General features: G+C 42.3%; 1 protein-coding gene, 1 long non-coding RNA gene and 7 pseudogenes across 8 annotated transcripts, besides 13 other annotated features; 5 read left to right on the top strand and 4 right to left on the bottom strand.

Moving 5' to 3' along the window:
- The first annotated feature begins 11794 nt into the window (after positions 1-11794).
- ZNF847P (zinc finger protein 847, pseudogene) lies at positions 11795-12470 on the top strand (annotated as a pseudogene). The gene is made up of 2 exons (NR_036753.1): positions 11795-11917; positions 12336-12470. The product of NR_036753.1 is annotated as a zinc finger protein 847, pseudogene (transcript).
- Positions 16828-17042: a silencer, noted in NCBI's record as "fragment chr1:227880161-227880375 (GRCh37/hg19 assembly coordinates)". NCBI's record gives its function as "represses an EF-1alpha promoter that drives an FKBP-Casp9 reporter gene in an ReSE screen in K562 erythroleukemia cells {active_cell/tissue: K562}" and the evidence as "EXISTENCE:reporter gene assay evidence [ECO:0000049][PMID:32094911]".
- ZNF678 (zinc finger protein 678) lies at positions 29833-145946 on the bottom strand. 5 transcript variants are annotated; one of them, NR_102302.2, is made up of 6 exons: positions 145778-145946; positions 126896-126988; positions 62832-62958; positions 58426-58546; positions 55026-55166; positions 29833-32323 (listed from the first exon to the last, which is right to left on the bottom strand). NR_102302.2 is itself a non-coding variant. In NM_001367910.1 (5 exons), exons 4-5 carry the CDS (start codon positions 58508-58510, stop codon positions 53674-53676), a joined length of 1578 nt encoding a protein of 525 aa, NP_001354839.1. In that variant the 5' UTR covers positions 58511-58546; positions 62832-62958; positions 126896-126988; positions 145778-145946; the 3' UTR covers positions 47041-53673. The 5 variants fall into 5 exon arrangements, 4 of the variants coding, with proteins under 4 accessions (NP_001354839.1, NP_848644.2, NP_001354838.1 ...); NM_001367910.1 differs by lacking the exon at positions 29833-32323 and having other exon boundaries at positions 47041-55166; NM_178549.4 differs by lacking the exons at positions 29833-32323; positions 58426-58546 and having other exon boundaries at positions 47041-55166.
- Positions 49772-50335, bottom strand: VN1R15P (vomeronasal 1 receptor 15 pseudogene; annotated as a pseudogene).
- Positions 54248-54448: a silencer, noted in NCBI's record as "peak746 fragment used in MPRA reporter construct". NCBI's record gives its function as "represses an SCP1 promoter by STARR-seq MPRAs in K562 erythroleukemia cells {active_cell/tissue: K562}" and the evidence as "EXISTENCE:reporter gene assay evidence [ECO:0000049][PMID:32103011]".
- Positions 54948-55148: a silencer, noted in NCBI's record as "peak745 fragment used in MPRA reporter construct". NCBI's record gives its function as "represses an SCP1 promoter by STARR-seq MPRAs in K562 erythroleukemia cells {active_cell/tissue: K562}" and the evidence as "EXISTENCE:reporter gene assay evidence [ECO:0000049][PMID:32103011]".
- Positions 110369-111072, top strand: FAM133FP (family with sequence similarity 133 member F, pseudogene; annotated as a pseudogene).
- Positions 112208-112408: a silencer, noted in NCBI's record as "peak744 fragment used in MPRA reporter construct". NCBI's record gives its function as "represses an SCP1 promoter by STARR-seq MPRAs in K562 erythroleukemia cells {active_cell/tissue: K562}" and the evidence as "EXISTENCE:reporter gene assay evidence [ECO:0000049][PMID:32103011]".
- Positions 129544-129792: a silencer, noted in NCBI's record as "fragment chr1:227767411-227767659 (GRCh37/hg19 assembly coordinates)". NCBI's record gives its function as "represses an EF-1alpha promoter that drives an FKBP-Casp9 reporter gene in an ReSE screen in HepG2 liver carcinoma cells {active_cell/tissue: HepG2}" and the evidence as "EXISTENCE:reporter gene assay evidence [ECO:0000049][PMID:32094911]".
- MRPL57P2 (mitochondrial ribosomal protein L57 pseudogene 2) lies at positions 137055-137262 on the top strand (annotated as a pseudogene).
- Positions 145711-145990: an enhancer, noted in NCBI's record as "active region_2679". NCBI's record gives its function as "activates an Ori minimal core promoter by ATAC-STARR-seq in GM12878 lymphoblastoid cells {active_cell/tissue: GM12878}" and the evidence as "EXISTENCE:reporter gene assay evidence [ECO:0000049][PMID:35858748]".
- RNA5SP77 (RNA, 5S ribosomal pseudogene 77) lies at positions 148202-148321 on the bottom strand (annotated as a pseudogene).
- Positions 150246-150305: an enhancer, noted in NCBI's record as "active region_2678". NCBI's record gives its function as "activates an Ori minimal core promoter by ATAC-STARR-seq in GM12878 lymphoblastoid cells {active_cell/tissue: GM12878}" and the evidence as "EXISTENCE:reporter gene assay evidence [ECO:0000049][PMID:35858748]".
- Positions 150336-150645: an enhancer, noted in NCBI's record as "active region_2677". NCBI's record gives its function as "activates an Ori minimal core promoter by ATAC-STARR-seq in GM12878 lymphoblastoid cells {active_cell/tissue: GM12878}" and the evidence as "EXISTENCE:reporter gene assay evidence [ECO:0000049][PMID:35858748]".
- Positions 161605-162105: an enhancer, noted in NCBI's record as "H3K4me1 hESC enhancer chr1:227735098-227735598 (GRCh37/hg19 assembly coordinates)". NCBI's record gives its function as "activates a minimal SCP1, AML or CMV promoter by ChIP-STARR-seq in naive H9 embryonic stem cells {active_cell/tissue: H9 hESC(naive)}" and the evidence as "EXISTENCE:reporter gene assay evidence [ECO:0000049][PMID:30033119]".
- Positions 166642-167241: a silencer, noted in NCBI's record as "silent region_1897". NCBI's record gives its function as "represses an Ori minimal core promoter by ATAC-STARR-seq in GM12878 lymphoblastoid cells {active_cell/tissue: GM12878}" and the evidence as "EXISTENCE:reporter gene assay evidence [ECO:0000049][PMID:35858748]".
- Positions 176420-177619: an enhancer, noted in NCBI's record as "MED14-independent group 3 enhancer chr1:227719584-227720783 (GRCh37/hg19 assembly coordinates)". NCBI's record gives its function as "activates an origin of replication core promoter dependent on BRD2, BRD4, P300/CBP and CDK7 cofactors, and independent of MED14, by STARR-seq in HCT116 cells {active_cell/tissue: HCT116}" and the evidence as "EXISTENCE:reporter gene assay evidence [ECO:0000049][PMID:35650434]".
- Positions 188446-201216, top strand: LOC105373122 (uncharacterized). Of its 2 annotated transcripts, XR_001738507.1 has the most exons (8): positions 188446-189104; positions 189629-189742; positions 198534-198705; positions 198883-199098; positions 199303-199413; positions 199518-199625; positions 199728-199891; positions 199983-201216. It is a non-coding gene; the product is annotated as an uncharacterized LOC105373122 (long non-coding RNA). The 2 variants fall into 2 exon arrangements; XR_949232.2 differs by having other exon boundaries at positions 188446-189742.
- On the bottom strand, positions 201033-203375 carry TUBB8P9 (tubulin beta 8 class VIII pseudogene 9; annotated as a pseudogene).
- On the top strand, positions 214676-216651 carry TUBB8P10 (tubulin beta 8 class VIII pseudogene 10; annotated as a pseudogene).
- Positions 215041-215727: an enhancer, noted in NCBI's record as "H3K27ac-H3K4me1 hESC enhancer chr1:227681476-227682162 (GRCh37/hg19 assembly coordinates)". NCBI's record gives its function as "activates a minimal SCP1, AML or CMV promoter by ChIP-STARR-seq in primed H9 embryonic stem cells {active_cell/tissue: H9 hESC(primed)}" and the evidence as "EXISTENCE:reporter gene assay evidence [ECO:0000049][PMID:30033119]".
- Positions 234797-235296: an enhancer, noted in NCBI's record as "H3K4me1 hESC enhancer chr1:227661907-227662406 (GRCh37/hg19 assembly coordinates)". NCBI's record gives its function as "activates a minimal SCP1, AML or CMV promoter by ChIP-STARR-seq in naive H9 embryonic stem cells {active_cell/tissue: H9 hESC(naive)}" and the evidence as "EXISTENCE:reporter gene assay evidence [ECO:0000049][PMID:30033119]".

The following is a 258946-nucleotide window of genomic DNA, read 5'->3' as shown; positions in this document are numbered from 1 at the left end:
TTAATTTTCCACATAAGTGTTCTTCTGGCTTATCAATATCTAAGAATGTGTTATTTTCATAGGATGATATTAAAGTACTTCACTGACTTAGGGAAAATTGGCATCTTTGTGATGTAGACTCTTCCTGTTCATAAACATAATATATCTTTTTATTTGCTTAATTATCTTTCGTATCCCTCACTTTTCCCCCTGCCACCATATAGCTCTATACTAATTTTGTTAAATGTACTGCTAGGTGTGTTGTCCTGTGGTTGTAATAGGAATGTTATTACATGTATGAAGACACTTGTAGTCTGTTTATACATTGAGCTTTCTTTCTTTCTTTCTATTTTATTGAGATGAAATTTCACTCTTGTTGCCAGACTGGAGTGCAATGGCGTGATCTCGGCTCACCGCAACCTCCACCTCCTAGGTTCAAGCAATTCTCCTGCCTCAGCCTCCCAAGTAGCTGGGATTACAGGCATGTGCCACCATGCGCGGTTAATTTTTGTTTAGTAGAGATGGGGATTTTCCATGTTGGTCAGGCTGGTCTCAAACTCCTGACCTCAGGTGATCCGCCTGCCTCGGCCTCCCAAAGTGCTGGGATTACAGGTGTGAGCCACCGTGCCCAGCATATTGAGCTTTCTTATTTGGAATAGTTTTAAGAAGATCCTCGTGGGTTTTCTAGGTTTAAATTACATGCAAATCATAGTCTTTCTCATTTTTGTTTCTCTTCATTTGAATTGAACAGTACCTCTTGTACAGTGGTAAATATTTGTAGAGATGGGGCATATGTATCTTCCAGTATTTCCTCATTAACTACGAAGCTGCTCTTTGGGCCAAGATATGTTGATTTTAACACGTTGAAGAATGTCATGTGTCCTTTTTTATTGACTTTTTATTACAAATGGGATGATATATTTAAATATATCTTCTCGATGTCTGTGTGATCACAGGACTTTTTTCATAAACCTGTGAATATTATGAAATATATTTATAGATTTTATTTCTTCTCAGTTGTCATGGTCTATTTCTCTTCCTCCATTGGTAAATATCAGTGTTTCCTCAGATTCTGTACTTGCTCCTTTTGTCCTTCCAATCTCTTAGGTTCTCTTTGAGCTATTTTATTCAAGCTGCTGGCTTCAGCTACCACTGAAATTCTGTTTGCTTTTCAAATCTTTACCTTGAGCTTAGATCTCTCTCCTGAGCTCTAGATTGTGAATCATTTCCAGATGAACATCCCCACATATCTGACTGCAGAAATTTCAGATTGTGTATCCAAGATCATTTTTTGCTTTTCCTTATCATATTCTTTGTTCTTTTCTCAATTTCAGTTTACAACATCAGTATCTACCTAGCTGGTGATGAGACAGCATGGAATTGAACTCCACTTTTCACCCTCAGCACAACAAATTAGGTCAGAATTCTATTCTGCTTTTGCTTTCGTTTTCTTTTTTTCAAGATTAGTTTCCTATTCTGTACTTTTATTGGCCTGTATCCTGATATAGATGGTCATGTCTCACCCTGGTTTCTTCCCCTCTGACTCTCCCTTTAGTCCTTGCCCTGTCTCCTGGCAAGGAATGACTGTGGAAATGCAAATCTGAGCAAGCACCTTACCACATTTTATTTTCCTTTATTACTTGTATCCTGTGTTTTAGGAAGTGGGTGATTACTTTTATGTGAACATTTAGCAGTTTTTTTTAATGTAGTAGGGAAACATAAGGATGCCTGTGAACATACTTTCTAAGTAATTTTTTAAAATCAGTGAGCACATGAAGTTTCTTTTGTTGGAATTAGGTCAAGTATTGAAATGCAGAATCACTTGATAATCATGCCTTGCATATCTTCGTCTCTTGTCACAGCTGGGAAACACTCACTCAAGCATGGTACTCTTTGTAGTTCCATTTATACTTATGACTTTTTTCTTTCTTTCTTTTTTTCTTTTTGAGACGGAGTCTCACTGTGTCACCCAGGCTGGAGTGCAGTGGTGCAATCTCGGCTCACTGCAAGCTCTGCCTCCCAGGTTTACGCCATTCTCCTGCCTCAGCCTCCCAAGTAGCTGGGACCACAGGGGCCCGCCACCACGCCCAGCTATTTTTTTTATATTTTTAGTAGAGACGGGGTTTCACCGTTTTAGCCAGGATGGTCTTGATCTCCTGACCTCGTGATCTCCCACCTTAGCCTCCCAAAGTGCTGGGATTACAGGTGTGAGCCACTGCACACAGCCGGAGGACCAGAATTTTTATCTTGACTTTATCCCTAGCAGCAGGGACAATTCCAGATCTGTAAGGGAAAGTGTTTAGTAGAACTTTTCATAATTAGTAAATTAGTAGCAGGATGCTTCTACTGTTATTTTTCTTTTTCCCATCATAGAGTAAAAAGCAAGCTATATCTCACGTAAGACACATGCACACACACGAGTGAACAACACCAAGACTTTGTGTTCTCATGATGCAGCGGTGATGTGAGGATAAATGTGCCTTGTATTCTTAAAATAATCTAGAGGAAAGAAAGTGTTATCAAGAAAATTATGAGAGAACATATGTTCACTGGAGATACTGGTCTTGCTGACTCTAGGGTGGCAGAGACAGAAGAAAATCTGCATGTACATGGACCCATGTGGTTCAAATCCATGTTGTTCAAGAGTCAGCTGTAATTAAATGATTACACTTGAGGATATTTCTACCATGATTTTTCTTTCTCACACCATATAGACTACAAAGCAAACTCCATCTTATATGACATGTATATAAGACACACAGAGAAGAGTGGTCTCCATGATTCTTGTTCTTGTGACCCAGGGCTGGTGACCTGAGGAGAAATATGCCATTACAGGAGTTGGTGTCCTTTGAGGATGTGGCTGTGGGCTTCACCTGGGAAGAGTGGCAGGACTTGGATGATGCTCAAAGGACTCTGTACAGGGACATGATGCTGGAGACCTACAGCAGCTTGGTGTCCTTGGGTGAGTGAATATCACAATAACTCCCAGGAGCAAGTGCTTTCTTCTCTGCTAGTAAGTATATGGACACGTATACAGTTTAATGTTATTTAATATTCCAGATCATGAGTAACGTGTCAGCCCCCTCTAATGAAAGGTTCAAACTGGCCCTTTCACTGCACAGCTCCTGAATCCAAGCTGTTGTCATTCTTCAAAGGACCTGATTTTGCAGTTCCCAGGTTCACACCATTCTCCTGCCTCAACCTCCCGAGTAGCTGGGACTACAGGTGCCTGCCACCATGCCCGGCTAATTTTTTGTATTTTTAGTAGAGATGAGGTTTCACTGTGTCAGCCAGGATGGTCTCGATCTCCTGACCTCATGATCTGCCCGCCTCAGCCTCCCAAAGTGCTGGGATTACAGGTGTGAGCCACTGCGCCTGGCCTAGTCTCACATTTTTTATTAACAGGGTACCACATTACCAAACCTGAGGTGATCTTCAACCTGGAGCAAGGAGAACCTTGGATGGTAGAGGACACCAGAGCCTCCCAGGTTAGTGATTACATATAGTGCAGGGAGATGGAGAAGAGGAAAACCCAGCAGATGTTGACTTTTTAAAGGTTTTTTTTTTTTTTTTTTTTTTAAGACAGGGCCTTGCTCTGTCACCCAGGCTGGAGCGCAGTGACATGATCTCGGCTCACTGCAACCCCCACCTCCTGGACTCAAGCGATTCTCCTGCCTCAGCCTCCTGAGTAGCTGGGATTACAGACACCTGCCACCATGCCTGGCTAATTTTTTTTTTCTTTTTTGGAGAATTTTTTTTTTAATACTTTAAGTTCTGGGATTCCATGGGCAGAACGTGCAGGTTTGTTACATAGGTATACATGTGCCATGGTGGTTTGCTGCACTCATCAACCCATCATCTACATTAGGTATTTCTCCTAAGGCTATCCCTCCCCTTGCCCCCGACCCCGCGACAGGCCCTGGTGTGTGATGTTCCCCTCCCTGTGCCCATATGTTCTCATTGTTCAACTCCCACTTATGAGTGAGAACATGCAGTGTTTGCTTTTCTGTTTCTGTGTTAGTGTGCTGAGAATGATGGTTTCCAGCTTCATCCATGTCCCTACAAAGGACATGAACTCATTTTTATGGCTGCATATTATTCCATGGTGTATATGTGCCACATTTTCTTTATCCAGTCTAACATTAATGGGCATTTGGGTTGGTTCCAAGTCTTTGCTATTGTGAATAGTGCCACAATAAACATACATGTGCATGTGTCTTTATAGTAGAATGCTTTATAATCCTTTGGGTATATACCCAGTAATGGGATTGCTGAGTCAAATGGTATTTCTAGTTCTAGATCCTTGAGGAATCACCACATGGCCTTCTACAATGGTTGAAGTAATTTATACTCTCACCAACAGTGTAAAAGAGTTTCTATTTCTCCACATCCTCTCCAGCATCTGTTGTTTCCTGACTTTTTAATGATCACCATTCTAACTGGCGTGAGATGGTATCTCATTGTGGTTTTGATTTGCATTTCTCTAACGACCAATGATGATGATCTTTTTTTCATATGTTTGTTGGCCACACAAATATCTTCTTTTGAAAAGTGTCTGTTCATATCCTTTACCCACATTTTGATGGGGTTTTTTGTTTTTTTCCTTGTAAATTTCTTTTAAGTTCTTGTAAATTTGTTTTAAGTTCTGGATATTAGCCCTTTGTCAGATGGATAGATTGGAAAAATTTTCTCCCATTCTGTAGGTTGCCTGTTCACTCTGATAATAGTTTCTTTTGCTGTGCAGAAGCTCTTTAGTTTAATTAGATCCCATTTGTCAATTTGGGCTTTGTTGCCATTGTTTTTGGTGTTTTAGTCATGAAGTCTTCGCTCATGCCTATGTCCTGAATGGTATTCCCTAGCTTTTCTTCTAGGGATTTTACGGTTTTAGGTCTTACATTTAAATCTTTTATCCATCTTGAGTTAATTTTGGTATAAGGTTTAAGGGTCCAGTTTCAGTTTTATGCATATGGCTAGCCAGTTTTCCCAACACCATTTATTAAATAGGGAATCCTTTCCTCATTGCTTGTTTTTGTCAGGTTTGTGAAAGATCAGATTGTTGTAGATGTGTGGTGTTATTTCTGAGGACTGTGTTCTGTTCCATTGGTCTATATATCTGTTTTGGTACCAGTACCATACTGTTTTGGTTACTGTAGCCTTGTGGTATAGTTTGAAGTCAGGTCGTGTGATGCCTCCGGGTTTGTTCTTTTTGCTTAGGACCTTTGTCTTGGCTATATGGGCTCTTTCTTGGTTTCATATGAAATTTAAAGTAGTTTTTTCTAATTCTGTGAAGAAAGTCAATGATAGCTTAATGGGGATAACACTGAATTTATAAATTACTTTGGGCACTATGGCTATTTTCACAATATTGATTCTTCCTATCCATGAGCATGGAATGTTTTTCCATTTGTTTGTGTCCTCTCTTATTTCCTTGAGCAGTAGTTTGTAGTTCTCCTTGAAGAGGCCCTTCATATCCCTTGTAAGTTGTATTCCTAGGTATTTTATTCTTTTTGTAGCAATCGTGAATGGGAGTTTGCTCTTGATTTGACTGTCTGTTTTTGGTGTATAGGAATGCTTGTGATTTTTGCACATTGATTTTGTATCCTGAGACTTTGCCGAAGTTGCTTAAGGAGTTTCTGGGCTTAAGGAGTTTTTGTGCTGAGATGATGGGGTTTTCTAAATATACAGTCATGTCATCTGCAAACAGAGATAATTTGACTTCCTCTCTTCCTATTTGAATATGCTTTATTTCTTTCTCTTGCCTGATTGCCCTGGGCAGAACTTCCAATACTATGTTGAATAGGAGTGGTGAGAGAGGCCATCTTTGTCTTGTGCCGATTTTCAAAGGGAATGCTTCCAGCTTTTAGCCATTCAGTATGATATTGGCTGTGGGTTTGTCATAAATAGCTCTTATTATTTTGAGATGTGTTTCATCAATACCTAGTTTACTGAGTGTTTTTAGCACGAAGGAGTGTTGAATTTTATCAAAGGCTTTTTCTGCATCTATTGAGATAGTCATGTGGTTTTTGTTGTTGGTTCTGTTTATGTGATGGGTTACATTTATTGATTTGCATGTGTTGAACCAGCCTTGCATCCCATGGATGAATCTGACTTGATCATGGTGGATAAGCTTTTTGATTTGGTTTGCCAGTATTTTATTGAGGATATTCATGCTGATGTTCATCAGGGATATTGGCCTGAAATTTTCTTTTTTGTTGTTGTGTCTCTGCCAGGTTTTGGTATCAGGATGATGCTGGCCTCATAAAATGAGTTAGGGAGGAGTCCCTCTTTTTCTATTGTTTGAAATAGTTTCAGAAGTAATGGTACCAGCTCCATTTGGTAGAATTCAGTTGTGAATCCATCTGGTCCTGGGCTTTTTTTGGTTGGTAGGCTATAAATTACTGCCTCAATTTCAGAACTTATTATTGGTCTATTCAGGGATTCAACTTCTTCCTGGTTTAGTCTTGGAAGAGTGTATGTGTCCAGGAATTTATCATTTCTTCTAGATTTTCTAGTTTATTTGCATGGAGGTGTTTATAGTATTCTTTGATGGTGGTTTGTATTTCTGTGGGATCAGTGGTGATCTTGTCTTTATCATTTTTTATTGTGTCTATTTAATTCTTCTCTCTTTTCTTCTTTATTAGTCTGGCTAGCAGTCTATTTTGTTAATCTTTTCAAAACCTAGCTCTTGGATTCATTGATTTTTTTTTAAGGTATTTTTTTGTGTCTCTATCTCCTTCAGTTCTGCTCTGATCTTAGTGATTTCTTGTCTTCTGCTAGCTTTTGAATTTGTCTGCCCTTGCTTCTCTTGTTCTTTTAATTGCAATGTTAGGGTTTCAATTTGGATCTTTCCTGCTTTCTCCTGTGGGCATTTAGTGGTATAAATTTCCCTCTAAACACTGCATTAGCTGTGTCCCAGAGATTCTGGTACATTGTGTCTTTGTTCTCATTGGTTTCTAATAACTTATTAATTTCTGCCTTAATTTCATTATTTACCCAGTAGTCATTCAGGAGCAGATTGTTCAGTTTCCATGTAGTTGTGCAGTTTTGAGTGAGTTTCTTAATCCTGAGTTCTAATTTGATTGCACTGTGGTCTGAGAAGACTGTTTGTTATGATTTCCATTATTTTGCATTTGCTGAGGAGTGTTTTACTTATGTGGTTGATTTTAGAATAAGTGCTGTGTGGTGCTGAGAAGAATGTATATTCTGTTGATTTGGGGTGAAGAGTTATGTAGATGTCTATTAGGTTCTTTTGGTCCAGAGCAGAGTTCAAGTCCTGAATATCCTTGTTAATTTTCTGTCTCATTGATCTAATATTGACAGTGGGGTGTTAAAGTCTCCCACTATTATTGTGTGGGAGTCTAAGTCTCTTTGTAGGTCTCTAAGAACTTGCTTTATGAATCTGGGTGCTCCTGTATTGGGTGCATATATATTTAGGATAGTTAGCTCTTCTTGTTGCATTGATCCCTTTACCATTATGTAATTCCCTTCTTTGTCTTTTTTTATTTTTGTTGGTTTAAAGTCTGTTTTATCAGAGACTAGTATTGTAACCCCTGCTTTTTTTGCTTTTCATTTGCTTGGTAAATCTTCCTTCATTCTTTTATTTTGAGCCTATGAGTGCCTTTGCACATGAGATGGGTCTACAGAATACAGCACACCAGTGGGTCTTGACTCTTTATCCAATTTGCCAGTCTGTGCCTTTTAATTGGTGCATTTAGCCCATTTACATTTAAGGTTAACATTGTTATGTGTGAATTTGATCCTAAATTCACTAGTCATTATGATGCTAGCTGGTTATTTTACCCATTAGTTGATGCAGTTTTTTCATAGTGTCGATGGTCTTTACATTTTGGTTTGTTTTGCAGTGGCTGGTACCAGTTTTTCCTTTTTATATTTAATGCTTCCTTCAGGAGTTCTTGTAAGGCAGGCCCAGTGGTGACAGAATCCCTTAGCATTTGCTTGTCTGTAAAGGCTTTTATTTCTCCTTCACTTGTGAAGCTTAGTTTGGCTGGATATGAAATTCTGGGTTGAAAATTCTTTTCTTTAAGAATGTTGAGTATTGGCTCCCACTATCTTCTGGCTTGTAGGCTTTCTGCAGAGACATCCACTGTTAGTGTGATGGGCTTCCCTTTGTGAATAACCTGACCTTTGTCTCTGCCTGCCCTTAACATTTTTTCCTTCATTTCAACCTTAGTGAATCTGATGATTATGTGTCTAGGGGTTTTCTTCTCAAGGATTATCTTTCTGGTGTTCTCTGTTATTTCCTGAATTTGAATGTTGGCCTGTCTTTGTTTGTTGGGGAAGTTCTCCTGGATAATATTCTGAAGTGTGTTTTCCAACTTGGTTTCATTCTCCGCATCACTTTCAGGTACGCCAGTCAAACATACGTTTGGCCATTTCACTTAGTCCCATATTTCTTAGAGGTTTTATTCATTCCTTTTCCTTCTTTTTTCTCTAATCTTGTCTTCACGCTTTATTTTATTAAGTTGATCCACAATCTCTGATATTCTTTCTTCTGCTTCATTGATTTGGCTATTGATACTTGTGTATGCTTCACAAAGTTCTCGTGCTGTGTTCTTCAGCTCCACCAGGTCATTTATGTTCTTCTCTAAACTGGTTATTCTAGTTAGCAATTCCTCTAATCTTTTATCAAGGTTCTTAGCTTCCTTGCATTGGGTTAGAACATGCTCCTTTAGCTCAGAGGAGTTTGTTATTACCCACCTTCAGAAGCCTACTTCTGTCTATTCATCAAACTCATTCTCCATCCAGTTTTGTTCCCTTGCTGGTGAGGAGTTGTGATGCTTTGGATGAGAAGAGCCATTCTGGTTTTTGGAATTTTCAGCGCTGGTTTTTCCTCATCTTCATGGATTTATTTACCTTTGGTCTTTGCTGTTGGTGACCTTCAGGTGGAGTTTTTGTGTGTTTGTTCTTTTTGTTCATGTTGATACTATTGCTTTCTGTTTGTTAGTTTTCCTTCTAAAAGTCAGGTCCCTTTGCTGTAGGTCTGCTGGAGTTTGCTGGGGGTCCACTCCAGACCCTTTTTGCCTGTGTATCACCAGCGGAAGCTGCACAACAGCAAAGATTGCTGCTTGCTCCTTCCTCTGGAAGCTTCATCCCAGAGAGGCACCTGCCAGATGCCAGCTGGAACTCTCCTGTATGAGGTGTCTGTCAACCCCTGCTGGGAGGTGTCTCCCCATCAGGAGGCACAGGGGTCAGGGACCCACTTGAGGAGGCAGGCTGTCCCTTAGCAGAGCTCAAGCACTGTGCTGGGAGATCTGCTGGTCTCTTCAGAGCTAGCAGGCAGGAACGTTTAAGTCTGCTGATGTTGTGCCACAGCCGCCCCTTCCCCCAGGTGCTCTGTCCCAGAGATGTGGGAGTTTTATCTAGAAACCCCTCACTGGGGCTGCTGCCTTTCTTTCAGAGATGTCCTGCCCAGAGAGGAGGAATCTAGAGAGGCAGTCTGGCTACAGCAGCTCTGTGGTGCTGCGGTGGGCTCCGCCCAGTTTGAACTTCCTGGAGGCTTTGTTTACACTGTTAGGGGACGACCACTACTCAAGCCTCAGTAATGGCGGACACCCCTCCCCACATCAAGCTCAAGTGTCCCAGGTCTATTTCAGACTGCTGTGCTGGACAGCACAGCAGTCTGGTGTTTTTGAAGTGCTTTCATGAAGAGATAAAAAAATGTTAACTTTGAACTTCAGTTTCAAATGGAAATCTGAGTCCTTTGACATAAAACCCTGAGTACACTTCACTTTGGTATAGCTTATATTTGAGAAGCTGTTTTCCAAATTTAACATATAATGTGTAGGTAGATATATAATTTTAGAGAGTGGACATCACTATTGGAGATACAAATTTGAGTCTCAGGAGGTGAAAGTTGGTATTTAAAGCCACACTTATGAATGAGGTCACCTAGGGAATTGATAAGAATCTGAGAAGTCCAGCAGTTAGAATTGTGTATACAGCATCAGAAATCATGAAAGTGAGGAGGACCCAGTATAGGGGTATGCAAAGGGGGTGGTCCTGAAGTTGGGAGGAGAACAAGGGATTTCTGGGTATCACATTTTACCTGCTTAGTTGAGAGGCAAATAACCCTCTCCTGCTCCTACAAGTAGCCGATCTAGGAAAACCTTCTCATCTTTAAAGCAGAAGAATGAGAAAAATACCAGCATGAGAGGTCCAGTGTTATAAGAAGAAAATAGGTAAAATGAATAGGTAATGCAAATGGCAGGTCAAGAGCACTTAGTTGAAAAATACAAGACACTAAGTGAATTTTTTACTAAATATTTCTACATGAATTTAAAAGGCCAGGATCAGTGGCTCATGACTGTAGTCCCAGTACTTTGGGGGATGGAGTCAGAAATATCATTAGAGGCCAGGGGTTTGAGATCAGCCTAGTAAGATAGCAAGACCCCATCTCTACAAAAAAATCCAACACCAAAAACCAAGTGTCGTGGTGTACGCCTGTAGGCCCATCTACTTGGGAGGCTAAGGTGTGAGGATTGCTTGAGCCCAGGAGATTGAGGTTGTAGTGAACTATGATCTCACCACTGCACTCCAGTCTGAGCAACACAGCAAGACTCTGTCTGTTTCTCTCTTTTTTAAAAAAAAAAAAAGCAAGAAAAACAATTTAGCATTAGATAATCTATTAGTGTAATTAACTCAATAGAAAAAGAATCCACATACTTATAAAAAGAGTACCCATTGATTTTTATGAAATCTTATGGCACTAGGATAGAAAGTTATTTACCTTAGCTGGGTGCGGTGGCTCATGCCTGTAATCCCAGCACTTTGGGAGGCCGAGGCAGGCGGATCACAAGGTCAAGAGATTGACACCATCCTGGCCAACATGGTGAAACCCCGTCTCTATTAAAAATATAAAAATTAGATGGGCATGGTAGTGGGTGTCTGTAGTCCCAGCTACTTGGGAGGCTGAGGCAGGAGAATCACTTGAACCCAGGAGGCAGAGGTTGTAGTGAGCCGAGATCACACCATTGCACTCCAGTCTGGGCAACAGAGCGAGATGCCATCTCAAAAAAAAAAAAAAAAAAAGGAAGAAAGAAAGTTATTTACCTTTACATGAGCATCTCATAGGAAATACTTATGTGTGGTTCATACATATGATTTTTTTTCTTACTTCAGCTGTCCAGATAGTTGATGACATAATTGAGAGGAGCCAAGAAAGTCACAGTAGACATTTGTGGCAAGTTGTAATTACCAAAAGTAAACCATCAATTGAGAAGGGAGTGGAATCAGGAAAAACATGTAGTTTGACTTCAAACCATGTACCAGAACTGATTAGAAATAATGGAAACTATTCAGGAAAGAGATCTGAGGAGTTTAATGTATTTCAGAACATACTTCTTTCTGGTGATCCTGATGAGATGGAAGCTTGAGTGAGATCTGATGCTTATGATTTAAATGGAACATTTCTTAGAGGTCATGAGCATCTTAGGATCACAAGATTCAAATTGGACTACAGTGTTTTGAATATAGTGGACGGAGGAATGCCTTCAACGTGGAGGCTATATTAACACATAAGAGTGCTTCTATGGGAAAGACCTCTTGTAAATCTAATAAATGTGGGAAAGCCTGTAATGAGTCAGCTACTATTGCTCAAGAGCTAACTCAGGTAGGGAGGAAAACTTTTGAACGTCATGTATGTGGGAAAATATTCAGTAAGAAGCATAAAGTCACTGAACATAAGAAAATACACTCAGGAAAGAAACCTTATAAATATAGTGAATATGAGAAAGCCTTCATTAGCCAATCATGTGTTACAAAACATCAGAGAACACATACAGAAGAGAAACCCTATCCATGTGCCATATGTGAGAAATCCTTCTGTCAGAAATCAAATCTAAGCGTTTATCAGAGAATCCACACAGAGGGAAAATCCTATTTTGCTAAAAACATTTTGGCAGCAGTCAGCACTCAGGGTGCATCAGAGAACTCACACAGGGGAAAAACCCTATGAATGTAATGGATGTGGGTTGACCTTCTACCATAAGTCAACCCTCACTATCCATCAAAGAACTCACACAGGTAAGAAGCCATTTGAATGTAAATAATGTAGGAAAACATTCTGCCGGAAGTCAGCCCTCCCAGTATGTCAAAGAACTCACACAGGTGAACAACCGTATGAATGTAAAGAATGTAGGAAAACTTTCTATGAGAAGGCAAATCTCAATGTACATCAAAGAACTCACATAGGGGAAAAAACCCTATGAACATAATGAATGTGGAAAAAAGTTTCATCACAAGTCATACCTCAGGGTGCATCAGGGTTTTCATATAGGCAAGAAACCCTATGAATGTAACGAATGTGGGAAAACCTATGAGAAAGGAATCCTCACTAGCCATCAGAGAAATCACACGGGGGAAAAACCCTATGAATGTAATCAATGTGGAAAACCCTTTGGCTGGAAGTCAAGCCTTAGGTCGCATCAGAGTATTCACAGAGGGCAGAAAACCTATGGATGTAATGTATGTAGTAAAAGCTTCCACCAGAAGTCAGACCTCACTAAACATGAAAGAATTCACACTGGGGAAAATCCCTATGAATGTAATGAGTGTGGAAAATCCTTTGGCTGGAAGTCAAGGCTCAGCCAACATCAGAGATCTCACATAGGGTAGTAAAACCTATGAAAGTAATGAATGTAGGAAAATATTTTGCCTAAGGTCAGTCATCACTGGACACAGAGAACTCACATAGAGAAAACCCTGTGTAATAAATGTGGAAAAAACCTTTTGCTTGAAGTCACAGCTTAGCAGACAGTAGAGAAGTCACAGAGGAAAGACATCAGATATTATTCTTCAAAAAGCATTCCCTTTTATCTAGGACACAGACTTTGTCTACATTTCTGGGCATTCCAGTGTTGTGGTTGGGACCATGTAAAACAGAGTTGTATAGGATAATGTGGATAGAAGTGATGAACATTATTTACAGGCTTCACAACAATAGTCTTGATGGTCCTTCCTGATTTATTATGCCTTGTAGGACTGAAGTTCAGCTGACCTCCAGAGTGACCGGGGAGCCATTAGTTTGGACCTGGTCACTGATTTAAGAAAGGAGGAATTAAATAGTGTAGAGATCTTTCCACCTCCACTCCCAAGAAATTCCCCTTTGTGCTTTAAATACCTGATCTCTCAAGCCATTGTATGTGTGATTTGTTTGCTTTACACTACAGCCCACTCTAATAATTTAGGAACTTTCTGAGAGAAGTTACTGTCTTCTGGCAAAGCAGCCATTGTAGCACCGATGGAGTCACCCTTTCCTCAGCCCTGGCCCAGGTCTATGGTTTGCACCTGCTAATCAGGCCCCATCTTGTCTGAGATCCAGCTGTGCTTCTACTCCCACCAAGTGGTGGCACACCTGTTCCAATATCCAGGCTCCCCTGAATCCCCAGTGGCTCCTCTTTCACCTATGCATAGCGACCTTCAGGGACACAGAATCCAACTCTACACCTGCAGAGAAGCAGTGGGAGAGGACAGATTTCTGGACTTCCAAAGGAAAGATGGTGGGATTTGAACTGAACCAGAGAGTCTGTCTTGCTCCCTGTAGATCAGGACCTGATGGATCAAGACTGCTCTTTGTCCATATGACAGTGCTGTGGAATTTTGTTTATTTATTAAATCCTGGATTGATAACCCGTGATATTATGGCAAGAATTAGGAGATTTGAATGTAGACCAAGTGGTTGATATTAATATTAATAATTAGCTTTAATATATTAAAGGTATTATGGTTATAGACCAGATGTCTGTTTACAACAGGTGCACCCTAATGCATGAAGAATTGTCTGTATTTTTGTAAGTTTATTGAAGCAGAAATTAATGTGTTAACCGTCTTTGAATCCATTAAAAAGATTTTGTTCTTACCCAGTAAACTAATTTGGGTGTCTTCAATGGATTATCTTAGCTGGAAAAACTGCTCTAGTGTATATCATGGGGCAAAATAGCAGAGGCAAAGGCAGAGTCATGGAGGTAAATCTACCCCATAATTCTTCAGCCAGTTCATACTCCATGTATCTGATAAATTTTTATCCATACTTTGAAATTCCATTGGTCCCATTTCACCCAAGCTTTACTTAGTTCTTTTATGAGACAGACTTGAACTTTGCTTTTCCTTCCCTGCTTTAGACAAGAAGTTCCACACGGGTTTCTCATAGTTTCCACTACCACTTTTCCTGTTCAAAGGGAAATGCTGGCTAGGTGTGGTGACTTACTCCTGTAATTTCAGCACTTTGGGAGGCTGAGTTGGGAGGATCCCTTGAGGTTGGGAGTTTGAGACCAACCTAACAACATAGTGACTCTGTCTTTACAAAACAAACAAACAAACAATTAGGCATGGTGGTGCCTGCCTGTAGTCCTAGCTACTCTGGAGGCTGAGGTGGGAGAATCACTTGAGCCCAGGAATTGGAGACTGCAGTGAGCTATGATCACACCAGTGTACTCTAGCCTGGGCAACAGAGTGAGAACCTATCTAAAAAAAAAAAATGAAAAAGAAAAAGAAAAGAAAAAAGAAAGAGGGATAGGGAGGGAGGGAAGGAACTAAAGGACAGAAGGAGGGAAGGAAGGAAGGAAGGAAAGGAAGGAAGGAAAAATGCTGAGGTGGAGTCATCCAGGTTTATGTGATCTTGACTTTGGTGCAGTAATAGGTTGAGGCTGAGAGGCTTTGTATTTTGCCCTCTTTGATAAGGATTGCTAAAATCTGTCTTGATGGGTCTCAGTGTTCTTTCTATAAAAAGGGAGAGTTTAATACACATTTCCAAGTGTTAAGTCCACCTCGAATATAAACGCAAAAAGTGCAATTACTTTTCTCCCCCTAAGAAAGTAAAGTGGTCAGAGCCAAGAGGAGGAGGCTCAGAGATGAGTCTTAGGTGTTTACAACACTAGCCTTGAATTGTAATGTTCAGTGTTCCAGTTTTCACTGCTTTTGTTAAAATTATTTTTGTTTGGCTTTTGATACTATTGCAACTAAAATTGTTTCTTTTATGTATTGTTCATTTTTTATGTCAAGAAATACAATTAATTTTGTATACTGATCTTGTATCCTGTTACCATACTGAACTTTTTTATTCTAAGGTTGTGAATTCCTTATGATTTTCTAAATACAAGATCAGGTCAAGTGCAAATAAAAATAAGTGTACGTAATACTGGCCAGGCGCAGTGGCTCACACCTGTAATCCCAGCACTTTAGGAGGCCGAGGCAGGTGGATCACTTGAGGCCAGATGTTCAAGACCAGCCTGGCCAACTTTGTCTCTACTAAAAATACAAAAATTAGCTGCGCATGGTGGCGTGCACCTGTACTCCCAGCTACTCAGAGGCTGAGGCACAAGAATCGCTTGAACCCAGGAGATGTAGGTTGCAGTGAGCCGAGATCATGCCATTGCACTCCAGCCTGGGTGACAGAGTAAGACTCTGTCTCAAAAAACAAAACAAAACAAAACAAACAAACAAACAAAAAAGTATAATAATCCTTTTCAAAATAGATGCATTTCAATTTTGCTTGTTGCCAAATTGTCCTGACTAGCACCTCAATTTTGTACAATGATAAGTAGATGTGACAGTGGATATATTGTTTTTTTATCTTAGGAAATACTTACACAGGCTTTCACCATTAAGAATGATGTTAGCTGTGGGTTTTTCATGTATTCTTTACCAATTTGACTGTATCCTTTTCTATACTTAGCTGAAAGTTTTTATTGTCAAAGAATGTTGAATATTTTCAAACCACAGCTGTGATCCCCAGCTAGCGATCAGGCCCCTGCAAGTCAGAAAGGGAAGGACGGGACGCCAAGCTTGCAACCCCACCACAATCACATAGCACAAGAGATTATAGAAACACCAGTTAGTAAGAGGTGTATTTCACTCAGTAGAAGACAGAAACTACAAAGAAATCAGCCAGTCCTCAAAACTAAGATCAAGAGTGATCACAGGATTTCTGAGTGACTTTCTCAGCCAGGAGACTGCCCCTGTTAAAGATTCAGTGGTAGGAGGGAGCAATTAGGAAGTAACAGGTACTGACAATCTACTGGAGCCCCAGGGAGCTGTTCCAAGAGGATAAAAAGGCTGAGCACCTGTCAGCCACCACCCAGCACCAGCCGCAGCTGCAGCAGAGGTGGGTGAGGAACCCTCACATGCCATCCCTCCCCAGGAATGTGCCCCAAAGAGGTCTCTTCCTCCTGCTCCACATTCTGTGTGTCTGCACACCCACTGATGCTTCTCCATTTCTTCCCACTCTTCATTTTCCCATCCCACCCTTCTACCTCATCCCTTCCTACACAGACTGAAGCAGGAACTAGAAAAGTGTAGGTCAAGACCTGCCCAAGTCCAGAGCATGCAAGAGGTAAGGATGGCCCAGAAGGAGTGAGCAGAGAACCGAGCTCCTGAAGGGGACTGGAGGCAAGAGGGCAAGGAGGTTCCTCAGAGAATGGGCTGCATGGAGGGATGGTTCTATAGAGACGCAGCCAAGAAAAAGGTGTTGAGGCAGGGAGCTGATGGGGCAGAAGGGTATGGTGAGGGTAGGGAAATATGTGGCGACCCTCAACCCTGATGCTGATCTAATGAAAGTCAGTCCCCAGCCCCTAAGAATTTCTGAGGAGAAACCTAGTGTTGCCCATTGAGCAGGGCCTGATTCCCTCCTAAGCTGAGAAGACACATCATGCCTTGCCCTTTGGGAAAAAAGGCAGTATTTTGCCACAACCTACCTCATCTGAGCCTGTTTGTGGTGGAGTAGGTGTTAAGCACAGGTCCTATATGCAGGCCTCTGAACAGAATGAAATGGGCTGACTGCCTCTTGTCCTGGACAAAGTTATCACTGCAAGTGCTCAATAAATGCTTACCTACACCCCAGGTCTCTACACTACTCATTTCTAGGACCTAACAGGCTGTTCTGGGCCCCCAAGCATAGGGATGCAGTCCTGAGACCCTCTAACAATGGGCCCAGGATGTTTGGAGCAGTGATGACTCCTTCCATTCCTGCACAGACTCCCAGTATTATTACTTTTTAAAATAAAATCAGGGAGCTGGGATTCAAAGCCAATAAGTTCCATGCTGTGGTCCCTTCTGGTTCACTGAGAAACTGTAATTTGAGACTGCATGTAGTGTGTGTTCTCATGGACACACATTAGGTAACAGACACTTGTCAAACCTAATATGTGAGAAATCCTCAGTGTGCAGGGAGTCATTCAACTAGCTTAGTCATTCAACTAACTTAAAATTGTGTACATTTGAGGCATATTATAAATCCATGGAAATGCGTTGACATAATTAAGGTCATGATGTGCTCCAAATTCTGTGTTTATGCATCTTGATACATTAAATTAACACCAAAGAGGTGTCTTCCCTTGATAGGCTTCCACAGTAGGTAGGCTGGTTACACCATGGAATTGGAGACAAGAGTCCCTGGAGATAACCGTTTCCACAGAAAAGTAAGAATGTGGCAAGGATGGAAACTTCTTCAGTCACTCTGGGATATTAGGCAACAAACCTAAAACTTAACCTTTCAGCTTTCTAACTATGATGTGGCGTTAATCATTTCTGTGTTATAAATGAACTGGCAATAAGCTACAAAAATATATCAAGTGGAAATTAGAAAATATATAAATATAAAGGCTACTAAGATATATTTAAAAAGTGCATTTCAGCTAACCCATGATTAGAAGTAATTTATAGCCTTGGTTTATTCATTATGATACAAGAAAAACAATAAATGATTAGTTCAATTGATGAATAAGATGCCTTCATAAAAATTCAACCAACTACTCATAATTGTAGGAACTCATGAAAACTAGAAATAGAAGATAGCTTCCTTCATACATATAGATGAAATGTTTAAAGCATTTTTGGCTGGGAACAATTCAAGTATGCCTAGCATATTCAGATATAACAGACCATCATACTTTAAGTTTTAGACTGTGAAATAGATAAAGGTATAAAATTTATGATTATGCAGTTAATATAATCTACAGATAATTTGCAGAATGGCTAAATGAGAATAAAAGCTTACTAAATGTAGGTCAATATTTTAAAAATCAACTTTATGTCTTGATATCAGGGCAGAGAACCCAAAATAAATACATTGAGGAATCTACAGTATATTGAAAGAAGAATACAATATAGCCATGACATTAAAGATAGGCACCTGGTGAGGATAAACATCTCAGTCAAAGCCTGCCTTACAGTGAAGGGTCACAAGAGGTTGGGCATGGGCTCTAGTTTTTCTTTCTTCAGGGTTGTGCTGGCATGCACTTCCTCTCTTAGATCTGGAACTATCAGTGTGTGCACAGAACACCTCAGATCCAATCCTGTAGTGTAGACCTAGCACTGAGATGAATAAATAGACCTGTGGAGTTAAGGAGACAACACTTATTTAAAAGACCCTTGTCTTTTAGATGCTTATAAGTGACAGAAATTGCATTTATTATTGCTCTTGTTGCCTGTGCTTTTGAGGTCATATTCAGAAAATTATTGCCCTGGCCATTGTGTTGGAGCTTTCTCTGCCCACCCCCCCCTTTTTTTTTTTTTGCTTAGTCATTTTATAGTTTCATGTCTTACTTTTAAGTTTTTAATCCATTTTGAGTTGATTTTTTTTTAAAAAAATATTTCTTGAAACAAGTTCTGGCTTTGTCACCCAGAATGGAGTGCAGTGGCACAATCTGGGCTTACTGCAACTTCTGCCTCCTGGGTTCAAGAGATTCTCTCACCTCAGCCTCCCAAGTAGCTGGGACTATAGGCGGACACCACCATGCCCAGCCAGAGTTGATTCTTGTGTAAGCATTGATATAAGGATAGAATTTCTTCTGCATGTGAATAGCCAGTTTTTGTAACTTGGTTTATTGAAGAAACCGCCCCCACCTCCAACCTTATTTTGTGTTCTTTGTAACCTTGTTAAAAAATCAGTTGGTTCCAGACACGTGGATTTCTTTCTCTCTCTCTTTTTTTTTTTTTTTGAAACAGGATCTCACTCTGTCACCCAGAGTGTCACACCATGCTGGAGTGCAGTGGCATGATCTTGGGTCACTGCAACCTCTGCATCCTGGGCTCAAATGATCCTCTTTCCTCAGCCTCCAAAGTAGCTGGGCCTACAGGCATTTACCAACATGCCTGGCTAATTTTTGTATTTTTTTTTTGTAGAGACAGGATTTCTCCATGTTGCCCAAGCTGGACTCCACCTGCCTTGGCCTTTCAAAGTTCTGGGATTATAGGCATGAGCTTTCATGCCTGGCCTATGTGGATTTATTTCTATGTAATCTTTTTATTGTGTTGGACATTGTGTTTGTTTTTATACCAGTACCATACCATTTTGATCACGATAGCTTTTTAATATATTTTGAAACATGTAGGATGATGCCTCCAGCTTTGTTCTTTTTGCTCAATGTTGCTTTGGTTATTTTTTATTTATTTTGGTTTTATGCAAATTTTAGGACTTTGTTTCTATTTTTTCTACTTTTTCTATTTCTATAAGGAGTAGCATTGGAATTTTCATTGGAATTGCATAAAATCTATATATTGTTGTGCATAGTATGGATATTTTAACAATGCTAATTCTTGCAACCCATGAACATGGGATGTCATTCCATTATTTGTGTCACCTTTAATTTTTTAAATCTATGTTGTATAGAGTTCAACAAGGACATTGTTCATTTTCTTAAATTTTCACGTGAGTGTTTTTTAATGCTGTTGTAAATGGAGTTGTTTTCTTAATTTCTTTTTTATGTAGCTTGTTAATGTATAGACATAAGTTCTGTATTTTGATTTTATATCATTCATTTTTACTGAATTTGTTTTGTCTTTTAACACTTGTACAAGAGGAATAATTGTGATACTCACTGCTATGAAAACACTAATATTGTGTAATGGTAGAATTTTAATTTTGACCATTTACTTCCTTTTCCAGTGAGTTATATACTTTCATATATTTTCATGTTACTAATTATTGTCCTCTTTCTTCAGCTTGAAGAATCCCTTCAGCATTTTTTGCCAGGCAGGTCCAGTGGCAATACACTTCCCCACCTTTTATTTTGCTGAGAAAGTTTCTCTCCCCTTCATTTTTGAAAGACAAGATTGCTGAAAATATTATTCTTGGTTGGTTTTTTTTTTTTATATCATCCCACTCCCTCTGATCTTCAAGATTTTTGCTGAAAAATATGCTGTAGCCTTCTAGGGGTTCACTTATAAACAACAAGCCACCTTCTCAATGCTTTCAAATTTTCACTTTGTCTTCACTTTTAACAATCTGACTATGATATGTCTTGGTTGGGTTGGTCTCTGTGGATTCATCTTATTTGATGCCCTTCAGGCTCCCTGGATGTGGATTTCTATTTACTTTCCCAAGGTTAAGAAATTTTCTGCCATTATTTCTCTGAATATCTTTACTATCTTTTTCTCTCTCTTCTATCATATGAATAATGTATAAGTTTTTCAACTTGATAGCATGCCATGAGTCCCTTAACCTACCTTTACTCTTTCATTTTAAAAAGTGTTTGCTCCTCAGATTGCATGATTTCCAGTGACCAGCCTTTGAGTTACTCATCCTGTCTTTGAATTAGTCTGCTGTAAAACATGTCTATTAAATTTTTCAATTTAGTGACAGTATTCTTCAGCTCTATAATTTCTCTTTGTACTATTTTTATACTTTCTATCTTTTTTTGTGTGAAATTCTCAGTTTCTTCTTGCATTGCTCTCCTGATCTTGTTGAACATCTTTGAGACCATTGTTTTAATTCCGTATTGTGTAAATTACATAGTTTCCTTTCACTAGGGTTGGTTATAGGACATTTTTGTCTTGTTCCTTTTTTGGAACATATTTTCTTGTTCCTTTATTTTCTTTGACTCTCTGTGTTGGTTTCTGCACATTATATAAGGAAACTGCTCCACCCTCTCTTGTCACACTGACATGACAGAAAAATTTCAGCAGTTTATGTGGCCAGAGATTCTAAGGTATCTTTCATATTTGTGCTTGTCTCTATGTTTGTTGGCTGCCAGGAGAATAAGATGTATCACATTCTATCATTACCCCCAAGACAGTAATGTTTCTACAATTTATGCAGCTAAATTCACATGACACCTTGTGATCCTGGGGAGAGAGTTGTAGAAAATGAGCCTGTTGTGTGGCCACCTCTGCTTTCTTTTGCACAGGGAAACTCAAGAATGCAAAGCCAATTCACTGCCAATGATAGGTGATTAAGGCTACAGTCTCTTAGGGGAGCCAAAGAAGTTGTAGCACTTGGTGTGTGGAAAAACTACAGAAAGAATAAGTAGTAGAACTTTATTTATCACTGTGGTGAGCTATGAGGGAAGGCTCAGAAAGATTTCAGTGTCTGCTCAGGCTGCTAGAAGTCTACTCTTTGCCCCTTTGACCCTGTGATGCAAATTAGTTAGAAGCCAGGCCATCAGGTAGCCACTGGAAGAGTTTGTTGTTAATCCCTTCCCAGGAGAAATGGAGCTGTGCCTGTTAGCCCCTTCTCTGCACTACTTATGAGGGTTGTAGCCCTTGGAAGTGCTTGCATACCAATTTGATTCCACTCCTTTTGTGATCTAGTAAGACTCACACTTGCCCTGTCTCCTGCACTTTCAGAGTTTGGAGGTTTAGCATATAGTTCCTGAAATGGAAAATGTAAATATTGAAGCACATGTAAAATACCATCCAGGAGGAACTGGGAGATCTGAAGTTATTAGTGAGGTGAGCTGGGGAGCAGGGCTCAAGAAGTGGTAAGCTCCTACTCAGGCTGCCAGAGGTTACTATTTGTTGGCCCCATTGTCTTCCTAATGCAGAATAGGTAGAAGCTCATTTGTCAGCATCAGCAAGCTTGAACATCCCTTCTAGGGAGAAACTGATGCCTTTGAGTTTTAAGCCCTTCATTGCCCATATCTTGGGAGATAAAGCCTTTCAAGCACTTGTGTGATCATAGAAAACTGCCATTTTGTTCTGTTTTCTATATAGACTCATGGATCTTAGTCTCTTATACTCCCAGAGCTAGATAAATTAAGAGCTGAACCACGGGGAACTTTACAGGTTGGCTCCCATATATATGGTCCATACCCTACATTTCTCAGTGTGTTGAAAGAGTGTTGGGGGTTCCTTTCCAATTGTATGTTGTAGTGCCTAGGGCAGGCACTACAGTGCCCAATTGTGTTTTGGTATTTTCTACTCATGTATGGTTTTTTTTTCCAGATTTCCACTGCTTAGGAGTCTTAACTTATTTATGACTTTCTCCCAGAGGGAATTGAGCCTGAATAGATGTGTATTCATTGTATTCGTGGGCAGAAGGAGAGTTGGGAGCTTTGTCTTTGGCCACGTGGCTGTTGCCTCCTTTTAACATTAACCTTTGAATTGGGTTAACACATTTGCATTTAGTGTTATTTATGATGTGCTTGGATATATATCTGTCTCTTTATTGCTCTTAAAAGCCACTTGCAACATACAAATTATTTTTACATTTATTTGGATCCATCTGTGGATTTTGTGCATATTCTGGTTCTTGATCTTTGTCAATTATTACAATATTAGAGTTTCATAATATACATTAGTGCCAGGTAATGATAGTTATTCCTGTTGCTTTTATAATTCACAAATGTCTTGGCTGATTTTATATGTATATTTAACCTTTCAGATGCATTATAGTATTTTTTGTTTTGATCTCTTCTTCCAAAAACAAAGCATATTGACCTTTTGATGTCATAGCAATGTATTTATAGATTAATTTTGGGGAAAATGATTATCTTTGAAATGGTGAGTTTTGTTTACCTACACTCATAATGTCTTTTATGTCCCTCTGTTAATTTTTATCTTCTCATTCTATGTATTTCTTTTGAAAACATGCACATATGAAATACCACCTGCAGATTACCTCCAGGGGCAACTGGAGATTCTTAATCTCACATCTGTAGGCAGTCAAAAGTTGAAATCGTGAATCTTATACTTCTATCCAGTCCACAGGTGAAATTGTAGCAGGACGAGCCACAGACAAAACTCCTCACACACCGAGTTAAAGAAGGAAGGGGTTGGCCGGGTGCAGTGGCTCACACCTATAATCCCAGCACTTTGGGAGGCTGCGGCGGGTGCATCACGAAGTCAGGAGATTGAGACCATCCTGGCTAATATGGTGAAACCCCATCTTCACTAAAAATACAAAAAAAAAAAAAAATTAGCTGGGCATGGTGGCAGGCGCCTGTAGTCCCAGCTACTCAGGAGGCTGAGGCAGGAGAATGGCATGAACCTGGGAGGCGGAGCTTGCAGTGAACCGAGATCGTGCCACTGCACTCCAGCCTGGGCGAGAGTGAGACTCTGGCTCAAAAAAAAAAAAAAAAAAAAAAAAAGAAGGAAGGGGTTTATTCGGCTGGGACCATCAGCAAGACTCCTGTCTCAAGAGCCATGCTCCCTGAGTGAGCAATTCCTGTCCCTTTTAAGGGCTCATGACTCTAAGGGGGTCTGCGTGAGAGGTTCATGATTGATTGAGCAAGCAGCGGGTATGTGACTGGGGGCTTCATGCACCGGCAATCAGAACGAAACAGGACAGGGATTTTTACAATGTTTTTCTGTACAATGTCTGGAATCTATAGATAACATAACCAGTTAGGTCAGGGGTCAATCTTTAACTACCAGGCCCAGGGCGTGGTGCCGGGCTGTCTGCCTGTGGATTTCATTTCTGCCTTTCAGTTTTTACTTCTTCTTTCTTTGAAGGCAGAAATTCGGCATAAGACAATATGAGGGGTGGTCTTCTCCCTCATTCCCCCCACTTTGAGACTCTCACTCATTTTATTAGTGGGAGTTCTCACTTTTATCTTTACCATCTATGTCTTCCTGCATGACAGATCGATAGTGATTTATTGTAATACACTTGTGCTGAAGGATTCTGGTGAACTAGAGTAGCGATGAAACCTTTTACCATTTGAATGAGTGCAGGTAGTAAATAAGGGATCAGTAAGCAGGTTTCTATTACTACTATAATTTTTATTATAAGAGTTTTAAATCCTCCTAGCACTGGGAACCATTTTTAAACATGGCCTCAGGGTCAAATCTGTGCCACACTTGTACAGGCACATGTGCCAATTTCATCATATCTTTAACTATATCTTCGACTACTTGCCCCGATCATCTATGTGCAGGCAGCAATTGGTATGGTTAAATTTTTTACAGACTTCTCTCTCAGCTGCTAGTAAGTAGTCAAGAGTCAACCTATTTTGATAGATAGCATTTCTCATCTGAGTTTCTTGCCAGGCCAGAATAGTCAAGGCTCTGTTGGTCTTACTAGTGATGATTTCTAAGACAGCTTGTAACCGTATGATTCAGTTGAGCATGTAAATGGGAGTCCAGTATCCCCACGAGCCCTCTTGTGCCTAAGTAGCAGGCCTATAATATTGTATGATTCTCTCAGGGGGCCATTTATTATCTTTTTTATTTTTTTCATAGCTATGCTTCTCTTTTTGCAGGAAGCATAGACAGGGAAGCCCAGGAGTTCGCCTGTCTTTATGGGCAGTAGGAAGAAAGATGGTTTAATAATGCCAATAACACAACTACCTGCCTACTGGTCGGGTAATTTGGTGTAAGGTCTATGCCTACATATCCAGTATAATCCAGTGGGGGCTGTCCAGTCCCAGTGGGACTCCAGGTGGGTCTACACAGTTTGCAACTTTGGGAATCTAGTAAATGGATTTTTTTCCAGTATGGTTTGAACTCCACTAGGTCGCTGTTTTTGTAGTACTATTATATAGTTTTGGCCTAAGGCAGCTAAGTCTTCCTACAGGAAGGGTGAAGTCCTTCCCCACTCTTGCTATACAGTATTGTCTAATGATTGAGGCTTTTACGACCTAGAAGTTATCAGGGTGATTTTTTTTTGAGCTGGGAATTCATCAGGAACTGGGTCTGTAGGTACTAATCCTCTGGCTTCCTATGGCCACTGATCTCCTATTACAGTTCCTCCACATACATAACATGAAGTGACATTGAGAGACTGCGCTATATGCTTTGCTAATTGCAAAAACAAATTTCCTGTTTTTCCTGGAATTTCTGGTACTGGCACACTCTTAAAAACTGTGGTCATGGGAGGCTCAGATGGGTCATAACACACATCAGGTTGGTCATTTCCTGGGCTAAATACCTTGTGTAGAATAACATTATATAAACAAGTTGTTTTTTTTTTTTTGAGTTCCAGTACACTTATAATAACCCTAAAATAACAGGACCATAGCGACCTTTTGTCCTACCTCAGTGACTTGATGTATACACTGGGAACAGCCCTCAGTCTGAGGAAGGTCAGTTGAAGTCTTTACTGTGCAAGTCCAAATTTTAAGGAAAATGAGTCCCGTGATGAGTTTCCTCATGCTTCAGCCGTGCGTGGACCAGTCAGCTTTTGGGTGTGACTGGAGCAGGGCTTGTCATCTTCTTCAGAGTCACTTTGCAGGGGTTGGCGAAGCTGCTCCCATCCACGTACAGCTCCCAGTCTACTGATGTTTAAGGATGGTCTCAGAGGTTGGGCTCACTAGAATAAACTGAGTCCATTACCTCTATACAGTTATGTTCAACTGGGCTCTCTGATACCGGGAGCAAGGTGGCAGGGTTTAGGGTGTTGTAAACTTCAATGGTTACGCAGGGATTTTCACAGAGCAAACTTTGGTATCTAGTTAGTCTAGTATTCATTAGCTAATGATGTCATTTGGTATTTATTAAAGTCACCACAACATGGGGGGATTTTGTGTTTAGGTTTTGCCTAAGAGTTAGTTTATCTGCTTCTTGTGCTAACAGGGCCATTGCTGCCAGGGCCCTTAGACATGGGGGCCAGACTTTGGAAACCCCATCTAGTTGTTTTGAGAGATAGGCCACTGGCCTTGGCCAGGGCTATACGGTCTGGGTTAAAATTCCAACTGCCATATTTTCTCTTTCTACACATAGAGTGTAAAGGGTTTTGTTAGGTCAGGTAGCCCCAGGGCTGGGGCCGACATGAGTTTTTCTTTTAACTCATGAAACGCTTGTTGCTGTGGGTTGTAATAGATGTAGTTTATCTAATCTAATTTTTATTAACTGTCACCCACTAAAATATTGACCTAAATCCTGTAGCTATTTGATTTCAAGCTTTAAATTGATCTGGCTTTCTTTGTGGGGCTCCAATTGCATCCAAATAGATGTGAGAGTTGAAAGACGCATAAGGGGCTTCTCTCGCTTTACGATGTCTTATTTCTTCTCCCTCTGGTTGAGGAAATGCCAGGGTGAAAGGGATAGCCAAATGGACTAAAGCACAAGTGCCACTCTAGTTATTTGGCAGAGTGCCCAGTAAAGGTCCACCACAATACCACCACACATCCACTCGGGGATGAACAAGGGCAGACTGATTGATAAGCTCTTGAACATTCTTAAGCTCATCGCATTCCTTCAGGTCTCCAAGGAATGCTAAGTTTTCTCCTTGTTGTAAGAGACACAAAGTGAACTTAGTGTTGGGAGATGGAAGCTGGTTGGCCCTCGGGGGGCTGACCTGCAGGGTGCTGGACTTCAGGATATAGCAGAGAGAGCTTGGCATGACTTTACTCCAGGCTGTAGAATCCTGGAAAAGAGCTACCATGCAGCCTACGCCTGGTCGACTGGAGGACCACCTTAGTGGAAGGGGGACAATCTGGGCCTCTGGCCTGCCATGTGCACAAGCGTAACAATTGCTTTTGTTTAATGTGCAGATGGAATATTTGATCCATTTTAACCAGGCATTTGCATCTTGGTATCCTGTCTTAATTGCTAAAGTTTGTTTTAAGTCTTTAACTTCTATGATCCTCTAGTAAAATGAATGTATGGTTTTAGGAAATTACAAAAACCAGTTGGGGCAGTCCATCCTTGCTCTTTAGTCGTCCACAGAATGTTGGACCAACTATGGCATGAAAGCTCTACATCGGGGGCAAGACTCCTGGTTGGCACTGGGGTCTTTATCGAAATCTCCCCAGATTAAATGGTCCTAGTTTACTAATGCCCAGTCTGAGGAGGGTCAGGAGGGACAGAAGTACTTTTCTGAAGTAGAAAGCTGTCTTTGACTTGCAAGTCTCCACAGGGTATAACAAGGCAAGCATTAAATGCAATAGTTTGAGGCAAAATTGACTTGGTTATGTTAATAACTAGAGGGTCAGCAATAGAATGAGGAAAGAAGAAAGACTAATAGAATAGATGAAAAGAGTTACATTTTTCTTAGCTTTAGTTTGGTAGGGTTTTCCCCTGGGACTATGGCCCACGACTCTGGAGGGGATGGCGCTTTCTTGACTCGGTTGTGATGAGTCCATCCTGTTTTCACTGTATGAACAGCAGTCTCAGAGGTTAGCAGCACAAAGTAGGGTCCTTCCTAGGCTGGCTTGAGTTTTCTTTCTTTTCACCTTTTGATAAGAATGTGATTTTCAGGCTGGTGCTGGTTTACCGGAAATTCTAGGGGTGATACATGTGCTAAAAGACTTTTAGTTTTTGAGGGAAAGGAAAGTGGAAGATAAACCAGGTATATAATTTTAAAGAAATTGACCTTTTGTTTTAAATGTGGGGACCTTGGCAGTGGAATCTATAGTCCTTAGTGCCTTTTTACTGAGAAATTTCCTTCAGCACCTATTTTTATTAGTTTTTAAATCAAAGAAAGCCAAATACCATTTTACATCTAACAATGCTCTTTGTATGATTTTTATACCAGATAAGCTAAATTTTACCTTTATATTAGTGTGTTATTAATGTTAAACCTAATTTTAAGAAAACATTGTAGAGATATTTATCTAATTTTTAATGTTTGACCATAAGGTAAGATTTTATAGACTCTTTTTAACTTTTATAATTTTTGCTAAACAGCAGGTTGGTGTTTTAAGAAAAACCTGCTATGCTTTTATTTTAATGTCCAGTTTACAGAAAATCTGGATGATACCTCTTTAATTTTAGCCAATGTTTACACACAGAATTTTCTTTTCAATTAACATTTTAAAACTTGATTAAACCTTTAAAACAAAGTATACATATTTTTAACCTTTTAATGTAGGTAAAAATTTATATTCTTATGCCCTTATAATTCTTTTGCCAAAGGTATATTTTACTTTCTTAATACACCTTGCACATAAAGTGTTTTTGTTGCTGCTGTTGTTTTTTTAGTTTTACATTCAGGAGGCCTAGTTACTTTTAAATTATACAACATTTCTTGCATTAATTCTTTTTTTATAACGTTTTTTTCTTTCACGACTTTCTCAGACAATTCTTCGACATGCCTCAACTTTCTGACTTATTACAAATATTTCTTTCTTTAAAGAACCAGTTAATTTATTTCAGGACAAGAATTTACCATATAATACTCTTTTTACATAAATTTCTCCCTCCCCCTTTTTTTTTTTTTTTTTTTTTTTTTAGGATATTTCTGAACTGGTGAGGCATGCTCACAATGAGGTTTCCTCTAAAAGTTTTTTTTTTTTTTTTACTCTTTTTTGTTAGCAAAGTAGTTGCCGCTACAGATTGAATGGATTTGGGCCATCTGTGGGTTACTGGGTTAAGGATTTTTGATAGGAAGGCCTCAGTGCTTTCAGGATATGCCCTTGTTTACACTGACAACAAAGTGGTATTGGAGTGTTATAGGGTTACAGAGAATACCTTCAATTATCAATTACAGGTTTTAAATTTACCTTGGCTTTTAAAGGAATAGGGTACACTGTTCTTTTCTTAACTACTTGTATATCTCTCTCTTTTTTTTTCTCTTTGTCTCTCTTTGACTTTCCTTTTGCCCGTCTCTTCCTCTCTCTCTCTGTCTTTCTGTTTCTTTTTTTTTCTCTCTCTCTCCTCGACTCCCTCTTTGTCTGTCTCTTCCTCTCTGACTCTTCCTCTCTCTCTTTGCCTCTTTTCCTCTCTGTCTCTTTCCTTTCTCTCTCTCTGCTGGTCTTTCCTAGCCTCTGCCAGCTGCTTATGCTGCTGTTCTCTCAACCACTGTGTGTTCGGGGTGGGGGGTCTAAAACCAGCTGTAACCAAGTGTCTATGTACAGGAACTGGTCTGGGTGCCCTGCCTTACAGGTTACCTTGTGCCATACCTTTGAAACAAGGGACCTGTCCAGGCTCCCTTTTGAAGGCCAACCCACCTCTAATGCTGGCCAGTCTATCTTACACAAAGTTTTAAGTTTTCCTGGTGTCATAGTACTCCACAGTTTCCCTTAAATCCTTTTTTGAAATTTTTCAACATAGTTCCTAGTAGGGTGGGCTTATTTGTGCCTGACTCATGCTTCTTCGAGACAAAACACCACGCTCACATCACACACACACCACAAAACAAAGAACAGGTAAAAAGGGCACACGGTTCCCAAGACCAGTCCTGTCAAGCAATTCAAACCAAGTCAAAACAAAAACCAAAACCAAAGTGCTGATAAAGACATGCCGTGGGTGATCAGGCCACGCTTCCACTCAAATGGAGTGGGCAACTTCCCAAGACCAGTCCTATCAAGAAATTCAAACCAAGTCAAAACCAAAACCAAAATGAAACCAAAGTGCCGATAAAGGCACACTGTGGGTGATGAGGCCACACTTCCACTAAAACAGAGTAGGTGAGTTCCAAAGACTAGTTTTACCAAGTTTCAGATGTCCGGACTCCAAGTACCAGTTCCTTCCTGGTGTTCAGCCACTGCGTTGATCCCCCACGGGTGCCTGCCACACAATGCTCTTGTGAGGCGTCCCACTGGGGCAAATGCCTACCCGGGAGCGCTCTCAGGATCTGCATTTCTTGGGCTGGTTGAAGTCCCCCGCAGGGATGTTCCACAAGGCAGGCTTAAGCCACTTAAGAAGCTGCCTTGACCATCTGACATCACCTCATTTGCCAGTCAGGGAACCAAGAAATATAGCAGGATGAGCCGCAGACAAAACTCCTCAGACACCGAGTTAAAGAAGGAAGGGGTTTATTTGGCTGGGAGCATCGGCAAGTCTCCTGTCTCAAGAGCTGAGCTCCCTGAGTGAGCAATTCCTGTCCCTTTTAAGGGCTCACAACTCTAAGGGGGTCTGCATGAGGGGGTCATGATCAATTGAGCAAGCAGGGGGTACGTGAGTGGGGGCTGCATGCACTGGTAATCAGAATGAAACAGAACAGGACAGGGATTTTTACAATGCTTTTCCATACAATGTCTGGAATCTATAGATAACATAACCAGTTAGGCCAGGGTCGATCTTTTAACTACCAGGCCCAGGGCACAGCGCTGGGCTGTCTGCCTGTGGATTTCATTTCTGCCTTTTAGTTTTTACTTCTTCTTTCTTTGGGGGCAGAAATTGGGCATAAGACAATATGAGGGGTGGTCTCTTCCCTTAAAATGGTGACATATAACTTTGCCCTTTTCTATTTTTTCTATTTACTATTAACTCTTTTTTTTTCTATTAACTCTTTTCTATTTACTTCCTTTGGTCTCATTTTCATTTAAGCCTTTTTGGTCCTTGAATTGTTCTAGAAGTCATTTACTTTTTTTTTCCATAGGAGAGTGAGTTTAATTCAGTTTCTAATAGTAGTAGGTTATCTTGCTGGTAAGTTATGGGCATTTGTTTATTAACAGCTGTTTTAATTAATCTTTGTGCTAGTCCCCTCACACAAGGGGTAATACAACATCCCACTGCTGTTAAGACTCCTGCCACAATTATGAGAGATGTAAGGATTAAAGCTACCATGCCTTTCCATTTTTTCCATTTTCCATTTTCACATTCTTATTAATAGTTGACCATCAGAAGAGTCCTAAAACCCAGCAGCTATTTGGTTTTAGGCCTAAATTCATTAGGCACACCTCTAGGGACTCCAATTGAGTTAACATATGTATTGGGATTAAAAGAATTTGTCAAATCTCTCTGGTGTCAGTGGCCATGTGTATTTTTGGGTATCTTATGGAATGCCAGGGTGAAGGGAATGGCCAATTGGACTAAAGCACAAGTCCTAGTCCCATTGGATGGTAACAGGTTACAGAGGTTCCATTTCCCACAATACCACCAGACATCAGCCCGGGGTGTATGGAGAGCTGAGTAATTGCCATTGCTTGACTCACCAGTGATGTTTAGGATGTAGGCAGAAGTTGAGAGTTCTCCCACAGGATTATTGAACTCTTCCTCCTGCCTAGAGAGGCAAGAGAAGTGGTTCATATTCCCTATAGAGAACAAGGATATTGCTCTGGGATCTGAGCTCTGGAATGTGGGAAAGAGCGATCACAGACTCTTACAAGTCTTACTTCCGCATGCATCCTTGTCCTGGTATAGAACCAACATACAGTGTAGTCCCTTAGGAGGGGTATTCCATCCTAGGGGAAATGGAACCACCTGTGCCCAAGGTCATCCCACAGCAGTTACTCTTGTTGAGGGCTTGTACCAAAAATTTGACCAATTCGACCCAGGCGTTTATATCCCCATACCCTGTCTCAATTTCTAAGGTTTGCCTTAGATCCTTTACCATATTTTTCCCTTTTAGGGTCATTATTTGGTGGACTAAAGTGTTTATTAGGGTCTGGGGTTGTAGTCCCAGGCAAATGGGAGGTTGAGTTCTTGATTAGTTTGAGAACAAATCACCCTAGGGGGTCTTTCCCTGTGATTTCTGCCCCTAATGCATATATCCCAGATTCTACTTTTGGTTCTTGGTCTACAATGGCTGGATTGTCAATGGTGATGAGTATAGAATTGCATTTTAAATTCTGGCAGTTATTTGGCAGGGAGCCCTTGGACAGATGTAGTTTATTCTTTAAGGGTCTCCAGCTCAGAGTTACCTATTCTATGTTTACTGTTCAACCCTGAAATTGGGTAGTCCACCATACATTATCCCAGCTGGGGCAGGGTGATGCCCTACTGTAAACTGTATTTGGTTCAGGGAAAAGATATTTATCTGCCTGTGAGAACTGTCTCTGATTTTCTAAATTCCCACAAGTTAAAACCTGGCAGGTATCAAATCTTATATTCTGAGGTGCCATCGTCTTGGTCACATTAATTGCCAACCTGATTGGGTAGGGAAGAGTCCCCTGCCAGTTTCCATTTTGACCTTCTGCTCTTTGTATAGTAGCCCATCCCAGCCATATTAACTTCCAGAAATGGGGCCAGCCCATGTTTTCCTTTTAGATTTTTCCAAGAGTTAACTTTAAGGGTTCCTCAGGTGACCCATGCACTTTCCACTGGTCTTTTTCCTTGCCTTCTGGGGTCCCTTTTACCAGTCCCTTGACTTGAGTGTAGTGAGTCCACCTTTGTTCAGCTGTTTGCACATCCAGCCATCTTAGTGGTCAGGAGCACTTGATAGGGAGCTTCCCAACTTGGGTGGAGCTTGTCTTCTTTCCAAGTTTTAATCAGCACCAAGTCACCAGGCTGGAAGTGGTGAACCATGAACTCAAGAGGCAGAGTTTGAGTCAGTAGTCCTTTTAACCTAAGAGATGACAGGGTGGAGGATATGGCCAGTAAATAATTACTTAAGAATTGATTCTAGTTCAACCATTGTGGAAGTCAGTGTGGCGATTCCTCAGGGATCTAGAACTAGAAATACCATTTGACCCAGCCATCCCATTACTGGGTATATACCCAAAGGATTATAAAACATGCTGCTATAAAGACACATGCACAAGTATATTTATTGCGGCACTATTCACAATAGCAAAGACTTGGAACCAACCCAAATGTCCAACAATGATAGACTGGATTAAGAAAATGTGGCACATATACACCATGGAATACTATGCAACCATAAAAAATGATGAGTTCATGTCCTTTGTAGGGACATGGATGAAGCTGGAAACCATCATTCTCAGCAAACTATCGCAAGGACAGAAAACCAAACACCGCATGTTCTCTCTTATAGGTGGGAATTGAACAATGAGAACACATGGACACAGGAAGGGGAACATCACACACCGGGGCCTGTTGTGGGGAGGGGGAGGGGGGAGGGATAGCATTAGGAGATATACCTAATGTTAAATGACGAGTTACTGGGTGCAGCACACCAACATGGCACATGTATACATATGCAACAAACCTGCACGTTGTGCACATGTACCCCAAAACTTAAAGTATAATAATAATAAAATTAAAAAAATTATAGTAAGAAATAAAAAAAAATGTTTTGGGGATTTACATAGTTTACTTTATCTGAGAAATCACTGTCTTAAGGTTTTTGGAAGTCTAGTTCTGCTATTGTGGTTTCTCCTGTTTCCCATTCATGGCTCTTGTTTCCCTGTATGTTTCTGGGATTTGAAATCATGAGCTTACATTTGGTAGTCTTACACTGTTAAAATCTTGTAACTCCTAGTTTAAGGGTGAGTCCCTCCTGACAGCATTTGTGTTTGCTTCTTCGAGGTACTCTGGGATGCTATCAATCAAAGGCTTGTTTTAGATTGGTTTGTTGCCTTAGTATTTTCTGGATAGGCAGGTGATTTAAGTCTAAACTTCAAACTTGAGGGAAGAATTGTGGTTATCAACTCTTAAGGGGAATGCTTTTCCTAGCCAGCAATTACTCCAAAATTGTTAAATGTCCCAAGCACCAACTTTTGTCAAAGATAGATTATTTCCAGTCTCCAATTTCATTTTGAACCTAATCTTTTTAGGATCTCAGCATTATAGTGGGATGGGATTTTATCTTGACCTAAAACCTGAATGCACAGCTTATCTCTCCTTTTCCCTGTTACCATTAAATACCGTCTTGAGATTATCAGTACTGGCAAACACCTTGCAGATGTTGCATTCTTAACATGAGTTTACCACTTTGGCTTTCAGCTGCATTTTTGTTTTTTGAATCCTGAGAGTTACAATTACTTTTTTACAAGTTTAGATGATTGTTGTTCACTTCATTTTATCCAGCATAATAGGTGTTTTTTATGGGGCCTTTCCCCACCCCCCCAGGATATGGAGTGTGTACCATGTTGCCAGAAATGAAAGTAACTATATGTATAATTTTAAAGATGTAAAAAAAAAAATGTATTTTAAGTGAATGTTCACAGTCATCAGGAAAAATTTCCTGAATTTTCTTTGCAGTTCAACAAAACATGATGTACTTTTCCCTCTAGTTTGAATAAACACAATCTATTTTCACATATTGCAAAGAATTTAGAAATAGTTCATTTTGGGCAACATATAAATATATATAATTAATCAAATAATAAAGTTCAAATAATTAGCCCTTTAGATTTTTATCTTAGTCATCTTGGGCTGCCACAAAAGACCATAACTTGGTGGCTTAAACAATAGAAATTAACTTTCCCACAGTTCTGAAGTCTAGAAGTCCAAAATCAAGGTGCTAGCATAGTTTATTTCTGGGCTGTCTTCTGGATTGCAGATGGCCACCTTCTCACTGTGTTCTCACAGGATGGGCAGGAGTGGAGGGGAGTGAGAAAGTTCTCTGGTGCATCTTCTTATAAGGGCACTAATTCCATCATGTTGGCCCTACCCTCAAACCTCATCTAAACCTTATTATCTCCCAAAGGCCCGATATCCAAATATTGTTACACTTCAGGTTACGGCTTCAATATGTAAATTTTAGGGAAATACAATTCAGACCATAGCAATGTTCAAATGAATGTCATAAGTTCAACATATACTTCTTATTAAATAAGACTAGAAAAATACTTTCTTAATACAATGTATTTATCTCAAAACAAATGTCAACATCATGTTTAATACCAAAACAATAAAAGAATTTCAATTGTAGATAGAAATAGAAAAATAGGCTGCGTGCAGTGGCTCACGCCTATAATCCCAGCACTTTGGGAGGCTGGGGTGGGTGGATCACCTGAGGGACCAGCCTGGCCAACATGGTGAAACCCCGTCTCTACTAAAAATAGAAAAATTAGCTGGGCGTGATGGCAGGCGCCTGTAATCCTAGCTACTCGGAAGGCTGAGGCAGGAGAATCGCTTGAACCCGGGAGGCAGAGTTTGCAGTGAGCCAAGATCATGCCATTGCACTCCAGGCTGGGCAACAAGAGTTAAACTCTGCCTCAAAAAAAAAAAGAAAAAAAAAAAAAGAAAAATTATATTTAATATCACTATGATTTTTTTTCCAAATAAACTTAAATAATTTACATAAAGAAAATGCTCATCTTTTAAGTTCACAGTTTCATGAGGTGTGACAAATATATATACCTGTTTCAATCTTTTGTCCTATACTATTTGCTTTCCAGCTTCCAACATTTTTTATCTTGTCTATCCTTCTTATACTTGATTCCTATCCTTGTGGATTTATGCACTTCTAAAATTATCATTTACTCTGAGTTTACTGGGGACAAAGAGAAGATGAAAGCAGATGTGTTTGCTCAATCCACCATCTTTACTTGAAAGTTTGCTGGGAAAGATTTCTAAAAGGATCTAACTCTACTTACGTATCAATTACCATTTGGAACAAAATAAACTAACCTATAATCTAAAGGCTTAAACCACCACCATTTATTTAGGTCATGATTCTGTAGGTCATTGCCTTCTCTTCCCTGAAACTTCCTCTTGCTCCTATAGTAGAATCTGTCAGTGGTTGGTCCTGTCTTAGGTTGTTCTCTGCCAAACCCTTGCCTGACACTGGCAGCCACCTCGGTGGTGTGCCTCTCATTTCTTAAGTTCTGGTCTTAAAAATAAATTGTAGAGAGAAAGCTTTTCTTTTTTTCTCATATACTTCATAATAATATATTTGTATGTGTTTTAAAAATGTAAGTTTAATTAAAACATATGAATAAAAGCCTTTATAATAAATCCCAGCAACTCCAAGCAATTTCTGATCTAAATATGTACAATTACCTTTTCCATTTCAAATTTTTGAAAAACTGGAATATTTGAGGAGCTCATAGTTGCCAAGAGTGTTAATATTTTCCAAATAGGCAGTATATCTGAGAAATGTGAAAGGCAGCCCTGTCCTAAAGCTTCATTGGATAAGGCAAATCTTCAGTTTCCACAGCTGCTGGCTTCAGCCTACCCAGAGGAATAGTTTTAGAGAGACATTAATCTCTGAGAAATCCACAGTAATTCATAGAATGCTTGCACAGTGATTCAAGCAGCATGTGTAAAATTTATTTAGTGTTTGGCCGGGAAAAGTTTTAATTATGTGAAGTCTTCAGAATGAGAAGAAGGTGACTAAAGATGTTTGACTAAATCAGTCATGGAGGACCTGGATTCTCCCAGACCTCCCTCCAATTTTGTTTTATTTCTGCAAACCTCAAACCATAAATGCAAAGGAAGCTCTCATGGAATTAGATGATGGCACTGTTAGAACCAAGATGCAACTAGCAGAAACGTCATCTAAGACAGGAGATATGAACAGCAGCAGTCTTGAGCCCTCCAGTGTAGCAAAAAGGTCAGGTGTCCAGTGGTGGGTTATCTACAACCAGGGTAGGCTCAGAGGTGAAAAATTATGGGATTGTTGAAAACCCAAGAGGCAGGATGCAAGATGCTTCCATCAAAAACCCCAAGTAAGTGCAAGGTGGAGTGTGACCACCTGCTGGTCAGCTCACTTTCTGAGTTCCTGGCATAGTGTGGTGTTGAACCTGAGGTAGCACTTGGAAGTGGAGAGAGGGCCAGGGTCCATTTATGAGGATGATACAGGCATGGGGACTGGGCCTTGCAGGAAGAAGAGTTGAGCCAACCCTACTGGGCTTAAAAATGGTCAATAATCAGAAACCACAAGGTGTCACCTAGGCTGATGGAACAGTTAGAAAACCACAGTTATCTTTAAGGATGAGTTTTCATCCTCTAGGTTTTGTCCATAGATATTAGGACCCCAGCACAAGACTTTGGGCAGGGGTTTTTGTCCCAGGTGACTGTGTCAGAGCCTCAGAAAGGGGACAATAATTTTCGGAGACAATCAAAAGCTAGTCCTGTGAGGTAGAGCACAGAAGCCAGAGTGAGCCTGCAAGGTTCTCATAATCATCCCTAGACCGACCGACCCACAGCATGAAGGTCAGGGGGAGCTGCTGAAGTATTTACTCCCTCAAGTCACACAAGCCTGGGCACCAAAGTAGGCTTTTCCTAGCTGAGAGGAGTAGGGAAGGGAACCAGACCGACCTGACCCTGGAGTTCAAAACACTAAGGTTGAGATGATGATGTGAGTAGGAGTCTCCACCTGAGTTTCCCAGAGATCGCATCAGCTCCAACATGCCCTAAATTTATTCCCTCTGCCCCTCTGTTTTCTTTTCTCTATACTGTTTATAGTACCCTGAGCCTCCCAATCACTCAGGCTCAAACCTGAAGCTTATTATGGGCCCTTCGTCTTCCCTGCCCTGAAAATTCTACCTCATATCCTTTCTAACTCTCCATACCCACTGTCACTCCCCTAACTCAGAAATTTCTCCCTTTTCTTCCCCCTACTGTTCCCTAATCTCATATGGTGGTGGCAGGCTGAATATTCAGGAACAGGGTTCTAATAATGTCATTGCTCTGTTCTAAAATCATAGAAGTATTTACATCACCTGGAATAAAATTCAAATTAAGCCTGTACATCAAAGCCCTTCCTGAGTTTTTTTCAATCTACCTTTCCAATGTCAGGCAAACAAAACCACTCTCTTCTCTGTACACTTTTTACTCCATTCTACCTTTGCATTTTGCTCTGCATGGAATGCATTTCTCTGCATCACTGCATTTCTGAATCTTACCCATCCTTCAAGATCAGCTCCTGCGTGAATGTTCTCTGATTTTCCTCTGCAAGCACCTCTTTTGGACTCCTGGAACCACATGTCCTATTTTTTTACATTTTAAAAAAAGGATATGCTTTTTAATATTTTTTCATTAAGTGATAAGCTCCTTGGAAATAAGGGCCTTACATCAAATTCACCTTTATGGAGGCATAGGGAGAGCCAAGAACATTGAATTTGGCCAGTTTGTAAGAAATGTAAAGAAGTTTGGTGGAATAACTTTGAAAAGGTAGATTGGAGTCATATTGTGACTCCAGAGTCATAGCTAAAGGTGGTTGGGAATAATCAGCAGAAGTATAACAATAGATGTGGTAACCCTGAGAAAGAATATCAAATATGAAAGGAAAAGATCTATGGCTGGAAGTTCAGGGAACATCACCCTGCAAGTGTTGGATGGAGAATGAAGAATCCCTTATGGAGACTGGCAAACAATGATTGTGTAGGATAAAAGACAGTCACAATATTCATACTACACTGGGCATGAAAAAAAATTCAGCCCTATTGGTCCGTCACACCAATATGTGCATGGATAAGTCTGACGAAAATGTGTGTTTTTTTTTCTCTAGAATTGCAAATAGGGCAGAATTGCAAATATGGCGGGACATCCTGACAGACTTATAAACCCTTAATTCAGAACATTAGAAAAATTGATTCTAGCATGGGCAACATGGCAAGGTCCTGTCTCTACAATTTTTTTTTTTTTAATTTGTAGAGCATGGTGGCATGTGCCTGCAGTATCAGCTAGTTGGGAGCCTAAGGCAAGAGGATTGCTTAAGCCCAGGAGTTTGAGGCTCCAGTGAACTATGATGGCACCACCGCACTCCAGTCTGAGCAACAGAGTGAGATCCTGTCTTAAGAAAAAAAAAAAAAAAAAGGTGATCCACTCATTGCCATAATTTTCCTAACAAATGGAGCCTCCCAAGCCCAGTAAACCTGAGACATCTACAAATATGAAAATGCTGGACATAAAAAAAAAAAAAATAAAAGGCCTCACATGAAGGAACACACAAATGGGAATGAGAAGGATTCCTGGTGGTCTGATTTTGTGTTGGCCTCCCAGTCCCAAAAGTTATTTTAAAGTTGAACATAATTATTAAAACCAGAGTATAAGCATAGAGACTCTGAGGCAGTAAACAGGGGTTGAATGGGGGCTTAAAAATCCTGACTACAGGGAACCTGAAAGACTAGGGCAGCCCTTCACAGAGCTGGATAGAAAAGTTCTAGGTGAGGGGTGTGCAATCCTTACTGGATAGGAACTGTGTAGAATCTTGGGACAGTGAGCAGCTTCCACTTGAGACCTTTCTGATCATTCCTGACCAGGGGAAGCTACTGCCACAGACATGCAGGACCTGCTCTGTGTCAGCTAAATTTAATTCTGGGCAGACAAAAGCTGAGCTCCTGGGAGGCAAAAAGCCCTCAGCCAGGCAGACATTTACCTGATCAAAGCAGGGAGGCCCTCTGAAGCCCACCCTGGTAAAGGTCCTACCTGAGACCATAATAATCTTACACTTTACTCCAATACAATGGAGGCCAAACTACTCGTTTAAATGGTTCTACAAATGTTTGGTTCAAATTACACTTTATTCTTTATTCAGATTTATTAAGGTATAATTGACAAATTACAATTATATATACTTGTGGTGTACAATGTGATTTTTAAAATTTCAGCTTTTATTAAATCGGGGGATACATGTGTAGGACTGTTACATGGGTATTTTGGGTATAGTAAGCATGGCACCCACAGGTAGTCTTTCAACACATGCCCGTCTCTCTTCCTACTCTCCTAGGAATCCACAGTGCCTATTTGTTTATCTTCCACTTCTAAGTGAGAACACGTGGTATTTGGTTTTCTGTTCCAGAGTTAATCTGCTTTAGATTATGGCTTCCAGCTTCATCTATGTTGCTGCTGAGAACATGATTTTATTTTTTTATAGCTTCATATTATTCCATGGTGTAAATGTACGTTTTCTTAATACAATCCAGCATTGTCGGGCACCTAGATTGATTCCACTTCTCTGCTACTGTGAGTACTGCAGTGATGAGTATATGAGTGCATGTGTCTTATTGGTATAATAATTTATTTTCATTTTGGGATATACCCAGTTATGGAATTGCTGGGTCAAATGGTAACTCTGTTTTAAGTTCTTTGAGAAATCTCCAAACTGCTTTCCACAGTGGCTGAACTAATTTACATTCTCACCAACGGGGTATGGGTTTTTTTTATCTGCAGCCTTGATAGCATGTGTTGTATTTTTGATAATAGCTATTCTGACCGGTGGGAGATGGTATTTTTTTTTTTTTTGAGACGGTCTCGCTCTGTCTCCCAGGCTGGCGCGCAGTGGCACGATTTCAGCTCACTACAAGCTCCGCCTCCCGGGTTCCCGCCATTCTCCTGCCTCAGCCTCCTGAGTAGCTGGGACTACAGGCGCACGCCACCGCACCTGGCTAATTTTTTTTTAGATATATATATATTTTTAGTAGAGACGGGGTTTCACCGTGTTAGCCAGGATGGTCTTGATCTCCTGACCTCGTGATCCACCCGCCTCGGCCTCCCAAAGTGCTGGGATTACAGGCGTGGGGAGATGGTATTTCATTGTGGTTTTAATTTGCATTTCTCTGGTGATTTGTGATGAGTATTTTTTGATATGTTCATTGGCCACTTGTATGTCTTACTTTGAAAAGTGTCTGTTCATGTCTTTTGCTCACTTTTGTATGGCACTATTCATTCTCTACTTGTTGACTTAAGTTTCTTACAGATTCAGGGTATTAGACCTTTGTTGGATGCAGTTTGTGAATATTTTTTTCCCATTGTGTAGGTTGTTTGTTTACTCTGTTAGTGGTTTTTTTTTTTTCCACTTTGCAGAAAATCTTTAGTTTAATTAGGTCCCATTTGTTAACTTGTGGTTTTGTTGCAATTGCTTTTGGGGGCTTGGTCTTAAATTCCTTGCCAAAGTCGATGTTGAGGAGGGTAAATTCTAGGTTTGCTTTCAGGATTTTTATATTTTGCAATCTTACATTTAAATCTTTAATCCACATAATAGAACAGAATAGGAAACTTGGAAATAAGGCCATACACCTACAACCATCTGATCTTTAAGAAGGCTGACAAAAACAAGCAATGAAGAAACGACTTCCTATTCAATAAATGGTGTTGGCATAACTGGCTGGCAATATGCAGAAGAATACAAATAGATCCTTACCTTTCATCATATAAAAAATTTAACTCAAAGTAGATTAAAAATTCAAATTATATTTTAAACATATTTTTAAAACTGTGAACACAGTCAAGTGTGTGATGCCAAATGTGAACACTTGTAGACCCCAGTGGCTTACGTAAGCCACAGGTTCATATACTCATGCCCAACTCAGAATAAAGGTTCTCCTGCCAAAACCATGAATGTATTTGAACACAAGAGACCAGCCATGAATCAGAAAACATCTGAAGACACTCTATCCAGCTTGGCATTTTATGTTTACAATGATGGACCATATATGTGTGTGGACTGTTATAAATTTTACTGAGAATCTGCTTGCTAGCCAGAATTATGGATTTTTTTAGCTCCAATACCAAAGCAGATCAAAAGACATTTTAATAAATGTAATATCTGCAGAACCTTTATGAGCCTGATACTAGTTTTAATTCAACTTGGCTGAATTATGTTTAATTATAGAAATTAAATCGCTAATTATAGAACTGGTATCAACAGGCTAAACTATTATGAAACCTATGGATATATTCACAATTTAGTCTAGTAGGTATATTATTGTCCCAAAACTTCAGGGATATGACTTCTTCCTGGGGGATACAAAACACTTTTACTCAAATATCTACATTGTTAGAGCTACTGTTTGGTGTTCTGAATCTCCTGAGGTTTCCATTTCAAGAGCTGCAACAGAAACTTTAAAAAATAAATTGGGAGTTTCTTCTGATACTGTGACTTCTGTTCCATAAAATATCTAAATGTTCCATAAATCTGTATTTTCAATAAACTCAGGGCAGTGGGATAAAGAAAAATACACCCATTTGAATCTGAATACCTTAGCTTTTCTCAATAAATTAGATATCCTTTTTTCTTCCCTATAATTTCATGGTTAATGTGTTCATATGTTTCATCACATTATTGAAGACATAAAATTCTCTGATCCATTAGGAGCCTGATAAATAAGTTCGGGGTATATTTATTTCCCAAAATAATTGACAGTAAACTTCTCTGACTACATTAAATACAATTAACTTATATTTTCTGCTGCAAGTTATTAAAGTATCCCTTAAACAAGAACTGATAAGTCATCGTTCTAAGAAATATTTGATCTTGCTTACTTTCTTTATCTAATTATGTGAGAAAACAGCTATCAACATTCCCAGGAGAAAATTCCTGGAGAGGAGATTAATAGAAGCTGGGGTCACCAATCTCCTCGTCTTCTCAGCAAAATTGTAGATGCCAGTTCTACTTTTAATTGTAGTGGCTCATCTGTAGCCTGTGAACCAAGTTTTTCCAAGGTATTTATATATCAGCAGGGGGAAAGAGCAAGGCCCAGTAGCTATTATCTCAGAATCAAATAACACATCGACTGAGATATAGAGTAGACCTTTTTTATCTTTTTCTGTTCTCAGTGGGGTGTGGTGTCTCATGTCTGAAATCCTAGCAGTTTGAGAGGCCAAGGCGGGCGGATCGCTTGAGGTCAGGAAATTGAGACCAGCCTGGGCAACATGGCAAAACCCTGTCTCTACAAAAAATTAGCTGGGTGTGCTGGCGTGCACCTGTAGTCCCAGCTACTTGGGGGGCTGAGGAAGGAGGATCGCTTGACCCCAGGAGGTCGAGGCTGCAGTGAGCCAAAATCACTCCACTGCACCCCAGCCTGAGTGATGAAATGAGTTTCTGTTTAAAAAAAAAAAGAGGAGAGGCCGGGTGCGGTAGCTCACGCCTGTAATCCCAGCACTTTGGGAGGCCGAGGTGGGTGAATCATCTGAGGTCTGGAGTTCAAGACCAGCTGACCAATATGGTGAAACCCCATCTCTACTAAAAATACAAAAAATTAGCCGGCTGTGGTGGCGCATGCCCGTAATCCCAGCTACTTGGGATGCTGAGGGAGGAGATTTGCTTGAACCCGGGAGGCGGAGGTTGGAGTGAGCCAAGATCCTGCCATTGCACTCCAGCCTGGGCAAAAACAGCAAAACTCTACCTCAAAAAAAAAAAAAAAAAAAAGCAAGAAAGAAAAGAAAAGAAAAAGGAGAGAGCGTGGACCCTTTACAGTGAGCAAGGGATGCTTTTCAACCCCACAGTTCATGAGCAGGATATCCCCTGTCGAACTGCAGCAAGGCCTACTCAAGGAGAAGCTGCAAGGGCACATATCTGTCACTGAGCATAAGAAACTTAGAAAAATACTTCCCCTAAGCCACAAGTCAAGGCTACCCTGTGTAATTTATGGCCTGTTTGATTCCAGTTACCTCAGTTAAGCTTGTTAAAAAACAGTTTAGTTCCCAGAGGACTCATTAGTGAACGCTGACTATAGAAGTTTCACAACTTAAAAAATGACTCATATGAATATGTAAATAGTATCCAGACACAATAGATTAATGCAGCTCAAAAGCCAGGATGGGGCCTTTAGTAAAATTCCATTAGATAATACTGTCAGTGATTTGAAGGTAGACTTTTTACCTGTTTGGGCTCCCTTTTTTGTTTACCCTCTTTAGCTTAATAATCAGTCTAGCACAATTATGCCAAGATGAGTATACATTAATGAGGCAAATCCTCCAATATTCCTGTGTTCTCTCTTGCCAAAGAGAAGCATTTACCATTTCAGAAGTATCAGACTAAATAATGCAATATACGTCAGATAACTTCTGATCTTTTGATTTAAGATGGCTGACAGGTCATCTGTGGCAACCTTTCTTTACCACAAATTCTTAGAAAGAATAACTCACTCTGAAAATTAAGATGTATCCTCACTAAACTAGAAGTCAGGAAAAATCATTAAAACATGAAATGTAGATAGGATTGGATTGAAGAAGAAAACCACAGCCAAACGGCATACAGGATAGGGTAGCTACAAAAGGTGAGGCAAACCTGACCAGGCACACCCTCCCAGGAGAGAGCAGTTGCCTAGAGGATAACGGGACCCTGGATTAAATAATAATCACAAGATTATTGACTAGAAAAAGATAATCCACAAAATAGAAAAATTGGCAAAAGATATGTTGTAGTTCACAAAAAATATTAATAGCTTTACATACACAAAATATGCTCAGGCTTAGTCATGACATAATTGTCTAATTCATATTTTGACATCTTAAAGCTGAGGAAATGGAAAGCAATTATATTCTAAGGCTGAAGCCCTCATAATTGGATTTACTGGCTTTATGAAATAGTTCTTAAAAAGCTCTCTCTTTGCCAGGTAAGTGTACAACCTTAAGCCTCCGGCCTACAACCTGAGAGCCCTTGCCAAAGCCCAATTATGCCAGACGCTGATCTCCAGCCTGAGGTGAAATATAAGTGATATCCCATTGTCTTTGTTGAATTCTGTTGGTCAAAAGTGAGTCATTAGCCCCACAGTGCTCTGAGTTTTTGTGGATGCTGCACACCACCTGATATGCAGCACAAGCGTCTGATTTTACATATAATGGAAAGTCACTGGAATGTGTAATTAGCTGGAAGATGGCAATATTTGGATTTTAACCTCTAATTCAGAATGAAAAATGAGGCCCAGAGAAGTGACTTTCCAAAACCACACTGCTGGGCCCAGGCCTGTTTGAGCTGTAGTCCACGCTACCTCCCACCCCTTCTTGTAATTCTTTCATCTCTAAATTTGTGCTTTATCTTCATGTGACACTATGCCATGAGTTTTGTCTCATTTGTACCCGAAGAATTTTCTAGGAAGATGCTGGTATAATCCCCATTGGGTAGGTTAGGAGGCTGGGTAGGCACCAAAATACACAATGACTTCTAGGGTCACAGAACTGGTTAGAAAAAAGTAGTTCTGATCCAGCTGTGTCACCACAAACCTGGGGCCCTGACTGCGTCCAGTCTCCGTAGGGGACTGAGAGAGGCTGTGCTTGCATAACTGTGTATAGGCAAGGAGCTGACATGGTGGGGAGCGTGAGAAATCAGTAGCCCACCAGGGCCTTTGGGTAGGTCATATGGAAGGAAGGGGTCCTGGGGATAGAACCCTGAAGTGACCTTACTTTCTCGGTGACAGACCCCAAGATAATTTAGAACCCTGGTAACCAGGCACCTACATTCTAGAGACAGCCCCAGTAGTCAACTTACTCAGTAGGAAATGCTCAAGAGAGCAAGATGTTCTTTTGCTATATCCTGACTTTTCCAAGGCTCTTGATTTAGTAAGGCCTGACGTGAGAATGCTTTCCAACAATGCAGGCATTGGCTCAACTCTCACCACTGATGCCTCTGGCCATTTGGCAGGGGGCATGCAAAGTTAACACAGGGCATCTCAGGAGAGGCCCATGCAGGTAAGGCCTCATCTGTGATCCTATTAAATAAGGCTCACATGTCTTTCTGACACCGTGTGTTGGGGAAAGCAAGTGCTGAGGAGGCTATTTCTGGACACAAGCAGATTATCAAGTGTCGGAAGCCTTAGTGAGATGGTCAGGTTCATACCACAGGGCATGACAGGACAGGGAGGTGAGTGTTGAAAAACAATTTTGTCTTCTTGGATGTGAACCCCAAGACTTCAAACCGTGATCTGGTTTCCTCCCTGGCTGAAGGTCTATGGGAATTCTCTTTTATGCCTGATATAGGGATAATTATTTTTTTTAAATAGGGTCTCACTTTTGTCTCACAGGCTGAAGTGCAGTGGTGTAATCATGGCTCAATGAAGCCTCAACCTTTGGAGAACTTTTAATGGAAGTGTCCCCGTGATGACAACCAGGCAACCACTGATGCCTCTTGGCCTAGCTGCAAGGCACTCTCTTTGCAGAGCTCCATGCAGGAGATCAATAAAAAGCTGTTTGATGGGTCCAACTACTCCATCTCTTTGGATGAAGGGCAGGTATACCATGCCACCGAGCATATCTAGCACTGGGCTTGGGTGGGAGTGGGCACAGAGAGGTCTTTGCAGACAGGGATCAGAGGAGACAAAAGTGGGCCGAGGACAAAGACCTGAATATGTAGACACCCTGGGATCTGTCCTAGGGCTTTTCCACTAGGGTAACTCACCATTCTTTCCCAAAGGAGTCTGGCTTTCATGAGTCCTAAATGGCAAATGGTTAGGCGCAAATCCCTGTTCACATACTTATAGAAATATCAGAGAAGACATTTTTCTGTTGCTTTTACTTCACACTAGGCCCTGAGTATCTTTGCATGTTGCTGTTTTTATTAAATAACTGCACCCAGGTATCTCTTATAGCAGACAGCTCCTTCTCCATACCTTACACACGAGTATTTTTATGAGGGAAGTGTTTACAAAAGGGGAGCCGGGGGTTAACCCAAAAAGGTTAAGGTATCCTACGCATTTCTCTGCAATGTGTCATCTTAGAGAACTCATGCCTATAGTCCCATCAGGGCAGGAGCTCTGACCTTACATGTCTTGATATCACGTCTTTATGTTATTTCATAATCAAAGCTGTTTCCCACAGTGGTTCAGCCTTTCAATGCTGGTGGAAACTGGCATGAAGACATTTTATTTCCACTTCAGTCGTGCTGCAGGAAACATATTGTATGTGTCTTAACAAACTATAACAGTTTGCTACGCTGTCATAATACAGCATCACAAACTCAAGGCTTTAATAACAGATATTTTTTCTCACAATTTTGGAGGCTAGGAACCTGACATCAAGCTATGGCTGGGGTGTTTTTTCTGAGGCCATTTTCCTTGACTAGTAGATTGCTGTCTTCCATTGCTGTGTTCACAGGATCTTCTGTTTCTGTATCTTTACCATCACTTCTTATAAAGACCCCAGTCATATTGGATTAGGGCTCACTCCAATAAACTCACTTAACCTTAATTACCTCTATAAAAATCATATGTCCAAATATATTCCCATTCTGAGGCACTGACTATTAAAACATGGGAACACATACATTTTTGGGAGAAAATGCAATTCAGCCCATAATATATAGTAATCACCTGCAGAAAGGGGTAACTTGGTGAAAGAATATGCATGGGTAAAACTTTAATAGGTATAGCCAGATTACTTTCCAAAAGGGCTGTGGCAAGTATAGTGTCCCCAGCAGTCTCTCAATATCGCTGGTTCCCTACATCCAGCCTCCCTTGAATGTTAAGACTTAATTTTTTGCCAATCTGGTGTCTGTGTGACAAAGAAACTCATGTAATTCCTTGCATTTCCAGTTGTTTAACAGATAAGTTTGAGTCACCTTTCAGTCATTTAATACTTATTTGGGGTTTCTCTTCCCTGCGTCATCTGCTCACATCCTTGGCCCTGCAGTTTCCCAGCATTTGTCTTTGCCAGGTGAGAAACTGCTGTAGCTGTTTCTTAAGACTCCCCTTAATGTTAAAGAAAACAAGTATGTGCGTTAGGTCAAAAGGTTTATTGTAAATCATCTTGCTCTGTGTATTCTTTCCAAACAGAAAAAAATAAAACTTCTCCAAGGCTCTTTTCTTCCACATGACAGCAAACAGAACTTCAGGTAGCTTACAGGAAAATTCATACCACTCTCACTCTGCACGTTCTCAATTCTGAACCACATGCTTTAAGGAGACATTGGATGTGCAAAAGCCTGTGTTTTCTCATCTCTACAATGAGGATGTTTTTCAGGATTCACAGTAATCTCTTAACACAGGCTATTAATACAGATGTGTGCTGTTGCTCCACAGCTGACAAATACCATAGAAACGCTTGAAAGTATTAATGTTTGAATCAATCCCCAACCTCCACATCCAATTTTACTTCGGAAGCCTAGAACCTTCTCCTTAAATACTCATGTCCTCCACATGCACTGATGTATTGGAATTTCCTGGTCTGAATTTCAATCCCCAAAGCACCTGAGGCTCATGCTGCTGTTACTGACTGTAGTTCCCTCCTTGTCCCCCGAGTAGTATAAAAATGAGTCTAAGCTGAATCTAGAGTAAATCTGCATGATGTGGACCACCAGGCTAGGGAGAAGGGAGATCCTGGTGGGTTCCTGACTTCAGCTTTGCAGGCTGGGACCATCTTTTCCTTCACCATTTTCCTAGGCTCCTAACCAGGACTTCACCACAGCACCATAGTTTCTGGAGTAGCTGTTCAGAAGCTCAATGTTTGTCCCTTCCAAGACACACTGATGACTGCCACCTATTGGCTGTGACTTGGAGATGTCCCCAATGTTCCTGCAGCTCTCTGAGCTGAACTTTTCTTCTCTCAAAATGGGTGAAAAGAAGATAAACCTCATAGGGTTCTTGTAGGGACTAATGTTTTGAGACATGGAAAGCAGGTCAACCATGCCTGGCTCCATAAAAAGGCTTCTGGGCATGCTGTGGCTGTTCATATTTATTATTTTTTTCTGAATTTTACTGAAACTCTCTGTAACATGCCCCAATGACTCATGTCCCTTATTGTTGGGAAAAGCATATCAAAAACAAGTCCATTTTTGCATTTGTAAATGCGGCTTGACATTTCTTTTGCCTGGTCTTTGTTCTTGACATAGACAAAACAGGGGTCCCCTGCTGGTAAACAACAACAACAACAACAACAAAAACAAAACAAAACAAAACAACAAAAAAAAACAAAGGTCCCACGTTCAACAAAATATCTGAGAAGGTTCTGGTTGAGATTTATTTAGTCAACACACACACATTAAGCATTTAATCTGAATAGTCACATTTCCAGACACTTGGCATTATTCAACGAACAAAGCAGTTGAAAGTTTCTGGGCCTCAATTTCATTTGGGGAGTCAGAAACTCACAGTAGACATTATAAGCAGTAGACATTATATGTCACGAGAATGTAACATATGATGCCTTTGTGTCCTCCTCTAGGTACAGATGCATCCTCCTAGATTCTGAGAAAGATGAAGGATCTCAGAACCAATTATAACTTTTAAGTGAATGCAGAAAAAGAATTTTAGAAAATTCAACATTACTTTATGACAAAATCTCAAAACAAATTACATATAGAACATACATACCTCAAGCCAATAAAGGCCATATATGACAAATGGACATCTGACATCATGCTAAACCTTCAAAAGTTGTAAGCCTTTTTTCTAAGAGTTATAGTAAGGCAAATATATCTAACTTCATCACTCTTATTTAACATGCTACTGAATTTCCAGGCCAGAGAAATTAGAAAACAAAACCAAAGACAACCAAATTGGAAAGAAAGAAAATAATTGTCCCTGTTTGCAGATATCATAGTCTTATAAATAGAAAACTTTAAAAATACTTAGAATAAATTCACTAAAGTTGCAGGATACAAAATCAAGATATAAGGGTCAGTAGCATTTCTATACACTAACAACAAACTATCTGAAAAAGAAATAAAGAAAACAATTGACACCTGCAATAGTTACAGAAAGTTTACTTCCAAATAAAATTATTCAAAAATGTTAAAGATCTCTACATTAAAAGCTAAAGAAAACTGAGGTATAAAATTAAACATAAATAAATGAAAAGTTATCCCTTATTCATAAATTGGCCAAATTAATATTGCTAAAAAGTCTATGTTACACAAAATGATGTATATATTTAACATAATGTCTATCAAAATATCAATAAAATTTTTCACAAAAAAAACACAAAAATTCATATAGTACAGTAAAAGACTCTGAAGGTTGGAAGCACTGCACTACTTGACAGTCAAATATACTGCAAAGCTACAGTAACTGAAACAGTCCAATACTGGCATTAAAAACAGATAAATAGACCAATGGAGCAGAACACAGAAAGATGAATACCTCATGGTCTCACTCACGTGGAATCTAAACAAGTTGATCTCATAAAAGTAGAGACTAGAAAGAAGGTTAAGAGATGCTGAAGTTTTAGGAGAAGGGGGCTTAGAGAATTATCTGTTAAATGATAAACAATGCCTGTTAGCTAGGAGGAATTAGTTCAAGAGACCTATTGTAGTGCAGAGTGAATACAGTTATTGAGAATATATTGTTTTTTTTTTTTTAAGTGCCAAGACCATGTTGACCTTTCTCACAATAAAAATAACTATTGAGGTAAAGCATTTTTAATTGGCTAGAATTAAGCATTTCAAACATCATGTGTTACAAGATATATATATATGTAGATATAAAATTTTGTCAATTTAAAAATAATTTTTAAACACATCATGGAGCGATAGCAATGCTCCAAATACTGAGTCTGCATCTTTTTCATAAACTTAGCTGAACTATATAGAAAATACAGTTTTTATGATTTTTAAAAATGTCTACTTATCAGCCATAAGCATAGAAACTCTGATATTTACCAGCATGTTCTAGAACCAGCACAGAACATGGGAGTCACCAAAGGACTCTATGGCTTTCACTTTAAGTTTGGGACACCTGGAGTTTCTGGTGCTGATGCTGATCATATGGACGACATTAAAGAAGCAGGTGGTGCTAACAGTCCCATCTCTGGCCATGGTGTGAACACAGAAATCAGGTTTGCATCCAAAATCACCAAGGAAATATTTCAATCCAAAAGCTCTCTAGATCTCTGAGTTTTTTAATACAGAAAATGACTAAGGAATTGGCTTGTTATGTGATTATTTATATAAACTCTGCAATGTAAGCTGCATCCATTTAAATAAAACATATTGTGATATGAGTAAGAAACTTCCCAAGATTCCAGTATCAATGGGGAAGAAAAGATTATTCCAAAATTTAAATCCACAGAAGCATTTAGAAATTTAAATTAAATTTGAAAAATTAAATATAAATGTAAACATAAATGTAAATGTTTATTATTGTCTAATATATTACATAAACACTAAAAACTAAAAGATTCTACATGTACACATAAATTGTGCTATATGTAATTTATAAAAAACTAAATTTAAACTTTTTTGCTTGCCATTAAGTGTCCTTAAGATTTCTAAGATATATTTTTGCTTAAGGGGTTTCCAAATTCTGATGTTTCTTTATATAGTGATTATGATATATAGCCTACCATTATTAATGCTTTACCTATTCTAACTGATTTCATGTTTACTATATTTTGTGGTAGAATCTAATAACATTTCTTTCATACAAACATTACTAACTCAGTAATTTAATCCTATAAACTGTGTAGAGTACATCCCAATTATGCCAATTAAATGATTCAAATGGTGCATTTCTAACTTAAAAATGTCCTCAAACTCTCCAGTTAAATCCAATTTTTCACTATATTAAAAATTTCAAATTCCTTATCACAACCTACAAAATACTGTATGAAATTACATGGGCTGCAGAGAACAGTGAGAAATCTGTAGCCATAATAAGCAAAGAAGGGAAAGGGCTATGATTGACGCATAGTTGGGGGTGAAAATAAAATAACAGTGAAGTACCAGAGATAACTATGAAATAAACACAATTCCTCTTAATTTCAGAGGCAGTTGTACAGCCTGGGTATACATGTGTTTTCTTTACATGCAGAGTTAATGCCATCTCTTTATGCTGAATATTTCTAATCTCTTACTTGTAGCCAAAAAGTGACTTAAACAAGAATATTTACTGCTAATTATAGAGCATCTATTATACCCCCAGGAAACCTAGCACTTTCCTGTGTTTGTTCACCTCATTTATATGTCAAAACAACTTTGTGAATTATGAAGCCTTCCCAGTGTACATCTAAACAAAATGGCTCAATAAAGTGAAAAAAATTCAATTATGTAAAATATTAAAATGGAAACAAAAACCAAGTAAAAATTGGCCAAAATAGGGTTCTCCAATTGAAATACAAAAATAAAATATACTAATTAAATAAAATGTAGTAACACACATATTGTAGAATTACATCTTAAAATTATCTTGTGAACATCAATACATTTTATGAAAGTTATTCTTAGAATTTCTCAGGAATATAGAGAAAATTTCATGAACTTTGGAATGAGAAAACTATACATTAGGTTTAGTATGATCAACAGACAAGAAAAAAACAGGATTTGCATGAGAAGATTCTGAGCCAGCAGCCATAAGATTTTACAGAAGTAAATTCAATACAAAGCAGAGAATAAATATTTACTTTCAGAATCTTTGAGATTCCTAGTTTGCTAGTAAATTACCAATACTTTTTAAATTATATTTTGTTCCAATATTTTTGTTTTCTTCTCAAAAAAGTACACACCTACACTCAAACACAATTACATGCTCTGTAATTCTCTTAAAGCTAACACTTATGTTTAGAGTGACAGACTTATAAAATTAACTCCATGTTAATCAAAACTAAATGTATGTATGTGTTTTTACAGGCCAGAGGGGTCACAGGCTCAAAGAAAAACGTAGTATGACATTTTGTAAATAGTCATTCGTGATTCAAAATACATGGCCTTTCATTATACTCCTTTATAGTGGGCAATTATAATGGTTATACTGAAGATTATATAAGAGTATCATTGTCCAGTATTTACAAAAGAAAAAAATAAAAATATAACCTATGGGATGTTAGTCCATTTTGTGCTGCTAGAAGGGAATACTTAACACTGGCAAATTAATACAGAAAAGAGGTTTATTAGCCTCAGTTCTGTTGGCTATACAAGCATGACATCAACATCTGCTTAACTTCTGATGAGGCCTCAGGAAGCTTTTATGCATAATAAAAGGCAAAGGGGTATCATGGCAAAAGACAAAGCAAGAGGAATATCAGTTTTTTGTTTGTTTGTTTTTGTTTTTAACAACCAGCTTTCACATGAACTAACAGAGAACACACTAACTGCAGTGGTAAGAACACCAATCCATTCATGAGTAATCTACACCCATGACCTAAACACCTTCCACTAGACCCCGCCTCCAACATGGGGGAACACATTTCAACATGAGGTAAGGCACAAAAAAACCAAAGCATATCACATAAAAAAAACCTCCCCAAGTTGTTTGAAATTAAAAGCCACTGGGAAAAGAGATTACTAGAGGTGTCCTTTCACTGTTACCCAGTAGTGTATTGTTACTATCTGTTACCTACAACTTTGGGTAAGGTGGTATAGGTTAATTATTGTGGCAAGATATACTTCATTCAATGCAAAATATTCTTAACACATTAAAAATAATTTTGTTTTATGAAAAGAAATTGCATTCTAAAAATAACATTTCAAAAGCTACTGTATTATCTTAATGTGCAACTCATAAAACAATTTACTACTGAAATTCAAAATGTTTCCCTATTACTATAATGCAAAATACTTCTCTGAATACCTAATGTGTTACTTAAAACACTGTTATACATCAACAAAAAGCATTTCTACTTAGATTTTCCTTATAAATGTTACATTTCGGTGCCCTTAATCATTCATGAAAAAGCATATAAATGATGGTCATCTAATATAGAAGAACTTCTCATAGCTCTTATGCAGCAACAACTGACCACATACTTTAACATAAACAATAAATATAATAAAAATCAAGTTATTTGAGATATGAATTATATCAATATTAAAATATATAATCAAAAATATAAAAACTTTTAATGCAAAAAAGTATAACATGAATGTAACTGTGCTTCAAAAAGACATCATCTCTTGATTCATTTAAATTTACATACAACTAAATTATCTATTTTAACTTTGAATTATTCTCGACAATCAACACTGCTTTAAAGTAACATCTGAAACTGTTAGTGCCTTAGTACTTTCTACAGTAAATTATGTAATGTTTTATTTAGACTTAATTTTGGACATTTGTTTGTATTCACTGTATCTGTAAAATATATTCTACTATACTATAAACTCTGGTGTTTTCTAAGGCATATATCTTGAAAAAATGTTTTTCCACATTTGTAGGAGGTTTTTTGCCCCCGTAAAATCCTCTAAAGTTGAATAAAGTCTGAATAATTGTTTAAGGGTTTTTCCTCTAGTACAGATTCTGTTTACAGGAAGATCTTTGAAATAAAGATATTGTAATCTTTTATATTTATAAATTTCATTCAGTATAGTGTTGTGCACTCTGAAGCTTACATTTTGTGAAACATCCTTAAACAGTCATTATGCTCATACCACTTTTATTCAGTATGAAATTAGTGAAGCCATGTATAATGAAGCAGTTTTTAAAGACTGCCACATTTTTTACATTTGTCAGGTTCCTCTCCAGTATAAATTCTCTTATACTTACTATGGATTGAGGATTGGTAAAAACCTTTTCCACATTCTTTACATTTGTAGCGTTTCTCTCCAGTATGAATTCTTTTATGACGAGTAAGGCTTGAGAACTGGTTAAAGGCTTTGCCACATTCTTCACATTTGTAGGGTTTCTCTTCAGTATGAATTCTCTTATGCTTACTAAGGATTGAGGATTGGTAAAAAGCTTTGCCACATTCTTTACATTTGTAGGGTTTCTCTCCAGTATGAATTCTCTTATGGCTAGTTAGGTGAGAGCACTGTTTAAAAACTTTCCCACATTCTTCACATTTGTAGGGTTTCACTCCAGTATGAATTCTCCTATGTTGAGTAAGGCTTGAGAACTTGTTAAACGCTTTGCCACATTCTTTGCATTTGTAGGGTTTCTCTCCAGTATGAATTCTTTTATGCTGAGTGAGGTTTGAGAATTGAGTAAAGGTTCTGCCACATTCTTCACATTTGTAGGGTTTCTCTCCAGTATGAATTCTCTTATGGCTACTTAGGTGTGAACACCGATTAAAAGTTTTGCCACATTCTTCACATTGGTAGGGTTTTTCTCCAGTATGAATTCTTTTATGACGAGTAAGGCTTGCAAACTGTGTAAAGGCTTTGCCACATTCTTCACATTTGTAGGGTTTCTCTCCAGTATGAATTCTCCTATGTCTAGTTAGGTGTGAGCACTCATTAAAAACGTTGCCACATTCTTCACACTTGTAAGGTTTCTCTCCAGTATGAATTCTCTTATGTTGAGTAAGGTTTGAGAACTTGTTAAAGGCTTTGCAACATTCTTTGCATTTGTAGGGTTTCTCTCCAGTATGAATTCTCTTATGTTGTGTAAGGTTTGAGAACTGGGTAAAGGCTTTGCCACATTCTTCACATGGGTATGGTTTCTCTCCACTATGAATTTTCTTATGGCTAGTTAGTTGTGACCACCAATTAAAAACTTTGTCACATTCATCACATTTGTAGGGTTTCTCTCCAGTATGAATTTTCTTATGGTTAGTTAGTTGTGACCACCAATTAAAAACTTTGCCACATTCGTCACATTTGTAGGGTTTCTCTCCAGTATGAATTCTTTTATGTTTTGTTAGGTTTGAACATCGATTGAAAACTTTGCCACATTCTTCACATTTGTATGGCTTCTCTCCAGTATGAATTCTCTTATGTTCAGTAAGGATTGACCTCCAGCTAAAATTTCTGCCACATTCAATACATTGAAAGATTTTGCTTTTAGTTGATGAACATTGAGTAAGTCTATTGCAATATTCTTTCTGCCCCTTACCTTCATTCACAGTTCTCCAGTCTTTCACTAAGTGCAAATTGTCAAGGCCCCAGCTTCTATGTCTTGTCAGTGTCACTTTTTGGCATAAATCTTTCATATCCTGCTCTGGCAAAAGGTCTTGAATGGAATAAGATAAAATAGCTGAAAGAAATAAAAATAAAAAGTTATTCTTCTTACTAATCTCCAGTAAATATACTTTACAAATCTAATAAATATAATTATATCAGAGACATTAACAAGATGGCATAATAAAATATCACATGCCATGATTCCTTTTTGAACATATAAACTTAACAAAAATATACTGACCAAAATGCCTTTTTGAAAATAAAATCTAGTTAAGAGTTTGCAACACCCTAGGTGAGCACAATTGCAAAATCCATGTAGAATAGAAAGTAAAGTTTGTTACATTTATACATACAGCCTTTCTTCCACCCCAATACAGCATGGTGCCTTTAAGAGTAAACTTCAAACTCCTGGCTTCTCCCTCAAAGCAAAGAACAAAAAAACAAAAACAAAAAAACAATACATTGCACATGTGCCCATACTTCTGGCTTTTAGGGGCTTTCCAAAGACTGGTTTCTGTTTCCCATAACAAAGACTGCTGAAAGAAATGGTGGTATGCTCTGAATGACAGCTTTGGTCTGCTAAGAAAAAGGTAAATAATTGCTACTGCAGCAGAGAGATCACAGTGCCACAGACAGACATCAGGTGTAGCACATGATTACAGGTTTTTACAAAGAAACATGAACAAATCTCTTTAGCTGAACAGTAAACACACAATTCCAGAGAAGACAGATCATAAGAAGAGGTTTGAGAGGCTATAAGAATCTCCAGCCTGGCAAATAGCTATTAGCCTCCTCCAGGACAAAGCCACTTATAAAGACTGTGACAGGTGGCATTTTATTAATGCCCAAATATGAACCAAAGATTACAACATATGCAAAGTTATCAGGGTAACATGGTCCAATCAAGGAAACAAAATAAATAAAAAATTAATTCTAAGAAAATAAATATGTATAAATTATCTAAAAAATTCAAATGACTCATCTGAATGATGCTCAATAAGTGAAATGGGAATGAAGACAACTAAATAAAATCAGGAAATGTGAGTATCAACAAAATAATAAAATATATAACAAGAAACAAAGTGTGGGACTGAAGAATACAAGAAAATAACAGAAATGTTTATACATAAGATGTAAAAAAAAATCAAGAATAAACACAAAAAGAACCATAACAAGACACATTATAAGCAAGATTTTGAAATCACAGAGAGGAATAAGATGTTGAAAGCAGCAACAGAAAAGGGATGTGTCATTTATAAGCATTCTCCTATGGGATTACCTGTGAATTTATCAACAGAAACCTTGCAGGGCAAAATGGAGTTGAGTGATATAATCAGGGTATTGAAAGAAAAAACAAAAACTTTAAAGCAAGAATACTATTAACAGTAAAACTGTCCTTCACAATTAAGAGAAGATGAAGATTTTCCAAGATAACCAAATGCAGAAAAACTACATCACCAGTACAACTGTCCTACAGAAAATGTAAAATGGACTCCAGCCCATTGAAAATAAAATGTGTCATTAAACAAAAAATTATATACAAATACATAACTGTCTGGGAAAGATGTACACATATACAAAAATAAAATTCTGTAGTTTTAGAATGATGGTGCTGAAAACACTTTTACTTATGCTCTACAATTTGAAATATGCATAAGAACAACAATAAACATCTGTTGATGTCTCTATAATATGAAATATATAATTAGTGACATCAATAATATGAAGTTTAGGGTAAAAATAATGAAAAAAATTTCTGTATGCAACTGAAGTTAAGCTATTACCAGTTTATTATATGTTGTAACTTTGGGGGTTTTAGTGATTCTCATGGTAACCACAAAGAAAATACCTACAGAGTACACATAAACACACACAGAAGAAGAGAGTAGAAGCAATGGCTACAAGAATCCAATAAAACAATAAATGACAATAGTAAGTAATTATGTTTTAGACAGCTATTCAAATATTCATCAACAAAACATCCCAATCAAAAGACTGAATAAAGAGATTTGGAAAAAATTTTAAAAACCACAAACTATGTCTTGTCTCCAAGACACTAACTTTAGACGACTGGCATAATAGACAAAGCGGCAGGAAGAAAGAAGATTCCATGCAAATAGTAACCAAATGATAGTTGGAAAGGTAACAATTATACTGGGAAAAGTACATTATATGTCAACAACTGTTATATTTCACAAAGTATACTTTAAGCCAAAATTGTCACAAGAGAAAATATGAGCATCAAGTAATAATAAAAGTGTTCATTTATTGGGAACATATATAATTTATAAGCACTCATGAATACATATAAGATTTACTAAGAACATACCTTCCCCACTAGGTTTCCCAAATATATATGTTTATTAAAAAATTCCACACAAATTTGAAATGCAAAGAGAAAACTAAATGGAAAGTGAAACCATATAGGAAGAGTAAAATCAGCAAGTTGTTGGAACAGGAGGTCCTCTTCTTGTATATCTCCCAAAGCAACAAAAATTTATCAGTCATCTATGGACATAAGTGCCTTTGTGACAGAGCCGGGCACCATACCTCATATTTGTAATTCCAGCTATTTGAGAGGGTGAGGCAGAAGGATTACTTCAGGCCAGGTGTTTGAGACCAGCCTGGGTAACATAGCAAGACCCTGTCACACAAAAAGTACATTTATGATTGCTTTGTGATTCAGGCAGGGGGTTGTAATACCCTGCTAAAAGCACAAGACCAAGGAAAGCCTTTTTCAGAAAGCAAGTCTTCCTTCAGGTGGCAAACTTGAGGACGCTGGTCTTGGCTACAGACGAGGAAATGGCCCATTTAACATGATTCCACTTAGAATTCTGAAGTAACACTGTAACTGTCATTAACTCCTCCCAGCCATAGTCAAGAAGAGGTCCTACCCAGTCAGAGAGCTGGGGTCAGATGCTCATTCACGGCCATAGATGCAGAACTGCAGACCTTGACATTTACTGTGGTCTCTGAAGCAGGTGAATAACTCAGTTCTAGACCTTTAAGCTACATTCTGTGGACAGTCTTGCCAACCTAGAGACCTGTGACTTGGTAAAAACCTCACAAGTACTGGGTGAGAGCCACACACATACAAACACTTGGTATTAGGCCAAGTGTCTGCCCTATAGATCAAAGTGCTGAAGGCAACTCAGTTGGCCAAGGAATAAGACAGAATTCACAAGCACACAAGCCCCTGGTAATAAGCCCACCAAAGACAGACCCCATTGTGGACCCTGCCAACAACCTTAGGACTCAGGTATATCCCCTCTCTACTATGAACCCAGAAAAGATCTCATCAGCCTGGAGACCCAATAGGATAAAATCTTTACCTGTATAAACCAGTTTATAAAAACTGGTAGAGGTGTTTGCTCCTTCAAATGCACAGACACCAATGCAAAGTGATATTGTGCCCATTATCAATGCTTCTATTTTAACATAGTCCTGGAAGTCCTAGACAGAACAATTAGGCAAGAAAATTTTTTAAAAGCCATAAAAATTGAAAAGAAAGAAGTAAAAATACTGCTGTTTGTTGATGACATTATCTTATATGTAGAAAGCCATAACAAATAAATCAAAAATCTCAGTAAATTGGCAGAATATAAAAGGTTATACAAATATCAGTTTTGTTCTAATACACTAACTACAAACCACTTAATAAAAAAAACTCATTTACGGTAACATCTAAATAAATTTCATAGCAAAAACTTAAACAAGTGAAAAATCTTTACATTGGGAAATAAAATATTGATAAAAGAAACAAGAGAAAACAAATAAATGTAAAGATACCCAATGTTTATGAATTAGAAGACTAATTATTGTAAAGTGTCATATTATCCAAAGCAATCAATAGATTCAATAAACTTCCTATCAAAATTCCAATGGCCATTTTTAAAATAATGGAATAAAATTTTAAAATTTATATAGCATTACAAGACATTGAATAGTTGAGAAATAAGAACAAAGCTGGGGGCATCACACTTTCTGATTTAAAGCTCTATTTGAAAACTATGGTAATAAGAGTAGGATGGAACAAAATAGATACAAAAAAAGGGAACAAAATAGAGAGCTCAGAAATAAACCCATGCATATAAGTTCAATGAATCTTTAACAAGGGCGTCAAGAATACACAATGCACAAAAGATAGTTGCTTCAGTAATTGATGCTGGGCAAAAAGAATATCTACATGCAAGTGAAATTAGACAATTTTTTCTTACATGACATCAAGAAATTAACTCAAAATAAAGACTTAAATGTCAGGCAGAAATCCTTAAAAATCTTAGAAGAAAATATATTTTAAAAACTACTTGATATGGTTGTGGTAATGATTTTTTGAATATGACATCAAAAGTACAGGCAACAAAAGCAAATATTAACAAGTTGGACTGCATGAAACTAAAAAGCATCTGCACAGCAAGAAAAACAATAAAATAAGAAAACCTGAAGGATGGGAGAAAATATTTGCAATCCATATATCAAATAAAAGGTAGATATCAACAATATATGAGGAACTCAGAAATCAAAAGGAACACAATAATAATGATAATAATAATAAAATTGAAAAACAGGCAAAAGACCCAATAGATATTTTTCCAATGAAGACATACAAATGCCAACAGATATATCAGAGGGCTGACTATCACCAATCATCAGGCAATCACAAATCAAAACCATGATGAAATATCACTTCACACTTAAGATGACTAATACATATACATTAAAAAGTGAGGTAACAGTTTGACAATAATGTGAAGAAACCGGCTAAGCGCAGTGGCTCATGTCTATAATCCCAGCACTTTGGGAGGCTGAGGTGGGCAGATCACCTGAGGTCAGGAGTTTGAGACCAGCCTGGCCAACATGGTGAAACCTCGTCTCTTCTAAAAATACAAAATTAGCTGAGTGTGGTGGTGCATGCCTGTAATCTTGGCTACCTGGGAGGCTGAGGCAGGAGAATTGCTTGAACCTGGGAGGTGGAGGTCATAGTGAGCTGAGATCATGCTATTGCACTCCAGCTTGGGCAACAAGAGCAAAACTCCATCTCAAACACAACACAGCACACAATGTGAAGAAACAGAAATCCTGTACTGTATACTTTAAAAGTTGTAAATTGGTGAAGTCGTTATAAAAATTAGTATGAAGGCTCTTAGAAAAAGATACAAGTATCATAAAATTCAGCAATCCCAGTTCTGTGTATATAACCAAAGGAAATGAAATCAGTATCTCAAAGAAATAGCTGCATCCTCATATTTATTACAGTATCATTCACAATTGCCAAGATATGACAATAACCTAAATGTTTTTAGACAGTAAATGGATAAATATGGTTTACATACACAATAAAATATTATTCGGTCATAAAAATAATGTAATTCTGCTATTTAAACAACATGGATGGACTGGAAAGACATTATGCTAAGTAAAATAAACCAGACACCAAAAGGCAGATACTGTATGATCTCACTTATACAAAGAATCCAAAATGGTGAAACTCACAGAAGCAGAGAGTACAGAGGGAGTTGGCAGGACCTAGAAGTTAATAAATTGGGAAGGTGTTTTTCAGTTTTTTTGTTTTTTTTTGGGATGGAGTCTCGCTCTGTCACCCAGGATGGAGTGCAATGGCAGGATCTGGAGTGCAGTGGCTGCTTGCTGCAGCCTCCACTTCCCAGATTCAAGCAAATTCTCCCGCCTCTGCTTCCTGAGTAGCTGGGATTACAGGCACCTGCCACCATGCCCAGCTAATTTTTGTTTTTTTTAGTACAGATGGGGTTTCATTATGTTGGCCAGGCTGGTATCGAACTCCTAACCACAAGTGATCTGCGCACCTTGGCCTCCCAAAGTGCTGGAATTGCTGTTTGGTTTTAAGATGAATAAATTTAAAAGATCGAATGTGTAATTTTATGAATACAGTTAATAATAATGTCTTGTATGCTTAAAATTTGCTAAGGCAGTAGACATTAGGAATTCTCACTCCAAATCAATTTGAGTGTGTTAATTATAGTACAATGTGTACACATCAAATTTTTATGTTGGACATACATAATTTTTATTTGTAAAAGAGTTGTTACACACACAAATAAATATATATGCATGCATGCGTATGTGTGTATGCCCCAGTAAGCTTTATAGTAAATAAAAACAAATTTAAAATACAGTTATTTAAAAATAAGGTAAAAGGTGGGAGTTTAATATACGCTCAGCAATCTTCCAAGCTCCCTAATAAAATAGTATTTTTTTTAAATGTAGGGAGTAGATATATTAAATTATATTACTGTTGATATTGTAACAATGTGGGCATAGAGTTTAAATTACCAATCTCAGTTTTTACTTAGAAAATAAAATTTTGAAGTAAAATAAGTTTAGATTTTCTTATATTTAGTGTTCTGATAAAATCACTGAGTATGAGCTTCTGTAAAATCACATTTGAAACCTCCATAGGATAGAAAATCATAAAGCTGAAAATACAACATGTTTGTGGTGTTCCTGGGATTTCTGAACCAAATGCCAATATACCACTACTCTTGCAAATTTCAGACAAGATGCAAAAAGAGAATTAAATTGTGTAAAATAGAGTTCCTCAAAAATATGTAGATATTCCTATGTTCCACAAAGCAATGGAAAAGCAGTCAGATTATATAGTGCCTTATAAACCATGAAGAGGACTTTGCCTCAAAGGAAAATCACTTCATGGGTAGTGGAATCCTTAGAGAACTTAAGAGCATGGGGCAGAAGATGCTCCTGTGAGGGGAAGACAAACAAAACCAGGCTTTTCTGAAGCAGAGCTGCCCAAACCACATTTTCATTTCTGGCTTTCTCCTTGACATTTGGGCCTCTAACCTGTGTCATCTGCTTTATTTACTCCTACCTGCCTTGAAATTTGGCTACTATCACCTGTCTCTTTAAACTTCCAGGCTGTTTTCTTTGCTCTGGAAAGGTGATCAGGTCTGGATTAGACACAGCAAGACCTGTTTCATTAGAAAAAATAACATGACTCTTGCTGGCATGCTCCAGTTACCAACCTGGTATGGTGCTCAGTAGGAAAAAAAATTTTTAGAAGGTTCTAGAAAATTAATCCAAAAATACTATTTTCTGACATTAACTATACAATATTTAGAAAGGATTTTAAATGTATAGGTTCTTTTTGTTTGTTTGTTGAGACGGAGTTTTGCTTTTGTTGCCCAAGCTGGAGTGCAATGGCATGATCTCAGCTCACTGCAACCTCTGCCTCTCAGGTTCAAGTGATTCTCCTGCCTCAGCCTCCCAAGTAGCTGGGATTACAGGCACATGCCACCACGCCCATCTAATTTTTTTTTGTATTTTTAGTAGAAATGGGGTTTCACCATGTTAGCCAGGCTGGTCTCGAACTCCTGACTTCAGGTGATCTGCCCACCTCGGCCTCCCAAAAACATATAGGTTCTCAGCTCCACTACCCAATACTACTGAATCAAAACTTGGTACTGTAATTAGATTTTGAGGTGTGGGCAACAATATCTTATGCCACTAAAGTTCTGGAATTACCAGTCATCTAGAGTGAAGAATTTAGACCACCTTAAAATTTATGTCAAGATGAAACATTTTGAAGATTTTATTTTCTACACCAACAAATTCCCAAGTTTTCCTTAGAAGCAGAGATCAAAAACTCATTCATGCAAATGACAAACTCTCAGGTAACATTTCAGGAGTGAAAAATATGGAATCCGTAGTATGAAATACATAAATTGTGTATTGAAGTTATCCTCACCCAGGGAGACCAGGTTTCTGTAGTTCTCGAACATCACATCCCTATACAAATTTCGCTGGGCAGGGTCCAGGCATGCCCACTCCTCTGGAGAGAATTCTATGACCACATCACTGAATGCCAGTAGTCCCTGGGGGGGGGAAAAATACACACGTATTTACAAAATGTGCCATGGGCAGAGTTCTTAATTTGACTCCAACTGAAGAGAGTAAAGTGAACTTGTTCTGGCAGAAACTGTCCAGTAAGACATTGTTTAAAACACAAAGATTCTCGAATGCATTCTGTAACTCTAAGGAAAGAGGATGGCATAAGATTTACAAAACCAGTGTAGATGCTATATTTTTATAAGTGTTGTAGTATAAAACTAAGGGCGCCAATACATGCATTACATATTGGACAGCTATATTTACATTACACAGGATAAGCTGGATAAATTTCTCAGATGGAAAAATCATCTGAAGTGCCTCTCAGATTTTAACGCATACAACAAGAAATTGGAAATCTGTTTAAAATGTAGATTTTGATTCAGAAGGTCTGGGCTGAAACCTGACTTTTTGAATTTTGAACAAGTTCACCTGTGATGCCAATGCTTCTGAACCAAGAAGAATATTCTGCCAAACATTAAGTGGCAGGGCTTTTATCTCAGTTCATTTGACCATTAAACAAGAGCCTTCATTTTCCAAAGCAAAATATAGGCCAAATAATTTAAGAAGGAGAACTTCCAAATTAAATGTGATGGTTTATGCCCATCAGTTATTAAATCTCCCCAATGTACTTAATAATACAGAGAAAACTAATTTGCTTTATAGTGCAGAAATCTGTCAGAGAGCACCTTAACCTAGTGAATAAAATTAACATCAACTGTAACAGAAAAAAACTGGTATCACGTGTAAAAATGCACAGGAGGAGGTTACAACATCATTGCTATGATAGCATAGGTCAAGAAGGCAAAATCTGAATCTAATCATAAAGAAACATCAGTTTCATGCGAAGCTCCATCAACTTTCCTTTAACTAATCCAAGGACCCAAATCCATCTCCAATGGGAATCTTGGGCATCCACACCTGCCTATGTTCAACAGATACAAAAGAAACATTCATTTTGCAGGTCAAAATTTATAGTAAAGATTGCTTATGGCACTTAAAAAGCCTGAATGGATATAAAACATTGATATATAGGAAAGAAATATTTTTCAGAGCCCCCTGACTATCATAAGAAGAAAAATTTTAAAAGTACTTGAAATAAATTTATTAGGCAGAAACATTACAAATATATAAATAAAAGTCTGCAAGTTTTAAACACATGACATTTCTGGAGAAACAGCTGACCCAGCCCTTGACCTAGTACTCATTTACCCGAGAACCAGCCATTTCTTCCTCTTTTTCTGATTTCTGTTCAGATGAGATTATCTGGACAAATCACACATCTTGAGAATATGCCTTTAGAGATGTCAGCACAACTCCTTCACCTGCTATGACCATACACACAGGCAGAAGGACCTTGAAATGCAGAAAAAGCTACTCTCCTGTTTCTTCATCATACAGGACAGGAACAATGAGCTCCTACGTAAAGGTCAGAATGTGAGTTTTCATTTTCCTGCTATCAAGTGCCCTTCTCTGCCATGGAAGCCAGCAATTTTGGCTACGACAATAAAAATACTGGCTGCACTGACTTGACCACACCAAACCAAAAGAGAGCAGGCCCTGTGACCTTCCTCTGGAACAAAGGCTGAACTCAACTCTCACAAATGTATCTAAGGGCCCTCATGCTTGACCCTGACCTTACCTTAGGATCACATGGGGTACTAAACTAAAACAACACCGATGTTCTTACCCAGACCAACAGACAGAACCTGTGGGGAGGGTAGAAGTGGGAGTATTTCTTTAAACTGGCCATGTGATCCTAATTGGAAGCTTGGGCTGAGAGCCACTTAGCTAAGCATTGCTTCTGGAACTTCAATGTGCATATATCATTTGCTATTCTGAGCCCCAATTTAAGTAATGTGATTCTGTAGGTTTGGAAGAGGTCTATTAACTGGCTTCTGTAAGAAGTCCCTGTTCGTGTTAATGTTGATCCTCCTAGGCCCATCATGAGTAGCACTTAGCTAGAAAAAAACAGGCACAACAAACAGAGTCCCTTTACACAATACTCTTAGCCCAATACAAATATTTATGATCCAAAGTGAAGACCACCAATCACAATTCTGAAACATGGCATTGTCTGCTAGCCCTTTAAAGTTTAAAGAGGACCACAATGTCTGGGCAAATCTCCATTTGGGAAACAACTTGTGCACAAACATTAATGCCATGTTTATGGAGCATGTACTATGTGCTCGGAAGTACACTACAAAGCATTACACAGGGAACCTCACATTATGTGAGTTAATCTTCATAAAACCCCGAGAGGTAGGTGCGAAGTGTCTCATAATTGCCAGGATGTAAATACAGGGCATATCCTTTCTATTTCTTTTTCCATTTCTCTATCACTGATTTTAAAAATAAAATGTATAGGCCAGGCGTGGTGGCTCACGCCTGTAATCCCAGTACTTTGGGAGGCTGAGGCGGGCGGATCACCTAAGGTCCAGAGTTCGAGACCAACTTGGCCAACATGGCGAAACCCCGCCTCTACTAAAAATACAAAAAATTAGCTGGGCGTCATGGTGGCAGCCTATAATCCCAGCCACTCGGGAGGCTGACGCAGGAGAATCACTTGAACCCGGAGGGCGGGGATTGCAGTGAGCCGAGATCATGCCACTGCACTCCAGCCTGGGTGACAGAGCGAGACTCCATCTCAAAAAAAAAAAAAAAAAAGAAAAGAAAAGAAAAGAAAATATATAAAATAAAAGCTAAATATAGATGGAAGAGACACAGAAATAAGTGTGGCATATAGGTCAGAGGAACTTTTTATTGTTATATATTTATATTTACTGTTTTATAACTTGGAGAGCAACTACTGAATCTGAGGAAATAGAGAACAGGTTACTGAGCAAAATGTTTTTAGAAACACAGATTTTAATTAAAAAATAAAAATTAAGGCACCAAAATATAGTCTTCGGCTCCCATTTATCTGTTTGGATTTGGGAAAATTGTGGGTACCAGCTTTGGGGAGGCAGCAAGAGCAGCTACTCAAACCTCTGATCTCCCCTAATCAGTTGCGTGAGGGGAAATGCCAGGGTGGAAACATATTTAGACAAGGTTTCGAAGAGGGTGAATCTGGGCAGGGCTGGGACCTTGGGCTTCACATCTTTATACCACTGGCTTATTTTCAGTTACGTCTTTCCTAAGGCTGCCCATGAGAAACCTGACTTTCACAGTTTGTGTGATTTCAATTAAGACAATTCTCTATTCTGTAACCTAATAATAAATATAATATAAACCTTTAGAATTTTCTGGCACTAATATATTAGAAGCTAAATATTTTATTCCTAAGAAGGTAAAAGCATTTACTGCCACCACCATTGCTGTACTACTACCACTACTACTAACTCCTCCTCCTCCTCCTCCTCCTACTACTAATAATTCTGTTCAGGAATGGCCATTCAGGTAGTGACATCAGAACTCACAATAACATTAGGGAAGTAAGAAGCTCAAATGAAGCCCAAGTTCCCTGTGCACCTCTCTCTCTACTTTTTAAAAAAACAGGCCACATACTTCCAAATTCAAGCATTTATCTACATTTTCTAGACTGAAAGTTCCCGGATGATGGAGCCATGACAGCTCCATTTGCTTTTCTAATAGCCACATCAAATGGAGGCAATTGGTCTATATATTAGTTTGCATCTCCAGATCTCCTCTTGGTTCTTCATCCAAGTACCAGGAAACTGAAGAAACTCCCATCTAGGTACCAACCAAGAAGATTCATTCTGTGAGGGGAGAAACAAACCCCAGATGCCTTATTTCTCTTCCACTGAGATGAAAGCAGAATACAACCCCATCAACAGTCTTCACAGGACATCCCTAAATGTCTCACAGAATCTCGGATGCTGATGAGAGGGGTTCCAGTAAGCCTAGGCTGATATCCCCATGATGAATCAGGCAGGACCAATTCAAGGTATTCCTATGAGGCCAGGAAAGTAAATTAAACTGCCCTTGTAAAGCAGCTGACCCTGGATCCATGTGGGATACTACCTGTCCCTGATCAGCTAACTCTTGGGTAAGAGGAAAGACAAAACTATCCTACTCTAGTAAGAGTTCACATGTGAGGTGTAGTTGTGGTCATGACTCTGGGCATTTTTGTGGTGCTGACCTCTCATTGCTAAGGTACTTGTTTACACTTAAAGATTCTTCCAGGTCCTGCTGAAGGTAGGCTTTACTCTCCAAAAGAAACTCTGAGACAGGGTGCTCTACCTTTTGCTATTCGCACAACTGCAGCAGGTCACTGGACAAAATCTACAAAACATGGAGAAACCCACTCCAAAAGAGGGACTTTACAAAGTCTATGTTGATGTCTCACACGGTAGATGTCTCCCCTGAGTTTTCTATCCATCCTCAGTTCAAAGTCTAGCCCTTTATTTTGAATCTTAGGCAAATGCCAGCCCCTCTGTATGGACTGTAGGCAGAGTCAACCTGGTTTACTATTTCGTGGAGCTACAGAATGGGGAGAAAATCTGGAGGAGAGATAGCCCTCATGAAGCCTTCTCTAACAGATGCTGAAGAACCCCAGGACCTAGATTCAAAAGTTTAAGCTGCAGATTTAGGTCTTTGAGGGGCAGGAATGTGACAGGTGCCCTCTGCAGATTCCAACAGGAGAAGGAATGAAAGTTGAGAGTCTTAACGCCTACTCAATACACAGATGTGAGCCCAGTTGTTTCTGGGTCCCACTATCTCTGACTCAGTTTTGGGTCTGAAGATGCCGGGGCATTAAAAGAAAGAGCTGGAAGGTCTGTTTGCTGTTTTGTGAAGTTTTTTTTTTTTTGTAGAAATATGGTCTAATTCCTCTCAAAGAACTGTAGATTCCAAATAGAGAGACCTTTCTATCTAAAAATTGTGCAATATTTTGCTGTACAATTGTGAGATGTGACTGGACGCCCCAAAAAAGAAAGGCCCCTTTACAGTGAAACCTTGTGGGTAACATATGTTTATATCATGTTTGGTAATTCTGGACAGTGTTTAAAAAGCAACTAAAAACAAAATTATTTTCAACTCCAGAAAAACTCTCCACAATGGTAGAACAGAGAGAAAACTGTTGCTTTTTTTTATAAAATTGAACCACAATGTGACATATATCACGTCATCTGCTAAGAGACTGCAAAAACAAAAATAAAAGTAATGAAAAGTAATGAAAAAAGTAGAAGACAGAATCTTTTTAAAAAATATATTGTTCAGGCTGACCCCATTTTAGGCCTCAGCCCACCTGCATCCAGGCGCTCATTAAAACAGCATGTTGCTCCACACTGCCTTGTGTGTTGGCACTCTCTTGGGGTTTGAACCAATACAAGAACCTTACATCTGGTGCTGAGACCCAGGAGGGGCTCAGATCTGCACCTGTGGACCTACCCCTCCACTCCGGAGAGCAGGCCATAGCAGCCAGACAAAGGAAACTCCTCAGCCTCCAGTCGCCTCTCTCTGCATGCACATCGGTCACTGATCTCGCCTACTGGTAAGTTTCCCGGGAGCCTGGTTAGCAGGGGAAAATCCACACGGCCTCTCTTGATTTCTCCGGTCTGAAAATCCAACGTTGGTCCAAGAAGGCTCTGGCGTGTGCCAGGTACTCAATGATCATCTGGTCTTAGGAGGACGCCTCCAAGCCATTTGATTCCGTTTGGGGAGGAAAAAGGCAGCAGTGATGATCGCTCCTTTTATCATCTCCCTCCAGCCATCCAGGATGGTCTCCTTTTCCCTGTTCTCCCAAGCCTACCCTCCGTTATGGGAAACTCCCGGTCCTCCATTCCAAAAAACAGCCCTCTAGGCTGCCCCATAAAAAACCTGCAAACCTTAGGCCTCAGGCAAGATATCCACCCTAAACACCTTGTCTTTTTTTGCGATACAGCCTGGCCGCAGTACGAATTAGATAACGGGTCCAAATGGCCCACAAATAGAACATTCGACTTTACAATTTTAACTGACATAAGCAATTATTGTCGACAACTGGAAAAATGAGGAGAAATTCCTTATGTCTGGGCCTTTTTGCACTCAGATTACACCCCGACCTCTGCAATTTTTGCTCACCTGTTCAAATCCTTCTCCTCCATTCCCTTCTCCTCCATTCTCGCTGCCCTGATCACCTTTCTCCTCCCAACCCTACCTCTTTTTCCTCATTAGATCCAGCAGACTGCTGCCCACCCCTCCCAGTCCCTACCTCTTCCTCTCAACCATCTTCTTTAACCCCCCAAGCCTCCTTGTTGTCTTCTCAGCCATCTTCCCAGCTGCCATCTTCCCAGTCAACTGTATCCACTTCTTTTCCTACACCATCCTCTCCTCAGGACAACTCTAGCATTGCCTGTACTCATTCTCCTTCCTCACCACCCTCTCCTGAAGCCTGTAAACTCATCCCACCACCTTATGCCCCGATCTATCCTCCACTGCCTATTAACTCAATCCCCTTTCCCCCTTCACATCCTCAGCAGGAACCACTTCCAGGTTCTTCCTTCTCTCCTGCCCATACTCGCTCAGGCACCATCTTTGGCCCATGCCCCACCCTTATTTCAGCACCTGTGCTAGAGTGCCCCCTTCAGGAAGTAGCAGGAACCAAAGATATTGTTAGAGTTCATGTTCCCTTCTCCCTCACTGATCTCTCTCAAATTAACAAAAGACTCAGTTCATTTCCAGAAGACCCTGCCTCTTATATTAGGGAGTTTCAGGACCTTACCCAGTCTTACGAAGTAACCTGGCATGACCTCTATGTTATCCTCTCTTCCAGCCTCACCCCAGAAGACCGGGACTGTATCTGCACCCTAGCTCAGGCACATGCTGATACAATTCATCACCAAGCTCCTGCCCAGCCTACTGGTGCAGAGGCAGTCCCCAACCAGGACCCCCACTGGGATTATCAAGACGGGGCCTCTGGACACCGCTTTTGAGACCACATGATTGTGTGTCTCCTTGCAGCACTCAAAAAGAGTGCCCATTTTTAGAAATCACCCAAGGTCCTGAGGAAAACCCAACCCTTTTTCTCCCTCATTTAACTGAAGCCATGAGAAAATATACCAACCTAGACCCAATCAGGCCAGAAGGAACCACTATTTTAAACCTTCGGTTCATCTCCCAATCCAACCCTGATATTTGGTGCAAGCTTCAGAAGCTTGATGACGGCCCTCAAACCCCACGGTGAGACTTTCTTAATTTACCCTTCAAAGTCTTTAACAATCGTGATGGGGAAAGTAAAAGGCAAAAACAGGCAGAGTTTCAAATGCTTGCCTCTGCCATCAGGGGCCCCCTGCTGGCCCACTGGGTGGCAGCTCCACACAGAAGCCTCCTAGCAATCCACCTCCACCTGGCTGGCACCTGTTTCAAGTGCGGCAATGAAGGCCAATGGCCCAGACAATGCCCAAACCCAGGTAAGCCCACCAGGCTGTGCCCCTCTGCAGAGGACCCCACTGGAAGTTGGACTATGAGCGGCCCCAGCAAGGACCGCCCCCAGCAAGGACCGCCCCCATCCCTTCCCGAGCAGGCCAAAACCTCATACTTGGATCTCATTGGCCTTGCCACTGAAGACTGACGGTGCCCTGGAAAGGACACCCTGGCAACTACCATCGCTTCATCCGAGCCAAGTGGTAACCCTGATGGTGGCAAGTAGGCCAGTATGTTTTTTTAAATTAATACCAGGCAAGCTACTCTGCTTTACCTAATTTTTCAGGACCCACCCAGTCCTCCCAAGTCTCTGTTGTGGGAATTGATGGACAACTCTCCAAACCCCAAGCCCCTGCTCCACTCTTCTGCTCCCTACACGTAACCTTTTCCTTCACTCACTCTTTCTTAGTTCTGCCCTCATGCCCAACTCTGCTCCTAAGCAGAGACATCCTTTCAAAACTCCACATTACTCCCTACTTCCACATTTCCCATAGTACCCAAGACATCCACCTAGACCCCTGTGGTACTTCTAACTTTCTTCTACTCCTCCAACCTCCCACCTTAAAACATGCAACTTTTCCTTATCCCCCATCTGTAGTCAACCCCGCTGTTTAGGCGCAAAACACCACACCACCGTCTGCATTACCCTTAAAGAGCCCACCCAGTTTCTATCACAGAAGCAGTATCCCATCCCCCAAGCAGCTCTTGTAGGCCTAAAGCCTATCGTTTCTCACCTCCTTGCTAGTCACCTACTCTGCCCAACAAAATCCCCTTTTAACACACCAGTTCTATCTGTTAAAAAGCCAGGAACTTATCGCTTAGTTCAGGACCTCAGGCTCATTAACCAAGCTGTCTAGTAGTTCCTGACCCATATACTTCACTTTCCGCAATTCCCTCCAATACCACCCATTTTTCTATTCTAAACATAAAAGATGCTTTTTTTCACAATTCCTTTACACTCTAATTCCCCAAACCTCTTTGCCTTTACTTGGGAAAACCCCGACACCCACCTTTCACGTCAGCTCACCTGGTGTGTACTACCACCTCAATGTTTCAGAGACAGCCCCCACCTTTTTGGACAGGCCCTTGCTCACGACCTCTCTACCTTATCCCTAAAACCGTCCACTCTCCTTCAATATGTTAACAATCTGCTCCTGTGTAGCCCCTCCCAAAGAGACTTCGACACCCATACTATCTCTTTTAAACTTCTTGACAGAACAGGGGTATTGGGTCTCCCCTAAGAAAGCAAAAATATGCACCCCCTCAGTCACCTATCTAGGCCTAGCTCTTAGCCCGTGAACCCGAGGGCTCACAACTGACCGCACATCCCTCCTCCAGTCTCTCCTGCCTCCGCAAACCAAGCAAGAAATTTTCTCTTTTCTAGAACTAGTGGGATATTTTAGGCTCTGGGTTCTCTCCTTCGCTTTACTTGCCAAACCGTTATACGAAGCTGCTAAAGGCCCTCTCCATGAGCCCTTAAAACCTGCACAGCCTATTACCCGACCTTTCCATCTACTCCAAAAGGCTCTCATTTCAGGCCCCCGTCCTCACTCTCCCAGACCTCACCAAACCTTTCTCCAACTATACCGATGAACAGCATGGAGTTGCATTAGGTGTTCTAACCTAGTCTAAGGGACTCACCCTCCAGGTTGTTGCCTACCTCTCTAAACAGCTTGAAGCCACAGTTCTCAGATGGCCTGCCTGCCTCTGAGCATTGGCAGCAGCTGCTGTCCTCACCCTTGAAAGCCTAAAACTATCTCTCCATGCCAACCTAACAGTTTATTCAACCCATAAGATCAAAGACATGCTAGCTCACCGCAATGTACTAAGTCTCATCTCTGCCTCACGGCTCCTCCAACTGTATTCTCTATTCATAGAAACCCCCCAAAGCACTGTGCTAACCAGCTCCCGTCTAAACACAGCCATGCTCTTACCTGAAGCTACAACTGCCCAAGACCCTATACACTTCTGTGTGAACACTGTTCAAACCTTACTTATACCTCTTCCAAACCTAAGACCAACCCCTTCCAGATGCCTCCTCTACTTGGTTTGTAAATGGCAGCTCCTTCCTACATCAAGGATACTGGAATGCTGGCTATGCTATAGTGTCACCTACAAACACACACTATTAAAGCCAATCCACTACTTCTAGGCACCACCTCTCAAAAAGCTGAACTCATCGCCCTCACTTGAGCTCTGACTCTAGCAGCCAGAAAACAGATCAACATATATTCAAATTCTCGTTATGCGTTCCACATAGTGCATTCACACTCATCCGTCTGGAAAGAATGGGGTTTATCTGCCAATTTGACCCTCACCAAAAGCTACAACCAAAATGGACAGGCCCCTACACTGTGATACTCAGCAGGCCAACTGCAGTGAGAGTCCAAGGACTCCCCCACTGGGTCTACTGCACCAGGGTCAAGCTCACCCCCAAGGCTACTCCTTCCTCCAAAACATTAACAGTGGGCAGCACCCTCGGAGTCCCTGTATATAATAACCTAAACAAAGAAAAAAACTATCCTTAAAGGTAGGAGGAAGCCAAAAGATGGCAAAGGGACAAATAGCCTCCACAACGGATCATCCAATATTATGGTCCTGCCACTTGGGCTGAGGATGATTCATGGGGTTATTGCACTTCTATATATATGCTAAATAGAATAACTAGACTACAGGCTGTTCTAGAGATAATCACTAACCAAACTGCCTCAGCCCTGGAAATGCTCGGCGCAACAAAACCAAATGCGTGTAGCAATTTATCAAAACAGGCTAGCACTAAACTACTTATTAGAAGAAGAGGGTGGAGTCTGTGGTAAGTTTAATATCTCTAAACTGCTGTCTTAACATAGATGATAACAGAAAAACGGTTCTAGAAATCGCTTCAAACATCAGAAAAGTAGCCCATGTACCAGCCCAAACCTGGAAGGGATGGGACCGAACAAACCTTCTAGGAGGGTGGTTGTCTAATTTAGGAGGATTTAAAACACTGGTAGGGGCAGTAATCTTCATCATCGGGCCCCTCCTGTTTCTCCGGTGTGTTATCCCACTGATAATAAAAGCCATTAAAACTCTTGTTAAAACTACAGTTAACCGCCAGACAATCCAGACGATGCTCCTGCTACAACGACACGATGGATACCATCCCGTCTCTTAAGAATACCCCCAAAATTCAGTTTTTCTTTGCCCAAGATGCCCACGCCACCCCATGTCACGCCTGAAGTAGTTATTGAGAAAGTCATCTGTTTTCCCTTTTCTATAACCAAATAGACAGGAATGTAAGATTCTTTCCCTGGGCCTGAAAGCTTAAGGAGATGAATAACTCCTCCCTTCTCAGGCCCAGTCCCACGGTGCAAGGCTACCTGCACCAGCAGCATGTGCCGGCAAGATAGCAGAAGCAGCAAGAGAGCCTGCCAGAAGACACGTACCCCTGAAGATTGAGAAAGAGGCCATCCGGGTACAACAATGTAGCAGTTACATCAGACTAGGACACTTCCAGCTTGCAGGAGACCATAAAACCTTTGCCCCGTCCTCACTTGGTGCTGACGCCATTTTAGGCCTCAGCCTGCCGGCACTCAGGTGCTCATTAAAACAGCATGTTGCTACACACACACACACACACACACACACACACACACACACACACACACACAAATGTTCACCCTAAATTCACCTGGTAACTGGGGAGGTCATCTGTGTTTTGGCTATAGTCAACAAAAAACTGAACTGCCTATATTCAAAAGAAATACAAATTTTCTATTTCTTCATGACATAAGATAGTTTTGGAACTTGGAGCCAGGTCCTGCTGAAGGTAGGCTCTTCTCTCCAAAAGAAATTCTGGAATAGGATGCTCTACCTTTTGCTATTGGTATATCAAAACAATGATTTCCAGGTTTAAAATAAAGGTACACCTGAGTCAAATGAAATGACAAAAGACATATTTAGCTTTTTAAAAGATGTGCATACATTTCAAAGAAAATACATATAAAAGTTTTCTAAATTAAGTGGTTTATAAAAAGGGAGAAAAGCATAATCTCTTCACTTACGTATTCAACTTGGAGAATTAAGATTTTTTTTTTTTTTGATTACCAGGCAGAGACTCTTGTTCTCTTCCCTCACTTTCTCCAAAACAAACAGAGTCTCTGCCTCTGGGCTGAGCTGCCTGGAGCTGGAGGAAGGGTGACACAAGCACCCCTGTGGCCAAAATGACTAGAATTGCAGTGGATCAGACATGAAGCCAGCAAAGCACTGAGTCTTACCCAAAGTCTGCCGGAACCACTCCCTGGCTACTACCACCTATGTTTTCTCAAAGCCCTGGGGTTCTAAAATTAGCAGGTACCATAGCCAGCCAGGCCTGTGTTCTTCCCTTCAGGGCAGTAAGTTCTCCTAGGCCCCAGAGAGGTCCAGAGGTGCTGTTCACAAGCCAGGGACTACAGTCAAGTCCTTTAGAAATCTATCTGGCATTCTATTGTATTGTGGCTGAGGTGGTACTCAAACAAAAAATGCAGTCCTTCTCTCTCTCCTCATTTTGTTCCAAAGGCAGAAGAGCCTCACTCTGTGGCTACCACGATCACAGACCATGGAGAGTACTTCCATAATACCACCACTGTTCCCTTCAGACTCTTCAATCAGCTTGTGGTTAATGCTGCCCAAACTGGGACTCATTCTTCAGGGCAGTGTGTTTCCCTTTTCCCAAGGGAAGGTCCAGAAATGCCATAAAAGAATCAAGTCTGGTATCAGGGACCTCAAAAGCTCACTTGGTGCTATACCTCCCTGTGGCCAAGCTGGTGCCTCACATGCAAGACAAAACCCTCTTTACCTTTTCCTCTGCTTTTCTCAAGCAGAAGTATCACCCTGTAGCCACCACACCTGGGAATGTGCTGAGTCTCACCTGAAGCCAGCAAGTCTCAAAGTGTCACCTGAAGTCCTGAGTGTAGTAACTGGGAATCACTGCTAGTTATTCAGGACCCAAGGGCTCTTTAGTTAGCAGGTAAATTCTGCAAGGACTGGGTCTTTCCCTTCAAGGCAGTGGGTTTCCCTCTGGCCCAGCGGGTGTATAGAAATGTCATGACAGAGCTAGGGTTTGGAAAGGGAGCCTCCTGACTATGACCACTGCCCTATTCTGCTGTGGCTGAGCTGGTATACAAAAATGCAAGACACAGTCCTCCCCGCTCTTCCTTCTCCTCACCTCAAGTGGAAGGAAGGGGTCTCTTTTTGGAGACATGAGCTGTGAAGCCTGGGGTTAGGGGAGGGGTGATGTCAGCATTCCCTTAGCTGCCCTAGCTCATGTATCAGTGGGCCATGTGCCCCACTAGTCCACTGGCTCTGGGCCCAGTTCAGCACTATAACTCACCTAGGAGTTGCAGTCTTTGTGGCCTAGACTGTCTTTCAAATTTGTTTAGGGTTCCAGAGCACTTTAGCCCACAGCTGCAAGGCTTCTGGGAACTCAAGTTCTGACTAATGGGATCAGAAATTCCCTTCTGGCTAGGGCTTGTTTAAATGCTCACTCCCTGGGTGGGTGTCAGCTGAGTTTGGTTCAGTTTTGTTTTCTGCTGTAACAGGGCAGCACTGAGTTCAATGCCTCACAACTGCTGTACTCTTCCTCTCTGTGAGAAACAGGATTAGCTGGATTTCCTAGGCCGACTAACAATTCCTAAGCCTACCTGGAGAAGGTGACTGCACCCACCTTTAAACACGGGGCTTGTAACTCAGCTCACACCCGACCAATCAGGTAGTAAAGAGAGCTCACTAAAATACCAATTAGGCTAAAAGCTGGAGGTAAAGAAATAGTCAATCATCTGTTGCCTGAGAGCACAGGGAGAGGGACAATGATTGCGATATAAACCCAGGCATTTTGAGCCGGCAGTGGCAACCCACTTTGGGTCTTCTCCCGTTGTATGGGAGCTCTGTTTTCACTCTATTAAGTCTTGCAACTGCACACTCTTCTGGTCTGTTTGTTCCGACTTGAGCTGAGCTTTCACTTGCTGTCCACCATTGCTGATTGCCGCCATGCCAGGCCCACCAATGACTTCCACCCCTCCGGATCCGGCAGGGTGTCCACCACAATTCTGATCCAGTGAGGTGCCCATTGCCACTCCTGATTGGGCTAGAGTCTTGTCATTGTTCCTGCATGGCTAAGTGCCTGGGTTTGTCCTAATCAAGCTGAACACTAGTTTCTGGGTTCCACGGTTCTCTTCTGTGACCCATGGCTTCTAATAGAGCTATAACACTCACCACATAGCCCAAGGTTCCATTCCAAGGAATCCATGAGGCCAAGAACCCCAGGTCAGAGAACAAAAGGCTTGCTGCCATTTGGGAGCGGCCCGCCACCATCTTGGGAACTCTAAGAACAAAGACCCGCCGGTAATATTTGGTAGCCCATACAGGGATTCTCCAAAGCAGTGAGTAATATTGGACGATTTTCGCTTGCTATTCTGTCCTATCCTTCCTTAGAATCGGAGGAAAATACCAGGCACCTGTCAGCTGGTTAAAAACGATCAGCGTGGCTGCCAGACTCAAGACTCAGTGTTAGGCTTTCTGGGAAAAGGCTTTCTAACTCCCAACCCTTCTGGGTTGGGAGCGTTGATCTCCCTGGAACTAGCTTCCACTTTCACAATATTCCTGGGGGAAGCCGAGGGCCGACTAGAGGCAGAAAGCTGTTGTCCCGAACTCACAGCATTGGCCGGTCGAGATCATGGCAAAGCCAGAAGCCTCTACTCAACAGTCGCCCATGCATGTGCCCCTACCTCTCCTTTTGACCCATACCTCCTAGGTCCCAGCCACGACTTTCTTGAAAGCGTAGCCCCAAAATTCTCCTTACCTCTGAATCTACTTCCTCCGACCCCTGCCTCCTAGGTACTAATGCGTCAGACTTTCACTTCCTCTCCCAAGTATTAGAGCAATTTGTAACTTCAAAGGGATCTAAGGAAGCTCTACACTGCATCCTTAGGCACTAGGCTATGAACCCAGGGAGTCTTTCCCCTGGTGTCCCTCCCAATTTAGGTACACAGCTCTTGACATAGGCAGTTATGTGGGACCCATTCCCCACCACCCTTGCCAGGGCCCAAAGTTTGTAAATGGCTAGGAAGATTGCTCTCCCATTGTGTAAGGTGCTCTACTCCCCCAATTTCTACCCAGCTTACCCCTCTGCAATACAATCTCCAAGCCTTGGCTCCTTGGCCAGGGCCTTAGAACTGATGACCCAGTACTTTAACAACTGGAACTAGGTCTAAAGTGAGGTGCATACTCCTATAGTGGCAAATGGGGGCAATGAGCAAACGTCCTTCCACTGTGTTCCCAAAATCCATCTGCCAAGAGAGGAATTATCTCTCTCACAGCTTTGCCTAGTGATCCTACATAAGTCAATACCACTGGAAGGACAACATGGCGCCCAGAAGTTTAACAACTGGACTTTAGCACATAAAAACCAGCAAGCCCATCTTTTTCTCCTCATTCTCCTTCTCGCAGGAAAAAGGCACATAGGATAAGTAGGATCCATCTGTCATATTTCATACCCAAAAGGACTTAATCTGGGGCAACAAAAAGTTTAAGATCAATAATTAGGGCATATTCCTACAAAGGAAAAGAAGGACAAAGGCCCTAGTGGGCAAAAACTCTAGCTCAATCCTGACTCAAAAGGTTACCTACACCCTCTCTGAAACGAATTTGCATAGGAACTGTTGTTTATGGGAATGCACCTTGATGGGGCAATTGGGTTGTTATGAAATACTCAGGAACACAGCCCAACTCTAGAACTCATCCCTGAGTGCAAAGGCAATGTTGGGCACACTGGTAAAGGATCACTAGAATCCAGTAGCCCAGACCCCTTTCTTTGTGGTCAAGAAAGGTGGGAAAATGGGTGCAGGACTGTTATATTGGTGAGCATAACTAATCCGATAAGCAGAGGTCCATGGGTGGTTACGCACCCTGGAAATGAATAAGCATTAAGACCATAGAGGATGCTCTAGGACTAATGCTCATCGGAAAATGACTAGGGGTACTGGCATCCCTATGTCCTTTTTTCAGATGGGAAACGTTCCCTCCAAGGCAAAAACGCCCCTAAGATGTATTCTGGAGAATTGGGCCAATTTGACCCTCAGACGCTAAGAAAGAAACAACTTATATTCCTCTGCAGCACTGCCTGACCACAATATCCTCTTCAAGGGGAGAAACCTGGCCTCCTGAGGGAAGTATAAATTGTAACACCATCTTACAGCTAGACCTCTTTTGTAGAAGAGGGCAAATGGAGTGAAGTGCCATATGTTCAAACTTTCTTTTCATTAAGAGACAACTCACAATTATGTAAAAAGTGTAATTTATGCCCTACAGGAAGCTCTCAGAGTCTACCTCCTTACCTCAGCATTCCCCTGGCTCCTTCCCCAACTAATAAGGACCCCCCTTCAACCCAAATGGTCCAAAAGCAGATAGATAAAGGTGTAAACAATGAACCAAAGTGTGCCAGTATTCCCTGATTATGTCCCCTCCAAGCAGTGGGAGGAGGAGAATTTGGCCCAGTCAGAGTGCATGTACCTTTTTCCCTCTCAGACTTGAAGCAAATTAAAATAGACCCAGGTAAATTCTCAGATAACCCTGATGGCTATACTGATGTTTTACAAGGGTTAGGGCAATCCTTTGATCTGACATGGAGAGATATAATGTTATTGCTAGATCAGATGCTAACCCCAAATGAGAGAAGTGCTGCCATAACTGCAGCCCAAGAGTTTGGTGATCTCCGGTATCTCAGTCAGGTCAATGACAGGATGACAACAGAGGAAAGAGAACAATTCCCCCACAGGCCAGCAGGCAGTTTCCAGTGTAGACCCCCATTGGGATGCAGAATCAGAACATGGAGATTGGTGCTGCAGACATTTGCTAACTTGCAAGCTAGAAGGACTAAGGAAAACTAGGAAGAAGCCTAAGAATTATTCAATGATGTCCACTATAACACAGGGAAAGGAACAAAATCCTACTGCCTTTCTGGAGAGACTAAGGGAGGCATTGAGGAAGCATACCTCTCTGTCACCTGACTCTATTGAAGGCCAACTAATCTTAAAGGATAAGTTTATCACTCAGTCAGCTGCAGACATTAGAAAAAAACTTCAAAAGTTTGCCTTAGACCCGGAGCAAAACTTAGAAACCCTAGTGAACTTGGCAAACTCAGTTTTTTATAATAGAGATCAGGAGAAAAAAGGTGGAATGGGACGAATGGGATTAAAAAAAAAAAAGGCCATCACTTTAGTCATGGCCCTCAGGCAAGTGGACTTTGGTGGCTCTGGAAAAGGGAAAGGCTGGGCAAATTGAATGCCTAATAGGGCTTGCTTCCAGTGCGGTCTGCAAGGACATATTAAAAAGATTGTCCGAATAAAAATAAGCCACCCCCTTGTCCATGCCCCTTATGTCAAGGGAATCACTGGAAGGCCCACCGCACCCCAGGGTATGAAGGTCCTCTGAGTCAGAAGCCACTAACCAGATGATCCAGCAGCAGGAATGAGGGTTCCCGGGGCAAGCGCCGGCCCATGCCATCACCCTCACAGAGCCCCAGGTATGCTTAACCATTGAAGGCCTGGAGGTTAACTGTCTCCTGGACACTGGCACGGCCTTCTCAGTCTTACTCTCCTGTCCCAGACAACTGTCCTCCAGATCTGTCACTATCCAAGGGGTCCTAGGACATGCAGTCACTAGATACTTCTCCCAGTCACTAAGTTGTGACTGGGTAACTTTACTCTTTTCACATGCCTTTCTAATTATGCCTGAAAGGCCCACTCCTTTGTTAGGGAGAGACATTCTAGCAAAAGCAGGGGCCATTATACACCTGAACATAGGAGAAGGAACACCCATTTGTTGTCCCCTACTTGAGGAAGGAATTAATCCTGAAGTCTGGGCAACAGAAGGACAATATGGACGAGTAAAGAATGCCCATTCCCTTCAAGTTAAACTGAAGGATTCCACCTCCTTTCCCTACCAAAGGCAGTACCCCCTTAGACCCGAGGCACAAGAAGGACTCCAAAAGATTGTTAAGGACCTAAAAGCCCAAGGCCTAGTAAAACCATGCAATAGCCCCTGCAATACTCCAATGTACAGAAACCCAATGGACAGTGGAGGTTAGTGCAAGATCTCAGGATCATCAATGAGGCTGTTGTCCCTCTATACCCAGCTGCACCTAACCCTTACACTTTGCTTTTCCAAATACCAAAGGAAGCAGAGTGGTTTACAGTCCTGGACCTTAAGGTTGCCTTTTTCTGCATCCCTGTACATCCTGACTCTCAATTCTTGTTTGCCTTTGAAGATCCTTCAAACCCAATATCTCAACTCACCTGGACTGTTGGGATAGCCCCCATCTATTTGGCCAGGTATTAGCCCAAGACTTGAGCCAGTTCTCATACTTGGACACTCTTGTCCTTTGGTATGTGGATGATTTACTTTTAGCCACCTGTTCAGAAACCTTGTGCCATCAAGCCAACCAAGTGCTCTTAAACTTCCTCGCCACCTGTGGCTACAAGGTTTCCAAACCAGAGGCTCAGCTCTGCTTACAGCAGGTTAAATACTTAGGGCTAAAATTATCCAAAGGCACCAGGGCCCTCAGTGAGGAACGTATCCAGCCTATACTGGCTTATCCTCATCCCAAAACCCTGAAGCAATTAAGAGGGTTCCTTGGCATAAAAGGCTGCTGTTGAATATGGATTCCCAGGTACAATGAAATAGCCAGGCCATTATACACACTAATTACGGGAACTCAGAAAGCCAATACCCATTTAGTAGAATGGACACCTGAAGCAGAAGCGGCTTTCCAGGCCCTAAAGAAGGCCCTAATCCAAGCCCCAGTGTTAAGCTTGCCAATGGAGCAAGACTTTTCTTTATATGTCACAGAAAAAAAAACAGGAATAGCTCTAGAAGTCCTTACACAGGTCCGAGGGACCAGCTTACAACACATGGCATACCTGAGTAAGGAAACTGATGTAGTGGCAAAGGGTTGGACTCATTGTTTACAGGTAGTGGCAGCAGTAGCAGTCTTAGCATCTGAAGCAGTTAAAATGATACAGGGAAGAGATCTTACTGTGTGGACATCTCATGATGTGAACGGCATACTCACTGCTAAAGGAGACTGTGGCTGTCAGACAACCATTTGCTTAAATATCAGGCTCTATCACTTGAAGGGCCAGTGCTGCCACTGTGCACTTGTGCAACTCTTAACCCACCCACATTTCTTCCAGACAATGAAGAAAAGATAGAACATAACTGTCAACAAGTGATTGTTCAAACCTACACCGCTCGAGGGGACCTTCTAGAGGTTCCCTTGACGGATCCTGAGCTCAACTTGTATACTGATGGAAGTTCCTTTGTAGAAAAAGGACTTCGAAAGGCGGGGTATGCAGTGGCCAGTGATAATGGAATACTTGAAAGTAATCCCCTCACTCCAGAAACTAGCACTCAGCTGGCAGAATTAATAGCCCTCACTTGGGCACTAGAACACAGGAGAAGGAAAAGGAGTAAATATATATACAGACTCCAAGTATGCTTACCTAGTCCTCCATGCCCATGCAGCAATATAGAGAGAAAGGGAATTCCTAACTTCTGAGGGAACACCTATCAAACATCAGGAAGCCATTAGGAGATTATTACTGGCTGTACAGAAACCTAGAGGTGGCAGTCTTACATGGCCGAGATCATCAGAAAGGAAAAGAAAGGGAAATAGAAGGGAACTGCCAAGTGGATATTGAAGCCAAAAGAGCTGCAAGGCGGGACCCTCCATTAGAAATGCTTATAGAAGGACCCCTAGTACAGGGTAATCCCCTTCAGGAAACCAAGCCCCAATACTCAGCAGAAGAAATGGAATGGGGAACCTCATGAGGACATAGTTTCCTCCCCTCAGGATGGCTAGCCACCAAAGAAGGAAAAATACTTTTGCCTGCAGCTAACCAATGGAAATTACTTAAAACCCTTCACCAAACCTTTCGCTTAGGCATTGATAGCACCCATCAGATGGCCAAATCATTATTTACTAGACCACACCTTTTCAAAACTATCAAGCAGACAGTTAGGGCCTGTGAAGTGTGCCAAAGAAATAATCCCCTGCCTTATCGCCAAGCTCCTTCAGGAGAAAAAAGAACAGGCCATTACCCAGGAGAAGACTGGCAACTAGATTTTACCCACATGCCCAAATCTCAGGGATTTCAGTATCTACTAGTCTGGGTAGATACTTTCACTGGTTGGGCGGAGGCCTTCCCTTGTAGGACAGAACAGGCCCATGAGGTAATAAAGGCACTAATTCATGAAATAATTCCCAGATTTGGACTTCCCCAAGGCTTACAGAGTGATAACGGCCCCACTTTCAAGGCTACAGTAACCCAGGGAGTATCCCAGACATTAGACATACAATATCACTTACACTGAGCCCGGAGGCCACAATCCTCAGGAAAGTTGAGAAAATGAATGAAACGCTCAAATGACATCTAAAAAAGCTAACCTAAGAAACCCACCTCGCATGGTTTGCTCTGTTGCCTATAGCCTTAGTAAGAATCCGAAACTCTCCCCAAAAAGCGGGACTCAGCCCATACGAAATGCTGTATGGACGGCCCTTCCTAACCAATGACCTTGTGCTTGACCTAGAGATGGCCAACTTAGTTGCAGATATCCCTCCTTAGCCAAATATCAACAAGTTCTTAAAACATCACAGGGAACCTGTCCCTGAGAGGAGGGAAAGGAATTATTCCAACCTGGTGACATGGTATTAGTGAAGTCCCTTCCCTCCAACTCCCCATCCCTGGATACATCCTGGGAAGGACCCTACTCAGTCATTTTATCTATCCCAACCGCGGTTAAAATGGCTGGAGTAGAATCTTGGATACATCACATTCGAGTCAAACCCTAGATACTGCCAAAGGAACCAGAAAATCCAGGAGACAACACTAGTTATTCCTGTGAACTTCTAGAGGATCTGTGCCTGCTCTTTAAGCGACAACCGTGAGGAAAGTAACTACAATCGTAGATCGCCATGGCCCTCCCTTGTCATATTTTTCTCTTTACTGTTCTCTTACCCCCTTTCACTCTCACTGCACCTCCTCCATGCTGCTGTACTACCAGTAGCTCCATACTGCTGTACTACCAGCAGGAAGAGCTTCTAGGGAGAATGCAGCTTCCCAGAAATATTGATGCCCCATCGTATAGGAGTTTTTCTAAAGGAAACCCCACTTTCACCACCCACACCCATATGCCCCACAACTACTATAACTCTACCACTCTTTGCATGCATGCAAATACTCATTATTGGACAGGGAAAATAATCCTACTTGTCCTGGAGGGCTTGGAGCCACTGTCTATTGGACTTACTTCACCCATACCGGTATGTCTGATGGGGGTGGAGTTCAAGATCAGGCAAGAGAAAAACACGTAAAGGAAGCAATCTCCCAACTGACCAGGGTACAAAGCACCCCTAGCCCCTACAAAGGACTAGACCTCTCAAAACTACATGAAATCCTCCATACCTATACTCACCCGGTAAGCCTATTTAATACCACCCTCACTGGGCTCCATGAAGCCTTGGCCCGAAACCCTACTAACTGTTGGATGTACATCCCCCTGCACTTCAGGCCATACATTTCAATCCCTGTATCTTTAACCTCCTTGTTAAGTTTGTCTCTTCCAAAATCAAAGCTGTAAAACTACAAATAGTTCTTCAAATGGAGTCCCAGATGCAGTCCATGACTAAGATCTACCACGGACCCCTGGACCGGCCTGCTAGCCCATGCTCCAATGTTGATGACATTGAAGGAACCCCTCCTGAGGAAATCTCAACTGCACAACCCCTACCAGGCCCCAATTCAGCAGGAAGCAGTTAGAGCGATCGTCGGCCAACCTCCCCAACAGCACTTCGGTTTTCCTGTTGAGAGGGGGTACTGAGAGACAGGACTGGCTGGATTTCCTAGGCCGACGAAGAATTCCTAAGCCTAGCTAGGGAGGGTGACCGCACCCACCTTTAAACACGGGGCTTGTAACTCAGCTCACACCCAACCAATTAGGTAGTAAAGAGAGCTCACTAAAATATCAATTAGGCTAAAAGTGGGAGATAAAGAAATAGTCAATCATCTATTGCCTGAGAGCACAGGGGGAGGGACAATGATTGGGATATAAACCCAGGCATTCAAGCCAGCAGTGGCAACCCCCTTTGGGTCCCTTCCCACTGTATGGGAACCCTGTTTTCACTCTATTAAATTTTGCAACTGCACACTCTTCCGGTCCGCGTTTGTTGCGGCTCGAGCTGAGCTTTCACTTGCCGTCCACCACTGCTGATCGCTGCTGTGCCAGACCCACTGCTGACTTCCATCCCTCTGGATCTGGCAGGGTGTCTGCTGCACTTCTGATCCAGCGAGGTGCCCACTGCCGCTCCCAATCAGGCTAGAGGCTCACTATTGTTCCTGCGTGGGTAAGTGCCCGGGTTTGTCCTAACTGAACTGAACACTAGTCGCTGGGTTCCACAGTTCTCTTCTGTGACCCATGGCTTCTAATAGAGCTATAACACTCACTGCATGGCCCAAGGTTCCATTCCTTGGAATCCGTGAGGCCAACAACCCCAGGTCAGAGAACAAAAGGCTTGCTGCCATGTTGGGAGTGGTCCACCACCATCTCGGGAGCTCTAAGAACAAAGACCTGCCGGTAACATCTGCAGTGCACAAAAATGCTCTCTGCCATGCCTTCAGTGGGGATGAGGAAGGAGGTGGCAATGCTTGAATCAAGAATGGATTTCTCAGTATCTCTTTCAGCGATATGAAGTTAAAACCAGGTACTCTGAGTATGCACCTAATTTCTGGTTCTTATGAAGGTGCTTTTTTATGTAGATAGTTGTTAAATTGGGGTCTTTGTGGAGGGATCATCAGTGGAGATTTCTATTCAGCCATCATGCTCTGCCCCTCCAGCTGTATATGTATTTGTTATTGAAATGCAAATATACTTGAAGACATAAGATGTAAAATATTTCAATGTATTGAATTAAAGTAGTAAAAAGTGATTGTTGTCCATGACTGTAGAAAGAGCATTGTCCAAACAGATAAGTATTTTTATCTATACCTTTACCTAAATCTGTATCTGTATCTATACATGTGATCTCTCTGCCTATCATCTACCTACTACTTATAGTACATATAAAAAAAGATGTATTTCAAGTAAGTGGGAGTGTCTGATAATGGATACATTTAAAATGTTTAATAAAAGTTAGGAAACATAGAGTCCAGAAATGTGTCTATCCATTCAAAATATATAAAATGAGATTATTACCTCAAATCTTCCAGATGATTGGAGAGAATATGCAAAAGAATGCTGCAGTTAGTATTATTACCTGACAGTAAGACTATGTTCATTTCCACGGAGAATAAAAGCTCTTTATAAACTGGATAAAAAGTACAAAAAGTATGATTGAAAAAGGTTAATAAAGTAGATTACCTCAAAAATAAACATTTCTGTACTACAAAAGTTATGCAGCATATAGGAAAAGTAATTATCAACTAATAGTATTTAATTATTAACATTTTAAATAATTTTAGTATAAAATATTGAACATAACTCAAAAATGGTTTATGTATATGCAACAAAGTGAGAGAAAATTCAGGGCTTAATGTTGAGTGAAAGGAAGGATAAAAAAAATTTCAACGACCAGTGAAATGATACTGTCAATAGTTCACATGTATGGAACATTTTCACTATACCAGCCAGTGCTTTGAAGCTCTTTGGTAATTTTTACTTATTAAGTTCTTGCCAACAAACCTGTCAGGTAAGTTTAGTTATTCCCCATGTCACAGATGAGGTAACTGAAGGGAGAAAAAATCAGGGACTTGCCCAAGGTCACCTTAATAGTGAATGGCTGAGCTAAGGTTTGCTCTAACCTACTACTTTCTGCATTCCTTCCATAGACAGTGCTATTATTCACTGATTAAATAGTTACTTACTGAGCACCTGCCAAGGGCATCACTATGCTTGGTATTGGGAATATAGTGGTGAAGTACACAGAACCCATAGGAGCAAATATATAAAGAAGTAAACAATAAACACTAAGATTATTTCAGGAATTTTTAAGTGTCAGAACATGCTGCCACTATTATGAATGTGTGTGAAGGCTCAGGAGAGCTGTAGTACATAGAGGGGCTGGTTCTAATTGGAAGGAGGAAGGTGTAGTAAAGCTCCATAGATAGGGTGAACCATACCTGAGCCAAGCCTGGAGGTTCCCTCATTGCAAGAATGTGATTATATTAATAGTAAGAAGCATGTATTGATCTGTCCCGGTTTCCTGGAATGCAGCCCCTAAAACCCACAGGATGTCTGAAGTGACAAATGTCTTTTGTATGCTAAAGAGATGACTGATGGCTGGGGGCTCCTAGAGAATTCAGGATGGGGGCTGGTTGCCAGGGAAACCAGCAATGTGATTAGAGGGTTTCAGCCTTAACCCCCACCTCAATGGAGGCAGGAGGGGCTCTCTTGGCTTTTAAAATGTAAAAATAGTACATTATATGGCACAAATAAATAGTAAAAAAATAAAGGCATACAAATAAAACTCTTTCCCCACCCAAGTCTCACTACCATAAGTAATTATGACAAATATTTTTGTATGCCTCCTGTTGATGAAAGAAGCCAAACTCTATCAAACTCTATAAAATATTTGAAGTTTATTCTGAGCCAAACGCGAGTGATCATGGTTCAAGACACAGCCTCAAGTGGTTCTGAGAACATATGCCCAAGGTGGTTGGGATGCAGCTTGGTTTTATACATTTTAAAGAGAATGAATTCCAGGCATAAACATAAATCAATACATGTAAAGTATGCATTGGTTTGGCCTACAAAGGTGGAATATGTGGGTGCTGACAAATCATAGGTGGATGCAAAGACTTTGTATTGGCAATTGTTGGAAAGAATTTAGCTTTGCCTATAAAGTCAGAAGAAAGAAATGTGTGAATAAGACAAGGCAAGTTGTGGACACCAAAGTTCTTGTTATGTTGATGAAGTCTCTAAGTACCACGCTTCAGAGAGAATAGATGGTAAATGTTTCTTATGGGAACTTAAAAGATGTCAGACTTTCCAGAAAAGACCTAGTAAGGGACACAGATTCTCTACAGAATGCAAATTTCTTCCACAAGAGATGGTTTTGCAGGGCCATTTAAAAATATGTACAACAAAATATAGTTTGGGGTAAAATACTTTTATTTCCTTCAGGGCCTGCTGTCTGTCATGTGATGCTATACCAGAATTAGGTTAGAATTGGACGTGCTATTGCTACAGAGTCTGTTTTGTCAGTTTTATGATCTCTATTTTAATTAATGTTGATGGTGGTCAGTGGTACCTAAACTCCAAAGGGAGAAGCTATAATGAGGCATATCTAACTCTCTCCCTTCTTGTCATAGCCTAAATTAGTTTTTCAGGTTTCATTGGGATTCCCTTGGCCAAAAGTCCATTCATTCAGTTGGGGGGCTTAGAATTGCATTACTGGCTTATATTCCAAAATTGCTAAATGCCTTTGAATGCCTATCATTTTTTTAGTAAAAGGCACACTCACACTAATCTACAGTCTCTCTTTCTGAGGTTCTACACAACCTCATCATTCTCTGCAGCTGAAGACAAACCTAAAGATAAGTTTTCTGCTTAGAGCACAAATCAGATACTGAGATGTGCTTCCAGACACAGGTGGGCATCAAAAGAAAGCTGCCTGTGTATCTAAGGAGACATATATGAACTTCCTTGTAAGACGGGCCAGCTCCAAAAGAGCTACTCACTGCATGAGTCACTGCCCATGCTGAACCCTACTGTCATTTACCTCCTCCACTGAGCCTGGCAGCTCATGCTTGGGGTACTTATGCCTACATTGTTATAGGAAAGCTCCCTCACTAAGCCCCATACTGGGAATACATAGTTTATTAACAATGAGAAAAAATAGAAACTTTTTTTTAAGGCAGAATCTTGCTCTGTTGTCCAGGTTGGAGTGCAGTGGTGCGATCACAGCTGACTGCAACCTCGATCTCTCAGGCTCAAGCAATTCTCTAACCTCACTCTCCAGAATAGCTGGGACTACGGGCACATACCACTACATCTGGTTGACTTTTTCAATAGAGATGAGGTCTCAGTATGGTGCCCAGACTGGTCTCAAACTCCTGAGATTAAGCAATCCTTCTGCCTCAGCCTCCCAAATACTGGGATTCCAGGTGTGACCCATGGCACCTGGCAAGAAACTTTTTAATCTGAGTAATGTGATCTACCTCTAATGATCAGACCCAAAAGGACACAGGAAGAAGCAAACATGTCCCATTCCCTACACCTTGACTATTAAGCTAAGTAATTATTTCTTAAAGCTGCTTGCTATGTGCACTCTAGACTAACAGCACAAGTAGCTATAGATTAACCTAATAATGCCACACACTGTACGCTATTACTCATACCCTACAGCCCAACAATGTATAACCAATCATTAATAAATATTATTTTTGAAAACCAATGAGAATTTCCAACAAACTTTTTACCATCTCACTCTGTGTTGCCCCTTTTATCTTTAAAAACCTGCTTTTAACAAAGACCAAATGGAACTCATATTTACATTTACTTGGATCTGAGTCTTTCACACAGCAGTCTTCACTTGGCTCCAGTAAACTTTACAAGTATATTTTGTGCCTCAATTTCATTTGTTAAAATCAACAATAATATTGTCATAATAAAACAGACGTGAAACAACGCAAGTCCCTTAAGCAGTGAAAAGGGTGAGTACACTGGGTGACCCACAGCCTGAGAAAGAACGTGTGCAAAAGACGAAGGCAACACACACACACACAAACTTTTTCAGCACAATGTAAGTGGAATATTAATGGTAACGTTAACTTACTGAAAACTCAAAAAAGGAAAAATGGAGGGGAGGAAGGGGGGAAAAAGGAGCAACTTGGGTAACCAGCCTGTTTTATCTACAGTTTACTCCATACTTTGTATGTTAAATAGGATTTCAAGCTTGCAGTTTGCTCTCACTATGGAAATGTAGCCCAGGGTGGCTCACTCCTAGGTACTGAATGAGAGAAACATGAGAAGCTCAGGAATTTAATTCTGGGAGCTCCATACACTCTACTATTCCCTTTCACCATATGGAGATGCTCCTCCAGAGTCTCAACTCTCACAAGTGACCAATTACCTGGAGTAAGGTAAAGGTTCTGACCTGTGATTTATTTATTTTTTCTGAAAACACCTCGGGCATCAAATGTGTGGGGTTTGCTGAAAAAAATCAATTCTCCAACACCAACTGGTTGTCTAAGATTTTAGCTTATTTATGCGTAGTGTTCCATTATTGGAATGCTTAGCATGTGGGAGTTATTTATATCCAACTGCTCAAGGTCATCACCAAGGTCTGATTGCAAAAATTCAAAAAATTGCAACCTCAGGCACTTTGGGAGGCCAAGGCGGGCGGATCATGAGGTCAAGAGATCGAGACCATCCTGGCTAACACGGTGAAACCCCATCTCTACTAAAAATACAAAAAATTAGCCAGTCGTGGTGGGCGGCACCTGTAGTCACAGCTACTCAGGAGGCTGAGGCAGGAGAATGGCGTGAACCCAGGAGGCAGAGCTTGCAGTGAGCCGAGATCATGCCACTGCACTCCAGCCTGGGCAACAGAGCAAGACTCCGTCGAAAAACAAAAAAAAAATTGCAACCTCAGGCATAAAAGGGTTAACTATGACACAACCCAGAGTCAGCACAGACTCCATAAGTTCGAGGCTCCGTCCCACAACATTTCCCACAGTGCAGATGCCAGCTGCAAGACTCAGGGGCCCAACTATACTTTCGAGCAACTGCCTATAAATCAGGGGCTCCCATAACCTTCTCCACAAGCTTAAAATAATTGATACAACTACTCAAGCAATTCAACAGAAACATTTTACTGTTTATCAATTTATTAAAATGGGTACAACTTATAAACAGCCAAATGGAAGAGATGTGTAGGGCAAGAGAAAGTAGCAGGGGAAGATGGGTGATGATATGGTTTGGCTCTGTGTCCCCACCCAAATCTCACGTCAAGTTGTAATCCCCATGTGTCTAGGGAAGGGTCTGGTGGGGATAATTAAATCATGGGGATGGTTTCCCCCATGCTGTTCTTGTGATGGTGAGTGAGTTCTCATGAGATCTGATTGTTTTAAAGTGTTTGGCAGGTCCCCCCTCACTCTGTCTCCTGCCACCAGGTGAAGAAGGTCTTTGCTTCCCCTTTGCCCCTTGCCATGATTGTAAGTTTCCTGAGGCCCCCCCAGCCATGGGAAAGTCAGTCAATTAAACCTTTTCTTTATAAATTACCCAGTCTCAGGTATTTCTTTATAGCAGTGTGAGAACAAACTAATATAGGTGCCCAGGTAATCCTGGCAAATAGCTGCAATTAAATCTCCCATCCTTTGTGTTCATCAGGAGCAGCTTACTAAAACAAACAAAAAAACAAAAACAAAAACAACAAAAACAAAAAACCACCCTTTCCTTTGTAAGTTGGATGATACTTGATTTTTTTACCTAGCAAAAAGCCAGACACATACTCTCCATTTTTGCTTCTTAAGACAATTAGATGAAGCCTGGTCAAAGAATGACAGTGGCCTGCCTGGCTGTCCCCACAAGAGGAGACCACCATTAGAAATTCTGCTCTCAAGATCAGGCACAGAGGAGCCTCTCCATAGACCTGCAGCCTGGGAGAAAATAAGATGAAAGCTTGAGGTCTCAGAATTAAATGACAGACAAGCTTGATTCCCAACACTCATCCTGCCAACCGTGATCTGGGTGTGAACATGACAGACCCACCAAAGTTCCAACACCTAACAACCTATGCCAGTCTACAGAGGGCTCCTCTCATCTCCCAATTCCCCCACTACCCAAACACAATGGTGATGGGGAGTGAAGGATTGCCCAGATGGGACCACAGCTATGCACTGGACTGAGCGGCACCCAGAGTGAGAGCCTTTTGTGAAGATGCTGATGTTGGCTTCACCCTCAATTCCCCCAGCCCCATGCTTAAGCAGTTTGGCAAGAGGCACCCAAAGGTAACACAAGGCAACTCAGGGCAGGCGCCAGGTAGCTGGCTATCATCCTGTGGAATGGAGTTATATTAGGGGCGAAGTGTTGTTCTCTGCTGCTGACAGACTGGACACTCAGGGGTGGCTATAGTCAGGTTGGCCTTGGTGGGCGGACATTTATTCTGCTGTGTCCATGCATAACCTCCTTCCCAGAGACCATGGCCACTTTGTTCATGACTCCATTAGCTAAAGACAGGGGTGGCTGGAGAGAGACGCTGACCAGTATCCACAAAATGGGTCATCCTAGCCACGTGATTTAAACCGTCCCCTGCTGGGATCACACTTTGGTTCACACTGACATAGAAGATGGGTAGCTTCATTTTGGAGGATATTTTAAAGACATCTATTTATGTACCTTTTCTCCAGAATTCCCTTTCATCAATTTTTCAATCATGTTCCTTCCAAATCACTGACCATCCAGGCAAACCACATTGGTCATGGCCAATGAACTGATACGCCATAGTATGTATGGCCATTTCTACTTTGAAGCAAAGTGCATAATGAGGTAGGCGCACAACCCAAACTTCTGCCCACTGAGATTTCTTTTCACCACTGTCCAGGGATATCCCAGAAAGGGGTTGTAGTGCTGCAACTGCCCATTTTGGGGTGGTATAGGCATATTGTGCCGAACCATTTGTTAAACCAGGCCCTATCCCTCTCTTCCTCTGTCAACTGTTCATAAGGTACTCCCCATGACGGTATAGGTACTGCCTTGGAGAGAGACAGTGGTTTAGCAAGAGAAGAAACCATCTGTATTTGGGCCACTTCTTAACTTTGTTGTTTTTCAGCATCTGCTTGGACCTAATCACACACATGCTACTCTCATTTGATAATGGAGTGCTGCTATGCATGCCCAACTTAATGGCTTGATGGGTTAGACAACAACCAGGTCATCATGGTCAGGTCACATTGCATGATAACCTGGTGGCACATGGTCAAGCATTCATTTTCTACCAAGGCCTAATAGGCCAAGAACTTTCTATCAAAAGAAAAGTAGTGTTCTATGGATGATGGCAGGGCTAGCTTCACAATCCTAAAGGTTAGCATGTCATTCACTAATAGAAGCCTTGCAAAGGATCCAAAAGGCATCCTTATCTGCCATGACACCTCAAGCACCATGGGATCTGCTATCACATGGCCCAAGTGGCAGAGCACCTTGTACAGCAGCCTGGACCTGCTGCAGAGACTTCTCTTGCTCTGGACCCCACTGGGAACAGCTTTTCATGTCATTCAGCAAAACCACTTTATCTCTTCAAGCTGGCACCTATGGCCTCATGGGGGTACCCTATAATCAGCTCTCAGAGGAAGAGAAGGTTAGGGCCTAGCTTATAGATTTTTTCTGCATAATATGAATGCACCACCAAAAAATGGACAGCTGCAGCACTCCAACCCCTTTCTGAGACACCCCCGGACAGTGGTGAAGAGAAATGCAGTAACACACTCAAATGAGGAATATGCTGCCTCCCCCAAACACAAAAGGTATTGTGCCTCTTTCTGGTTTGTAGAAGGGGCCAAAGGCAAAAACACCTTTCACCTTAGAAAAATTTTTTCAACATGCTTCAGCCACTTAACTCCTACAAATTTCCCTGAGGTAGAAGGCCTCAAAAGTTCAGTCAGATTTATTTCCTACTCTCTGACACCCAAATGTCAGATTTGTTTCTGGGGAAAAATTCTGGCACAGAAAAAGAAGAATTACTGAGAAACAGCACTGGGACAGTATCAGGGAATGTCGGGAATGGGCCAGCACCTGCGGAGTCACCCTGAGCCTGAGGCCAGAGGCAAAATGTTCACCCTATATATATGCCTTTATTTCTATTTTAAGGTGTTATTTTTCTTACAGTGTATTGTGCTTGATGGTTTAGGACTGTCCTAGTTGACCAGATTCCCAAAGGGTCCTATCTCTCCTTTGGTGAAGGTAAAGGAATACAAGAAAGAGGTGGGTAAGAAAATAGGTAAACAGGTGTTCCTGAAACAGGACCACCACGGCCTCTTGGGGGAGGTCAGGTGAGAGGTGCCCAACCAGCCAGTGCAGGTGCCCTGATAAGTATGAGAGTATCCTCTAGAAGGGCACCTTGTGATGGTAAGACAGGAATTGGTGGCATCCTCAGAACAGTCTGGTGGGGACTGAACTGCATCATCAGCAGAGAGGGCATTATAGGTCCCGTGTTGCCTGAAAAATTAGGGGAGATCACAAGACCGAGGGTCAGCTGTCCAAGGGCAGACTTACCAATGGTGAGAAAAGAACAGTCAACAGATGGTAACCAGGGCTGGACTACCAAAAGTAAACTAGTAGCAGAATATCAGCAAAGGCATGACCAGCAAGTTGAAAGGCTGCCTGCCTGACATGTCACTGAAATGACCCTGTGATGGAAATTGTCAGTGACATCAATGCTGAGTAATCTGTGAATAAATCTAGAGAAGCTGCAATTTGAGGAGGGACATCAGGCCATCTGGGGAAACAAAAACCTGTAAGTACACTGGGTCTTGAAAAAACAATTGCATGGGGAAGTAAAATGAGTTAAATGGACTTGGTAGTAGGTTCGGAGTTGCTTGACTGTGAGCAATGGCAGGCTGGAGTGGGACAGGAGGACCAGGAGGACTCAGAACTAAGCAGTTAAGTCTAGAGGCACTGTGTGTGCTGGAGGTGATATCATAGGTACAAAAGCTTGATTTTGGAGGTGGCCCGATCAAGCCTGAGTTTTGGGTCTTGTCCATCCAAATGGCTGCCAAATACAACTGAGGTACCAAGTGTTTCCAAAAGGCGTAGGCTGTAGGAACAGTGAAGGAGGTGGCCTAAGAAACTGTTAAACTAAACATGACCTGAAACTACCTCTGCACTGAGCCTCTATGTGAGGAACTACATCCTGAGTATGTAAACCAACTGGAGGCCTAACTTAGGAGTATCTTTTTGTAACAAATAGCTAAGTTTCATCCAATAACAGTAGTTGAGATTCAGTAAATCACAGGCTGACAATCAGTCAGACCTTTTCTCACAAAAAATGGCAAATTCCAAGCTGTAACTAATAATTAAGATGTTTCTGTACTATAGTTCCGTTTCTGTTTTCTGTATAAATCCTCCTGCCCACACTGTGGAGCAGAGCTCTTGCCTCTTCTGGTGCTGAAGGCTGCGTAATGTGTAAATCAGTCTTTGTTCAATTAAACGCTGTTAACTTTTTCTAAGATTTTTCTTATTTAAAAAACTAGTGAAAAAACACAAGTAAAGGTTTTGCTGGGTAGCAATGTGGTCAGGGTTGGTGGGACAGTCTGTGTGGGCATTCTGGGTGCAGGACAGAGATGGTAACTGTGAGGGTATCTTTCAGCAGGTGGAATAACTGATACATGGTCTGGAAGGACATAAAGCAACCACCAGGGAAATAAGGCACACAGTCATGTGTATGAGGCAGCACCTTGCAGACTGGGAAGATCTGAGCTGGGGTCAAGGGCTAGAGGAGCGCTGAATAAGCGCTAGCCTTTATCTCTGTCATACAAAAAGAGGGGTCTGAACAAAAGCTAAGAAAAAAGGTGAGAAGGTATTTATGGAAGCCGATCTAGAAGGGAGGCTTTGCCATTTGTTGGAAGAAAGGTGATTTTTTTATAAATAGGGAAGAAGGTCTGTGACACAAGAACATCACCTGTGGTCAAGCAAGCAGTGATATTAGCTAATAGCCTTGTCACATGCAAGATGGCAGAGCCAGCAGGATAGGAGTCAAGTGGCAGCAAAGTCCGTTTTCATTTAATACGAGGAAAGACATGAGTGCCAGGGTAAAGGTGTCATAAGGTTTATGTTGCAGTAGGTATCCTGCTATTAATTGTCAGAATTCTGGCAATAAAGCAGTGGAAGCAACAAAGGGATAAAATCAAAATAAAAAGCAGCAGTCAAATCTAGAAGTAACTCTTATGGATAGCATAGTAAAAATCAATCAAGTGTGGGGCTGACAATAGGACTCTGAGTCAGCCCAGTCCAGAAGACCATAAGGAGTTTAGTCTGCAGGAGGTCTAACTGGGCCCAGCAGATGGCCTCTACATGAGGAACATGATGGTGCCATTCAAGAATTTCTAATAGAGACCATAAGTCTCAATCAGATCACAGCTCACTAGCTTTCTGATAGCAATAGCAGGAGCAAATGTCAAGGCACTCCTTCAAAGACTGGAGATGCTAATCATGTTGATATTTCAGCAGGATGAGCAGAGTCCTATTCTCAATAATCAATTGTTTTGGGTAGAATTGACTCCAGCAGTACTTGTTGGCACCAGAGAAACAGTTTTGGGCGTGGGGCTTGTGGCAGGCAAGGTACACAGTAAACACACAGGACACACAGTAGAGGACTCCAACAGGAAGGCTCCCAGTACAGAGTTTTGCAAGGGAGTCACCATGGGAGGGGTTTGCACAGGCTATCAAAGATGAGGCCCTGAATGAGAAGTGCTAACAGAAAGCAAAGGCAGAGGTTGCAATAACAAGGGTGGGGTATATCTGTTTGTGAGTTTGAAATCTTATTCAGCCAACATTAACTTATTGCTAGTCTTCAAGCTGCTGGCTCACTTTCAACCAGGGTTGATTCTGGAGTCATTTTTCAAAAGACCTAGTGAGGCAGCAATGTCGTAACTGCCACATCTCGAGGTGAAATCAAATGCACAGTGGCTGGTGGCACATCCACCCCTGTAACAGTAACTGGAAAAAGAGAAGTGCAGAGACCTTAATGAGACACCAATGCCCATGTGGTGTTGCCCAAAGTTGTGGGTAGCATCTCTGGGAGGATAAATAAGAGGAAAACGTAATCTGAGAATTGCTGTCCTGGGGCCAGGGCAATAGCTGCGGCAGTGTCAAAATCCTGTGGTCCCAAGTCAGGGTAGGCAGCTTGGCCTGAAGAATAATGCAGAAAAGTTGAAAGGTGGGTTGGCCACTGGGAATGGAGATGAGGAGTAGAGGTAGTGAGTAGCTGTAAATATGAGCTAGTACCAGAGGCAGATATTGGTGACAAGAAGGAGTCCAAAGGGAGGCTGTTTTTCAAAGTCTTCATCAGCCCATTCATACTTTCACTTAGCCCATCGCTGTCTGCTGGTATTAAAGGTGAAAGGCTCAGGTAATGCCATTCCCCAGTGCCCAATTTTGGGTGACCTTAGGTGAAAAATGGACACCCTGCTCAGACTGAGTAACATGGAGGTTCCCAAAAGGGGCCAGGACTGACACAGTCAGACACTGATGATGTTTTTGGGCTGCTAATCAACAACAAAGAACAGGAGGCAGTGCAGTGTAGGTTGTAGGTGTCACCCACAGTGGGGGCATATTTGGTGAGGCGTGCTCTTTGTTGGGGTGGGCAATAAAATGAACTTTCTGGTTGACATGTGGGTAATTATGTCACCAAAAGACAGTAAGAGACAAGAAGTCTTCTTACCAGAGCAGCCAGTTCTGGATGGCTTAAGCAACTGAGTTGAATAAAACAGAGAAGCCCCACAATAAAATCCAAGTTGATAAGATGTCTCAAAGTCAGGTGTGCCCAGGAGTAGAAAGCTATCCCAGGTACCAAAGTCTGGTCTATGAGAGTAAGGATGTAGGTAAGGTAATTTGCCTTGTCATATTGAGAGGCAGGATCTTACTGGTGTGAGTCTAGACACGGTGAATAAAAATAGACCATGTGGCACAGAAATCAGCACCGTTCCACCAAAGGGAGGCACCCCACAGTACCTGACCATGATTTTTCCAGTTTGTGACCACCACTGATTACCCATTAGTGATGGCCCCAGAATTGGTGAAGATGTGGGTTTCAGACTGGCCTTGCATGGCAGACTGCTCAACAGCCAGGAGGATGAAAAGATAACCAAGAGGAAGAGATAAGAAGGGCCCTCACTTTGAGAACCAACCTCATGACCTAGTGGAAATGGGCCATCAGTTCTGCATACTGAGTGGTCCTTTTTCTGCAGCTGGAAGGGTTTATCTGATGCCAGATGATAGATGTTGCCCATCCAGATGTGACTTGGGCACCTCTGCATGTCCATCACTAAAGTAGGTACACCCCTGCTGCAGCAGTGCAATAGCTTTCCAGCTGTTGGAAAGGACCCAGCTAGCTAAAGGCAAAATGGTCTCTGGTTGTCGATCATCTTCTGGCATGCTGGAGGGACAGAAACTGACAGTCTTGTGAAGTACAGAAACACCTGAAACTCCAGGCCTGTCTCAGTCCTGCAAGTATCCCTTCCATTTGACAAGAGATGCTTGGTAGCAGCACCTGGTTTGCTAGAATAGGGTTCTCAGATCCAAGGCACAGTGGAGATCTCTGTTTTCAGTAGATGAATTCAAATCCTGTCAGTGTCTTGGTCTCAGACAGAACTAGATAAACTGCAACCAACTGTGTCTTGAGAAGCATATATTAACCACAGGCATACACCAAAAGCCCACTGTGAGTCAAGATCCAGAGTGAGTAGTCTAAAGACTCCATGAGTCAAGCAGTATTATTATTGAAACCTATTACCTACCATTGCAAGTCCTTTCCCCATGGGACTAGTGGAAGAGCCTCCTGGACTAACCACTGGGCAGCTCTTATAGCTTCTTCTTGAGAAGAACACAGATGAAGGTGAATGTCTTGTGAGTGGCCTGATAAATGCATCTTAGAACGCATTAGAGGTGATCAATGTGTTATCTCAATAAGACACAAATGCCAACATGCTGGGCCTCTTTAGCCAAGAAAAGAACTCTGTGAGTGAGTGAGGGAGGCTGATTGTGAAGTCTGCCTGCCTTCCTTACTCTAAATATAGCCCCCAAAATTGATGGAGATGGCAGGTCCTTGAATCTTGTATAGATAGGGTGATGGCCCATCCCCATGGGTCAAGGGTTGGTTCTCAACGTAAGGGTCAATTTTACCTCTTCCTTTGGGTTATCACCCAGGACACCACCCACATAATGCCACAGGTGGAAGTCAGAGGGCAGCTAGGTCCTCTCTACACAGATCATGAGCCAGTGGAGGACTACCGAGGTAGCCCATTGGAAGCTTCATAAAAATGTATCTTTGGCCTTTAAAAGTAAAAGTGAACTGCACCTGAATTTCTCTACAAATTGAGACAAAACAAAACATGTCTGCCAGGTCAGTAACAGTAAACCAAGTTGCAGAGGAATTCTGAACTTCTTCCAAGATGGTGACAATGTCTGATGTAAGGAGATTTAAGTATAGCATTGATGAGGTTGTGGTAATCAGCAGTGAGCCTCCATTCCTTTCCCTGGCCTTGAAAAAGGGCCAGACTGGGAAGTTAAAAGGTTAAGAAAGTGGTTTCAGAAAACCCCCCTTCTATCATGTCATATGTAACAGGATGAATCCCTTCTATGCCCTACTTGAGTGGATATTATAGGGTGTTGATCACCTTAGGGGGGTTGGAAAGCTGTACCGGTTTCTTGTTGGATTGTACAGTCATCAGTACAAAAGACTTGGGCTTGGTCCAGGTGGGGATCCAAGGCACCAGAATGTCCAGGCCAATGACAGGAAATAGTCACTGAGAGGTGACTGGAAGTAACACCAGAGCTTGTGAAAAAATGATGGGTCCTCCCTTAATGATGACCCTGGCAGGTATTCTAAAGGCTTGTTCTCCTCCAAGTCCATTCATGGGCACAACAAGACTGGTGAACTACACTGGGTATGTGGAAATCAGAGTAACCTATGATCAGTGTGAAATTAGGCCATAAATGCCCATGGGTTTTAGGGCACACACTTCCGGATTTAAAACTACACTAACAAAGCTATAGTAATCAAAACAAGTAAGGTATTGAACTACTATATATGTAGGTTTTTGTTTATCTTGTTTTCTGGCTACCACGAAAGTATGTGGAAATATTATTCTCTGCTATTTATTAAATCCTTGTAACGTTATTGACTAACTTAGTGATGATAGGGGCTGGAAATATTCACCATGAGCTTAAACATATTTATTAGTAGTACGTCAGGTTTTCTATTTTTAGGGGACAGTCTCCATTTGAAAAAGTAGAATAAGAGCTCCCTAGGTCTTCTGTATAAACTCATACTTATTAGAACACTCTGTATGTTACTTTGTGTGAGATTTGTTTTCTAATGAGAGAAAAACTTTTTAAAAAGTGAAGGAGGGTCGAGCGCGGTGGCTCACACCTGTAATCTGAGCACTTTGGGAAGCGGAGGCGGGCAGATCACGAGGTCAGGAAATCGAGACCATCCTGGCTAACAAGGTGAAACCCTGTCTGTACTAAAAATACAAAAAATTAGCTGGGCGTGGTGGCACGCGCCTGTAGTCCCAGCTACTCAGGAGGCTGAGGCAGGAAAATCGCTTGAACCTGGGAGGCAGAGGTTGCAGTGAGCCGAGATCTTGCCACTGCACTCCAGCCTGGGTGACGGAGTGAGGCTCTGTCTCAAAGAGAAAAAAAAAAAAGTGAAGGAAATGGTGTTCCATTTTCAAAGATAATCCTGTTAGTATTTTTGCTGTTTAAAGGTTTCAAATATTGATGTTGGATTAAAATATATATTCACAAAAAGTTACAAGTAAATTTTAATGTAGTTATTGAATCGTCACAAATTTTATGGTAAAATCAGCATTCAATAAACCTATTGTTATGAAGTATCTACGTATTTTAAAACAGAGGGGAGCAACACACATTGGGGCCTATTGGAGGGTGGAGAATTGGAGGAGCGAGAGGATTTAAATAAATAACTAATAGGTACTAGCCATCTGTATTCATATTTCTATTTCATCGTTCCTCTGTAATGCATTTTGGCAGCTAAATCTTACAGTTCACTAATCCTCTCATTAACTTATTTTTATGTTTTGCCTGTGCATTGTATATTAACTTTATTATATTTTTCAAATGTTTATATTTGGTTTAGTTCTTTTCCAAATATGGCTTATAAAGTTTGTTTTTCCTTGATCTTTATGCATTAATGTTTTGACTGTGCATTGTATATTAACTTTATTTTATTTTTCAAATGTTTATATTTGGTTTAGTTCTTTTCCAAGTATGGCTTATAAAGTTTGTTGCTCCTTGATCTTTACATATCACTTCAATTTCCCATTTTTTCCTTTATATACATTTAAATATTTTAAAAATTTTAGTATTTGACGTTTTGGAAATATCTAGTTTTTCTGAACCTTTATTCTGGTGGTTGATTTCCTATGTGGCTTATAAATTCTAATTTGGAATACCTTAATTCTTGTCAAGAGTCCAGTTTTTACGTGTCTTTGTTTTATTCAAATTTACCTGAGGGCAAGTCTGAGGACTCATACAGGTTTGATGATCACAAGATCATCAACTGTCCTGAGGGCAGTAACTGCATCTCTGTTTGATTCCTTTTCTAGATCCTTCTCTAGATTTACTTTTCCTTCTTGAAGTTTCTGCATTTTTCCTTCAACTCTACCGGGCATTTTAAGTGCTCTTATAACATCCTGAGCATTTTCGGTTGTTGCCTTAGAAGAAACTTGCTGTTATATAGAATATTATTCCCAAAAAATACATAAGTAAAATATTTCAGATAGATATTTTGTGGCTGACAATAGAGCCTCATGAGAAATCTCAAGTTTCTTATTCAAGAATAGCTTCTGAACCCAACAGTGTACCATATATTAGTAATAATTTGTAGAATGTGATGATTTTTAATATGTAAATAATTTTATGTGTTTAAGAAATTTCTATACGTATCATTTGCCAAATAATTTTCAATATTCAAAAAATAATTTTATGTGTTGAATAAATTTGTAAAGACATCATTCTCTACTTTACTGAATATGACCCAAATGAGTATTTATTTACCTATTTTAAGATAGCTTTGTTGAATTAACTGGATTCCAATCACCATGCTTCCTTCTTAGTACTCACCTAATCCTTAAAAAAAAAATCAGTTGGAATTTTCTACTTAACCCAAATGCTATTTTAAGTAACCTCAAATTATATGTGTATGTGGCTAGATGGCTAGATAATACTTTTTGGTTACAATTTACAATTTTAACTGGTACATTTTATTGTTATTCACAGAAAATGCAACCTGTAGGAGTTCTGCTTTCATAATATTATTTATACTTTTGGAGCCTTAAACTTTAAAGTTTTAAAGATTTTTTTTTAAGTAATCAAAAATAATCTGTATACTCTGGTTACCACAATAATTGTTGTTCATGTGTCTATCTTTCTAACTAATCAATGTTTCTAATAAAGTTAGTTAACATTTGTTGTGTCAATTTTTCCTATATACTAAAACAAATTATTTTATAATAGTTTTAATGTCCCCTATGAAAACTATAACTGTGCCAATTTATTTTCTGAATGAACGTATGTGCTATATATAACTAAATATATATTTGAATATATAACTAAATAATATAGCATATATTATAAATTAATACATATACAATATATAATAAATGTATATTATAAAATAAATATATAAAATACATATTATAAAATATAAATATATTTAAATATATAACTATTTAAAATTATATATAGTTATTTTAAATAGCTATATATTTAAGACGTACATGTAAGTGGCTTGGAAATATACATACTCTGTGCTATGTAAGTGTTAACCACTGATTCGTCAAATGATCAACCACTGATATCATTCTTTACTTACAATGTTATTTTGTATTTTTCTCATTACAAGTTACATTTCCTGTGTTATCTAAATACTGACACCAAAGAGGACAGTAGGCTGCCAGCCATCATTTGATAAAACTTAAAGTCAAATGACATAATCTTCTAGTTTATTTTAGGTGCATTTTTGTCTTATGCAAAATGACATGTCTGAGTGGTAGGTATGAAGTTGTAGCCTTGTTTTATTTTCTACAAAGACCCTCAGAAAGAGGGTATTAACAGACAGCCTCAAAGCCTCATTTTTTCACATTATTTTAAAATATCAACTGCCATGAGAATCTAGAGACACAGAACATTAGAAACTATAGACAAACGTATATGAAGACAAAAATTATAAAAACAAATTCTAGACAAAACAGGATGTGTTAATAGACTTCTAATAAATAAAGAGATTAAATCAATTAAAAATCATCATGTATAGAGTATCTCAGATCTGGATGGCATCACTGATAATTCTGCCAAATTTTTTGGAGAATTAATATCAACCCTTCCCAAATACTTTCTGTGGGGAAAAGAAAGATCAGATTGTTACTGTGTCTATGTAGAAAAGGAAGACATAAGAAACTTCATTTTTATCTGTACAAAGAAAAATTGTTCTGCTTTGAGATGCTGTTAATCTGTAACTTTAGCCCCAACCCCGTGCTCACAGAAACATGTGCTGTACTGAATCAAGGTTTAAGGGATTTGGGGCTGTGCAGGGTGTGCCTTGTTAACAATATGTCTGCAGACAGTATGCTTGGTAAAAGTCATTGCCATTCTCCATTCTCTATTAACCAGGGACACGATGCACTGCAGAAAGCCGCAGGGACCTCTGCCCAAGAAAGGCTGGGTATTGTCCAAGGTTTCCCCGCCACTGAGACAGCCTGAGATATGGCCTCGTGGGAAGGGAAAGACCTTACTGTTCCCCAGCCCAACACCCGTAAAGGGTCTGTGCTGAGGAGGATTAGTAAAAGAGGAAGGCCTCTTTGCGGCTGAAATAAGAGGAAGGCCTCTGATTCCGGCATGTCCCTGGGAATGGAATGTCTCCGTGTAAAGCCGACCATTTGTTCTATTCTGAGATAGGAGAAAACCGCCCTGTGGCTGGAGGCAAGATATGCTAGTGGTGATACTGCTCTGTTACTCTTTGCTACACTGAGATGTTTGGGTAAAGAGAAACACAAATCTAGCCTATGTGTACATCCGGGCACAGTACGTTCCCTTGAACTTATTTATGATGCAGATTCCTTTACTCACATGTTTTCCTGCTGACCTTCTCCCCACCATCACCCTATTCACCCCGTTCTCCTGCCACACTCCCCTTGGAGAGATAGTGAAAATGGTAATCAATAAATACTGAGGGAACTCGGAGACCGGCACCGGTGCAGGTCCTTGCATGCTGAGTGTGCCAGTCCCCTGGGCCCCCTGTTCTTTCTCTATACTTTGTCTCTGTGTCTTATTTCTTTTCTCAGTCTCTTGTCCCACCGGTGAGATGAGAAATACCCACCGGTGTGGAGGGGCAGGCCCCCTTCACTTTCAATAAAAAGGAGATAATAAATAACATATAAAAAGAGTTATACACCTTGACCAAGTGGGATTGTTTCAAAAACATGTAGTTATAACATCTAGAGAACAATTAATTTATCCATTTATGCTTATACTTCCACAAGTTTCCCCAATTTGTGTGTGTGTGTTTTATAAGTACACTTAACATGGCTATATTTATTATTCTCATAGTGGTGAAGTGTCACAGGAATATATCCAGTCTCATGAAATTGAGTATATTGAGCTTGACATTTTTTGTTTATCAAATATTTTAATAAAGCTGTTAATAATATCCATAAAATGTATCATAATAAAATAAAGATCAAGATGTGATAACATCATTGACAGAAAAAAATTTTGGCTAAATGTACTTTATGATTGTAATCCTAAACAAACTAGGAATTGAGGAGAACTTCCACAACCTGTTAAAGGGCACCTATATAAAATGTACGGTAAATATTACTTAGTGAAAAAAATGTTTCCTCCATAACATTGGGAACAAGACAAATATTCACTTTTGCCACATCTATTAAATATTGTCCTGGAAAATTTTGCTTTAAAAGTCATATACGAAAAGATAAAGAAAGTGACTCTACATTGTCTGAGTAAAATTCTTTTAATTTCTGAGACATTATTTCATATATAAAAGAAATCCTGAGGAGCTGTCTAAAACCTCAAAGAAATAAGTTTAGCAATGTTGCAGACTATGAGGTGAAGATACAAATATTAACTGTATTTCTGTACACTAGCTATGAACTTTCTGAAAATACAACAAAGAAAACTATATCATTCAAAATAAAACCAAATAAAAACTCTAAAGAGAAAAACCTTTTAAAAAAGTGCTAACTGGGCCAGGCGCAGTGGCTCACGCCTGTAATCCCAGCACTTTGGGAGGCCGAGGCGGGCGGATCCCAAGGTCAGGAGCTCGAAACCATCCTGGCTAACATGGTGAAACCCGGTCTCTACTAAAAATACAAAAAATTAGTTGGGCGTGGTGGTGGGCCCCTGTAGTCCCAGCTAATTGGGAGGCTGAGCCAGGAGAATGGCATGAACCTGGGAGGCGGAGCTTGCAGTGAGCGGAGATTGCACCACTGCACTTCAGCCTGGGCGACAAAACGAAATTCCATCTAAAAAATAAAATAAAATAAAAGTGCTAACTGAAAAAGAAGGTAATAAAAAGATAAAAACACATTTTTTAAAAGGTAATTTTAATGAACATTTTGTCACTGTCAAAAATATATATAAATTGTAAGTAAGTATATAAAACTACACTTAACATTAGTCATTAGAAAAATGCTAATCAAAACTTCAGGGAGGCCGGGTGCAGTGATTCATGCGTGTAAGCCCAGCACTTTGAGAGGCAGAGGTGGGTGGATCACTTGAGCCCGGGAGTTTGAGATCAGCTGTGCAACATGGTGAAATCCCATCTCTACTAAAAAATACAAAAATTAGCCAAGCATGGTGGGTGGTACATCCTGTAGTCCCAGCTACTCAGGTGGCTGAGGCAGGAAGATCATTTGAGATTGGGAGGTGGAGGCAGCAGTGAGCCATAAGCATGCCATTGCACTCCAGCCTGGGTCCCCAAGTGAAGCCCTGTCTCAAAAAAATAACCCTCAGGGAGATATCCCTTCTTATGCAGTAGAATGATTTAACAACAAACAAAAGTAAGCATTGGCAGAGATGTAAACATAGAACCCTCACAAACTGCTGATAAAACTGTAAAACAGCACAGCCGCTTTACAAAACAATTTGGTAGTTTCTCGAAATGTTTAACATGGAATTACCATATTGGTGCATCAGCTCCACTCTCACTCATGTGCCCAAAAGAGATGAAAATGTTGGTTCACACAAAGACTCACTGGAACATTGTTTGTTATAACCAAATATGAAAAATGGAAATACTCAAATGTCAAAATGTCAACCAGTTAATATAAGGAAAAACAGTTAAGTACATTTTATATTGGAATCCTATTTGGCCATCAAAATGAATTAAATAATGCTACATGCTACAACAGATATGAACCTCAAACAAACTAATAGAAACCAGAAGCAAAAGACTGATAATGTATGGTTCCAATTATACAAGACATGTCCAGAAAGTGAATGTCTACAGATAGAATGGAGATTAATGGTTGTGTAACACTAAGATGAGAATGAGAAGTAGCCTCAAATTGCATTAAGTTTTGGGGGAGTTAATGGAATCAGGCTTCTAAGAGGCACTTGAAGTCCACTGAATACATCCTAGAAGCTCAAGGTTAGTGGCTGCCACTTACTGCTTTGTCAACAGACCTGGAGCACCCACAAGAGCTCAAGTGGACAAGGCACCAGTCCACATCTTCCCACAGCTGGCATGAAGCAGCAGAAGGGGGCTGGGTTGGGGTGCCAAGACCCTGGAGCCCATGAGCAATGGCGGGTGAGGAATCAGATGACTCCCTACATACTAGCAGGACTACAGCACCTGGAGTCGGGCCCAGTGGGTCACACTGGGGTGGCCAGATACACCTGAGGCTGCCAAGTACACTGTCCCAAGTCAGCAGTCCTCCTCTGTGCTGGTGGCAAATAGCATCTACATGCCAAGTTTGAAAGTGAACCCTCATTCTATGGTAGTAAAACAAGTAACACAGTGGCAGGGCATCTGAGTACCCCATACAAATAAAGGCGAACCACCTAGCACTTCCCCCAACCTGGCAACAGAAAGTAGCAAAATAGATTCATCCTTCCAGGGATTGTACCTGATTCCTCTGAAAACAATGCAACATTCCCCCCGCCCCATGCCCATCATGACGTGGGAGGAACAGATTTGGAGCTCTGGAGACAATTAGCTGCCTGTGGAGCTGCTCTTTCTCCTCACAAAGCCTGAGACTTCATTCACACGTGGAGATGCTGAGGCAGCCAGGCAGTACCTGCAAGAGGGAACCCGGCACAACCAGCAGCAGCCCATTCCAGGAAGATGCACATGCTTGTATGGGTCACAAGTTATGTTTTACTTTCCTCCCCTCCAGGAGATCTTGGTATGTTGCCCAGGCTGGGGCACAGTGGCTACTTACAGGTACAATCATCACACATTATAGCCTTGAACTCCTGAGCTCAAGCAATTCTCATACCTCAGCCTCTAAAGAAGCTGGAATTACAGGTACATGCAACTCTGCCTGGATCAAAAAGCATTCTTTAAAGTGTAACCAACAAGTACTATTCAGCCATATGCAAACTTCATTTAAGACCTTTTTAAGTTAACACCTGGTTTAAATGAAATATTCAAACTGATATTTTTGCACAGTCAGGAAAGTGCTAGGAGGAGGAAGGATGCTTAGAGCCCAATACCTAAAATAATTCTACCAATTCTAGCCTTTGTTATAAACAAACAGTAATTCTGGCTATATTCAGATACTATTTCTGCAGTGAAGCACTATTATTTCAACAATTTACACAAAACATAAATTTTCAAGTACTAAAAATAATTGCACTCTACGAATTACTGTTATCTTATGGTATATAGGATAGGGTGTGTGGTCCAAATAAGAGACTTGAAATCTCTGATGAAACACTACTGTCTGTCCAAAAAAAATTGTGAAATATTTTACTTATGTGTACAATGTGGATATTTGTGCTTCTGAAAAGTACTGTATATTACACAAATTTTTAATGCATACAACTAAAAATTCTCAAAAATTTTACTTGTCACAGTAAACATAAATTTTAACTGATAAGTAATTTGAAACTTTCAGAGAAAACAGCAGGATTTTTATTTTAATAATCTGGCAAATTATCAAATTCAGCAATTATTATCTCATTACTAATCTGTCTCTGCCAAACTGATAAGCAGAAAACTTTATATAAGTTTTTGTTTTGTTATTGAAAACCAGCAGAAGACAAAGATGCTCTCTAACCACTCCTATTCAACATAGTATTGGAAGTCCTGGCCAGAACATTAAGCAAGAGAAAGAAATAAAGGACATCCAAGTAAGAAGAGAGGAAGTCATGTTATCCCTGTTTGCAGATGATATGATTCTATATCTAGAAAACCCCATAGCCTTGACTCAGAAGCTCCTTAAGGTTATAAACAACTTCAGCAAAGTCTCAAAACACAAAATCAATGTACAAAAATTACTAGCATTTCTATACACCAAAAATTATAAAGCCAAGCCAGGCATGGTGGCTCACACCTGTAATCCCAGCACTTTGGGAGGCTGAGGCAGGCAGGTCACGAGGTCAGAAGTTCAAGACCAGCCTGACCAACATGGTGAAACCCCGTCTCTACTAAAAATACAAAAATTAGCCAGGCGTGTTGGCACATGCCTGTAATCCCAGCTACTCGGGAGGCTGAGGCAGGAGAATCGCTTGAACCTGGGAGGTGGAGGTTGCAATGAGCCAAGATTGCACCACTGCACTTCAGCCTGGCCAGCAGAGTGAGACTCCGTCTCAAAAAAAATAAAATAAAAATAAATAAATAAAATTATAAAGCCAACAGCCAAATCAGGAATGGAATCCCATTCACAATTGTCACAAGAAAAAGAAAAAAAAAAAGAAAAACCTAGAAATACAGCTAACCAAGAAGGTCAAAGAGCTCTACAATGAGAACTACAAACACTGCTCAAATAAAAATCAGAGATGACACAAACAAATTTTAAAAATTCCAAGGTCATGCATTTAAAAAAATCAGTATTATTAAAATGGTCATACTGCCCGAAGCAATTTACAGATTCAATGCTATTCCTAACAAACTAGCAATGACATTCTTCACAGAACTTTTTTTTAAAAAAGACTGAATAGCCATGAAAATCCAAAGCAAAAATAACAATGCTGGAAGTATCACACTACCTGACTTCAAACTATACTACAGGGCTACAGTAACCAAAGTGGCATGGTACTGATACAAAAACAGAAACATAGACACATGAAACAGCATAGAGAGCCCAGACACCCACAACCATCTGATCTTTGACAAAGCTTAAAAAAACATGCAATGAATAAAGAACTTCCAATTTAATAAATGATGCTGGGAGAACTGGCTAGCCATATGCAGAAGATTGAAACGGGACCCCTTCTTTAAACCATACACAAAACTCAAGATGAATCAAAGACTAAAATGTAAAATCCATAACTAAACCCTGGTATACAACCTAGTACCATCCTGGACATACAGACAGGCAAAGATTTCATGACGAAGATGCCAAAAGCAATTGCACTGAAAGGAAAAACTGGCAAATGGGGTCTAATTAAACTAAAGAGCTTCTGTACAGCAAAAGATACTACTGACAGAGTAAACAGACAACATACAGAATGGGAGAGAATTTCTGCAAACTATGTATCTGACAAACGTCTCATATTCAACATCTATATGGAACTTAAACAAATCTAAAAGAAAAAAACAACTCCATTAAAAAGTGGGCAAAGGACAAGAACACTTTTCAAAAAAAAGATATACATGCAGCCAACAATCATTTTTAAAAAGCTCAACATAACTGATTAGAGAAATGCAAATCAAAACCACAATGAGATATCATCTCACACCAGTTGGAATGGCTATTACTAAAAAGTCAGAAAATAACAAAACAAAACAAAACGCTTATACACTGTTGGTAGGACTGTAAATTTGTTCAAACATTGTGGAACACAGTGTGGTGATTTCACAAAGACTGAAAAAAAGAACTGCCATTTGACCCAGCAATCCCATTACTGGGTAAATACCCAAAGAAATATAAATCATTCTATCATAAAGACACATGCACACTTATGTTCACTGCAGCACTATTTACAATAGCAAAGACATAGAATCAACCTAAATGCCCATAAATGGTAGACTGGATAAAGAAAATTAGGTACCTATATGCCATGTAATACTATGCAGCCATTAAAAAAAAATGAGATCATGTCCTTCACAGAAGCATGGGTGGAGTGGGAGGCCATTATTATTAGCTACTAATGCAGGAACAGAAAACCAAATATTGCATTTCCCTAAGGGAGAACTAAATGAGAACACACGGACACATAGAAGGGAACAACAGACATGGGGTGCCTACTGGAGGGTAGACAGCAAAAGGATGGAGAGAATCAGAAAAATAACTAATGCGTACTAAGCTTAATACCTGGGTAATGAAATAATCTGTACAACCAACCAACCCCCATTACACGAGTTTACCTATATAACAAACCTGCACATGTACCCCGTGCTTGAAATAAAAAAATAAAGAAAAAATAATAAAGCTGAATTTATTTTTAAGAAGGTGTATACAATCACGCTGAATATTAAAGCAACATTCATGTACGGTGTTTATTAATTCTTCAAAGATTTGATAAACAACAGAAAGTTCTATTTTCAGATATTATATGGTAGCCGGGAAAAAAAAATTCTCTAATAGCAACTACTATGGCATAATAAAACTAAATGGTCTTCATAGTAATCTAAAATCTAATTAATACAAAATGTAAAATAATCTCATATTTTATGACATAATTTTAATCAGTCTTAAAATATTATAAATACACTAAAGTGCCTCCAAACTTAAAAAAAAGTATAACTCAGTCATTCTGAATTTAGATATCTGTTGCTTTCAAAGATAAAATTTCACCTAATTACATACAGTATTTAAAAGAAAATTATAGGGGAGGCGGCAGGAGGACCTGCAGTGGGCCTGCTTCGGCCTTCTCTCTGGCCTGGTTTCCCTCAGCGTGCGACTGTGCACTCAGCCCAGCACCATGGGGAAGTGGGACAACCGCGTGGTACTGCCAAAATTATGACATGATACCAACGGAATTAGAATGTGATCAATACTGTTAAAAACAAAAACAAAAACCTGAAACCAGTTAAATTTAACAAAGGTTATTTGAACAAGAAAATGATTCTAGAACTGGAGGAATATGTTCTACATCCTGGCCTATATAAACCCAATAGCAATGGCGAGATCAAGGGGTCCAATCCAGTCTTCAGGGCCAACAATACAGGATTATTTGAATCGACCAAGGCCTACCTGGGAAGAAGTAAAAGAGCAACTAGAAGAGGAGAAAAGAAAGGCTCCAAGGTTTTGGCTGAATTTGAAGAAAAAAATGAATGAGAACTGGAAGAAAGAACTAGAAAGAGACAGGGAGAAATTGTTAAGTGGAAGTGAGAGCTCATCAAAACAAAAAAAGAAAAGAATAAATTTGGTAGGTATTCATCTTCTTCTTCATTAAGCTCTAATTCTTCCAGCAGTTCTTCTGATTGTGAAAATGAGGATAAGAAACAAGGAAAACAGAGAAAGAAAAAGAACCGTTGACATAAATCTTCTGAAAGCTCCATGTCATAATCTGAATCAGACAGTAAGGATAGTTTAAAAAAGAAAAAGAAGTCAAAAGATGCAACGGAGAAAGAAAAGGACATTAAAGGGCTCAGCAAAAAGAGAACGATAAATTCTTAAGATAAACCTTTATCATCCAAGTCCTTGTCAGAATCACAGTTTACTGAGGAGGTACGAGCAAAAAAGAAGAAAAGCAGTGAAAAATGAGAAAAAGCAACAGAAAAAAAACAAAAAAAGAAAAAGAAGCATAAGAAACATAGTAAGAAGAAAAAGAAGGCTGCTAGTTCAAGTCCTGACTCACCATAACATTAAGAAAAATCAGGATTCCCTTATAAAGAAAGTGCAATGTCTGAGGAAATTTCAACTGTGAAAACTACAACATATTTACTAAAATCCACGAATTTTCTTGTGTTTAGAATTATTCCTGGACTATTCAGTAGCCACTCAGATGCCACTGTGTGAAAGGGCCACAAATGTTGCCTGCCGCTTGAACATCTGTTTTTTTCTCTTCCAGTGCTTGATAATTCTGGGAGATAATACTCTGCAGTCAGACTAGTGGTTATTTGGGAATAAAATTAATACTTTTAGCTAGAAGTGTCCTAGGATAAACCAACAGAAATTGAATCTGGATACATCTTTGAGATGTAGTCAGAAATGACCAGATGACTCTAGTTAAAATTTTTGGAGGAGGGATTACATTAATATTTCAAAACCCTTACTCTGTAGAGAAGCATATTTTAATTTTTTCCCCTCGTATACTTTTATTTACCTGGGGAAGGAGCTTTTAGGGTTGCGGAGCTGGTTTGCTATCTCTTTAGCTAGCAGAATAGTGTGCCTTTGATCCTCACACATCCTGTATTGTGGACATAGTAGCCACACTTCACTGAGAGGTCAGAGCTGGGTACCAGCAGTCTTGCCCTTTACTGAGCTTAGTGTCATCCTTTACTGAGCTTAGTGTCATCCTTTAATTTTCTTTTTTATTTTTATTAAGTAAAATAGCTATTTATTCAGCCTGTTGTCATGCCAATATGTTCTGTCATATGCTGCTTTGAGTGAACCAGAGAAACAGCCATTTGCAGCATGAGAAAGCCCCAAAAGCTCTGGGATTTACCTCCACTTCAATAATAATGAATATTTTTTAGCATTAGAATGTGCTATGTCATTTGAATTAATTTTGATTACACTTTGGCTTGGGAGAGGAATTATTTTAAATAGACACTGGTACTTTTTGAACTTGATAGCTGAAGATTCTAAAACGCATGTTTTATACTAAGTTTTATGTTGGGAATAGGACCCCCAAAATCTGGCCATAAACTGGCCCCAAAACTGGCCAAAAATAAACTCTCTGCAACACTGTGACACGTTCGTGATGGCTATGACGCCCACGCTGGAAGGTTGTGGGTTTACCGGAATGAGGGCAAGGAACACCTGGCCCACCCAGGGCAGAAAACCACTTAAACGCCTTCTTAAACCACAAACAATAGCACGAGCTATCTGTGCCTTAAGGACATGCTCCTGCTGCAGATAACTAGCCAAACCCATCCATTTTGGCCCACCCCTTTGTTTCCAATAAGGAATAATTTTAGTTAATCTATAATCTATAGAAACAAAGCTTATCACTGACACCAGTAATCAGAATGAGGCAGGATTTTCTCAATGAAGTGGTAGGAGAATTTTATTCTTTAATTTCAGTTATATCTTAATTATGTCTAAATACAGTAGATGTTTTCAGAAGGGTATTAATTTCAGGAATTCAAAGAAAAAACTAGATTTTAGAAAAAACTTTTATTATGTGCTGTTGAATTTGGACTTTGTGTTTGATATTCCTTATTTTATAATTTTCTTTTTTCATTTTTATTAAGTAAAATAGCTATTTATTCAGCCTGTTGTCATGCCAATATGTTCTGTGCATATACCACTATATTTAGCACATCCTTTGTAACAGGCAAAATTGTACATCAAGTTATATTTCATGTTACCTGATTGTATAAAAATGTAAAATGAAAATGAATTATTAATTTATTTTAACATTCCTAGTAAAGAATTCAGCAGAAATAAGACTGCACACCTACAGCTAAGGGAGGAGACCACCCCTCTTATTGTCTTATGCCCAATTTCTGCCTCCAAAGAAAGAAGAAGTAAAAACTAAAAGGCAGAAATGAAATCCACAGGCAGACAGCCCGGCACCAGGCTCTGGGTGTGGTAGTTAAAGATAGACACCTGACCCAACTGGTTATGTTATCTATAGATTCCAGACATTGTATGGAAGAGCATTGTAAAAATCCCTGTCCTGTTCTGTTTCGTTCTGATTACTGGTGAGCCCTTAAAAGGGACAGGAATTGCTCACTCAGGGAGCTCGGCTCTTCAGACAGGAGTCTTGCCAATGCTCCTGGTTGAATAAACCTCTTCCTTCTTTAACTCAGTGTCTGAGGAGTTTTGTCTTAGGTTCGTCCTGCTATATTTCTTGGTTCCCTGACTGGGAAGTGAGGTGATTGGCGGATGGTTGCGGCAGCTCCTTATGCAGCTTAAGCCTGCCCTGTGGAACATCCCTGCGGGGGACTCCAACCAGCCCAAGCAACGCAGATCCTGAGAGTGCTCCCGGGTAGGCATTTGCCCTGGTGGGATGCCTCACCAGAGCAGTGTGTGGCAGGCTCCCATGGAGGATCAATGCAGTGGCTAAACACCGGGAAGGAACTAGTACTTGGAGTCCGGACATCTGAAACTTGGTAAGACTAGTCTCGAGAACTTGCCCACTCCATTTGAGTGGAAGCATGGACTGATCACCCACAGCGTGCCTTTATCTGCACTTTGGTTTTGGTTTTGGTTTTGACTTGGTTTAAATTGCTTGACAGGACTGGTCTTGGGAACTTGCCTACTCCATTTGAGTGGAAGCGTGGCCTGATCACCCACGGTGTGCCTGTACCAGCACTCTGGTTTTTGTTTTTGACTTGACTTGGATTGTTTGATACTTTGGTTTTGGTTTTGACCTGGCTTGGATTTCTGGATACTCTGATTTTGGTTTTGATTTTGGTTTGGTGTAAACTGCAAAAGTGTGTGTGTGCCCTTTTTACCCGTTCTTTGTTTTGTGGTGTGCGTGTGGTTTGAGCATGGTGTTTTGTCTCGAAGAAGCATGGGTCAGGCACAAATAAGCCCACCCTACTAGGAACTATGTTAAAAAATTTCAAAAAAGGATTTAAAGGAGACTATGGAGTACTATGACACCAGGAAAATGTAAAACTTTGTGTAAAACAGACTGGCCAGCATTAGAGGTGGATTGGCCATCAGAAAGAAGCCTGGATAGGTCCCTTGTTTCAAAGGTATGGCACAAGGTAACCTGTAAAGCCAGGGCACCCAGACCAGTTCCCTTACACAGATGCTTGGTTACAGCTGGTTTTAGATCTCTCCACAGTGGTTGAGAGAACTGCAGCATAAGCCAGGCTGAGAGAGAGAGAGAGAGAGACAGAGAAGAGAGAGGAAGAGACAGAGGCAAAAGGAAAGTCAAAGAGAGAGAGACAAAGTCAAAGACAGAAAGAAAGAGAGAGAGATATATACAAGTAGCTAAGAAAAAAAAAAACAGCGTACCTTATTCCTTTAAAAGCAAAGGTAAATTTAAAACCTGTAATTGATAATTGAAGGTATTCTCCGTAACCCTATAACACTCCAATACCACTTTGTTGTCACTGTAAACAAGGGCGTATCCCGAAAGCACTGAGGCTTTCCTATCAAAAGTCCTTAACCCAGTAATCCACAGATGGCCCAAATGCATTCGATCTGTAGCAGCAACTGCTTTGCTAACAGAAAAACAGTAAAAAAAATAACTTTTAGAGGAAACCTCATTGTGAGCACACCTCACCAGTTCAGAAGTAACCTAAGGAAAAAAGGGGGGGGCGGAATTTATGTAAAAAGAGTATTATATGGTAAACTCTTGTCCTGAAATAAATTAACTAGCTGTTTAAAGAAACAAATATTTGTAATAAGTCAGAAAGTTGAGGCATGTCAAAGAATTGTCTGCAAAAGTCGTGAAAGAGGAAAATGTTATAGAAAAACACTTTATGTGCAAGATGTATAAGGAAAGTAAAATATACCTCTGGTAAAAGAATTATAAGGAGGCATAAGACTATAAATTTTTACCTACATCAAAAGGTTAAAAATATGTATACTTTGTTTTAAAGGTTTAATCAAGTTTTAAAATGTTAATTGGAAAGAAAATTCTGTGTGTAAACACTGGCTAAAGTTAAAGAGGTATCATCCAGTTTTTCTGTAAACTGGACATTAAAATAAAAGCACAGCAGGTTTTTCTTAAAGCACCAACCTGCTCTTTAACAAAAATTATGAAAGGTTAAAAAGAGTCCATAAAATCTTACCTTATGGTCAAACATTAACAATTGGATAAATACGTCTATCAGGTTTTATTAAAATTAGGTTTAACATTAATAACACACTAATACAAAGGTAAAATTTAGCTTATCTGGTATAAAAATCATACAAAAAGCATTGTTAAATGTAAAATGGTATCTGGCTTTCTTTGGTTTAAAAACTAATAAAAATAGGTGCTAAAGGAATTTTCTCAGTAAAAAGGCACTTAGGACTATGAAGTCCACTGCCAAGGTCCCCACATTTAAAACAAAAGGTCAATTTCTTTAAAATTATATACTTCATTTATCTTCCACTTTCCTTTCCCTCAAAAACTCAGTCTTTTAGCACATGTACCACCCCTAGAATTTCCGGCAAATCAGCACCAGTTTGAAGATCACGTTCTCATCAAAGGGTGGAAAGAAGAAAAACTTGAGCCAGCCTGGAAGTACCCTACCTTGTGCTGCTAACCACCAAGACTGCTGTTCGTACATCAAAAAAAAAAAAAAGGGGGGGGGGGGATGGACTCATAACACCAGAGTCAAGAAAGCACCACCCCATCCAGAGTTGTGGGCCATGGTCCCAGGGGAAAACCCTACCAAAGCTAAGAAAAATGTAACTCTTTTCATCTATTCTATTACTCTTTCTTCTTTCCTCATTCTATTGCTGACCATCTAGTTATTAACATAACCATGTTAATTTCACCTCAAACTATTGCATTTAATGCTTGCCTTGTTATACCCTGTGGAGACTTGCAAGTCAAAGACAGCTTTCTACTTCAGAAAAGTACTTCTGTCCCTCCTGACCCTCCTCAGACTGGGCATTAGTAAACTAGGACCATTAATCCAGGGAGATTTCGATAAAGACCCCAGTGCCAACCAGGAGTCTTGCCCCCCAATGTAGAGCTTTCATGCCATAGCTGGTCCAACATTCTGTGGACCACTAAAGGGCAAGGATGGACTGCCCCAACCGGTTTTTGTAATTTCCTAAAATCATACCTTCATTTTACTAGAGGGTCATCGAAGTTAAAGACTTAAAACAAACTTTAGCAATAAAGACAGGATACCAAGATGCAAATGCCTGGTTAAAATGGATCAAATAATCCATCTGCACATTAAACAAAGGCAATTGTTATACTTGTGCACATGGCAGGCCAGAGGCCCAAACTGTCCCCCTTCCACTAATGTGGTCCTCCAGTAGACCAGGCGTAGGCTGCATGGTAGCTCTTTTCCAGGATTCTACAGCCTGGAGTAGTAAGTCATGCCAAGCTCTCTCTGCCATATCCTGAAGTCCGGCACCCTGCGGGTCAGCCCCCAAGGGCCATCCAGCTTCCGTCTCCCAACACTAAGTTCACTTTGTGTCTCTCACGACAAGGAGAAAACTTACCATTCCTTGGAGACCTGAAGGGATGTGATGAGCTTAAGAATTTTCAAGAGCTTATGAATCAGTCAGCCCTTGTTCATCCCCGAGTGGATGTGTGGTGGTACTGTGGTGGACCTTTACTGGGCACTCTGCCGAATAACTGGAGTGGCACTTGTGCTTTAGTCCATTTGGCTATCCCTTTCACCCTGGCATTTCATCAACCAGAGGGAGAAGAAATAAGACATCGTAAAGCAAGAGAAGCCCCTTATAGGTCTTTCAACTCTCACATCTATTTAGATGCAACTGGAGCCCCGCAAGGAATACCAGATCAATTTAAAGCTTGAAATCAAATACCTACAGGATTTAAGTCAATATTTTAGTGGGTGACAGTTAATAAAAATGTAGATTAGATAAACTACATCTATTACAACCAACAGCAACAAGCTTTTCATGAGTTAAAGAAAAACTCATGTCGGCCCCAGCCCTGGGGCTTCCTGACCTGACAAATCCCTTTACACCCTATGTGTCAGAAAAAGAAAAATGGCAGTTGAAGTTTTAACCCAGACTGTAGGGCCCTGGCCAAGGCCAGTGGCCTATCTCTCAAAACAACTAGATGGGGTTTCCAAAGTCTGGCCCCCATGTCTAAGGGCCCTGGCAGCAATGGCCCTGTTAGCACAAGAAGCAGATAAGCTAACTCTTAGGCAAAACCTAAACCTAAAATCCCCCCATGCTGTGGTGACTTTAATAAATACCAAAGGACATCATTAGCTGACAAATGCTAGACTAACTAGATACCAAAGCTTGCTCTGTGAAAATCCCCGCATAACCACTGAAGTTTACAACACCCTAAACCCCGCCACCTTGCTCCCGGTATCAGAGAGCCCAGTTGAACATAACTATGTAGAGGTATTGGACTCAGTTTATTCTAGTGGGCCCAACCTCTGAGACCATCCTTAAACATCCAGTAGACTGGGAGCTGTACGTGGATGGGAGCAGCTTTGCAAACCCCTGCAAAGTGACTCTGAAGAAGACAAGCCCTCCTCCAGTCACACGCGGAAACTGACTGGTCCACGCACGGCTGAAGCATGAGGAAACTCATCGCGGGACTCATTTTCCTTAAAATTTGGACTTGTACAGTAAGGACTTCAACTGACCTTCCTCAGACTGAGGGCTGTTCGCAGTGTATACATCAAGTCACTGAGGTAGGAGAAAAGGTTGCTATGGTCCTATTATTTTATGGTTATTATAAGTGTACTGGAACTCTAAAAAGAACTTGTTTGTACAATGTTATTCTATACAAGGTATTTAGCCCAGGAAATGACCAACCTGATGTGTGTTATGACCCATCTGAGCCTCCCATGACCACAGTTTTTAAAATAAGATTAAGAACTGAAGACTGGTGGGGGCTCATAAATGATACGAGTAAAGTGTGAGCCAAAACAGAAAAAAAAGAGGTGCCCAAACAAGTCACCTTAAAATTTGATGCCTGTGCTGTCATTAATAAGTTAAAAATAGGATGTGGTTCTCTTAATTAGGAAAGAGGCTATATGGCAGAAAATAAGTACATTTATCATGAATTAGGACTGTGTGAAAATAAATGTAGATACTGGTCTTGTGTCATTTAGGCTACTTAAATTTAAAAAAATGAAAAAAATCCTGTCTACCTTCAGCAAGGGAAAAGTGGCCCTTCCTGTACCAGTGGTCAGTGTAACCCCTTAGAACTAGTAATAACCCTTAATCCTCGTTAGAAAAAAGGGGAACGTGTAACCCTAAAAATTGATAGAGCTGGACTGGATCTTCAAGTAAATATCGTGGTTTGAGAAAAAGTTTATAAACGCTCTCCTGAGCCAGTATTTCAAACCTTCTACAATAAACTAAATGTGCCAGTACCAAAAATTCCAAGAAAAACAAGAAATTTGTTTTTGCAATTAGCCGAGCATGTAGCGCAGTCTCTCAATGTCACTTCATGTTATGTATGTGGAGGAACTGTAATAGGAGATCAATGGCCATAGGAAGCCCGAGAATTAGTACCTACAGACCCAGTTCCTGAATGAATTCCCGGCCCAAAAGAATCACCCTGATCACTTCTAGGTCCTAAAAGCCTCAATGATTAGGCAATACTGTATAGCAAGAGTGGGGAAGGAGTTCACCCTTCCTGTAGGAAGACCACATGGTGGAGTTCAAACGACACAGAGTAAATTTCCAAAGCTGCAGACCATTTAGGCCTACCCAGAATTCCACTGGGACTGGACGGCCCCCACCGGGCTATAATGGATATGTGGACATAGAGCCTACACTAAGCTGCCTGATCAGTGGACAGGTAGTTGTGTTATTGGCACTATTAAACCATCTTTCTTCCTACTGCCCATAAAAACAGGCGAACTCCTGGGCTTCCCTGTCTATGCTTCCTGCGAAAAGAGAAGCATAGCCATAGATAATTAAAAAGATGATAAACGGCCTCCTGAAAAAATTATACAATACTATGGGCCTGCCGCTTGGGCACAAGACGGCTCGTGGGGATACCCAACCCCCATTAACATGCTCAACCAAATCATGTAGTTGCTGTCTTGGAGATTATCACTAATAAAACTGGTAAAACCTTGACTGTTCTGGCCCGGCAAGAAACTCAGATGAGAAATGTTATCTATCAAAATAAACTGACTCTCGACTACTTGCTAGCAGCTGAAAGAGAAGTCTGTAGAAAATTTAACCTTACCAACTGCTGCCTGCACATAGATGATCAGGGGCAAGTAGTCGAAGATACAGTTAAAGACATGATGAAACTGGCAAGTGCCTGTACAAGTGTGGCACGGATTTGACCCTGAGGCCATGTTTAAAAATGGTTCCCAGTGCTAGGAGGATTTAAAACTCTTATAATAAAAATTATAGTAGTAATAGGAACCTGCTTACTGATCCCTTATTTACTACCTGCACTCATTCAAATGGTAAAAGGTTTCATCGCTACTCTAGTTCACCAGAATGCTTCAGCAGAAGTGTATTACAATAAATCACTATCTGTCATGCAGGGAGACACAGATGGTAAAGATAAAAGTGAGAACTCCCACTAATAAAATGAGTGAGAGTCTCAAAGTGGGGGAATAAAGGAGGAGACTGCCCCTCATATTGTCTTATGCCCAATTTCTGCTTCCAAAGAAAGAAGAAGTAAAAACTAAAAGGCAGAAATGAAATCCACAGGCAGAAAGCCCGGCCCCGTGCTCTGGGCGTGATAGTTAAAGATCGACCCCTGACCTAACCTGTTATGTTATCTATAGATTCCAGACATTGTATGGAAGAGCATTGTAAAAATCCCTGTCCTGTTATGTTTCGTTCTGATTACTGGTGCATGCAGTCCCCAGTCATGCACCCCCTGCTTGCTCAATTGATCACAGCCCTCTCACGTGGACCCCCTTAGAGTTGTGAGCCCTTAAAAGGGACAGGAATTGCTCACTCGGGGAGCTTGGCTCTTGAGACAGGAGTCTTGCCAATGCTCCCAGCTGAATAAACCTCTTCCTTCTTTAACTCAGTGTCTGAGGAGTTTTGTCTGCAGCTCGTCCTGCTACACAGCCATTTGATCCTCGACAAACCTAACAAAATCAAGCAATTGGGAAAAGATTCCCTATTTAATAAATGGGGCTAAGATAACTGGCTAGCCATATGCAGAAAGTTGAAACTGGATCCCTTCCTTATACCATACACAAAAATTAACTCAAGATGGATTAAAGACTTTTACATTTGTAAAACCCAAAACTATAAAAACCCTAGAAGAAAATCTAGGTAGTACCATTCAGCACATAGGCACAGGCAAAGTTTTCATGATGAAAATGCCAAAAGCAATTGCAACAAAAGCAAAAATTGGCAAATGGGATCTAATTAAACTAAAGAGCTTCTGCACGGCAAAAGAAATGATCATCAGAGTGAACAGACAACCTACAGAATGGGAGAAAATTTTTGAAATCTATCCATCTGACAAAGGTCCAATATTCAGAGTCTACAAGGAATGTAAACAAATCTACAAGAAAAAAACAACCCTATTAAAAAGTGGGCAAAGGACATGAACAGACACTTCTCAAAAGAAGACATACATGCAGCCAATAAACATATGAAAAAAAAAAAAGCTTAACATCACTGATCATGAGAAAAATGCAAATGAAAACCACAGTGAGATACCATCTCATGCCAATCAAAATGGCTATTAAAAAGTCAAAAAACAGTCTGGGGGCAGTGGCTTACACCTGTAATCCCAGCACTTTGGGAGGCCGAGGCAGGTGGATCACTTGAGGCCAGGAGTTCAAGACCAGCCTGGCCAACAAGTGAAACCTTGCCTCTATTAAAAAATAGAAAAAAATAGCTGGGCATGGTGGTGCATGCCACCATGTAATCCCAGCTACTCAGGAGGTTGAGGCATGAAAATCACTTGAACACAGGAGGTGGAGGTTGCATTGAGTTGACATCATGCCATTATATTCCAGCCTGGTGACAGAGTGAGACTGTGTTTCCAAAAAAAAAAAGTAAAAAAAACAACAGATGCTGGTGAGGTTGTGGAGAAAAAGAAGCACTTTTACACTGTTGGTGGGAGTGTAATTAGTTCAACCATTGTGGAATACAGTGTGGCGATTCCTCAAAGACCCAGGGGCAGAAATACCACTTGACTCAACAATCCCATTACCAGATGTACACCCAAAAGAATATAAATCATTCTTTTATAAAGATACATGCACATGTATGTTCACTGTAGTACTATTTACAATAGCAAAGTCATAGAATCAACCTAAATGCCCATCAATGATAGACTGGATAAAGAAAATATAGTACATGCACACCATGGAATACTATGCAGCCATAAAAAGGAATGAGATCATGTCCTTTGCAGGGACACGGATGGAGTTGGAAACCATTATTCTCAGCAAACTAATGTAGAAACAGAAAACCAAACATTGCAGGTTCTCACTTATAAGTGGGAGCTAATTGATGAGAAAACATGAACATGTTGGGGGAACAACACACACTGGGCACCTGTTGGGGGGCTGGGGGGAGGGAAAACATCAGAAAGAATAGCTAATGGATGCTGGGCTTAATACCTAAGTGATGGGATGATCTGTGCAGTAAACCACTATGGCACACATCTATGCAACAAACCTACACATCCTGCACATGTACCCCTGAATTTTTTTTAAAGTCTTGAAAAAAAAAAAAAAAAAGGAAAGGGTGAATTTCAGGGTTTCCACAGTGGCTAAAATGTAGAGAGATGTTCCAGATAAGAAGGCATGGAGGAGAAGCTCCAAATTTTACCCATAACTTCCCCTAACATCTTTGGCTGCATCATGCACTTTGTAAATGCAGTGATGATACCCAAAATTTCAGGAGTCTGCAGCAGTTTAGAAGGTGTAAGAACTGACAGGCTACTGCTTAATGCAGGAAATACAAGATAAAATGGATTTAAATATCTCAAAATGTTCTTGACACACCAAAAGTTGAAACTTTTGGTTCTAGACAAGATAGGATAAGCAAACTCTATTCTATTCTCAAAAATTATAGCAATGGGCTTGTAAAAACTTATAAAGCATCAGTCTAAAGACTCTGAAAGTACAGAAAAGAAGGCAGACTAACTTGGAACAGCAGGAGTGGTTTAACGGCTACTGCCCTGGGTATGTCTTTTGTTTTGTTTTGTTTTGTTTTGTTTTGCCTCCTATATATCCTGGTTCAGTAGCAGAGAACACAGTAACCTGGAAAAGGCAACTGAAAAAGAATTAAAAAAAAAAAAAATCTAACATGCTCTCTCTAGCCAAAGAAGCATGGGATAAAGATGGCCTATGCAGAAAGTGATTACTTGACGACACTTTTTCATATTCTGGCAAACATCACACACAAGTAAGACATAACACTTCTCTTTCCACAGTGCTAGTGTTACAAAAACTAGGAGCAGAACTCTTTCATCCTCACCCTGCAATATTGAGGCCTAGCTTCTCCCAACCCAAATTGAATTGAATGCACTGTTAAAGCAAATACTGAACAGGGCTCTGTCTTCCATTCTCATCCTGCCATTTAGGTGCAGCCTATCACCCCACCCCCATGGGCTTTGCATTCAGGGAGACTGTAAGTGGAGCTCTCCCTTACATTCCTGCCCCACAGTAATTAGGGAATGCTTTGTTTCATCTACCTCCTGATCACCACCTTGATGAGGGAAAAATTGCCTATTAGGGTTAAGAATATGACCAAACACATGATGCCTGGCACTGGTAAAACTGACTTTAGCTTATTAACTACATATTCTCACATGCCAAGGAAGAAACACCTTGGACACCACACAGAATCACAGAGGGAGTGGTGCTTGCAAGCAGAGTTTAAATGTTGGTGATAATCAGAGATTTTGAAAGTTTTGTTTCTAAACTTCTGCCTTACCTTTTTCTTTTGTGCTTACTTTTTAGCAGACTCTTAGTTACTTATTTTTAAGTTTATCAATTCGTTTATCTGCTTGCTCAAGTGCTCCGTTAAAGCCCTCTAGTAAATTTTTTATTTCAGTTAGGATACTTTTGTTCTAGAATTTCTATTTGGTTGACTTTTTTAAAATCCCTATTTGTTTAGTGATATATTCTATTTGGTGGAACATTGTTTTACTCACTTGCTTTACTTTTTGTTCATTTTTCTTTAGGCTTTTAAAACATGCTTATGAAAGTTGATTTAAAGGCTTAGTTTAATAAATATTACGTCTGTGCTTCCTAAGACAGTTTCTGTTAATTCATTAGTATTTTCCTGTGAATAATATTTTGTTGTTCATTTGAATGACTAATTATTTTTTTATTTGCTTATTTATTTTATTTTTTGGAGATGGGGTCTTCCTATGTTGCCCAGTCTGCAGTACAGTGGTTATTCACAGACTCAATCATAGGGCACTGAAATGCCTAGGCTTAAACAATTCTTCCATCTCAGCCTCCTGAGTTATCTGGGACCTGTAGCGCAAATCATCTTGCCTGGCTCATCATTTTTTATTGCTGAAAAGTGGACATGTTGAATACCATACTGTAGTAAATCTGGAAATCAAATTCTCCTCCCTCCCTAGGCTTTGTGGCTGTTTGCTGTGAGTTGTGGTAACTTATTTAGTGATCATTTCTGTTTATTTTTAAAGCTCTATTCTTTGTCTTAAGTGGTCACTGAAACCTATGTTTCATTAGTTGTTGGCTCTAGATTTGAGAGAGGATTTTTTAAACGTCTAGAGAATACACATTTTTGTTTTTTTTTGGGGGGACTGAATCTCACTCTGTCACCAGGCTGGAGTGCAGTGGTGTGATCTCAGCTCACTGCAACCACCAACCACCTCCCAGGTTCAAGCGATTCTCTTGCCTCAGCCTCCTGAGTAGCTAGGACTAAAGGCATGTGCCACCACATCCAGCTAATTTTTGAATTTTTAGTAGAGACGGGGTTTCAACATGTTGGCCAGTATGGTCTCGATCTCTTGACCTCGTGATCTGCCCACCTCAGCTTCCCAAAGTGCTGGGATTACAGGTGTGTGCCACCGTGCCCGGCCAAGATCTTTAAGCATTTTGTTTTCTATTTCTAACATTTTCTGTTTAATGTATACTTTCTCAGTTTGCCTGATTTCTCCACAAAATTAATTTATATATTCACTTATTAGCCATTTAAGGTTCATAGATATGTATTACTTTAATTCGTTTCCTACTTAATTGGGACTAAATTTACCCAAAGATACCTGTGTTTTCAGCTATGCTACCTTTGGCACCTCCAATAGTTTTGCTCCACTGACCATGCATAATTCAGCTCAGATGTCCACGAGCCCATGTTTAACATAACAGATCTAGACAGAAAACGATTAACTGGCCATCTCCTTGTCATGGATGCAGGCTCTGTCTCCTTTTCTCATCTTCTACTACTCTACAGTCTTAAATCACATTTTCAAGTAAAACATAATAGAAAAAATTTGTCTCTTCTTTATCAAGCAAGTAATTCAAATTCTAGGTCCTAGTTTCAAGTCTCTCTCAGAGTGACTCCTGTTCTGTTATTGCTGTTGTCAGACTTCTGTACCTTACTCTAGGCCCATCTATAAACTTTCTTGTAAAATTCAGTTGTAGCAAATTACCTTGAAAAGTCAGTTTAGCAAGAACACTTCATCCTTAATATCTGATCAGCCTCAATGTTTCATAAGGTTTCTCACTGTCCGCCATCGCACAAGTCTGATCACCCTGGCTGTCCCCAGCAAGAATTGGTTTGGTCACTTTAACCAGAATACCCCTCATCCTTGTTTCCTCTTAGTAAGTTTTCACCCATCAACCCTTAGCCTGCTCCTTGCCTATAAGTTCTTACTTATCCATACTGTCTGTATTTAGAGTTGAGCACAATCTTTCTCCCCAACTACAAAATCTTACTGCAGTGGTGTCTATACCCATCTTATTATTCTGAATAAAGTGTTTCTCATTATGCTTTAACAAGTATCATGGAATATTTTTTAACATGTTTGACATGTAATTTGTAAATAGTGTTCCTCACACATGGACAGCCAAAAGTGATCAGCCTTAGCTGGAGATAGAGCAAGGTAAATACCTAGCTGTAGTTTTTTTCAGAATTCTCAGTTGTTAGCTCATCTCAATTAATAGTCATATTTGCTTATTTATGCATATTTTAAATATTAATGGTTTGAGAGGAGAGTGGATAAACGGTTCGTTTAAGGAAGTTCTTGTATCACCAAGGTAGTCATTAATTTTCCTATTTAAGCCTTGAACATTTTCATGCCTGAGAACAGGTACCTGGAAATCATGTATTCATTCAACAGTGAGCTGTTGACTGCTTTAGGCCTTGTGACAAATGAACAAATAATTCAATATAAAATATCCTGCCCCAATGACAGTATAAAGCTCTGCAACAAAATGTTAATTCAATTGGTGTGGACTTCCCCAACAATGTACATTTTAAAGGTCTTCAGAACTGGCTCTAGACTTGCCCCTAGAAGGTAACCTCCACAACCTTGGAAAATTCTACCTGATAAGAAAGATTGTCTTAGCTCACTTGAGGTCTTGGGCAGCAACAGATATATGATTCTAACCATATAAGTGGAAGTGAATCTCTTGTTTTTGGATGCATGGGTCTCTGGGCCATGCTGTATTAGTTTGATCTCTACAGTAGAAATGGTGATTGAGTAGCTAGAGCCAATCATGTGCCCAATGCATGCCTATGCAATTGAATCCCAACAAAATACTTTGGACACCAAGACTCTGGTTGGTTTCTCTACTTGGCAAAACTTTGCACATGTCACATTATGACTGGGAAAATTATGTACTGCTTGTGTGACTCCACTGTGACAGGACAACTGGAGGCATGCACTTGGTCTCCTTTGAAAGCTTTCCTACCTCCTATTTTTTTTTCCCTAAATATAATCTGTATCTTTTCTATTTAATAAATTGTAGCCATAAATGTAACAGTTTTTCTAAGTGTTTTTAGTTTTTCTAATGAGTCATCAATTCTGACAGTGGTCAAGGAACTCCTGACAAAGTTAAATCAAAAGTGGAATTGCCTGTAATCCCAGCTACTTGGGAGGCCAAGGTATGAGAATTGCTTGAACCTGGGAGGTGGACGTTGCAGGGAGCTGTGATTGTGCCACTGCACTCCAGCCTGGGCGACAAGGCAAGACTCTGTCTCAAAAAAAAAAAAAAAAAGAAAAAAGAAAAAAAAAGAAATTTTCTAAAATGGACTTATTGAATTGTTGCAAAGTTATCATTATAGAAAAGGAAGAATTAATAGTAGGGGTTCATAAATATAATATTTGTTGCCTGGATGTCTACTGAATCATACATGGAATAAGACATCAGGTATGCTGTGAACAGTTATTAGATGTAAAGGTTACCAATAGAACTTAGAAATAATAGACCCAACGGATCTATTATTTCTAAGGAGTCAGAGCAACGGATACATAATAAGTAAAATAAATAAAAACAAGTGTTTAAAAATCTTAACAGGGAGGCTATTATAGTGGCAGTTCCAGTGCTTTAGGTTTCTAAGTAAGAAAGCCAGAATGCAATATAAACAGAACAAACAAAACTAGGGACTTTACCTATCAGAAATTGCCAATTAACCTTCAACTAAAATATAATCCTTTTAAGAACTACTTTTACAAAATATATATGACCAACTTATTAATGACAAAGTTGACAGTGCAGTAAGTAAATAATGTCTTATACTGGCACTAGTGGTGCCAAGCCTATTAGACATTCACACACACACACAGAAAAGATCTTGATTCTTATCTCAGGCCACACACATAAATTGATTATAGATGACTGTAGCTCTGAATGCAAAAGTTAAAATTATAAAGCTCTTAGAAGAAAACATAAGAGTGACATATGTATTATAATTGGCAAAACTTTTAAAAATAGAAACCAGGACCAGGTGTGGTGTCTCATACCTGTAATCTAAGAACTTTGGGAGGATTAGGCAGAAGAATCACTTGAGGGAAGGAGTTCAAGACCAGCCTGGGCAACATAGTGAGAATGCGTCTCTACAAAAAAAAAAAAAAAAAAAAAATTAGCTGGGCAAGTGGCATGCCCCTGTGGTCCTAGCTACCTGGGAAGCTGAGATGGAAGGATTGAAGGATTGCTTAAGTCCAGAAGTTTGCGGCTACAGTCAGCTATGACAATGTCAATGCACTTCACCAAGGGTGACAGAGTAAAACCTATCTCATACACACATATATACATATATAATAACAAATTAATTAACAAAAATAACCAGAAAAAAAGAAAAATTGATGTGACTACATTCAATTTAAGAAATTATTATCAAAATTAAGAAAATAAAAAACTAGAGTGGAAGAAGATATTCGTGTGTGTGTGTGTGCGTGTGTATATATCTGACAATATACTTGTATCCAGAATGTATAGAGTATTTGCAAATTAATAAGAAAAAGGTAGACAATGCAATATAACAATGCAAAAGTCTTAAACTGATACTTAAGAAAAATTACCTTCAGATGGCCATTAAACATATAAAATGACATCAACTTTATTAGTTATCAAGGAAATGCAAATTATATCTCAATGCAGTTCAGTTACATAGCCACCAAAATAATTAACATGAAAAAAGAAAACATACGAAATGTTTGCCAAGGTGTACAACAAATGAAACTCTCATGCGCTGCTGGTGGAAATGTAAATTGTAAGGACCACATTAGAAAACCATTTGGCAGTATATACTAAAGCTGAACATACGCATAACCTATAATCTAGCACTTTTTCTAGGTCTCTAGCATACAGCAATGTGACTACCTTGGCAACAAAGACATGCACTAAAAAGTTCAAAGCAAGAGTATTCATAATAGTCCCAAACTAGACACAATCGAAATTTTATCAACAATACAAGTTGATTTTATACAATGGAATACAATACAGCAATAAGTATAGATAGATTAGATTATGGATGAAAAAGAAGCAATGCGCCACTAAGAATGTTGAGTGAACGAAGCCAATCATAAAGAGTACACATTTTATGACCATAAAGTTCATAAATAGACAAAACTACTTAATGGTTTTAGAAATCAGGGTAATGTTTGCACTTGGTGGATAGGCAGAAACTACAAGAGGGCATCTAGATTTCTAGTAATCCATGCTTCCTTTAATTTTTCCTTTCTTTCTTTTCCTCTCTTCCTTCCTTCCTTCTTTTCTTTCTTTATTCCTCTTTTTAATGCTCTCCTTCTTGAACTGAGGGCTAGTTACCTAGGTATGTTGCAGAATTTTCTAACATTTATCAAGCTATATACTTATAACTTATGTATATTTATATATGTATAATATACTTCAATATAATTTTAATGACAAGCCCTAATACTTTTCTTAGCAATTGACAGGATACAAATTATAAATAAATATAAGGATTTTATATTTCTAAGAAACCATACTACATTTTCTATTCTTTTTCCTCCTTTTCTTCATATTTATTAAACCTTTTTCATTTCAGCATTCATATTGAAGACTTTGAAAATTATCCAGTGAAAATTGTACATGACCTTTATATAGAAGTCCATACTCTAAATGTATCACTCTTGCAATATTAATTTATCAATTTTCTGTGGTAAAATTTTTTTTTTTTTTTGAGAGGGAGTTTCGTTCTTGAGGCTGGAGTGCAAAGGCGGGATCTCAGCTCACTGCAACCTCCGCTTCCCAAGTTCAAGCAATTCTCCTGCCTCAGCCTCCCAAGTAGCTGGGATTACAGACATGCACCACCACGCCTGGCTAATTCTGTATTTTTAGTAGAGACGGGTATTTTTAGTAGTTGGTCAGGCTGGTCTAGAACTCCCGACCTCAGATGATCCGCCTGCCTTGGCCTCCCAAAGTGCTGAGATTACAGGCATTAGCCACCGTGCCTGGCCTTTTGTGGTAATTTTTGGCCAAAATAGACTTAGAAGTTAGATAAATTATCATGTACTTTCATTCCTCATAAAAGAATGATGTTAATGTTCTTGACAGAAAGACTAGAGACTCAAGGAAGCCCTTAGTTTCATAAAGGCATCAAAAGTAATGAAAACAAAAATTCACTGTGTATCAGGACATTAACAGCTTTTCCAGAAATATGGATATAATTTCTGTCAAAAATATTTAGGTTTGAATAACTTCAATTTTATATCATTTGCTTTAGTATTAAAGGTGAAAGTATGACTAATGAAAGTCAATTTTGCTTTATTTTAAAAAGCAGCAGGGGAGGGCAAGATAGCCAACTAGATGCAGCCAGGTAGAACAGCTCTCACAGAGGGACTGAGATGACAGGTATGCTTTTAACAGATCTTCAGAGGAAAGGCGCTGAGAGTGGACAGAGGGAAGACACAGAAGCTGGTCTGAAGCAGCAGAAAGCTGGAAACAATGCATGGGGCTACTGTACACCGGGACTCATTTTTGGACCACAATAGCTCCAGGAGAACAAGTTGAACTGTCAAGAAGCAATCCACTCTCACAGGCCTCTGGAACCCCGAGCAGGAAGAGACCCCTCGACCACCAGAGACACTTGAGTTAGCAGGGAGAGCTGCTGTCCCTTAGAGCTGCAACCCCTACTTGGTAGAGATAGCAAGCCAGCTGATGCAGAGCCCAAAGGGTTTGATAAAGAAGCATCTGTAGTGAAGTGTGGACTTGGCCAACCATCCCCACAGGCTCAACTTGCTCCAGTAGGAGACTTTAGCAGCCCAGGGGAACTGTCAGATCTGATCTCCACAGGGCTGTCTTGCCTATCAGATGGCGCTGGTCTGACCTGAGCATCCCTTGGTCTGCTGGCCTGTCCTGGGGCCCCAGCCTGGCCATGTCTGCTTGCAGGGCAGTCTTGGGTGTCCTGGGGGCCCACACTGTAGCTTTTGCACTGATGCACTATGCCCGACTGGTGAAGACCTCCAGCGAGATGACCCCTATGACCATGCACAAGCCTGTCTGTTCCCTCCCCATACTGCAGCTTCCCCCAGGGCCATGGTAACTTCCCACATCACTTTGCTGGTGCATGTCTATATGGGCAGGTTTTACTTTAATTGTCCACCTGTGCTGGTGGACCCCCCCACCAACCACCATTGCAGATTCAGCCTTGGCAGGCACAGAGCCAGCAAGCCCTACCCACACTAGCACCCCACCCTTGCACTAACACTGCACAGAGAACAGTGGGTCTTCCCCTGAGCAACACTCCTGAGCAATCTGTGCTTGTAGGGCACAGATTAAGCACCCAGACCTGCACCACTAGCACCCTGGCCCTAAGCCAACACCACCTCCAGCACAATGGCACACACACTCTGCAACAGGGACTCCCACCACTCCTAACCCCAGCTGTATTGCCTTCACCATTCCAATGAACGCCTGTAGCATGGCAAGCACCCCAGCACCCACTAGCACTCTGCTGCAGCTGCTGCACCTCACCCCCCACCATATATACAGTGCAGTGGATTCCAAACCTCCAGGAGCCAGAAAACAAACAAGGTTCAATACAAGTCTCCCAGAGAGCACAAAGTCCAAGATTTGGGAACTGAGTGCTGGCCCCCTAAAATCTGCCAGAAACAAAACCAGTTGGCTGAATCCACATTTTACCACAATCAAATTCTCAAGGCAATCAAATACAATAAAAGAAGAAGAAGAAAGCGCATCCAAAGGCCAGCTACCTCAAAGATTGAAGGTAGATAAACTAACAAAGATGAGAAACAATCAGTGCAAGAACCCTGAATGCCCAAAAAGCTAGAGTGCTTTCTTTCCTCCAAACGGCTGTGTCACCTCTCCAAGAAGGGTTCTGAACCAAGCTGAGATCACTGAAATGACAGAAATAGGATTCAGAATATGGATAGAAATGAAGATCATCTGAGCTATGGGCATACATTGAAACCTAATGCAAGAAAGCTAAAAATCATGACAAAACAATGCAAGAGCTGTCAGACAAAATAGCCAGTATAGAAAAGAACATAACTGTGACAGAACTAAAAAACCCATTCCAAGAATTTTGTAATGCAATGACAAGTATTAATAGCAGAATACACCAAATGGAGAAAAGAATCTCAGTGCTTGAAGACTGACTTTCTAAAATAAGACAATCAGACAAGAATAGTGTAAAAAAAAGAGTTAAAAGGAACAAATAAAACATCCAAGATATATCATGTTATGTAAAGAGAATGAATCTAAGACTCACTGGTGTCCCTGAAGGAAATGGGGAGAATGAAAGCAAGTTGGAAAACGTATTTCAGGATGTCATCCACGAGAACTTTCCCAACATAGCTAGAGAGGCCAACATTCAAATTCAAAAAATGCAGAACGCACCAGTAAGACACATCAAAACAAGATCATCTTTAAGACATATAATCATCAGATTCTCTGAGGTTGAAATAAAAGGAAAAATGTTAAAGACAGCTGGAGAGAAAGGTCAGGTAACCTACAAAGGGAAGCCCATCAGACTAAAAGTGGACCTCTCAACGGAAACCTTAAAAGCCGGAAGAGACTGGGGACCAATATTCGACATTCTTAAGGAAAAGAAATTCCATCCCAGAATTTCATATTCGGCCAAATTAAGATTCATAAGCAAAAAAGAAATAAGATCCTTTTAAGACAAGCAAATGCTGAGGGAATTGATTACCACCAGATCTGCCTTACAAAAACTCCTGAAAAAAGCACTTAATATGGAGAGAAAAGACTGTTACCAGCCACTACAAAAACACACTGAAGTACACAGACCAGTGACACTATAAAGCAACCACATGAACAAGTCTGCAAAATAAACAGCTACCATCATGATGGCAGGATCAAAACCATACATTTTAATACTAACCTTAAATGGAAATGGACTAAATGCCCCAATAAAAAGACACAGAATGTCAAGATAGATAAAGAACCAAGACCCACTGGTATGCTGTCTTCAAGAGACCCATCTCACACACAATGATACATTTAGGCTAAAAATAAAGGGATGGAGGAAAATCTACCAAGCAAATAAAACACAGAAAAAAGCAAGGTTTGCAATCCTAGTTCCTGACAAAACAGATTTTAAACCAACAAAGATCAAAAAAGACAAAGAAGGGCATTACATAATAGTAAAAGATTCAATTCAATAAGAATATCTAACTATCCTAAATACACATGCACCCAGCACAGAAGCACACAGATTCATAAAGCAAGTTCTTAGAGACCTTCAAAGAAATTTAGACTCCCACACAGTAATAGTAGGGGGCTTTAATACCCCACTGACAGTATTAGATCATTGAGACAGAAAATAAACAAAGATATTCAGGACTTGAACTCAGCACTGGATCACATGGACCTGATAGATATCCACAGAACTGTACACCCAAAACCAACAAAATACATATTCTTCTCATAGCCACATGGCACATACTGTAAAATCAATCACATAATCAGAAGAAAGACATTCCTTAGGAAATGCAAAACAACTGAAATCATAACAATCTCTCAGACCACAACACAATCAAACTAAAAATCAAGACTAAGAAATTCACTCAAAACCATTCAAAACCATATAATTACATGGAAATTTAATAATCTGCTTCTGAATGACTTTTGGGCAAATAATAAAATTAAGGTGGAAGTCAGGAAGTTCTTTGAAACTAATGAGAATAAAGATACAACATACCAGAATCTCTAAGACACAGCTAAGGCAGTGCTAAGATGGAAAATTATAACACTAAATGCCAACATCAAAAAGTTAGAAAGATCTCAAATTAACAACCTAACATCACAACTAAAATGACTAGAGAACCAAGTACAAATCCCAAAGCTAGCAGAAGGCAAGACATAACCAAAATCAGAGCTGAACTGAAGAAATCTGAGACATGAAAAACAATTCAAAAGATCAGCAAATCCTGGAGGCATTTTCTTTTTAATTAATAAAATAGACCATGAGCTAGCCTAATAAAGTAAAAAAGAGAGAAGATTCAAATAAATATAATAGAAAACGACAAGGGGGATATTACCACTGATGCCACAGAAATACAACCAATCATTAGAAAATATTATGTATGCCTCTATGCACATAAACTAGAAAATCTAGAGGAAATGGATACATTCCTGGACACACACACCCTCCCCAGACTGAACTAGGAATAAATTCAAACCCTGAACAGACAAATAGTGAGCTCTGAAATTGAGTAATATCTTCCCAACCAAAAAGCAGCACAGGACAAGACAAATTAACAGCTGAATTCTACCAGATGTACAAAGAACAGCTGGTTCCATTCCTGCTGAAACTCTTCCAAAAGCTTGAGGAGAAGGGACTGCTCCCTAACACATTCTCTGAAGCCAGCATCATCCTGATACCAAAACCTGGCAGAGGCAGAACAAAAGAAGAAAACTTCAGGCTGATACTTTTGATGAACATCAATGCAAAAACCTCAGCCTCAACAAAATACTGGCAAACTGAATCCAGCAGCACATCAAAAAGCTTATCCACCATGATCAAGTAGGCTTTATCCCCGGGATGCAAGTTTAGTTCAACATATGGAAATCAACAAATGTGATCTATCACATAAACAGAACTATAGACAAAAATAACATGATTATCTCAATAGATGCAGAAAAGGCCTTCAATAAAATTCAACAATGCTTCATGATTAAAACTCTCAATAAACTAGATATTGAAGGAACATACCTCAAAATAATAAGAGCCATATACAAGAAACCCACAGCCAATATCATACTGAATGGGCAAAAGCTTGAAGCATTCCCCTTGAAAACTGGCACAAGACAAGGATGCCTTCTCTCACCACTCCTATTCAACATAGTAATGGAAGTCCTGGCCAGGGCAATCAGGCAAGAGAAAAAAATAATGGGCATGCAAATAGGAAGACAGGAAGTCAAACTATACCTGTTTGCAGATGACATGATCTTATACTTAACAAATCTCACGGTCTCGCCCCAAAATCTCCCTATGCTGACAAACAACTTCAGTAAAGTCTCAGGATACAAAATCAACGTGTGAATATAACTAACATTGCCATATACCAACAACAGCCAAGCCGAGAGCCAAATAAAGAACACAATCCCACTCACAACTGCCACAAAAAAGAGTAACATCCCTAGAAATACAGCTAACTAGGAAGGTGAAAGATCTCTACAAGGAGAACTATAAAATGCTGCTCAAAAAATTAGACAACACAAACAAACGGAAAAACATTCCATGCTTAAGATAGAAAAAAAATCAGTATTGTAAAAATGGCCATACTGCCCAAAAACAATTTATAGATTCAATGCTATTTCTATTAAACTACCAATGAGATGCTTCACAGAACTAGAGAAAACTATTTTAAAATTCATATAGACCAAAAAAATAGCCTGAATAGCCAAGGCAATCCCTTGCAAAAAGAACAAAGCTGGAGGCATCATGCTACCCAACTTCAAACTATACTACAGGGCTACAATAACCAAAACAGCATGGTATTGGAACAAACACATATACCAATGGAATAGAACAGAAAACCTAGAAATAAGGCTGCACACCTACAACTATACAACTATTTGATCTTCGACAAACCTGATAAAAATAAGCAATGGGTGCCACTGCACTCCAGTCTGGGCAACAGAGTGAGACTATATCACAACAACAACAACAACAAAAAACCCCATAAGCAATGGGGAAAAGATTCCCTATTTAATAAATGTTACTGGGATAACTGGCTAGCCGTTTGCAGAAGATTGAAATTGGACCCCTTCCTTACATCATGCACAAAAATTAACTTAAGATGGATAGAACACTTACATGTAAAACCCAAAACTATAAAAACCCCAGAAGACAACCTAGGCAGTATCATTCAGGACATAAAAATGGGCCAAGAATTCATGACAAAGGCGCCAAAAGCAATTTCAACAAAAGCAAAATTGGCAAATGGGATTTGATTAAACTAAAGAGCTTCTACCCAGAAAAGAAAAATATCAACAGAGGAACAGACAACCTACAGAATGGGAGAAAACTGTTGCAAACTACGCACCTGGCAAAGGTCTAATATCCAGCATCTATAAGGAACTTAAAAAAAACCAAAACACAACTCCATTAAAAAGTGGGCAAAGGAAATGAACAGACGCTTTTCAAAAGAAAACATCCATGCAACCAAAAATCATATTTCAAAATGCTCAACATAACTGATCATTAGAGAAATGCAAATGAAAACCACAATGACATACCATCTCACACCAGTCAGAATGGCTATTATCAAAAAGTCAAAAAGTAACAAATGCTGGCACGGTTGCAGAGAAAAAGATCCTTATACACTGTTGGTGGGAGTGTAAATTAGTTCAGCTATTGTGGAAGACAGTGTGGTGCTTCCTCAAAGAACTAAAAACAGAAATACCATTTGACCCAGCTATCTCATTACTGGGTATTACCTGAAGGAATATAAATCATTCTATTATAAAGACAAATGCATGTATATGTTCACTGCAGCACTATTCACAATTGCAAAGACATGGAGTCAACCTAAATGCCCATCAATAATAGCCTGAATAAAGAAAGTGTGGTACATATACACCATGAAATCCTAGGCAGCCATAAAAAAGAATGAGATCATGCCCTTTGCAGGAACCTGATTGGAGGTGAAGGCCATTATCCTTAGCAAAATAACACAGGAACAGAAAAACAAATACTGCATATTCTCACTTGTAAGTGGAAGCTAAATGATGAGAACACATGGACACATGGAAAGGAACAAAAGACACTGGGACTTATCTGATGGTAGAAGTGGGAGGAGGGAGAGAATCAGAAAAAATAACTAATGAATACTAGGCTTAATACCTGGATGATGAAATAATCTGTACAACAAGCTCCCATGACACAAGCTTACCTATGTAACAAACCTGCACATGTACCCCTGAACTTAAAAGTTACAAATAAAAAATAAAAATAAAAAGCAGTACTGAGTGCTAACATTTGTATTAAGAATATGGTTTACTGGGAAAAAATAGACATTTACTAAAACTGTGGACCATTTGTGTGAGTCAAAAACCCTTATATATGTTAGGTATAATGTAAAGAGCAATGCTAAAATAGCTGCATTTTAAGAGAAACTGTTTAATTTTTTAAATTCATATTTTTATTAACAAGCACACATTATGCATGACCTGAAATCATATCATGAATAAATTAGTGTATGCATTATGAGCTCAATCTGTCAATGGGCTTTTATTCGTAAGTGCTGCCGCACTCTTCCCAATATAATAATAGTGCTACTTTCATTATTTGAGGAGAGCACTATGTTTGTACATGGAATTAAAAACAGACAATGACACACTTGTGGGGTCCTACAAAAAAAATTATTAAAAGGTGGCATTTTCAGCCCTGAGAATTACGTTAATGCACCACCCCCACGCTGTATCTCCTTCAATGAACTTCTCTCTACTGACAATAAATAACCATGTGTGTGAGTTGGACTGTTTCCACTCCCTGATTGCCTTCTTGTCACCGCACCTGGGTAGTTCAGAATCACAAGAAACCCCATGCCACGTGGCAGAATGCACACTGTTCCCACCTCACCACACTCTACTCTCTCCATCCAGCGCTAGCTGTAGCCAGGCTGTCTCGCAGTCCAGAATGCTAGCCGGAGATCAAGCTTTCTGAAGTGCCTTGGCTGGGGCCCACAGATAAGGACCGCCAGGCAGTGCTCTAGAAGCCAGCAGATGCCATCAATCAGTTTCCCACCTGCCAGACACTGAGAATCTCTAACACCGGAAATGTCCTCTGTTGCCAGAGCTGAACTCTCACATGAAGACTCCAGAAGGCCTTGCCATGTGGGCATGCAGCAATCATTGCCTCTCTGTGGCCACAAGGAACCAGGCTCTTTCCATGGCTAGTGAGTTGTCCAGCACACTTGGGGCTCCGGAAAGGCCCCTTTACAACTTTAGGCCTTAGCTGAGCTCTCTATTTACATAAGGCCAGGCAGTGCACATTATGGGAGACACCCCTGGGTACCGGGATGATGATGGCACTTGGCATGTGAGCTAGGATTGGGTGCCCATCGCTCTTCCCCACCAGGCAGTGGCCAGCTAGTTTCTGTCCCCTTACCGACCTCCTTTGCTACAATTGCATTTCTGGCAGGCAGTGTATCAAGGAAGCATCCGCAGTTTTGGACCATGCAGAGAACCACTACTGGCCAAGCATTCCCAATCTGACAGCAGAACAGTACAGCACTGCTGAGGTGAACTTGGCAAAGAACTTTGAGACCATGAAGGCAGCCAACACTTCCAAGTCATCACAACCTGCTTCTCCCATAGATTTATTGTAGACCATCTCAACCATCTCCATGTCAACAAGAAATGGTCCTCACTCTAAGCCATCACCTTTGGATTTAGATCATGGGGCTGTCCTTTCTTTAGAATGGAACTGAAAAGCTTTAATTTCTATAAAAACGTAAGGTTTTGGACCACAGCCTTATTAAAACAAACAAATATGAGCATAGTTGTCTACATATGGAGTATCTGGGATAAACTGCCACTTGAAAGTATAATCACTGTCTGTTTGTTTGTTTTTGAGACGGAGTCTCGCTCTGTTGCCCACGCTGGAGTGCAGTGGTGCGATCTTGGCTCACTGCAAGCTCTGCCTCCCAGGTTCACGCCATTCTCCTGCCTCAGCCTCCTGAGTAGCTGGGACTACAGGCACCCGCCACCACATCCAGCTAATTTTTTGTATTTTTAGTAGAGACGGGGTTTCACCATGTTAGCCAGGATGGTCTCGATCTCCTGACCTTGTGATCCACCTGCCTCGGCCTCTCAAAGTGCTGGGATTACAGGCATGAGCCACCGCGCCCGGCTTTTTGTTTCTTTAGCCTGATAGGACAATATCAGAAATTTCCTTGGTCACAGAGGATATAAAACATAGTTTGAACAAAAGCAGCAATAAAGCTACAAACTATTATTCGGTGTATTTGCTTAAGTATAAGACAGCTGACTGGGGCTTTATCATGTAACATTAGTTTGCTTAGTTTTCATTAACTCTGTTGAACTTAAATTGAATTGTGAATACACATATGGCTAATTCATATTGCAATTAAACTGCAAATTGACATAAACTGTACATAAAAAGCTGCACATTGTCATCCAAAATAATGCTTAGGTAAAACCAAGAATACAATAAACCGATGTCAAGGAACCTACCCTAAAATAAAAATACAGTCAACATGGAACTGTAAAACTAGAATGAGAGAAACATTTACCCATAAAATCTTGTTTGGAACATGGATACAACACTAGAAAAGAATTTTTCTAAATAACTACCATGTTCATATGTGACTGTGCATCTATGAAGACCAGGCATTCTGAATCATTGCCCTGTGGTGTATGGCAGTACAATTTTACAGAAAATGTGCTACAATAATTAATAAAATTCTCTAATGTCAAAATTTTAATGAATAAGTATTTACACTACAAATAACTATTTATATTACTAATACATTGATACTATTATTTTACAAAATAAATAACCTGTAATACAGCCTTTAAAAGCAAATAATAGCCTCACATTTCTAAATTTAAAAAATACAAATTTTGTGAAATATGGTTAAGAGTAACTGATAAAATAAAAATTTGGGCATAAACTATATTATAGTTTGGACAGAGGTTGAAAAAAGTGGATGAAAATCTTAATGAGCCCTTTTGTCTGCACTAAACTTAATCTTACAGGTGAATATTATAATATATATAGAGTACCTACTAGCTATCTAATTTACTTTTTACACAATGTATAAATTCTACCATGTTGTTCTTAATGTTTGAACCTAAAATAACACACAAACATACAGGAGAACAAAATAAGGCAGAAATGTATGGAGACAGTGACATTATCAAGATGATGGAATAGGAGTTCCCTACTTTTATATTCCCTTGCAGTAAAAAAAAAAAAACTAGTCAGCCATCCATTAACCAAAGTAACTTTATGAGAGAGCCAGGCACAGTGGCTCATGACAGTAATCCCCTCCATTCAGAAGACTGAGGCAGGAGGGCTGCTTCAGGCCAGGAGTTCAAGAACAGCCTGGACAGTATAGTGAGCTTTGGGATACAGGGCATTAGGAAACTGTGCTAAAACCCAAGATCAAGAAGAGTCACTTTGAGAAGACAGGCCCTTTGATTAATGAAGTGTCATATTATCCAAAGCAATCTGTAAGTTAACTCAAATCCCTATCACAACTCCTGTGCCACTTTTCATAGTAACAGAAAAGGCAAGCCTACAATGTACATAGAACTACAAGAAATACTGAATGGCTAAACCAATCATGAGGAATAAGAAAAAAGCTGAGGGCATCATACTAGTGACCCACACAAAACAGTTCAAAAGTCACTGTTTGTAGATAACCTGGGGAAACCTTGCTAGGTACTCAGTGGGAGCCACACTCATCCACGCATCTGGTATTAGGCCCACCATATAGCAGAACCCTGCCCTAGTGCCTGCTCCACAGAAAGCCCTGAAGACAATCCAGTCTGCCCAAAAACATGATAGGACTCACAACCACATGTGCTCCTGGTAATAAGCCCACTAAAGGTAAAACCCACTCCAGATTTGGCAGCAACTTTGTGACCCAGCTACAACCCTTTTTACTGCAAGCCCAGAAAAGATCTCATCAGGCTTGAGACCCAAAAGATGAAGATCTTTACCTACTGAAACCAGTTCATAAAAATGAAAAGAGGTGTTTGCTCCTCCAAATGCACAAACACCAATGCAAGTCTATATTATGACCATTCTAATGGTTCTATTTGAACATAGAACTGGAAGTCCTACGTAGGATAATTAAGCAAGAAAACGTAGAAGATCAAAATTGAAAAGAAGAAAAAAAGTCACTGTTTGTAGATGGCATAATCTTATATATGTAAAATCATAAATAGTCCACCAAGAAATAGCTTAAACTAATAAATGCATTCAGTAAAGTAGCAGAATATACAATTAACATACAAATATCAGTTTTGTTTATACAGAGTAGCAATAAACCAGTAAAAAAAACTAATTTACAATAGCAACAAAATAATAGATTTCTTAGCAATAAATTCAACCAATGTGGTGAAAGATCTATTCTTTGGGCTCAACTTTTGCGTGCTCTTAATCAACTTTAAAAATTTTAAAAACAATAAATTTCTGCCAAATCAAAAAACAAACAAAAAACAATGCAACAGAATCCAGGTCTTAGATAAAGACAACCATGAGTTAAAAAGAATGATTCAAATTTATTTAGCTGGTAAAAAAAATTTGCATATATTTCAAGAAGCAGAAGAAAAAATACATATTAAGTTGTCCCGATCAGGCATGGGGGTTCACACCTATAATCTTAGCACCTTGGCAGGCTGAGGTAGAAAGCAACCTTGAGGCCAGGAGTTCAAGACCAGTCTGGACAACATACTGAGACCCTGTCTCTACAAAAACTTTACAAATTAGCCAGGCATGGTAGTATATGCCTGTAGTCCTAGTTATTCCAGAGGGTGAGGCAGGAAGTCCTTGAGCCCAAGATTTCCAGGTTGCAGTTAGCTATGATTGCACTCCAGCAACACCTCTAAGTCCTCAGTCCCCTCTCATCTTGGGAGGACACCTGGAATCACAGGACAGTGCAGTGTGACAGCCTGTGTACAGAACAGAGCCTCCCTTCGCTAAGAAAGGGCATCTGCCTCCAGCTGCCGCTCCTGCACTTTTGACAAAACTTCTGACACCAGATGTGTGGAGTTTCCTGATCACCAACCAGTTCTCCAACACCACTGGTTGCTCAATAATTCAATACTGACACCACTCAGTTTGCACAGACCTTGCAAGGCCAGGCCTCAGTCCCACATCACTGCCCACACTTCAAAGGCCAGTCACATGCACCAGGGACCCACCTATACTTCTTGAGTGACTGCCTGTAACTCTGGGACTCCCATAACCGCATACTCAAGTTCAATAATTTGACAGAACTCCTCACAGAACTCAGCAAAACATGTACCAGTTTGTCATGAAAGTACATCTCAAAACAGCCAAATGAAAGATCTGTATACAGCAAAGGAAAGTGGCAGGAGAAGATTGGGTGCGTAGGCAATCCTGGTAAATGCATGTGATTGAAGAAATTCCCCATCCTTTATGTTCTCAAAGAACAGCTGAATGAAAAGAAACACTCTTCTCATTTTGACTTAGATGATGCTCCCTTTTTTTTTAACCTATTACAAAGCCAGACACGGATTGCAAATTCCCATTTTTGTCTCATAAACAATCACCTGAACAATTCTCTTTAGTGGTAAAAAAAAAAAGTACTTGTTCACCAACCACCACTTAACCCATTTATGCTGGAGGTGGCAAATTTTTTTGTGTGTGAAAAATCAGACCATGGTGATGACCCTGAGCAGTAGGGTCATCTAGCAGTAGGAAGTATAAATAACTCCCACAAGCTTAGTGCTCCAATAATGGAACACTAGGCATAAATGGGTTAGCTTCTCTCTTTCCAACAGGCCCCTGAACTTTGACACACACTCAGCCTGAGCCAACAAATAATTCCTCTTTATGCCCCTCCTAAACACAGGCTGACCTCAGGGTGAAACATTCTCTGATCTAGGATCTAATTTTGGCACCTTTCATCCTGTCCTCCCCTTCCCACATTCTTTCTAGTTTTGTGTGTTCCTCTTTAAATAAAGCCCTTTTCTGCCTAACATTTCAGATGACTGCAGATATAGTTGGTATTTTTCCCGTTGCAATATTCCTTTAGAATTAAGTAACTTTTCATGTATACATATGTAACTAACCTGCACATTGTGCACATGTACCCTAAAACTTAAAGTATAATAATAATTTTAAAAAAATCACCCAAACTACAATGGAAAATAAAGAAAAATTCTGGAGGAAAAAAAATAAAAAAATAAAAATAAAAAATCAAAAAAAAAAGAATTAAGTAACTTTTTATGTAAATATAAATTAGCTTTATTTGACAAAGTCTAGAAACAGCCCAGGACAATGAAATTTATCCTCAGAAAGAGCTTCTGAACCCGTCTTCCAACCCAACTACATTTGCATCTGCCTATGGATCTCCCACTTTCCAGGAGATCCGTAGCTTCTCTCAATGTAAAGGGCTCTTCCGTGCTTGTGTGAGCAGGCTGGGACACCTGCAGAGGAGGCTCCTCAGGAAGAACCGGGCCTTCAATGACCTTCTTTTGCAGGCTCAAGATTGGCCTTAACTTAGAGTCACTGGGCTCAGACTTCTACTTTCCAGTCAGGGCTATTCATTTAGTTTTAAATGAGAAAATGCCCAGTTTGAAGAATTCAGCAAAATCACTCAAAGACAGTGTTTATAAAAGGGAATAAAATTGTAAGACACTTACATTTTATATTTCAAAAGGAAAGGCAAAAGTGTCTATTCCTTTCAGATAACAAAAACGTCAATTAAATATTTCTATAACAGATCATTTAGGAAACACTTACTAAATGTGAACCCTTCTAAGAGGAGCCATGTCCCATCTCCTAAAACTTAGCATTGAATTTGGATGTCCAGATAATTAAATACAGAACATTTAATGTCACAAATTATCCACCCTGTAAAAAAGAGGAACTGATGTTTCATGAATCTATATAATTTACCAATTAATCTACCATACTGTCTTGTGAAAGTGAGTTTCCTATAGGCATAATGAAAAAGAGACGTTTCCTATTTTTCTCCCCGATAGAATTCCCAAACTTAAGCCCTGAGATTCTGTTTGAAATCACCCTTAAAATAGAACAGAACTAAGAAACTTACTACACTCACTCTGATGAAGAAAAAGGTAAATGAGTTTTTTAACAAATGAAGTATATGACTACATATTTTTTTCCTAGAATTCACCACGTTCATACCCTTTGTAAATATTTTCTAACCTTTCAAGCTCTACTGATAAAGTGTAATATATACTTAATAAAAAACTGATGATGAAATAAGTGAACAAATCTTTTTAAGGTGACAAACTCAGGGAGAAGCAGTACTACCTGGAACACAGACACATCCGACTCAAGCGTCAAGTCAGGCTATCCTATAATTTGGGACATTCTCCCACCCCTCATTCTGCTCACTGAAGTGCTCACTGACCATTCTGTCTGGAGACACTGCACTGTGCCTCACGGTGTGCCCCAGGGATGTTTTGCTTTGCATGTTCTCGCACCAGCTCACTGGAGTAGTTATTGCTTGTCCTTTGGACTAGTTTTTCTCCCTTCACAAGTCTGAGAATCCAGAGGGCAGGAATTATTTCTGTCTTTTCCCAACACCACTGATGTGTCTCCAGGCAATGAAATTGGGGGTTGGGGGAGAATGTCTAAGGGGTTAGCTTTTTAGGTGAAGGGTGTACCAGAAGACTTCTCTCAGCCCCAGGACATCCAGCTGCTTCACTGAGAGGCTCCATCTCCATGCCATAGGCTGTCCTCTGGGAGGAAAAAACCCAGGAACCAAAATTCACTAGATACTCCAAGAGACATAGCCACTGTGGGCATCTTGGGCCATTCCCAGACAATTCTGAAATTCAGGACTAGGATAAGAGTGGCTGAGGAGCCGGGCGCGGTGGCTCACGCCTGTAATCCCAGCACTTTGGGAGGCTGAGGTGGGCGGATCACGAGGTCAGGAGATCAAGACCATCCTGGCCAACACGGTGAAACCCCGTCTCTACTAAAAATACAAAAAAATTAGCTAGCCGGGCATGGTGGCGGGCTCCTGCAGTCCCAGCTACTCGGGAGGCTGAGGCAGAATGGCGTGAACACGGGAGGCGGAGCTTGCAGTGAGCCAAGATCAGGCCACTGCGCTCCAGCCTGGGCGACAGAGCGAGACTCCGTCTCAAAAAATAAATAAAAATAAAAAAGAGTGGCTGAGGATACAACCAGCTGTAAAGTTTCCAAAGTTTTCAAAGATTTTGTACAAGGCGTCTGTGCCTAGGAAAGATAAAAAGCAGAGTGGCACAAATATTTCTTTACAATAGAGTGCCAAGAGGTTATTCTCTGCCTTCACAAACAGATAACAAATCTTTAAAGAGTTCCACAAACATGGGTAACTAGCGAAACCCAATCTCTACAAAAAAATAAAATAAAAAGAATTAGCTGGGCATGGCAGCACACACATTTAAGCCTAGCCACTCAGGAGGCTGAGGCAGAAAAATCACTTGAGTCCAGGAGTTGGAGGCTTCAGTGAGCTATGACAATGTCACTGCATTCCAGCAGCCTGGATGACAGAGCAAGATCCTCTTAAAAACAACAAGTCAGGCGTGGTGGCTCGCCCCTGTAATCCCAACGCTTTGGGAGGGAGAGGCGGGTAGATCACGAGGTCAAGAGATCAAGACAATCCTGGCCAACATGGTGAAACCCCGTCTCTACTATAAATACAAAAATTAGCCAGGTGTAGTGGCGCACGCCTGTAGTCCCAGCTACTTGGGATGCTGAGGCAGGAGAATCGCTTGAACCCAGGAGGCGGAGGCTGCAGTGAGCCGAGATCACGCCACTGCACTCCAGCCTGGCAACAGAGCGAGACTCCAACTCAACCAAAAAAAAAAAAAAAAAAAAAAAAAAGCCGGGTAGGGAAAAAACAACAGGCCAGGCGTGGTGGCTCACGCCTGTAATCCCAGCACTTTGGGAGGCCAAGGCGGGGGATCACGAGGTCAGGAGTTGGAGACCAGCCTGACCAACATGGTGAAACTAAAATACAAAATACTAAAAATACAAAAATTAGCCGGGGGTGGTGGCGCGGGTCTGTAATCCCAGCTACTCAGGAGGCTGAGGCAGGAGAATCGCTTGAACCCGGGAGGCAGAGGTTGCAGTGAGCCAAGATCGCGCCACTGCACTACAGCCTGGGCTACAGAGCGAGACTCCTTCTTAAAGAAAAAACAAAAACAAACAAAACAACAACAGCAACAACAAAGAGTGCCCTCCAATGTTCTGTGAAAAAATGATTAATTAAAATATTGTGCCTGGAGTACGCAATAAAAGACAAATAGCTGACAGTGTTGTGAACTGAAGAGGTGATGGTGGTTTTTATGAATTTTGGAAAGAAACTGAAAATTTAGTATTTTATTGCAGGCCAGAGTCAGGCTGGGAGAACAGAGGAGTGGATTTAAGACCCTGCTTTCCATGTTATTTGGAAAATGCAGGGGAAAAGCAGTCTCTTGTGCAGTGTTAAAATAATTAGCAGGCAATTAGACTGAGGTGGCTCTAGTGTCTTGCGTTTCTACATGAAAAAGAATATTAATAGCTCAAATGCATTTCTTGTTAATGACTGCCTTAAGTAGAAACAAAATCCAAGTTCAACCAATCACAAAACTCCAATTAATCAGTAATTAAATAACCAGGAAATTTCCACCTGGACAGTCCAAATAAGGTGACTGTAACTGTCGTCAATTATTAAATTTGGCTTGCTTCCTCATGCACCTTACAAAAAAGTTTTTCCTTCAAGCACCTCCTCCATAAACCCACAAGCCACACACCATAGCTGGGCGCTCTCCCATTCATGAAACTCCCTTTCCTCAAACTCTTCAAAGCTTTAAAAGTGACTCCATTTTTCACAGGAAAAAGGATGGACTGCACAGCTAAGATAAGCCCCATGGAACAGCTCTTCCCACGCATGTTTCGCACACCGATTTGGCTTCTCCCCGATGACCCTCCCCTCTGGACAAAGCACACAGTCTGGGGGACCCGCGGGGCTGCGGCTTCATAGCCGCCCAGAGAGGCCGGGGCGGAAGCCGCGGCGCAGTGATGGGAGGAGAATCCCGCGGCGGCCTGGCCCCGCCCCTACCCAGAGGTGACAGATCCCACAGGTGCCAGCCGGGACTCCGGGCCGCGGACTCTAGTGCTGACGCCGGGAGGCCGGACCGCCATCTTGGAACACCCTCCCGGGAACTCTCACCGTTTTCCGGCTTTCGGGGTGTCCTGGCATCTTAGCTATGTAACTCCCAGTACCTGCAGGTCACAGGGAAACCAGACACTGCAGCAGCAGAGTCACCAGGGCCTCCCGCAGCTGGGGATAAATAGCCGAGAATACGGGACCAAAGCTCCAGCTGGAGCACAAGACAAAGGCCCCGCCAGATCCCGGAAACCCCCTCCGCCTCTCAAGCTGCGCTCCTGATTGGACAGTTCCCACGTCAATGTCCCTGATTGGACAGGGCTCCAGGACCCGCCTCCTTTGGTTATGAGTGACAGGAGATGAGGTCAGCAAAGGGGTTGAATGAGACTATTAACAAAATGGGCAATTTTTTTTGTATCCTTCCAAAATTGTTCCATGTCTTTCCATGCATACCATCTTTAATAAAGGGCGCACTCTTAAGCCAATCTGCAATCTCTGTTCCTGAGTGTCTAAACAACGTCATCATCATCTTCTGTTGGAGAAAAACCTGAAGATGAGTTTTCCTCCCAAAGCACAGAACAGTCAGAAGCCGAGGCGTGCTTGGGAATGCTGGCGGGTGGAAAGGGGAGGCGCATTCCGGTGCGCCTGTGGAACTGTCCTTGCAAGCAGGACCCAGGTCCAGAACAGCTATGCAATGCATGTGTTTCTGACCAAAGGGGGCCTGCTGTCCACCCGCCTCTTCTGCTGGGCAGGGCAGCGCATGGTTGGGGTATTTACACCCAGGCAGGTGTCCCAGGCCAGTCCCCTGTCAACCCATCATAATAAAAAAGTCAGAATCTATTTTCAAAAGTATATTCAAAAGCATATGTTTAGGATACCTACCTGAGAGCATAGACTAAAGTTGCCCTGATTATACATTCCAACTAGTAACCATTACAAGTGGGTTTTAAGAAAAGAGGCAGTTCCTAAAATTTTCATCAAAAATTTACATTAAAATCCAGAAGTCACTGACTGGCTATACATTGTTCTTTGTATCACAAATTCCAGATGAGACAGCTAGTTAGGAACAACATACCTTTAAACAATTGCCCCTGGGAAAGGGTGTGGAGATGTGTCTCAAATCCCATACTCAAGTCTCTCTGGGCCAGAAAAATCTTCCGTACCTCACAGAGCTTCAGCTACTTAGAGCTATTCTTTTCTTATCTCCATAGTCAGTACACTTGGACCCTTAACAAGAAATAAGTTCAAACAGAAAATTTGCCAAGCCACAGGAATAATGGCCTGTCAGTGCCCTTCAGGAAGCTGATTGTCACTTTCCTTCAACACCCTTTCCACAGCTTCCCCCCAACACACACACCCTGGATCCCGGGAGAGAGGGGCTGAGACGCACCCAGACACACCTCGCTGCCCCTCCTGCAAACATACACCCACACACAGACACACAGACAAAGACACAGACACAGGCAGCTTGAAGGAGAGCAAGAGAGAGGGATGGAGACATAGAAACGGAGGGAGAGAAAGACAGTGATAGAGAGGCAGAGTGAGTCAGGATTGAGAGAGAGAGAGAGAGAGAGAAGGCTACAGAAAGAGCACGAGGTGGAGGGGGAAGAAGAAGAGAGAGGATGAGGGACTTACAGAGCCATAGAGCCTTGGAGAGGGAGTGTTCTGCTCCGGTAGACAGGGCCCCTTTGAGCAGGACAGGGTAGGGTGGAGGGTGCTTGGGCTGGGCCAGAACAGGGTGGAAGGGCTAACGGAGTGACCCAACAGAGCCCTGAGACGTATTTTTTGTTGGATTGGTTGCTTTGGTGGTGCGTTTCATAGGACTTTTCCTTTGTTGGCTCCTCCCTGTCCTCTTGGTGCGGTGGGCCCCGAGATTTGTAGAGTGCAACCGTCCCTCTAGCGAGAGCTGTGGCACCGAGCATGCCCACGGGGCAGAGGCCTGGGTCTGTCTCGTGTCCTCCGGAATGGAGTTTATACGAAGTTGGTGGCAATGGGATTCCGAGTGCACAGGGACGGTTTTCCTGGTGGCTGGAGAAGGCAATGTCCTTCCCCTGGGGAAAGTAGCCCATGCGTTCTGGAGCGGAGGTCTTGGCTGGTGTCTTGTGGGGCCCGCTTCCCCTGCCCGCCCCTTCCCCCGGCTTGGACAGTGCCAGCGGCGCTGGATGAGTGAATTAAATTCCCTGGGCGTCCCGGGAGAGGGAAGACACCCTGGACGGCAGGGAACCCGCCCCTGAGCCTTCGAGGTTGGCCCCGGCCCGGCCCTCCCCGCCCCGCCCCGGGCAGCGAGCTGGGCTACTGATGGGGTGGCTGCCAGGCGGAAGAGCTGGGAAGCTGCTAACTGGCGGTGCTGCAGTGGCGGACGCCCCACGAGGAGGTCCCAGGGTACCGCGAGGGCGCAGGCGGGCGGAAAAGGAGGAGCAGAGTCAGGGTGCGGTTGGGAGGCATCGCGATAAAAGGAGGAAAGTGGGAGGGACCGGGAAACCAAAAAGCCTACAGCACCCGTTATTCCCAGGCGGTCTCCCAGTTAAGTACTAACCAGGCCTGACCCTACTTAGCCTCGAGAGATCAGACGAGATTGGACGCGTTCAGGGTGGTATGGCCATAGACGCCTGGCAGCCCTAAGAGCTCCGCTCAGTCTTGCGCGCCCGACTCCAGGCATCCCGGCAACCCCGGGTCCACGGGGCTCGGATCAAGTACCCCTGAGCTGCTCGCCGGCGGCCGGGCTGGTCTGCTCTCCCCCTCTACCGGCCGCTCTCCCCCTCTACGCCCGAGCACCGTCCACCGCGCGCTGCGCCTTCCGCTGGCCTCCCAGAGCCTCCCGCAGTAGCTGGTGGCCAGGCCAAGCGTGGGACAGCCACAGCGCCGCCCTGCTGCCGGGCGTGGGCGCCAGAGGCCTCTGTCTCCTGCACAGGCTTCGGGCTCTCGAGGTGGCCTCCCTTCCGCCGAAGCTCCAGGCCTTTCCCCAGCTCCCGAGCTCCCGAGCTTCCACTACATCGGGCCCGCTCAGGACCGGGTGTGCTCCGAGACGTCAGGGCCCAGGGCCCACGGTCCTGGTATCCCCGCCGGTCTTCTGTCTTAGCAGTGAGGGATTGTTTTGGATCCCTCTGCAAGGTCCCCTCTTGCCCCACCCACCCAGAGCCTCTAGGGCTGGCCAAGGGCGATCAGCCGACCCAGTCCTGCGGGCCCTCTTTCTCAAAACGCCTTCAACCCTGTCCCCTGTCCCGACGAGGACCCAGCCCGTGGGCAACAAGGGGGCCGGGTGGGTTCTGCTTTGCCCCGCGCTGGCACCAAAGCCGGCAGCCTGATCCTGGGAGAGAGGGGCTGAGGCACACCCAGACACAACTCACGACCACCATGAGCAAAACCACCCATTCACACAGGGGCGCAAGCTTGCGGCCACACACACACACACACACACACACAGCTTGAAGGAGAGCAAGAGCAAGAGGGATGGAGAGATAGAAACGGAGGGAGAGAGAGACAGCGATAGAGAAACATAGTGAGGGAAGAGAGAAAGACAGAGAGAGAGAAGGCGACAGAAAGAGCGCAAGGTGGAGGGGGAAAAAGAGAAAGAGAGAGGGTGAGGGAACTAGAGAGCGAAAGCGATAGAGCCCTGGAGAGAGAGCGCTCTCCAAGCCATAGAGAGAGAGACAGGGTGAGGGAGGAGAGAGAGAAAGAGAGAGAGAGAGAGAAAAGGCGACAAAAAAAGCGCGAGGTGGAGGGGAAGAAGAGAAAGAGAGGGTGAGAGACCTAGAGAGCGAGAGCAATAGAGCTTTGGAGAGGGAGCGCTCTGCTCTGGTAGATAGGGCCCCTTTGAGCAGGCCTGGGTAGGTGGAGGGTGCTTGGGCTGGGCCAGAACAGGCTTTGGGCTCTCCAGGCAGCCTCCCTTCCGCTGAAGCTCCAGGCCTTCCCCCGGCTCCCGAGCTCCCGAAACCACATCGGGCCCGCTCAGGACGGGGTGTGCTCCGAGGCGTCAGGGCCCAGGGCCCACGGTCCTGGGTCCTGGGATCCCCTCTGGTCGTCCGCCTTAGCGCTGAGGGATTGTTTTGGATCCCTCGCTGCCCCTCCTGCAAGGCCCCCTCTTGCCCCACCCAATCAGAGCCGCCAGGGCTGCCCAAGGGCGATAAGCCGACCCAGCCCCGCGGGCCCTCTTTCTCACAAAGCCTTCACCACCGTTGCCTTTCCCGAGGAGGACCCTGCCTGTGGGCAACAAGGGGTCCGGCGGAGGGGCACTGTTTGCCCCGCGCTGGCACCAAAGCCGGCAGTCTGATCCCGTGAGACAGGGGGTGAGGCCCACCCAGGCACAACTAATGACCACCACGAGCTAAACCACCGCACCCCCCCCCCCCACAAAGGGTGCACGCGCGTGGGCAAACACACACACAGACACACAGACAAAGACACATACAGAGACAGCTTGAAGGAGAGCAAAGAATGAGAGATGGAGAGATAGAAACGGCGGAAGAGAGAGACAGCAGTAGAGAGAGAGGCAGGGTGAGGGTGAAGACAGAAGGGTGAGAGAGAGAGAGAGAGAGAAAAGGTGACAGAAAGAGCGCGAGGTAAAGGGGGAAGAAGAGAAAGAGAGAGGGTGAGGAACCTAGAAAGCGAGAGCCATAGAGCCTTGGAGAGGAAGCGTTCTGCTCCAGTACACAGGGCCCCTTTGAGCAGGCTGGGGTAGGGTGGAGGGTGCTTGAGCTGAGCCAGAACAGGGCGGCAGGGCCGCCCACGAGGGTGGGCCAATGGAGCCCTGAAACGTGTTTTTTCTTGGATTGGTTGGTTGCGTTGGAGGTGTGTTTCGTAGGGTTTTCCCTTAATTTGCTCCTTCCTGTCCACTTGTTGCGGTGGGCCCCGAGATTTGTAGACTGCCCCAGTCTGTCTGGCGAGAGCCCTGACGCCGAGAGTGCCCATGGGGCCTGAGGCCTGGGTCTCTCTTGTGTCCTTGGGACTGGAGTTTACATGAAGTTGTTGGCAATGGGATTCCGGGTGTACAGTTACGGTTTTCCTGGTGACTGGCGAAGGCAATGTCCTTCCCCCCGGGAAAGCAGCCCGCTGCCCCTGCCCGCCCCTTCCCCCAGCTTGGACGGTGGAGGCAGCGCCGGATGAGTGAATTGAATTACCTGGAGGTTCCGGGAGCGGAAACCTCTCAGGACTGCAGGGAACCCGCCCCTGCGTCTTTGAGGTCAGGCCCTGGCCCGCCGCTCCCCGCACAGCAAGCCAGGCTCCTGGTGCTGTGGCGGCGGCGAGGTGGAAGAGGTGGGATGCCGCTACCTGGTGGTGCTACAATCGTGGACCCCCACGAGGAGGTCCCGGGCTGCAGCGGGGGCGCAGGCGTGCAGAAAATGGGGAGCAGAGTCAGGGGGCGGTTGGGAAGCAGGGCGATGAAAGGGGTAAACAGGGAGGGAGCAGGAAGCCAAAAAGCCTTCAGCACCCGGTATTTCTGTTGTGGGAAACTGAGGACGAGAGAGACCTACATGGGAAAACAGGAGGATGTTTATATTAAGGTACACACTGATTCAGTGGATTCCCATTCAAAAAAATGAGCTTTGAACAAAAACAAGAGTTTGGTTTATAAAGGCTAGCATACAAGAGCAAAACAAAGGCAGTAAATCATATATTGACAGGTCACGTAATCTATAGCATAACTGATGACTTCATATAACTTGCGGCTTTGTAGCTGCTTCGAAAGAAAAAACAAGAACTGTCTAAATACAGACATTTGTCTTTTTTTTTTTTTTCCTTCACGCTTGCTCCAGAGGAGGGGTGTCTGGAGCCTATTCCGTTGGTTTTGACTTCAGGGACAGCATTACCTTATAACTGTCTTTGAAGTGAGCTTGCTAGGCAGAAGAAAACTTGTTCTTTTTTTTTTTTTTTTAAGCTTTGCCTTGTCACATTCTGGGCCTTGGCTTTTACTTCTCAGACTAGGTCACCACAACCTTCTTATAGCCTTGTCTGTTACTTTTCTTGGAGTGAATGAATGCCGTACTTATTGTCATTATTTTCAAATTTCTGCCTCAGTTTTCCCATTTGATGCTTTTATAAACAAGATTTTAATAGAAAGCATCACTATTACTTGATTCTTTTTGAAAGAACAGTTTTTCTTTTTTAGGCACAGGCTGATATTTACACAGAGCCATTAGCTGAGTGGTGGTCTGCCTAGCTACAATTGCCTCTATAGTTGATTTAATGCTCTTAACAAGGAGGGGTAAAAGGCAAGGAAGTATCAAGCAACCTCCTAGTATGGCTGGAACTACTCCTATTAAGGTTTTGAGTCTACCAAAAGAGGTGAACCAGCCTCCAACGATGGAATCAGGAGTCCACCCTTTCCAGGTCTGGACTGGAACATGGGCTAATTTTCTCATTCTTGCAGTTATTTGGATAATAGCTTTTCTATTGTCATCGATTTCTAGGCAGCAGTTAGTTAGATTAAACTTTGCACATACTCCTCCTTCCTGGGCTAGGAGATAATCTAAAGCCAGTCTATTTTGATAAATGGAGTTTCTAACTTTTGTGGTCTGCTGGGCCAATAAGTCTAATGCATTTGCTGTTTCATTAGTGATAATTTCAAGGACTGCTTGCAAACTTATGATGCAGTTAAGCATGTAAATTGGGGTGCGGTACCCCCATGACCTATCTTGTGCCCAGGTAGCTGGTCCACAGTATTGAATTATTCTTTCAGGTGGCCAATCTGTGTCTTTCTAATCTCCTGTTTTATGTCTTTTTTATGTCTACATTTCTTTCGTTTCTTCCTTTAATTTCATCATAGACAGGATACCCTAAGGTTTCCTTGTGTTGCAGTGGAAGCAAAAAGAAAGATGGCCTAATTGTTCTGAGTACACAAGCCCCTGTCCATTTGGCTGGTAACTGTTGGTAGGCCTGTGGCCCACAAATCCAATAGAGACCAGAGGGTGCCTGCCAGGTATTTGGAGCTTCAAGCTGATACCAGGTATGATTTAGAGAAGAGAAACAGGAGAATGGATTTGGATGAGGTAATTTGGAACTATTTTTACCTCGCAAGAAAGTTTTTCTTAGTGTTTCATTATAATATTGCAGTGCTAAACATATTAATTCTCCTACTGGGTCTGTAAAAGCTTTTCCTCAGCGAGCAACACAGTATCCCCTGATGAAATAAGTTTTTAAGAGCCAGACGCTTGAACCTGTGGGCATCGGTTCGGGGGAAGAGTCAGTCAAAGTTATCTTGTGGCATTAACTCTTTTGCTTTCTAAGTCCATTGGTCTCCTATGTTAGTTCCTCCACAAACATAACATGCGGAAACGCCTAGGCTGCTGGCAGTGTTTTCAGCCAGCTGAGCAAACAGTTTCTCAGCTAAAGGAGGAGGCCCTGGTAACTTCTGGTCTACATGCTTATAGAATGACTTAAAGACCTGGAATTGTTGCTGGGCCGGACGGGTCTGGGTTCCTTTTTTGATAACATATAGGTAGGGTATATGATAACATATAGGTAGGTTGCTGGGTACTTTCTTATGTAGACATGTATGGGGTAACCTGAAGTCCACGTGGGTAAGCCTGGCTTTAGAATGGTAAAGTTTATAGGGGTACAGGTTTTTGTTTCACAATCTGGTTTTACCATTTAGTAAGCATAATTTTAGTAAGCATAATTTAGTAAGGCATTTTAGTAAGCATAATTGGCCTCTGTTGTGTGCTAGGGTGCCGTGATATACAATATCTACAGTCTTTTTCTGTGGTCCCAGGGGAACAAAGTGGCGTTATTCTTGATATGCATATGTATTTGTAGTCATTTCTATAGTATCTTTCTTATATTATTATTATTATACTTTAAGTTTTAGGGTACATGTGCACAACATGCAGGTTTGTTACATATGTATACATGCGCCATGTTGGTGTGCTGCACCCATTAACTCGTCATTTAACATTAGGTATATCTCCTAATGCTATCCCTCCCCCCACCCCACAACAGTCCCTGGTGTGTGATGTTCCCCTTCCTGTGTCCATGTGTTCTCATTGTTCAATTCCCACCTATGAGTGAGAACATGCGGTGTTTGGTTTTTTTGTCCTTGGGACAGTTTGCTGAGAATGATGGTTTCCAGCTTCATCCATGTCCCTACAGAGGACATGAACTCATCATTTTTTATGGCTGCATAGTATTCCATGGTGTATATGTGCCACATTTTCTTAATCCAGTCTATCATTGTTGGACATTTGGGTTGGTTCCAAGTCTTTGCTATTGTGAATAGTGCTGCAATAAACATACGTGTGCATGTGTCTTTATAGCAGCATGATTTATAATCCTTTGGGTATATACCCAGTAATGGGATGGCTGGGTCAAATGGTATTTCTAGTTCTAGATCCCTGAGGAATCGCCACACCGACTTCCACAATGGTTGAACTAGTTTACAGTCCCACCAACAGTGTAAAAGTGCTCCTATTTCTCCACATCCTCTCCAGCACCTGTTGTTTCCTGACTTTTTAATGATCGCCATTCTAACTGGTGTGAGATGGTATCTCATTGTGGTTTTGATTTGCATTTCTCTGATGGCCAGTGATGATGAGCATTTTTTCATGCGTTTTTTGGCTGCATAAATGTCTTCTTTTGAGAAGTGTCTATTCACATCCTTTGCCCACTTTTTGATGGGGTTATTTGTTTTTTTCTTGTAAATGTGTTTGAGTTCATTGTAGATTCTGGATATTAGCCCTTTGTCAGATGAGTAGGTTGCAAAAATTTTCTCCCATTCTGTAGGTTGCCTGTTCACTCTGACGGTGGTTTCTTTTGCTGTGCAGAAGCTCTTTAGTTTAATTAGATCCCATTTGTCTATTTTGGCTTTTGTTGCTATTGCTTTTGGTGTTTTAGACATGAAGTATTTGCCCATGCCTATGTCCTGAATGGTATTGCCTGGGTTTTCTTCTAGGATTTTTATCATTTTAGGTCTTACGATTAAGTCTTATTCCATCTTGAGTTAAGTTTTGTATAAGGTGTAGGGAAGGAGTCCAGTTTCAGTTTTCTGCGTATAGCTAGTCAGTTTTCCCAACACCATTTATTAAATAGAGAATCCTTTCCCCATTGCTTGTTTGTGTCAGGTTTGTCAAAGATTATATGGTTGTAGATGTGTGGCGTTATTTCTGAGGCCTCTGTTCTGTTCCATTGGTCTATATATTTGTTTTAGTGCCAGTTCCATGCTGTTTTGGTTACTGTAGCCTTGTAGTATAGTTTGAAGTCAGGTAGCATGATGCTTCCAGCTTTGTTCTTTTTGCTTAGTATTGTCTTGGCTATGCAGGCCCTTTTTTGGTTCCATATGAAGCCTAAAGTAGTGTTTTCCAATTCTGTGAAGAAAGTCAATGGTAGTTTGATGGGGATAGCGTTGAATCTTTAAATTACTTTGGGTAGTATGGCCATTTTCATGATACTGATTCTTCCTATCCATGAGCATGGAATGTTTCTCCATTTGCTTGTGTCCTCTCTTATTTCCTTGAGCAGTGGTTTGTAGTTCTCCTTGAAGAGGTCCTTCACATCCCTTGTAAGTTGTATTCCTAGGTATTTTATTCTCTTTGTAGCAATTGCGATTGGGAGTTCACTTGTGATTTGGCTCTCTGTTTGTCTGTTAATGATGTATAGGAATGCTTGGGATTTTTGCACATTGATTTTGTATCCTGAGACTTTGCTGAAGTTGCTCATCAGCTTAACGAGATTTTAGGCTGAGATGGTGGGGTTTTCTAAATATACAGTCATGTCATCTGCAAACAGAGACAATTTGACTTCCTCTTTTCCTATTTGAATACCCTTTATTTCTTTCTCTTGCCTGATTGTCCTGGCCAGAACTTCCAATACTATGTGGAATAGGAGTGGTAAGAGACAGCATCTTTGTCTTGTGCTGGTTTTCAAAGGGAATGCTTCCAGTTTTTGCTCATTCAGTATGATATTGGCTGTGGGTTTGTCATAAATAGCTCTTATTATTTTGAGATACATTCAATCAATACCTAGTTTATTGAGAGTTTTTAGCATGAAGGGGTGTTGAACTTTGTGGAAGGCCTTTTCTGCATCTATTGAGATAATTATGTAGTTTTTGTCATTGGTTCTGTTTATATGATGGATTATATTTGTTGATTTGTGTATATTGAACCAGTCTTGCATCCCAGGTATGAAGCCAGCTTGATTGTGGTGGATAAGCTTTTTGATGTGCTGCTGGATTCAGTTTGCCAATATTTTACTGAGGGTTTTCCCATTGATAGTCATCAGGGATATTGGCCTGAAATTTTCTTTTTTCGTTGTATCTCAGCCAGGTTTTGGTGTCAGAATGCTGCTGGCCTCATAAAATGATGTAGAGAGGATTCCCTATTTTTCTGTTGTTTGGAATAATTTCAGAAGGAATGGTACCAGCTCCTCTTTGTACTGTACCTCTGGTAGAATTCGGCTGTGAATCCATCTGGTCCTGGACTTTTTTTATTTGGTAGGCTATTAATTACTGCCTCAATTTCAGAACTTGTTATTGGTCTATTCAGGGATTCAACTTCTTCCTGGTTTAGAGTTGGGAGGGTGTATGTGTCCAGGAATTTACCCATTTCTTCTAGATTTTCTATTTTATTTGCATAGAGGTGTTTATAATATTATCTGATGGTAGCTTGTATTTCTGTAGGATCAGTGGTGATATCCCCTTTATCATTTTTTATTGCATCTATTTGATTCTTCAGTATTTTCTTCTTTATTAGTCTGGATGGTGGTCTATCTATTTTGTTGATCTTTTTAAAAAAACCAGCTCCTGGATTCATTGATTTTTTTGAGGTTTTTTTGTGTCTCTATCTCCTTCAGTTCTGCTCTGATCTTAGTTATTTCTTGTCTTCTGCTGGCTTTTGAATTTTTTTGTTCTGCTTTTTTAGTTCTTTGAATTTTGATGTTAGGATGTCGATTTTAGATCTTTCCTGCTTTCTCTTGTAAGCATTTAGTGCTATACATTTCTCTCTACACACTGCTTTAAATGTGTTCCAGAGATTCTGATATGTTGTGTCTTTATTCTCATTGGTTTCAAAGAACATCTTTATTTCTGTCTTTGTTTCATTATTTACCCAGTAGTCATTCAGGAGCAGGTTGTTCAGTTTCCAGATAGTTGGGTGGTTTTGAGTGAGTTTCTTAATCCTGAGTTCTAATATGATTGCACTGTGGTCTGAGAGACTGTTGGTTATGATTTCTGTTCTTTTGTATTTGCTGAGGAGTGTTTTACTTCATGTGGTCAATTTTAGAACAAGTGCGATGAGGTGCTGAGAAGAATGTTTATTCTGTCGATTTGGGGTGGAGAGTTCTGTAGAAGTCTATTAGATCCACTTGGTTCAGAGCTGAGTTCAAGTCCTGAATATCCTTGTTAATTTTCTGTCTCATTGATCTGTGTAATATTGACAGTGGGGTGTTAAAGTCTCCCACTATTATTGTGTGGGAGTCTAAGTCTCTTCTTAGGTCTCTAAGAACTTATTTTATTAATCTGAATCCTCCTATAGTGGGTGCATATATATTCAGGATAGTTAGCTCTTCTTGGTGCATTGATACCTTTACCATTATGTGATGGCCTTGTCTCTTTTGATCTTTGTTGGTTTGAAGTCTGTTTTATCACAGATTAAAATTGCAACTCCTACTTTTTTTTATTTTTTAATTTTTTTTGCTTTCCATTTTCTTGGTAAGTATTCCTCTATCCCTTTATTTTGAGCCTCCTGCCAGTCTGTGTCTTTTAATTGGGGAATTTAGGCCATTTACATTTAAGGTTAATATTCTTATGTGTGAATTTGATCCTGTCATTTTGACACTAGCTGGTTATTTTGCCTATTAGTTGATGCAGTTTCTTCTTAGTGATGATGATCTTTACAATTTGGTATGTTTTTGCAGCGGCTGGTACCTGTTGTTTCTTTCCATGTTTAGTGCTTCCTTCAGGAGCTCTTGTAAGGCAGGCCTGGTGGTGACAAAATCTCTCAGCATTTGCTTGTCTGTAAAGGATGTTATTTCTCCTTTGATTATGAAGCTTAGTTTGGCTGGGTATGAAATTCTGGGTTGAAGGGGCCTGTTGTGGGGTGGGGGGATGGGAGAGGGATAGCATTAGGAGAAATACTTAATGTAAATGATGAGTTAATGGGTGCAGCAAACCAACATGGCACATGTATACATATGTCACAAACCTGCATGTTGTGCACATGTACCCTACAACTTAAAGTATAATAATAAAAAAAAAAAAAGAAAGAAAAATTCTGGGTTGAAAATTCTTTTCCTTAAGAATGCTGAATATTGGCCCCCACTCTCTTCTGGTTTGTAGGGTTTCTGCCGAGAGATCTGCTGTTATTCTGATGGGCTTCCCTTTGTGAGTTAACCCAACCTTTCTCTCTGGCTGCCCTTAACATTTTCCCCTTCATTTCAACCTTGCTGAATCTGATAATTATGTGTCTTGGGGTTGTTCTTCTTGAGGGGTATCTTTGTGGTGTTCTCTGTATTTCCTGAATTTGAATGTCACCCTGTCTTGCTAGGTTGGGGAAGTTTTCCTAGATAATATCCTGAAGAGTGTTTTCCAACTTGGTTCCATTCTCCCTGTCACTTTCAGGTACACCAATCAAATGTAAATTTGGTCTTTTCACATTGTCCCATATTTCTTGGAGGCTCTGCTCATTCCTTTTCATTCTTTTTTCTCTAATCTTGTCTTCTTGCTTTATTTCATTAAGTTGATCTTCAATCTCTGATATCCTTTCTTCTGCTTAATCGATTTGGCTATTGATAACTTGTGTATGCTTCACAAAGTTCTCTTGCTGTGTTTTTCAGCTCCATCAGGTCATTTATATTCTTCTCCAAACTGTTTATTCTAGTTAGCAATTTGTCTAATCTTTTTTCAAGGTTCTTAGCTTCCTTGCATTGGGTTAGAACATGCTCCTTTAGCTCGAAGGAGTTTGTGATTACCCAACTTCTGAAGCCTACTTCTGTCAATTTGTCAAACTCATTCTCAGTCCAGTTTTGTTCCCTTGCTGGTGAGGAGTTTTGATCCTTCGGATGAGAAGGGGTGTTCTGGTTTTTGGAATTTTCAGCCTTTTTGCCCTGGTTTCTCCCCATCTTCATGGATTTATCTACCTTTGGTCTTTGATGTTGGTGACCTTCGAATGTGGTCTCTGAGTGGACATGCTCTCCTTTCTGTTTGTTAGTTTTCCTTCTAATAGTCAGTGCCCTCTGTTGCTGGTATGCTGGAATTTGCTGGAGGTCCACTCCAGGCCCTGTTTGCCTGGGTAAAGGAGGCTGCAGAACAGCAAAGATTGCTGACTGTTCTTTCCTCTGGAAGCTTCGTCCCAGAGGAGCACCTGCCAGATACTAGCTAGATCTCTGCCATATGAGGTGTCTGTCGGCCCCTACTGGGAGGTGTCTCCCAATCAGGATACACTGGGATCAGGGACCCACTTAAGGAGGCAGTTTGATCCTTAGCAGAGCTTGAACGCTGTGCTGGGAGGTACGCTGCTCTCTTCGGAGCCATCAGGCAGGGACGTTTAAGTCTGCTGAAGCTGTGCCCATAGCCGCCCCTTCCCCCAGGTGCTCTGTCCCAGGGAGATGGGGGTTTTATCTATAAGTCCCTGATGGGCTGCTGCCTTTTTCGCAGAGATGCCCTGCCCAGAGAGGAGGAATCTAGAGAGATAGTCTGGCCACAGAGGCCTTGCTAAGCTGCAGTGAGCTCTTCCCAGTTCAAACTTCCTGGTGACTTTGTTTACACTGTTGCTACAACTGAATTTTACAAGAAAGTTTATAGATGGGCCTAGAGGAAGGTACAGAAGTCTGACAAAAGCAATAACAGAACAGGAGTCACTCTGAGAGAGACTTGAGACTAGGACCTAGAATTTGAATTACTTGCTTGATAAAAAAGACACAAATTTTTTCTATTATGTTTTACTTGAAAATGTGATTTAAGACTGTAGAGTAGTAGAAGATGAGAAAGGAGACAGAGCCTGCATCCATGACAAGGAGATGGCCAGTTAATCATTTTTTGTCTAGATCTGTTATATAAACATAGGCTCGTGGACATCCCAGTTGAATATGCATGGTCACTGCAGCAAAACTATTGCAAGTGCCAAAGCTAGCACAGCTAGAAACATTAGTATCATTGGGTAAATTTAGTGCCAATTAAGTAGAAAAAAATGAATTTAAGTAATACATATTTATGAACCTTAAATGGCTAATAAGTGAATATATAAATTAATTTTTTGGAGAAATCAGGCAAACTGAGAAAGTATACATTAAACAAAAATGTTAGAAATAGAAAAAAAATTCTCAAAGATCCTGTAGACGTAGTTGGAGTTGCTTTGTTAGAAGCACTTTTTTGCCCCAGACTTACTTATTCTATTGGTGACTGTTTATGCTGGTGGCTATTTATGTTTTCATTACAGGTCACATAGACATTTTCTTAGGCATGGTTAAATAGTTAGAGGAAAATTACAGGATAGAAGACCCAACTTGACACTTTATGAAAAGTGAAATAATGGAATCTGTCACTGCCATGGGGCGTATGTATAGTGTCTCATATATGCAGTCCCAGATAAGCTGAACACGTGATTATGTTAAAATCGACGTAGAAATGCATGTGACATGACAGGACAACTCTGATTTGATAATTTTACTGCTGGAAATCAACACAATGAAGAGGAAGAAAGATATCAAAGAACAATGTAGCTGAGTGTGAACATTAAAAAGAACATATGGAAAAGATTCCATGTATAGGGAAAAGATTCCATGTATAGAGTCTGAATTTTACAAAATTCAGCTTCAGCTACTTTTGAGAGGTGACCTTCATTTTCCTTTCTTTACTGTATAAGATTAAGGCTGTCCTAGGGACCATCAACTGGAATCAAAGGGCTGGGCCACTCTGGCTTGAATAATTATCCATGCCTAGGGAAAAAGAGTAATCTTGCTGCCTTATGAAGCAAAACATGTCAAAACAATAGACACACTAAAAAGCCTGAAAAGAAAGTCAGTATGATGTGATAATTTGGAAAATAAGGAAGCATTTTGAAAAGCTTCCATATATTTCTAAAAATCTAGAATGCTACGCTCATGCCCCAACAAAAGTTTTGGGAAAGGTTAAGATCTCATGTATTCTTGAAATTTATTCTCTGAGTAACAGGAAGTGAAGACAAAAGTCGAGTTGTAAACTGCGTGGCTGTGTTAAAGGCATGGTTTATTACAGAGGCAGAGTACAATTGCAAAGATAGAAAATGTGTATTCTCTAGACATGTAAAAAATCCTCTCTCAAATCAAGAGCCAACAACTAATGAAACATAGGTATCAGTGAGCACTTATGACAAATAATACAGCTTTAAAAATAAACTGAAATGGTCACTAAATAAGCAACTGCAACTCACAAGAAACAGCCACAAAGCCTAGGGAGGGAGGAGAATTTGCTATCCAGATTGACTACAGTATAGTATTCAACATGTCCACTTTTCAACAATAAAAAATGATGAGCCAGGCAAGATGATGTGCAGCCAGGTGGCTGTAGTTCACTAGAATCTGAGACCCTACACCACCCTCTGCAGAGCTCTGTGGCCTGACAGGTGCCTGAGGCCCTGCCACCTCCTCCTTCTGATGTCCAGAGCTGTTATCACCCACTTCCTCACAGCCCAACTGTTTTCTTTCCCAGGACCTGAGATTTGGCCTGCCTTTCTGAGGCAGGGCTCCCAGGAGGGAGGCAGTGCCCTCTCAAAGTGACCTCCTGGCCATCCATCCACAGAGACACACCCGTCTCTTGGAGGAGGAAGCTTAGGTCCAGGTGGAAACTGTGAACAGAAGCTGAAAAGAGGCACCTCCCAGAGCTGTGAGTGGCCCTCCTAGGCCTCTTGGGGTGGGTGGTGGAGAGAGCCCAGCAGGCTGTGGTGGGGGCTGTTTCACAGGACTGGGAGGCCACATCTGCCCACTGCCAGATGGTGCCTTCTGAAAGGTGGCCTCCAGTGACCCTCACAGCCCCAGCCCACGTGGGGTGGAAACATCAAACGCCTGCCTAGGACAGCCAGGTAAGCAGGGACATGAAGTGACTCAGGACAAGCAGGGACTCAGGGCAAGGGAACCAGGTGGGTGCAGGGGAGACGAGGGGCAGGGGCTGAACAGGAAGCTGGAAAATGTTCATCCCATCCCAGATTCGATCAACTCTTGGGATCAGCTTGCTTGGTTTTCCCTGAGCCCTGTCCCCCTGGCTGGTTTCTCCTCACCTCCTTGTCTCCTCCATGCCAGAGGGCCCAGGGGCTCAGCCAACACACCATCTGTCGCCAAATTGTAACTGTCTCCACACATCTGTCCCTTGATGACCCTCAACAACATTTGCACGTCTCTCAGCATTTCCAGAACCAGAAGCCACACCTCCCAGCAAAACCCCTCCACAGCTGGGCAAAGTCCCCCTGCCACTGTTCCGGGCCAAATCACCCAGGCATTGTCTCCCTGACTGCTCTCTCACACCCACAGCCCATCTGTCAGAAAAACACTGTGGGCTCTCCCTTTGCCACCCCCATCACCAACCTCCCCTTCCACTGGGATGTGACAGTTGCCTTCTGCTGCCCACAAGGCCTTGGTCCAGCAGGCAGCCTCCTGAGCCCCTGTGACCTGTTGCACTCACATCTGTGATGGCCTACCTCACCAAGAGCCAACACCAAAGTCCTCACAGGCCAGCCCTGGCCTCCTTCCAACCCTGGAACCCCTAGAGCCCTGTGTCTCAGTCTCCCCATCTGCAGCGTGGGTGCTCCCTTCCCACCCCCAGCCTGAACCCCAGAGCCAGCTCACCCAGACAGTGAGCTCCATGGGCCAGGCATCCAGAGCCATGTCAGTGGCCCAGCCCCTCCTGCACCCTAAGGGAACCCTGACTGTCAGTGTGACCCTAGGGAGGTTGTCCCCAAGTCCTTGGTCCCTCATCTGCCTGTGGAGGGCAAGACTTGGTGAGTGGGAAGCAGGCGTTACCCCAGACCAGCCCCAAGTGCCTGGAGTCTGGTCTCATCTGTGTCTTCAGCCTTGGCATCCCAACTTCCTCACCTCTCGAGGTGCAATGCAGGAGACAGGGTGTGTGCGCTGCGGCCCCGTGATGGCCCACGTCCAAGTGCCTGCTGCTACTCAGCTGAGGGCAGCGTCCTTCTGTCCTGGGGCTCAGCCTTTGACTTTCCCCAGGAGGACCCCAGCTGTCCCTCACTGATGGGGTTGGAGCCCCTCACCCCCTGGGGGTGCCCTCCTCTCTACCAATCATCAGACAGACCCTCACGGAGAGGATGCTGTGGCCATACCTCCTGAGACCCTTTGGCCACTCCTGGGCCAGGTAGCCACTCAGTGAACATAGCCACCAAGGCCTCCTACCCACAGACTGGTGCAGATCCAGCAGGCACCCTCTGTCACATGCACACGGAAGGGGCACAGCACGCACTGGGTGAGCTGCTGCAGCTGTTGGCTCTGATTTCTTCATGGGAGGAAGTCAGCGCCTGCAGTAGTTGGGGCCCATGCAGTCCAGGACACCAGCCCTGCACTACCCTTGACCCCAACAGTGAGCTCCATGGGACCTCTGCCAGGTGGGTGGCAGCTCAGCTCCACAGAGTTCCCACTGCCAAGGACCAGTTGTTCCTGCAGGCAGGCCCACCTCAGGCCCGGGACCTCAGCGGGTGAGATGAGTGACTGTGAAGCACACACACTGAAACCTGGCACACAAGGCCTCAACATCCCCTTGGGAGGCCCCTGGCACCCCTTCTTTACAGGCATACCAGTGGAGGCCATCACAGCTGTGAGTGGGGAAGGATCTGACCCAGAGTCTGGGGTCCTGCCAGACAACCTCAAACCCTGGGCTGGAAACTGTTTCTCTAAAGGGGTCAGTATTATCAGCTTTGGCAACCATTTTCTGTGCCAAGGACTTAACTGTGCCATTGTAGCCAGACAGCAGCCTTCCCCAGGCCACCTGTAAATAAACAGGCATGGCTGGATTCCTGTACAGTTTTATTCATGAACCAGCAACATTCAAATTTCACAGCATCGTGAAGTATAATTGTTTTGATTTGTTTGAACATTTGGAAATGTAAAATCCACTCTTAACTCACGGGCGGCACAAAAGCAGGTGGGGACAGGCTACAGTTGGCTGACCTCTGGCTGAGATGGAGCTCAGAGGAGTGGATGACAGGGTGGGCAAGCTCAGCCCCCTCATGGTGGAGATTTACCCCAGGAGGGGTGGGGTCCCTCTCCATCCCTCCTCTTGGCTTCAAGAGCAGCTCAGGTGGAGAGTGGGGGAAGAGAATGGGCCTCAGCAACAAGGACAGAGATGCCAGCTCAGGCAGCCGTGTGGACAGATCCACTCAATGGTGCACACTGCAGGCGCCATTTACACCAAGCTGAGCACAGACACAACCAGCCCAGGAGATCGTGGTGAGGGCTATTTGGTATGGGGGTTCTCTGGGGCAGGGAGCAGTCTCTACCCTGCAGCTTATCTGGAAATGCCATGCAACAACCATTACAGAAAACACACACTGAGAAAAAGAGCAAAATATAAATAGGACAGCAGGTCTGGCCAGTTGGGTCTCACAGGCCAGTGGAGTGAGGAGGCCCAGGTGGGCCTACTAGGGTGGTTGGTGGTGGGCTCCTTCCTATAGGGAGGTTGGGACCCCCAACTCACAAATGACCCACATAAAGTTCCCACAGGCTCAGGGGAGAGTCTGTCAGTCATTAGGCAAGGGGGTCAGAGCTGGAGCCACACAGCAGGTGAGGAGCCCTGGTCATTTTGCCCTGAGGGCTGAGGAGCTGGGGTGGGGGCACACACCCAGGGGCAGATGCACTCAGGTGGCTCCCAGACCCTCCCCCTGCCCAGTGCCTGCCCATCTCCCTAGGGCCCACCAAGGCCTGAGACCCAGAGACATAACACCTGATCATCACACCCGGGCTTCCCTGCCAAGGCTAGACAATGCTCAGTGGAGGCAGGCAGTCTGGGCTTGGGGCCAGGACAAGGGTGGGGGTCCCACTGGGTAGGCCTGCTTCCCCAGACCCAGCTGGGATGGTTGACCCGCCACTTGTCATTCTGTCAATGTGCAACCTAGATGTGAGGGGCTCACTGCAGACTCTGGCCACACCAGTCACACTCCCCAGCCAGGCCCAATTCTGCCCATCCCACCTAACCTGGCCCCACATGTCCAGTGCCCACCAAGATCCTGCCAGCCAGAAGGACCCATGCTCACCTCCTAAAGCATCCACATGTACCTGCATCCCATAGGGACCCACAGCTCAGGGACAGCCCCTGTGGACCCCCATGGTCAGGGGGTCTCCTGACCTAACCCCCAGCTCTCCAGTCCTAGCCATCATGTCTTTTGGGGACCACCAAACACTGGCCGCCGATGGCCCCCAAGAAGGCAGAGAATGGGCTGGTCATGGCAGCCTCAGGCCTGGGCCCTGACCCCAGGGAAACAGCTGGTTAGTTCTGATTTGGACTGAGCATTAACAACAGGTCAAGCCATGTGCACAAGTATTCTCCTCTATCCGGTCCAGCAGTAGGCTGGGGGACCCAGTGCAGCCCCGGGACCAGCCGTGCACAGTGGTTCCAGCAGTGTGGGGTGGGGATCAGGGAAAGGCCCCGCACTCAGCCAAAAGTTGACCCCTGACCTGTTCACCCACCCTGCACAGGGACCCCAGACTTCAGGCAGAGGCAGGCAGTGGAGTTGCCATCTCCTGGGATCCCATCCAGGGTCCACAGAGGCCTGAGAAATCCTGGCAGGGGCTGAGCTGGGGGAGTCAGGCAGGGGCGGGGGGGGGGAAGGCAAGTAAAGGGCAGCATGCAACTGGGCATGACTGGCACTAAGACTTCAGGGTCTAGCTGGCCCTGAAAAGGTGACAACAGGACAGAGTCCAGACGAGCCCCTCCACACCCCAACCAGCTGCCAGGCACACATGGTGCCCCTCACTTCCCCAGAGGCCCCAGGAAGGGCTCTTTCTTAATCAACACAATGGGGGCCCCACCCACACCCACACATGCAGTGGTGTCCACACATATCAGAGAATGAAATTCCTGCTGTGCCGATATGGGGGACGAATTTCCCTGCCCCCACATTCCCCAGCTTCATCCCCACATGGCGCTGAGCTTGGGGTGCCCAAGCCAACAGCCCATTGATGCAGCAACCCGAGGGATGCTGTGTCTTGAAGGGACCTGTGAGGCCTAGGGGGCATTTCACAATCAGAGCATTTCCCTGACTTTGTCATTCACCGGCCCTCTGCCTCAGTTTCCTCCACTATGACACAAGGAAGAAATCCTGCCCCACAGACCTGGGGTCTCAGCGAGGCCACCACACCAGGTTAAATGGCTGGAGTGTACAAAAGCCGGGATGAGAGTCCCTGCCCGGGGTATCTCGCCCTGGGACTGAGATCCACCAGTCCATGGCCAGGCCAGCCTGTCAGGGAGGGCTCCCAGTTCCAAGTCCCTGCAGTTGAGGCCCCCAGCGCATTGGGAGGCACAGGGTCGGGTGGAGTGGAACAACGCCCCATCATAAGAGCCCTGGGCAGACCTTAGAGAACAAGCATTAAACTGAGACTCGAATCTGAAGCCAGCTCCGCCAAAAGACTTGGCTTTGGGGTGATATGAGAGCCGGGGTCAGGGAACAAAGCGTTCTGGTTTTAGGCCCACAGGAAGATCTGTGAAGCGCTCTTGGGTAGAGCACACGTTGCCGGGTATGTGCTTGAAAAGAGCCTAAGAAGAGGGGGCGCCAGGAAGGAACCCCGACGCCTAGGGAGAGTCCAGCCTTCCCGCTTCAGCACCTGGCCACATTCCGCAGTTACCCAAGCCAGAAAAAAAAAAAAAAATCCAGAGGCCAGGGAGGCTAATGGGGCTTTACTGGGACTATTTGGCCTAATCCTCCAAACAACCCTGCCATAGCAGCCCATCAGTCCTCTGCGACAGGTGAGGAACCTGAGGTCCCAGGAGGACACCCAGAAAGTCTAGGCGGAGCCCCGCAGGCCTCCACACTTCCCCGCGTGGCAGCTCCAACCCCAGCTTTTTAACTAGTAAGTCACTCGAGCAGCTGGGCCACTTCCGCTCCCCCCGCGGGGAGGCAGCTTCGCGCTGCCGCCTGGCTGGGGACAGGGACGCCACCTCCCGCTGGCTGCCACCAGGGGGCGCGCCCGCAGGGTCCCGGTGCCGGGCGGCGCATGTGCAGCGGCCAGCGCACCGGCTCCTGCCCTCGCCGCGGCCTCTGCCAGGACCCCGACACCCCGCCCGACCCTACCCTCAAGCGGGGCTGCGGCCTCACCGTCTGCAACAGCCGCTCCGTCCGGCATTTGGCGTGCTCCCCGGGGCAGAGGCCGCGGTGTCCTCAGGCTGTGGCACCAGCCTGCGACCCCCACGCCCGGCTCCGGCCCAGGAGGAGGAGGGCGCTGCTCCCCGGGTAGGGCGACCGGTCACCTGGGCCGGGAGGGCGGCGCAGGGGCGGAAGCGGCTGTCCGGGCTGCTGCTTTGGACTTCTCCGCCCTCTGGCCGGCCCGGCCGCGTCGCCCAGGGCTCCAGGGCCGCCTGGCGCCACCCTCTCCCAGCGCCGCGGTCCCTCCGGTACCTCCCTGGCGGCTGCGGAGCCCTCCTGGGACAGGGTCCATAAACTCTCTAGAGCGGGAAGTCGCGCAGTCGCGGGGCCGTCACGGGGACCGCTCGAGATCCGAGCCCACTGGGTGCCCCGGACCCTTCTCTCGCCGGCCCGGCCCCGCGCCCAGACCTAGCGGCCGCTGGCGCCTGGCCCGCTGCGTGGGTCTTCGGTGAGCTAGCTGCCCACCCAGTGCTGCGGCCTCGGCTCCCGCATGCGCGCTCTGGTGGTTCCTTGCTAGGGGCGACCCTGTGGGCCAGCTTCCCACGCCCGGTCCCCAGGCCGCGCCCAACCCGGCTCCCTGGGCTAGGGTACTGGCTCCTCCTGGGGGCCGTGGGACTGGGAGGCAGGGGCGTTAAGGGAGACGGTGGGACCGAGGGCAGCCCCTGCTGAGTGCACCGCGAGGTCGAGCGCAGGCCTCTGTTGCACAGTGCGCGGCTTTTGCTGGGACTGTGCTGGGGCTCAGAGGGTGGTATCAGTGCCAGAGGCGATGTCAGGGAGGCTTCACCAAGAAGAAGCCGCGGAGCTGACCCCTGGGGTGTGAGCAGGTCTTCTTCAGGTGGAAGAGGGCAGGACCGAATTGCAGGTGGAGTCAACTGTGTTTTCGCACACCTGGGGGGTGAAGGGGACGCAGTCTGTCTACCTGACCCGTGAAATGTAGGAGACTGTACCCCAGAAGCAGCGGGTTTACTGCTGCATTGATTAACCAAGTCTGGAACAAACATGTAGCTAAGCTGCGAGTTCTGTGCCAGTGGTCCCAACACCCACTCCCCCAGGAAAACACAGCTTTGGAGGTTGGGTGCTTGTCAGGCCTCAGAATGGAGAGCAGGGGCCAGAGACACCAAGCAGGGGGAACCCACCCTAGGCCTCTTGAGGGACGACGATGTGGGGAGCTGGTGGCAGAGCCTGAGCTGGCCCGAGGTTGCATGGTGGGGACAGATTCGAGGCATAGTAGGGACTGGTGACCTCAGTTCCCAGAATGTCCCAGCCTGGCCTCCTGGTCCAGCTAGCAAGTAGTGGGTGCTGCCCTGCAAAGACTCTGGGGGTGCCTGGGCCCCCCCTCACCAAACTTGACTGGTGACTTCTGTGTTCATCCTCACAAGAAGAGGGATTTTCTCTCACTTTCAGGCAAGCCCAGGAAAGTCAGGGGCCTATGTGAGCCAAAGAGGAGAGAAGGCGATGCTTTAGCCCATTGTTTCTGCCCCGCCTGGTTTGTGGCCTTGGGGACTTGATTTGCACCACAGGATAAAGGGCAATGAAAGCCCCTCCCTGACTGGCTTCTCACTCCACTCTGACCAGCCCATTGCACAGCGCCCACCCTGCAGCTCCAGGTACAGCCTGTGCACCTGCAGCTCCAGGTACAGAGGCTGGGCTGGTTCTGGGCTGACCTCAGGGCCTTCTGATGGTTGCAACCCTCAGGATGCCTCATGCTCACCCCTTGGCACCCACCTGACAGCTCAGCATGTCTGCTATATGCCATCCTCAATGCCTGCTCTAGACAAGCCCAAGTCCCCCAGGAGTGGCAGAGGGAACTGAGCTGGGAACTAAGTCCCAGCTCACTGAACCCCAAGTGGGCCTCCCACTTTAGGTCACAGCCCCAGGCAAGTTCCCTTCAGGGATGTGATCCCAGGGGCCACAGCAGCACGTTCTGGCCTAACCTATTCACTACTCAATTAGTTACTGAACAGGCCAGGATGGGCATGGGCCCTGACATTAATCCCCTTTCTCTGTGAGGGGGCTGGATTGGGTTTGCCATCCTGATGTCTTTGTGGAAAGAGCTGGCAGGTGGAGCAAGTCTCAGGGGCCAGCCATAGGACAGGGAACCTAGGATTCGCCTCTGCTGGAACCCTGTGAGGCCCCTGCAGGCAGGAGGGTCCAATGGAGGTCCAGGCACCTCTCCCAGCTTGGTGTTCACAGCTCCTCCCTGGCCCACTCCCTCTACACTTGCACCTGCTGGTCTCTGGGAGGAGAGCATCCATCCATCTTCTGCATGTAGCTTTCTGCTGCATTTCCATGAGGATGGTCTCCTTGATAGAATGCCCAGCAGGGTGTCCTGAGCCTGTGCTGGCTGTTCTCTAAGTGCCAAGTCAGTGAGAGGGACTTGAAAACTCAAGACTTATTAACATTATTTTCTGGTAAAGTGCAGAAAAATAAAAAAAATAAAAATAAAAACCCTGCTTTCAGGGTTTTTTCCTTAAAATGTGTAAAAACAAATATTGAAATTTCTATCTTTTATATAATTTGGATTCTGTCATCACATGGACCTTTCATTTTCCTGAAATTTATTTTTATATATGTATATCAAACATTGAATTTTTATTTTCTTCTTTACTGAAATTGTTAACCGTTTTAGAGGCCAATTTTTTTTAAAAAAAAATCATACTTCACAAACATTAATAAAATGTAGGAATTTATTTATAATGTTATTATACTTTTTTCTTTCTTTTTTTTTTTTTTTTTTGAGACAGTCTCGCTCTGTCACCCAGGCTGGAGTGCACTGGCCCAATCTTGGCTCACTGCAACCACTGCCTCCCAGGTTCAAGCAATTCTTCTGCCTCAGCCTCCCAAGTAGCTGGGATTACAGGTGCTCACCACCATGCCCGGCTAATTTTTGTATTTTTAGTAGAGACAGGGTTTCACCATATTGGGCAGGCTGGTCTCGAACTCTGACCTCGTGATCCGCCCACCTCGGCCTCCCAAAGTGCTGGGATTACAGGCGTGAGCCCCCGCACCCAGCCTATACTTTTTAAAGATGTGAATAATTGCATTAAAGACTTTATATTACTTGTATGAATTAATTTACATTTTTCCACAATCTTGAAAAATATTTTAGCTAGGTATGCAATTCCAGATTAACACATATTTAACCTACAACTTCAAGCTTAATATCTATTGATATATCAATTTCATGAAGAAGTTGAGAGACAAGATTAAAATCTATTGTTCCATAATTTGCATTTTATATTTCAATGAGTTTAATTCATTTCTTTTATTTTGGTGTTAACATTTTCATTTATGATGTTTTTAGATATGTATACCTTTTGTGCTTTTCTTGGTTGATATTTGATGAGCCTGTATTTCATCATTCTTTAAAATGTTTAAACATGTCTTATTTTCTACTATTTTCTCTGTTTATTTAAATGTCTGTTTTGAAAATTCATTAGAAATAGCCCTTTCATTCCATTTTCAATTTATTTTCACCTCTATTTTATATTTTCTATTCATTTTTCTTCTTGTCCTGACACCTAAGTATAGATTTCAGTTCATTCTTTTACTCATATTTTAGCTCATATTTTTTACATTGCCTGTATCCCTCTAATCTGTAAATGTTTCTAATTACATATATATTTTCTATACCTAATACACTACTTTGGAATTCCTTGAGGCCTAATTGTATAGGGTGCTCTGGTTTTGTTGTTGTTATTTCTGAATGACATTGACTTCGGTGGTCTTCATTTTGCATGTTTAAAAATATTAGATTGTGTGATTATATTTGACAGGTCTTAACTGATGTGCCGTTCAGTGCTTTGGGTTGAGCTTTGGGTTCGGTTGAGTTTTGGGTTGGAGAATTTTCTTCCACAGGAGACTGTCTTGGATTTTTCTGTTTCTCCCTCAATATCCACCTGGAAAACATTTGAATTAATTTATAGTCACTTAAATATTTCTGTGCAAAAACTGTGTACAGAAGCCCCAAAGTAACAATGGGCTGCCTTCCTTCCTGAATCAGCCAAGGCATAGCCTGAGGAGCTTCACTGTTTATCTTCCTTTGACTGCAGTCTGAGTATTCTAGGCCATTTTTCTTAGACTTGTGGAACTTTGAGGCTTTTCCTTTAGTTAGGCTGGTCAGTTTCTTCTCCCCTTCACTGGTGTTGCTGTAGCATTGTATCCACACCCAAATGCTGTTAAAACCCAACAAAGGATGCCCCTATTATGACTGCACCATCATGGGCAGCCCCACCCTGCCAGCTTTGCTGTCATCCTCCCTCCTTCCTGCCACCTCTGCTTCTTCACTTTCATTCCCCACTTAGGAATAATTTGCCCAGTTGAGCACATATTCTGTTGTCCAGCATTTATGGTGGTTTGTAGTGGAAAAGATTTTTAGAATATGTGGATTTTTGGAATATTTCCTCCAAAAGCCCAGATAGCCACACTTTACCTTTGGAGGAATTATTTCTCAGAATACTGCACACAACCGCCTTTGGAAGGAGCATATATCCCCAGCAAAAGCTCTGATTTTTTGAAGTCTGTATTGTGTGTTATTTCCAGGAGAATATAGCAATGATGATAATGTTATTAAACAATTCAAATATGAAATGCTGTTATGCCTAACATAAGGATTTTACGTGATCATGCCTTTTGGCTGAGGAGAATACTCCTGTCTTGTTGGAATTATTGATAATTTGACCGTAATTGCTAATGAGTCAGAAAAATTAGGAACACCAAGTTTCAGTCTTCTCAAGAGCACTCCTCTTATTAAATTTGAACTTTTACCTTTATCACATGCAAAAGAAATATTTTTAGAGAAGTGTTTAATGTTTTCCAGATGGATATATTACTGTTATTAGTTATCATTTTATTAATTTTTAAAAGCATAGAGTTGGAAGTATCAATATGTCTTTCAATATACCTTAGTGGAATTTATTAAATTTTCATGGATATCCTGTAGGAGGTTGAGGAAGTTATTTCTATTGCTAGATTTCTGGGAGATTTATCAGGAATGAGTGTCAGACTTTGTCAGATGTCCATTGAAATAATCATGGTTTTTTCCTTTATTCTATTAATATGGTGTATTACATTGATTGATTTTTAAATTTGTATTTGTAAGATAATTCCACTTGGTTATATTGTCTAACATTCTTTTCTAATTTTCTTTAATTTTTATCAGAGTTGAGGCCTTACTATGTCACCAGGTTGGGGTGGAGTGGCAGTCATAGCTCACTATAGTCTCAAACTCCTAAGCTCAAGTTATCCTGCCACCTCAGCCACTTAAGTAGCTGGGAGTACAGGTGTGCACCACCATGCCAGGCTTGTCTAACATTTTTATGTGTTGCTGAATCCAGTTTGCTAGAGTTTTTGAAGCTTTCTGTCGTCATTCATGAGGAATAATGGTCTGCACATTTATTATCTTGTGATGCTTTTGTCTGATTTGTTATCTGGGTAATACTGGCCTCAAAAATGAATCGATGTTTTCCTTCTCTGTTTTGCAAGTGTTTATTAAGGATTGGTTATTCATTAAGTGTTTAATCGAATTCACTAGTGAAGCTATCTGAGCCTGGGCTTTTCTCTGTGTGAAGAGTTTTCATTAGCTTCATCTATTTACCTGTTGTATGAGTATGCATATATTCTATTTCTTCTTGAGTTTACTTTTCCAGTTTGTATATAGCAGCAAATTTGTTTCTAATTTGTAGTATTTCATGCTTCTAGGTTTTCATGGCAATTGAGATGTAAGAATAAAAATAATGTTGGGAGAAGAAAGCTGTGGACAATCCATGAATAACCCAACATCTGTTATAGGAAGGAGAAGATTGTTTTTCTTGCTGTACTTAATACTCACATTTATAGTGTGAGACAAATGTAATGCTGTATCTAAATAGAACTAGGAAAATGTGCCATTTGTCATAGTATTTAATCAAGATGGAAGTCTGAGCCTACCTCCTCTCTTTTATTAATATGTAGACAGAACACCAACATAAATTTGAATAAGGACAAACAAAATGTTAGCAAATGAAGAATGGTATGAATGGGTTAAAATGTGATGAAACAGAGTGGTGAATATTTACATAGAATCCATGATGTGTTAGGCGCTATTTCAAGCTATTTGCACATACAGTTTTAATACCAATGACTTTAAAATGTATAACACAAAGATTCATATAAATAAAAATTACAACATTGAAAATAATATTAGGTGACACTAAAACTGTCATAGAAATATACTTTTCTATAAAACAAATAAATTAACATCAAGTATGAAATAAACTTTAGAAAGTTTGATTACTAATCAGATGAACAAGTGATTAGCCTTTTTAGCCAGGAAACAAGGCATACACATTATTTTCAAATTCCAGAGACAAACATTTTAAATATTGAAGTTTAAGACCTAAAAATGTATCACTGATTTTGTGGAAGTAGATATTCAATAGGTGACATTTTCTAGGCTCTGTGAAATTACATCAGAAAATGTGAATTAGAATATAACCCATAAATAATATCTAGCCACATACAAAGTAATTGAAGATCAATTTAAATAACTATTGGATTAAGAAATAGAGACTGAGGTAAATTTACAGGGTCAGTGAGGATCTAAGGAGGAAGCATTGACACTGGAGCCCAAGGACCTCGTATTGCAGAACAGATTCTACCAGTGCTAACTTCCTGCTACAGAGAAAATATCGATTATGTTCATGTGCAGGTGCTATTCATGAAGAAAGGAATTAGAACTTCAGAAATGTGTTCAAAATATATCCCTACTTTGACATATTAATGAAGTAATCACATTCTACACATAACTACTCCATATGGAATACTGGGGAGGGGGTGTTCCAAATAAAGAAACTGAGGATTTCTCATGAGTACTCAATGTCTGCTAGAAAATATCTAAGTAAAATATTTACCTTATGTGGACAGTGTTGATGTTTGTGCAATAAAAGTTTTGAGAATACCTAAAATGTACAATGGAGATGAGGAGAAAATATCAGAGTTCCCCAGGACCAGAAATGAGGCAAGAAAAAATTCAGAGGAGTTGTGAATGTGAAAAGCCAATGGCTGGTCACACAGCAACACTGAAAGTCTTGTGCCAGGCCAACTAGAATAAATACATAAACATACAGATTGAAAATATTTACAGTATTAGATCTCTGTGTTGTGAGAACTAAATTATAAATATTGAAGCATACAAGAAAATAAGCTACCAGAATTTAAGCTACCAGAATAGATTACACATACATTTCTGATATTGAAATAGTCACAAATATTTAAGTCAATACAGTGGGAAAATATGAAACCAAAATAATGTTGAAAAATCAAAAATCTTTAAATTTGAAGAGCATATGTGAAAAGAGCCAAGGATAAATTGAATAGCTGAAAAATAAGGTATAGAATTTGAATATACATCATATTTGAATATTCATCTTATGAATATACATTGTATTAACTTTGTAGGAGCTGCTGAGAGGAATAGTGCACTGGGAGATTAAGCAGAACAAATTTATAGTGAAAAAGGTAAACTGACATAAAACATAAATATAGATAAATAAAGACTAGAATAGGAAGGGGTAGAACATATACAATTACTTCACTGGCATATATAAAAGGAATAAAACACAACAATCAGAAAGTAATAATTTTATAAGATAAAATTAAAAACCAGATACAAATCTTTTAATTCAGACATGCATAGTGTTCAAAAAGAGATAAATAAATATAAATATTGATGCAGAAATAATAAACTACTACTGCATAGTAAAAAAAAGGAAGGGAAAACTACAGAAATATATATCTGAAAAAAATAGATTTTACATCATAAATGTTATTTACTATATGGTCAAAATTATCACATATGATATCTTTTTTATTCCATTCAATGTTTTCTTGATTTTTTACACTTTTCTATTTTTTAATTTTTAGTTTACAAGATGTCAAACACTCAAAATGTTTTCTTGATTAATTCTATCATGAAATTTTAAAAATAGTCACATTATTTTGTACACCAAATTATATATACATATATAGATACACACACACACAAACACACACACACACAGCACACCAGCACATTCATAATCACCCATATAGAATGCCCATTATCTATACTACCATAGTATGGGGCTCAGTATTTAGAAAACACTTTTTGTAGTTCTAGATCTCTTGCCTAATATTTATCAACTAGAAGAGTGATAGTCATATAAAAATACCTCATGAGTGTTTGTATATCTAAACTAAATTTTATTTTAAAGAAGAGAGTCACTAAATGGAAAAAAAATTTAAAAACAAACAGACTCCCTCACATCACAGCACCCAGACTGCTTCTCTTCTTAGTCTCTCTTTTACAAAGGTTTAAGGACCCTTGTAATTGCATTAGGCCAAACTTCCAATTCAAGTTAATATTCTTATTTTTGAGTCAGCTGATTGTCAAACTTTATTTCACCTGCAGCCTTAATTCTGCTTTGTCACATACCATGATATATTGCTAGGCCCTGGGGGTGAGACATAGGCATCTTTTATGGCATTATTTCACTTTCCACAGGGCTAATTAACTACATCTCCTTAAAATAATCCTGGCTCTTTTTGAGTTTTGTTTCTATCCCAGAGAAGTATGTAAAAAAATTTTTTTTTTAATCTCAGGAGGAAATTGCTAAAATCCAGCTCTCAATGTTAGAGGACACAGACTACCTTTTTCTGCTTTATGACATCAATGAATTTGCATTAAATTAATTCCATGGCATTCCTTTTCTTAAGACTTTATACAGGAATACTTTCTCATGCCTGGGAAAAATACTAATTTCTCTAACAGTAAAGATAATTCTCCACATCTTAAGCAAGATATCTCTGTATCAGAACCCTTTATAGACATACAATTTCACTGAATAATTTTGCAATTACTCTCTCATGTTATTGTCACGGATACATTCACGTAAGTAAAGTATTTTAGGAAAGTGAATAATATATGGTGAATTCATATAGATTCATATATATATACACACACACACACACTGTGTATAAGTCATATCCCATAAAGAAATAATGAAATTAGATAAAATAACATAGGTAAAAATTCTATTTTTTTCCTCTCCCCATGGGGTAACCAGATCATACACTCTAATTCATGTTACACAGTCTCTAAATGTTTACCACATATTGCAAAACAACGTATCTGGTGAATTATCAAACGTGTTTTTAATGAGGTTTTTGAGGGCATTTATGCTACGTCTTGAGGAAAGAAAAGTGGTTTTCATAAACTAGAATTGAAAAATAAAATATAAGGGGATTCAGGGGATCATAGTGGATGGGAGGCAAGACTAAATTGCAGCTTCGGACAGAGCAACATGCAGAGGCTTGCACTGTGAATTTTAGCTCCAGGTCAACTGCAAGAACAAACCATCAATTCCAAGAGGATCCACAGACCCTCTGAAGGAAGTGGACTGCCCCTGCAGGACCCAGGAGATACCCCAAATACTGTGAATGCCCCAACTGTGGAAGTGGGAAAGGGAGACCCTCCTCTCCTGAACACATACCCCCACTGGAGAAGCTGAAGTTCTGTTTGCAGGAGAAGTTTCCAAGTTTACCTGGAGCTGAGTCAAATTAGAGAGGTGAGCAAAATACAGGGGTAGAAGAAGCAGCAGAAAGATCCTGGGAGCTTGCTGGGTCCCCAGGCAGCCCATTCCTGCCTGGCACCACAGGGATCCATCAGGAGGGTGGCCAGAGAAGCAGGGGGTAAAACTCCACAGGGAGAAGGAATTCTCTAGCTGAACTTTGTAACAATTTGAACCAGGCAAGAACTTTGTAAGAATTTGAACCGTACCCTCTCCTGGCCAGAACTCAGGGGAGGGTGCGAATCTGGTGTGCAGACTCCACAGTTAGGGGAACTACCAAAGCCCTTTTCTTTCACAGCTGGGAGGCAGATATCCTTGGGCAAATTTTCAAGCCCCTCTAACCCTCCACCTGGAAACAGACTCAGGGCTGTTGGTGGCAGGGTGGTGGGTGGTGGGAGTGAGGGGAGTGAGAACAGCCCTTCAGTTTGTGTGGGAGCTGGGTGAGCCCTGTGACTGCTGGCTTTCCCCCACTTCCCTGACAACCTGCATGACTCAGCAGAGGCGGCCATAATCTTCCTTGGTAAACAACTCCAGTGACCTGGAAACCACCCCCATTCTCCACAGCAGCTGCAGCAAGACCTGCCCAAGGAGAGTCTGAGCTCAGACATGCCTAGCCCTGCCCCCACCTGATGGTCCTTCCCTACCCACCCTGGTAGTGGAATACAAAGAACATATAATCTTGGGAGTTCTAGGGGCCCCGCCTACTACTGGTCCCTCTCCACACTACACAGCTGACACTTTCTGGAAAGTGCCACCTCCTGGCAGGAGGCCAACCTGCACAAATATGAGTATTAAACCTCAAAAGCTAAGGACCCTCACAGAGTCCATTGCACCCTCCACCACCTCCACTGGAACAGGCGCTGGTATCCATGGCTGCAATACCCAAAGATGGTTCACATCACAGGACTCTGTGCAGACAACCCCCAGTACCAGCCTGAAGCCGGGTAGACCAACTGGGTGGCTAGACCCAGAAGAGAGACAACAATCACTGCAGTTTGGCTCACAGGAAGCCACACCCATAGGAAAAGGGGGAGAGTACTACATCAAGGGAACACCCCATGGGACAAAAGAATCCGAACAACAGTCTCCAGCCCTAGACCTTTTGTTTGACAGAGCCTACCCAAATGAGAAGGAACCAGAAAACCAACCCAACCCTGGTAATATGACAGAACAACGCTCTTCTATACCCCCCAAAAATCACACTAGTTCACCAGCAATGGATCAAACCAAGAAGAAATCCCTGATTTATCTGAAAAAGAATTCAGGTTAGTTATTAAGCTAATCAGGGAGGGGCCAGAGAAAGGCAAAGCCCAGTGCAAGGAAATCCAAAAAATGATGCAAGAAGTGAAGGGAGAAATATTCAAGGAAATAGATAGCTTACAGAAAACACAGTAAAAAATTCAGGAAAGTTTGGACACACTTTCAGAAACGTGAAATGCTCTGGAAAATCTCAGCAATAGAATTGAACAAGTAGAAGAAAGAAACGCAGAGCTCGAAGACAAGGTTTTCAAATTAACCCAATCCAATAAAGAGAAAGAAAAAAAGAATAAGAAAATATGAAGAAAGCCTTCAAGAAGTCTGGGATTATGTTAAACAATGAAACCTAAGAATAATCGGTGTACCTGAGGAAGAAGTCAATTCTAAAAGCCTGGAAAACATATTTTGGGAAATAATCAAGGAAAAGTTTCCTGGCCTTGTGAGAGACCTAGACATCCAAATACAAGAAGCACAAAGAACACCTGGGAAATTCATCACAAAAGATCTTAGCCTAGGCACATTGTCGTCAGGTTATCTGAAGTTAAGACGAAAGAAAGAATCTTAAGAGATGTGAGACAGAAGCACTAGGTAATCTATAAAGGGAAACTTATAAGATTAACAGCAGATTTATCAGCAGAAACCCTACAAGCTAGAAGGGATTGGGGCCCTATCTTTAGCCTCCTCAAACAAAACAATTATCAGCTAAGAATTTTCTATCCAGTGAAACTAAGCATCATATATGAAGAAAAGATACAGTCATTTTCAGACAAACAAATGCTGACAGAATTCGCCATTACCAAACCAGCACTACAAGAACTGCTAAAAGGAGCTATAAATCTTGAAACAAATCCTGGAAACACATCAAAACAGAACCTCATTAAAGCATAACTCACACAGGACCTATAAAACAAAAATACAAGTTAAAAACCAAAAACGAAGTACACAGGCAACAAAGAGCATGATAAAAGCAATGGTACCTCACACGTTCATACTAACATTGAATGTAAATGGCCTAAATGCTCCACTTAAAAGATACAGAGCTGCAGCATGGATAAGAACTCACCAACCAACTATTTGCTGCCTTCAGGAGACTCACCTAACACATAAGGACTCACATAAACTTAAGGAAAGTGGTGGAAAAAGGCATTTCATGCAAGTGGACACCAAAAGTGAGCAGTGGTATCTATTCTCATAGGAGACAAAACAAACTTTAAAGCAACAGTGGTTAAAAGTGACAGAGGGACAGTATATAATGGTAAAAGGCCTTATCCAACAGGAAAATACGACAATCCTAGACATATACGCACCTAACACTGGAGATCCCAAATTTATAAAACAATTACTAAGAAATTGAGATAGAGAGAGATCTAAGAAATGAGATAGGCAGCAACACAATAATAGTGGAGGACTTCAATACTCCACTGACAGCACTAGACAGGTCATCAAGATAGAAAGTCAATAAAGTAACAGCGGATTTAAACTATACCTTGGAACAAACAGACTTAACAGATATATAGAGAACATTTCATCCATCAACCACAGAACACACATTCTATTCAACAGCACATGGAACTTTCTCCAAGATAGACCATATGATAGGCCATAAAATGAGCCTCAATAAATTTAAGAAAATTGAAATTATATCACGCACTCTCTCAGATCACAGTAGAATAAAACTGAAAATCAGCTCCAAAAGAAATCTTCAAAACCATGCAAATACATGGAAACTAAATAACCTGCTCCTGAATGAGCATTGGATCAAAAACAAAATCAAGATGGAAATTTAAAAATTCTTCTAACTGAATGACAATAATGACACAACCTATCAAGACCTCTGGGATACAGCAAAGGCTGTGCTAAGAGGAAAGTTCATAGCCCTAAACACCTACATCAAAAAGTCTGAAAGAACATGAACAGAATATCTAAGGTCATACCTCAAGGAACTAGAGAAACAGGAACAAACCAAACCCAAACCCAGCAGAATAAAGGAAATAACCAAGATCAGAGAAGAACTAAATGAAATCAAAACAACAACAACAACAACAAGTACAAAATATAAATGAAACAGTTGGTTCTTTGAAAAGATAAATAAAACTGATAGACCATTAGCAAGATTAACCAAGAAAAGAAGAGAGAAAATCCAAATAATTTCACTAAGAAATGAAACAGGAGATAACTGACACCACTGAAATACTAAAAATCATTCAAGGGTACTATGATCACCTTTATGCATATAAACTAGAAAACCTAGAAGAGATGGATACATTTCTGGAAAAATGTAACCCTCCTGGCTTAACTCAAGAAGAATTAGATACCCTGAACAGGCCAATAACAAGGAGCAAGATTGAAATGGTAATTTTAAAATTACCAAAAAAATAAAGTCAAGGACCAGACAGATTCACAGCAGAATTCTACCAGACATCCAAAGAATTTGTACCAATCCTTTTGACACTGTTCCACAAGATAGAGAAAGAAGGAACCCTCCCCAGTTCATTGTATGAAGCCAGCATCACCCTAATCCCAAAACCAGGAAAGGACATAACAAAAAAAGAAAACTAAGACTGATATCCTTGATGAATATAGATGCCAAAATCCTCAATAAAATACTAGCTAGTCAAATCCAACAACATATCAAAAAGATAATCCACCACGATCAAGTGGGTTTCATACCAGGGATGCAGGAATAGTTTAACATATGCAAATCAATGGATGGAATACACCACATAAACAGAATTTAAAACAAAACTCACATGATCATCTCAATAGATGCAGAAAAAGCATTTGACAAAATCTAGCATCCCTTTACAATTAAAGCTCTCAGCAAAATAGGCATACAAGGGACATATCTTAATGTAATAAAAGCCATCTTTGACCAACCCACAGCCAACATAATACTGAATGGGGAAAATATGAAAGCATTCTCTCTGAGAACTAGAACAAGACAAAGATGCCCACTCTCACCACTCCTCTTCAACGTAGTACTGGAAGTCCTAGCCAGAGCAATCAGACAAAAGAAAGAAATAAAGGACATCAAAATCAGTAAAAGGGAAGTCAAACTGTCACTAGTTGCGGATGATATGATCTTTTACCTTGAAAACCCTATAGACTCCTCTGGAAAGCTCCTAGAACTGATAAAAGAATTCAGCAAAGTTTCCAGATACAAGATTAATTTACACAAATCAGTAGCTCTTCTGTACACCAACAGCAACCAAGAAGAGAATCAAATCAAGAACTCAACCCCTTTTACAATAGCTGCAAAAAAAGAAAATACTTAGGAATATACTTAACAAAGGAATCAAAAGACCTCTACAAGGAAAATTATAAAACACTCCTGAAAGAAATCATAGATGTAGCTGAGCGTGGTGGTGCATGCCTATAATTCCAGCTACTCAGGAGGTGGAGGCAGGAGAATCACTTGAACCCAGGAGACGGAGGTTGCAGTAAGTTGAGATCGCACCATTGCACTCTAGCCTCAGTGACAAGAGCGAAACCCTGTCTCCAAAAAAAAAAAAAAAGAAAGAAAAAAGAAAAAGAAATCATAGATGACACAAACAAGTGAAAACACATCCCATGCTCATGGATGGGTAGAATTAATGTTGTGAAAATGACCATACTGCCAAAGGCAATCTACAAATTCAACGCAATCCCCATCTGAAGACCACCATCATTCTTCACAGAATTACAAAAACAATTCTAAAATTCATATGGAACCAAAAGAGAGCCTCATAGCCAAAGCAAGACTAAGCAAAAAGAACAAACCTATAGGCATCACACTACCTGATTTCAAACTGTACTATAAGGCCGTAGTTACCAGAACAGCATGGTACTGGTATAGAAATAGGCACATAGACCAATGGAACAGAATAGAGAACCCAGAAATTAACCCAAATACAGCCAAATGATCTTCGACAAAGCAAACGAAAACATAAAGTGGGGAAAGGACACCATTTTCAACACATGGTGTTGGGATAATTGGCAAACCTCATGTAGGAGAATGAAACTGGATCCTGATCTGTCACCTTATACAAAAATCTATTCAAGATGGATTAAGGACTTAAACCTAAGTCCTGAAACTCTAAAAATTCTAGAAGATAACACTGGATAAACCCTTCTAGACATTGGCATAGGCAAGGGTTTTATGACCAACAACCCAAAAGCAAATGCAATAAAAACAAAGATAAATAGCTGGGACCTAATTAAACTAAGAGCTTTTGCATGGCAAAGGGAACAGTCAGCAGAGTAAATAGACAACCCACAGAGTGGGAGAAAAATCTTCATAATCTATACATCTGACAGATGACTAATATCCAGAATCTACAACGAACTCAAACAAATCAGTAAGAAAAAAAAAACCATCAAAAAATGGGCTAAAGACATGAATAGACAGTTCTCAAAAGAAGTTATACAAATGGCCAACAAACATGAAGAAATGCTCAACATCACTAATGATCAGGGAAATGCAAATCAAAACCACACAATGCAATACCACCTTACCTCCTGCAAGCCATAATAAAAAAAAAAATCAAAAGACAGTAGATGTTGGCATGGATGTGGTAAACAGGGAACACTTCTACACTGCTGGTGGGAATGTTAACTAGTACAGCCACTATGGAAAACAGAGTGGAGATTCCTTAAAGAACTAAAAGTAGAACTACCATTTGATCCAGCAATCCCACTACTAGTCACCCACATAGAAGAAAATAAGTCATTATTCAAAAAAGATACTTGCACATGCATGTTTATAGCAGCACAATTCACAATTGCAAAATCATACAACCAACCCAAATGCCCATTAATCAACGAGTGGATAAAGAAATATATATGATGGAATACTACGCAGCCATAGAGAGGAATTAGTTAACAGCATTTGAAGTGAACTGGATGAAATTGGAGACTATTATTCTAAGTGATGTAACTCAGGAATGGAAAATTCAACATCATATGTTTTCACTGATATGTGGGAGATAAGCTATGAGGACTCAAAGGCATAAGAATGATGCAATGGACTTTGGGGACTTGGGTGAAAGAGTGGGAGGGAGGTGAGAGATAAAAGACAATGAATATGGTGCAGTGTATGCTTGGGTGATGGGTGCACCATAATCTCACAAATCACCACTAAGGAACTTACTCATGTAACCAAATACCATCTGTAACCCAATAACTTATGGGAAAATAAAATAAAATAATAAATGAACAATAAAATATAACACACCAAGAAAGTGAAGAGACAACCCACAGAATGGGAAAAAATAATTGCAAACTACCCATCTGACAAAGGATTAACTACCCATCTGACAAAGGATTAATAACCACAATATATAAGAAGCTCAAACAACTCTACAAGAAAAAATCTAATAATCTGATCAAAAATGGCCAAAAAAGATTTGAATATATATTTCTTAAAAGAAGACATACAAATGGCAAACAGGCACATGAAAAGGTGCTCGACGTCAATGGAGAAATGCAAATTGAAACTGCAGTGCAATATCATCTCACTGGAGTTAAAATGGCTTATATTCAAATGACAGGCAATAACAAATGCTTGAGAGAATTTGGAGAAAAGGGAACCCTCATATACTGTTGGTGGGAATGTAAATTAGTACAACCACTATAAAGTACAGTTTGGAGGTTCCTTAAAAAACTAAAAATTGAGCTACCACGTTATCCAGCAATTGTACTGTTGGGTATATACCCAAAAGGAAGGAAATCAGTATGTTCAGATATCTGTAGTACTATGTTTGTTGCAGCACTATTTACAATAGCTAAACTTTGGAAGCAACCTGAGTGTCCATCAAGAATGCGTTAAAAAATGTGGTACATATACACAATGGAGTACTATCCAGCTTTAAAAAAGAATGAGATCCAGTCATTTGCAAGACCATGGTTGGAACTGGAGATCATTATGTTAAGTGAAATAGCCAGGCACTGAAAGACAAATATCACATGCTCTCACTTATTTGTGGGATCTCAAAATCAACCCACTTGAACTCATGAATATAGAGAGTAGAAGGATGATTACCAGGGCCTGGGAAGGATAGTGGGGGGCTAGAGGGATGTGGGCATTTTTCATGGGTACAAAAAATAGAATGAATGAGACCTGCTGTTTGATAGCACAATAGGGTGACTATAGTCAATAACTTAATTGTACATTTTAAAATAACTTAGAGTGTAATTGGATTGTTTGCAACTCAAAAACTAAATGCTTGAGGGGATGGATGTCCCATTCTTTGTGATGTGATTATTTAACTTTGTATGTCTGTATCAAAACATCTCATGTATGTTATAAACATATATACCTATGTACTCACAAAAATTAAAAAATTATAAAACTCTTGGCTCAATTTGAATTTGGGGTAAGTAATGTTATTATTTTGTATAAATATCTTCCAATAATTGCTTAAACATATTACACACAAATATGCAAATATTCATAGCTATGCTAAAAAGTTATTCATTGTTTATCCTAGTTTTAAACTTTACTGTGTTTCTTATATTTTCTTTTGGTGAATCTGACACATCCATTATGGAAGTATCGTAGGATTTACAATAACATTGTACAGACGTGGGGAAAAAAGAATAAAAGGTCATATGGATTGGTAAGAGTATAAAAGAAAACTGAGTTTCAAATGATACCTTGAAAACATAAATCAGGATGTACATCTGAGCTCTCACCAGGAAATGTGGCAACCAGATTGTCCTTGGGCTGAGGGTGAAGTCTCTGAGCATTCTCAGAGACAGACAATGCAAATCAAGTTCATTCTCATTGTGCTTGCTTTACCTTCAAAATTGTATAAGTCCCTAAGCGTATATATAATCAATAATTGTGGGAAAAATAACATCATTAAATGTACCAAAACAATAGACTGATCACAAATACTGCAGGTGTTTAAATCAGATGTCTGAAGCAAAGAAAGAGAGTGTAATGAAAAATAATTTGAAGAAAATAGAGCTCTATAAATCTGTTTATTCATCTTTATAATAATGTCAAATTTGTTGAGATTTTTAAAAAATGACATGATTTGTCTATAGATCTTTGTACTCTGGCTTAAGTTAAATGTATATACAACTTATATAATAAAATACTGTGCTGTTTTATTATTATTTCTTGGTCCCCACCACTTTCAACATATTCTAGAAATGGCACAGTAAGACCTATGACTGGTTATCAACAACACAAAGTGATTATGAGAGTTTCATGTGACAGATAAAGGAAGGTTGGTTGGTTCAGTGGCAATAGTTGGTAACCTGAGAAACTGAGCTCACAATTTTAGAAAAGTATTATTCTTTCTAACTAGATATTTCCATGAAAATAATCTTGTGAAATGCAGAAGTGCCAAAAGAATAATTATAAGATAATAACCAAATAACTAAAAGACATCTCAATTTCTCTGGCAATGTAACTTAATGCAGGGTGCAGCCATAATCACGATGTTTACTAACATAGACATTTATGATGTCAAGACATTTAATTCTTAGCTCGTTGAGAAAAAAAGTACTAGAAGTGTTACTGCAGAGACCAAAGACAAAAAACAGTGGAGGGGCTTGATCACAAGTCATATCTTACAATTTTTGGAAACCTCTAAAAATCCTGCCTGGTGGTAGGTGTTTGAATCTGGAGTGAGCTATGATTGTGCCACTGCACTCCAGCAAGAATGACAGAGCTGGATCCTGTGTACAAATATATACGTATTGTATATATTGTCAATGACCAGTCATAGGTCTTACAATGCTGTTTATACAATATGGTGAAAATGATGTTGACAAAGAAATTATCAAAATAATAATAAAAGCCCAGTATGTTATTTTATTATGTAAGTTGTTTATAAATTTAATATAATTGAGGCAGATTATGAAGATCTGTAGACAAATCATGTCATTTTTTTTAAATCTCAACATAATAGAACATTTCTTTTTTAAAGTACGCAAGCTCTTTGACCATCATGTCTCTGTGCATGACTGTAATAAGATAGCCAGAGCAACTGCTTCCACTGTGGAGTTGGGAGGAGATAAATACACATGCTTTGTACTTTGAGTGCTCTGATCAGGATCAGGGGAGGTCCCTGCACTCTGACTTTATCTCTCCTAAATGTGCAAATTGCAGAGATTTTTAACGTGAACTGAATATTACTGTTAGATCCTTTTGGTCTATAGCTGTTTCAGTTCACTATTCTTTTACTGATTTTCTGTCTGGATAATAAATCCATTGTTGAAAGTGTAGTATTGGAGTCCCCTAGCATTAGTGTATTGCTGTCTATTTATCCCTTCAGTTCTGTTAGTATTTGTTTTATATAGTTAGGTGCTCAGATGTTGGGTGCATATATATTTACAATTGTTATAATCTCTCAATAAGTTTACACTTTTCTTGAATAAAAAAGAGACAAATGAAAAATTCTCTAATGTTCAGGGACATGCAGGTTTTCTATTGCTCATGTTTCTTCTTGATATTTTTATGCCATGGCAGGCTGCAAATGAATAATCTCTATTATCATCCTTGTGTTCCTTTGTGTTTTAACCTATCCTTATTCCATTATCTTTTATCTTGAAGAATAATAGACACCAGAAAATCCTATCCCTACCAAATGCAAAAAAAACCCAAAATTATAAATATTAACATTTACAAGTCACATTTGTGCGTATATATTTTAATTAGAAAATTACAATTTTTAACTTTCAGAGGAAGTGGTAGTAATATAAAACAGAGGACATTTTTATAATAGGGAACTTATATTCTTAATATTCTGCAAATTATTATTCTCTCATCACCAAATAATCTTACCTAAAGTAATATATCACCAATTTAATAAATTTAGTTTAAAAAAACACAAAATTACAAAACAATTAATACTATATTTGAAATCATGATGTATATTGCAAGCCTCCCTTCAGGTAAAGTTCTATTAACTCTACAAACATTTTATAAATGGCAGAAGTTACATTTCCAGATAGTTTTGTGGTAACCAAAAAAGAATTTATTTATTAGCAATTTTCATAACACATTGAGACAAAATATTATTTGTGATAAATGTCATTATTGTAAAATATTTAAAACACCTCATGTATTAAGAAATCCTAATTTAGATGGGGCCAAGCTGGTGGATTAGAAGCAGCTGTGGCTCATGGCGCTCATGGAGAGCAATGAAAACTGCGAGTGAATTCTACACCTTCAATTGAGGTATCCAGGTTCTTGCATTGGGACTGACTAGGCAGACAGCTCGACCCACAGAGAGTGAGGAAAAGCAAGTAGGGCGATGGCCCACCCAGGTGTGGCACAGAGCTAGGGGAGCCCCACTCGCAGCCAAGGGAGGCGGTGAGTGATTGTGTGACTCTACCCGGGGAAACCATGCTTCTGCCAGGGATATTTGCAACCTGCAGATCAGAAGATTCCCTCGTGAGCCCAGTCACCATGGCCTTGGGTCTGAAGCACAGAGCTGTGTGGAGTCTCAGGGGAGTACTCGCTGGCTCACTGTGGTGTGCTTGGAAACCCAGGAGTTTTGCATTCTCTGCCCCCAGAAGTCCGGCAAAGCACGAGATAAATCCATGCATTCCCCTAGGAAGGGGGCTGAATCCAGGGAGCCAAGTGGCATCATTCTGTGGGCCCTACTTCCACAGCGCCTCACAAGTTAAGACCCATTGACTTGGAATTCCAGCTGGCCAGCGGCAGAAGGCTGGAGAGGCGGAGATGGACCACGTTCCCGGGGGGAGGGGCAGTCGCTATATCTGTGGTTTGAGTTGGCCGCTCTAGTCTGCTGGCACCAGGGACTGGGGGGCAGTTCACCACAACGCAGCACAGCTGCTGTGCCTGATTGTGGTCAGGAACTTGTGTTTGCCATCCCATTCCTTTTTCTCCTCTACTGTTTCTAGTCATGGGGATGTTTTATTTCACAAACTAGAGCACCGACTTCTTGGCAACAGATAAACTTTTGGCTTTGTGACACCCACCAACCAAACCTGAAGTATAACTCAACCCTGATTATAACTGCCACATTTGTGATTCTTTTAATTAAGAAAAACACTCGATGTTATAATGGTAGCTTTTCTTTTCATAAACCTATATATCTTAGCACAGAGCACCAGCTCAGCCTGTTTGGGTTTGGCATGGTATGTTCCCACGCGTTGTCTTTGATTCTATAACAAACAAGTCTTCCAATTGGCCTCATTCAGGACACCCTCACCCCTCAGACTTCTACTCTCTACAAATACAATTCTGCCTGAACTCTCTAACTGGATCTATTCTATCATTAGCTGCCATAACTACAACCTCAGTACTCATTCTTTGTTGTTTCTTAGCTCTTGATTTGTTCATTTAATTGACTTATTTGAAGTTTCTCTATTTCTTCTTTTAAAATTTCCTTGGCCAGTGCTCACAGAAAAAAAAAAAAACTGTCAACTAAGAATCCTACACCTAGCAAAGCTATGTATCAAAAATTGAGGATTGCTTGAGTTTAGGAGTTCAAGACAGGCCTGGGCAACATAATGAGACCTCATCTCTGCTAAAAATAAAAAATACATATTAGCTAGATGTGGTGGTGTGCACCTGTAGTCTCTAAGCTACTTGGGAGGCTGAGGTGAGAGAACTGCTTGAGCTCAAGAAATCTAGGCTGCAGTGAGCTATGATTGTGCCACTGAACCCTAGCCTGAGTGACAGAGTGAGGTCCTGTCTCAAACGAACAAACAACAACAACACAGAACCTTAGGCAATCTAACAAAAATGTAGTTTTGGTCAATTTTTGCTATTTTAAATTCCTGATTTTTCTTTACATTCTAATGCAAAGGGAAATGAAAGCACTGGTGAGACCTAGGCTGGAGGGGCCTGCCCTCGGCCTACTGTATGTTACCTCTGGGTGACCTCTGCAAAATCTCCAGAGGCATCTTGGGTGAGGAATAAGCCAATGTGAGCATCTCAGAAAAGGTTTTCACTTTAGGCCTTCCTGAAGCAAGAGCCTAAGAGAGTTGGGATAGAGCAGGAGCACATCATGCTCTCTTAAGCATTTCCCACCAAGTGACCTGGATACAGGGCTGTCTCTAGGGTGTGGGTGCTTGGCTACCAGAGTTCTAAGTTTTGTTGGGGTCTGTCACCAAGGTAGTAAGATGGCTTTTTCAAAGTTTCATCCTCTGGGCTCCTGGCTTCCATAAGACCTACCCAAAGGCCCTGCTGGGCTATTGACTGCTCACTATCCCTGCATGTCAACTCTTTACCTGTGCACAGTTATGCAAGTACAGCCCTTCTCAGTTCCCTGGAAAGACCTGAATGCAGCCAGGGCCTCAGGTGTGAGATCACAGATCCAGGTAACAATCTACTTTTTCTTACTAGTTCTGTGACACCAGAAAAGTTATTGTGGGTTTTGGGGCCTTTCAACATGTACAATGGGGTAACATGCCAGCATCTCCTTCCTAGGGAACTCATCAGGTGTGTATGAGATAAAACTTGTAAAACTCATGGTGTGGCATCCCACGTAGATAACGCACACACTTAGAGATAAAAGAATTATAAGGAATGGGAGGTAGCATAAAATACAATTCAAACAAGCCTGTGTCCAGCAGTGTGTTATTGGAAAGTCACTTCCCCTCTCAGCCCCATTTTTCATTCTGCACCAGTAAGAGTTTCCGATGAAATGAAATTCAGATATTGTCATCCTCTGACATTACTCCTTTCAGTGCCTTCTCATTATATTCAGAATCAGACCCATGTCCTTCATTTTGGCCTATGTGTTGGGCAGCCTATAGGAAGGGCTCACAACACTAAGGAGTTAGTGACTCACTTCTGACCAACAGAATGCAACGAAAATGATGGGATAACACTTCTGTCCTAGGTCACGCTGTTATAGCAAAGATAGACTGAGCCGCTTATCAACAACAGAATGTTCTTCTTCACAGTTCTGGAGGACAGAAGTTGAAGATCAGAACGCCAGCATGGATGGAGTCTGGTGAGAACTCTCTTCTGAGTTGCAGACTGTAGACTTTACATTGTATTTTTACCTGACAGATAGTGGAGGAAGGAGCTCTCTGGGGTTTCTTTTATAGAGCCAGTAATCCCGCTCATGAGGGTTTCACCTTCAGGACCTAATTACCCCCCACTTCCTAGTACTGTTATACGGGGGACCAGGATTTCAACATATACAATTTTTGGTGGGGAAATGTTTAGTCTATTGCAACTCTCATTATGTTATTATCCAAAAAGCTGCCATTTTCTCCTAGTCACTTTCTTCTGTGTGTTCTTCCTCAATCTCTCTCATCTCTTCTGTTTACTCTGTCCAGTGTTTTCTCCCTCATTCTCTTTCTCTGTCAATATGTATTTTTCTTCCTGACTTTCTACTGCATTCCTCAAATTCAGAAAGCAAGCTCCAGTGTTATGAGCTGCCCTGTGCAGAGGCCTACACAACAGAGAATGAGGGAGTGCCCAGGCCAGGGGAGACTCTCAGGCTCTCAGTCTACACTGAATCCAGCCGATACCCACATGAGTGTGCCTCGAAGCCAATCCTCCCACAGCCCAGCTTCAGCTGAGAACACAGCCCCAGCCTCATTGCAGGCAGCCAGCAAAGCTGTGTCCAGATTCTAGTCCACCTAAGTCATGAGATAAGTAAGCATTTGTTGTTCGAAGGTGCTAAGTTTGGGGATAATGACGTCAGAGAGAAGCAGATCACTATCTTCTTCTTCCAGGCCTCAGAGTCCTCCTTGCCTCTCTACTTCTCTTCCCCAGGCTCCCTCTAGCCCCACTGGCCTCTTTCTCACATCCTCTGCCAAAGTCACTTCTGCCTGCATGTCTCTGCACCAGGAGTGGCATCTCCCTGATACACTGTTCCCAGACTTGTGCAGGGCTAGCCCTCTGTTGTCATCCTAGTCATGGCATAAATGTCACCTCAGTGAGGCATTTGGGTCCCTCAAATGCTATGGCTCCCCAGCCCTCCCTCCCAACATCCTACTTTAATTATAGCATTTACTCTTCTTTTATATGCACTTGCTTTAGTGTTTTTGTCCATATATCCTCAGACTGTGGGCTCCTTGAGTGGGGGAAAGGGCCACTCAATCATTTCCCAGCACCACATGCTGGGCCCACCAGGGCACTTCGCACAGGTTTAGTTCTGCGGCAGGGTTGCTGGGTGAATAAATGAGGGAATGTCTAACCTCCTTACCTGATTCTGATCACCTCATAATGGTATATTTCTTACAAGAAACACAGTAATTATAGTTGATAGTAAAACATAAATGACAAAATAAAATTTCTGAAGTTTCCTGTTGAGCATTTATGATAGCTTTTATTATATAATTATCCCAGTTAAGATTTTAAGTTTTATAACTTTTACATAGATTTTTAATAAAAACCCGTTTTAACTCTGAGTTCTGACAATGTTTTATAGTCTATCTCCAAATTCTTCTATAATTTAATAATTTTATTCATGTTTTTATGAATGATTTTGACCCTGATATTTATTCTGGAAAGAGGAATTCTACAAATTTCCTACCAGGTCAGACATTTCATCATCCAGGATTTAGCATCTGATGTTCCAATTAACAGGTGTACAAGTTGATATGTCAAGTAACCCTGGGCCATGTATGCCCTAAATAATTCTAAATTATTTGATGAATATTTGACTTTGTTTAGTTTTTAAAAATTGTTAATTATAACTTGTTAGTTCATGTATAACTTGTTAGTTCATGTAGACTCTGAACTCATGCGCTAGATTTAAATTCTGCAGTCGCTTATATATCTGGGTCATGGTAAATGTGGATCTTTAGATGTAAGAAAGTTGGGAATTTATGACAGTTGGGAAAATAATTTCAGAACAAAAAGCAAGAAGGAGAAGTCAGTGGTGGGGCAGAGGAGAAGAGAGATCAGAATCCTAAGGGGCAGGAGGGAGAGCTGCACACCAGGAAGCAACGGAAAGACAAGGAGGGGAAGGATTTACTAAAAAATGTATCTAGTTTTTGTTACTTCTGATTGTAAAATTTTTCATCTTTAGCCATCTTTAACCACAGAATATTTTAGTGGAGCAATGTTTAATTCAGAATTATATGTGGACTCCTTTGCCTACCAACTAAAAATACTGCCCATTGGACCCGAGGAATCTTGGTTTTTCTAACATGCCTTTCAAAGGAACAATGTTTCTCTAGTCAATCATTAATGTGGCCATTAAAGTTTCAAATAATCCTTGATGAAGTAATGCTATTCAGAGAAATAAGCGTAAGAATTGTAATAAAAGTATATATAAGTACCAATAGTTTTGTCCTAAAATGAAGAGTATTTAGAGGACAGTTTGTATGTAATTCTGTGCACCTAATGTCTAGGCCCTAATGTGATGGTTGGCCATATCTTAAAGCAGAAAAAAGCCTGTGATCCTGGTGGGTATAAAACCAGAGAAAACATGCTCTATGGATTAAAGATGTTTTCTTAAGACAAAAAAAGTGAAAGGAGAATGTAACCAGTTTCATAGTAACTGACAGCAATATTTATCCAAATTGATGCTGATCCAGGGAAAACCACTAACTGTCCTCTCTGTGAGGTTGGCTCAAACAATAGGCTCAAAGGTCCTATGCCTATGGCCTACCCTTGGGTTATTCTTACAAAAAATAACTTTAGGCATCATAACACATAACAGTAACACAAGGATAGCGCAATGAGATGAAGATGGCCTGATTCTACCAAGAATGTCAAAGAAATGGAGTCTACAAAATCTAGGCACCAAACTCAGGATAAATAGCTGCAGAACTCAATAGAAAAAGAACAGAGTTCAGCTCTTATGCTGGCTTACCACATCATCATGCACTTGACAAGTCAGGAAAAGCAAGGCAAAGGGGACCTTCATGGGTGGTGCACATAGTCAAGGCTGTCACCTATGGCAGTGGGTAGTGCAGAATATATCTCAGTGGAATCTTCATGTGACCATGAAAATTAGCAGACCACCTGAGGTAAGTGCCCCATTCAAGTGTATCATTTTTAAATCTTTTATACCATATTTTTACTGTACCTTTTCTATGTTTATATACACAAATGCTGACCCTTGTGTTACAATTGCCTACAGTATTCAGCACAGTAACATGCTATACAGGTTTGTAGTTTAGGAGCAATAAGCTATACCAGATAGTCTAGGTGTGTGATAGGCTATACCACCTAGGTATGGCTATACCACCTAGGTATAGCTATACCACCTAGGTTTGTGTAAGTACATTCTATGATGTCCATGCAGCAATATTACACAGTGGTGCGTTTCTCAAGATATATCTCCATTATTAAAAATGTATGTTTGTATAAAAAATAAAATGGATGTTGAAAGTGTGAAATTGCTATATATCATTTCATAACATATAACCCCAAAACTTTGTGGCATAAAATCACAATATTTATTACCTAATTGAGTTTCTGTAAATGAGGAATTCAAGAACAATTTATCATGGTGGTTGTGCCTCAGGATATCTCATGTGGTTACAGAGTTTAACTGGGGCTGTCATCCAAAGCCTTGACCGAAACTAGAAGATCCACTTTCAAGTTTGCTCACATTCACGGCCCACAAGTTGGTGGGGTTTGTAATTGAAGGCCTCAGGTTCTCTTCACATGGATATTTTTGTAAGGTTGCTTGACTGTTCTCACCAAATAATTGCTGGTTTCTTCCACAGTGAGTGCTTAGGAAAAAGCAAAGCATAAGTGGCAAAATCTTTATGCTCTAGACTCAGAAATCACACTTGTTCACTTCTGTCACATTCTATTCACCAGAGAGGATTATTAAACTTGACATACTTTCAAGAGGAAGAAAATTAGGATCAATGAAAGGACTTCAATAAGTTTGTAAAAAAAAAAAAAAAAAAAACAAAGTAAAACACAAAAACAAAATATATACTTTATTTCTCAACATAAGCTTCATCAAATGCAAGACACTTTTATAAGCAATAATACCTATCCCTACAAAAACTAAGGTCCTGGGAATTTAACCATGTCAAGATAGTCTTTTTTACATCATTAACTGAAGAAAATGGGTGTCCTGAAACCATCCCCCCGTCTTTTTCTGATTTTTTTAAGATCAGAAAAGAAAATGAAGAAGTTAGCAGGAGCCAAATCAGGGCTAAAAGGTGGATGCCCAATAATATTCCATTGAAACTGGCAAAATTGTCTTTTTTTTGATGAGAGGAATGAGGAGAACATTGTTGTGGTGGAGAATTCTCTGGTGAAATTTCCTGGAAGTTTTTCTTCTAAAGCTTTAACTTTCTCAAAATACTCTCATAATAGCACGTGTTATTGGGGTTTGGTTTTGGTCCTCTAGAAAGTCAACAAACAAAATGCCTTGAGCATCCTAAGACACTGTTGCTATGAGCTTTGTTCTAGACAGTCACCTTTTGCTGTGACTGGACCACTTTTACCTCTTGGTAGCCATTGCTTTTATAGTGTTTTGTCTTGAGGATTTCACTAGAACAGCTGTGTTTGACCTCCTCTTACAATTATTTGAAGAAATGCTTCAGGATCTTGATTCCACTTATGTAAAATTTCAGTTGAAAGCCCTGCTCTTGTCTGCAGCTGATGTGGAAACAAGAGTTTTTTAATCTATTGAGTGGAAAAGTTTTCAAAATTGTGTATATTTAACCAGTTGAGATGGCTATGATGTTAGCTGTTGTTTATGCTGTTGTCATTCCTAAAGCAGGGCATGAACAAGTTTTTTTTTTTTTCTGGTGAATTAATGTGAATTGTCTGCCACTGCAGGCTTTATCTTCAACATCGTATCCCTTCTTCAAATGAGTTATTCATTTGTAAACTTGTGAATGTTGGGGGGCAGTGTTCTCATAAACTTGTCATAAAAGAATCAGTGATTTTACTATTCACCCAAAATTGCCATATTGCTATAAATTTTATGTTTATTCTTGCTTTAATTTTAGCAGAATTCATGTTGCTCTAATGGGACCTCTTTTCAAATTGGTGTCTTAGTTTTCTTATTATAATTCCTCAAATTAGATCCTGTTCAGACATGTTATAAGAAGTTAGTACAAGTTTATTTAGGTGCAAAATATTTTTGAAATCTATGCATAGTTTCTTCATAATATGCACTTCCTATGAACTTTTTGAAGATGCCTCATACTTTTTGAAGACTTTCAAATAATTTTTGAACATATTTTTAAACTACCACAAAAAAATTATCTATAGCACCGAATTTCAGATTTACCAAGTTTGTGATAAGTATAATAACCAATGGAAATACCAGATGGGCAGTTTAGCTATTGAAATAGAATTGGAGTTAAATGATTATAGAGGTATTCAGTAAAGACCTGCAGGCATTGAAAAGCATTAAAAAATTTAGAAATCAAAGAACAGGATTATATGTACCATTTAAGAGGAGGAAGATGAGAGGAAATATATCAGAAAAAAAAAGAGCACAGAGGAGGATCAATAACAGCAAATGTTATGTAAAACTTAAGGACAGTGTAGCCATTGCTATTCTCCACAGAGCACTGACATTTCCTTGTCAATAGTATCACTGAAATGCCTGCTTCCATTTCCAACATCCTGTCTTTGTGAAGCAGGGTTTTTTGCAGTGACAGCAACCAAAACAAGGTTACAGAGTAGATTGGACATAAGCACCACATTTTGGGTGTCACTGTCTCCCATCATCCCCTGATGGAACTGTCTAGTTGCAGGAAAACAAGCTCAGGTCTCCCACTGATTCTATATTATGATGAGTTGTATAATTATTTCATTTTATAATACAGTAATAATGGAAATAAAATATGCAATAAATGTAATGTACTTGAATCATCCTGAAACCATCCCCCTGTCCAGTCCATGGAAAAGTTGTTTTTCACAAAACCAGTCCCTGGTGCCAAAAAGACTGGGGACTGCTGCAATATAGGAATAACAATATAAAGAGAGGAAAACACGAAACCTATCACATCTTTAATAGTATATGTACTGATGGTGTACAGAATACACTAATTACATTCATTCATTTAATATCAACCAATACCTACAAATCACATACAAATGCCTGGAATTATTTTAGGAGAACGGTGAACAAAAAAGCAAGAGAGACAGCAAATTAAAAATATACATGTATGATTATCAGAGCAAGACCCCATCTCTACAAAAAAAATTCTACACACATACGCCAGGTAGTAATGAGTACTAATTAAAAAAATGAAGAGTGAGAGGAGAAAGAGACAGATAAGTTAATTCATGTAGAACAATCAAGGAAGGTTTTCTGCGATGACAGTAGTTACCAGCGCAGGTTTTAGAATCAGATGCCAGTTTTAATCGTGGCTCCATGTCTTATAGCTGGGTATTCCATGGACAATTTAGTCTACTTTTAAATCTCACTTTTCTTTTTTTTTTTTTTTTTGAGTTGGAGTTTCACTCTTGTTGCCCAGGCTGGAGTGCAATGGCATGATCTCAGCTCACCACAACCTCCGCCTCCCAGGTTCAAGCGATTCTCCTGTCTCAGCCTCCCTAGCAGCTGGGATTATAGGCATGTGCCACCACGCCCGGCTAATTTTGTATTTTTAGTAGAGATGGGTTTCTCCATGTTGATCAGGCTGGTTTCGAACTCCCGACCTCAGGTGATCCGCCCACCTCAGCCTCCCAAAGTGCTGGGATTACAGGCGTGAGCCACTGCGCCCAGCCAGGTCTTTTAATAATTTATGATAGCTTTATATATATATTACCCAAATTAGCTTTTTGTCTGTCATGTATGTTGCAGATCTATTTCCCCAGTCTGTTGACTTTTGACTTTGAGGCATTTTTCTCTCATAGAAAGTTTTAATTTTTACAGAGTCAAATGCATCAATCTTCTATACAATGACTTCATGGGTATGGTGTTTCAGTTTAGAATAAAAAAGTTGTAGATATGAATAAAGGAGATGGCTGTACAACACTGTGAATATACTGGATGTGACTGAACTGTACATTTGAACATGGTTAAAATTGTAAGTTTTATGATATGTACATTTTACCACCAAAAAAAGGACAGGCTTAGATGTTTATTATATATTAGGGGTTTGGAGTACCTGTAATATTTATTCCCCTCCAGGGCTCTAATTTATAAAACACCCAAACAAGAAAAGTAGATATTGACTTCACAAATCCCCATGGCACCTTACAAGCCCCACAGCACGGGCTGTCTGGGAAAGTAGAGGTAGAAAAAGTCACATAAACTTGAGGTCAATGTGAGACCTCCCCTACTCTGGAACCAGATGGAGGAAGGCATGCATGCAGGCTGACCTGGAGAGATGGGGTGGGCAGAACAGTCCTCCCATGAGCCCAGATCTTAAGTGCTCTCACATGCTCTCAGGCATGTATCAAACCAAGAAAGCAGGCTAAGAGGGTAACACATCTACCTGTATACAGGGAGCTATGAAATATCTGAGCTGAGCAAGTGATGCACAAGAGGACAGAATCAGTATGACCTTTATACAGTGACCTGGCTCAAATAATTCCAGGCTGTCATTAACCAGGTGAGCTCCTCTAGAGGGGGTGAAGTGGGAGTTGGGGATCATGGAAAAGAAAGCATGGTAGCATTTCTTCTAACTCTATCATAAATAAAAAGGCCAGGCAAGGTGACTCACACCTGTAATCCCAGCACTTTGGGAGGCCAAGGCAGGTGGATCATGAGGTCAGGAGATTAAGACCATCCTGGCTAGCACAATGAAACCCCGTCTCTACTAAAAATGCAAAAAATTAGCTGGGCCTGGTGGCATGCACCTATAGTCCCAGCTACTTGGGAGGCTGAGCAAGAGAATCACTTGAACCTGGGAGGCGGAGGTTGCAGTGAGCCAATATTGTACCACTGCACTCCAGCCTGGGTGACAAAGCAAGACTCTATCTAAAAAAAAAAAAAAAAAAGTAACACATCAATGCCCTTTCTCAGGACCCAAATGTCAGGTGAAAAAAATTTTTGTCATCTCAGTCATGTAATATGGACTTTAGCAGAGCAGTATACACATGGTCATTTACTCTTTTCTCTCTGCATGTTATATGCTTTTTCAATTTTACAAGGTAACTGATCCATTTGTTTCATTATACTAGCTGTGAACAAGGCTGCTGAATGTCACACCAGATGGCCAGCATGTCTGTGAAGGGCAGAAACTGGGTCAGCCAAACAGCTGGCAGAGGCCAGCTAGTAAGTACCTGGTGCCCACTCCACAGAGGGCTCCACACTTAAAAGACAAGACGAGCAAATGCCAGGCTGCCTCACTAGTTATCCCCCAAATAAAAAAATAAAAGTAACCCCTCCAGGGAACAGGTGTATGTCTACACCTAAGTACGTGTACACAGCTGCATGCAAAGGGGAAAGGCTTGGAAGGAATCAAACCCATCTCTGAACAGCAGTTACTTCTGGGGAAGGAGCAGGTGCTGAACAGCAGTTACTTCTGGGGAAGGGGCAGGTGAAGCCGACTCTCAGCCTTATTCACCTTTTCAACTGATGAGCTGCATCAATTTTAGCAATTTTTTTTAAAAAAGGCAATTTGTACTCCTTGGGTGATCACACAGGCCTTGCAAAACTGAACCACCAACAACCACCTGCACCACTTCCCATGAGGCCAAATAATGGCTTCCCTCGAAGCTCAGCCCTCCCACGCACTTTTCAGTCCTGGTCCCGTGCAGAGGGCTACTGACATCCTGGGGTACAGGGGACTAGGCTGAACCCACCCCACAGATTCCTGGTGAAACCAACATGTATCCAATGGCCTTTCCCCAACCTGGGCCATGTGCCTACTGCATAAATATGCCTGTTCTTGCTCCCCTAGGACAGAGGCTCCCTTTTCCTACAGTTGGAATGAGGGATGGGGAGATTTGATGGTGTCCTGTACAAGTTGGATGTTAATTTGACGTGGTGCTGCTGGAGAAGCTTGCCTGAGTCAGGCACATTCTCAGCACGTGGTATGTGCTGCCCCTTCAAAGCTGCAGGAGTCTCAGAAGGTAGGTGCTACCACAACCCCCATTTACTGGTGAGCAGAGGTCAGGTGACCTGCAGCCAGCCAAGCAGCTGCTAAGTGGCCAACAGGCTGGATCTGCATCTCACTTGCAGAGGCCCTGCCTGGCTGCTGGGGCTGCCCTGGAGACTCACCCTGCCTCCTCCTCCTCTTCCCTCCACAGTTATGCTGGCTTCTATCCACAGCTGCACTCCAGGTGGGGAATACCTATGGATGCACCAGGGTGCAACTACTCAAAGACTCCAGTGTGCAGAAGGGCCCCTGCTCCATGTTGTTCCCATATCCAAGCCCAAGCTCATCTAGGACTTCAGCAAACCCAAGCTTCCCTGAATTCCCTGCTGAGACCAAACTGAGCCCTGTGACCCACACTACTACACTGGTTAGCTGCCAGTCCCAGCCCCTGCTCCCTCCTGGGCCCCTGTCTGTACAGTTCTGAAGTCCTACAAGAATGTTAAGATCCTAAGCCGACTCTCACCCAGGGTGGTAAACAACCAGGAGCCACCAGGGGTAGAGAACATACCCAGATAGGTTGTGCTGCCTGTAGGCTTAATGTCCTTCCCTGACTACCCACCATGCTTGCCAGGCTGGAAGGGGGACTCCAGAAACTTGGGAAACCCAGGCTTACAGCTGGCATATGGAAAACAGGCCTGGAAGAGCACCACTCCTGTCCATGAAGCCCCCCAGATGAAACCAGGTAATTATGAAATACATGAGTACCATGCCTGACCCCCACTCAGACTCAGGTGGGAACCGCAGCAGTGACTTGCCCCTTCTGCCACTCCGGCTCTACCATTGCAGGAGGGAGGAACATCTGACCCCACGCACAAGTGGAGACACTAGGTGTGGGCAGGTCCCAGTGGTTGCTGCAGGTGAACCTTCCCAACCAACCACACAAGGCCATCTCAGGTGGGTGCACACCTGGGCTGGGCTGGGCAAGGACACCCCTCAGAGGGTAAGAGCCACTGAGGAGGGCTGTCACAGAGGCCCCTTTTCCTGCTCTGAGAATAGGTTCGGGGAGTAGGGGGACCTCTCCCACTCCTTCCAGGAGCCACGTCTTTCAAGATGAGGCACTCTGCCTCCCTGTTCCCATTTGGCCCCAATAGGCCATTGCCAACATTCAGAGAACAAAAAGAAAGGAGCCTCACCCGTTTTCCCTGACACATCGGAGGCAGGTGGGTATGCCCAGGGGACCTGGAATAGAACCCGTTCATCTGCCCAGCCCGAGGCTGTGCTGGCTTCATCTTGTCTATCTGTGTGATGCAGGGAGGAGATACCAAGAGGTCATCACACAGGCCATGGACGAGTTCTACAAGAGCCAGGTAGAAGAGAACTGTCCAGGCATGCTGCCCAGCACCCAGCTCACACACGCATCTCTTATTTGAAGCTTCCCCAAAGCAGGTCTTGAAGTCCAGCCTCCCTGAGAAGCTGCGGAGGAGACTCGGCTGAGCTAAAGGGCCTATCACCAAATGTGCCACCCTTGCTTGTCTCATCCTGGCAATCTTGGATTATTTTTGCCCTGAAATTTTGGAGCAGGGGACAGGGAAGACAGAAGACAGTGTGTATCAGCCCTCCAGACTGAGGCAGGTCAGACCTCCACTCGGGTACTTTTCTCCTCACTAGTTGCCAGCTGGGGGAAGCAGCACTTGTGAGCACCTGCCTGTCTCCCCAGGTCCTGTTGAGAAACCCCATCTGTGCCTTTAGAGACTGCCCAGATTACACAGACCCAGCAACCGCATCTACAGCCCCCAGGGCCTATCCCTTTCTACATGGGTTTCACTGCATGTGAGTACACGGTGGGCTTGATTCCTGCCCACTACTCCCTGCCAGATACCCCATGCCCTCCTCATGAAGAAAATGAGGCCACACGGACACACTCAACCCATCATGGTGAGAGGGTGGCTGAGGCTCTACTTGCCTACCCTTCATTGCTGGTTCAGGGCCAGCTGTCTGGCCATATCCCTACCCAGAGGTGGGACTTTGGGGACATTGTCCACCGGGATCACTGGCCACTTTTAAAGTTCCAAAAACAGAAGATCAGCTAGTCCCCTCAGAGTTCAGTACATGGGATAAGCTGCAGCTTGCCTTCAGGAACAGGTTTCCCACCAAGTAGATGCCCAAGGCCCAGGGCACGCCCAAGTTTGTGTGAAGCCTGTCTGCCATGTCCAAAGCCCATGCTGACCCCCCCAACCCTGGAGCCACTGGAATGCTTGTTCCTGGGCATATAAGACCAAGATAGCTGCAGCCTTGCAGGACCACTATGCCCATCTGGCAGCAGCACCCAGAGGGCCTAGAGAAAGAAGTTGGAGGTGAAACCAGATGCTGTTAGGATGTTTTATCAGGCAAAACCACATACTATAAAAAGGCTTTAAAATGCAACAGAAGGAGATGTGAAGACACAAACAAGTGCCTAGTGACACATGGCTATCAGAACACATTAGAGAATCCACACCACTTCCCCCCTTTAACCAGAAAGGGCAGGCTTTAGGCCACCTCCTCCTCCTCGGCTGTGGCGTCCTGGTACTGCTGATACTCAGACAGCAGGTCGTTCATGTTGCTCTCCGCCTCGGTGAACTCCATCACGTCCATGCCCTCGCCCGTGTACCAGTGCAGGAAGGCCTGGAACACACTTGAACAGCTCCCGGATGGCCGTGTTGTTGCCAATGCAGGTGGCCATTTTTAGCCCCTTGGGTGGGATGGCACAGATAGCCATTTTCACATTGTGAGGGAGCCAATCAGCAGAGTACCTGCTGTTCTTATTTTGAATATTGAACATTTGCTCATCCACCTCCCTCATGGGCATGCAACCTCTGAAAACGGCAGCCACTGTCAGGTAGTGGCCATGACGGGGCTCACAGGCAACCATCATTCTTAGCATCAAACATCTGCTGGGTGAACTCAGCCATGGTCAGGGCCGAGTACTACTGGCTGGCTGCCCCGGCTGGACAGTGGAGCAAAGCGAAGCATGAAGAAGTGTAGCCAGGCAACTAGGATCACGTTCGTGGCCAGCCTTTGCAGATCAGTATTCAGCTGGCCTGGGAAGAACAGGCACGTGGTGACCCCACTTGTGGTAGCAGAAACCAGGTGATTCAGGTCACCGTAGGTGGGTGTGGGCAGTTTTAGGGTTCTGGAACAGATGTCACACAGAACTACAGAGCTTCACTATCAATGCAAAAGGTCTCATCTGCATTTTCCATGAGCTGGTGGACTGAGAGGGTGGCATTGTAGGGCTCCACCACGGTGTCTGACACCTTGGGCAAAGGCAGAACACTGAATGTGTTTATGATCCTGTCTGGGTACTCCCAGATCTTACTGATGAGAAGAGTATCCATCAGAGACCCGGTACCCCTACCCAGGGAGTGGGTAAGCTGGAAACCCTGCAGGCAGTCACAGCTCTCAGATTCTTTTTCACAACATCCATCAGCGTCTCCTTCAGCTCTGCACCTTCTGTGTAGTGCCCCTTGGCCCAGTTGTTCCCGGCCCCACACTGACCTGTAAGACAACACAGCAAGTCGCTGGATGGCCAGATATACAGTCATCAGGGGTCACCACAATGCAAAAAAGGGCCAAGTGTCACGTGTGAGGTGAAAGCACCATTCACCCTGCAGGTGGAGCAGGTGGACCTCCCTCCCCCAAAGCTGAAGGACAGCAGCCTCCCCTGTTAGAAGTTAAGTCAGGAGCCGAACCTGAGACAGCCTAACACAACAGACCTGGCTGCAGGTGGCTCCTGCCCATCCCCAAGAAAAGCAGCAGCCACTGCCCCCAGCCCAGCTCCCTGCAGAAAGATTGCATCAGCAGCTCCTCTCAGGCAGACAGCTGGGCCTTCCTCCCAAAGCCCGTTTAGGAGAAGGAGATTGCGTGACTCAGGATGGGAGGGTGTTCAGGGGCCCTAGCTCCACAGTTCCCACAGCGATGACTTTGGGGCACTCCTTGAATTTGAGCGGCCCTGGCTAAGGAGCCTCACCCCAGTCCTCACCCGCAGCTCACCGAAGATGAAGTCGTCCGGCCTGAAGATCCTCCCGAATGGCGCTGAGCACACAGAGCCGATGGTGCCCGGCTCCACATCCACAAGCACAGGGCGGGGCACGTACCTGCCACCTGACGGGGGCGGGAGGGCATCAGCGAGGAGAGGGCCGCCATTCCCAGGAGGGCGGCTGGGGAAGGACAGGGGTCTCACCGCTGGCCTCGTTGTAGTACATGTTGATGCGCTCCAGCTGCAGGTCCCTGTCCCCGTGGCAGGTGCCAGCAGAGTCGATGGCATGTTCATCAGAGATCACCTCCCAGAACTGCGAGAGACACGAGGGGCCAAACAGGCCAGGGCTGAGTCACGGAGGCCAGGGAGCCCGAGGCTCCCCAGCCCCTCTCCTATCCCCACCCCCAGGCCGCTGGATCCCTGGGGGTCCGCCCTGGCTGCCTAGCCAGCCACCCAGCTCCACCGCGTCCCAGGCGCGGAGACGGGGGGCCGCAATACAGCCCCAGCCGCTGCCAACATCTTCTCGGGCCACCCGGCAGGCCCGCGCTGGGCCCTCAGAGCCCCGGCCACCAACCTTGGCACCGATCTGGTTCCCGCACTGCCCGGTCTGCCATAGCACGATCTCCCTCATGGCCACTGCTGGACTAGGGCGGCAGGAGAAACGCGAGGAGGAGCAGGAGCGCAGCGACAGGGCCAGTGCTCCGCCAACGCTAAAATAACCCCGCGCCCACCTCCCCCAGCCTCAGATTGGGCTCCCAGAATAAGCAACAGCTTTACTTCCACACAGGTGTACCCACCTGTGAATCCCTTGGCGTTCAAGGTCTGTTGGAGAGCTCAGGTGGCCTTGCTGTGGTCCTTTCCACGTTGGGGAAAGCTGGTCAGCTGGAGAACTTCCTCCCATGTCTTTAGTAAGACTAAATCCCTAGCTGAGCTGAAATGGAATTTTCCTCCCGTGTGGAGGGGAAGCCTTTTGTTTCCGTGTTCACAGAGTGCCTTTGCACCTGTCCCACATTGATGACATATTTTTGTAATTGATGAGTCCCTTTCTATTAGGAGATCTGTGGTTAGGAGAGGCCTCCCCTATGTTAACTCGACAGGAAGTAATTGTAAGTTTTCCTTTGGAGCAGCTCAAACCCGGAGTAAGCTATGGGTGTTAGAGATAGTCAGGCCTCTGACTTAGCTAGGGTCTTCTTTAGAGTATGATTAACCCTTTCACCTTTCCAGAGGACTGCGGTCTCCATGCAGAGTGAAGGTGATATTGGATTCCTAAAGCTGAGGATAGCTGTTGGGAGACGCCTGCTGTGAAAGATGGGCCATTGTCACTTTGCAGGCCTTTGGATGACCCAAAAGGAGGAATTATTTCTTCTGGTAAACACTTGTCAGATAGGGTGGGGAATGCCTGGATCTAACCAGTGAATGTAACAGTAAGCATTAGCAAATACCTGAATCTCCTACAGAAAGGCATCTGAGTAAATTAGAGTTGCCAGTCCTCACCTGGATAGGTTCCTCAATGTTGGACAGGTTTAACTGGAGGAGGTGAAAATTGCTGGGTCTTTGGGTTATGTCAGACACAGCGCTCACAGGGCTGAGTCACCTGTTTTAGCGTCTTGAAAAGATTTATCCCCATAAACAAATGAGACATTAACTGAAGCAAAGAATCCCTTCTAGGGTGGAAAGAATCATGAAAGTGCTTAATTATTTTCCTACAATGGGTGCTCGGCATTAGTAACTTATTACCATCAGCCAGCCAGCCAGAGGGATCCTGGACTGAACTGCAATCCCTGGCCCATTTTTGTTCTCTTCAGAGTGTTCTGGCCCAGCTCTGTGTACGCTGAGCAGTATGCCCAGAAGCTTCACTGGCCCTTTCAGTGCAGTGGCCTTGGCTGACACATCTGTGAGGGCATTTCCTTTTACACGGTCAGTCTCTCTTTTGATGTCCTCTGCAATGAATTACAGCCACTTTTTTTTTTAATGGCGGCAAAGCAGCATTCTAACAAGCTCAAAATCTGAGTAATGTATGGAAAAGCCCTTCGTGGTCAGGAGTCCCTACCCATTCCAAATTGCAGCATAAGCATGAAGCACTAAGAAATCATACTTGGAATCAGTGTAAATGTTAACTTTTAAGTCCTTTCCCAACTGCAGGGCTCTGGTAAGTTTAATTGACTCAGCTTTTGGAGCTGAGGTAGAGGCCAGCAAGGCTTGTGCCTTGATTATCTTGTGCCGACTAATAATAGCATACCTACCCTTCCTGTTTTCCTGATGCATAAGACAACCTGCATCTCTTAACCACTCTTCCTTGGGATGGTCAAGGGGCTCATCTCTCTTAAGTCTGGCCTGCTAGAATAACTTTGTTTCATAACCCGTGATGCGGTTTGGCTGTTAAATCTTATCTTGAATTGTAGCTCCCATAATTCCCGTGTGTCGTGGGAGGGACCCAGTGGGAGGTAATTGAATCAGGGGGCGGGTCTTTCCCATGCTGTTCTTGTGACGGTGAATAAGCCCATGAGATCTGATGGTTTTATTTTTATTTTTATTTTTTATTTTTTGAGACATAATCTTGCTCTGTTGCCCAGGCTGCACTGCAGTGGCGTGATCTCGGCTCACTGCAACCTCTGTCTCCTGGGTTCAAGCGATCCTCCTGTCTCAGCCTCCCGAGTAGCTGGGATTAGAGGCGCCCACCACCAAGCCTGGCTAATTTTTGTATTTTTAGTAGAGACGGGGTTTCACCATGTTGGCCAGGCTGGTCTCCAACTCCTGACCTCAGGCGATCCACCCGCCTCGGCCTCCCAATGTGCTGGGATTACAGCTGATGTTTTTATAAATGGGAGTTTCCCTACACAAGCTCTTTTTGCCTGCTGCCATGTAAGAGAAGTGATTTTGCTCCTCATTTGCCTTCTGCCATGATTGTGAGGCCTCCCTAGCCATGTGGAACTGTCAGTCAATTGAACCCCTTTCCTTTATAAGTTACCCAGCCTCAGGCATGTCTTTGTTAGCAGCAGGAGAACAGACTAATACAACCTGTATGCCAGAAAGGTTGGGAGCACTTGTGGACCCTGGCAGATAAGTAACTGGGTTTATGGTTTGGCAGACTTTAAGGGTTATGTCTGGAGTGTCTAGCAATAAGGCCTGATACTTTAATAAATGTTCTCCTATTATCCACTGGTGCCCTTTAGCTTCTAGGACCACCTTCCCTTGATGTGGGGTCAAAAACCTTTAGGTGCTGTCCTCATGCTAGTTCATTAGCTTTGCCTACTAGAAAAGTTGCAGCAGCAACAGCTCTAAGACATCCAGGCCACCCTGAGGCCACCTGACCTATCTGCTTAGAAAAGTATGTTACAGCCCTTGGAACGTTCCCCAGTTTTGGGACAAGATTACCCAGGGCCTATGCCTTGCTTTTTGGCCACATAAAGATAAAATGATTCATCCAACTTGGGGACTCCCACAGCTGCAGCAGAGCCCAATTTCTCTTTGAGAGTATTGAAGATTTGCTTGCAGTTCTCATTACATTCAAGGAGCTCTAAATCTTTCCCTTTTAGTGCATCCCGTAAATGCTTGGCTACACGTCCAAATCTGGGCACCCGTAAGCAGCAGTACCCAGCCATCCCCTAAAAAGGCCCACAGTCATTTGTTGGACTGCGACTCTTGAATGACTAAAAGAGCTTTTTTACTTCTAGGGATGTTGATCAGTTCCAGAGGTGAATACAGATTCCAAATATTGGAGCCGTTGAGTCAAAATCTGAGCTCTGTATGGTGATACCCTATATCTGCTAGTTCCCAGGAAATTTATCAGTTTAACAGTATTATTATCCGAGTCTTCTTTAGTTGGGCTAGCAATGAGTAAGTCACCTAGATACTGAATAATGGTGCCTGTTTGCAACTGTAAATTTCTTAAGTCCTTAGCTAGGGCATTTTCAAATAAGTGGGGGCTATCCTAGAACCCTTCAGAGAGGACCATCCAGGTTAGTTTTGAGGTTGAATGAGTATCTGGATCAGTCCATTCAAAGGCAAACATATTGCGAATCTGGATACATTGAGATGCAGAAAAATGCATCTTTCAGAACTAAGAATGTAAACCAGCTTGGATCCCCTGGGACTTGGGTAAGGATTGGGGACAATGGGGTGTATGGAGACAACAGCTGCATTTATTAATGCTCTAAGGTTTCTGACAAATCTGTACTTGCCAGATTAGGCTTTTGATCTGGTAACATGGGAGTATTGTAAGGAGACTCTCATGGCCTTAACAAGTCATACGGCAAGAATTTGGCAATAAGGGGTTGAATTTCCCCTCATGCTTCTTGCCTTAAAGTGTATTGTCTCTTCCAAGGGCGAGGAGCACTAGGCCAAAGTTGGATTTGAATGGGGGAAGTGTTTAGTGTGTTTCCCAGAGCCTGTGTGGCCCAAACCTCAGGATTTACTTGTGAGAACACCTCAGGTGGTAAATGTGACAGCTCATCCTTAACTTCTTTTTTTCCCCGAGGGGTCAGGAATAAAAGTCACACTTTCTCTGCTTTATGATCTGTGAAGGTCACCATGGCTTGGTCACTGGAGTCAATAAAGCTCTCCCCAGTGAGAGGTCAGGCATTCAGACAATACTAGAAAGGCAGGTGAGAAGCCCAGAGGCCCTGGAGAACAACTTAGAAGATAAGAAAAGCAGTGTTTTCCGACTTGTCCATCATGAGAAGACGGGAGCCCATCGTATTGAATCAGGACAGAGTCATCTGCCCCCATATCTAATAAGAAGTTAATACTCCTACCTGCCACTTCAAGAGTAACCTGAGTTTCCTCCACCTCTCAATGGCTAATAGTCCAGTGGGAGCGGAGGCAGGAAGTATCAGGCCCTACCACTTTTGGGTCTGCTGGGCTCTGATGATGGCTCTCTTAGAAGCACAGTGCATTCCCTTTGGTAGTGGCTGACCTTCTTACAGAGGGCACATTGATTTATACCCAAGGCACAGTGGCCCAGAGGCCCAGACTGGGACTTTAACCTTCTCACTTCCTCTGTGAGGACCAGGGGTTAAGGGGCTGGCTCTGAAGTGGTGGAGAGCACAAGGCTACAGCTAGAAGCTGGTCCTTTGGGGAGGTTTGTTTTATTTTATGTTTTCTCTGCCCTATTCCTGTGATTAAAGACTGCAAAAGCCAAGTCTAAAAGCGGATTCTTGGGAGTCTGGAGGCCTAATGCTGCTTTTTGCAGCTTCCTGCAGATATCGGAAGCAGACTGGATTATAAAATGAACTCCTAGCAATGCCTGTCCCTTCTTGGAGTCAGGGGCAGTGTTAGTGTATTTCCTCAAAGTCTAAATTATTCACCCTTGTAATAAGGCTAGGTTTTCATCTTTTCTCTGAGTAATTTTCCTGACTTTATAAAAATTAAAAAGCTTCATCACACATCACACTTTTTTTATTCCTTCAAGGAGTCAAGTGATCATAATTTTTTTCTCTATATATCCTACTCTCTTCCTAATTCATTCCTCTTTTCTAGGTCCTAATTCTCTTTTGGGTCCTGGTCAGGCACTGCTGTGCCTCCTACTTGATAGGTGTCATGTCCCTGGATGCAGGCTGCCACTCTATTAGCATGTGCTCTTGCCAATCCCATAATACACTGCTTTTCTACCATGCAGCAGGTAGACATAAATATATGCAAATTTTGCCTGGTCAAATCATACATCAAGGTTAGCCTCTTCAACTTGTCTATGAATTTTTCTGGATCCTCTGAAAACTGTTTAAGTTTTTCCTTGCATATGGCTAATTCAGACACAGAAAAAGGTACATATACCTATATGGTGTCCCCATCATCATCTGCCACTTCCCAGAGCAGGCAAAGATTCAACTTTGCCAGCTGATAAGAGGCTCCACTGCAAGTTGTTCTGGTGAGGCTCGGGTCTTTGAGAGTGGGTATGTATGTAAGACAGGACTCGAAGGTCAGGGAGGAGATGATGACCGGACACTAGATTACCCTGGAAAACCAGAAGGACTTAACATGTTGCACATCTCACCGGAACTGGAAGGAGTCTGTGTTCTTACGGGGTGCTTGGACTTGCAGGGGAGAGTTCAGCCCCAGCTAAGAAAAGCCTAATATTAAGAGGCACTTGCATTAAAGGGTAATCAATTATGTCCAGTTCCTCTTTTGTCTTTTCCTCCATCAAACAAATACAAGCCCATTTTAATTTTTTATCCTGACTAAGCATCAGAGAAGCCTGTACATAGTGTATTTCCTCCCATTTAGTTTCTCTTCTATAAGACAAATTAAGCTGCAAAAAGAGGAGTCAGACCAAACAGGGGAAATGGGAAGGCTGTAACTTGTGTATTGTAATGTATTAGCCCATTTTCTCACAGCTATGACAAAACTGACAAAACTCTTTCAGGGAAAAAGTGACATGCTGGCTTTAGAAAGTAGGGTCCAACTGTCCTATAGCAGCCCATCAAAGATGACCTTCTGGTTAAGAAATGACAGGAAACTGTTAAGGAAAAGTCTCATGTTCTTCATCTTGAGGCTAATTGTTTCCAGGGGGTTGTTGGAAAAGAGGCTGTCGCTAAACAGGTATAGCTGATCTTGTCATGCAGGGCTGTTAAATACCACATTTCAACTTCTAATCATATGATGGAGAGGTTATTGCTGATCTTTTCTGATAATTAAGGTGCAAAAATACTAGGTTCCAAGACATCTGTTTTTTCCAGTGACCCTGGGACCAGTGGCAAATTAAACAAGCCATCAACTGAAAGTCAGGATCGTTGAGGAAGGCAAAAGCTTAACTGCTTGGGCCTCCTTCCTGTGGCAGCCTCCGGGCTGCTACAAAACAGAGGTGGTGAGCAGACAGGCGACAAGATGCAGAGCACTCAGGTGAGGGACAGAGAGCACAAGGTGGACAGCCCAAAAAGACAAAGTGGCAAACATCTTGTTTAGTCAAATTCATTCTTCTCAATATACCCCAGGGCCTCTAACCCTGTGAGCTTGGCCTCTAATCTGAGTATGATACCCCCGGGCCTCTAACTTTTTGGGCTGAGTCTCTCACCCTAACATTATACCCTGGGGCCTCTCGCTTAAGTAATAGTGGATAATCATTCTTGTCCACCAGAATGGCTTCACAACTCTAAAAGATGGCCCACTTGCCCAATCAATCAGTGTCAGCAGATTGATTCTGTGTGGATTGTTTTCCTTGGAGTGGGGATCTTGTCTTGGTGTCCCTTCATGGTGTTACTGAAAGATGTTGCTGGAAAAGAGGGTCCTGATACAGACCACAAAGGAGGATTCTTAGATCTTGTGCAGGAAAACATCTGAGGTGAGTCAGAGACCACAGTGCAAGAAGCAAGTTTATTAGAAATGACTCCATTACAGAGTTGGGCATCCTCAGAAAACAAAAGCAGGAATGCAATGTCTTTTGTTAGTGTCTCTACTTATAAGTAACTGTAAAGAGAAAGAGTTACAATTAAACTTGGAAGGTGCAGATGTACTCACTAAAGGCAGGGGTTATTGGTTTTAACAATGACCATTAACCCTTTGACCTAAGCTAGCTCATTAAATTTATCTTTAAGAAAAAATGCTGCACTCCTAGGACATTTATACATTTTTAAGGCTGGATGGAAGATGTCTTGTATGGCCTTAAATTATACGATGGGCTCCCGTCTTCCATGATGGACAAGTCGGAAAACACTGCTTTTCTTATCTTCTAAGTTGTTCTCCAGGGCCTCTGGGCTTCTCACCTGCCTTTCTAGTATTGTCTGAATGCCTGACCTCTCACTGGGGAGAGCTTTATTGACTCCAGTGACCAAGCCATGGTGACCTTCACAGATCATAAAGCAGAGAAAGTGTGACTTTTATTCCTGACCCCTCGGGGAAAAAAAGAAGTTAAGGATGAGCTGTCACATTTACCACCTGAGGTGTTCTCACAAGTAAATCCTGAGGTTTGGGCCACACAGGCTCTGGGAAACACACTAAACACTTCCCCCATTCAAATCCAACTTTGGCCTAGTGCTCCTCGCCCTTGGAAGAGACAATACACTTTAAGGCAAGAAGCATGAGGGGAAATTCAACCCCTTATTGCCAAATTCTTGCCGTATGACTTGTTAAGGCCATGAGAGTCTCCTTACAATACTCCCATGTTACCAGATCAAAAGCCTAATCTGGCAAGTACAGATTTGTCAGAAACCTTAGAGCATTAATAAATGCAGCTGTTGTCTCCATACACCCCATTGTCCCCAATCCTTACCCAAGTCCCAGGGGATCCAAGCTGGTTTACATTCTTAGTTCTGAAAGATGCATTTTTCTGCATCTCAATGTATCCAGATTCACAATATGTTTGCCTTTGAATGGACTGATCCAGATACTCATTCAACCTCAAAACTAACCTGGATGGTCCTCTCTGAAGGGTTCTAGGATAGCCCCCACTTATTTGAAAATGCCCTAGCTAAGGACTTAAGAAATTTACAGTTGCAAACAGGCACCATTATTCAGTATCTAGGTGACTTACTCATTGCTAGCCCAACTAAAGAAGACTCGGATAATAATACTGTTAAACTGATAAATTTCCTGGGAACTAGCAGATATAGGGTATCACCATACAGAGCTCAGATTTTGACTCAACGGCTCCAATATTTGGAATCTGTATTCACCTCTGGAACTGATCAACATCCCTAGAAGTAAAAAAGCTCTTTTAGTCATTCAAGAGTCGCAGTCCAACAAATGACTGTGGGCCTTTTTAGGGGATGGCTGGGTACTGCTGCTTACGGGTGCCCAGATTTGGACGTGTAGCCAAGCATTTACGGGATGCACTAAAAGGGAAAGATTTAGAGCTCCTTGAATGTAATGAGAACTGCAAGCAAATCTTCAATACTCTCAAAGAGAAATTGGGCTCTGCTGCAGCTGTGGGAGTCCCCAAGTTGGATGAATCATTTTATCTTTATGTGGCCAAAAAGCAAGGCATAGGCCCTGGGTAATCTTGTCCCAAAACTGGGGAACGTTCCAAGGGCTGTAACATACTTTTCTAAGCAGATAGGTCAGGTGGCCTCAGGGTGGCCTGGATGTCTTAGAGCTGTTGCTGCTGCAACTTTTCTAGTAGGCAAAGCTAATGAACTAGCATGAGGACAGCACCTAAAGGTTTTTGACCCCACATCAAGGGAAGGTGGTCCTAGAAGCTAAAGGGCACCAGTGGATAATAGGAGAACATTTATTAAAGTATCAGGCCTTATTGCTAGACACTCCAGACATAACCCTTAAAGTCTGCCAAACCATAAACCCAGTTACTTATCTGCCAGGGTCCACAAGTGCTCCCAACCTTTCTGGCATACAGGTTGTATTAGTCTGTTCTCCTGCTGCTAACAAAGACATGCCTGAGGCTGGGTAATTTATAAAGGAAAGGGGTTCAATTGACTGACAGTTCCACATGGCTAGGGAGGCCTCACAATCATGGCAGAAGGCAAATGAGGAGCAAAATCACTTCTCTTACATGGCAGCAGGCAAAAAGAGCTTGTGTAGGGAAACTCCCATTTATAAAACCATCAGCTGTAATCCCAGCACATTGGGAGGCCGAGGCGGGTGGATCGCCTGAGGTCAGGAGTTGGAGACCAGCCTGGCCAACATGGTGAAACCCCGTCTCTACTAAAAATACAAAAATTAGCCAGGCTTGGTGGTGGGCGCCTCTAATCCCAGCTACTCGGGAGGCTGAGACAGGAGGATCGCTTGAACCCAGGAGACAGAGGTTGCAGTGAGCCGAGATCACGCCACTGCAGTGCAGCCTGGGCAACAGAGCAAGATTATGTCTCAAAAAATAAAAAATAAAAATAAAAATAAAACCATCAGATCTCATGGGCTTATTCACCGTCACAAGAACAGCATGGGAAAGACCCGCCCCGTGATTCAATTACCTCCCACTGGGTCCCTCCCACGACACACGGGAATTATGGGAGCTACAATTCAAGATAAGATTTAACAGCCAAACCGCATCACGGGTTATGAAACAAAGTTATTCTAGCAGGCCAGACTTAAGAGAGATGAGCCCCTTGACCATCCCAAGGAAGAGTGGTTAAGAGATGCAGGTTGTCTTATGCATCAGGAAAACAGGAAGGGTAGGTATGCTATTATTAGTCGGCACAAGATAATCAAGGCACAAGCCTTGCTGGCCTCTACCTCAGCTCAAAAAGCTGAGTCAATTAAACTTACCAGAGCCCTGCAGTTGGGAAAGGACTTAAAAGTTAACATTTACACTGATTCCAAGTATGATTTCTTAGTGCTTCATGCTTATGCTGCAATTTGGAATGGGTAGGGACTCCTGACCACGAAGGGCTTTTCCATACATTACTCAGATTTTGAGCTTGTTAGAATGCTGCTTTGCCGCCATTAAAAAAAAAAGTGGCTGTAATTCATTGCAGAGGACATCAAAAGAGAGACTGACCGTGTAAAAGGAAATGCCCTCACAGATGTGTCAGCCAAGGCCACTGCACTGAAAGGGCCAGTGAAGCTTCTGGGCATACTGCTCAGCGTACACAGAGCTGGGCCAGAACACTCTGAAGAGAACAAAAATGGGCCAGGGATTGCAGTTCAGTCCAGGATCCCTCTGGCTGGCTGACTGATGGTAATAAGTTACTAATGCCGAGCACCAATTGTAGGAAAATAATTAAGCACTTTCATGATTCTTTCCACCCTAGAAGGGATTCTTTGCTTCAGTTAATGTCTCATTTGTTTATGGGGATAAATCTTTTCAAGACGCTAAAACAGGTGACTCAGCCCTGTGAGCGCTGTGTCTGACATAACCCAAAGACCCAGCAATTTTCACCTCCTCCAGTTAAACCTGTCCAACATTGAGGAACCTATCCAGGTGAGGACTGGCAACTCTAATTTACTCAGATGCCTTTCTGTAGGAGATTCAGGTATTTGCTAATGCTTACTGTTACATTCACTGGTTAGATCCAGGCATTCCCCACCCTATCTGACAAGTGTTTACCAGAAGAAATAATTCCTCCTTTTGGGTCATCCAAAGGCCTGCAAAGTGACAATGGCCCATCTTTCACAGCAGGCGTCTCCCAACAGCTATCCTCAGCTTTAGGAATCCAATATCACCTTCACTCTGCATGGAGACCGCAGTCCTCTGGAAAGGTGAAAGGGTTAATCATACTCTAAAGAAGACCCTAGCTAAGTCAGAGGCCTGACTATCTCTAACACCCATAGCTTACTCCGGGTTTGAGCTGCTCCAAAGGAAAACTTACAATTACTTCCTGTCGAGTTAACATAGGGGAGGCCTCTCCTAACCACAGATCTCCTAATAGAAAAGGACTCATCAATTACAAAAATATGTCATCAATGTGGGACAGGTGCAAAGGCACTCTGTGAACACGGAAACAAAAGGCTTCCCCTCCACACGGGAGGAAAATTCCATTTCAGCTCAGCTAGGGATTTAGTCTTACTAAAGACATGGGAGGAAGTTCTCCAGCTGACCAGCTTTCCCCAACGTGGAAAGGACCACAGCAAGGCCACCTGAGCTCTCCAACAGACCTTGAACGCCAAGGGATTCACAGGTGGGTACACCTGTGTGGAAGTAAAGCTGTTGCTTATTCTGGGAGCCCAATCTGAGGCTGGGGGAGGTGGGCGCGGGGTTATTTTAGCGTTGGCGGAGCACTGGCCCTGTCGCTGCGCTCCTGCTCCTCCTCGCGTTTCTCCTGCCGCCCTAGTCCAGCAGTGGCCATGAGGGAGATCGTGCTATGGCAGACCGGGCAGTGCGGGAACCAGATCGGTGCCAAGGTTGGTGGCCGGGGCTCTGAGGGCCCAGCGCGGGCCTGCCGGGTGGCCCGAGAAGATGTTGGCAGCGGCTGGGGCTGTATTGCGGCCCCCCGTCTCCGCGCCTGGGACGCGGTGGAGCTGGGTGGCTGGCTAGGCAGCCAGGGCGGACCCCCAGGGATCCAGCGGCCTGGGGGTGGGGATAGGAGAGGGGCTGGGGAGCCTCGGGCTCCCTGGCCTCCGTGACTCAGCCCTGGCCTGTTTGGCCCCTCGTGTCTCTCGCAGTTCTGGGAGGTGATCTCTGATGAACATGCCATCGACTCTGCTGGCACCTGCCACGGGGACAGGGACCTGCAGCTGGAGCGCATCAACATGTACTACAACGAGGCCAGCGGTGAGACCCCTGTCCTTCCCCAGCCGCCCTCCTGGGAATGGCGGCCCTCTCCTCGCTGATGTCCTCCCGCCCCCGTCAGGTGGCAGGTACGTGCCCCGCCCTGTGCTTGTGGATGTGGAGCCGGGCACCATCGGCTCTGTGTGCTCAGCGCCATTCGGGAGGATCTTCAGGCCGGACGACTTCATCTTCGGTGAGCTGCGGGTGAGGACTGGGGTGAGGCTCCTTAGCCAGGGCCGCTCAAATTCAAGGAGTGCCCCAAAGTCATCGCTGTGGGAACTGTGGAGCTAGGGCCCCTGAACACCCTCCCATCCTGAGTCACGCAATCTCCTTCTCCTAAACGGGCTTTGGGAGGAAGGCCCAGCTGTCTGCCTGAGAGGAGCTGCTGATGCAATCTTTCTGCAGGGAGCTGGGCTGGGGGCAGTGGCTGCTGCTTTTCTTGGGGATGGGCAGGAGCCACCTGCAGCCAGGTCTGTTGTGTTAGGCTGTCTCAGGTTCGGCTCCTGACTTAACTTCTAACAGGGGAGGCTGCTGTCCTTCAGCTTTGGGGGAGGGAGGTCCACCTGCTCCACCTGCAGGGTGAATGGTGCTTTCACCTCACACGTGACACTTGGCCCTTTTTTGCATTGTGGTGACCCCTGATGACTGTATATCTGGCCATCCAGCGACTTGCTGTGTTGTCTTACAGGTCAGTGTGGGGCCGGGAACAACTGGGCCAAGGGGCACTACACAGAAGGTGCAGAGCTGAAGGAGACGCTGATGGATGTTGTGAAAAAGAATCTGAGAGCTGTGACTGCCTGCAGGGTTTCCAGCTTACCCACTCCCTGGGTGGGGGTACCGGGTCTCTGATGGATACTCTTCTCATCAGTAAGATCTGGGAGGAGTACCCAGACAGGATCATAAACACATTCAGTGTTCTGCCTTTGCCCAAGGTGTCAGACACCATGGTGGAGCCCTACAATGCCACCCTCTCAGTCCACCAGCTCATGGAAAATGCAGATGAGACCTTTTGCATTGATAGTGAAGCTCTGTAGTTCTGTGTGACATCTGTTCCAGAACCCTAAAACTGCCCACACCCACCTACGGTGACCTGAATCACCTGGTTTCTGCTACCACAAGTGGGGTCACCACGTGCCTGTTCTTCCCAGGCCAGCTGAATACTGATCTGCAAAGGCTGGCCACGAACGTGATCCTAGTTGCCTGGCTACACTTCTTCATGCTTCGCTTTGCTCCACTGTCCAGCCGGGGCAGCCAGCCAGTAGTACTCGGCCCTGACCATGGCTGAGTTCACCCAGCAGATGTTTGATGCTAAGAATGATGGTTGCCTGTGAGCCCCGTCATGGCCACTACCTGACAGTGGCTGCCGTTTTCAGAGGTTGCATGCCCATGAGGGAGGTGGATGAGCAAATGTTCAATATTCAAAATAAGAACAGCAGGTACTCTGCTGATTGGCTCCCTCACAATGTGAAAATGGCTATCTGTGCCATCCCACCCAAGGGGCTAAAAATGGCCACCTGCATTGGCAACAACACGGCCATCCGGGAGCTGTTCAAGTGTGTTCCAGGCCTTCCTGCACTGGTACACGGGCGAGGGCATGGACGTGATGGAGTTCACCGAGGCCAAGAGCAACATGAACAACCTGCTGTCTGAGTATCAGCAGTACCAGGACGCCACAGCCGAGGAGGAGGAGGTGGCCTAGAGCCTGCCTTTTCTGGGTAAAGTGGGGAAGCGGTGTGGGTTCTTATAGTGTGTTCTGATAGCCATGTGTCACTAGGCACTTGTTTGTGTCTTCACATCTCCTCCTGTTGTGTTTTAAAGCCTTTTCATAGTATGCGGTTTTGCCTAATGGAGCATTCTCTTAGCATCTGCTTTCACCTGCACTTTCTATAGGCCCTCTGGGTACTGCTGGCAGATGTGTGTAATTGTGCTGCAAGGTTGCAGCTGACTTGGGCTTCTATGCCAAGGAACAAGCATTCCAGTGGTTCCTGGCGGGATCAGTATGGATTATGGACATGGCAGGCATGCTCCACAGGAACTTGAGGCTGCCCTGGGCCTTGGTTATCTGCTTAGTAGGGAAACTGCTTCCTGAAGGAAAGCCTGGCTGCTCCTCCCCAGGACCAGCTGACCTCTGTAACTTAAAAGTGGCCAGTGCTGCCCACCGCTCCCCCAACTTCCAAAAGGGTTGGGCAATTCTACCCCAAGGTGGGACCTTGGAGACAATGTAGTAACACAGCTGGTCCTGAACCAGCAATAAAGGGTGGTGAAATAGAGCCCCAGCTACCCCTTCCCCATGATAGCCTGGGTGTGTCAGTGTGACCTCTTCCCCCTAATCATGTTGGCACACGGATATCTGGCAGGGTCGGATACTAGTTGGCAGGAATCAAGCCCACTGTGTACTCACATGCATGCAGAAGGGAATTAGGTCCCATATAGAAGGGAATTAGGCCCTGGGGGCTGTACATGTGGTTGCTGGGCCTGTGTGCTCAGTGCAGTCTCTCCAGGGCATAGGTGCAGTTTCTGAACAGGAACTGGGAATCTGGCAACCAGTGAGGAAAATGCCCATGCAGGGGTCTGTCCTGCCCCAGGTTGGAGGGATGGCACTCTGGAAAAGTGATTAATGTACACTGCCTCTTGTCTCCCCTATCCCCTGCTTCAAAGCAGGGGGAGAATACAAGGCTGTCAGGATGAGAGAGGTGGAAGTCGTACCTTTGGGGTCAGGCCCTTGAGCCACAGCCTCTTTCCCAGGCCTCTCAGGGAGCCTGGACTTCAAGGCCTGCCTCACTGAAGCTGTCAAATAAGATGGATGTGAGCTGGGTGCTCGGGAGCACACCCAGGACAGTGCTCTTCTACCTGGCTCTTGTAGAACTCATCCATGGCCTGTATGATACCCTCTTGGTAACTCACACCCTCACACAAGTGGATTGGGAGGATGAAGCCAGCATAGCCTGGGGTTGGGCATATGTTTAGGTCCTACCCCAGATCCCCTTGGCCTTCCCCTAGGCCTACCCACCTGCCTCAGATGCGTCAGGGAAGGCAGGTGAGGCTCATTTCCCTCAATGCTGGCAACTGCCTCTTGAAGCCAAATTGGAACAGGCAAGCAGGGGAGTGTCTCATCTTCAGAAAAGATGGGCTCCTGGAAGCAGCTAGGAAGTGAGAGAAGTCCCCCTTACTGCCCCAACCTGTTCTCAGAGCAGGAAAATGGGCCTCTGTGACAGCTCTCCTCACTGGCTCTCACCCTCTGAGGGGTGTCCTTGCCCAGCGCAGCCCAGGCCTGCACCCACCTGAGATGGCCTTACATGGATCCGGTTGGGAAGGTTCAGCTGCAGCAACCACTGGAAGCTGCCCACACCTAGTGTCTCCACTCATGGGTGGTGTCAGATGTTCCTCCCTCCTGCAGTGGTACAGCCAGAGTGGCAGAAGGGGCAAGTCACTGCTGCAGTTCCCACCTGGGTCTGAGTGGGGCCCAGGCTTGGCTCCTGTGTATTTCCCAATCACCTGGTTCCACCTGGGGCTTCATGGCTGGGAGTGGTCCTCTTAGGGGCCTTTTTTTCATATGCCACCTGCAGGTCTGGGTTTCTCAAGTCTCAGGAGTCCCCCTTCCAGCCTGGCTAGCATGGTGGGCCATAGGGGAAGGGGCATGAAGCTTCCAGAAAGCAGAACCTAGTGGCTGCTGGTGGTTTTCCTCCTTCAGTGGGAGTCAGCTCAGAATCTCAACATCCTTGTAGAGTTTCAAAACAGTACAGACAGGGTAGCATGTAAGCAATTGAGGCAGAATGGTGGGGCCAGGAGGGAGCAGGGCCAAGGCCTGGTGGCTTACCCATGTACAGGGGATTGTAGGGGATTATCTACTATCAGGGAATTCAGTGTAGCTTGGTCTTGCTAAAGCCCTAGATGAACTTGGGCTTGGACATGGGAGACAGCATGAAGCAGGGGCTCTACTACATGCTGCGGTTTTTGAGCAGCTGTGCCATGGTGTGCCCATAGATGTTCCCCACCTGGAGCACAGCCGTGGTTAGAAGCTGGTGTAGCTGCAGAGGGAAGAGGAGGAGGCAGGAGGAGTCTCAAGAGCAGCCTCAGGCAGCCAGGCAGGGGCCTCTGCAAGCGAAATGCAGATCCAGCCTGTTGGCCTCTTAGCTTCTTGGCCTGCTGTAGATCACCTGAGCTCTGCTTAGCTATAAATGGGGGTTGCAGTAGCACCCGCCTTCTGGGATTCTCGCAGCTTGAAGGGGCAGCACACACCACGTGCTGAGAATGCACCTGACTCCGGGGAGCTTTTCTGACAGCACATCAGATTCAGCATACCTAACCTCTACCAGACACCATGAAATCTTCCCTACCCCTCATTCCAACTGAAGGAAAAGGGAGCCTGTCCTAGGGGAGCAAGCACAGACATATTTCTGTGGTAGGCACATGGCCCAGGCTTGGGAAAACCCCTTGGACACATGCTGGTTTCACCAGGAATCTGTGGGGTGGATTTAGCCTGGAACCCTGTACCCCAGGAGGCCAGTGGCCCCCTACATGGGACCAGGACTGCACCCTAGGAGGCCAGTAGCCCCCTGCATGGGAGGCAGGTGGTGGGACTGAACTTTGAGGGAAGTCATCATTTGGCGTCAGGAAAAGCTGTGCAAGTGGTTGTTGGTGGTTCAGTTCTGCAGGGCTTGTGTAATAACCCAAAGCGTGCAAAGTTACCATAGGCTCATCAGTTTAAAAGGTAATGGGGACAGTTGGCTTCACCTGCCCCTTTCCCAGAAGTAACTGGTGTTCAGAGGTGGATTTGGTTTCTTCCAAGCCCTTTCCCTTCGCATGTAGCTGTGTGTGTGTATTTAGGTGTGTACACACACATTCTGTAGAGGAGTTTTGTCTTTCTATTTGGGGGCATGACTAGTGAGGCAGCCTGGCATTTGCTTATCTTGTCTTTTAAGTGTTGAGTCCTCTGTGAAGTGGGCACTGCGTCCTTACTAGCTGGCCTCTGCCAGCTGTTTGTTCCTCCAGTTTCTGCCCTTCACAGACATGCTAGCCACCTGTTGTGACATTCAGCAGTCTGGTCCCCAGTTAGTAACATGAGAGGACTTAATCAGCTACATCATAAAACTGAAAAAGCTCACACTATGCAGAAAGTATAAATTAACATTTGTATACTACTCGGCTGGGGTCCACAGTACATGACTGAGATGACAAAGAGGTTTTTTCACCTAATATTTGGACCCTGAAAGAGGGCATTTATGGTTTTCTTATTTAGAACACAGAATAAATACTACCCAAAATTATCCCCAACTCCCACTTCACCCCTCTAGTTTACCTACCTCGGAGAGAAAGAGGAACTCACCTGGTTAATGCAAGCCGGAAATTTTGAGCCAGGTCACTGTGTAAAGGTCATACTGCCTCTGACCTCTCATGTGTCACATTCTCAGCTCAGATATTTCATAGCTCCCTGTATACAGGTAGATACAGTACCCTCCTAGCCTCCTTTCTTGGTATGATACATGCCTGACAGCATGTGAGAGGGCTCAAGGTCCAGGCTTATGGGATGATTTGGGCAAGACTGTTCTGCTTGCCCCATCTCATGTCTCCAGGTGAACCTGCATGCGTATGTTCCTCCATCTAGTTCCAGAATAGGGGATAGGGTTATATGGTTTGGCTCTGTGTCCCCACACAAATCTTACCTTAATTTGTGATAAAGCCCATGTGTCAAGGATGGGACGAGGTGGAGGTAATTGAATCATGGGGCAGTTTCCCCCATACTGTTCTCATGGTAGTGACTGAGTTGTCCCAAGAGCTGATGATTTTATAAGGGGCTTCCCCCTTCACTTGGCTCTCACTTCTCTCACGCCTGCTGCCATGTAAGGTGTGACTTTGCTCCTCTTTCACCTTCTGCCATGATTGTGGGGCCTCGTCAGCCATGTGGAACTGTGAGTCCATTAAACCTCCTTTCCTTTATAAATTACCCAGTCTCAGGTTGTCTTTATTAGCAGTGTGAGGACAGACTAATACAGTAAATTGGTCCCAGGAGTAGGGTGCTGCTGTAAAGACACCCCAAAATGTGGAAGTGACTTTGGAGTTGGGTAACAGGCAGAGGTTGGAACAGTTTGGAGAGCTTAGAAAACAGGAAGATGTTGGAAGGTTTGGAACTTCCTAGAGACTTGTTGAATGGCTTTGACCAAGTTGCTGATAGTGATGTGAACAATAAGGTCCAGACTGAAGTGGTCTGAGTTGGAGATGAGGATCTTGTTGGGAACTGCAGTAAAGGTCACTCTTGCTATGCAAAGAGACTGGTGGCACTTTGCCCCTGCCCTAGAGATTTGTGGAACTTTTAATGAGAGAGATGATTTAGGGTATCTTGCAGAAGAAATTTCTAAACAGCAAAACATTCAAGAGGACACAGAGGGACCAGGCACGGTGGCTTATGCCTGTAATCCTAGCACTTTGGGAGGCCAAGGTGGGCAGATTACTTGAGGTCAGGAGTTCAAGACCAGCTTCACCAACAAGGGGAAACCCTGTCTCTACTAATAATATAAAAATTAGCCAGGCATGGTGGCAGGCACCTGTAATCCCAGCTACTCAGGAGGCTGAGGCAGGAGAATCACTTAAACCCAGGAGGCGGAGGTTGCAGTGAGCCGAGATCACACCATTGTACTCCATTCTGGGGGACAAGAGTGAAACTCCATCTCAAAATAAAGAGGAAGCAGAGCATAAAAGTTTGAAAAATTTGCAGCCTGATGATGCAGTAGAAAAGAAAAAACTCATTTTCTGGGAAGAAATTCAAGCCCACAGCAGAAATTTGCATAAGCAACAGGGAGCTGAATGTTAATCACCAAGACAATGGGGAAAATGTCTCCAAGGCATGTCAGAGACCTTCACAGCAGCCCCTCCCATCACAGGCCTAAAGGCCTGGGAGGAGAAAATGGTTTCCTGGGCCAGGCCTAGAGGCCCCCTGCAGTGTGCAGCCTTGGGACATGGTGCCCTGCATCCCAGTCACTCCAACCATGACTAAAAGGGACCAAGGTACAGTTCAGGCCATTGCTTCAGAGGTACAAGCCTCAAGCCTTGGTGGCTTACACATGGTGTTGGGCCTGCAGGTGTGTAGAAGTCAAGAATTGAGGTTTAGGAACCTGTGCCTAGATTTCAGAGGATGTATGGAAATGCCTGGATGTCCAGGCAGAGATTTGCTGCAGGGGTACAGCCCTTCTGGATAACCTCTGCTAGAGCAGTGTGGAAGGAAAATGTGAGGTTCGAGCCCCCACACAGAGTCCCCACTGGGGCACTGCCTAGTGGAGCTGTGAGCAGAGGGCCACTATCTTCCAGATCCCAGAATGGTAGATCCACCTACAGCTTGCACTGTGCACCTGAAAAAGCCCCAGACACACAATGCCAGCCTGTGAAAGCAGCTGAGGGGGCAAGGCTGTACCCTGCAAAGCCACAGGGACAGATCTGCCCCAGGCTGTGGGCAGCCTTGCATCAGCAAGACCTGGACATGAGACATGGAGTCAAAGGAGATCATTTCAGAGCTTTAAGAATTGACTGCCCCACTGGATTTTGGAATTGCATGGGGCCTGTAGCCCCTTCATTTTGGCCAGCTTCTCACATTTGGAACAGGTGTATTTATCCAATATCTGTACCCCCACTGTATCTAGGAAGTAACTAACTTTCTTTTGACTTTACAGGCTCATAGGTGGAAGGGACTTGTCTCAGATGAGACTTTAGAGTATGGACTTTTGAGTTAATGCTTAAATGAGTTAAGACTTTGGGAAAGCAAAATTGGTTTTGAAATGTGAGAACATGAGATTTGGGAGGGGCTGTGGATGGAATAAGATGGTTTGGCTCTGTGTCCCCACCCACATCTCACCTTGAATTGTGATATTCCCTATGTGTCAAGGGTGGGACCAGGCGGAGAGAAATGAATCATGGGGGGTGGTTCCCCCATACCGTTATTATGTTGAGTGAGTCCTCATGAGATCTGATGGTTTTATAAGGGACTTCCCACTTAACTTGGCTCTCACTTCCCTCTTGCCTGCCACAATGTAAGACACGACTTTGCTCCTTCTTTACCTTCCATTGTGATCTTGAGGCCTCCCTAGCCATGTGGAACTGTGAAACCATTAAACCTTCTTTCCTTTATAAATTACCCTTATAAATTACCCAGTTTCAAGTATGTCTTTATTAGCAGCATGAGAAGAGACAAGAAGTCTCATATTGACCTCAAGTTTATGCCAGTTTTTCCACATCAGCTTTCCAAGACAGTCCCTGGTGTGGGGCTTATAAGATGCCATGGAGATTTGTGAAGTTAATATCTACTTTTATTGTGTGGGTGCTTTATAAATTAGAGCCCTGGAGAGGAATAGGTGTCAAAGCTACTCCAAACCTCTAACATATAAACATCTAAGCCTGGCCCTTTTTTGGTGGTGAAATATATATAACATTAATCTTACCATTTTAATCATGTTTAAATGTACAGTTCAGTGGCATTCAGTATACTCACATTATTGTACGACCATCTCCTTTATTCATATCTACAACTTTATTATTATCCTAAAATGAAACACCATCCCCATGAAGAAGTCATTGAATAGAAGACTGATGCATTTGACTCCATAAAAATTAAAACTTTCTATGAGAGAAAAATGCCTCAAAGTCAAAAGTCAACAGACTGGGGAAATCTCTAACATATATAACAGACAAAGAGCTAATTTGGGTAATGTATATATAAAGCTATCATAAATTATTAAAAGACCAGCAGCAAAATTGAAAAATGGACAAAGAATGTTGTATTAGTGCATTTTCATGCTGATGATAAAGACATACCCAAGACTCAGCAATTTACAAGAAAGAGGTTTACTGGACTTAGTTTCACAAGGCTGAGGAGGCCTCACAATCATGGTGGAAATTGAAAGGCACGTCTCACATGGTGGCAGCAGGAGAGAGAATAATAGCCAAGTGAAACAGGTTTCCCCTTATCAAACCATCAGATCTGATGAGACTTATTCACTACCACGAGAACAGCAGAGGGGAAACTGTCCCCATGATCCAAGAATCTCCCACCAGGTCACTCCCACAACATGTGGGAAATATGGGAGTACAATTCAAGATGCGATTTGGGTGGGGACACCAAGCCAAACCATATCAGATATAAAGAGACAGTTCAAAGAAAAATGTAGATTTTTAAATACTTGCTAATTTTTTTACTGTGGTAAAATAGGCATAACAAAGTTGACCACTTTAACTATTTTGAGGTGTATAATTTAGTGGCATTAAGTACAAATACATTGTTGTGCAACCATCACCACTATCCATTTTCAAAACTATTTTATCATCCCAAACTGAAACTCTATCCATGGAACAATAACTCCCCATTTCCCTTCTTCTCATCCCCTGACCCCCACTATTTTATTTTCTATGTCTATAAATTTGACTACTCTAGGTACTTCATATAAGTGGAAGCATACAGTATTTGCTTTTTTGTCTGACTTATTTTACTTAGCAAAATCTTCTCAAGGTTTGTTGTAGCATTTATCAAAATTTATTTTTAAGGTTGAATATAATATATCATTGTATGTATTGACTATATTTGCTTACCCATTCATCTATAGATGGACATTTTGGTGGTTTCTACACTTTGGCTATTGTGAGTGCTGCTATAAACATGGGTGTGCAAATATCTGTGCAAATTCCTGCTTTCAGTTCTTTTAGGTATATACCCAGAAGTAGAATTGCTAGATCATATGGTGATTACTGTTTTCCATAGTAGCTCTGCCATTTTACTTTCCCACCAGTAGTATGCAAGAGTTCTGACTTCTCCACATCTAGCATTTGCTGTTCTCTGGGTTTTTGTTGTTTGTTTTGGTTTGTTGTTGGTTGTTTTTTTTATGGTAGCTATACTTATATGTGTCAGTTGGTATTGCATTGTGCTTTTGATTTACATTGTTCTCATGATAATTGATGCTGAGCACCTCACCTGTGCTTACTGGTCATTTGTATATCTTCTTTAAAGAAATGTGTATTTTAAAACCTTTGCTCATTTTTAAATTTGATTTTGTTGTTGTTGTTGCTGAGGTCTTTATATAGCCTGGATATTAATTACTTATCAGATATATAATGTGTGGATATTTTCTCCCCCTCTGTGAATTGTATTTTCAATCTATTGATTGTATCTTCAGACACACAAAAGGTCTTAACTTTAATAAAGTTATTTTTATGTATTTTGTTGTTGTTGCCTGCACTTTCACTGTCATATCCAAGAAATTGTTGCCAGATTCTATGTTATGAAACTTTTTCCCTATGCTTTCTTCTAAGGGTTTTATAGTTTTAGCTCTTACAATTAGATGTTTGATCCATTTTTAATTGTTTTGTACATGGTGTAAAGTAAGGGTTCAACATCATTCTTTTCCATGTAAATATCCAGTTTTTCTAGCACTATTTAAAAAATACTGTCCTTTCTCATTGAATAGTTTTGGCTCCCTTGTTGAAAATTATGACCAATATTGCCTTGGTCTTTATGTCTGTCTCTATGCTGGTACAACATTTTTTGGGTACTGAAGCATTGTAGTAAGTTCAAAACCACGAGGCGTTAATCCTCTAACTTCATTTATTTTAATATAGATTGGGACTCTTGGGTTTTTTTGAGATTTCGTCTGAATTTTAGAATAGGTTTTTCTACTTTTGCAAATGTTGGGATTTTTAAAGGAATTTCATTGAATCTGTAGATGACTATAGATAACAATGACATCTTGACAAGGTTTTGTCTTCCAATCCATAAACACATAGTGTCTTTTCATTTGAGTCATCTTTAATATCTTTCTGCAATGTTTATAGTTTTCACTGTACAGGTTTTTCATTACCTTGGTTAAGTTGGTTTCTAAGTATTATTTTGATGGTATCATAAATGATATAGTTTATTGTTATTGTAGAAATACAAATGATTTTATGTATTAATTTTGTATCCTGCAGCTTTGTTGAATTTTATTTATTGCTTCTGACAGTTTCTTTCACAAAAACTATAGGATTTTTAATATACAAGTTTATATCATCTGCAAACAGATACTTTTACCTTTTCTTTTTAGTTGGAATTTTTTATTCTTTTTCTTGCCTTATTGCTCTAACTAGAATCTTCCATACTATGTTAAATAGAAGTGGTAAAAGCAGGCATCCTTGTTTTTGCTCTTAGGATAAAAGCTTTCACCATTATGTTAACCGTGTGTTTTTTTTTTTTAATGTATAACATGTTAAGGTCTTTCCTTTCTGTTTATAGTTTCTTGAGTATTTTTTATGAAAGTGGGTTAAATTTTGATAAATACTTTTTTCTGCTTTGGTTAAAATAATCACATTTTTCTTTACGTTTTTTTCTTTTCTTCTTTACGTTAATGTGATATTACATTGATTTTTATGTGTTGGAGCATACTTTTACTTCAGGAGTCAATTATACTCATTCATGTTGTATAATCCTTTTAATGTACTGCTAAATTTAAATTGCTAGTATTTTGTTGAGGATTTTCGCATCAGCATTTGTAAGTGATGTTTGTCTGTAGTTTTCTCGTGTTTGGTGTCTGGGTAATACTGGCCTCATAGAATGAGTTAGAAAATGTTACCTCCTCTTCAAATTTTTGAAAGAGTTTGAGAAAAACTGGTATTAATTCTGCTTTAAATGTTGGGTAGAATTCAACAGTGAAGCCATCTGGTCTAGGGCTTTTCTTTGTTGCTGGGTTTTTGGTTACTGATGCAATGTTCATACTGAATCTCCTTGATGAATAGGTTTATTAAGCTATTCTATTCCTGATTCTGTCTTAGTAGGTTTTTTGTTTCTAAAAATTTGTTCATTTTATTTAGGTTATTCAATTTTTTTGGTGTACAGTTGCTTATGGTACTCTCTTATATCCTTTTTCACTCTGTAAGTTTGGTATAACTCATTGAAGTTATAACTTCTCCAGTAGCCAATTATTTCAAAGGCCAGACATGTACTCCTTAAAAAATGACTAAAACTGACAGCTTGTAGAAAGCCATAAAAATCTTTATTGTACTGTGTTGTTCTGGTAATACACTTGTAAGATGCTTGCCAAAAATAAATACTGGAAAATACTTTTCAATTTCTCAAGCAGATTACTGCAACAGTAACACATCAAGACTTATTCATTAATAATGAAAAAATATGAATTGTTATACTGAATCTGGATAGAAAAACTAGGTAGTTTTATACCTATCTTCATTATCTGTACAATGTTACCTTTCAAAATATTTTTAAAGTGTTAACTTTATGGGAAAAAATGAGGTATTTGAAAACGGTTAGAAAGTTTAACAAAACCTTATAAACTCACATGTCTTTTACTGGGATATCCTTGAAGATCTGACAGTTTTCCACTTTGTACAGCTTGATCATGCATAATCTTGGAGGCAAAAAGAATGACTCCCAAGGAAATCCTTTTCCAGTTAGATGGACAAATGTCAATTTCAGCATAAGTCAAGATCCTTTCCAGGTAAATTTGCAAAGAGAGCACTGATGTTTTATTTTAGTTCAATTTAGCTGCTGTGATAAGAATGCATGAATGATAGATTACTTCTGTTTTTGGCCAGAAAATAAATGCCTTTTATTTTTATATTCTTCAGATTTTGCTTAGTCAGCCAAAGCAAGAGATCAAATCACAGTTGTAAGTCAGATGTCTCTGCCATCTACTCTGTCCTTAGAAATTTCCAGTCCAATTTTGATCACAGGAATGACTGGACATCTCAGCCAAGGGTATCATGAAGACAGAAGGAGTCATTACCTTCACACCCATAAAAGGCAGCACATGCATAGGCCCAGTGTGCATTAAAGTTGTTAAATGAATACTTCAGTGCCCACCTTGTGCAATGTGTTGCTATATCTAGTTTGCAGGTAGATAGGAATTTCACAGGTATGTCATGCTTGATTGTATAAAACCCAGGGGATACTGAGTACATTGCTATCTTCTCCTTTTCACAATAACTAATCCTTCTGTGGCGCTAGCTTGAACAGCTAGCCAAGAGAGCCTCCCAGTGGCTGCTGTGCAGAACAGCATGACACGTTCAGGTCTTTGGGGCCATAAGATGTTTCCATATTCAGTGCCTTGATAAGGAACACCCGCGTAGAGAAGGGCCCTTCTCACAGCCCCTAGTTTTCCTATCCCCACAATCACTTCATGAAAATTTATTTTCTGATTTGTTTTGTTTTGTCTTTAGAAGGAGTCTAGCTCTGTCTCCAGGCTGGAGTGCAGTGGTGCGATCTCAGCTCACTGCAACCTCTGCCTCCCAGGTTCAAGAGGTTCTCCTGCCTCAGCCTCCCGAGTAGCTGGGATTACAGGCATGTGCCACCATGCCCAGCTAATTTTTGTATTTTTAGCAGAGACATGGTTTCATCTTGTTGGCCAGGATGGCCTTGATCTCCTCACCTCGTGATCCACCCACCTCAGCCTCCCAAAGTGCTGGGATTACAGGCGTGAGCCACTGCACCCAGCTTATTTTCTGTCTTACATCATCTGCAACATTGTCAATTCTGTTGGCTTAAAGGCAGTAACAGCTGTCAGTCTCTGATCCTTGGGATTCCCTAAACTTGCCAAGCAGTTTGTGAGAAAATCTCATGAAGTATTTTACATCTATCAAACATCTACCTGCAAAGAATTTGGTAAAGTGAACAGTTGAGTAAAGGTTATGGAGGTAAGCCGTGAGGTGTTGTTACCTCAAAGGGTGCTCTGCAGAAGCATATGGTCTATATATCATTTGAACTATGTATCAAGACAAAAGGAAAACAGTTCATTTTATGAGAGCTTATTGTCTGAAGGTTATCAGATTGGCAGCTCAGATCTGACAACGTTCTCCAAACCCAACTGTGTTTTCAAAACAGTTCATTTTAAGAGTTTGTTTAGTATCTGAAAGTTAGGTTGGCAACTCAGATCCGGCAGTGTTCCCCAAACTCAACAGTGTTTTCAAAAACAAAATGGCTCTTGAACACAATGTATTCTTAGATTCTTCTCCCTTGCACCCAAACTCCACACTCTCAAGTATCCTAAGAATGAACCTCCTGCCCCAGGTTAATGTTCTATAGATATTAGAGAGCATTGAAACAGCACTGGCAAGCCCTCAACTGCCTGTTGCCTTTACTGCTAAGCTGGTAACCTGTGGACACTCATTGATACCACTTGCCTTCCTGGGTCAATGAGAGAGAGTTCCTTTTTCCCACTATGCCAACTCTCTTATCAGTGTGGTTGATCCTGTCCCACTTCCGCAGAACACTGTTCCCGCAATCACCTCTTTTTGAAGACTTTCCCTCTGCCCGAAATCTTCCCCAATATGACTGTGTTTCCTTTATTCTCATCCCACTCTCCAAAACTCCCCCAGAGATGTCCTCATTTGCTCACAGCATCATGCCCTGGTGCCCGCTTCTCACCTCCCATCTCTCCTTAACCAAACCCACCTGGCCCCTGCCACCATCACTTTCCAGAGACTCCTCATGCCAAGGTGCCCAACCTTCACATCTGCAAACCAGAGCTCTTCATCCCAATGCTCCACTCCCCAAGCCTTCCCTAATCTTGTACAGGGCATTTTTATTTTCCCCACTTGTGAGGCCAGATACATACATTTGAATTGGCTTGTTCCAATCTGTGTGCAACTCCTGCTATGTCTACTTTCACTGGTAGGCTGCATATTTTTGATTCTGTGCTGCCATTTTTCACTGCTCACCTGTATCATCCTAGTTGCTTCTTTTTATTATTATACTTTAAGTTCTGGGATACATGTGCAGAACGTGCAGGTTTGTTACATAGGTATACACGTGCCATGGTGGTTTGCTGCACCCGTCAACTTGTCATCTACATCAGGTATTTATCCTAATGCTATCCCTCCCCTAGCCCCCCACCCCATGACAGGCCCTGATGTGTGATGTTCCCCTCCCTGTGTCCATGTGATCTCATTGTTCAACTCCCACTTATGAGTGAGAACATGCGGTGTTTGGTTTTCTGTTCCTGTGTTAGTTTGCTGAGAATGATGGTTTCCACCTTCATCCATGTCCCTGCAAAGGATATGAAATCATCCCTTTTTATGGCTGCATAGTATTCCATGGTGTATATGTGCCACATTATCTTTATCCAGTCTATCATTGATGGGCATTTGGGTTGGTTCCAAGTCTTTGCTATTGTGAACAGTGCTGCAACAAACATGTGTGCATGTATCTTTATAGAATGATTTATAATCCTTTGGGTATATACCCAGTAATGGGATTTCTGGGTTCAAATGGTATTTCTGGTTCTGGATCCTTGAGGAATTGCCACACGGTCTTCCACAATGGTTGAACTAATTTGCACTCCCACCAACAGTGTAAAAGTGTTCCTATTTCTCCACATCCTCTCCAGCATCTGTTGTTTCCTGACCTTTTAACGATCACCATTCTAACTGCTATAAGATGGTATCTCATTGTGGTTTTGATTTGCATTTCTCTGATGGCCAGTGATGATGAGATTTTTTTTCATGTGTCTGTTGGCTGCATAAATGTCTTCTTTTGAGAAGTGTCCATATCCTTTGCCCACTTTTTGATGGGGATTTTTTCTTGTAAATTTGTTTAAGTTTTTGTAGATTCTGGATGTTAGCCCTTTGTCAGATGGATAGATTGCAAAAATTTTCTCCCATTCTGTAGGTTGCCTGTTCTCTCTGATGATAGTTTCTTTTGCTGTGCAGAAGCTCTTTAGTTTAATCAGATCCCATTTGTCAATTTTGGCTTTTTTTTGCCATTGCTTTTGGTGTTTTATCATGAAGTCTTTGCCCATGCCTATGCTGAATGGTATTGCCCAGGTTTTCTTCTAGGGTTTTTATGGTTTTAGGTCTTATGTTTAGGTCTTTAATCCACCTTGAGTTAAGTTTTGTATAAGGTGTAAGAAAGGGATCCAGTTTCAGTTTTCTGCATATGGCTAGCCAGTTTTCCCAACACCATTTATTAAATAGGGAATCTTTTCCCCATTGCTGGTTTTTGTCAGGTTTGTCAAAGATCAGATGATTGTAGATGTGTGGCATTATTTCTGAGGTCTCTGTTCTGTTCCTTTGGTCTATATCTCTGTTTTGGTACCAGTACCATGCTGTTTTGGTTACTGTAGCCTTGTAGTATTGTTTGAAGTCAGGTAGCATGATGCCTCCAGCTTCAATCTTTTTGCCTAGGATTGTCTTGGCTACATGGGCTCTTTTTGGTTCCATATGAAATTTAAAGTAGTTTTTTCTAATTCTGTGAAGAATGTCAATGGTATCTTGATGGGGATAACATTGAATCCATAAATTACTTGGGGCAGTATAGCAATTTTCATGATATTTATTCTTCCTATCCATGAGCGTGGAATGTTTTTCTATTTGTGTCCTCCCTTATTTCCTTGAGCAGTGGTTTGTCGTTCTCCTTGAAGAGGTCCTTCACATCCCTTGTAAGTTGGACTCCTAGGTATTTTATTCTCTTTGTAGCAATTGTAATTGGGAGTTCACTCATGATTTGGCTCTCTGTTTGTCTATTATTGGTGTATAGGAATGCTTGTAATTTTTGCACATTGATTTTGTATCCTGAGACTTTGCTGAAGTTGCTTGTCAACTTAAGGAGATTTTGGGCTGAGATGATGGGGTTTTCTAAATATACAATCATGTTATCTGCAAACAGAGATAATTTTACTTCCTCTCTTTCTATTTGAATACCCTTTATTTATTTCTCTTGCCTGATTGCCTTGGCCAGAACTTGCAATACTATGTGAAGGCATCCTTGTCTTGTGCCGATTTTCAAAGGGAATATGTTTCCAGCTTTTGCCCATTCGTATGATATTGGCCATGGATTTGTCATAAATAGTTATTATTTTGAGAAATGTTCCATCAATACCTAGTTTATTCAGAGTTTTTAGCATGAAGGGGTGTTGAATTTTATCAAAGGCCTTTTCTGCATCTATTGAGATAATCGTGGTTTTTGTCATCGGTTCTGTTTATGTGATGGATTACGTTTATTGATTTGCGTATGTTGAACCAGCCTTGTATCCCAGGGATGAAGCCAAATTGATCATGGTAAATAAGCTTTTTGATGTGCTGCTGGATTCGGTTTGCCAGTATATTATTGAGGATTTTTGCATCGATGTTCATCAGGGATATTGACCTGAAATTTTCTTTGTTGTTGTTGTTGTTGTTGTTGTGTCTCTGCTAGGTTTTGGTATCAGGATGATGCTGGCCTCATAAAATGAGTTAGGGAGGAGTCTCTCTTTTTCTGTTGTTTGGAATAGTTTCAGAAGGATACCAGCTTCTCTTTGTACCTCTGGTAGAATTTGGCTGTGAATCTGCCTGGTCCTGGGCTTCTTTTGGTTGGTAGGCTATTAATTACTGCCTCAATTTCATAACTTATTATTGGTCTATTCAAGGATTCAACTTCTTCCTGGTTTAGTCTTGGGACTAAACACATAAAACTAGTATGTGTCCAGGAATTTATCCATTTCTTCTAGATTTTCTAGTTTATTTGCATAGAGCTGTTGATAGTATTCTCTGATGGTAGTTTGTATTTCTGTAGGATCAGTGGTGATATCCCCTTTATCATTTTTTATTTTGTCTATTTCAGTCTTCTCTCTTTTCTTCTTTATTAACCTGGTTAGTGGTCTATTTATATTGTTAATCTTTTCAAAATCCAGCTCCTGTATTCATTGATTTTTTTGAAGAGTTTTTTGTGTCTCTATCTCCTTCAGTTCTGCTCTGATCTTAGTTATTTCTTGTCTTCTGCTAACTTTTGAATTCATTTGCTATTGATTCTCTAGTTCTTTTAATTGTGATGTTAGGGTGTCGATTTTAGATCTTTCCCACTTTCTCCTGTGGGCATTTAATGCTATAATTTTCCCTCTAAACACTGCAGTAGCTGTGTCCCAGAGATTCTGGTATGTTGTTTCTTTGTTCTCATTGGTTTCAAAGAACTTATTTATTTCTGCCTGAATTTCGTTATTTACCCAGTAGTCATTCAGGAGCACATTGTTCAGTTTCCATGTAGTTGTGTGGTTTTGAGTGAGTTTATTAATCCTGAGTTCTAATTTTATTGCACTTTGGTCTGAGAGACTTTTTGTTACGATTTCTGTTCTTTTGCATTTGGTGAGGAGTGTTTTACTTCCAATTATGTGGTCAATCTTAGAATAAGTGCAATGAGGTGCTGAGAAGAATGTATACTCTGTTGATTTGGGGTGGAGAGTTCTGTAGATGTCTATTAGGTCTGCTTGGTCCAGCGCTGAGTTCAAGTCCTGAATATCCTTGTTAATTTTCTGTCTCATTGATCTAATATTGACAGTGAGGTGTTAAACTCCCACACAATAATACTGGGAGACTTTAAGTCTCTTCTTAGGTCTCTAAGAACTTGATTTATGAATCTGGGTGCTCCTGAATTGGGTGAGTATATATTTAGAATAGTTAGCTCTTCTCGTTGCATTGATCCCCTTCTTTTTGTTGTTGTTGTTGTTGTTTTAATCTTTGTTGGTTTAAAGTCTGTTTTATCAGAGACTAGGACTGTAACCCCTGCTTTTTTTTTTTTTTTTTTCATTTGCTTGGTAAATATTCCTCCATCCCTTTATTTTGAGCCTATGTGTTTCTTTGTACGTGAGATGGGTCTCCTGAATACAGCACATCGATGGGTCTTGACTCTTTATCCAATTTGCCAGTCTATGTCTTTTAATTGGGGCATTTAGCCTGTTTATGTTTCAGATTAATATTGTTATGTGTGAATTTGATCCTGTCATGATGCTAGCTGGTTATTTTGCCCATTAGTTGATGTAGTTTCTACAGAGTGTCAACAGTCTTTACAATTTGGTATGTTTTTGCCGTGGCTGGTACCAGTTTTTTTTTTCCATATTTAGTGCTTCCTTCAGGAACTCTTGTAAGGCAAGCCTGGTGGTGACAAAATCTCTCAGCATTTACTGGTCTGTAAAGGGTTTTATTTCTTTTTCACTTATGAAGCTTAGTTTGGCTGGATATGCAGTTCTGGGTTGAAAATTCTTTTCTTTAAGAATGTTGAATATTGGCCCTCACTCTCTTCTGGCTTGTAGGGTTTCTGCAGAGAGATCCACTGTTAGTCTGATGGGCTTCCCTTTGTGGGTAACTCGACCTTTCTCTCTGGCTGCCCTTAACATTTTTTCCTTCATTTCAACCTTGGCGAATCTGACAATTATGTGTCTTGGAGTTACTCTTCTTGAGGAGTATCTTTGTGGTGTTCTCTGTATTTCCTGAATTTGAATGTTGGCCTGTCTTGCTAGATTGGGGAAGTTTTCCTGTATAATATCCTGAAGAAGATTTCACTTCATTCTTCCCGACACTTTCAGGTACACCAGTCAAATGTAGATTTGGTCTTTTCACATAGTTCTATATTTCTTGGAGCCTTTGTTCGTTCCTTTTCATTCTTTTTTTCTCTAATCTTGTCTTCATAATTTATTTTATTAAGCTGATCCTCAACCTCTGATATCCTTTCTTCCTCTTGATTGATTCAGCTGTTGATACTTGTGTATGCTTCATGAAGTTCTCTTGCTGTGTTTTTCACCTCCGTCAGGCCATTTTTGTTCTTCTCTAAACTGATTATTCTAGTTAGCAATTCATCTAACCTTTTTTCAAGGTTCTTAGCTTCCTTGCATTGGGTTGGAACATGCTCCTTTAGCTTGGAGGAGTTTGTTGTTACCTAACTTCTGAAGCCTACTTCTGTCAGTTTGTCAAACTCATTCTCCATCCAGTTTTGCTCCCTTGCTGGTGAGGAGTTGTGATCCTTTGGAGGAGAAGAGGTGTTCTTGTGTTTGGAATTTTCAGCTTTTTTGTGCTAGTTTTGCCTCATCTTCCTGGATGTATCTACGTTTGGTCTTTGACGTTGGTGACCTTCAGATGGGGTTTCTGTGTGGATGTCCTTTTTGTTGATGTTGATGCTATTTCTTAGCTTTTTTCTAACAGTCAGTCCCCTCTGCTGCAGGTCTGCTGGAGTTTGCTGGAGGTCCACTCCAGACCCTGTTTGCCTGGATATCACCAGCAGAGGCTGCAGAACAGCAAAGATTGCTGCTTGTTCCTTCCTCTGGAAGCTTCATCACAGAGGGACACCTACCAGATGCCAGCCAGAGCTCTCCTGTATGAGAGGGGTCTGTCATCCTCTGCTGGGAGGTGTCTTCCAGTCAGGAGGCACAAGGATCAGGGACCCCTTTAAGGAGGCATCTGTCCCTTAGTAGAGCTCGAGTGCCGTACTGGGAGATCTGCTTCTCTCTTTAGAGCTGGCAGGCAGGAATGTTTAAGTCTGCTGAAGCTGTGCCCACAGCTACCCATTCCCCCGGGTGCTCTGTCCCAGGGAGATGGGAGTTTTATCTATAAGCCCCTGGTTGGGACTGCTGCCTTTCTTTCAGAGATGCCCTGCCCAGAGAGGAGGAATCTAGAGAGGCAGTCTGTCTACAGCAGCTTTGCCGAGCTGCAGTGGGCTCTGCCCAGTTCAAACTTCCCTGCGGCTTTGTTTACACTGTGATGGGAAAACTGCCTACTCAAGCCTCAGTAATGGCAGACGCCCCTCCCCCCACCAAGCTCCAGCATCCCAGGTCAACTTCAGACTGCTGTGCTGGCAATGAGAATTTCAAGCCAGTGGATCTTAGCTTGCTGGGCTCTGTGGCGGGGGTGGGGGGATCTGCTGAGCTAGACCACTTGGCTCCCTGGCTTCAGCCCCCTTTCCAGGGGAGTGAACAGCTCTGTCTCGCTGGCATTCCAGGTACCACTAGGGTATGAAAAAAAAAACTCCTGCAGCTAACTCAATGTCTGCCCAAATGGCTGCCCAGTTTTGTGCTTGAAACCCAGGTCCCTGGTGGTGTAGGCACCCAAGGGAATCTCCTAGTCTGTGGGTTGCAAAGACCATGGGAAAAGCATAGTATCTAGGCCAGAGTGCACCATTCCTCATGGCACAATTCCTCATGGCTTCCCTTGGCTAAGGGAGGGAGTTCCCCAACCTCTTGTGCTTCCCAGGTGAGGTGACACCCCACCCTCCTTTGGCTTGCTCTCCATGGGCTGTACCCACTGTCTAACTAGTCCCAATGAGATGAGCCAGGTACCTCAGTTGGAAATGCAGAAATCACCCACCTTCTCTGTTGGTCTCGTTGGGAGCTGCAGACCAGGGCTGTTCCTATTTGGCCATTTTGCCAGCCACCCCTAGTTGCTTCTTAACTTTCTACTCTGCCTCTACTTTGCCTCCCTGCTATGGTCTACTCCCCCCAAAGCAGTCAGCATAACTTCTTAAATTGAGAGCACTGCACTCCCCTGCTCAAGATATGACAAAAGTTACCCATAAAACTGGAATAAAAACTTGACTTCTTCCCATGGCCTGCAAGACAAAAGGCCCTGTGAGTTATGGCATTGCCTGTGTGATCTCATCTTCTCCATTACTTCCCTCATTTCTCACTCTGACCATGCTGGCCCCCTTGCTATATGTTCACTGAACACATATGAAACACATTTCTGTCCCAGTCTTGGCACTCACCTCAGTGCCTGTAATGTCCGTGCTCCTTCCCTTCCTCACTTTTGTCAGGTCACTTTTCAAATGTTACTTCTCTAGAGAGGCTCCTTCTCATTCGATCTAAAATTAAGAACTCCTCCAATCACTCTGTTTCCTTTTATCCCAATTTCTTTTCTTGCTATTTGCCACTACCTGAAAAAAAAAAATGTCTTCTTCATTAGGCCATAAGCTCATAAAGGCAAAAACTGTGTTCAACCTGTCCTCTCTACTCCAGCACTTAGAAGAGTGGCAGAGTCAGCATTCAGTGTTTACAGAGTGAACAACTTCCTGGCAGCATTTAGCACTGTATCACAGCCTCTATTATCTTGAATTCTTTGTTCTTTTAGTAACCTATCCTGCTTTTCCTCCTCCAATTCTACCTACATATCTGAGGGCTTGTTCCTTACATCCTGATAGTCCTTACAGGCCTATCTTCTATTCACTTTCTCTCTCTTTTTTTTTTTTAAGAGATGGGGTCTCACCATGTTGCACAGGCCACACAAAAATTCCTGGGCTCAAGCAATCCTCCCACCTCAGCCTCCCAAGCAGCTGGGACTAGAGACATTTGCTACCATGCCCAGCATGTCCACTTTCACTCTACACACTTTCTCCACATTTAAGTAGCTACTCATACTGCTCATTCATTACCTCTAGCTCACATTCAGGTTCCAGTCCGGTATATCCACATGATGACTGAACACTACCACTCTGCTATCTCACAGGGACATTAAACCTAATTCATCTACAATGAACTCCTTCTCTTCTGATCCAGCTTTCCCTCCAGCATCACCTATCTCTCTACATCTGGAAACACCATTCCTGTTTTCCTCCATCATGTGCTAAGCTTTCTGAATGGCTTGAAGCTTCATGAAAAGGCCTGTGTCTTATCCAGTGCCCATAGACAGGTTTCTTTTCAAGTGCACAGCAAAAGTGTTCTCTCCTAAACTCTAGCTGGTTGCTAACAAATCATGTATTGACCTAAGTGTTCTTCTCCTCCAGCCCAAGCAGTTGATCTTTTTCTATAGGCTTGCTGTTGAAAGGAATAAAACCCAACTGTATTAGTCTGTTCTCACACTGCTATAAAGAACCACAGAACCACTTGAGACTGGGTAATTTATGAAGAAAAGAGGTTTAATTGACTCACAGTTCTGTATGCTGTACAGGAATCATGGCTGGGAGGCCTCAGGAAACTTACGATCATGGCAGAAGGTGAAGGGGAAGCAAGCACGTCTTAACATGGTGAAGCAGGAGGGAGAGAGTAAAGGGGGAAGTGCTACACACGTTTAAATAACTAGATTTCATGAGAACTCATTCAATATCATGAGAACAACAAGGAAGAAATGTCCCTATGATCCAATCACCTCCTACCAGATCCCTCCCCCAACATTAGGAATTACAATTTGACATGAGATTTAGATGGTGACACAGAGCCAAACTATATCATCCTACCCTGGACCCTCCCAAATCTCATGTCTTTCTAACATTGCAAAACACAGTCATGCTATCCCAGCGGTCCCCCAAAGTTTTAACTAATTTCAGCATTAACTCAAAAGTCCACCTCCAACATCTCATCTGAGACAAGGCAAATCCCTTTTACCTATGAGCCTGCAAATAAACAGTTACAAGATATAATGGGGGTAGAGTCACTGGATGAATAAACCCATTCCGAATGGGAGACATTGGCCAAAATGAAGGGGCTACAGGCCCCATACAAGTCTAAAATGCAGCAGGGCAGCCATTAAGTCTCAAAGCTCTGAAATAATCTCCTTTGACTCCATAGCTCACATCCAGGCCATATTGATGCAAGGGGTGGGCTCCCATGGCCTTGGGAAGCTCTGACCCTATGGCTCTGCAGAGTAGAGCCACCATAGCTGTTTTCACAGTCTGGCATTCAGTGCCTGAAGCTTTCCAGGTACACAGTGCAAGCTGTCAATGGATCTACTATTCTGGGGTCTGGAGGATGGTGGCCCTCTTCTCACGGCTCCACTAGGCAGTGCCCCAATGGGGACTTTGTACAGGGGCTTCAACACCACATTTCCCCTCTGAACTGTACTAGTAGAGGTTCTCCACAAGGGCTCCACCCCTGCAGCAGAATTCTACCTCAACATCCAGGCATTTTCATACATCCTGTGAAATCTAGGCAGAGACTCAAAAACCTCAGCTCTTGCCTTATGCACACCTGCAGGCCCAACACTACATGAAAAACACCAAGGCTTGGGTCTTGCACCCTCAGAAGCAATGGTCTGAGCTGTACCTTGGCCCCTTTTAGCTATGGCTGGAGCTGGAGCAGCATGGACAGAGGGTGCCATGTCCTGAGGCTGCAGAGAGCTGCAAGACCCTGAGCCTGGCCCATGAAATTATTCTTCCCTCCTAGGCCTCCAGGCCTGTGATGTGGGGGGGGCTACCACAAAGGTCTCTGAAATGTCCTGGAGGCATTTTCCCCATTGTCTTTGCTATTAACATTCAGTTAATCTTTACTTACGCAAATTTCTGCAGCCTTGAATTCCTCTCCAGAAAACGGGTTTTCTTTTCTACCACATGGGTAAGCTGCAAATGTTCCAAACTTTTCCACTCTTCTTCTCTTTTAAATGTAAGTTCTAGTTTCAGGTAATTTCTTTGTTTATGAAAATGAATGTAAGCTTTTAGAAGCAGCCAGGCCATATCTTGAATGCTTTGCTTCTTAGAAATTTCTTCCACCAGATACCCTAAATCATCTCTCTCAAGTTCAAAGTTCCACAGATCTCTGTAACAGGGGCACAAAGCCACCAGTCTTTTTGCTAAAGCACAGTAAGAGTGACCTTTACTCCAGTTCCCAATAAGTTCCTCATCTCCATCTGAGACCAGCTCAGCTTGGACTTCACTGTCCATATCACTATCAGTATTGTGGTCAAAACCATTCAACAAGTCTCTATGAAGTTCTAAACCTTCCCTCATCTTTCTATCTTCTTCTGAGCCCTCCAAACTGTTCCAACCTCTGTTTGTTACCCAGTTCCAAAGCTGCTGCCACATTTTCAAGTATCTTTCCAGCAATGCCCCCCTTCTCTGTATTAGTTCTTTCTCACACTGCTATAAAGAACTACCTGAGACTGGGTAATTTATAAAGAAAAGAAGTTTAATTGACCCACAGTTCCACAGGCTGTACAGGAAGCATGGCTCAGTGGCCTCAGGAAACTTACAATTATGGTGGAAAGTGAAGGGAAAGCAAGCATGTCTTGCAGTGGTGAAGCAGGAGAGAGAGAACAAAGGGGGGAAGTGTTGCACACTTTCAAAGCATCAGATATAATAAGAACTCACTATTGTGAGAACAGCAAAGGGGGAATACGCCCCCATGATCCAATCACCTCCCACGAGATCCCTCCCCCAACACTGGGAATTATGCAATCCAACGTGAGATTTGGCTGGGGACACACAGCCAAACCATATAACTGTTTAAATAAAGGCAAGGTAGTAGAAAATGTCTGTGGGACTATCTGAAAAAAGGTTCTTAGGAATATCTCTGTGAAGTGGCTTGGAGAAATCACATTATTCTGAAATGATTCAGAAGAACAAAGTACACTATTTACGTCTGATTTTTTTCTAAGTAACCAAAATAATTCCATTCTTCATTGTAGTAAAACTAAAATGTTTTACATCTAAGTAGGAATTTCTCAGTTTCCAAGTAAACTGATATAAAATTGTCCAAACTAAAGATATTAACAGCAAATTGTTAATGTCCTGCCTCAGTTTCTATGGAAACTTAGGAATTGTAGGCAAATGCTGAAATTGAGGTTTCGCTTATCACTTTATTGAATGCCAGAAAAATAAATTTCAAGAGGCAAATTGAAATGAAAATTTAAGTGTCATGCAAATAAACATAAAATGTTAAATTCTGTGCTCACAAACTATTTTTTTAACTTTTCTGATTTAACACTCCTTATTATTGTTCTATGCTTAAGGCATGATACCTTACCTCTCCTGTCTCCAGCTTCTCTTGTCCAGGAAATTCTCAGCTTCAATTTACAGTGACAAGAGAAAACTCTTTAAAAATTATTAACCTGCTTGATTGGTAAATTTGGGTAATTTTATTACCTCTACTTTTATCCGTATCTGTTGAAATTAATGTATAGACATAAGATGGAGCCAGGCAAGATGGAATATATCAGTAATTCCAGCTACTCAGGAGGCTGAGGCAGGAGGATCACTTGAGCCCTGGCCAGAAGACTGAGGCCAGTATGGGCAACACAGTTAAGACCCCTTTCCCTTTAGAAAAAAAAATGGACAGGTAAATGTTGCCTCTGAGTTGTATAAAATAAGCTTTTAATTGAACTAATCAAGGTGGAGTAAGTTCTAAGAGATAAGTTTACTTTATAGGTAAAACATACAATGTATTCCACAGTTTTAAAGTTTAGGAACTGAATTAGGCATCGCTACCATCTCCATGTCAGTTTCAGGGTACTTACTATAGAACCTTAGTTCTGTTCAGTAGCTGTCTTACATAGTCATTTCAGATCTCAAAGTCTTTGTTTTTTCATCATCAATACAGGGAGAATATACACAGGCCTTATTTGTGTTTGGAAGGGCCAAATAAGATGTACATTAAAATGTGTTGTACATACTAAAAAAAGACATGAAGAGCCTATTTTGGGATCTCATCCAGCACTACCCATCTACCAACTGGTGTGTAAAGTCACTGAGGTTTACCTTACACCACCAAACAGAGCATAAATATTCACAAGTACTTCCATACTTTGTGCATAAAGTTACAATCTATTAACACAATCTATTCGTTCTTTCACTATTATTGAATATTCTGAAAATTGAATATGGTACTTTCCAGTTATAAAGGCACATACATCATGAGCTTTAATTCTTCTTCTTCTTTTTTTTTTTTTTTTTTGAGACGGAGTTTTGCTCTTGTTGCCCAGTTTGGAGTGCAGTGGCGCGATCTCGGCTCACTACAACCTCCACCTCCCAGGTTCAAGTGATTCTCCTGCCTCAGTCTCCTGAGTAGCTGAGATTACAGGCATGCACCACCATGACCAGATAATTTTTTGTATTTTTACTAGTGATGGGGTTTCCTCATGTTGGCCAGGCTGGTCTCAAACTCCTGACCTCAGCTGATCCACCTGCTTTGGCCTCCCAAAGTGCAGTGATTACAGGCGTAAGCCACCATGCTAGGCCTAAGTTTTCTAACTTTTAAAGAAATTAAGAGCCCAATCAAAGTTTAAACAGAAGAGCTATAAGACATTTTCTCTATACTAATGAAATATCTGGCATTTATTAAAACAAATGAGACAACCAGATTTAACTATCTTTATGATACAATGTTTTCTATTTCAAAGAACTTAGTTTTTATTCAAGAACCATATTATTCAAAACCATTTCTACTTAAATTCGTTCTTTTTCTGATGGTAAAATATTAAAAATTTTCTTTCATCTCCCCCCTTTCCATCCCTATCAGAGATTAGAGTTTGAACTCTAACACTCTCATCTTTGAACATAATTCTGTTGACATGAGGAGGGAGCTATGGAAACAAACACTTGAACAGGCAGCATCTGGCATTTTAAACTCCCAAACCTTTACATCACAAATGTAACTCTGAATTTATGTTCCAGCTCTTGAAATTTTTTTACTATGAACCACCCCTCCACTTTTAGAACAAGGAGGAAAATGAAGTCCAGTAAGTCACCAGAGTAGATCTGAAGATATATTTGGGTTAAAGAGGAAATCTTAAAGCAATCAAAACACTGTGGGTAAGCTTTGGGTTTAAAAAACCATCAACTATTCTGCAGCCCTGGCAGTAACATTTTACACCATTCATAATCATTTTAAGCACTTCTCCAATTTTCTTCCCTTCAGTGTTCAAATTATAGTTGGAGGAATAAAGCCATTTCTATCGAGGTGACTTAAAACAACTTATTAAAAACTCCATACGCCAACCTCTATTCTGAATTTAAGCAAGAAATCCCTAAACATTGGGTCTAAATTTTCCCAAGTATCAGCTACCTTAACACATAAGAGAAAGGGAACAATCAGACTCTTACCTGGCTCCTTCATTTAGGTACCATCTAGATAGATAAGGAGAATGGGATGGGTACTCAGAAGTTGGAGTATTTGAGTTCTCATTAAGAAAAGGCAAAGAAGATATGAAGAAAGCTTCGAAAAAGTCTCATAGAATGATAAATTGTAGGGCTCAGACTGATGTCCTTTGGCAGACCAGCTTGGAGCTGGCATTGGGGGACACACAAGTCAGCATGCTTTCCATGGAGTGGTTCTGCTCCTCTTCACCACCATGTCAACCTTTGCTTGCTGCTGCCTGCTCACAGATCTCAGACCTGAAGTAGGACCCCGCTGTCCCCCTGATCCAGCCCAGTTTGGTGCTAGCATTGGGTGACACACAATAGGTCGGCATGGTCCCCATGGTGCACTTCTGCTCTTCTCTACTGCCATATGTTCCTTTGCTCACTGCTGCCTGCTTGCAGATCTCAGACCTGTGGGTAGGGCTCCACTGATCTCCTGTGCCAGACCAGCTTCCACTCTTCTCTGCCACTGCCTGCATTTTTGCTTGCTGCCACCTGCTCATAGATCTCAGCCCTACAATCGGGCTCCACCAGCCCTGTGCAGCAGCCCCACACAGGGCTGGCATTGGGGAAGATGCAAGAGTTCAGCATGTTACCAATGGGGCACCTCCACTCCTCTCCACCACTGCCTGTGCCTTTGTTCAATGCTGCATGCTCATAGATCTCAAACTCATAATAGGGCTCCACTGACCTCCTGCACCAGCTCTATTGGGGGCTGGCAGCATGGGACACGCAAGAGGTCATCATGTTACCCATGTGGCACCTGCACTTCTCTCCACCGTGGCCTGCACCTTTACTCACTGCTGCATGCTTATAGATCTCAGACCCACAATAGGGCTCCACAAATCTCCTGTGCCAGCCCTACTTGGGGCTGGGATTGAGGGACATACAAGTAGTCAGCATGTTCCCCAGAGGGTTCTTCCAGTCCTATCCACTGCCATCTGTACCTTTGATCATTGCCTCCTGTTCCTCATAAATCTCAGACCCCCAGTAGAGCTCCGCCAACCTCTTGTACCAGCACCGCTCATGGCTGGCATTTCAAGACACATAAATGATCAGCATATTACTCTTGGGGCACTTCTGCCCCTCTCCTCTGCCATCTGCATGTTTGCTCACTACAGCCTGCTCGTAGATCTCAGATCTGAGGTAGAGTTCCACTGACCTCCTGCACCAGCTCTGGTTGTGACTGGTTTTGGGGAACATGCAAGACGCCAATGCATTACCCAAGGGGTGCCTTTGTTTCTTTCCACTACCACCTACACCTTCACTCGCTGCCGCTTGCTCATACATCTGAAACTCACAGTAGGGCTCCACCGACTTCCTATGCCTGTCCTGTTTGGGGCTGGCACTAGGGGACATGCAAGAAATCAGAGTGTTACCCATGGGGCATCTTTGCTCCTCTCTGCTGCTGCCTGTGCCCTTGCTTGCTGCTGGCTGCTCCTTGATCTCAGATTTGCAGTAGTCCCCCACCAACCTCCTGTGCCAACCCCACTCGGGGCTGGCACTTTGGGACATACAAGAGGCCAGCCTGTTACCCATAGAGCAGCTCTGTTCCTCTCTTCCACCATCTGCATGTTTGCTCTCTGCAGCCTGCTCGGAGATCTCAGACCCACAGTAGAATTCTGTCGATCTCCTGCACTGACATTGCTTGGAGCTGGAACCCCGGGACATGCAAGAGGTTAGCCTGTGACCCATGGGGCGCCTCCACTCCTCTCCTCTGCCATCTGCTTGTATGCCTCCTGCAGGCTGCTTGGAGAATGCAGCCTCACAGTAGTGTTCCCGCCGAAGTCTTGGGTCAGCCTGGTTGGGGCTGGCACTCTAGGACATGAGAAGTTAGCCTGTGATCCACAGGGCACCTCCACTTCTTCTGTCATCTGCATGTTTGCAGCTGCTGTCTGCTCCTAGGTCTCAGCCTCGCAGTAAGATTCTGCCTACCTCCTACACTGGTCCTGCTTGGGCCTGGCACTGAAGGACACGGAAGAGGTCAGCATGTTACCTTTGGTGTGCCTTTGCTCCTTTCCACTGCCATCTGCACCATTCTTTGTTTCTGCCTGCTGGTAGATCTGACCCATGGTAGGGCTCTGCCAACTTCCTGTGCTTGTGCTGCTTGGGGCTGGCATAAGACACAAGGGGTCAGCCTGTTACCCGTGGTGCGCTTCTGCTCATCGTCACTACTGCCTGAGTCCTCACTGGCTGCTGCCTGCTCGTAGATCTCAGACCCACAGTAGGGCCCTGCCAACCTCCTGCACCTGTCCTGCTTGGGGCTGGCAATGGGGGACATGCAAGAGGTCAATGTCTTACCCAAGGTGTGCCTCTACTCCTCTCTGTCGCTACCTGCGCTATCTTTTGCTTTTGCCTGCTGGTAGATTTCAGAACTGAAGTGAGACTCTGCAGTCCTCCTGCACCGGCCCTTTTGGGGCTGGCATTAGGGGACATGAAAGAGGTCAGCCTGGTACCTATGGGGCTCCTTCTCTCCTCGCCTCTACCATCTGCATGTTTGCTCTCTGCAGCCTGCTTATAGATCTCAAACTCGCAGTAGGGCTTCTCTGAGCTCCTGCAGCAATACTGCTTGGGGCCAGCACTGGGGGACATGCAAGAGGTCAGTGTCTTGCCCATGCGGTGCTTCTGCTCCTTTCCTCTGCCATCTGCGTGTTTGCTCATTGCAGCTTGCTCAGAGATCTCACACCCTTAGTAGGACTCCGTCAACTTTCTGTGCCAGCCCTGCTTGGAACCACCACTCGGACACACGAGAGCTCAGCCTGCTACCCATGGGGCGACTCTGCTCCTCTCCACTGCTGCCAGTGTCCTCTCTTGCTGCCATCTGCTTGTTGATCTCACATATGCAGTAGGGGTCCACTGACCTCCTGCACTGGCCCTGCTTGGGGTTGGCACTCTCGGTCACCAAGAGGTCAGTGTGTTATGCATGGGGTGCTTTTGCCCCTCTCTGCTGCCATCTGTGCCTTCACTCACTGCCACTGGCTCATAGTTCTGAGACAGGTCAGAGGGCCCTCCCGACCTTCTGTGCCTGTCCTGCTTGGGGCTGGCATTGGGAGACACACAAGTGGTCAGCCTTTTACACCCATGATGTGCATCTGCTCCTCTTTGCCGCCACCTTGGCCCTTGCTGGCTGCTGCCTACTCGTAGATCTCAGACCCGCAGAAGGGTTCCACTGACCTCCTGCCCCTGTCCTGCTTGGGGTTGACGCTGGGGGACATGCTAGAACTCTGTGTCTTACCCATAGGTAAGGCGTGAGCCATCACACACATCCAAAACAAAGTTTTAAAGAGACTCAAGAGGATCAACTTGTTCTATAAGTAACTTAAGTGCCTAACAAAACAAAGTTTTATACTCTTTAAAGGAAGATAGTACCAGCCTGAGCAACATAGTGAGAACTGATATCTACAAAAAAAAAAAAAATCAAAAATTAGCCGGGTATTGTGGCACATGCCTATAGTCTCAGCTACTCAGGAGGCTGAGGCAGGAGAATCAGCCCAGGATGTTAAGGCTGCAGTGAGCTGTGGTTGTGCCACTGTACTCCAGCCTGGGCAACAGAGCAAAACCCTATCTCAAAAAAAGAAAAGAAAAGACAGTAAAAGCCAATCACTCAAAACATAACACTTACAATACTAGGTATTTAAAATAGTGCCCAAAACCATGAAATATTTAGGAATATATCCAATGTGTATTGGAACTGGCTCACACAACAATTTATTGTCATCTCTTCCAAACTCATTAATGACATTACATTGATAGCCTGAAATTGATCATAGTGTATCTACATCACAGAAATTGGCAAATAGCGCAAATTAGGGCTTTCTAACCACCGTCACCCCAAAGAGCAGGTTCACCAGTACACCACCAGATAAATTTAACAAAATATGAGCTGACCTCTATAACAAAACATTGCTAAGATAAATTAAAGGAGATCTAAATAATAGTGAGATATAATTTGTCTATGGATTGAAAGATTCAATATATTTAAAAATGTCAGTTATCTCCCAAATTACTCCACAGATTCAGTGGAATCCTAATTAAAATCCCAACAGACAGGGTCAGGCACAGTGGCTCACACCTGTAATCCCAGCACTTTGGGAGGATGAGGTGGGCAGATCACTTGAGGTCAGGAGTTCGAGACCAGCCTGGCCAACATGGTAAAACCCTGACTCTACTGAAAAAAAAAAAAGCTGTGTGGTGGCAGCCACCTGTTTCCAGCTACTCAGGAGGCTGAGGCAGGAGAATCACTTGAACTGGGAGGTGGAGGTTGCAGTGAGCTGAGGTTGCGCCACTACACTCCAATCTGGGTGACAGAGCAAGACTCCATCTCAAAAAAAAAAAAAAAACCCACAGATAGGCTGATACTAAAATTTATAAGGAAATGCAAAGTTTTAGAATAATCAAAAGTTGAATAAGAAATGTGTTAGAGGACATACACTACAACATTTTATTATTTACTATAAATCTAGATTAAGTCATAAAAGATATCAGACCTATATAAAATATAGAGATCAATGGAACAGAATAGAATCTAGAAATTCACCTGGACATATATAGCCAATTAGTTTTGTTTAGATGTTCTATGGCTACTTTACTGAGACTCTATAGTGTTTGCTTAAGCATTTATTAATGCTCATATTTTTAAAATCTAAACAAAAGTCATCATTACCAAGTCTCATGACATAGAAATTTGGACTTCAATCATCCATTTGTTCCATGCAGAACAGACTTAGAACTATTTTCTAAAATATGTGTTTTGCCTGTGAACACTCCCTTGGCCCTTCTTTGTGCATTGGACTTGAATTTACTCAAGTGGCCTACCTCTCATTAAAGCACAAAGGTATGTTCTTAATCAGTAACATAAAATAACTCTCACTCATTCAAGAAATATTTACTGAACAACTATATGCCAGGCAATTCAGATATTACTTGGAAAGAATAACCTCTAAGACTACGTATCAAAAGTTTGATTGCAAAAATAATATTTACCAGAATAGCCTGAAATATATGTAGTCAAATTATTTCCCTACTTAATCTAGAATTGTTTTTTGTTATTTTTCAGACAGGGTCTCAGTATGTTGCCCAGGCTGGCCTTGAACTTCTGGGTTCAAGGGCTCCTCCCACCTCAGCTTCCTGCGTAGCTGGGACTACAGGTGCCCACCACTGCACCCAGTTTTGTTCTTTTGATTAAGGCAGACTCTCAGATTCATACATACCTGGACCTCACAGTTATGTTTCTTCACAGTTAACTCTGCTCTAGTACTATGTTCTATGGCCTAAGCCAAGCAGTGTTATAAGAAGCAATTGCAGCTTAGCTAGCATCAACCCACCGAAATTTCTTCGAAACTACATTAAGCTAATACAGCTCTTTGGCTGTCCCCGGGTTCTCATGAGGTTAGGCTGTGGGCTAAATTTCTCATCTTTATTTTCATGAGCATGATGACAAAAGAAAACACTGATTATTTGAATCAATCTGAATGAACGTCTATTATCTGCAACTGGAAGAGCCTATGTAACACCTGCAGTTTTACAACAAAAATATTCCACAAAGCAAGTCCAGGGGGTTCCTCTAGTATTCTGCCTGGATTAGATATTGTCATCAGCTCTGGGTTCCAGGATCTCTTCTATACTTTATCTTCCGAGTAATCTCAGTAATTCCAGTGCTGGGGCCCAGCCATTTCCTTAGCTTTGAAATCCAACTCATATCAAACTACCTGATGATAGCTCCCGGGGTTATCTGATGGGCATATTGAAATGTAATGTGGTCCAAAATGGAATTCTTTATTCCCTTCTCTTAATTCCTCTTCCAAGACTTCCTATCTCCATAAATGACATTAGCATCCAATTCACCCACAAACCCAGGTGTGTCCTTCATTCCTCCCTTTCCTGCAGGCTCCACAGCTAATCTACAGGCAAGTCCTGTCAGTTCTACATCTCCAGGCTTGCCACTCCCCTGCATCTCCAACCCTCTAGTTCAAGCCATCATCATGTTTCATTTGAGTCACTGCTAGAGCCTCCTGATTGGTCTTCTCAATTCTGCCCCTGCCCTTCTCTACTTTCTATTATACATAGTAGCGGGAGTGATATTCTCAAAAGATAAATCTAATCATATGAAGCTCCTACTAAAACTAACCAGTGGCTAGGTGCAGTGGCTCACACCTGTAATCTCAACATTTTGGAGGCCAGTGTGGGAGGATCATTTGAGGCCAGGAGTTCAAGACTAGCCTGGGCAACATGGAGAGACCCTCATTACTACAAAAATTAAAAAATTATCCGGGCATGGTGGCACATATCTCTAGTCCCAGCTATGTGGGAGGCTGAGGTGGGAAGAGCACTTGAACTCAGGAATCTGAGGCTGCAGTGAACTATGATTGCGCCTCTGCACTCCAGCCTGGGCAACAGAGTGAGACTCTGTCACTAAAAATACATTTAAAAAATACAATAAGGGCTGGGGGCAGTGGCTCAAACCTGTAAACCTAGCACTTTGGGAGGCCGAGACAGGTGGATCACTTGAGCCCAGAATTTTGAGACCAAGCTGGGCAACATGGCAAAACCCCATCTCCACAAAAAATATGAAAAAAATAGCCAGGTGTGGTGGTGCATACCTGTAGTCCCAGGTACTCAGGAGGCTGAGGCAGGAGGATTGGTTGAGCACAGAAGGGCGAGCTGCAATGAGACCCTGATCACATCACTGCACTCCAGCCTGGGCCAGAGTGAGACCCTGTCTCAAAAAAACTAAAACAAAATAACTGGGAGTATTTCTTTCTTTCAGCTAAACCATGATCAATATAAAGGCCTTCATGATCTGTCTCCAACTAATTTACCAATCTTATCTACACAACTCCCCTCCTCACCACTGTTCTTCAGCTGTACTACTCTAATTTTTGTTAATAGAAAACCCTTTCCTGTCTCCTGGGCATTAAATCTTTTTTTCTTCTGCCTGGAATGCTCTCCTCCTGGAGTTTAATGAGGCCTGGCCCTTCTCACCTATGATCTCATCTTCCTCATTAGGTAGCACTTACATGCCACCTACTCAGAGACAGCCTTGGTTGCCAGCCAAATGGCTCTTTCTTTTCTTTTTTTGACATAGGGCCTCACCCCATCACCCAGGCTGGAATGCAGTGGCATGATCATGGCTCTCTGTAGCCATGACCTTCTAAGCTCAAGCGATCCTCCCACTTCAGCTTCCCAAGTAGCTGGGACCACTGGTGTGTGCCACCCCACCTGGCTAAATTTGTTTTTGTAGAGATGAGGTTTTGCCACGTTGTCCAGGCTGGTCCCGAACTCCTGGGCTCAAGTGATCCACCTGCTTCGGCCTCCCAAAGTGCTGGGATTACAAGTGTGAGCCACCATTCCTGGCCCCTAATGGCTCTTTCTAAAGCACTCCTGTTCACCTTCCCCAGCTCACCATCTCTTTCTTTATAGTGCTTAACAAGATGGGTAATTATCTTCTTTTTAATTGTTTGTCTGTTTCCTTGTTAATTTTCTTTCTTCCCACTAGACTATAATTTCCATGCTTTCACATTCCTTACTTGCATTTAGCATATTTTCTGGCACATAGTTGGTGCTCAATAAATTCTTTTTTGTTTTTTTTTAGAGACATGGTCTTGGTATGTCACCCAGGCTGGAATGCAGTGGCTATTCAACAGGCATGCTCACAACTCACTGCAGCCTCAAACTCCTGGGCTTGAGCAATCCTCCTGCCTCAGGATCCTAAGCAGCTGAGACTACAGGCATACCACCACATCTGGCTGATTAAAAAAAAAATTAGAGATGGAGTCTTGCTATGTTGCTCAGGCTGGTCTTAAACTCCTGGACTCAAGGGCTCCTCCAGCCTCAGCCTCCCAAAGTGCTGGGACTACAGGTGTGAGCCCCTGCACCCAGCCTCAATACATTCTTGTTGAATAAATAAACAAATAGCATTCAGTTGGAGAGAGATCTGCATGAAGAAAAGGGCTCAACTATTTATGCCATGCACTGGATCAGGGGCTGCATAATGTGGTGCAACAGAGATGCCACTAAGGGTCAGACACTCCACCATCGGGCTCTGTCCTCTGTGATTGACAGAAGCTCCAAAAGCTTGTCATTGTGGGAGCTGCAATATCCTGGGTCCTTGGCTCTTCAGTCTACTTTCCATGTTTGTGCTATCTGCCTCCTAATCTTTCTCAGATAACTCATACATTTACAGTTTCCCCAGCTCTACCCACAGACATTAATTTTCAGAAAAAGGTCTGAGCAAACACCAAGTAAGAGTGACAGCCTCTAGCATTAACTGTCCTTAAGGTGGTTGTTTTTTACCTGGCAAAAATTCTTAGCTAAGCCCAGGACGCTTTAGAGCAGGGGTTCTAAGTTTTTGTAACTCTTTTTTTTTCTTTTTTTTTGAGACGGATTCTCACTCTGTTGTCCAGGCTGGAGTGCAGTGGTGTGATCTCAGCTCACTGCAACCTCCACCTCCCAGGTTCAAGCAATTCTCCAGCCTCAGCCTCCCAAGTAGCTGGGATTACAGGCACCTGCCACCACGCCCAGCTAATTTTTGTAGTTTTAGTAGAGATGGGATTTCACTGTGTTGGCCAGGCTGGTCTAGAACTCCTGACCTCAGGTGATCCACCCACCTCAGCCTCCCAAAGTCCTGGGATTACAGGCACGAGCCACTGTGCCTGGCCAATTTTTTGGAACTTTTGAATATTTTGTGGTAACTGCATTTATTATTTTGTAAATAACTATACAATTTGTAAAGGCCAGTTTTGGTGGAAAAACAATTAAAATAAGGATGGAAATTATTACACATGCTGGAAATGGCTAATCTTTGTCCTCAAACAAATGTTTATTGGCTGTAAACAAACTTATTATATGTTAGTTCTGAAAGAAAAAAACATAATGAAATAACTTGTGCAAAATGCTGGAGATACATCTTCAAAGATTTTTGTCTAACAATTAAGGAAGAAATGAAGATTACATGTAAATTATAAACTGAGAATTAAACAAATGCATTGACACACATGCCAAGTCTTTGGAATTATTGATAAGAATACAGCTTATTACAGATCCTTTCATCAAGAGAAGATACTGGGGTTTGATTTTCCTTTGACAACATTTTCAAAAAAGTTGATGGTACAAAACCATCAAAGTCACCATCACTATCTCCTGCTGAAACCCCAGCCAAATCTTCACCCCACCCCACTTAGTCACTTGCAAAAATCACTCAACATTAAAACCAAGTTCTTACACATCATTCAGGTAAGAGAGATAATTAGAAATTGAGGAAAGAAAGAAATCGCTTTAGAGTAATAAGGAATTGGCCAGGCACCTTGGCTCACGCCTGTAATCCCAGCACTTTGGGAGGCCAAGGCAGGTGGACCACGAGGTCAGGAGTTTGAGACTAGCCTGGCCAACATGGTGAAACCCCATCTCTACTAAAAATACAAAAATTAGCTGGTGACAGTGGCAGGCGCCTGTAATCCCAGCTACTTGGGAGGTTGAGGCAGGAGAATCGCTTGAACAAGAGCGAAACTCCATCTCAAAAAAAAAAAAAAAAAAATAGCCAAGCATGGTGCACACCTGTAATCCCAGCTACTTGGGAGGCTGAGGCAGAATTGCTTGACCCCAGGAGGTGGAGGTTGCAGTGAGCCAGGATCACACTATTGCACTCCAGCCTGGGCAACAGAGCAAGGCTCCATCTCAGAAAAAAAATAAAGAAAGAAAGAATAATAAGGAGTTGGCTCGTGCCTGTGGTCCCAGCTACTCTGGAGGCTGAGACAGGAGGATCACTTGGGCCAGAGAGATCACAGCTACAGTGAGCTATGATCGTGCCTGTGAATAGCCACTGCACTCCAGCCTGGGTGACATAGCAAGACACTGTCTGAAAAAAAAGAATAAGAAGGAGCTTTGTAGGTAAATTAGAACAGACTTGTATTTGAGACCTTGCCTTCACTGCTGCCATGAAGTAGGGCATGGAGGGACCCTCAAGGAGGAAAAGCAGAGATCTCCAACCCCAACCCTATTCTATTTTGAATTGTCTGATGAATTGGGATGATTCCAACCAAGGTCCACTGGCATTTAAGAACACTAAAAATACCAGAGGGAGACTCACCTGAGTGAAAGAGGAGTCCAGTCAGTTGACCTGATTGCAAATGTGGGCAGAGAGGGGACAAGAAAATACAGTAAGTTTCCTGTCTCCTTTATATGGGGCTGGGTGCTGGGAATAATGAAGGTCATAGAGGTGGTGGTGTGCAGGCAGAGGCAGACACATTTTTGATGGAGTAATTGGTGAGGTCCTCCCTGGAGACTGAGATCTAAATGATGAGGCAAAGAATGGGGGCAGGAGAATGCAAGACTGAGGGAATGAGGACCTGAGTCTTTTTTTTTTTTTTTTTTTTTTTTGAGACAGAGTTTCAGAGTTTCACTCTTGTTGCCCAGGCTGGAGCACAGTGGCGCGCTCACTGCAATTTCCACCTCTTGGGTTCAAGCGATTCTCCTGCCTCAGCCTCCTGAGTAGCTGGGATTACAGGTGCCCACTACCACCCCCGACTAATTTTTTGTAATTTTGGTAGAGACAGGGTTCCATCATGTTGGCCAGGCTGGTCTGGAACTCCACCTCAGGTGACCCACCCACCGCAGCCTCCCAAAGTGCAGGAATTACAGGCACGAGCCACCATGCCCGGCCAGAGGCCCTGAGGCTTTAAATGGCTTAGTGTGGTTGAGGAGATGAAAGAAGACCACTTGATAGAACACAGATGAAGAAGGAGGAGAGCACAGATTGGAAAAATGGGCAGGGGCCACCTCACACCAGCCTCTAAGGTGTGGTTAGGAGTTCACTCTTTGCTTTAAGAACAATGAAAGCCCTGAAAGGTTTTAAGCAAGGGTATGACTTGGTCGGATCACTCTGGATGTTCTCAAGAGAAGGGACTAGAGAGAAGATGGGAGCTTTGAGGTCCATTAGAGGCGAGGCTGCTGCAATGGAAGAGCTGGATAAAGCGTTCTTGGAAATTCTGAAGGAGGATGGCCCGAAGAGGAAAACACTGGATTTCTGCTAATAAAATCAAGCTTGATGGGATTAGGTGGGGCGGCTCAATGCCAAGAATTTAAGACCAGCCTGGGCAACATAGCGAAACCCCAGTATTTACAAAAAATAAAAATTATCTGGGTGCGTTGGTGCGTGCCTGTAGTCCCAGCTACTTTGGATGCTGAAGTGGGAGAATCACTTGATCCTAGGAGTTGGAGGCTGCAGTGGAATGATTGCACCACTGCCTAAAATGAAAGAAATAAAAAGTTGGGGCTCAGAAAATTCATCAAAAAATAAAAGGGGCTGGGTGCGGCAGCTCACACCTGTAATCCCAGCACTTTGGGAGGCTGAAGCAGGTGGATCACTTGAAGTCAGGAGTTCGAGACCAGCCTGGCCAACATGGTGAAACCCATCTCAACCAAAAAATACAAAAATTAGCCAGGCGTGGTGGTGCGGGCCTGTAGTCCCAGCTACTCAGGAGGCTGAGGCATGAGAATTGCTTGAGCCCCAGAGGCAGAGGCTACAGTGAGCCGAGATTTCACCACTGCACTCCAGCCTGGGCAACAGGGTGAGACCCTGTCTGAAAAACAAACAAATAAATAAAAGGGATACATGCATGTTGGTGAGGCAAGTCATATTTGTTATTCCTGTAGACAGGTGCTTTCTAGCCATAGTTGAACTAGGGTAGTTGCATCACTAGACTTTCAGGGCCATTTTTTTCTCTATAAAGAACTTCTTTAGCGTGAAGGAAATTATTTCCTCCAGGTGACAAATGGCATTTGAGTATTTCAGAGTCACAATTCAGAATATTTATGTAAGCCAGATGGTAGCAAGAAGAGGATAAACCAGGACTGGCAGAGGTGGAACTTATTCCAAATACAAGAGGGACACTGCTACCCTGTTCTTCCCAGGATGTCACCCCCATCTGCCACCCCCCTGCCCTTCCTTCCACAGCTCTTCCCTCTCTTTCCCTCCTCACCCTTTCATCATCTCACCCTGATTCAAACCAAATATACAGAGCCAATCTTGGAGGGAAATCTGTTGTCATCCAAGACAACTGGTCGGTTGCAAAACATATCGGACGGTCAGCCACACATGCTGAGCAAGCACACGTAGGTAACACTAGAGAAGACTGTCCTGGCTCTAGAGGAAAGCCGAGGTCTGGGGTAGAGCCTGCCCTGGTGTCTCCCAGCATTTCCTACAATCCCTGCAGTTAGGAGAACCAAAAATTCAGATGTCACCCTTAACAACTCCCTCTCTTCCCCTAGCCCTCGCATAAAATCCATCACCAAATCTTGTCAGTGTTCCTCCTAAAGATCTCCCAAATCTGCCCCCTCCCTCCACTGCCACCCCCACCATACCACCCCAGCCAAGCTCTTTCTCTGCTTTCCCCTGAGCTCTACAAAAGCCTTCTCCCTGGCTTACCCCATGGGCCCCTTTCAAATCCATTCTCCACATTGCAGCCAGAGAAATCTCTCAAAACGCAAACTTGTCACTTTACCCTTCTCCCGTGGGCATAAAACTTTTCATTGCTTCCTTTTGTTTTACAATACAGACCAGATTCCTTACAAAGCCAAGGCTGCCTGTTCTGGTCCCTGCCCAGCCCCGCAGCCTATGAGTGCTGCCAGCCTTTGATTTCTCTGCCCCAATTACACTGGCATCGCATGGTCTCTTACCCTCTGCATATTCCCTCCCGTGTGTGGTTCCTCTGCCACAAATGCTCTACTCTCCCCACTTTATATTTTTACTCATTTTCTGAACACCAGCTCATCGATTTCACGGAGAAGCTTTCCCTGACCTCCTAACTAGGTCAAACCCCCTTACACAGCAGCACACACCTGTCCTTCACAAGGGTGATCACACTCACACCCCTGCATTCATTTGCACGATTATTGGGTTAAAACCTGTCTCCCTGGCACCAGTCACAAGACTCCAGCTTCTCTCTGCCTGTCTGCCCAGGAAGCAGAAGATGAGACACATTAGATGATCAGGCTCAGAATAGAAGGCAGAGAGAGTACGATAATGATCCTGACAGCAAAGCTGTGCCTGAGACCTGGTTGTCTAGAAGCAGAGCCCGAGACCAGGGAGCACAGCTGCTTCTGATCACTGTAGCACTGTTCTCAGGAAAGATCTGTGAGGGAGGAAGGGAAGTGCAGCGGAGGGCTCTGGACCCCAACCTACCTGGAGACAAGGGGCCAGCTTTTGTACCCCGATATCAGCCAGTCATTGGCTGGAGCTGCCCCCACTCTTCCTGGGGGAAATGGGCTCATAATTTCCATAACTTCCCAGCAGGGCAGCTCTTCTCAGCCAAGAGCAATTTTCCTGAAACACAGGAAAAGGAGAGCAGCTGTGATGTGTTAGTGGCTCACACTCACAGCAGCTGGGTATGGGGATCTGGGCAAGGCACCACCGCACCTGCTACAGGATGGTAGCTAAGAGTTCTTTATATATATATATATACACACACACACACATACACATACCGAGACACACACATATATATGTGTATATATATATTTTTGAGACGGAGTCTCGCTCTGTTGCCCAGGCTTGTGTGCAATGGCAGGATCTCAGCTCACTGCAACCTCTGCCTCCCGAGTTCAAATGATTCTCCTGCCTCAGCCTCCCGAGTAGCTGGGGTTACAGGTGCATACCACCACACCTGGCTAATTTTTGTATTGGGGTTTCACCATGTTGGCCAGGCTAGTCTTGAACTCCTGACCTCAAGTGATTTGCCCACCTTGGCCTCCCATAGTGCTGGGATTACAGGTGTGAGCTACCATGCTGGCCTATTATTATTATTTTTGAGACATGGTCTTGCTCTGTCACCCAGGCTGAAGTGCAGTGGCACCATCATGGCTTATGCAGCCTCCACCTCCTGCACTCAAACGATCCTCCCACTTCAGCCTCTTGAGTAGCTGGGACCATAGGTGTGCACCACCACACCTGGCTAATTTTTTGTTGAGACAGGGTTTCACCATGTTCACCAGGCTGGTCTTGAACTCCTGGGCTCAATCAGTTCTCCCACCTCAACCTCCCAAAGTTCTGGGATTACAGGCATGAGCCACTGTGCCCAGCTAAGGGTTCTTCTTTTAAAAATACATATGGTAGGCTGGGTGTGGTGGTTTATGCCTGTAATCCCAGTACTTCGGGAGTCTTAAATGGAGGATCGCTTGAGCCCAGGAGTTAGAGACCAGCCTACGCAATATAGGGAGACTTATCTCTACAAAAAATACAAAAATTAACGGGGTGTAGTGGCCCATGCCTGTAGTCCCAGCTACTCCAGAGACTGAGGTGGGAGGATTGTGTGTAGTAGCCCATGCCTGTAGTCCAAGCTACTCCAGAGGCTAAGGTGGGAGATTGCTTAAGCCCAGAAGGTTGAGGCTGCTGTGGGTTGCGATTGCACAATTGCGCTACAGCCTAGGTGACAGAGCAAGACCTATCTCAAAACGTATATATAAAATAAAATAAATAAAATATGTAAAGGCCAGGTGCAGTGGCTTACACCTGTAATCCCAGTGCTTTGGGAGGCCAAGTGGGGAGGATCACTTGAGGCCAGGAGTTCCAGACCAGCCTCAGCAGTGTAATAAGATGCTCATCTCTACAAAAAATTAGCGGGGTATAATGACTTGCCTATACTTCTAGCCTCTGGGGAGGCTGAGGCAGGAGGATCATGTGAGTCCGGGAGTGCAAGGCTGCAGTGAGCTATGATTGCACCACTGCACTCTAGCTTGGGTGGCAGAGCATGACCCTGTCTCTTTAAAAAAAAAAGGGGGGGGGAGAATTCTGATGATAAAAGAAGGTAAGTTAAAGAATAAGATTAAATGAAGGTAGAGGGGAGTTCTACTGGACATCTTTCCTTCTTTTTTCCCAGCCAATCAGAAGCACTGCACCAAAGTCAGAAATGGAAGTCAGTGAAACAAACAAGCAAGGGGATCCTGTCAGATTATAAAAGGATTACAGCAACATCCCACTTCCAGTGCTGCAAGCATTAGCAGGGTGGCTGTGATGTCTGCTGTCCAGCATACAAGCAATGATGTCTGCACTGAACCCTTCCTGCAGTGGGCTGGGTCTTTGTTTCTGTTTGTGTCTCCTCCAGATCTTGTTTTTCCAGTCCTTCTAGCAATTCTGTGAGGTACCCAATGTCTTTTTGGTGTACTTGTTTTCCATTCTAAATTACTATAATTAGTTTCTGTTGCTTACAACTAAGATCCCTGTAGTATGCCTCATCCTGGCCCCTGCTACATAACCCTCGGCTCCCCTCCACCTGCTGACTGCAGAGGATAGGATGGGCCAAATGCCAGCCGCATTTTTCCTGACCCCAGCCACCAGGCTGCAGCCACAGTGGAGGGCTCCTCAGTCTTCTGGAGCTCTGAGGGCAGGTTGGGGGAAAGGAAGGGCAGGGTTCTGCCTTTAGATCAAAGCACTATGGATTCAGAACATGGGGAGGCTGTGGAGCAAGCCTCGGTCTATCAGAGCAAGCCTCCAGCATGATCCAGGACTGCTCAGGTGAAGATGGACACAGCCAACACATATCCTCTGCAGAAGAGGTGTGACTCACAAGCTCTTCCCCAACCAGCTGCTCATGGAGGAACATGTCAAGAGCTTAGCATTGTCATCCACTGCCTCAGCTTCCTATTGAGGGGCAGCCATGTCCTCGAGCCATGTCCAGACTTCTCACCACACTTCAGACTCCCATCTCCAGCACTACCAAGTACCCACCACCTCTGCAGTCATCCCAACTCATCTTGACCAAGCCCAGCCTCACATTGTTGAGAACAGAAGACTTCAGCAGAGGAAGGGGCCTCCCCGGTGCCTATTTTTCTCAGAATCCGGCTGCAGCAGAGGTCAGAGAGCCCTTTTAGAAAGGGGCATTTTTCTCACTTGCTTTCTTGTATTGTGACATCACCTCTGACATCTGTGCCTTGGGTAATCTGAGGATCATTGCACAATCTTCAGTCCTAAATTTCCATGGAATATGAATTTTCTATGCTTCACCTCTTACATTCCTTGCTTATATATCCCTGGCTCATTCCTACTGGTAAGAGCAAATTTCAGCAAGTTGGTGCACTTAATTCTTCCAGCTATTTCCCATATCCTCACCAATTAGTGCTTACCTGTTTAGCCTCCCAGGACTATTCTGGACTACATTTCAGATGCTTCCAGCCACCTCCTCTTTTAGCAGCTGCTATCCAAGTCTTTGTAGTATTGCTCACCATCTGAGGTTCATGAAATGGAAATTATGAACCAGATGATAATTTATCATGGTTCCTTGGTTGCAAGCAACAGAAACCAACTTCAGCTAATCAAACAAAAGGATAACTTGTTGAAAGGTTATCAGGTAGCTCACAGAGGAGACAGGCTGGAGAGCCAGTCTTGAAATAGAACTGGAACCAACAGAAACTGGCCAACTATTTTGTCTGAGAGTTGCTGAGGAGACAAGTGTCATCCAAGTGTTCATTTCTGATGATGCAAGATCCTGTCTCAGGAGACAGTCTGAGTGCTCCAGCCTAGGTCACGTGCCCATCTCTTGGCTATGAGGAAAAGCCCCTTGATTTACTGTCCTACCAAGAGTCCACACAAGGAGAGAGGGTTAAGTCCACAAATCAGAAATTGGGGTGCTGTATCCAAT

Source organism: Homo sapiens, chromosome 1, assembly GCF_000001405.40.
Source record: "Homo sapiens chromosome 1, GRCh38.p14 Primary Assembly".
Lineage (NCBI taxonomy): Eukaryota > Metazoa > Chordata > Mammalia > Primates > Hominidae > Homo > Homo sapiens.
Note: the sequence above shows the minus strand (reverse complement) of the source record. Positions and strands in the feature narration are given on the sequence as shown.

Excerpts from the sequence above, each read along its gene's own strand:
- ZNF678 (NM_178549.4), bottom strand. The coding sequence starts at position 145,807 with ATGCCAGGACACCCCGAAAGCCGGAAAACG. Across the intron at positions 126,989-145,777 it reads ACCCCGAAAGCCGGAAAACG|AGACGCATTCTCACTATGTT; the intron begins GTGAGAGTTCCC and ends TTTTTTTTGTAG. Across the intron at positions 55,167-62,831 it reads CAGAAACCTGGTCTCCCTGG|CTATTTTATCTTATTCCATT; the intron begins GTGAGGATAACT and ends TATTTCTTTCAG.